The sequence below is a fragment of the Mesoplodon densirostris genome, chromosome 14, assembly GCF_025265405.1.
Source record: "Mesoplodon densirostris isolate mMesDen1 chromosome 14, mMesDen1 primary haplotype, whole genome shotgun sequence".
Lineage (NCBI taxonomy): Eukaryota > Metazoa > Chordata > Mammalia > Artiodactyla > Ziphiidae > Mesoplodon > Mesoplodon densirostris.
Window position 1 is genome coordinate 4,992,159 of NC_082674.1, and position 288,358 is coordinate 5,280,516.

General features: G+C 44.9%; 4 protein-coding genes and 1 non-coding gene across 13 annotated transcripts; 3 read left to right on the forward strand and 2 right to left on the reverse strand.

Moving 5' to 3' along the window:
* The first annotated feature begins 54,227 nt into the window (after positions 1 to 54,227).
* On the forward strand, positions 54,228 to 54,334 carry LOC132502228 (U6 spliceosomal RNA). The gene has a single exon (XR_009534424.1). It is a non-coding gene; the product is annotated as a U6 spliceosomal RNA (small nuclear RNA).
* A 3,392-nt stretch (positions 54,335 to 57,726) lies between these two features.
* Positions 57,727 to 72,974, reverse strand: CMPK2 (cytidine/uridine monophosphate kinase 2). The gene is made up of 5 exons (XM_060117296.1): positions 72,300 to 72,974; positions 70,821 to 70,935; positions 69,686 to 69,887; positions 62,985 to 63,218; positions 57,727 to 59,141 (listed from the first exon to the last, which is right to left on the reverse strand). Exons 1-5 carry the CDS (start codon positions 72,972 to 72,974, stop codon positions 59,024 to 59,026), a joined length of 1,344 nt encoding a protein of 447 aa, XP_059973279.1. The 3' UTR covers positions 57,727 to 59,023.
* Positions 72,975 to 81,826: 8,852 nt separating this feature from the next.
* On the forward strand, positions 81,827 to 95,283 carry RSAD2 (radical S-adenosyl methionine domain containing 2). The gene is made up of 6 exons (XM_060117633.1): positions 81,827 to 82,175; positions 86,238 to 86,399; positions 87,888 to 88,117; positions 90,170 to 90,319; positions 93,294 to 93,326; positions 95,075 to 95,283. Exons 1-6 carry the CDS (start codon positions 81,827 to 81,829, stop codon positions 95,237 to 95,239), a joined length of 1,089 nt encoding a protein of 362 aa, XP_059973616.1. The 3' UTR covers positions 95,240 to 95,283.
* An 11,777-nt stretch (positions 95,284 to 107,060) lies between these two features.
* Positions 107,061 to 223,627, forward strand: RNF144A (ring finger protein 144A). 9 transcript variants are annotated; one of them, XM_060116716.1, is made up of 9 exons: positions 107,061 to 107,138; positions 132,094 to 132,238; positions 185,519 to 185,664; positions 196,115 to 196,219; positions 196,357 to 196,417; positions 202,158 to 202,365; positions 206,850 to 207,000; positions 211,521 to 211,610; positions 219,251 to 223,627. In XM_060116716.1, exons 3-9 carry the CDS (start codon positions 185,530 to 185,532, stop codon positions 219,380 to 219,382), a joined length of 882 nt encoding a protein of 293 aa, XP_059972699.1. In that variant the 5' UTR covers positions 107,061 to 107,138; positions 132,094 to 132,238; positions 185,519 to 185,529; the 3' UTR covers positions 219,383 to 223,627. The 9 variants fall into 9 exon arrangements, with proteins under 9 accessions (XP_059972699.1, XP_059972698.1, XP_059972696.1 ...); XM_060116715.1 differs by having other exon boundaries at positions 107,066 to 107,138; positions 132,053 to 132,238; XM_060116713.1 differs by lacking the exon at positions 107,061 to 107,138 and adding an exon at positions 107,582 to 107,835 and having other exon boundaries at positions 132,053 to 132,238.
* On the reverse strand, positions 107,504 to 108,477 carry LOC132502122 (proline-rich protein 2-like). The gene is made up of 2 exons (XM_060117925.1): positions 108,352 to 108,477; positions 107,504 to 108,160 (listed from the first exon to the last, which is right to left on the reverse strand). The coding sequence occupies exons 1-2, from the start codon at positions 108,475 to 108,477 to the stop codon at positions 107,504 to 107,506; spliced, it is 783 nt and encodes a 260-aa protein (XP_059973908.1).
* Positions 223,628 to 288,358: the final 64,731 nt, after the last annotated feature.

Genomic DNA, 288,358 nt, shown 5'->3' on the forward strand with positions numbered 1-288,358 from the left:
GACAAAGTTGCGAAGCCTATTTTCATCAGAGCTGGTTTTCAAACATCTGTTAAAACTGAGTAGGCTGAGAAAGAACCCAGCCCCATGAAATCATTTTTTAAAACTTTAAGATCGATATGTCCTAATGAGGGAAGTATACAAATGTATTAGTTGCAGAAAATGGTCAGGTCTCTCTAAGGTGAAGTAAAGCAAATGCTGATCTTCAATGTCTATGAAATTTCTTTGGAAATATTTTATGATGCTATTCCTCATATCTAATTCCCACTATTTCGATAATTTTAAACATTGCCGTAGGATGAAGGGCAACATGCTGTGATGGGAAAACAGCTCTGGAAGGGGAATCACAGACCTGGGTGCTTATCTGCTTGGCTTTCCTTGGGGATCCCAGGAGAACCCCCAGGACCTCTCTTGGCCTCAATTTATATTTATTTATTTGTAAATATTTATATTTATATCTTATATCTGTAAGATTAGAGGATTTTAAATATTTGTTAAATGTTCATATCTTGTATAATGCTAATTAATTATCACTTTCATTTAGGGAAACCCAGAATGGCACTTATGTACTGACAGTGATGGATGCAAAGTTGTAGAGTCTTAAGTCCTCTGACATAGAATTAGAGTTCCTGCTTTTCTCTTTGTATCTCATTGAACTTCTGACTGTATTCTTGTAAAAAATAAAGTAAAGCAAAACCAAACAAACAAAAAAAAACTAGGTGTGCTAGAGGTTGAAATTGTGGGAGACGTTGTAATATTTAAAAGTAGGTCTGGGGCTTCCCTGGTGGTGCAGTGGTTGAGCGTCTGCCTGCCGATGCAGGGGACACGGGTTCGTGCCCCGGTCCGGGAAGATCCCACATGACACGGAATGGCTGGGCCCGTGAGCCGTGGCCGCTGAGCCTGCACGTCTGGAGCCTGTGCTCTGCAACGGGAGAGGCCACAGCAGTGAGAGGCCGCATACCGCAAATAATAATAATAATAATAATAATAATAATAATAATAATAATAATAATAATAATAATAAAGTAGGTCTGAACGTGACCAAGAATCTTCACTTCTGACAAGTTCCAGGTGGTGTTGCTGGTCCAGGGCCTACACTTTGAGAATCACTAGTGTTGTGTGTCTATCTAATTCCAACATTAACTTGACATCATTAGGAATCACTTTAGGGGTTTTCTGATTTTTTCCCTTTTTGAAGAGAGTTCTCTAAAGCCTAAGTAAGGTCCTAAGGTTAGGAACGTATTTTTACTTATCAGAAGCATCTTCTACCATGAACAGATATTGTTTTTAGGAATACCGTGGCAGGCAGGTAGGCAGGCAGGCAGCATGTGCAGTCCTGATAGTATCGCCTTATACCCCAAATCACATGCAGGCAGAGAGAGGCTGCAGCTCTGGGAACATTTTCTTAGTCCTCCTTCCATAGTGTAGCTTCTGGGAGCAACCGTGAGACTAGGGGGTTTTCCAAAGACCACCTACCACGTGACAAAAATGTGCAGGGATGTCTCCCTCTCCATCCTTAGAAACCAAGGGAAGCACACGAGGTCCCTCGAAAGCCCAGCACGTTTTCCACTTTCAGCTGGAATCACATGTGATGCTCCCAGCGACCCTGTGTGCGCAGTTCTCCTCGGCCGGAACAGGAGGCTGCTTCTCACACCCAGGTGAGGCTCAGTTCCCTGTCCAGGAAGAAGGTCACTCTCCTGATAGCTGCACTATATGTTGTTGCAGGATCAGAACTAAGTAGGTAGCACACTAACAGTTAAGTGTTTTAGCTTACACATTTAGAAACATGCTTTGAGATGTCATTCTCAGGTTCTTTCCTTCTTTCCTGCAAGTTAAGTGTTAAAGTTCAGAGGATGATAGGAAGCTGCAAAGCAGGGCGGGGTGCAGGAGAGGGGTCTGGGCTTTGACGACCATCCAGTCCCCATGAAACATCTCATCTAACCATTGGTGCTGTCGGCCTCCCACCTTCCCCGCTAGTGAGAAGGGGGCTCTCAGCCCTGGGATCTGATTCAGAGACTCAGAGAGAAGGGGGCTGACTGGCCTGTCTCCTTAGGGGAGGGCTTGACAACTGAACCGCAGAGGCCCACCTCCCTCGGGATCCCCCCACACAGAGGCTTTCCCAGAACATCACTTCCTCCCCTCTTCTCCCCTTTTTATGGGCTGGCAGAGAGCATCTCTGCCCCTTGATACCGACACATCTACAGGGTCCAAATATTTATTTTACAGACAAGGAAACTGAGGCCAAATAAGTTAGAGCGTTTTCCAAATGGCAGGAAAGAAAATCAGCTCGAGGACCAGACTGAATTCTGTGTCACCACACTCCAGGCTGATGTCCTGGGAAGGAAGATACATAGATATATGGTTTTGCTCTATTTCATCTGAGTTACTAGGTACTATGTTCCTTTTTTCTCCTTACTATGAAACTATATAAGGGTTTCTGAAACTGGGCACTGTGGATCTTTGGGACAACAAGGTCTTTGGTTGGGGAAGGGGCATTATGCACTGTAGGATGTCTAGAGCATCTTGGCATCTTCCTACCAGATGCCAGTAGCACCAACCCTGACAGCTGTGATAACCAAAAATGTCGCCCGACTTTTCCAAACACGCTCTAAGGGCCAAGACCTCCCAGGATGAGACCCATTTAAATTATCCTGTGGCAACTAATAAGCTGCTAATATATGTCAAGTATTTTACATATGAAAAATAACTATTTTTAAAAATAAATTTATTTATTTATTTATGGCTGCATTGGGTCTTCGTTGCTGCACACAGGCTTTCTCTAGCTGCAGCGAGCGGGGGCTGCTCTTCGTTTTGGTGCAGGGGTTTCTCATTGTGGTGGCTTCTCTTGTTGCGGAGCACGGGCTCTAGGCGCGCAGCCTTCAGTAGTTGTGGCTCTCAGGCTCTAGGCACGCAAGCTCAGCATCTGTGGCACACGGGCCTACCTAGCCGCTCCGCGGCATGTGGGATCTTCCTGGACCAGGGCTCGATCCCATGTCCCCTGCATTGGCAGGTGGATTCTTAACCACTGCACCACCACGGAAGTCCCAGGAACTATTTTTAAAAGGGTATGTGTGGGAAGTATATTTGGGTGTGTGTCTGGATGTATCGTTCCATGTGTGTGTGTGTGTAAATGATAAAGAGTTCCACTAGATTCTCTTTGGTTAAATCAAAATGCGTTGAGACTTCTGTTTCTGGCCGAGATGGAGTCAGAGTGACTGGATTTACCTTTCCGCCTGAAACCATCAAAACTCCAGGCAAGTTGTCAGCAACAGCAATTTCCGATGCTGGTCCTCGGGCAGGGCGTGCAGGGCTCTGGAGAGAGGATAATGGGGGGGCTGCAATCCCCTCCACAGCTGCCCCAAGTATGTCTAGGAAGGCACCTCCCCAAGTTAGGAGGCAGGACGCAGCACATCTTGTGTCATCGTGGTGGACCCAGCATCTCCACATCCTGCACAGCCCAGTTCATGCACGCGTGATGCTCCGCCCTCAACCTGAGAGATGCTGTCCTGGGGAGAGGAGGCACGAGCCCTGGCCCCTCGCCTCCAAGTGGGGTGGACACGTTTGAAATCTGCTTACAGTGCATTGAAGATACAATGATTTCCTGTTTCAGAGAAAATATCTCCTTTCTAGAAAGGCTATTCTCTTGGCGTACAATTTCCCCATGTAATTTTGGGGAAAAGTACTTGCAATCTTGTTAATACACAGACTTTTTCTTACTGACTGAAATTAGTGGTAATTTCAATCTGGCTGTGATCACTGGTATTTATCTATTTTCTGATGTGTAAATCAGCAGCCTTAGCATTGGACAACCAGACCCTCACCCCACCCCACCCCAGGGAAAGGAAGAGTTTCCCAGCCAAACAGAAACAGAGGGAGTGGATCGCGCTACCTACTTGCCAAACCTCAATTTCCCTTTCTTTTAAAAAGAGATAATATGGTAATAATAATACTAACATGATCATGATGAGATCTTTCTCCCAAGTTTCAGGGAGTGATAAATGCGTTCTTACATATGTGATGCTGAGCAGAGCCTGCTTGCCGTAAATACTGAGACTTTGGCTACTCCAGTATCACCATTATTACTATTACTACTTTTACTCTTGTTATTAGAAGAAAGAGATTATACAGAGAAGGGTGGAAAACTGGGTTAGAATCCCAACTATGAGACCTACTTAGCCATTTAATCATAGAAAGTCAATGATCACCTCCTGCTCTATTTCCCTGTAAGCAAATGGCGATACTGATGAAATCTTTCTCTAAGCACAGGGGAGCCAAGATCCAAACCCAAGGCTGTTTGACTCCAAAACCCTTCCTGCTTCATATCCCATCAAAGCCAATTATTGGTGAATCTAATCTTAAAAAGCCACGTCGTCCTTTAGAAGGCACCCCGATGACAAAGCCACCCTGCAACATCTCTGAGTCCTGGAGTCCTAGATTTCACATATGAAACAACTCAGGATAAATGTGGATTTGTATCTGTTCTTATCTCCTTCCCCAGAGTTGCTACCACTCCCAGAAAATTCCTTCTGAGCACTGCCTGGCCCACCATCTGCGATATGCCATTTACCTAGACAAACCTTCCTGCAGCAGGAAATGCAGGGCCGGGCAGACATGACTCAGAGCTCCAATTAAAAAAGGAAATTTGCATTAGGAGCTCTAACTGCCTGTTTCAATTGAGAACAGCAGCTTTCTCCTCCTTCCTTCCTAAGGAGAGAGGAACCTCAGGGATGTGGGTTTGGATTTCTGCGAGGGGGATGGGGTGTGATTGTCCGGGTTCGAACTGCTTACTGTGGCGGAGGATCGGAAACCTGGAAACACGCAAAGGTTTGGGAGGCGCCCACGTGGAGAAGATCAGCTCCCTTCCCTCCAGGCCCTGTCTCTTTAACTCCTCTCCATCCGTTCTCTGTGAGATACTGGCAGCCCCTCGCAGCCGTGACCTCTCTAAACTGTCAGCCTCAGATTAACTGATACTTCATCAATTTCGCCTGAACTACATTTGCAACCCACTCTCAGGAGGACGGCCAAGTTCATCAAATGCCAGGCATTAGCCTCCCAGAGCCAGATTTCCTTCAGAACGGTGGGGCATTTTCCAATATTCTTGCAGGGGCCTGGGCAACACGCCGAGGGGGACTTTGCCCGGAGGGGAAAAGCAGGAGCCTCTGATTATTCCTTGTAAATTTTTCATGAGGACATCTGCCCACCCTCGCTCCTCTGGAACTGCCCTCATCTCAGCCCCCCTCTGCATTCAGGCCTCCTGACAAGGCATGAAAAACGAGAATGACTGGGCTCGGCCCCCATTAGCCAGGAAGTGGCTGCTAGGAGCCTGGGATTTCAGTCTCTGGAGGGGCCAGGCTGCTGGAGAGGGGTCTTCGAAACAAAAGACCAGCGGGAGATGGATGAGTCTTAGGTGAGTCTACAGAGCAAGGCCACTCCTCCGGTAGGTGGCCTGGACACACAGATGGTCCTGGATGATAAAGCCGGCCTGGCCCAGAGAAAGCTGTTAGTCCTGCAGCCTGCGGACCCCACCAATCTTGGCCTGGGAAACTAGGGTCCTTGGTCCTACCTTCCTTGCACTTCTTGGGGGGGCCTCCAGCATGGGGTGGAGAGGCAGGCTCCCCGTGCTCCCATATTCATATCCCCCAAGTCAAAGCCAGGGAGGATTAAAGTATAGAGATGGGGGAGGGAGGTGCTTCCTTAGTTAAGTAATAAAATACATCTAACCATTCCTTTGGAAATACCAGCAACTCACAAGCTTCAAAATCCTCTCTCTCTCCATACAGTTCAAATCAAGAGCCAGCACCTCTTTCTCATTAATGCATCGAATCATGCCGATGTCCTTTTTGCGCTCCCTTTGAAGTGGCATGTGCTTCAATTTATTTTTAATCTTCTAAGTGATGTCGTAAGGGCTGCCACCCAGGTGACATATGAAGTCGGTTCTTCCAGGCGGAAGAGCTGCAAAGGCCGGTTGGACCCACACTGGCCCCATGTGCTGAAAAGCGTCCAGGGTCAGAGATTGACCTCCAACGCGGGGAGATGCCTGGAAAGGAGGATTCCACGAAAGAGGGAAATTTATGAAGACACTCACCGCGCACACCTTGGAAAGGACACCTTTTGTGCTGAGCTTGGCCGATCCTCGGGGAGCCGGGGGCGGCCCTCCGTGGAACAACGGTGCCCCCAAGCGGTCGCCCGTCGCCGCTCCCTCCCTTCCTCCCCGTCGCCGCCAACGGGGAGATGACAGAGAGAAAATTAGTTGCTATGAACTGTTGGCCTGAACATCACATCTTTAAATAGTTATCCACATGAAAGAAGGCCTGGGACTGATTCAAAGCCACCTTGATGGGAAAATCTGAGAATGCCCATAAAAAGCAGCGCACAGAACTGAGGAATGTTTCTTTTCTTTGCTGTTGCTTTGTTTTGCGCTTTCCTCCCCCACCCCCTCCCCAAACAGCTATACTGGCGATTACATATTCCACAAGAAAATAAAATTAAATACATTTACTTAGTTGCTTAATTAATTTGTGGATATCTACCACGATCCAATTCAAAGATCTGAACAACAGAAACGTAGCTGGGAGGGGTGCGGGGAGGACCTCCTTCACCCTAAAGCAGGAAAAGAGATCTGAGAACCGGGAGTCAGGCAGACGTAGATAAAACTCCTGCCCTGATGTGGACGGTACATGGCTGATGACTTTAGATCAGTCGCTTTGCTGTTGGTGTTTTGGTTTTCTCGTCTGTGAAATGGATCATCTGTGAAATGATATTATTCAAGACAGTGATTCTGAATGATGCAGTCAATACGAATGGGGGTTAAGCTTCCTTTCAAATCCCTGCCCATATTCCTGATGTCCTTCCTCCTGCTCTGCCTCTCCTTCGACCTCCTGCTTTCTCCTCTTCACCTGAAAGTCTCACCTCCATCCTGCCCTCCTCCCGGGAAGCCTCTTCCCAGCATGTCCACGAGTGTCCACGACTCAGTTCCTTTCTGATCATCCATGTCCTCAGATGTTCTCGTTTTCTATCCCTCGGTTCCACAGCCACACAGTGGATGCTTAAAAATCCTTATTGGTGAATAGGTTGGTTCTCAAATTAGAAATGCCTGAATTTCGAGGCAGAAAGCACCATGACAAAATCTTTGGATGCAGAATCTAACTCCAACACTGGATTTATCTCTCTGTGTCACTGAGCAGTCACAACTTCTGAGAAGGCTTTTTCCATCTATAAAGCAAAAGGTTGTGTTGGAAAAAATAATAGTAATATTTTTTTGGAAGTTTTCAACTCATTACTTACTGAAGCCTTTAATAATTTCCCATGGTGAGTTGTTTCAGAAAAGGTTATTTAGTGAGTGCTGGAAATTACTAGATTAAATCATGCAAAGTTGCTATTTGTATGGGCTAAAATCATCAAATATGAGAAATTTTATAAGATATAACTAAAATGTCTTTTCCTGGAGAATTGGATCATACTAAGTGAGCTTCTTCTCTCTGTCAGGCATTTTAGTACCAAGGTGATCGAGGAAACAGCCATGCCATAGTCTTTACTTTCTTGGATTATCAGGGTCTATTAGGATTGAACAACATTGTCTTAGTATTTGCCAGGCACATGTGAAATCTTTTCAACTTTAAAATGTATTAAGAATAAAAAGGTAAAAGTGTGAAGGAAAGTTTTAACAAATGCTGGAGGTTAGAATGTGAGGCAGTGTAAATATCATCTCTAAACACATACTGAGATGGTTTCTAGAAAGCACATATGCAGACAGCTAACACTTCATAGTCGTTTCATAGGAGTTTGTATATTGACAAAATCGGGTTCGTTAGTGGTAAGAATGTCTGACGGCCTTCAGTGTTCTTCCCTCTATACTGGCTCTTTTTCCTCCCAATCCTCTTCTGTTATGGTTCAGGTATATTATGATAGCTCTCATTTCTTATCTAGAATAGCATTGTCCAATTTTGTTTCCTCTGACCATGTGTATATTTAGAAAACCAATCTGAGAAACTAAAAAGCATCTGTGCTTATTTATGTACTTATTAATTACATACACATACTTCTGAAGAAGATGTGTACAGTACAGGTGAGATAAGAGAAAACAAATAATGTTTTGGATGAATTTTAAATTTTCATTGAAAAATAAACAAAAACTTTTGTACCATCAAGAAGAAATATTTATTAATAATAAGATTATATTTTAGTGAAAGAAATATGATTAAATATGATTTGCTATTTTTTTATGTTGGTTTGACACATTGTGATACAATAAAGCTCTAAGTTCAGTTTATTTTTTATATTAAATTATTGTCATAGTTGAAAAGTATATTTCATGGAAGTACATAAATCCAGATAGAAATGAATCATGAGCCGTGCTTTCTAAATTTGGGTGCCACGTTTCAATCCCATTCAACAATTACATGGAGACTTGTGGGGGGGAAGGTGGTTGTTAGAATCCAGGTACTAAATTTCCTTTCTCCTGAATTGTTCTTTCAAGCTTACATTTTGTCATTTTTATAATTTCATCCAAGTGGTTCAAAGCTCTATACCTCATTTTAGAAAAAAAATTTTTAATATATATTTTTCTTGTTTTACAATGCACAGATTTAAGAGTTTTGTTGTCATTGTTGACGTATAATATTTTGATAATAAAAATCACATCACAGTAGCATCACTTCCAGATATCTAATTCCAAGTTGCACATTCTCTGTAGTATAAATTTCCCTCAAAAAGGAGTTACCTTCTCATTCATTGTTTACAAAACACCTATGGGTTGCCGTATACACTTAAGATTACTCATTTAGTTATTCATTTTCAATTTCTTCATTAAAAAATACCTGGTTGGGCTTCCCTGGTGGCGCAGTGGTTGAGAGTCCGCCTGCCGATGCAGGGGACACGGGTTTGTGCCCTGGTCTGGGAAGATATCATGTGCCGCGGAGCGGCTGGGCCCGTGAGCCATGGCCACTGAGCCTGCGCGTCCGGAGCCTGTGCTCTGCAATGGGAGAGGCCACAACACTGAGAGGTCCGCGTACCACAAAAAAAAAAAAAGAAAAAAAACCTGGTTGGCAGCATTGGATGACAGCTAATTTTTACCACTACTCCTCCAAAGCATAACTTGAACAAATAATTTTTATAACTCCATTTCACATTTGAAAACTCTTAAGAACTTTGCAATATAATAAACAGTAAACGTGTGTACTAAAGATTTTTGTATTTATTTCCCATGTTTTTAAAAAGTGTTGCAACATTTTAAAGGATCCCTTACTAGGAATAACGTGGTGAGTGAATGGCTTGTGCCAGCATACTTTGTCATTGGCAGTTAGGCAGAGCAACCCTGGTTACCTTTACATCAGTTTTTTTCCGTGAACTATCCTTTTGTTAACGGAATTGTGTGCTGTTCAGATCACAAAGAAGTTTTTCATAGTGTATTTCATTATTGAAACTGAATTTAGGAAGTACCAGAAGGTTGGATATATTATAAACATCTGTATTTTACCCAATTGTAGAGCACACTTCCCAGACTAATTTACTCACAAATTGGTTTCTTCCAGCCTTTCATAATATTTTTATGCATCTTCCAAAAGCACTTGAAGACAAGGGTACAGGGACTTCCCTAGTGGTGCAGTGGTTAAGAATCCACCTGCCAATGCAGGGGACACGGGTTCGATCCCTGCTCCGGGAAGATCCCATGTGCCACGGAGCAACTAAGCCCGTGCATCGCAACTACTGAGCCTGCACTCTAGAGCCCGCGAGCCACAACTACTGAGCCCATTCGCCACAACTACTGAAGCCCACGTGCCTAGAACCCGTGCATCACAACAAGAGAAGCCACCGCAATGAGAAGCCCACGCACCGCAACAAAGAGTAGCCCCCGCTCGCCGCAACTAGAGAAAGCCCGCGATCAGCAACAAAGACCAACGCAGCCAAAAATAAATAAATAAAAAAGACAAGGGTACAGTTTCGTATATGACATATTGTTTTGACTGCTGTTCCAGCCTTTTCCACGAAAGGAGGAGAAGTGCTATCTTCTTAATGGATACGGCTTTTCATCTTTTCCCACTAAGGAAAAAACATTCAGAAGAGACTTCTAAAGAATTATCATTGAGTTTATGGAATTTTACAAAGTACAGGACTAAATAATGTAAAACTTGTAGCACTGGCAAAAGAGTTATATATATTCTTGTCTTCATATTTGAATTCTTAGAGTACAATGTCTTCCTAATTCTGATGGAACTGCACTTTTGTGAGTTAATACGCCAAGGCACCAGCTCTCTGCCCACCAAAAGTGAGGATCGTGGTTATCACGGTGGACTTAAACCTACATTTCAAACCATTTTTATAGTGTTGAAACTTGTGTTTGCTAGTTTCAGATTTTATTACCTTATCGCCCTTTTAATCTGGTTATGACAGAGGAAGCTCTTGAATCATGAATGGGACATATAGCAGCTCTGTTATTTCCTTTTTGTTCATCTGTACTTGCAATATTAGTATTTTCAATCCGTGGTTTTGTAGGAATACTTCTAATGTATTTATTCACTTTGAAGGGCTAGCAAAGTTAACACTAGACAAAATAATCTGTAATAAGTGCACTTGACCAGAGATAAGTAAATTACAGTTGCGCAAAACCCTAAAATGTGGGAGTGCATGTGGTGCCGCCATAGACCCTCTGCCCTGGAGACCGTCCACTTCTCCTGCACGACTGTCCATTGCCCAACAGAGAGAGAGCCCCAGGGTCTCCCACACCCCGACAGAAGTGGATGCAGGCACAGTCGGCTCCACTCTAATGCTTTTTCTGACATGCACGCTTGTTTCAACAAAGTTATATATTAAGGAACGATTTGAGAATGATGCAGATGTTGTGTCTGCAGATGCATGATTTCTCCTGCAAGAAACACTAGGTGAGTGCAATAAACTGCACCCGGCCGATCCAAGCCTAGGAACATGCACACGTGTGCACACACATGCACACACTCACACAGCCCTTCATCACCTCCCAGGTCCCACCCATCACCAGATGTCTCTCAAACCACACCCACCGTTCCATTAGAACTGGGGCCCTTCCACATCTCCATCCTTCCTCCAAGCCACCACAGCTCACAAGAGGATCCCCCAGCACCCACGTCCTCAAGCAAACCTCTGGCCTTTCTCAAGTTTAAGTGCCATGTTTACTGCAGTACTGATGCCAGTCCTCATCATTTAACAAAGTGTAAAACTGCATGACTCTTTTTATTAGGTTCTTATCCTTTCTTTATGTCACTGACAAAGATTTCGTTCAAGCATTGTGCCCCTAGATCCATTTTCCCCATAATTGACTAATTGATTACCCAATTTGGCATAGTTTCGTGACTTTTAGGGAGATATGCATCCTGTTGTAACAGAACTGATTGTGTAACTTAACTTCTTTCTTTCTTGTCTCTTCCATCAATTTGTAGCCAAAAACATCCCTAACATATTCAGGCATCTAAATGGGATGAAAGGAGCTAGAAGAGCTTATCAGAGAAAGTGGCACCCAAGTGAAAAGCAGAAGGCTGGGTAGGAAGAGGGTACCAGACCAAGGAAACAGAAACTCTATTGATGTTCTCTGGGGCACTTTATGTGCATAATTTCAATTAATCCTTACAACAGTCCTATGAGCCAGACATTCGAATCCCTATTTTAGACACAGGGAAAGGAGCCCTGAGTTATCAAAGATTGACTGAAGGTCATGCACCTTTGGCAGCTGTCAGACACCAATGCCCTCTATCTTTCCATCGTGCTTGGCTGGCACAGTTCCCCTTGGAGTGTCCCATCCTAATTCTGATCCACCAGATGTCCTAATAGGAATCTGGGGCCCTGGCTCCTCAGCGAAAATTATATTGAAGGACAAGTGAGCTGTCACCTCTTCCAGGGAGAGAAAGACCCACCAGCAAAGTTGAACAAGGTGAGAAGATAAAGATGTTTGAGCCATCTGGTCTACCCACCCTGACCTCCTCCCTACTGTGACCAGTGGTGGCTCTGAGGAGCACATTTCCCGCAAAGTTCACAAAAGGGGCAGGTCCTGGTGGAGGTACTTAGAGTTTCACAGACAACAGCTCCTGGTACAAGCTCTTCCCGCTGCCGCTGCCTAGTGGCTACTATCGGGGGTGGCCTCCACCAGAAGCAGCTCCCAGAGAATGCTCCAAGAGAGGCAACAACACCTGGAACCAGCTGCTTCCAAGACTTGGCCCTGACAAGGACTCTCACCCCACCCAGCACTTCCCTCCGCTGAAGCAGATGTCTGTCTTTGGCTGCTGCCCAGTTTGGCATCATCTTCCCACGTTGTGGCAGGCACTGGCTGTGTGCATTTGAGGAAGTCACTTTGACTTAGTTTCGGTTCCTCTTACAGAAAATAGAATCAATGTCTATCAACATCGTTCTGAGGATTAATTGAGATAAGATATGAAAAGAGTGTGGCCATAAAGACACTTAATCTATATCAGCCCTTTCTCCTTTCTTGTTTGTCTGTTCATGGAGTGTGTGTGTGTATGGTGTGTGGTTTGTGGGTATGAGTGTGTGTGTGTGTATGCTATGTATGGTGTGTGTATGTGTATGGTGTGTGTGTACAGTGTGTGTAGTGTGTATGTGTATGGTGTGTGTATGTGGTATGTGTGTGGTGTATGTGCAAGCATGTGTGCCTGTGCTTTCTCCCCTCTATAACACAGACATAAGAAGACTCCAGCTGAATTACTCTGCTATGATGCAGCTCACACAGGAAAAGTCCCTTTTTGGAACTGAGAATCATAGGCTATTAGAGAAGGGATATTAGAAAAAAGAAAACAGAGACCCAGAGAAGTTAAGTCACTTGCCCAAACCAACCCATTATTTTAGGCAACGGAGTGTGATGAAATGGATTCTCGCTCCATTATCTCCCAGCCAGGTGACATCAGGAGAGAGCCTATGGAAGCTTTGGTGTCCTTAAAGCCCACAGAGGGACTGGCCTGACCAGGTGTATTGGTGGAAGCCGCTGCCCTGAGATCAGTGTCCCACAGGATGGGGGTGGGGAAGGAAGGGTGACAGGTTGTGGAACAGCCCAAGCCCCATCTCACCAAAGTTCCAATTGTCCCAGATCCTAATCTCGTGAGATACCATCACATTCCACCATGACCACTGGACAAACCATGTGCGGTGAAGGCCATTCCATGGGGAAAGAGCCCAAGGCTGGTCAGCTTTGCTTCTTCCTTTTTCCTGCCTCTTGCACAATTGTTGCAGGCACCAGACTCTTAACTTTCCATATGCTTTCTTCTCTCTGCTTGTTCCTTGGGGGATAGCACATGTGGATGCACTGATCTGATGGCAAGTGTGTGCTGGTGCATCCTGGAGCATCTACACCCCTGGGCACACATCCCACCAGCCAATGGGCACTTGTACACCCTGCTCAGAAACCACCTGAAATTGGTCTCCTTGGCCAATGGCTCAGCCTGGTCTTCCCCAGCCCCTCTCCAGGAAACTGGGCAGACAGGATCAGTAACCTCATTAGTCCAATGCTTTCTTTAGTTAAAATTTTTAATAAAAATGCAGCTTCCTGTGCATGTAATTTGGCACACCTCATGAGGACATAATTCATGTCTTTGCATTTGAAAAATAAGGCAAAATGATTTATGGTACTTTTTCCTGCGTATCTGAAGGAACCCCCATAGGGTTAAGTACTTCACAAATATCATTCAGGAGCTGGCAGCTCTTTAGAATGAAAATCACATTGTAAATCATCCTAATGAGAAGAACCCTCCTTAGGAGGCACCAGGCTTTTTATAGCGCACTCAGCTTCCCCTCATTTCCTGACCAAGGCATCTCTGTCACTAACCAGCTTCATTCAGTGTGCTGGGCACCAAGAAGCACTGGACAGAGAACCAGAGACCCCGGCTGTGACCTTGAGTAAAATCCTGGGTCCCAGCATCCACCCCTGTGAAGGAAAAGTCCTCATGTTGACACTTTAGAAGATATTGCTGGATAAAATCAGAACGGGAGATACAGTCATGAAATATCTGTTGAATGAATGATGAAGTAATGATAACCAACAAGAAGGTCATTTCCAAATTGTAGGTTGTTTAACAAAAAGAAGAAATCAGTATATATGCTGTTAAAAGTGATTTTCTGTCTTTATATTTGGATGAAACGGTAGACCACGCTATCATTGGTTCTCAGGTATGCAGAAACAAACAAAGACAAGCTGCAGAGAGAAGAGAGGGTGAGAAAGTGAGTGCTGCTGAGCTCAAGTGAAAAGACAGAAGAGCAGGAAGGCGCACTGACGTGGTGATGCCTGAATGTGCCGGACGTGCCTTCAGCTCTTGGCTTGGGGTTTGATTTAACAGCATCTCTTTCTATCCTGGTTACTGCTCAGGGCAGTAGGATTGTCTATTTTAATTTTACACAGGAAGAAGGTGAAATCAACTCATGCATGGAAGTCGCACAGGCAGAGAAGCAAACAGAGCCCCCATCACAAGGCTCTTCCCACCACTTCACAAAGTACCCCCACGCTGGGCTCTCCTCCACTCGCCATCCTCTGCCCAGGGAGACTCCTGACACACTGAAAAATGCAGAGGGCCATAGGAAGAGGGTCTTTCCTCCCAGGCTGCGGCACAATAGGCCCAGGGGGAGCTCAACAAAGGGGACAGGAATCTCCTCCCCACAACAGCTCACAGAAGGAACTCTAAAATGTCAGCAGGGACCCGCTGAAATGGTGGCCTAAACCTCAGAAGGACAGTACACCTTTTGAGAAGAAAATTAAGCCAATGAGGTTAAGAATGTTTCCTCTGAAGAAACCTCCTTTAACAGAAAAGCTTGGGAAGCCACACTTTGAGGCATCGAGGAAAAAATGATGAAGGCAATTAGAAGACTTGAACCATAATCCTTGAACTTGACAAATGCAGACAGTTCAAGCTGGCTGAGCCCTGAGCATCAAGAAGTGTAATCCGGGGGAGGTGGGGGGAACACAGTGAAGATGAAAAGGGTGGCTGGGTCTGGCCAGGGAGGCCCAAGGCTTGGGGTGCAGAGAGAGGGTGTCTGCTCTTCCTTGGGCTCTGCACGGGGGCCCTCCGCCAGCTCAGCCTGGACAGTCCCACACCAGAGGGATCTTTCTTCCACAGTGGGACCAGCCCTGGGAACACAAGGGGCCACACACGGAGGGGTCCTGTCGCCGGGATGTCCCCTCACTTCCTTGGGCCCCACCCCACACACACCCCTCACCTCCTTCACAACCAAAAGCCTGAAGACCTAATAGGAAGAGCTGTGCTTTCAGGAGATGCTGAGGGTGAAGCAAAGCAGAAAACAGAAGGGAAAGAGAGGGGCAGACCCGCCCACTGCCACCTCTCTGTGCCCCGATCCCATGAAATGACCCCTGGGTCTCTGCAGTCTCCCCTCCTCCCTCTGGGCTCTTCCGTGACCGCCCCCAGCAGCACCTCCACCGCGTTGCCCTGACCCTCTCTCCACTCTACCTCCCTACTCGCCCAAATCCTAAGGAAGCTGCGAGGCCCCATTCAAACATTGCCAGGCCTCGAAGTTACAGCCTTTCCCGTGAGAACCGGAGGATGTGGGCTTTGATTCCAACACGGCCTGGGCGCTCTCGTCTGCTCCCTGAGCTCCGTGAAGCCAGCTCTTCCTCCGTAAGACGAGGGGACGGATGGAACATGCCCCTCGGGTGCTGAGGAGTGAATAGGACCCGTGCCTGGCATGCGGCAAGCCCTCAGAGGTGCTGGTCCCTGCTCTTCCCTGTGAGAAAGCCCAGCGGCCCCTCTTCCCATCTCCTGGTACAGACTGCCTGCAGCCCTCTCTCCCCATCCTGCCTCCACTGCGCTGCAACCCCTGTGTCTCCTGCTACCTTCTGGGGTGAGGGCAGCTTAGCTAATCATGTGTCAGTCTCTTCCTCCAGATCAAGTATCATTTGGGGCTTTTTTTGGGGGGACAGGCATTTATACTACTTCAAGAATCTGACCACCCTCACCTTTGGCCTTGAACCACTCTCCCTTGACTTGCCAGTTAAGAAATCACAGCTCATCCTGCTTCCAGCCCTCTCCTCCCCCATCCTTGCTCCGTGTTCTTTCAGCTCCACTCCAGACTCCCCACCAGACTCCACGCTAGTACCTTGGGTCCTCCTGACAATGATTTTGGTCCTGTTATCCAGCAACACTGACCCTGCCACCTCCGATCAAGAAAACTCTCAGATCTACCAGCACTCAGAGTGAGCTCCTTTGAGGAATCCTTAGCCTGCGGGGACACGAAGATGTCCACTGCAGCTGAGCGTGCAGTCTTGCAGTCATTTAGTATTTGTAGAGTACAATTGTGGCAGAAAGAGAGGGCTCTGAATAGTTAGATAGGGATGTTCTGCTGAGGTGTGATGCATAGCCCATGGTTTATCACTAATAAAAATCTTGGCAAATGACCCATATTGAAAATAACACCATGTTATGATGATTGGAGAATGTCTATCTCCATTGAACACACTTTAGCCCAGAAAGGACTCTGGAGTGTTATTCTTCACAGGCAGGATGGGAGTCCAGCAGGAGACACGGCAAAATGTCAGGAGCGGAGTGTTCTAATGTCTTGCGAGGAGCCAGTAGAACCCACCATCGCCTCTCTTTCTCCACTCGTTTTGTTCTTTAGAGGGACCCCACTGAAAGCAGCATCCTGAAGGGAAGTCAGCTCACATCGCCTCAGAGACAAACCCATCAAACCATCACGCCTGTTAACTGGAGCCTGGAATTCCGTGTTGAATTTCTCATGACATTAGCAAAGCACTCAGGCATCTCTCCATGGAATTACAACCCTATTATGTACAATTGAGTATACATTACTCCAATTTTCATGTCATTAGCTCAGATAAAGCTATTTCTAAAGCACTGAAGTATGTAAAAGTTACTTAGGGGCAGAAAAAGCTGAACCAGGGAAGCAAGATGCAAAACACAAGGTGGTAGAAGCTATATTTTTAGCTACACATTCGCACGTGGACTGGGGCATTTAAGCAAACGTAAAGTGAGACAAATTATTTTATTTATTTCCATTTTAATTATTGTCTAGTCAATTCTGGATCTGAATTTACCTGTACAAGTTGTGCATTACGATGGCCCCATCACAGAGAAATGCTGTTAATGTGACTCTGCCTCCTCTGATGCATGTCTATGTAGATTTCCTTACAAGAAAGATACAAGCCTTGGGGCCAGATTGAGAAAAAAGTGGTGTTTTTCCCAATACCCATAACAAATTTTTACAAAAAGACAACAGCTGCCAGTTACTGAAATATTTTAGTATACAGTCTAGGAAAATAGACTATGGAGCTAGGTGAGCAGCTGGACTATCATCATGAATGTTTAAATCCTGGCTCCACCACAGGGTCATCTGGTCTTCTCTCTTTTTTATTTTTTATTTTATTTTATTTTTTATTTTTTGCTTTATAACAAATTTAATCAGTTATACATATACATATGTTCCCATATTCCCTCCCTTTTGTGTCTCCATCCCACCCTCCCTATCCCACCCCTCCAGGCAGTCACAAAGCACTGAGCTGATCTCCCTGTGCTCTGCGGCTGCTTCCCACTAGCTATCTACCTTACATTTGGTAGTGTATATATGTCCATGCCACTCTTTCACTTTGTCACAGCTTACCCTTCCCCCTCCCCATATCCTCAAGTCCATTCTCTAGTAGGTCTCTGTCTGTATTCCTGTCTTACCCTTATGTTCTTCATGACATTTTTTTTCTTAAATTCCATATATATGTGTCAGCATACAGTATTTGTCTTTCTCTTTCTGACTTACTTCACTCTGTATGACAGACTCTAGGTCCATCCACCTCATTACAAATAGCTCAATTTCGTTTCCTTTTATGGCTGAGTAATATTCCATTGTATATATGTGCCACATCTTCTTTACCCATTCATCCGATGATGGACACTTAGGTTGTTTCCATCTCCGGGCTATTGTAAATAGGGCTGCGATGAACATTTTGGAACATGTCTCTTTTTGAATTATGGCTTTCTCAGAGTATATGCCCAGTAGTGGGATTGCTGGGTCATATGGTAGTTCTATTTGTAGCTTTTTAAGGAACCTCCATACCGTTCTCCATAGTGGCTGTACCAATTCACATTCCCACCAGCAGTGCAAGAGTGTTGCCTTTTTTCCACACCCTCTCCAGCATTTATTGTTTCTAGATTTTTTGATGATGGCCATTCTGACTGGTGTGAGATGATATCTCATTGTAGTTTTGATTTGCATTTCTCTAATGAGTAAAGATGTTGAGCATCCTTTCATGTGTTTGTTGGCAGTCTGTATATCTTCTGTGGAGAAATGTCTATTTAGGTCTTCTGCCCATTTTTGGATTGGGTTGTTTGTTTTTTTGGTATTGAGCTGCATGAGCTGCTTATAAATTTTGGAGATTAATCATTTGTCAGTTACTTCATTTGCAAATATTTTCTCCCATTCTGAGGGTTGTCTTTTGGTCTTGTTGATGGTTTCCTTTGCTGTGCAAAAGCTTTGAAGTTTCATTAGGTCCCATGTGTTTATCTTTGTTTTTATTTCCATTTCTCTAGGAGGTGGGTCCAAAAGGATCTTGCTGTGATTTATGTCATAGAGTGTTCTGCCTATGTTTTCCTCTAAGAGTTTGATAGTGTCTGGCCTTACATTTAGGTCTTTAATCCATTTTGAGCTTATTTTTGTGTATGGTGTTAGGGAGTGATCTTATCTCATACTTTTACATGTCCCTATCCAGTTTTCCCAGCACCACTTATTGAAGAGACCGTCCTTTATCCACTGTACATTCCTGCCTCCTTTATCAAAGATAAGGTGACTATATGTCCGTGGGTTTATCTCTGGGCTTTCTATCCTGTTCCATTGATCTATCTTTCTGTTTTTGTGCCAGTACCATACTGTCTTGATTACTGTAGCTTTGTAGTATAGTCTGAAGTCAGGGAGCCTGATTCCTCCAGCTCCATTTTTCGTTCTCAAGATTGCTTTGGCTATTCGGGGTCTTTTGTGTTTCCATACAAATTGTGAAATTTTTTTTTCTAGTTCTATGAAAAATGCCAGTGGTAGTTTGATAGGGATTGCATTGAATCTGTAGATTGCTTTGGGTAGTAGAGTCATTTTCACAATGTTGATTCTTCCAATCCAAGAACATGGTACATCTCTCCATCTATTTGTATCATCTTTAATTTCTTTCATCAGTGTCTTAAAATTCTCTGCATACAGGTCTTTTGTCTCCTTAGGTAGGCTTATTCCTAGATATTTTATTCTTTTTGTTGCAATGGTAAATGGGAGTGTTTCCTTGATTTCACTTTCAGATTTTTCATCATTAGTATATAGGAATGCCAGAGATTTCTGTGCATTAATTTTGTATCCTGCAACTTTACCAAATTCATTGATTAGCTCTAGTAGTTTTCTGGTAGCATCTTTAGGATTCTCTATGTATAGTATCATGTCATCTGCAAACAGTGACAGCTTTACTTCTTCTTTTCCCATTTGGATTCCTTTTATTTCCTTTTCTTCTCTGATTGCTGTGGCTAAAACTTCCAAAACTATGTTGAATAAGAGTGGTGAGAGTGGGCAACCTTGTCTTGTTCCTGATCTTAGTGGAAATGGTTTCAGTTTTTCACCATTGAGGACGATGCTGGCTGTGGGTTTGTCATATATGGCCTTTATTATGTTGAGGAAAGTTCCCTCTATGCCTACTTTCTGCAGGGTTTTTATCATAAATGGGTGTTGAATTTTGTCAAAAGCTTTCTCTGCATCTATTGCGATGATCATATGGTTTTTCTCCTTCAATTTGTTAATATGGTGTATCACGTTGATTGATTTGCGTATATTGAAGAATCCTTGCATTCCTGGAATAAACCCCACTTGATCATGGTGTATGATCCTTTTAATGTGCTGTTGGATTCTGTTTGCTAGTATTTTGTTGAGGATTTTTGCATCTATGTTCATCAGTGATATTGGCCTGTAGTTTTCTTTCTTTGTGACATCCTTGTCTGGTTTTGGTATCAAGGTGATGGTGGCCTCGTAGAATGAGTTTGGGAGCATTCCTCCCTCTGATATATTTTGGAAGAGTTTGAGAAGGATAGGTGTTAGCTCTTCTCTAAATGCTTCATAGAATTCGCCTGTGAAGCCATCTGGTCCTGGGCTTTTGTTTGTTGGAAGATTTTTTATCACAGTTTCAATTTCAGTGCTTGTGATTGGTCCGTTCATATTTTCTATTTCTTCCTGATTCAGTCTTGGCAGGTTGTGCATTTCTAAAAATTTGTCCATTTCTTCCAGGTTGTCCATTTTATTGGCATAGAGTTGCTTATAGTAATCTCTCATGATCTTTTGTATTTCTGCAGTGTCAGTTGTTACTTCTACTTTTTCATTTCCAATTCTATTGATTTGAGTCTTCTCCCTTTTTTTCTTGATGATTCTGGCTAATGGTTTATCAATTTTGTTTATCTTCTCAAAGAACCAGCTTTTAGTTTTATTGATCTTTGCTATCGTTTCCTTCATTTCTTTTTCATTTATTTCTGATCTGATTTTTATGATGTCTTTCCTTCTGCTAACTTTGGGATGTTTTTATTTTTCTTTCTCTAATTGCCTTAGTTGCAAGGTTAGGTGGTTTATTCAGGATGTTTCCTGTTTCTTAACGTGGGATTGTATTGCTGTAAACTTCCCTCTTAGAACTGCTTTTGCTGCATCCCATAGGTTTTGGGTCGTAATGTCTCCATTGTCATTTGTTTCTAGGTATTTTTTAACTTCCTCTTTGATTTCTTCAGTGATCACTTCGTTATTAAGTAGTGTATTGTTTAGCCTCCATGTGTTTGTATTTTTTACAGCTCTTTTCCTGTAATTGATATCTAGTCTCATAGCATTGTGGTCAGAAAAGATACTTGATACAATTTCAATTTTCTTAAATTTACCAAGGCTTGATTTGTGACCCAAGATATGATCTATCCTGGAGAATGTTCCATGAGCACTTGAGAAAAATGTGTATTCTGTTGTTTTTGGATGGAATGTCCTATAAATATCAATTAAGTCCATCTTGTTTAATGTATCATTTAAAGCTTGTGTTTCCTTATTTATTTTCATTTTGGATGATCTGTCCATTGGTGAAAGTGGGGTGTTAAAGTCCCCTACTATGATTGTGTTACTGTCGATTTCTCCTTTTATGGCTGTTAGTATTTGCCTTATGTATTGAGGTGCTCCAATGTTTGGTGCATAGATATTTATAATTGTTATATCTTCTTCTTGGATCGATCCCTTGATCATTATGCAGTGTCCTTCTTTGTCTCTTCTAGTAGTCTTTATTTTAAAGTCTATTTTGTCTGATATGAGAATTGCTACTCCAGCTTTCTTTTGGTTTCCATTTGCATGGAATATCTTTTTCCATCCCCTTACTTTCAGTCTGTATGTGTCTCTAGGTCTGAAGTGGGTCTCTTGTAGACAGCATATATATGGGTCTTGTTTTTGTATCCATTCAGCCAAACTGTGTCTTTTGGTGGGAGCATTTAGTCCATTTACATTTAAGGTAATTATCGATATGTATGTTCCTATTCCCATTTTCTTAATTGTTTTGGGTTCGTTATTGTAGGTCTTTTCCTTCTGTTGTGTTTCTTGCCTAGAGAAGTTCCTTTAGCATTTGTTGTAAAGCTGGTTTGGTGGTGCTGAACTCTCTCAGCTTTTGCTTGTCTGTAAACGTTTTAATTTCTCCATCAAATCTGAATGAGATCCTTTCTGGGTAGAGTAATCTTGGTTGCAGGTTTTTCTCCTTCATCACTTTAATTATGTCCTGCCACTCCCTTCTGGCTTGTAGAGTTTCTGCTGAGAGATCAGCTGTTACCCTGATGGGGATTCCCTTGTTTGTTATTTGTTGTTTTTGCCTTGCTGCTTTTAATATGATTTCTTTGTGTTTAATTTTTGACAGTTTGATTAATATGTGTCTTGTCGTATTTCTCCTTGGATTTATTCTGTATGGGACTCTCTGTGCCTCCTGGACTTGATTAACTATTTCCTTTCCCATATTAGGGAAGTTTTCAACTCTAATCTCTTCAAATATTTTCTCAGTCTCTTTCTTTTTCTCTTCTTCTTCTGGAACCCCTATAATTTGAATGTTGGTGCGTTTAATGTTGTCCCAGAGGTCTCTGAGACTGTCCTCTGTTCTTTTCATTCTTTTTTCTTTATTTTGCTCTGCAGCAGTTAGTTCCACTATTTTATCTTCCACCTCACTTATCCGTTCTTCTGCCTCAGTTATTCTGCTATTGATCCCATCTAGAGTATTTTTTATTTCATTTATTGTGTTTTTAATTGATGCTTGATTCATCTTTAGTTTTTCTAGGTCCTTCTTAACTATTTCTTGCATTTTGTCTATTCTATTTCCAAGATTTTGCATCTTGGAAATAGAATCTTGGATCATCTTTACCATCATTATTCTGAATTCTTTTTCAGGTAGACTGCCTATTACCTCTTCATTTGTTAGGTCTGGTGGGTTTTTATCTTGCTCCATCTCCTGCTGTGTGTTTTTCTGTCTTCTCATTTTGCTTATGTTACTGTGTTTGGGGTCTCCTTTTTGCAGGCTGCAGGTTCGTAGTTCCCGTTGTTTTTGGTGTCTGTCCCCAGTGGCTAAGGTTGGTTTAGTGGGTTGTGTAGGCTTCCTGGTGGAGGGGACTAGTGCCTGTGTTCTGGTGGATGAGGTTGGATCTTGTCTTTCTGGTGGGCAGGTCCACGTCTGGTGGTGTGTTTTGGGGTTTCTGCGGACTTTTTATGATTTTAGGACACCTCTCTGCTAATGGGTGGCATTGTGTTCCTGTCTTGCTAGTTGTTTGCATAGGGTGTCCAGCACTGTAGCTTGCTGGTCGTTGAGTGAAGCTGGGTGCTGGTGTTGAGATGGAGATCTCTGGAAGATTTTCGCCGTTTGATATTATGTGGAGCTGGGAGGTCTCTTGTGGACCAGTGTCCTGAAGTTGGCTCTCCCACCTCAGAGGCACAGCACTGACTCCTGGCTCCTCAATTTGGGATGATTTGTTGTCTATTCATGTATTCCACAGATGCAGGGTACATCAAGTTGATTGTGGAGCTTTAATCCGCTGCTTCTGAGGCTGCTGGGAGAGGTTTCCCTTTCTCTTCTTTGTTCTCACAGCTCCTGGGTCTCAGCTTTGGATTTGGCCCCGCCTCTGCATGTAGGTCACCGGAGGGCCTCTGTTCTTCGCTCAGATAGGACAGGGTTAAAGGAGCAGCCGCTTCGGGGACTCTGGCTCACTCAGGCTGGGCGGGAGGGAGGGGCACAGAGTGCGGGGTGAGCCTGCAGCGGCAGAGGTCGGCGTGACATTGCACCAGACCGAGGTGTGCCATGCGTTCTCCCAGGGAAGCCACCCCTGGATCCCGGGACTCCGGCAGTGGTGGGCTGCACAGGCTCCCAGAAAGGCAGTGTGGACAGTGACCTGCGCTCGCACACAGGCTTCTTGGCGGCGGCAGCAGCAGCCCCAGCATCCCACGCCCGTCACTGTGCTCCTCGCTTTCAGTCGCGACTCACGCCCATCTGTGGAGCCCCTTTAAGCAGCGGTCTTAATCCCCTCTCCTCGCGCACCAGGAAACCAAGAGGGAAGAAAATGTCTCTTGCCTCTTCGGCAGCTCCAGAGTTTTCCCGGACTCCCTCCCGGCTAGCTGTGGCACATTAGCCCCCTTCAGGCTGAGTTCTCGCCGCCAGCCCCAGTCCTCTCCCTGCGCTCTGACCGAAGCCCGAGCCTCAGCTTCCAGCGCCGCCCGCCCCGGCGGGCGAGCAGACAAGCCTCGCGGGCTGGTGAGTGCCGCTCGGCACCGATCCTCTGTGCGGGAATCTCTCCGCTTTGCCCTACCCAGGTATGTGGGGAGTTTCTTGCCTTTTGGGAGGTCTGGGTTCTTCTGCCAGCGTTCAGTAGGTGTTCTGTAGGAGTTGTTCCATGTGTAGCTGTATTTCTGGTGTATCCGTGGGGAGGAAGGTGATCTCCACGTCTTACTCTTCCGCCATCTTACCAAGTTCTGGTCTTCTCTCTTGACCTCACTTTCTCATCTGTAACATGGGGCTAAAGCAGTGCCTATTGCATGGTTTTTCTCAAGACTTAAATGAGATAAAATGCACAGGAATTAGGTTAGTGTAGAGTGCATAGTAGACACTTGATGAATGCTTGTTATTTTTATTATTACTGAGTTAAAATGTAGGCAACTCATAACCATTTTGAGTCTCAATCATCTTATCCACAAAGTAGGAATAATAATAATACCTAGATCACAGCATTACTCTGAGGACAGAAAATGGTAATGTTGGCCACTGCTGTTGATAGCACTGTGGGTTGAGAGGTCAAGGCGAGCTTCTGGAAGATGGAAGATTCCAACCTCATCTTGAAGAATGAGAAAGGTAATGGGGTTCATCCTCCAGGAGAGCAAACCGTCATGAAGGATGCTTGGATGCATCTGCTGTGATGCCATCGCCTGAGGGCAGAAGGGAGTGTAGGGCCCAGGTGGTCAGTGGGGTGAGATGACCAGTGATTTCATCAGAGCAGCTTGACAGGAGCAACAAGATTACAGAGGACTTGACTCCACTGACCCGGGGGAGGCAGCCTCGGTGGACCCGTGTGTGGGAGGAGAGGAGAAGGGCTATGTGCTCAGGTTTAAGCTGATCAGAAGGAAGGCAGCTGAAGGAAGCAAAGGGAATCAGTCAGCTGTACTTGAGGTTCTGTAAAGAAAATGCACAAGGAGATGAGGACAGCTATCCCAATGACTGTCACAGCTCCTCTTCTGCTGTCACTCCAGTGCTTCTCCTCTGGTGACCTGAGTGACACTTTCATCAATGACTACCCTTGCCCATGAAGCCATTGACCAATGGGTTATCCATAGACCTGTGTCCTCCTGGCTAGATCAAAAGCTCCAGCTGAAGAACTAAGTCACATAGCTGCTGAGGGAACCCTCCAACCAAGGTCAAGAGCAAGCCCAGTGTGGTGGGGAGGGACTGGCCGGCAGCCCCTGGTGGGGCCAGAATGTGTGGTCCAGGTGTGCTGCGTGAGGTCAGGGGAGCTGGGAGATGTGTGCATGGGAGGAGGGTTTGCTATGGGGTGGAATGAAGCCTTGTGCTTTTGGTTTTCAATGATCTGAAAGGCCAAAATAAAAGGCAGAGAATACAGTTACCATAGGTTTCCAACATGAATTAGATCTTCTGGATGACCAGCCACCAAACTAAAAACACGACTGGTGACATCTCTGCAAGCCCGGGACACGTTTCCCTTTCTGGCTTGACAATCGCTCCCCACACAGGACAAGTCTTCAGGTTTGAGGGGCGTGCACTCATCACCACCCTGCTCAGAATGCTTCGGGCTATAAATGAGAAACTGCATCCTCAAAAAATACCTGATCAAAGAGAACTCATCTCTTCCTCTCACTGTCCTACTGGCAGACAGACAACTTTGAAAGGATAGAAGGGGAAAAATGAAGGAAAGAAAGACAGGAAGAGAGATCATGTTAATATTGACAAAAGATTCCACCAAAATTACCTGGTAATTTACCCTGGCAGTTAAAGAAGAGTGTCTGTTTACGATTGTCCTATCAGAATCCCCCCCTGAGGTTTGTCAGCATGATTTCAGGGGACGAAAACACAGATATCCATTCGAGGTTTCCATCAGCTGTCAGTCGTGTGCCGCACATCACCCACTTTACACGGTGTAATTAAATCAGCAAGCCCTTCAGACTGTCTCTGTTTCTAAATTACATGAAATGAGAATCTTTCCAATTGTTGCTGTCACTGTCTGCCTTGAGGAACGGTGAAGAGAAAGAAGTCAAGTCCATCTGGGAATTGCATTCAACCAGGGATCCCACAGGTGTGAGCGGTACACAGCTATGAGCAAAGTTTATAAACAGGGTCCCCTCTGGTGTCAAGTCCTGCAGAGATTTCTGGGGATTGGCTCTCAGGAGCTCATATTTTTAGTGAATGGACTCCTACTTCACTTTCAGCATGGCAAATGTGTTATCCTCCGTAACAGACTGAGGTTGTCCATGAATTATTAAGCATGCAGGCAGGTCAGAAACTCTGGGTAATTGCTTCAGTTTTTCAATAGAGATGCAACTTGTGAACAGACCAAGAAGATTTGAGACAAAGATCAAAGAAAAATGGGAGATTACATACCTTCGTAGTTAAAAAGATGGCCCCATCCCTTAGTTCAAATGCTAACTCCATCACTGATGAGCTGTCTTCTTAAGCAAGTTACTTAACTCAGCTACAGGGCACCATTCCATTATCTGTAAAACAGACATCACATTAGGGGTTTATAAATCTTCCCTTGTGAGATTATTGAAGGACTACAGCATACATAATGAGTGTACAGGGTGAACACTCAATAAACATTATCTATTATTAAAACTCAATTGCTTGTGAGCCAAGCAGGAGAGTTTCATAGATGGTGAAAGGGCTTTGATTTGCGAAGAATAAAGCACAGCATTTAAATGTTGTCTCTCCTGCCTCCTGATCTGTGGCTCTGGACAAATCAAGGTGCCCAAGTCTTAGTTTTCTCATTGCTAAAGTGCTGAGAATGACACCAGCCTCGAAGGAGCAGTTGTGGCAGTTAGACAGACCAGTCAGAGTTTCCATGAGCACCCAATACTAGTGCCACTCAGCCCCAAGAGCCCTACCATGAGACTCTCATGAGATCACACAGGAGGTACACACCACTTTGTTCATGTTCTCCTTTGGCTGATCTCCTGAGTATTTCTGATGCTACAAAGTATGAGGTAGTAGACCAACCATGCTCACTGGATACCATGAAACTTCACAGTGGAGAAGGAACATCTCTGTATTCTGTGTCTGATGAAAAGAGAACACATGACTCAACCTGAAAGGCCCTTCTACCAGTCATATGCATCTTGGGTGTATTTCTTTCTTTTTAATCGGAGTAGAGTTGATTTTATCATAGGATTTCACATATATGTGGAATCTAAAAAAAAATAGTACAAATGAACTTATTTACAAAACAGAAATAGAGTTACAGATGTAGAAAACCAACTTATGGTGATGGGGGGGTTGGGGAGGGGAGGTGGATACATTGGAAGACTGAGATTGATATATGCACACTACTGTGTATAAAGTAGAAAACTAATAAGGACCTACTGTGTAGCACAGAGAACTCTACTCAATACTCTGTAATGACCTATGTGGGAAAATAATCTAAAAAGAGTGGATATATGTCTATGTGTAACCGGGTGTATTTCTGTCGGGCATAAACAGAAAGCTGTCCTTGAGCCATTGCAGGCAATCACCACCCATGTCTGGTTCATGTCTCTGTGCCCCGGAAGGAGCCTGGGCCTGGTCCACCACAGGTTCAAGATGGCTGTATGTCTGGTGCTCGTTCTCCCTCTGCCTCTTTGGTTCTACGTATATTTTGGTTGATTTAGTAAGTGCACTGGGAAGGCTCTAGGGACACAGGCAGTAGAGAAGTCAGCTCCCGTTTTTTTGGTGCTTTTCTGGTCCTGGAATCATGATCCTATACCAGGTCACGTGACTAAACTGGTCCCTGTCTCTCAGCAAGTCTAATAGCAGCTGCTTATTAAGAGCTTCCTCTGCCTAATGCACTTTACATGAGTTATTCTGTTTAATCATCACCACCTTGGGAGACAAGGGGGAATAAAATCATCCCCATTTTACAGATGAGCAAACTCTGGTTTGGAATGATGTGTTTGCCCAAACTCTCACCATAAGGAAGTTCCTGAGGCATTTGAACAAGAAAACTACTTCACTTCCACTTTAGTACGCAGATCACAGCATCTCATACAATCCTCAGGATGGCCTCATGAAGCAGTGAGTATTATCCCTGTGCAAAGACGGGGAGAAGGCACTGAGATACCCCCTTGTAAGATGGTAGAGCTGGAACTGACACCCAGGTCTTTTCACTTCAAAACCCAGAATTGTGCCACAGTGGTGAGCTCCCCGCTGGGTTCCATGTGCTCCTTAAATGGGGTTTTGTGGACAGGAAATGCCCTTTTAAAGGCACTAGGCACCAAGAAAAAAGAGCCACAAACACCCTACCTAGGATAAGGCCTTTTTGAACTGTCAGCACCACCAAGAAGAGTGGGGAACTTGGGGACGTGAGCTCTGACATGTGGTCAACACTCCAGGAAGTGCTTTACCTGTGATCTCCCTTAATTCTTCTATTAGGTTTTTAGATTTTAATTTCTCTCCTATGAATTTTGTTTATACCTATGAAATCAATTCAGCAAACTTTTTACACAGGAATATGTGTCAGGCAAATTGCTGCTGTCCTGGTAAACCCAAAGTTGAAACACAGCCATTGCATTCTCCCGATCTTTCTCTGATTTTTCATCCCCTTCCACACAACTCTACCACCAGTGTGCACAAGTGCACACGCATGCACACACACACACACATGCTCATTCATCACAGTGCCCTTGTTTTATATGTAGGTTCATCTTGCAAACTTGACCTCATCTGTCTCTCTAAAGCTGTACTTTGCACACCAGCCATCTGCAAGCCCAGTTCCCCACTGTCAAACTTATTTTTTCTTTTCCAAAAATCCAATCCCCAGAGAATACTTGTCAAGTCCAGATCAAGAGTACATGCATAATATGTATAAAATAGATAACTAATAAGAACCTGCTGCATAAAAATAAATTAAATTAAATTTAAAAAAAAAAGAAAAAGAAGAGTACATGCAGAAGACGTGTCAACTGTTTCTGCCAGATTAAGAAACAGGGATGTCCTGTGGATGCCAGATCAAAACACCACAGTCCCCAAACAAACGGATTCCATCAAGATGGGTGTCATCGTGCGATGGTTAAGTAATATCTTATTCTCAAGAGGCATGACGATGAGCTCTGAATCCTACTAATCAATAGAATATATGTGAACAAATGATAAATAGAAAGCAGATTGAGGGTGTACAAAATCATGGAAAATAGCACACATCAACTTGTTAAATGATTGATCAAAGCATCTTCATGAAACTTCGAAATAGAAAACAGAGAGATTGGGAGATAGAATGTCGATTAGACCTGGGGTCCCTGACCCCCAGGCCGCGGACAGGTGGTGGTCCACATCCTGTTAGGAACCAGGTCTCACAACAGGAGGCGAGCGGCGGGTGGGCAGGCGGAGCTTCATCTGCCTCTCCCATCGCTCCCCATCGCTTGCATTACTGCCTGAGCCGTCACCCCGACACCCGGCCGTGGAAACACTGTCTTCCACAAAACCAGTCCCTGGGGCCAAAAAGGTTGGGGATTGCTGGTTTAGACTCACAGAAGGGAGAAGGCTTTCCTCTTGGCCTCCCTCACTCTCCAAAAATACAGGTCAGTCTTACTTATGTAGTTTAGTAATAGGCAAGGTAAAGAGATACATATTTCAATATGAGCACTTAGAGGATGGCGGCTGTGACTGCATCCATGGCTCCCTCTCTCTCTTCCACAGTGTTGATTATGCAGCTGGAGCCCATAATGCACCATGATAGATAAGGGGGTGGTCCTGTGGTAGATCAGAGTCCAACCAAGCATCACAGATAGGTCCTCTAAGAGGCACTGGGGCAGATACACCCTCTGCCTAAGGATGCTGAAAAGGCATCTCAGCAGAGGAAGTATTTGTCCAAGGCAAAGGCAGCAGCTTTTTCGAGGGCATAAAGCATACCTTCTGTAAAAATATTAACCTTTCAGGGGAACAGAGAAGTTTGACAAGGCTGTAGACCAAGGTGCCAGAGGAGGGGAGGGAAGATGAGGAATGCAAAGCGGATGAGAGGAAGGGTCTCAGCGTGTGGAGTGCTTGGGGGTGTGTCCTTCCTAAAAGGAATGCAAAGCGGATGAGAGGAAGGGTCTCAGTGTGTGGAGTGCTTGGGGGTGTGTCCTTCCTAAAAGGCACTAAGAAGTCTGGACTTCATTCTGGATGCAGTGGTGCTTAAGGGGCCACACACACCTTGGGAAAACTGAGGAAAACATGCCGAACTCTCCTCCAGGGGAAAAAAAATAGCATACAGACACTCTTGCCAAATCTTATATATAACTTCAAGGGGTTTGCAGTCCCTCTGAAGCCCAGCCAGGGACCCCTAGTCTATAAAAATATGCTGTAGATAACAGAAGACCGAAAACAATTGCTAGCAGGAAATAGACATACCTAAAGAGGAATATGATTTATTCATAACTGTGTACACAATTCCATTATTGATATACATTTATTAATAAATATTATGATTTGTAATATTATTCGTTCCCACATAAAATGAGACTAAGGAATGATTCTATTCCTAATTATCTGAAGGGAAGCTCAAAAAACTTGATTTTTACCCAGTCTTCTTTGTGCCATGATTACAACTGCACAATAATCCCAAACCCTGAAAATTGTATGTTTTCTGTGAATACAAAGCAGTGAAAATAGTTGTTATGTGTGGATGGTGAGATTATGGGAGATGTTGAAATTTTTATTTATGGGGTGAATTATTAACTATATGCATTTCAACATTTTTGTTTTCTCCTTACTCTGAGTGGTTCTACTTTCCTTGATAAAAATTGTGGGAAACCAAAATGAAATATACCCCCTCACACCTTGCCTTTTGTCTTCTTCTCTTCTGTTGAATGTGTCTAGAAAACAATCACAGGATCTCAGAGTTCAAAGTGACATTTGAGGTCATCTAATCCAAACACAACAACCGACGATATACTTAGGACACGACAGTCCAGTGATGGTTAACTCATTTCAAAATAGAACTCTCCATCGTTGAATGAAGCTTATAGTGAGCTGATATTTTTACCCTCCACTGCCCAAAAATAAGGTTTAGTTCTTCCCTTTGGAGCCACAAAGAGCATGGGCATTCCCTGAATTTTTCTTAAAATAATAATCTATCAACTCTTTACAAATAGCTATCAAAATGCCTCCACCACACCATCTAAGAGCTCCCGATCCAGCATATGCCAGGTTTAATTCAAAGCACCAGCCACAATATTCCTCCCTCTTGTCAGGCTATCAGTTTCCACCATATTGATTTTATTATACTAATTATCAAAATGGGTGTATGGAGGCAGGTACTCCCCAGGCAAATATGCTTATCTTATTTACAGCTTGAAATTTCAAGAAGAGAACCTCCAAGCATATTTGACGAACAGCATTGTGTGTTGATATAAATTAAAAGGTCCAGTGGTTCTTTCAATCCATGAGCAATTTTATTGGCATATTCTGAAATAGCTGGTCTTCTCTGCTTCCATTAGGCAAATCACAAAAGCTGGAAGCATTTAAGAGGTCAGATATGACATGAGCCATTCATAACGTCACAGGCTATGCCAGGACAGTCAGCCCACGAGGGCCGGTCAAGATACCACAAGCCTCTGACTAGGACAGTGGGTGGCCATGTGGAACCGTGGGTCAAGCAGTCAATAAAGGCATATCTGCAGCCCAGATGTCTCAGGCTCTGTCCCAGTAAGGGTAGAGCTCCCCTTTGATGGCTGCCGGGGATGCACGGTGTGACAGACCTCCTCTCCTCTCACCCCCGTGGCCAAGCACATCACCTCGGGGTCTCTGAGCACAGCTCTAGCTGCTCTGTGCCCATTTTCTCCCTCTTCTAGGTGCCTCTTGGAGGAATCCTACCTCGCACTTGACTGACACCTGACATTGGAGGATGGCAGAGAATGCAGACGGGGCAGGGGGGGTCAAGATGTCCCATGACAGGTTAGGTCCCAGGACTGAGATGGGTCAGTCAGAGCCAGAGGCCTCCAGGGTGAGCTCAGACCTTCACTGAGGTGGATCAGGGAACATCGGATCAAAGAAAACAAATGTGTCCTCTTGTATAAGAGTAAGAGGGTTGAGGAAGAGGGTAAAGCACAAATCCAAAGTCAGGGAAATCTGGAAATGAAACTCAAGATGAGATCCCAAGTTAAAAAGGCAAGAGCAGGGCTTCCCTGGTGGCTCAGTGGTTGAGAATCCGCCTGCCAATGCAGGGGACACGGGTTTGTGCCCCGGTCCAGGAGAATCCCACATGCCGCGGAGCGGCTGGGCTCGTGAGCCATGGCCACTGAGCCTGCGCGTCCGGAGCCTGTGCTCCGCAATGGGAGAGGCCACAACAGTGAGAGGCCCGTGTACAGCAAAAAAAAAAAAAAAAGAAAAAGAAAAGAAAAAGGCAAGAGCATTCAGCAGTCTTGCTATGAAGAGGGCTGATATATCTGAATCTGATTCTTATGGGATACAGACCATGTGGTCTTTGGAAGGGATGACCTGGACAAGAAAAGGGATCGGGATGACTGGATGTGTCCCTGGCACATGGCAATGTGACAAGATCTGGCTTCATAACCTGTCTCAACTGGGTTAGAGCTATGTTGGCACCCTTTGCTGGCTGTGTGTGTTTGGGCAAGTCACCTCGGGGAGATGCAATGTTATCATCCCCACGTGAAGATGATCCTGCCTGTGTTGTGGTTTTATGAAGATCAGGTAACATACATGAGCCCCTCTTACAGCATCTGGCGCAAAGTGGGATGCTTGCATTTTGTCCATGTCATTGGCATAGTCTGAGGGCTCCCTGTGACCAAGCTTAGCCTGTTTTCCGAACGTACTTTAACCCATTTCCCTCCTGAGGGCAGAATTTTCAGCTGCATCAGCCCAGATTTCAGGATTTCTCTGGAGACTCCTAATTACAAATTGTCTGTCCCTTTGTCCCATCAGTAAACTTGTTTGCCCCGGTTTCCTGATTGTTCGTTCAGAAAACAACTTGTTCATATTCAAGGAGCCCAGAGGACTTTGTACAGAAGAGGCCTCCAGAGCCTCCAGGATGCTGCTAGTATAGACAGTGCAACACCACTGGGGACTGCTGGCAGGCACTGATGCCGAGGGGAGAATTTGTGTAGAAATGGGAAAGAGAGAGAGGAGTCTTGGTTGAACTGAGAGCTGGGAATGAAGGTGATGTAGCTGAGATATAGCAGAGCATATCTGATCCCCAGTGTGGTCAGAGGTAGAGCCAGGGAGACAGAGGTCTTTGCTAGAAACTTTGTGAGTCTAGACACAAGCAAAAACTAATTAGAATCCCAGTTAACCAGGATTGGTGCTGTGTTGGGACAGTGGTCATTCTTTTGCTTTGGGCCAGTTCCAGCACCTCCCTGGCACACCCTCCTTCTGATGGCTTGTGCACATCTGGTTACTGGCACATCTGCACAAACGCTGGACTTCTTTCCACGAGGACTTGATACTAAGACAGCAATAAGGCTCCTTCAGACAGCTCCATGGCAACAGGTATTGACAATGTGAGGTGAGCAGGTGAGAGAGAAACAGTTTTCTAGTAGCTGGAGTGGTTTGCTCAGCTGCTGGGGCCACTCCAGGGAGTCGTGACTGCAGTCACAGGCTGATGGAGCTGAAGATGCCAGGGACGAGAATGACACGGAGGAGGCAGAGGATTGGTGACGAAGAGCACAGGATGTCTCAGTGTCACAGAGGGAGGGTCCCTGTCCATCCAGCGGTCATGGGCTCTGGAAAATTTCAGGATTATTTGTTCTACACAGACTAAATTCGAGCCAGTAAGGAGGCTTAAGATGATCCAGTTAATGACATGCAAACAGCATTGTCCATTCAAGCCCACCCGGAACGTACATCTCTCCCTTGACAAAGGAGGGAAACTGAGGCACAACATATAGTGATGACATCGTCCAAAGTAAACCCCTGCTCTGCAGTTTCCAGAAGACCTCAGTGCCCTCCCTGCCCCTGCCGCCCGGGAGGGCTGGAGCATGTGCCCATTTAATCATTATCTTTCAGAAAGCTTAATAGATTTTCTTTCTCTGCTTTCAGAAGACATTATTTCTAGGCTGTGAAAAATCACAGGTAATTTGCATTTAAATATACAGTATTCTTTAGCAACAGCATCAAACAACCTGCTCATTCAGGCTAAGATGCCAATCAGTTTTCCCGTTTCCGAATCCACTGGGTCACGCAGCACCCACTGAAGATTTAGAGGGAAAATCCCCTCCCTCTCCAGCCCAGTGTAAAGCAGTGAGAAGGTGTCCTAGGGCAGGTCATGTGACCTGTTGTTGAGAGCCATTAACCCAAAGCAAGGAAATAATCAAAAATTTACATAACTTTAAGTGTTCAAAAGAGAGTGAGTGAGAAATTGATAAAATGATAAACTGGCCTGCATTTTAAAATAAGATAAAGAAACGTAAGCCCTGACACAAATTTTCTCCGAATAATGATTTTTTTTTGTCCCTTCTCTCCTGACACAACGGAACACAGTAGCTGTTTTCCTTGTCCAGCCGAGTCCCTCCCCCATTCACTATAACAATCCCACCCCGTCTCAACCACTTTCAGGACTCTGCTTCAGCCCTGCTCTTCCCTTACGCCTCCCATCTTGTTCCTTCCCTTGGTTCCTTTGCCCTGACCCTACGAACTTATTCAGATTTCTCCAATCCATGGGTTATTTTTTAAAAAACACAGGAGCTCATGGTGGGAATGTGAATTGGTACAGCCACTATGGATAACAGTACGGAGGTTCCTTAAAAAACTAAAAATAGAACTACCATATGACCCAGCAATCCCACTACTGGGCATATACCCTGAGAAAACCATAATTCAAAAAGAGACATGTACCAAAATGTTCATTGCAGCTCTATTCACAATAGCCCGGAGCTGGAAACAACCTAAGTGTCCATCATCGGATGAATGGATAAAGAAGATGTGGCACATATATACAATGGAATATTACTCAGCCATAAAAAGAAACGAAACTGAGCTATTTGTAATGAGATGGATAGACCTAGAGTCTGTCATACAGAGTGAAGTAAGTCAGAAAGAGAAAGACAAATACCGTATGCTAACACATATATATGGAATTTTAAAAAAATGTCATGAAGAACGTAGGGGTAAAACAGGAATAAAGACACAGACCTACTTGAGAATGGACTTGAGGATATGGGGAGGGGGAAGGGTAAGCTGTGACAAAGCGAAAGAGAGGCATGGACATATATACACTACCAAACGTAAGGTAGATAGATAGTGGGAAGCAGCCGCAGAGCACAGGGAGATCAGCTCGGTGCTTTGTGACCGCCTGGAGGGGTGGGATGGGGAGGGTGGGAGGGAGGGAGATGCATGAGGGAAGGGATGTGGGAACAGATGTATATGTATGACTGATTCACTTTGTTATAAAGCAGAAACTAATAATAATAATAAAAAAATACAGGAGCTCAGGGCTTCCCTGGTGGTGCAGTGGTTGAGAGTCCGCCTGCCGATGCAGGGACACGGGTTCATGCCCCGGTCCGGGACGATCCCACATGCCGCGGAGTGGATGAACCCGTGAGCCATGGCCGCTGAGCCTGCGCATCCGGAGCCTGTGCTCTGCAACGGGAGAGGCCACAGCAGTGAGAGGCCCGCGCAGCGCGATGAAGAGTGGCTCCCACTCGCCGCAACTGGAGGAAGCCCTCGTGCAGAAACAAAGACCCAACACAGCAAAAATAAATTAATTAATTAATAAACTCCTACCTCCAACGTCTAAAAAAAAAAAAGGAGCTCAACCACCTTCCATTCTCCCTCCTTCCTTCTCATTCTAGAAAGACAGTCACAGGAGGGAAGATCAGCGGCAGCCCAGGCAGCGAGGCCGGAGCCCAGAGAGCCGGCCGGGCCCGGAGGCCAGGCCCCGGGGGCAGCCGGGTCCCCAGAGCCAGCTTCACCTGCTCTGCGGAGAGCGTGTCCTGGTGACTGAGGCCCGGCTGCTCCTCTCAGGGCTTCGTCCACATTTGGAGAGACAGCCAGGTGTGGGGCACGTGGCCGGAAGAAACAGATGTGAAGAGAGGGGCAGACACAGTCAGGCCCCGTCAAGGAGAGAAGGGAGTCTGTGTCTACACGCCTCCTTGCTGAGATAGCACCATGCCCCTCCATACCCATCTGGTCACAGGTGGGATTCAGCAGGTGTTTTGTTTTGTTTTGTTTTGTTTTGTTTTGTTTTGCGGTACGCGGGCCTCTCACTGTCGTGGCCTCTCCCGTTGTGGAGCACAGGCTCCGGACGCACAGGCTCAGCGGCCATGGCTCACAGGCCCAGCGGCTCCGCGGCATGTGGGATCTTCCCAGACCGGGGCACGAACCCGGGTCCCCTGCATCAGCAGGCGGACTCTCAACCACTTTGCCACACCAGGGAAGCCCCTGGCAGGTGCTTTTCAAGCGCCTCGGCTCCACCAAGCCTGGAGCTGGGGCCAGGGGCTGTGGAACTGGGAAGCAGGGGTTCACGTGGGGAGACAGACAGATATCCGGCCGGTAAGCCAAGCCCCGTGCTGGGCGGAGCAGGGGGGCAGCCTGAGCCAGGCCTCAGCTCAGTCCCAGACCACGTGGAGGAGGGTGAGCAGGGAAGAGAGGAAGCTCCGACCAAGAGGGAGGGAGAGGACTTTACAGAAGTTGGGGGGAACACGCATCCGCTCACCCCAAGCATCCCCATCACACTCTACCCGTTCGCTCAGCCCCATTGCTCCATGCTCAGCCGGGCTACTCTTTCCTCCCTATTACGTGGAGTATTTCATTACAGCCTAATCTTCTCAAGGCCCTGGGTTAAGCCGACTCTAACACAAGGAGGAAAGGTTAATAAGCACAGACGTGAAAATTCCTCACAGACCTCACCACACACGCCGTGAGTCAGGAGACAGCAAGCAAAATGCACTGTGAGCCGCGCTGCTGAGGTGGCCAGAGCACAGCCAGAGGCAGCCCAGTGTCCAGGAACCTCGGAGCTGGAAATGGAGTGCAAAGCACAAGCGCCTCCAAACACAAGGTGAAGAAGCCAAGCTTCTCTCTGATGACCACGAGCCACGTTTGAAGAAAAAAGAAAGATCTTAAAGTGAAAAAATAGTATTGAATCTTTAGGAATCAATAAATTTAAAACAAAACATGGGAGGACTTCCCCAGTGGTCCACTGGGTAAGGCTCTGCACTCCCCAATGCAGGGGGTCCGGGTTCGATCCTTGGTTAGGGAACTAGACCCCATGTGCCGCAACTAAGACCTGGCACAGCCAAAATAAATAAATAAATAAATATTTTAAAAAATAAATAAAACAAAACATGGGATGTCTGGTTATCCATTAGATCACTCGGGATTCACATGGAAAGGGAAAAAAATATTAAAGAACAGAACTTGAGAGCTGTCAGGATACAACCTAAAATTATGACAATAAGCAAGAATCTGATAAATTTCATCCAGTTAGCTGAGAACCGAATAAGGTATTTCCCAAACCACCTGTCATTTGCCCCAAAATATAAGAAACATCATCCCCATTTATCATTTGACTTAACATTGCGTCGGGTAATATAATGAATGGGAATTTCTTAGCCAATAAAACGTCCTATATTTCTCAGCAATGCTTTCACAAACTGCAAACTAATTAATTCAAAATCTGTTTTGTCTGGTCCCTTGTGTTCTCAGTCAATGAGATTTCCTGCAGTCCATCCTGGTAACAGCTTCACGTCCCTTCTTCATTTCCTCCGATGCTTAGAGCCAAAGGGCTTCCAACTAAAAATAGAAAATATTCCTCAATTTTGATAAAATGCTGGATTTACATAATCAAATTTCATCAGAAAGATTCTGAGAAGAGGCCAACTACAAACCATTTCAATTTCAAATATTAAAATATTCAATATTTTAAAATTAAAATATTCTTTTAATTTCTCCATCATAAGTTGTGGAGTTATCAGACCAGGTCTCTGAATTTGAGTGTAGCAACCATGGTCTCAGGATGAAGAGGGAGAGAATCACAGAACTTAACCCGGGTTGAATGGACTTCAAAACCATGAAGTCCAATAGGCTGGATTTCCAGAACAGGAAAGTGGCCAGTCCAGACCGGAAGTGGTGCCCAAAACCAGTCAAGAGATGAATGATGGTTCTGGAGCTCACATTCTGGGGATGCCAGCGCACACTTCTGACTTCTGCTGGATTTGGAAATGTTTCCTGGAAAGGCTGGAATTTTGGTGGAAAAGGCAATGAGGAAAGATAAGAATTGGAAGGTAGACAACTGCTTTTTCAGACTGAACTAAATCTTTTAACTTTTTCTCCAAATTTGTGTTCTTTGCCCTTTTCACCAAGCCCAAGAAAGCGACATGCTGACACAATACCACATGTGCATGGTGGGTTCCGTCTGCCTAGAAGGAATAGAATACAATACAATCATGATCACAGGGCCACACAGGCAAAGACAGCCATCAGAGCTGGTGTTAACCTGTGTACAATTACAGCTGCCATCTACAGAGCTCAGTTTGGAAATATTAGACTACGCAAGCTCTTTCCTGATAATTCTCAAAATACATTTGGAAGGTAGATGTTACTATTAGCTTTAGCAATCTAAAATTAATCTAAATCCTCTTTTAACAGATGTGGAACATGACACTCAGACAGGTTAAGTCATTTGCTACCCCCACCAGCTCGAGAAAGACAGAAATGAGGTTCCTTGTGGATCTTCCTGAATTCATTTGTTTTCTCTCTCTCTCTCTCTCTCACTCTCTCTCTCTCTCTCCAATTCTGCTTCTCCTACAAAGTCCAGATCTTTCAAGCTTGTGGGTTTCAGCCTGGCCCCAAGGCAGTGAGAATTCACACTACCATCGAGACATCTTATGCAATTTTACTACAGTTGGTGTGGAAACTTTAAGATCTCTGGAGTACTGAAAATCACAGCTCAATAGAATATAGAGGAGAGACAGAGAGAAAGAGAGACAGAGACAGACAGAGACAGAGAAAGAAGAGGGGAGACTTAGATATGCAGAGAGATGAGTTCATTGATATTTTAACAAAAAGAAAGCTGAAGGTGCCTCTCCCTCTGAAAGTTTCATGTCACCTCAATTCCTGGATCTGTGTCGTATGCCTTCCCTTTGAGGCTCCTGGTCTGCCCTTCTAGGAATCAGATGTCCCCCTGGCCCAGGACAGCTGCCCCTGGCTGCAGTTGGCACTGTCTGAAGAGGGTCAGCTGGGCAGGTGGGTGGGCACTCCACATGTCTTCAGCCCCTGCCAGCCCTGGGAGCTCCTCATGGGTACACAGACGCCCTGGCCACCCTCTACTACATTAGTTCTTTTCACAGGGGACCGGATGACTCCTGGTGAATATTTGTCTACCTCCTCCCATGGGGGCCGAGACTAACCCAGGTTACTTCCACCGGCTTCTCTTTTTTGCCACCCTCCCTGCCTTCTGTTGTGCGCTGGCCGGTGGGAGTTCTTGGGAAGCCACACAGGCAGCGTCCTCTGTGCTCGTCATGCCAACCTTCATCAGAGCACATGCGCTGGGGGCTCTTGGAGATGGGAGAGAAGCGGTAAGCTCTCAGAATGTCCTCCCTGGAGCCATTCTGGGGCAGGCTCACTTACAGTGGTTTGCATGTTGTTCACCACAGAAACCGTAAGATGGGCAAAGCAGAGAGCTGTGGGGCTGAGTGGGAGCTGAGGACTCAGATCCCTCTGGCTCTTGTTCCTTACTTACGATGTCCCCAAGTAACCTCCACAGAGCACAGCTGGAAGTGGCAGATCTAACCGAGCTTCTCCATTTGACTGATGAGAAAATAAGCCTCTGAAGAAGGAAGACCAGCCCAGGAGACACAGTGACTTTGGCTCAGCCTTGCCTCTCCATTGGCCTCTTGAGTCCCAATTCCTGTTCTTCCAGCCATCCTCCCTCATCCAAAAGAGATTTTGTAGGAGGTGTCAGTCCACCAGGTCACCTACTGGCCACTCAGGCACATCCTTCTTCATCCCACTTGCCTCTCACCAAGCTGTTTCTAGTGGGTGTAAATGTGCATTTAGGTGGAGACCATGGTCCATTTGCTAAGGTACATTTAGGTAAGTGACAAATTCCAGAATGGCAGTGCATTAGTTACAACCAATTAGGAGAAAATTATCACTGCGAAGTGCTCATTTCCCCTGCACTGGGCCAGAAGCCAACATGTAGCATTTACTAAGTATTACCTCATTGGGCTCAGTGGATGGTAAAGAGGTTTAAATCCAATTCAATAAAATATTTGATGTTAAGACTGAATCTTTAGGACTATAAATTCCAGTTAGTGGACCAGAAAGAGGTTACTCTGTATTGCCATACATCACTCACCTCCTCTCTCCACTGTTCTCGACAGCAATAGGTGGTGGAAGATCTCGGTGTTTTGAAGATACATCAACTTGTGTTCAAGCCCCAGCTTTGCTACTTTTAAGATGTGTGATCTCAAGATCATCCGTTCTCTTATGTATAAAATAGAGACAATAATACATACTTTGCCAGGTTGTTGGATTTAAAATGGGTAAAGTTTATAGAATTTACCTAGCACATAACAACTGCTCGATAAATGGTAGCTATTACTACTATATTAGCAGCTTTTACATGTTAGTGGTACTCCTTAATATTTATTAAAGCAAATATGTATCATCACAGCTAATAAGTATTTAGTGCTATGTACATGCCAAGCGTTTTGGTACATCTTACGTAAATTTCAAAGAAGTGCAAAATGTAACTCTTGCTATCAAAATAACTCAAAAGACAGCTGAAGAGAAACATTAATATATATTCTAACACTAAAATAATTTCAAATGGATTATAAAATAGAAGCAAAGAGTAAAATCACAAGTTAGAAGAAAATTAGGATATTAATTTTTTTAAATTTTTCTCAGAAATGAGAAAAAGTTTCAAAGCAAAACAAGAAAGGCAGAAGCACACAGATGTTTATAGCAGCTTTACCCATAATTGCAAAAACTTGGAAGCAACCAAGATGTCCTGCAGTCAGTGAGTGGAGAAATAAACTGTGGTGCATTCACACAATGAAATATTCTTCAACACTAAAGAGATATAATCTATCAAGCCATGAAAATACATGAAGGAGACTTAAACGCATATTACCAAGTGAAAGAAGTCAATATGAAAAGACTACCTACTGTATGATTCCAACTATATGACATTCTAGAAAAGGCAAAACTGTAGAGACAGAAAAAAATATCAGGAGTTTTCGCGAGTCGGGATAGAGGCGGGTGGGGAGATGAAGAAGTAGAACACAGAGGATTTTTATGGCAGTGAAGCTTCCGATTGATACTGTGATGGTGTGTATGTGTCATCATACATTTGTCCAAAGCCAGGGAATGTATAACTCCAAGGACGGAGCCTGACGTAAACTGTGCACTTGATGTGATCATGATGGTCGACGGAGGCCCCTTGGTTGTCACCAATGGGCCATTCTGGTGGGGGATGCTGATGATGGCGGAGGCTGTGCCTGTGTGGAGGCAGGAGGATTATGTGAGCAGCCTCCGTGCCCACCTCTCAATATCGCTGTGAACCAAAAACTTCTTTGAAAATATAATGTCTTTAAGAAAAAAAACAAAGACAGAAGCTATTAAGGAACAGATTTCAATACACTAAAATTTTAACACATTTTCAGAAAAAAAATAGCATAAGGCAATACATATAACCGAGGACTAGCACCTAAATATATAAAGAAATCTTACAAATCAATATTCTAAAAAGACAAAGACCCAACAGAGTACTCAGCAGTGTATGCAAACAGACAGAAAAAGCAAGACAAAAGACTTAGAAATATAAATTGACCCTCAGACTCACTTATATTTAAAAAAGTACAAATTAAAACAATGTGATAAGCTTGTTTACCTATGCAACTTGAAAAACAAAATGAGGGAATATTAAACATTGTTGGGTGACTAAACTGATGCAACTTTTTTGGATGCCAAATGAATCGATGTTGAGCAAATTAAAAGTGGATTAAATGAATGTATTCTTTGACTCAGTGGTTACTTTGTTATGCATTTATTGCACAGATATACTCACAGAGTTGCACAAATATAGGTAGGTATACACATATATTCACACATACACATGCATACACACATATACACATATGCAAACACACACACACTCATGTTCATTTGCAGCATCAATTAATATAGCTAATGATTGGAAGCAATTGTCCATCAATCAAGAATCCATTAAATAAATTATGATTTATGTATACAATAAAACACTATACAGATATGAAAATGAACCATGTAGATATCTGTGTTCTCATGTGAAAAAATTACAAGATGTATTTTTCACCTTGTGAAAAACAAGGTGTAAAAAATATGCATCATAAGCTGCCATGTGTTTTAGCAAAACGAACATAAAACAGAATACATACCCCTGTGTAGCTATTTTATGCATGGAAAACGAAAAGGGCTTTGATGAGAGCTATTAACTAGTGAGGCTGTTTTCAGAGAGATTACTCCTGTAACTGGGAGGAAGCTACAGTGGAAAACACGGGAAAGAGGACAAGGGGACAGAGAGTGAGAGAGAAACACGGGGTCACTTCAGAGGAGGATCATGGTCAGGGACCATGATCACGGACATCCAGGACCGCAGGGGCAAAGCATCCCAGACTCCAAGGACGGAGGGGCCGTTGACCACATGGACCTGAGTCGACCTGACAGGAGGTGAGGTTGAGATTCAGCTGTGTCAGAGCTGTGGGTGAAAGAGGCCGGCAGCACAAAGGAAATTCAAATCTGCAGCTACAGTTCAGGAATAAGATGTAATTTTGTCTGTAAAAAGAAAAAAAGGAACCTTAGAGCCCCAAGAACTGTCTCCTCCAGAGGAGGGGTGGAGCTTCTCGTGGGCCCCTCGAGGGGTGAATTGAAGTAGGGGCTGGAAAGGAACTCCCGGCAGGTCCGGCCTCAGCGTGGGTTGCAGACTTACTTGCAGGGGGCTCTACTTCTTTGTGGGGTGCTGTGAGCATGTTCCAGCTTCCAGGGGAGGAGAGAGGGCCAGCGGGCAGCAGGAGAGGAGGTGTGCTTGTGGTTCCTCCTTAACCTAACATAACCTTGAGGGGAGTGAGCGCTAACGACACAGTTTGGGGTCATCCCAGCAGAGGTGAGTGAAACCAACAGGGGAGCAAGGGAGCTCATGAGAAAGGAGAGGGCGTCCCAGGGCCAGGCACCTCACCTACATCAGCACCTACAGTCTCCTAGTTTAAAAATAGAAATCACCGATGATACCAGTGTACACAGAGGCCCTGAGTTCTCACCTCTGCGTAAGTCAGCATCCCGGCCAACTCACACAGTGGACGTTTCCGACAGCAACACTGCCTCGAGGGAAGGCCGGCTGATCAGATCAGAGCGTGCAGTTTGATGGAATGGATTAGAGCAAGAGTTCCCCGTATGGGCTGAAATCTCAGCTCATAAAATTACCCTCGTCAGATGGGAGGGCTAGGAGGGAACGTACAGATCTTGCACTGGGAGGCGGCACAGTGAGAGCTTAAAGCCAGACGATGGAGCCAGCCTGCTCGGATTTGAATTCCGGCCCTACCAGGCACCAGCTTGCGGCCCTGAGCAAGCTGCTTCACCTTCCCGTGGCTTCCTTTCCCCATCAGTAAAATGCGGATAATAGTATGACCTACCTCAGGGGGCCACCTGCGGAATTAAACAAGTTAATGTCTGTAGAGTGCTTATAACCACAACCGGTCGGAAATAAGGGCTATAGAAACATTACTTAAATAAATGAAACGTTCACTCCCCCCTTTACAGAGGACAGAACGGCAGGCTGAAGTGGGAGCGTGATTTCCCCAAGTTTGTTCGGATGCTCAGTGTTCTCCGGGCCCAGGACCCTGGTCTCCAGATGCTCCGTCCACCACCCACGTGGCCAGGGAGCCGACAGGGCCGCACAGAGGGCCTGCAGATTCCGGAACGGCCCCCATTTTCCCACCCCACACACTGTCACAGCCTGACCTGGCACCGTGTCCCCTTCTGGAGGGGTCTGACCAGGCCACACAGAGGAAGCCACTGAGGTCTCTGGACTTCCAGCACTTCCCACCCTATCAAATACCATTTCACTTTCCATGTCCTCAAGGGAGGGAGAGAGGGAGGGAGGGAAAGAGAGAAAGACGATATCGCTCGTACTCCCCTGCTTCACAGTTTTGCTGTGACCATAAAAAGGGATAAGATATTTTACATGGTAAAGAGGGCTACATAAATGTCACACAGGGAAAAAATGGGACCCATAGTCCTGCCTTCCAGGGAGCACTTATGAATATTATTAATTAAAAAGACTCGCGTGACTTTGCCCCATTTGACTTCACTCTAGATAATTCATATATGCGAACCCAGAGAACCCGAGTTCTTCTGGGAAATAGGATAAAAACGCGTGGTCTCTGCCAGGAAGGTTTCAGTCTATGGAGAGAGATGGCCATTTCCTGCTGAGGGCTTTTCCTCTAATGCTCGTAACTGGTGCTCATCCAGTTGGGCTTCGCCATCCTCAGTGACTGCTAATCACGTTTACGATACAGAATTCACTCCTTTAAGGAGAGGCTGAACATAGTCTGTGCCTGAATCATTTTTGATTTCCCGCTACTTCAGGGTCCCTTCTCTACCTGCTGAGGGCGGTTCCCCCCATGTGCCTGTCCGTCAGCACCAAAGCCTCGGATTCGCTGAACTTACCGGTCCTTGCCCTCCACGGTGGAAGACACAATCCTCGGAGTTGTAGACTCATCTGCTGCCTGGTTGATGCAGCTCCCATGGCCTCCTTCCTATTCCTCATACACACCATTCCTCATCCCATCACCTCAGGGCCTTGGCACGTGCAGTCGCATCTGTCTGGAGCCACATCACTCCTGATAACCACACGGCTGGCCTTCTCACTTCTTCCAGGGATTCAAATATCTCTTTAGCGGAGCAATCTCCTCACACCACCCAAGTTAAAACGTCAACCCTCTCCCCAGCCTGGTTCTCCCTGTCTACTTCACATATTTTAACTTTGTCTGTGGCACGAACACCACCAGGGCACTAACATCGTATGTATTTATTTGTTTTTTTTACTTGTGTCTCTCCTCCAGAGAGGAGGGATAGTGTCTGTGTTTATCTAAGACCTGTGTGCTCACAACAGCTACCAGAGTAACTGACACTTAGAAGATACTCTGTCAATGGGTAACAAGTCTCTGACTATGGAAGAGGAGGTTTTCTCTTAGAAAGTCAAGGCGAGCCGGGTCCAGAACAAGAATCTACAGTCAGAAGGTGGAGTCCAGGCTCTACCCGTTATTACCTGGGGACATTCAGTGAAGTCGTATAACCTCTCCTCCTTCATCTATAAAGTGATATAAAGCCTCACCCAATCCTACATAGGATGGACTGAGATGACTTATTGGAAATTGTTTTTTTTTTTTAATTGGTCCTTCATCACAGTTTTGGGGGTTTTTTTGGGTGTAAATTTATTTTTTTATTTAGTTATTTTTGGCTGCATTGGGTCTTTGTTGCGCAGGGGCTTTCGCTAGTTAAGGCGAGCAGGGGCTACTCTTCACTGCAGTGCGTGGACTTCTTTTTGCAGTGGTTTCTCTTGTTGCAGAGCATGGGCTCTAGGCACGCAGGCTTCAGTAGTTGTGGCTCATGGGCTCTAGAGCGCAGGCTCAGTAGTTGTGGTGCATGGGCTTAGTTGCTCCGCAGCATGTGGGATCTTCCCAGATCAGGACTCAAACCCATGTCCCCTGCACTGGCAGGCGGATTCTTAACCACTGCGCCACCAGGGAAGTCCCTGAGATGACTTATAAAGGGACCATTTGTAACTAACAAAGAGCTATACAAATACGAAGCTATACAAATCTGGGTATATTTTTTTTTCAGTTTTCATCTTCGGTTTTGATTTAATTATATATTTAGAATGAACGGTCACTGGGACTGGCTTTGCTGTCACCTGAGGCCTTCAAGTACAGTGCTTAGGGGCCCTCGCTGGTTCCAGGGTCAGGCAAACATAGCATGATTCCTGGCTCCACCGTTAACTAGCCCTGTGACCTCGGGCTGGTTAAATCACTTCAAAATAGATATAAGATTATAACAGGATTATGATTCATAGATTTAATGTGAACAATATGTGCAATAATGCATGTGAGACTCTTAGCAGATGTTTAGGGTTAATATTTTTATTGACTAAAGTGGTTTCTCTTTCTAAGGGAGATAATTCTCTGTTGGAAACATTTGGTTTTTAAATACAAATGGAAAGAGGCCTTCTTGAAAGTTTTTCATTTTTCAAACATGATCTCTTGTGCTGGGTGATGGGGTAAATGCTTAAGCTCATGTCACCTAGATAGCAAAAGTATAGCTCTTAACTCTTAATTTTTGTCTATTAATAAAATTAAATAATAAGCTGCCATTGTTATTGACTTTATATATATATATATATATATATATATATATATATATATATATATATATATATATATATATATATTTACCAGTGCCATGCTTAAACTCGTGGGCAAATCAGCTCTGTGTTTTGGCAGTCTCTCCTGTGGAAAAGAGTGTTTATGTTTATAATCTTCCAGAGCTGGAAAGGCTCAGGTTGCCAGCTCTGGAAATGACTCAGCAGTGAATACTAATAGGTGTGTTTCCCTTTGAGCCCACAGATTTGTGGAAGTCAGAATGTGCTCAGCAAGACAGAAGGAGGAAGAAGGGAATTAACCTTAACTTGGTGCCTTTTCTGGGCCAGGACCAGCAGCTCCTCTTCCTTGTAGCATCTCATTTCATTCTCACATCAGATCTTTGAGGGAAATGATGACGTCCTTGATGGAGAAATGAGAAAATAAAGTCACACTGAACTTAAGTAACTTGTCCACAGAGCTAATAAAAGCCAAAACCCAAATCCTGACAAGCGGGAGATTTGTTCCTCGGTTTGACAAATACTTATTTTGCATCTATTATATATATGACAGGCACTGGGATTAAAGCAATAAGAAAAAGAAAGCCTCTGCCTTCATAGAGGGCATATTCTAGTGCAGAAGTACAGATAAACATGCACATACTATAGACAGAGATATAGCTGTAAGTGTGGATGTGGACATAGAGATATGGTTATGAGTACAGATATATAGTTATGGGTATGGATATAAGTGTGATAGGTGTAGACAAATACACAGGCACGGACATAGACATGGAGAGACACAGGTAGTCATGAGTTAGCGCTAAGCGGAAGAGGATGATGAAAGGTATTTCAGATCAAGTAATGTGGAAGGCCTTTTAGGAGAAATACCAAAAAGAGACTTAAAGGAAGATCCCTGAGTGTGATGAACAAGGTGACTTTTAAGGATCTCACTGGGTGCTGCACAAAGAGCAGGCTATAGGGGGCAGCAGAGTGTCAGCAGAAACACCAGGGTCGAGGTTACCGCCGCAGTTCCTAGGAGGAAAGCAGAGGTCCCACTGAGCGGGAGTGACAGCTACACCCTCGTTAGTCACACTGTAAGTCACACGAGACTCCCCTAAGGGATTTAAAGGTAATTTTTACAGAAGACTAATTTACCTAGACATTTGTGGGAGCCAACACCCAATGTAACACATTACATACCAACACCAGGCTTTCCCAAGTTATTAAAACAGTAACAAAATGGTATAAAAACAACAAACCCTGTGTTACAATCCTGTTAAAAATTATAAGGGATTTAGGGTCATAGATGAATTCCCTTCATTATGCAATTATGAGACTATGGCCAATGGAGGTGGAGGGCCCTTGGTCCTCTTCCAGCCTGATGGTTTTGCTTTGCAAACAGAGAGAGTAACTTATGGTCACAGATCCACCCAGTTGGGAATGACACCTACGTCCGCTTCAGGCAGAAGTGCTTTCACTCATTACTTCACTTATATTTATGCACATAAAAGTGGAAGATGATACATCTTTTCATTAAAAGAGTGGCCACCAACAGATTTGTGGTTACCAGAAGCAGAGGAGGGGGGAGGGGAGTAGGATAAAAGTGGTAAAAAGGTACAAACTCCCAGCTGTAAGATACGTAAGTACTAGGGATGTGACGTACAACACGATAAATATAATTAACACTTCTGTACATTATAAATGAAAGTTGTCCAGAGAGCAAATCCTAGGAGTTCTTAACACAAGGAAAAATTTTTTCTATTTATTTAATTTTATATCTATAAGAGATGATGGATGGGACTTCCTTGGTGGCGCAGTAGTTAAGAATCCACCTGCCAATGCACGGGTTCGAGCCCTGGTCGGGGAAGATCCCACATTCCGCGGAGCAACTAAGCCCGTGCGTCACAACTACTGAGCCTGCACTCTAGAGCCCGCGTGCCACAACTACTGAAGCCTGCGCACCTAGAGCCCATGCTCCACAACAAGAGTCCGTGCTCCGCAACAAGAGAAGTCACCACAATGAAAATCCCGCACACCACAAAGAAGAGTAGCCCCAGCTCGCCACAACTAGAGAAAAGCCCACGCACAGCAATGAAGACCCAACGCAGCCAAAACATAAATAATAAATAAATTAATTTTAAAAAGAGAGATATTGGATGTTCACTAAACTGCCTGTGATAATCATTTCATGATGTATTAAGTCAAATCATTATGCTGTATACTTTAAACATACACAGTGCTGTGTGTCAATTATACCTCAATAAAAATGGAAGGGAAAAAAAAGAATGACCACAGCTTTTATACATGCATCTCCACATTCCCCAACACTAAGCCCAACACTCACTTTTAATGAAGCTCTCCTCGGGTAGAAATAGACCAGAACTGCTAGTCAGACTATTCAGGGGTAAGGGGCAAACTCCTTATTGAAACTTCTGACTAGAGAAAGTGTTGAAAAATCTTTTATGGCTTCAAAAAGCACTCATTGGTTAATGGCCTCGCTTTGTTTTTTTTTAAACTTCAGAATAGAAAATTTGGGTGTGTGTGTATGGTTGTTTTTTCAGTTAAAACTCGGAAAATAATCTTTCCTACCTCAAAGATGAGCAAAAAATGCATTATGTTTGTAAGAGCTTACAGACCGGGTTCAGCCAGAAGTGAAATATGAGAACTCCCTCAAATGCCTTATTATTCTAGAGAAACGGGACACACCCTCAATTATGGCAAAATAAGTACAGCCACTAATGTCATGCATGTTAATAAAAATTTTGGAGACTTCACAGGAAAGTTTATAGTGTGTTTTTTAAACCATGGTATTTTGGTGATTGGTCAGTAATTACCAGCTCTTGGACCATGCTGAATCCATTAGCCATACCCTACATAAGCACTGCTTTTTGCATCTAGAGTAATACAAGGAGGGGATTGGGATGGGGAGGTTTTAAGAGCAAGAAAACAAGGACACATAAAAGCCCCAGAATATTTCTTAATGCCAGATCTCAAATCATAAACATCAGAGGGAGGAAAATGTATGCATACATAGACATGTACAAAAACATATATGTAGGTATGTGTCTATAATATTTATGGCATCAGATATGCTGACCAAATCTATTGCATTATAAAGAGCACTAGAAAAAGAACTGGGCAACATTTCTATTTTTGCATCTGCTACTAGCAAATTCTCCAACCCTGGGCAAGGCAGGTCTCTCTCTGGGCCTCATTTTCCAGAACTATTAAAGAAAGAGATGGAGTTCTCTGATCACTAAGGTCTTCTTTTGAAAATGTTTCTGACCCCAGGGCTGTGCTTAGAATTCTTGAAACAAGAAATTAGCCACTTTTCAATACTTGCTACTTTGACCTAGACATGTTCCACGGTTTGTCCTTTGTTCTCCCATTAGAGCAGACATTTAAATAAAAATGAAAGGAAAAAAAAAAAAAAAGATAGGAACCACCGTTGTTTTTCCAAGCACAGTGTGTGTGTAATGAGGGGAGTGATTATCTCGGCAGAAAGAACAGCTCCTCCCTCAATGTTTAAAATTAGCACTTCTCCTCCCTCTAGTGGAAATGCGATGTACTTACTCTAAACGAAATTGATTTGTTTTCATCAAACAAAACAGAGAAAAAGAGCTAGCATGACTGACTCCTAATATGGGATCAAACAAACACAATTTGCTACAGTGTTGTCCCACACAAATGTCTTAAATATTTTACTTGTTTCAGAAAATTCAGGATTAACAATGAAAGCCTACAAAGTAGATTTAGACCCACCCAGGGTCTGCAAATGAAATACATGGGTCCAAATTAGATATTTTGTATTTAATTTATGCCCCCAAGAATGTTAAAATCAGTCCACTTATGAAAATTACTGAGTCAAAGCAGTCACTGAATGGGACAAGTGAAGCAAACCCTAAGGCAGGAGAGCTAAAGACAGGGCTTTGGGGCAAGAAATGTCCATTTCAATCCAGTTTACCTGTAGGTACTTATTTTATGTATCTTCTGATTCCATCTCTCTGAAACCTTTCTTGACTCCCCAGGCAAAGTAAATTGTACCCTGACTTGTCCTAAACACCTCCTCCAGCCACAGAAAGTATGGCGACAATGGTGTGCATGCATGTCCACCACCCCATCTGGACAGTGAGCCCCTTACACTTCTCACCCTCCTTGTGTTTCTCTTCCAGTTGGAGAAGAATCGAATTGAGTGACACAGCTGGAGAGACTGTGACTTCAAAGGCACTCACATTCAATTGTCTCAAAATCACTTGCTGAAAAGTTATTTTTTCTTTAAGATAAAATCAAATAACACTGTGCTGGTTCCATTCAGCCTGCTAGCCAATCCAACCAGAGCCCTGGTTGGTCCTCCTTCCCAAGTAAGAGTTGTAATAAGATCTACACACCCTAAAGAGTGAACAAGGTAAAGGACAATCACTAAGGAGGTCAGCTGGATGTCCACAACAGTAATTCAGAAGATGAGAGCTTCACTCAGTGAGATCTAAATCTACGCACCAATCATGTGTAGCTAATCTTCCACACCGATCATGAGCCACTGCCAAGCATCACCGGAATCTGAGGGGAGCATCCTACCTGGAAGGTGCAAATAAAACAAACAAAGCAACCTAAATGTCCATCAACAGATGAATGGATAAAGAAGATGTGGTCTATATAGACAATGGAATATTACTCAGCCATAAGAAAGAATGAAATAGTGTCATTTGCAGCAACATGGATGCTCCTAGGGATGACCATTACTAAGGAAAGTAAGTCAGAGAAAGACGAATACCATATGATAGCACTTATATGTGGAATCTTTAAAAAATGATACAATGAACTTATTTACAAAACAGAAATAGACTCAAAGACACTGAAGACAAATTTATGGTTACTGAAGGGGAAGGGGGGAGGGATAAATCAGGAGTGTGGGATTAACAGATACTCACTACTATATATAAAGTAGATAACCAACAAGGACCTACTGTATAGCGCAGGGAACTATACTCAATATCTGTAATAACCTATAGTGGAAAAGAAACTGAAAAAAGAATATATATATATACACACACATATACATATATATGACTGAATCACTTTGTTGTACACCTGAAACATTGTAAATCAACTAAACTTTAATTTTAAAAATTCCAGAAAAACAAATAAATAAAAACTCACCTTAGAGGAAATGGAGATTTTGCATGAGGAACTTTAAACAAAGCCATCACTAAAGCCTCAGAATAGTTAGTAAAGACACTGCATCCAATAAAAAAGAAAAGATATTATTTTAAAAAGAATATTTAGGGCTTCCCTGGTGGCACAGTGGTTGAGAGTCCACCTGCTGATGCCGGGGACACGGGTTCGTGCCCCAGTCTGGGAAGATCCCATGTGCCGCGAAGCGGCTAGGCCTGTGAGCCATGGCCGTTGAGCCTGCACGTCTGGAGCCTGTGCTCCGCAGCGGGAGAGACCACAACAGTGAGAGGCCCGCATACTGAAAAAAAAAAAAAAAAAAGAATATTTAGATAAGAAGAGAAAGAAAGGAAGAAAGATAAAATGGGAGAGAGCGGAAGCTTTTAGAACTTAGAAACTTGAGAGCAGAAATGAATGTCTTCGTAAAAGAAAAACAAGTTGAAAACACAAAGTTGAAAAAATATTATAAAATGTAGTAAAGGTATAAAAAGGAAATATGTGAGAGAAAAGACAAGAAAATTGGAAAACCAGTCCAATATGTCCAACATCTGAATAGCAGACAATACAGAAAGAGAGAAAAGAAAAAAAATGAGGAGTGGAATTCATCAAAGAAACAAGCCAAGAAATTTTCCAAGAATTCAAGGACTTGAGTTACCAGACTGAAAGGACCCATCAAGGGTCCAGCAAAAATGGATGAAAACAGACCCACATCAAAGTACACTGTTGTGAAATTCAGAACCCAGTGGGCAGATGGAAGATTCCATTTGCTTTCTAAGGGGAAAAAAATGAAGTGTGAGATGGTGAGGTGTATGTCCCCCAGTTTCCTGTCTCCAGGCTTTAACACAGAGCCACAGCTCAGTGAGGGGGACATGGAGATCATCCATCTCCGTTTTGAGGTCCTCTGAACTAACCTGGAACAAGGTCAGGTTAAACCAGACTGGGCAGAATGATTAAGCAAAGGAGGTCTTAACATCTGTCTTGACTGTTCTCTGTTCCCGGACATTTGAATACGCCCTCAGAGTATGTGGCCCCTGGGGGCGGGAGGTGGAGTGGGTCCAGTGCCCATGAAACTAGAGTTGGAGGGGGACTGTGGGTAGGCCTGCATGGAAGGATGACACCCCAGAGATCCCAGCACCAAGGAGACCCAAGCCGAGGCCAAGTTAGACAGAAACAACCACAAGAAACAAATTTCAATTGCCTACGTGGGCGGGGCAATCCATGTCCAGTTAGAGAGAGGATAATGTGACCCTAGACCCAACCTCCCCTCAGCCCCAATGTTGCCTAAATGACACTTTTGGCCCCAGGCAGATGCCATTCTGGGGAGAGGCCAGCATGGCCTTTGAAGACTGAGAAATCTGAGATCCTGATCTTCTCTCTAAAAAAGAGCATGCATCACCTAAAGGGCCTGTTAAAGGATCAAATGATATTAAGGTTTAAACCTCATAGGACTAAATATTTTTGTGTCCACTGACCAGTTAGGCTGCTCATGAGAAAGACCAGATTATTTATAGGCAATATAAAGGGACAGTGTTTCTTCCTAGTTGTAGATTGCAGCTGTAGGCTGAATGAATTTCATGAAATTCCAATGCTTTTAAAGTGAGAGAAAAAATAAAACCTTCCTGGAGGAAGAAAAAAAAAGGCCAACATCGATTTCTCCTCTCCCTGTTCTTACTAAGAAAATAAGTATATGAACAAAGCTGCATTTACAGAAGCCTGAAGATTAAATGAGTCTGCTAGTGGATATATGTGCCCACGTGAGGCATAGTTTAGTGCCTGACCTCTGCGTTCAAAATTCAAAGGAAAAGAACAGCTTGAATGTGAAACAAACCAAAGACATAAAAGACCCTGTCTCTCAGCATACCTGAAGCCATACTTCTGCTCTACGTGGAGTTTCCATTCTGAATCAGCCAAACTTGTGTTGGTTAAAAGGGTTTTAGCTATATCCTCAGTTGTTGCTGAAATTTAAATCACTGGCTATGAGAGAAAAGTATTTTTGATAATTTACACCTTCTCAGGTGCATTCTGCTTAGCATTTCATTAAAAGGATTTACCCAAATGTATTTAATCAGTACATATTATACCTAAGCACACATTATGCATACATGCACACCTCGGAGATATTGCAGACTCAATAAAATGAGTATCACAATAAAGCCAGTCACATAAATTGTTCGGTTTCCCAGTACATATAAAAGTATGTTTACACTATACTGTAGTTTGTTAAGTGTGAAATAGAATTCTGTCTGGAAAAGCAGTATACAGACCTTAATTTTAAAGAGCTTTATTGCTAAAAATGCTAACCCTCATCTGATCCTTCAGTGAGTCTAATTTTTTGCTGGTGGAGGGTCCTACCTCCATGTTGGTCGTGCTGACTGATCAGGGTGGTGTTTGCTGAAGGCTGTGGTGGCTGCAGAAATTTCTTAAAATGAGACAAGAATGAAGTTTGTTGCATGGATTGACTCTTCCTTTCATGAACCATTTCTCTGTAGCAGGCAATTCTGTTCAATAGCATTATACCCACAATAGAACTTCTTTCAAGATTGGAGTCAATGCTCTCCAATGCTTCCACTGCTTTATCAGCTAAGCTCATGTAATATTCTAAATCCTTTGTTGTAGTTTCAACAGTCTTCACAGCATCTTCACCAGGAGTAGAGTCCATCTCAAAAAACCACTTTCTTTGCCCACCAATAGAAGTAGCTCTTCATCCATTCAAGTTTTACCATGAGACTGAAGCAATTCAGTCCCATCCTCAGGTCCCACTTCTAATTCTAGTTCTCTTGCTGTTTCCACCACATCCTAAGATGCTTCCTCCCCTGAAGTTCTAAACCCCTCAAAGACATCCATGCAGGTTGGAACCAACTTCTTCCAAACCCCTGTGAATGTGGGTGTTTTGGCCTCTTCCCGTTACTCATGAATGTTCTTAATGGCATTTAGAATGGTGAGTTCTTTCCAGAAGGTTTTCAGTTTACTTTGCCCAGATCCATCAGAGGAATCACTGTCTATGGCAGCTATAGCCTTATGAAATGTATTCCTTAAATAATAAGACTTGTGCTAGCTTTGGCAGCACATATACTAAAATTGGAACGATACAGAGAAGATTAGCATGGCTCCTGCACAAGGATGACATGAAAATTCGTGAAGCGTTCCACATTTTTGATGTGGCACATACATACAATGGAATATTACTCAGCCATAAAAAGAAACAAAATTGAGTTATTTGTAGTCAGGTCAATGGACCTAGAGTCTGTCATACAGAGTGAAGTAAGTCAGAAAGAGAAAAACAAATATGCTAACACATATATATGGAATCTAAAAAAAAAAATGGTCATGAAGAACCTAGGGGCAAGACGGGAATAAAGAGGCAGACCTACTAGAGAAGGGACTTGAGGATACGGGGAGGGGGAAGGGTAAGCTGGGACAAAGTGAGAGAGTGGCATGGACATATATACATTACCAAACGTAAAGTAGATAGCTAGTGGGAAGCAGCCGCATAGCACAGGGAGATCAGCTCAGTGCTTTGTGACCACCTAGACGGGTGGGATAGGGAGGGTGGGAGGGAGGGAAATGCAAGAGGGAAGAGATATGGGGACATATGTATATGTATAACCAATTCACTTTGTTATAAGGCAGAAACTAACATACCATTGTAAAGCAATTATACTCCAATAAAGATGTTAAAAATAAATAAATAATAAGACCTGAAAGTCTCCTTGATCCATGGGCTGCAGAATGGATGTTGTGTTAGCAGGCATGAGAACAACATTCATCTCATTGTACAGCTCCATCAGAGCTCTTTGGATAACCAGATTTACTGTCAATGAGCAGAAATTTTATTTTATTTTTTTGGCCAAACCATGTGGCTTATGGGATCGTAGTTCCCCGACCAGGGACTGAACCTGGGCCCACAGCAGTGAAAGCACTGAGTCTTAACCACTGGACTGCCAGGGAATTCCCAGCAGTAATATTTTGAAAGATTTTTTTTTTCCTGAGTAGTAGATCTCAACAGTAAGCTTAAAATATTCAGTAAACAGATGATCTGTTATCTAGGCTTTGTTGTTCCATTTACAGAGTACAGGCAGAGTAGATTTAGCATAATTCTTAAGGGCCCTGGGATGTTCAGAATGGTAAATAAATATTGGCTTCAACTTCAAGTCACCAACTGCATTAGCCCCTAAAAAGAGTCAGCCTGTCCTTTGGAGTTTTGAAGTCAGGCATTGACTTCTCCTCTCCAGCTATGAAAGTCCTAGATGACATCTTTTTCAACATAAGGCTGCTTCATCTACATTGAAGATCTGTTGTTTCATATAGCCACTGTCATTAATTATCTTAGTTAGATCTTCTGGATAACTTGCTGCAGCTTCTACATCAGCACTTGCTGCTTCACTTTGCACTTTGTTGTTATGGAGACATGGCTTCTTTCCTTAAACCTCATGAACCAACCTCTGCTAGCTTAGAAATGTTCTTCCGCAGCTTCCTCATCTCTCTCAGCCTTCATAGAATTGAAGAGCGTTAGGGCCTTGCTCTGGATTAGGCTTTGGTTCAAGGGAATGTTGTGGCTGGTTTGATCTTCCATCCAGACCACTCACACTGTCTCCCTATCAGCAAGACAGCTGTTTTGCTTTCTTCTCCTTCTTGTGTTCACTAGAGTAGCACTTTTAATTTCCTTCAAGAACTTTTCTTTTTTTGCATTCACAACTTGGCTCTTTGGTACAAGAGGCCTAGTTTCTGACCTATCTTGGCCTTTTGACATGGCTTCCTCACTAAGTTTAATCCTTTCTAAATTTTGATTTAAAGTGAGAGACATGCAACTCTTCCTTTCACTTGAACACTCAGAGGCCATTGCAAGGTTATTAATTGGCCTGATTTCAATAATTTTGTGTCTCAGGAAATAGGGAGGCCCAAGGAAAGGGAGAGAGATGAGGGAAAGGTAAGTGAGTGGAGTAATCACATCAGACACAACATTTACTGATTAAGTTCACTGTCTTATGTGGGTGTGGTTTGTGGCATCCCAAAACAATGACAATAATAACCTCAAAGATCACTGATTACAGATCACCAAAACAAATATAATAATAATGAAAAAGTATGAAGGACTGTGAGAATTACCAAAACGTGACACAGAGACACAAAGTGAGCAAATTCTGTTGGAAAAATGGTGCTGATGCATTTGCTCAACGCAGGGTTGTCTCCAACTTTCAATTTTTAAATAATTGTACTGTGAAGCTCAGTAAGGCAAAGGGCAACAAAACAAGGTGTATCTGTCTGCACATTATGAAGTACATTATGCAGATATGATAAAACATTTCTATGTGCATCACTGATCATTTCCTCGGTATATATTCCAAAAAGATACCAGGGTCAAAACATTTTTAAGATGCTTCACAACTGCTTCTAGAAAAGAGAGACCTTTCACAGAGAGAAGAGGCAGCCAAAATGGGGATTCTACTGTAGAAAATGGACAAACAAAATGAGCAAAAATCTCAGACACCTGCCACTGAAAGGGGAAGCAAATGGAGAAGGTGGATATTGAGCTTTGTGCACAGAAGCTGTGTCCCCAGGTAGACACGCCCTCTAGGATGGAACTCCAGACAGTTCCATACCGATTCCTTATTGACTTTTCCTAAGTGAAGGCTGTCCCCATTCTCCATCTGCATAGTGTCACCCTCATCACTCGGTCCCCAAATGCCTCACCACCATCGCTGAATACCAAGCAGGTTAAAAGGAGAGAGGGACACCCTCCCCCTGACATTCCTGATGTCCCTTCTGCTCACAGGAAGAAACTGTTAAGTGGTCACTTGGCCACTCCAGCTGTAAGGGAGCCTTGGAAATGTATTCATAATTCTTGGCAGCCACATGTCGGGCTCATAGTTCTATTGCTGTGGAAAAGATGAAGAATAAATATTCGGGACACTAAAGGTCTATTACAGGAACAGAAACAAACCTGGTAATGAAACGAAGCCAAGCAAATGATGCCTTGTCGTCGGTTTCTGGGTAGGAGGCACTGCCTGTCCTCATACTCAGTAATCTTATACCTATTACAGTGTGTAGAGAGCACAAGTGGATGAAGAATTATTTCTTATTGGATTAGGGAAGAAAATCCCTTTAATACCTGCAATGAGGAAGGAATTGCACTTTCTTGAAATGACGTTTAAAACAAAACAAAAATACCCTCCTCTTCCTCTGAAAGCACTTTGACCACAAATTCACACCTTTTCACTTCTTTAACCCCAAATCCCCTTGTGTACAAAAGCCTCATTGGGGGACCCCCTTCAGAAAAACCAACACACACAGTGACAACAGCATAGGTTAGAAAATCACAGCAAGTTTATTCATTGGCAAGAGACATAAAGAAAGCATTAAATGTTTGTGTTTCTAGGCTGCCAGCATAAACTTTTCAAAGTGTTTAACGTGAATAACACCAATAGCATAATTAGATATCACATCTTAAAGAACCCAAATGCAAGTTATCAGCTTTAAAAAATATTTTCAACTGAAATTACATCTTTACATAGGTACATATATTATGCATAAACTACCTATAGTTGTTTTGAAAAATAACATGATAGAGTTAATGTAAACTTTATTATAATTTGAGTCCATGTGATAAACCTGTTAATGCCATAAATTTAATTATTTGGGGGAAATGTCTTCTTTAGACATTCCCCTAAAATAATTCACAGATTCAATCTATCTTAGAACTGGAAGGAATTTTAAGTAATCACCTGGTTCAGTCAACTCCTTAAGACAAATGAAGAATCGCTATCACTTTTTAGATCCAATTACATGATGCTAAATGACTCATCCAAGCCCCCATAACTATTGTTTCCTCTTTTCTCAGCTCTTTTTTTTTCTAGCCAAACAGATCTCAACGCTGATTTCATGTGTAATCATAAGACATTCAAGTGCAAGATAATTCACTGAGAAATCCCATTCCAGGATCCACTGTGCTTACTCAGTAAGATAAAGTAAACCTGTCTGATGAAAATACACAAGCATTGCCTTCAGCTTCTTGGCTTCAATTCTGATTAGTAAAGCACAGCCCCTACACTGAGGACAAACAAGACGTAAACAGCAGTATAAGTACGTTGCTGGATTCGTTAAGTTTAATGCATCTACTTCAGTGCAAAACACTCATTCTATCCAAAGCCATGTTTTCAGAGGAAAGGAGAGGAAAGTAAATAAGCAGAATAGATTCCAAGGACTGTTGGTGTATTTGTATTCAGAGCATCTTGGGTTGGCCTCTCAGGGGCTGTTAGCCTCAGACACAAGTCAGATGCCTTCTTGGTCACTGTCCCCCACCCACAAGATGGGTCCGTGGGAGGGTCTTCCGACAGCCGGGTCACACAGACACGTTCTTCGGGAGTGGTTGGCTCTAAGAATCGGGGCTGAGCTCACAAAGATGGAGTGTGGCTGGACTGGGAGGAAACCAGCTCCGATCTCACCTGGGAGCCAGCAGTGCAGGCACAGGAGAGGCTGGAGGAGCTTCTGTTGATCTGGAAGTTCTTCTTGGTTGCTTCTGTCCACCTCATGCTTTCTAGGGGAGATAAACCTTGGAAGGATTTGGTAGGGGTGTAGGTGAAAATCTGTTCCAGGAAAACGTTTGTTACACTTGGCAGAAAGCAATCACCATCTCTCACTGGAATGTGCCCAGTCTCAGTCCCGATGGGTCCATTGGGCAGAAGTGAGAACAGTGGTTCAGGTACAATCGAAATGTCCCACCTTCTGCCACATGACAAGCTCATGCAACTGAAATCTGGGAAAACTGCATAACCAGTCGTGGGCTTAGATGTATCAAACAACATCAAATCTAGTCAAATGTGTCTCCTGGCCCAGAGGAACTACAATTAATTGCAATTATTTTGGATCTCGCTTAACACCATCTGGAGGACCCTTTCTCTTGAAGGGCTGGCATCAACCACGTGGCAGCCAGGGTTCTCCATCCGCTGGTAGGACACTTCTACCCTGGAGACAGGCAGAATGAAAAGAGTTGGCTATTTGTTAACACGGCTCTTTACACAAATGTTATTTTCCTACCAAAGTATAGACAGCTTGAAGCCAGGTCCCCATCTGGTTTATCGCACTTCCGCCCCGCAGGCAACTCGCTTTGCATACAGGAAACATTCAATACATTTAGTTTAATAAATGAGAAATTAATAATAATGTTTAATAGCTTGCATTTATTCAAAACCTTTTATCTGCCAAGCATTAGCATCCTGCATGGTCTTCTCATTTCATATTCAGAGTTACTTCAGGAAGAGAATCAATGTCATCCACCCCCATCTTGCAGAGAAAGGAGCAACGGCTCAAAGAGATTAACTAAATTGCCCAATGGCAAATTTCTCAAGAGTCTGCGCCCTGAAGGATTTCACACAAGCCAGAGGTCCTTGGCATATACATTGTTTTCACTTAGGAGTCTTCTACAGTCGCACTAGAATTTTACCTCTCCTTCCAGTGTTAGCTAGCCTTGGTGTGTACAGAATAGCTGGGGCTGATTTGAAACAGGAGGGAACTGGGCAGGGCACAGCCTTTGAAAGAATGACAGAGCCCGAGGACACGACATAAACTGATTAGAACCAAATGGGTCCAAGATGGCGGACAAGACAAGTCAACTTCCACTAGACCTCTGTATACCTCACTGTGACAAATCATCAGGCTAAATGACACACCCACAGGCCATATGACAGTTCCAAAGTCTACCATAAGGATCAAAAAGCGGGTGGTGGCCCAACTCCTGGAAATCCCTGCCCCCTCCTGAAATAGGTGCAATAATCCTCCCACTCAGCCTATGAAATTACCCACCCCTATAAAAACTGTCAACCCCATATCCTGGTGCCTTTCTCACCTTCTGAGATGGCCCACAGTTTGACTGTGGAGTGTGTTTCTCTCTAAAACAATCCACTTCTTACTTATCACTTTGTCTGTCACTGAATTCTTTCTGTGATGAGACATCAAGAACCTGAGCTTCATTAAGTCCTGAAACCAGGTGTGTGATCTCAGTTGGAGACTGTGGGTTTTGGCCAGGTTCGAGTCCCGGCCTCTTGGGTTCAAATCCCAATCTGAGGTGCACGGTTTCAGATTATATGACTAAAGCTTTAGAGCTTTGTGGTTAAAACAAGCACCCGGACTCAGCCATATAAAAGAATGAAATAATGCCACTTGTAGCGGCATGGATGGGCCTAGAGATTGTTACACTGAGGGAAGTAAGTCAGACAGAGAAAGACAAATACCATATGATATTGCTTCTATGTGGAATCTTAAAAAAAATGGTACAAATGAACCTATTTACAAAACAGAAATAGACTCACAGATGTAGAAAAGAAACTTATAGTTACCAGTGGGTAAGGGGTGGGAGGGATAAACTGGGAGATTGGGAGTGACATATACACACTACTACATATAAAACAGATAATTAATAAGAGCCTACTGTAGAGCACAGGGAACTCTACTCAATGCTTTGTAATGACCTATATGGGAACAGAATCTAAAAAAGAGTGGATATGACAGACTCTAGGTCTATCCACCTCATTACAAATAGCTCAGTTTAGTTTCTTTTTATGGCTGAGTAATATTCCATTGTATATATGTGCCACATCTTCTTTATCCATTCATCCAATGATGGACACTCCGGTTGTTTCCAGCTCCGGGCTATTGTGAATAGAGCTGCAATGAACATTTTGGTACATGTCTCTTTTTGAATTATGGTTTTCTCAGGGTATATGCCTAGTAGTAGGATTGCTGGGTCATATGGTAGTTCTATTTTTAGTTTTTTAAGGAACCTCCATACTGTTCTCCATAGTGGCTGTACCAATTCACATTCAGAGTGAAGTAAGTCAGAAAGAGAAAGACAAATACCGTATGCTAACACATATATATGGAATTAAAAAAAATGTCATGAAGAACCTAGGGGTAAAACGGGAATAAAGACACAGACCTACTTGAGAATGGACTTGAGGATATGGGGAGGGGGAAGGGTAAGCTGTGACAAAGCGAAAGAGAGGCATGGACATATATACACTACCAAACGTAAGGTAGATAGATAGTGGGAAGCAGCCGCAGAGCACAGGGAGATCAGCTCGGTGCTTTGTGACCGCCTGGAGGGGTGGGATGGGGAGGGTGGGAGGGAGGGAGATGCAAGAGGGAAGGGATGTGGGAACAGATGTATATGTATGACTGATTCACTTTGTTATAAAGCAGAAACTAATAAAAAAACAATAAAAAATAAAAAAATAAAAATAAAAAAGAGTGGATATATGTATATGTATAACTGATTCAGTTTGCTGTGCACCTGAAACTAACACAACATTGTAAATCAACTATACTCCAATAAAAATAATTTTTTAAAAAAGTGATCAGAGTAGATGGTGAGAAATGGAATATTTCCTGACATTATCAGTAAACAAAGGATGTCACAGTCATCAGAGATTGCAGCCACCACAGCTGGTGAGCTGGTGAGCCCTGAGGGAACTCGGGAAGGAAACGAAGAATACCTGCCATCTAGCAGCCCTCAGACTGCAGCCACTCCCTAAGGTGAGCCCTGAAGAAACTCAGGATGGGGAAGCACAGGATACTGGTCCCAGGTAGCTGAGGTGCAGATCGAAGGATTGATCTCAGCAAGCCCAGACTCTTGCATCTTCCCATAGACAGAAAAACGCTAAATTCCTTAACTTGACTTATCTGGTTTTCTTTAATTAACAATAATCTTCTGACGTTCCGACTACCTGGCCTTTGTTGCAAAACTCTTATGTGTCCTAGCTCTCCTGTCACCTCCTCGGAGCAGTTCTCTCAGGGTTACTTGAGATGCTGCCTCCTGGGCTTGAAGTCCTAAAAATTCCTGCCAAATAAAACATAACTCTCAACTTTTAGGCTGTGAATATTTTTTTAGTCGACAATAGCTCTGCCTCACCACCTACCAGCTAGGAGAACATGCCACATTTCTTTCCCAACTGTGCCTCAGTTTCCTCATCTGTGAAGCGAGGATGGAAATAATGCCTTCCCTGCAAGTTTGTCATGAAGTGTAACTGAATTAATACCAACCAGTCAATTCTTTGACATGGTTTCTCTGCACACAGTTAGGTGGTTAATTATTTACGTTATAACAGCATTAAGTTAGGATAACAGTGCTATCACTGTTTATTTATATAAACAATTCTGTTTTGGCTTTTCAAACCAGTCCTACAGAAGTGATTTAGTCAGCCGTGAAGCAGTAAGATGGTCTGGACACTCCTGCTATTGTGTTCATAGCTTTCTAATGAAAATGAAAGCACTGCCTTAAAATCAGAAAGGTCTAGAGTTTAATCCCAGTTCTACTACTCAGTCGATATGCAAGTTGTAGACAAATAACTTAATCCTTTGAGACTCAGTTTTATAAACTGTGAAGTACAGGTAACATTGTCCTTGCAAGGGTTACAGAGGATCAGAAGTAAAATGCCTGACACACAGTGAGCCCCTAACAGGTAAAAGTCACTGTGAGGCCGTCAGACAGTGCTTGTGACCATTCTGTTACGATGACCCAGAAAAGTGTACTGTCTCACTCAGGTCCACGCTGGTGCCGGCACAGCCAGGACTAGAAAGACTAGGAAGGAGATCTGATCCCCAGTCACATATCCTGTGGCTATAAAACCACCACGCAGTGGCCCCATGGAACAATCCCATTGAAAGGAGTGAATCTAACTTGGAGGACACTGCCTCTCAGGTTTGGAAAATGGGAACCGTGTCACGTCCTCCGCTTTACCAGAGTCAGTGCTGTTTCTGGATTGTCGCCCCAGCCAGGGACCCCTACCCCTCACATGGCATCGGGACACCTACTTTTGACGAAATATGCTGTTGGCCTCCAGTTCAGCCTCCTCCTTGGTCTTCTCCATGCCCCGGCCCTGGAGCCTCTGCATCCTCTCCTCGGGACTCACGGTGAGCAACAGGACCAGGTCGGGTTTGAGCAGGTCCCTGGGCCACTGGTATATAGGGTGATGGGCAGGGGGCAGGTGCTGGAGGCCCCCACTTACCTCAGTGGCTATGGCGTAGGTGGCCGTGCTGTGCCAGTACCTGAGAAGGAGAGGGGTAGTGAGCTCCCCGTCCACAGAGGAAGTCAAGGGAGCACCTGAAAACCGGCTGCTGAGGATGTTGAAACCAGGAATGGCTCTGCTGAACTTGTCCTAGTACTATACACATTAAAGAGGTAAAACTAAATCTTATTTTTTAAAGTATTTATAAAATGTAAAAATAAGTTAAAATCAACAACCACAATAAGAATCTACGGCACACCACCCAGAGCTCCATTTACTCAGTTAAAACTGCATGTATTGTGAGACTACTCTGTTGCCTTGGCCTTGCAGGATGCTTTCTTTTGTGATGGCAGGTTGGCATGGGATGGTAGATTTGTTCGGTAGTCCACTGGTATTTAATGTTGTATCTTGGCCAAACAAAAATCTGAAGGTCCATTCAGCTCCTACAATGTTTTAAAACTGAACTTGCTGACAAGACGTGGAGACAACCTAAATGTCCAACAACAGAGGAATGGATAAAGAAGATGTGGTACATATATACAATGGAATACTACTCAGCCATAAAAAGGAATGGAATAATGCCATTTGCAGCAACATGGATGCAACTAGAGATTATCATACTAAGTGAAGTAAGTCAGAAAGAGAAAGACAAATACCATACGATATCACTTACACGTGGAATCTAAAATATGACACAAATGAACCTGTCTATGAAACAGAAACAGACTCACAGACACAGAGAACTGACTAGTGGTTGCCAAGGGGGCAGAGTTGGGGTGGGATGGACTGGGAGTTTGGGATTAGCAGATGCAAACTAGTATATACAGGATGGACAGACAACAAGATCCTACTGTAGAGCACAGGGGACTATATTCAATATCCTGTGATAAACCATAATAGAAACAGAATGTATATACGTGTATAACTGAATCACTTTGCTGTACAGCAGAAATTAACACAACCTTGTAAATTGACTTCAATTTTAAAAATGAATAAATGAAAAATTAAAAAATTGGACTTGCTGATGAAATCTGCATCCTAGGAACCCTGGATAGGAGGCCTTTGTCTTTCCCAGCTCTCCAGTCATCCAATTGCAACTGTATGGATCAGAAAGAGAAATAAACCCAGATAAAACCTCTGAAACTCTGTGAATGTCCTCCCTGGGTGACTGCGGTCACTGTTGACCGGCTGATCTTAAAAAATGCTTTGAGGAGAGGAAAAGAAAATCACAACCATCAAAGAAAATCAAATCAGCCTGCTCTTTCAAAAAGCCAAATGGGGCTTCCCTGGTGGCGCAGTGGTTGAGAGTCCGCCTGCCGATGCAGGGGACACGGGTTCGTGCCCTGGTCCGGGAAGATCCCACATGCCACAGAGTGGCTGGGCCCGTGAGCCATGGCTGCTGAGCCTGCGCGTCCGGAGCCTGTGCTCCGCAACGGGAGAGGCCACAACAGTGAGAGGCCCGCGTACCGCAAAAAAAAAAAAAGCTCAATGGCTTTCTACCACCTGCCAGAAAACATTCAGCCTCCATCTAAGACACAAGCATCTTCCCAGCGTGGACCCAGGCATGCTCTTCCATGGGGGTCTGTCTTCACACTTTTCCTCCAGCTGCAGTGAGGGTCTCAGGCAGCGAAGTGCCTCCTCTTCCTTCGGCAGCACACACAGAGGGAGCCCCCAGCAGAATTCACTGTTTCCTCCTCTGGGCTCTCAGTGCCCTTCATGCTCAGCTCTCCTGAAGGACTTATTCTAAATTAGAGCCAGTTGTGTACAAGTTTCTCTCTTTCACCTCCTCCATTCGATAATTCAGTTTTTAGTCATCTCTGTATTCCAAAATCTGAAACCAGCATCTGGCACACAGTAGGTATGCAACTAATGATGTTTTTTGGATGTAGGAATAAATGAATTAGAATTATTTTATTGATTGGCATAGTTTATTATACTCTTGCCTTGTTCATGTCATATTCCAAGTTTAAGTGACGAAATGCAAAACTCCAAATCCAGCATCAAAGGACTATCACCTACAGAAACATTTATGAAACAATTATAAACATCCCAATGTCAAGAGGCACTCATGGCCCCATCCTTGTCTGTATTTTCCATTTACTGCCTGTACTGTTTTAAAATCCTAAATTCTTCATCACTTTAGATTCGAACTACTTTTCACAGTGAAAAGGACATACTGGTCCTTTATCTACAAAATAAATGCAGAGTGTTGTCCAAGCTGTGTACTGTTTTACTCTCTGCCACCCACTTGCTTTGTGTACATTTGTAAGTCTCAAATTCCTCTTCTGAAAATGAAGATCATGAAAGCTTTGTTTTCCTCCCATAGTTTTCACAAAAAGAGTCAAGTGCTTTTTAAAAAGGTATCACACTTGAATTGGGAGATTGGGATTGACATCTATACACTAATATGTATAAAATGGATAACTAATAAGAACCTGCTGTATAAAAAAATAAATAAAATAAAATTGAAAAAAGAAATGTATCACATTGTCATTATAAGGCAATATTTAATTCTTATTGGACACTAAAGCTGCATCACTTCAAATTATGATAATACAATACAGAGAATACTAAAAAGAACAAAGGTAAAAAATTAATTTGGGGGCTGATCAATTCTAATATCTTTCATTCTTCAAAGCCCTTTTCCACCTCCAAAAGCGTGGCCAGTGTAGCTGCTAGCGCCTTGAATTCTGCCTGGGGCCATTCCTATGTATCACTTACCAGACTTTTAATCACTTACAAACTTGTCCTTTCACCTTCTCCACCAGATACATCTTGTCTCCCAAGCTGAATAAACCCAAGCAGGTCCAGGTTTTCTTCTTCTTGGCAACAAAACTACAATTTGCACTGCATTTTGCACATGCTCCCTGTTCACTGAATTAAATACTTAGCTATGAATACAGAGGCTGGTATCATCTAAATGTAAAAAGCCTTCTTTATTGTAGAAAAACCATCAGCAAGAATAGATTTTTAAAGGTAATGAGGGTGATTAAGTTGCCAACCTTAACCACAGTCACCATCAAAAATTACTCCGTCTCCCTTCTTTTTTCAGCTAGATGATGGTGTTGTCTAAAATGGATTTCCTTAAAATCTTTAAACATGAACAAAACCCACCCAGACAACAAATAACTGCTCTTTTCTTCTCATCTGACAAGGTGATCTAGCATTATCTCTTTAAAGAAACAAAACTGCAGACAATTCACAGACATAAAGAAGAAAAATCGGGGAAGAATGGGAGCCCTGTTCTGCAAAGCCAGAGTTCTCTCACTGACAACACTGCTGCTCATTTTAAATAATCATACCCTCTGGCCATCAATTTCAGACTCATTATTTAGTATTCTCCATTCCTGCCATCAGGGAAACCACATTAGTTCAAATCACATGCAATTTGTTGACACATTATACATCACTTATATAATAATGCTTTATATTTTTATAGCAATTTGCTGTTTTCAAAGCATGTCCAGCTGCATCAACTCACTGGATATTCACCACAAGTCTTTTAATTTTTATTCTGTATTGGAGTATAGTTGATGAACAACGTTGTGTTAGTTTCAGGTGTACAGCATGGTGATTCAGTTATACATATACATGTATCTATTCTTTTTCAAATTCTGGTCAGCAGGAAAGGGATAAAGAATATCATCATTGAACAGACTGGGAAACAGGATGCAGAGAATAAGTGTCTACCTACATGCAGAAGCCAGTGCTGCTCCAGGATTTTTGGACATCTTAGGAAGTAATGTGCCTTAGAAGTCACACTTTATTAGGAAAAGCCTAGTCTATCTCCTTGAAATAAAGAGACACTAACAAAAATATATATATATATATATATCAATATGGTAAATCCAAGGACTTTAACAATAGGGTGGAAACATCCCACAGGTGAAGAAGTCCCACAAAGGAAAGCAATGTCTTACCCTTGTCTAGGATTCCTTGTAACTTGCCAACTTTGAAATCACTATCTTGCCATCCCCTAAGTTAAGAGCACCCACTGGCATTATAGCTTAGATGCCAGCAAAGGCCTTCTAACTAATTTTTACGGTTTTCATCTTCCCCACCACCCCTCACCACCACACACGTTTTCTTAGGTCCAGTCACCTTTCCCCAGGCTTCCCACGCCTCAGACCACTCTGCTTCTTCGTCCCATAAATATCAAGCCCCTTGCTTTGCGGAAGGCAGACCTGAGATGTGTTCTGCCATCTCCTTGCTTGGCGGCCTTATGAATGAACCCTTTCTCTGCTGCAAACAAGAGTCTCAGTGTTTGGCTTGGGGAACGTCGAACCTGGTTTGGTAACACACATGGGCACCAAAGTTGTGTAAAAGAACGGTCACGGGTTTCCCTGGTGGCACAGTGGTTGAGAATCTGCCTGCTAATGCAGGGGACATGGGTTCGAGCCCTGGTCTGGGAGGATCCCACATGCTGCGGAGCAACTAGGCCCGTGAGCCACAACTACTGAGCCTGCGCGTCTGAAGCCTGTGCTCTGCAACAAGGAGGCCGCGATAGTGAGAGGCCCGCGCACCGCGATGAAGAGTGGCCCCCGCTTGCCACAACTAGAGAAAGCCCTGGCACAGAAACGAAGACCCAACACAGCCGTAAATAAATAAATAAATAAATAAATAAACGAATGAATAAATAAATAAATAAAGCCAAGCATTTTGAAGCCCTTTAAAAAAAAAAAAAAGAATGGTCTCGGCAACAGGGACGATTCTCACGGGTGGCGTGAAGGAAGGCAGATGCAAATAGCGGTCAATGTCCATCTGCCTTTACAGACAGTTCAGGAACAAGCAGAACGAATCTACGGTGACGGAGTCAGGGTTGTGGTTCCCACTGGCGGAAGGATGGGTCGTGACTGGGAGGGAAGGAACTCACAGGGTGGAGTAAGGTTCTAAGTCACGATCTGGGTGCAGGTTGTGTTCACTTTTTAAAATTCCTTGAGATTTCCATTTATAATTAGTGCTCTTCCCTGAACACTTGTCAGACTTCAATGCAACTGCTCATCTTTCCAAAAATAAGTAAAATTGCAGCAAGAACAAGATGTACACTGGAGTAATGTTAAGGACAAATTCAGTTGCAACTGAAGCCCTTTAGTTAGTAGGTAGTTAGTAACTAGTTTAGTTTAGTTTTGTATTGTAACTTAGGCACATTGATGCATCCTACGACTGCATATGGCTGTTCGGTGCTCCATTTTATAAATATATGCCAGTATTAATTTATGCTTCTGCTGATGCCTTTGGTTTTTCAAGTTTTTCAATATTATGAACAAAGCTGAAACAAACTCTGTGAGTATTTCTTCAGGAAGTGGAAGCAATCTTCTCAAATTGCTCCCCAAGTCACCCTACAGGTGCCCACTCTCACTAGCACCATGTGAGTTTCTATCAATCCACATCATCTCCAACTCTGGGCTATCAGACTTTTCTAATGAGTTCTCACCAACCTGATGAGAGTAAAATGGGCTCTCATCGTCGTTTGAATTTCCATTCCTAGTAGGACTTGCCTGCCGTTCCCTTTGTCCATTTTTTGTAGCACTTTTAAGCTATTTCTTATATATGAAATTTCAAAATATAACTCAGCTTCTGTCACTCCATTATCGGAAACCTCCCAGAGGCCCCGCTCTGCACTCAGACTAAAAGCCACACTCTTTTATCACAGCCACAGACCCTGCTGACCTGTCTCTGCCTTCTTATCCATCCAGAAAGCAGCCCCTCGTCCACATGTTTTCCTCACGATGGCCTGTTTCTAGCCCTGGAATGTGTTCGCATCTTCCCGTCTCTACACTTTGCTTTTGCTGACCCCTCTCCCACAAAGCTTTTACTCCAGGATTTTCAGGTGTGCCTCTCTTTGGTCATTCAGAGCTCAGACCACTGGTACCCCCTCACGCAGGCCTTCCTAAGTCACATCTAGTGGGGGGTTGGCCATCCTCCACCACACGACCTTGATCTCTCCCCTTGATAGTATTTATCACTCTCTGATATTACCTTATGTATCTATATGCTTGATTATTACCTTCTCCTTCAACAGAATGTTTGCTCCATGAAAGCAGGGCACTGCCTAGCTCATTTGCCACCGAATCCTCTACATTGAGAACTGTCTTTGGCAAATGGTAGATGCCCAATATATGTTTGTTGAATAAGCCAATAAACAAATGAACCACTGAAAGCTTGATCTGTGAAGCAGAGACTTTTGTTAATATCCCCCATATGCTATTTCTAGCTCTGTCACTTTGGCAAGTTACCTAACTTTTCTAAGACCTGTGTTTCTCATCAGTAATTTTCGTAGCCATGTAGTAGTTGTTCCAGATGTTTGTATAGTATGTATAACGTCTTCAGCAAAATGCCAGCCAGTGGTGTAAGTGATTAATAAATCATAGACATTATTCCTGTTATTGTCATAATACACTTTGTCTTAAACACTATTGTGTACTTGCATGTATATGTACACACACACATACACACTACTCATATGTTAGGAAGAAAATGCCGAATTCAATGCATCTTTATACCCACCTGTCTACAATCACAGGCGATTTGGTAGATTCTTTAGCTATTTCAGAAGCCACAATATAATTGCCCAAAGAGTAAAAAGCTCTTCTAATGATAGTTGGTTCATCATCAAAGATTTTCCTCCACTGGCTGATGCAAGAGGGTGGTGACTTCAAGAGAACAGCCTTGAGTGAATCTGAAACTGACTGGGTCACAGTGGTTTTACCTGCAGGTCGGATACAAAATGCAGCACATCTTAACCACAGCCATGGCATCACTCCCAGAAGTTAACATTAATGTCAGAGCAAAGACATTCTTTCTACCTGTTACCAGAAGGAGTTGATTAAATAATACATTTCTTTACAAAAAGTGGCCAACCCTTGGGAATTCAGGATTCCTATTTGGTGTGAGAATGCTTGAAAGAAAAAAACAAATGGTCATCTCCTTTACAAACTAATGATAAGCTCTGCTATCAGCTTCCAGGAACTCACTCCTCCCATCACGCTCACCTGACACAGGAAGGAGACTCACAGGGAACCTCGTGACCCTGTGGTTCTCCCAGATCCACCCTGTCCTTGGGTAGTCCCTGTGGCCTTTGGAGCCACCCTTTTCCTGCTGACGTGTGTTGGACTAAGTGTGGGCACGTCCACTGTATTCTGACACCTATTTGGCAGCTCCAAAGGCTCTGCCCTCCACTCCCTCGTTCTTCCACACTTTGTTTGCACAGGGGCCTCTGAACTGCCTGCAGTTCCTGGACACACCAGGCCGGTTCGAGTCCCCAGCTTCACCCTGCTGTTTCTTCTGTCTGGAGGCTCTCTCCCGCCTTCCTCACCTGACCAACTCCTGTCCTACTGAAAGCCCAGTCCAGGATCCATCCTTCCAAGGTCTCCCGGACCATGACTGCCACTCATCTCCCACGTCGAGGCTGTACCCAGTGCCCTCCCATGTTCACCGGAGCACCTGAGGCTCCCCCCACCTTACGGGGATGGATAACAGAAGTTATCCATCTTTGTGTCCCAGGCCAGCCTTGCTCTATGCCTGGCACATGACAGAGGCTCACAGGAGGCTTATGAATTGAACCCTGTATAAAGTTTTGTGTGTCAAGAATTGTCTATTCCTACAACTCATTGCCTGTAACTAGCAGGTAATATTCTCTTACCTGTGGCATCCAGGCCTTCAATGACAATAACAGGGAACTTTCCCTTCTGGACCTGCTCTGGGCACTGGTCAACCAGGTCCAGCACAGCCCGGGCTTCAGGAATGAAGGATGTACACTGTAAAACAACGTCCGTGCGTCAGCAGCAAAGCAATGGGGCCTTGGCGGAAGCTCTATCTAATTGCTGTGAAGAAGACTGCACAATGCTAATGAGGCATAAAAATGTGAAGTATTTTGAACCTGAGCAAGGGCTGGATTGCTTTATTTTGTCCTGTGTAGCTGAGGCCCAAAAAGGCCGTAACTGTCGGGACCACCCAGCCTGCAACTCTCATTGACCCGCTTCCCCCAGAGGAGGAAGGACAGAAAGGATGTATAATTGAAAAGCAGTGTCACGTAGCGACAGTGGAACCATGGGCCCGGTGTGTCACAAATGTGGGAAATCAGCTGCACTGTAGGCTCCAAAGAAAGCAATCAGCATCCTGTCCTTTCCTAAGCTCCTGGGGGCTCAGAAGAGTGCCAAGCACTGCAGTCACCAAGCGGGTAGGGCAGGGTCTCCGGGGGATTCCAGGTTTTGACCTCATGTGTACTCACAGCACCTCTACACAGAGGTCCAGACATGTATTTTCTTCTCACGCGCTTACTCTGAGCAAGGCAATAGTCTAAGTGCTTTCACAGTATTAACTTGGACACTGTTGAAGATAACCCTGTGAGTGGGTTACTGTTATTCACCCCATCTACGGATCAGGGAAACCAAGGCAAAGAAGAATGTTTAATAAACTTACTGAAAGCAACACAGGTAATAAATGCCAGGGTTTGGATTCAAACCCAGGTCTTGCAATCTTAACCACTCGGAAATACTATCCCAAGGCTCATACAAGGTATCTAAGATCCGTAGTCCAGCCTAGGGACCTGCCCAGGCTGCGCTCAGGCAGAATCTTAGCTGTCCCGCACCGAGCACCTCTTGTGTGTCAGATGTTTCCCTGTCCTAACACTGCAAGGCAGGTATTTTACAGATGAAAAGGCACAAAGCAACACGGAGTAGCCGAGTGTCTGGGTGGCAGCCAGTAAGCAAGCAGGCACCGCTTAAACTAAGCTTCTTAAACCCCCAAGCTCATGCCCTTTCTCTACACCCCGACCTCCCAGAACAGGGTCATCACTTCCAAGATGGCATTGCTTTCCTCGTACCCAGCGGCACACCCCACCTCGGGCACCGCCAGCACGGAAGCCGTACTGCTCCTGTTGGGATGTCAGTTTCCCCCATGGGGTTGGGGGTCCCTGGAGAGCAAGAATCTGGAAAGAGCCACGGTGTCTAAACAGAGGCTGGCCCACCGGCGACCTTCACCACCAGATTTGCGCTCGGGAGTAAAGCAACTCCCTGGCAAAGGGAGGTCTGGACAGGCCAGCCGCGCGGAGAGCGCACGGTGTCTGCTTCCCTGGCCTGGGGAATCCACCCTGAGCGCTGGGAAGGGATCCAACTCTTACCGCCTCCAGAACGGCGCGGGCGGCCTCCCGGCGGGGGAAGACCCCAGAGCTAGGCAGTTCCGGCACCACCGGGTGCAGCGCGGGCTCCGGCACGGGCACGACGCGCTCGCGGCCCAGCTGCTGCCACCCCTGGCCGTCCCGCCGTTCCCACGGCAGCTGCCACAGCCGGCAGAGCGGATCGCCGGAGAACTCGGCCAGGCGCGGGCGCGGGGCCTCCGGGCAGGCGTCCAGCAGCGCCAGCAGCGCGCTCCGGGTGTCGGGGCTGTCGCGGGGGTCGCGGACAAGGAAGCCGTGCTGCAGGCCCCCCTCCCCGCCGCCCGGGCAGTAGCACAGCAGGCGGCGCAGCTGGCACCGCCGGAAGGGGCCGCGCCGCAGCTGGTGCAGCAAGCGCTGGTGCAGCCGGGCGGCGCGCACCTGGGCAGCGCAGCCCGCGCCCCCGGCCACCGGCACGCTCAGAGAGTAGCTGCGGCCCGGGGGGCCCAGGAGTGCGGCCACGTCGGGGTCGGGGCGCGCGCTTGGGGCCTCGTCGCCCACTGCGAAGTGAGCCAGGGTGCAGCCGGGCAGCTCCAGCGCGAAGCAGCGCGGCGGCGCCATGGCCCGACCGCAGGCCCCGCGCCGCAGCCCCGAGAGACGCGCGAGCAGCAGTGGAGCGCGCGGGCGGCGGCCGAAGACCATGGGCGCCTCCCGGTCCCGCCCCGCGCGTCTTAAACGAAACCCGGGACTCGGCGGGCGGCGCTGCGGGGAAAAACGAAAGCGAAGCGGGCGGGGCCCTGGATGGGGCGCCCTCCCCGGCCTCCGCTTCCGCCTCCGCCTCGCCGCGCGGTCGCACCGGGAGCAGGCAGCCGCCGATGGGCACCCGCGCTGCGATTGATGGGAAGCGGGCAGGGGGTGCCAGGCCCCGTTTGAATAATTTCTCGGAGTGTGTGTGTGTGTGTGTGTGTGTGTGTGTGTGTCTCCCCTGCGCCACCACGCTCACCGGCTCTTGCTCACTCTCGGGTACCGCCGACGCCTCACCTGGGCTCACCTTGCGGGCCTCGCAGACGCGGCCGCTTGCGACCCCAGCCCTGCGCCCCGAGCGCCCGCCCCGCCCGCGTCCGGACTCCAGGCCTGGAAGCCGCTGGGGCGTTTTCACCCCGCTTTGCACACGCTTTCCCCTCTTTTGGAATTAACCCCTCCTTTTGCTGACTCTCAAACTGAGAAGTGTCCCCAGAATGGCACCTCTAAGTTGCCTTACGCCAAATTAAAGTCGTGCACGCAGGTCCAATGAGACAGCAGCCTGATGGCCTGGAACCGCCTTATCAGCCCGCAGCCGGCGTCCGATGTATTGCTGCCTTTGTATAGTAAAGCAGCATTGACAAGATTATTTGGATGTTTTATTTGGTTTTCACTCATTGACTGATATCTTTGAAAATGATTGTCCAGCAGACCCAAAAGTTAGAATTGAAACAAAGATGGAAAACATTAGATGAACTGAAAGCATATAGGTATGATTTAATCAATTATTAATTATGTGTATTTCACGTGGGATTAAGTTTAATTCTGAAAGAAAAACCCTTTTTGATAGACATGAACTAGTACAGATATGTGGTTGAAGTATGGTTAATAGGCAAAAGGAATGATTCTGAGATGAAGATGTTTTTAGCCCTTTGAGAACAGAATCATTTTTAATCTCTATGAGCAATTTGACTTTGGGGCATTTAGGGGGCAGAGATGTTGTCACCTGTGTGGGACATAAGAAAACAGGAAAAGAGCAAAGTCCTTTTTGTTCCTTAGGACGGGATTGCATCCTCCTGTGAGCCTTTCTTGACCTTTTTTCCATGACCCCCCCCCCCCCGAATCATATCTGCTCTTAATTTAAGTTTTCCTCTCCGTTTTCACTCACCCTCCTCCCTACCAGGAGATTGTGAAATTAGTGACACTGCAGGATCTGGTCTCGCTCAGTGTTAACTGGGAGTCGAAGATTGAAGATACAATGTCTTCATTCATGAAGGGAAAAAAATCGCTGTCATATTTTTGAGCTCCAATTTCAAATTCCTAGGACAGAGAATCTGATGGACCCAGCTTGGGTGCAGGTTTAGGTTGAATAAACTTGCCTGTAGTAACCTATCCAGTGGGTGTGGAGGAAAGAAGCTGGGCCTGGAAAGACACTTGAAAGAGGTCCTTGAGTGAATGAAGAGCAGGACTTCACTCACTTAAAAAGCCGGAGTCTTCAACACCAACAACATCAACCAGGAAAACATTAAATATTCTAGTCATTCTGCTCCTAGGGAAAAAAAAAAAGCAGAAAGGGAGAATTAACTAATATAAATGTTGTAATTAATAAATAATAAAATGACAAAACATTAATTTTGAAAAAGAGATTGGTTTTTGAAAACGTACTTAAACAGATACGCTTCTAGGTAGACCATTCAAGTGGATAAAAAGAAAATGAGGTCAGCATAATAGTAATACAAAAGAGGAAAGAACCACAGGTTACAAAGGACACAAATAAAGGAACTTTTACATACAATTCTATATCAATAAGTCCAAACATCACAAAATAAATAATGAACTTGGAAAATAAGATTTATCAAAATAAATCCAGGAAAGAGTGATGATTCTGTAATCCAAATCCCAGGAAGGTAGTCGATGAAGGTTCTGAGAAGCACTGTACAAATTTTATAAGTAATTGCTTTATCAAGAAACAGGTAAACCCCCATTACATAAGCCATCAGTTTCTGGTTCATAAAAGTTCTTTTGGGCATGTTTGTGGGCTTCTGATTTTTTTTTTCCACTGAACTTTTTTGATACAGAAAAGTTATTTCTTGCATAAATATTATTAACCTGTAACAAGCTTATTATTATTTTTCAACAAATAAGTGCTTCTGCACTTAATTACTAACATAGGAAAAACTAATAGATAAAACAAAAGCTCTTTAGCATCACAAGACCGGTAAGTTTGGAAACTGCTGCTCTAGACCAGGGCCTGGCAAACTCCGGCCTGTGAGTCAGACCCCGCCACTGTCCACTGTCCTGTTTTGCACATCACTGTATTGGCACGTCTGCAGTCTGCTGCTTTCCCAACGCTCGGCAAAACAGGGGAGCTGCCAGGGACCTGGGCCCAGATCCCAAACTCTCACAGACCACAAAGTCTGCTGACTCAGGACCGCCCTGTCCCTCACCAAACGCAACAGAAAAGGACCCAACCTCACCAACTCTCTTTGCTGAGGATGACAGGCCATCGCTGGACCTTGCCACGTGTCGTTCCCCCCCCCCCCCCCCCGTGACCAGAGGGGTTGAGCCCCGTGACTCTCCTCCAGCCCGCCCCCAGGAGGCATCACCGTGAACAGTTTCAGTTCCACGCCACCCCGCATGCACACGTACTGCCTGACGGGGAACGCCCCGCCCCCCGGCGGTGGGCCCCACACCCCGCCCCTCTCACCGAGCCCGGGATCCTGTCAAAGCAGCACATCCAACCCCACTGAGTAGCCAAGGGGCTCCTGCCGGGAGTCTGGGGTCCAGGGAGGCCCCTCCACATCCCCTCTGGCGCCGCCTGCGGCCCAGGGTCTCTCCCCACTGGGGGGCCCGCCAGTCTGCCCTGAGTCCAACTGTCTCTGCCTGCCTGATTTAGCCCAGTGGGCTAAGGGATCCCTTCCATGGCCAGGCTCTGGCCTGCAGAGACCAGCTGGCACTGCATAAAACCGCTCTGGGGGCCAGACCCCTGGGTTGTGGGCTTCTGATTTGAAGGGTACACTGTCACATTGTGGAGTTGATTTTCTCACTAAGAAATATAGTTTATACAGCTCCCTGTGAGAAGAGACTTAACACAGCAGTGCAGATACTTACTCCCGGCATCTCTCCTGGGGAGCCTGGAACCACGATTCATCGTGGCCAAATCCTAGACACATGCCCTCAAAAGCTTCTTTATATCAGTCACTGATGGTTCTGTGTTTGCGCTGGGAACAATGGACACGCCTCAGCAACTTGTCAGGGTTGCTTCGCACAAACATCAAGATGGGTGATGGCACCTCATTCACAGATGGGGTCCTGAGATGAGGTGACCAAGACTGGTCACAGCAGGATGTGCCTGCGTGTCCAGCCCACCACGTAATGGCAGACCTGAGACCCAAGCAGGCTTCCCTGACCAGCTATCTCACTCCTGTACCCAGGGTGGGAGTGCCGCTAGAAAGAAAGCACATCTATCTATGCAACCTAGATGGCGAAGGACTCAGAAGCTGTGCCCGTCTCTCCAGACTCCTCTGATGTTCATCTTTTTCTTGTTATCCTTGCTCTGCATCTCTTCCCTGGAATAAAGCCCACCTGTGAGTGTGACCTGTTCCTGTCCCAGGAGTCCTTATAGCCGATTAGCAAATACGTGGGTGGTCTTAGGACTCCTAAAGCACAACCCAATACACACACACACACACACACACACACGGAAATTAAAAGTTCAAGGAACTCTTATTTTGAAGTGCTTTGATATTACATTGTATTTATTTAAATACACACACTCACACACATAATTACAACTCTGTAAATTAGTGAAATGGCACTCGTTGGATGAATTAAATTACAACCAGTAAATGGGTGAACAGGAAAGACAAAGAGTTAAAGAAGATATATGCAAAACATATAACTGAGAAAGTACATCTATACAATGAATTCTTACAAATCAATCATAAAAATGCAGAAAATCCAATACAAAAAGGGGCAAGGGATTTGAATAGGCACATCACAAACGAGAATATCCAAATAGCTAATAAATATATTAAAAAGACACTTAACATCATTAGTCATCAGGAAACTGGAAAGTAAAACCACAAGACACCACTCCACACCCACTGAGATGACTAAAATTAAACCAGACAAAACAAACATCTTACAGTGACAACACCAAGTGAGAAGATGTGGAGCAATACTTACATTATTCTGGTTGGAGTGTAAATCGGGCCAGCACACTGGAAAACTCTATGGAGTTATGTACTAAAGGGGAGTATATATGTGTGTATATATATATATATATATATATATATATATATATATATATATATATATATTTTTTTTTTTTTTTTTTTTTTTTTTTTGTGGTACGCGGGCCTTTCACCGCTGTGGCCTCTCCTGTTGCGGAGCACAGGCTCCGGACGTGCAGGCTCTGTGGCCATGGCTCTCAGGCCCAGCCGCTCCGCGGCATGTGGGATCTTCCTGGACCGGGGCACGAACCCGTGTCCCCTGCATGGGCAGGTGGACTCTCAACCACTGCGCCACCAGGGAAGCCCTATGTGTATATTTTTTAGGAACCAGTGATCCCGTTGCTGGGTGTATACCCAACACAGATGCATACTTATGTTGACCAAACGACATGTACAAGAAAATTCATAGCGTAATACCAAAACAGCCCAAATGCTCATTATAATTGAACGATTAAATGGATTGTGGTATATTCCAACAATAAAATCCTAGATGGCTATGAAAATGAACAAAGTACTGGTAGACACAACAAAATGGATAAATCTACAAATATAACATTGAGTGAAAGAAGCTATACAGAAAACAATACATAAGGTGTGATTATATCCACAGGAACTTCAAAAGCAGTCAAACCTAGAGGAGGGTTTTAGAAACATGGTTATCTTTGGGGCAGAGGTAGGGTTTAGGGCCTGGGGGAAGGTACTGGACACGGGAAGGTCTGAGCAAAGTTCTGTTTCTTGATCAAGATGGTTGTTACACATGTGTGCTTATTTGGTCCAAAATTTGTTCTGCTGTATGTGTATGAATTGTGCACTTTTCTTTATGCACAAGATGCTTCAGGAAAAGACTTACCAAAGTAATAATATGAAGATTGCAACTAACTGAATCGATTCTACAATCTGCTAATGTGTGGCAGCCGCTGTTTGATGTTACTGCAGGATGGTCCACATCAGGGAGCAGGGAGTACCCTGGGGATGTACAAGTCTTTAAAGAAAAAAGTCCCTGGCTAATGAAAAATGGTAGTGACATTTGGCTGTTACCTGGTTGCATTTAGATGTCTTTAGAGATGGCTGACTCCCGAGAGGTAGAGAGAAAGAAGGGGCTGCCTTGACCTCCCTCCAGCCCACACCCATCTTGAGCAGTTGGGAGAAGAAATCCCTCCCTGGCCTTTGTCAGCCATGACTTTGAATATGAAAGGCTACTTCTCTTGAGCCTTACTCTTGGATGCGTGGAGAAAGACAGGTTCTGAGTGAATAAGCATATGTTCAAAGGATATCAAAGTGACGTTGACTTTTGTGAGCTCTTTGCCAGAAGGGACTTGGACTTATGTATTTTATTCATATTTATTAACATTTTATCTGATACATAGGAGCTTCTCAATAAACCATTGTTGAGGAAAAGAAGAAAGTAAGGAAAGAAAGAAATCCCTGAATGAATGAGTGAATAAGTGAATGAATAAACAAATGAATGAATATAAAAGAAACTGGCCTGGATAGAACAGACTTAAGAAGTAATAATAAAATAATGTGATAGTAATTATCAATTATTGAGCAGTATTGCAAGTGTTTAAGTCCTGGTTCAAATTCTCACTCCCTGTGTGATGTAAGTTTCCCCAGCTGTAAAATAAGTTAGTGCTTGCAAAATATAGCCCAGTGCCTGGTACATAATGTTATATACATGCTAGATATTTCTAATCGATTATGTCGAACTCTACTTTCAGTGCTTAATAAACTTCATGTCATTTAATCCTTAAAATGCCCTGGGTGAAATAGACATTAATACCCATATTTCCCAGGTGTGTTAGCAAAATCAGGCAGGTAAAGAAAGTTACCCCGAATTAAACAATACTGGCTGAACTAAGATTCAAACCTTAAAATGTTTGGCTTCAAAAGTCTGTGTGGTTACCCTTTATGACATATTTGTCATAATCATATTTGATATTTGATTTGAAGTGGAAACTGATTTGGTTTTCATTTCTTCATACACACGTGATCTAGAAAAAAAAAAAGTATTTCTTAATTGAACCAGGCCATGGTAAGGTTTTAAAACCCTTTTGGCTAAGATTCCAGGAACTTGGATCACATTTCTCATTGCAGGCTTGGTAATCATTAATCATACACTGGCTATTGTGCTGAATTTGCTTTCAGTTTCCTTCTCAGTGAAATAAAAGTCATCTTTGCTTCTGTTCAAAACATAACACAAATAGAATAACAAAAGCTGACTCTAACTGAATGATTTTCCAGGAACTGTTTTAAGTAATTCACATAAATCAGCATTTTCACTCTTCACAAATATCCCTTGAGATACCTGGTCTTACAGATGGGAATTGAAGATCCAGAGAAATAAAGTGACTTAGTCACCTAGCTAGTAATTGACAAGCTAGGCTTCTGGTTTCATAAACTTAACCACTAGGACTATCCCAACTTCCTACAAGTCTCATGAAAACATAAAACCACACACTCAAGATCAAACCCAATTCCCATTAAAGAGGGCTAAAGGAAAGAAAATTTCAGTACAAAGCTCAACACTTTCTAGGAAAACTGTGAAAATAGATAATAAAAAACCACAGTAATTCTTGCCAACTAAGAAGAATCTTGGTTATTAGAGAAATGCAGGTCAAAACTACAGTGAGGAATCACCTCACACCAGTCAGAATGGCTGTCATCAAAAAGTCTACAAATAATAAATGCTGGAGAGGGTGTGGAGACAAGGGAAACCTCCTGCACTGTTGGTGGGAATGTAAATTGATACAGCCAGTATGGAGAACAGTATGGAGGTTCCTTAAAAAAACTAGAGTATAGAACGTGGATATTATATACTGAATGTTGTGTAAACTTTATATATATTCATACTTGTATTTGCATAAAGAAACATTGGATAGTGTAGCCACTATGGAAAACAGCATGGAGATTCCTCAAAAAACTAAAAATAGATATGATCTAGGATATGACCATATGATCTAGCAATTCCACTCCTGGGCATATATCTGGAGAAAACCCCAATTCAAAAAGACACAGGCACCCCAATGTTCATAGCAGCACTATTTACAAGAGCCAAGACATGGAAGCAACCTACAGATGAATGGAAAATGGAGGTGGGTGGGATGAAGTGGGAGATTGGGACTGACATATATACACTACTGATACTATGTATAAAATAGATAACTAATGAGAACCTACTGTATAGCACAGGGAACTCTACTCAGTGCTCTGTGATGACCTAAGTGGGAAGGAAATCCAAAAAAGAGGGGATATATGTATACATATAGCTGATTCACCTGGCTGTACAGTAGAAACTAACACAACATTGTAAAGCAACTATACTCCAATAAAAATTTTTAAAAATAAATAAAAAATAAAATAAATAAATGAATGTCTAAGACACACATAAAAAAGATGTGGTATATACATACAATGGAATACCACTCAACCATAAAAAAGAATGAAATAATGCCATTTGCAGCAACATGGATGGACCTATATATTATCATACTAAGTGAAATAAGTCAGACAGAGAAAGATAAATATCATATGACATCACTTATATGTATAATCTAAAATATGATACAAATGAACTTATTTACAAAACAGAAATAGACTCACAGACATAGAAGAAAAAACTTATGGTTTTAAAAAGGGGAAAGGCAGGGAGGGATAAATTGGAGTTTGGGATTAACAAATACACACTACTATATATAAAATAGACAATCAACAAGGATCTACTGTATAGCACAGGGAACTATATTCAATATCTTGTAATAGCCTATAATGGAAAAGAATCTGAAAAAGAGCAGATAGATATGTATAAGTGAATCACTTTGCGGACACCTAAAACTAACACAACGTTGTAAATCAACTAGACTTCAATTTTTTAAAAAAGGAAGCATCTTAGAAAAGCATCTGATTTTCCTATTGTCTATTAAAAATGGTACAGAAATGCATAGACATGCAGGGAAATACAATGTCTAAATGTGAACATGTAAAAATGCATACATTAAGATAAATTACTAAAGAAAGATTCGGGCATCACTGTCATAATGTGCCTATGCGTTTTGACTGTGATCTGAAAGGGGATGCTGAGGCTCATGGAGTAGGGTCTCATCCTCCAAGGGTCATTCATTCTTTTCACTATTTGGCTCTCCTAACAAACTCTTGCTGAGTGCCCCCAGGTGAAGGGTGCTGGAGTAGACGCTTCTACATGTTATGTCATGCACAAGCAATACAACAGCTACAGACGTGGCTACGTCTCTGTCTAGTTCTGCTGCTATCTGCTAGGTCGAGAGAGACATTAGATATCAATACCTTCTCCATCTGTATCCAGTTGGGAGGCTGTTATTTATACCCCTATTATTTACAGACAGAGGGAAGCAGCAGGGCAGGGGAAAGCAGATGTCAGTCTTAGTCTGAGCCTTCAGTCTTGGCCCTGTTCCAACTTTCATTTTCATGAAGAGAGAAATCGAAACTTGTGCTCAGCTGAGAGTTAGTCAAGGGAGGTGTGTCCCTCCTCCCCATGTGACAGGTGGCCAGGCGCCTATAAAGTGAGCCTGCAGCTGCAGGGCAGCCTCAGGGCACCTGGTCACCATGTGGATGCTGGTACCCGTGTCATTCACTCTCAGGCTGCTGAGCGCCTTCGTGCAGCACCTGGGCTCCCTGTGGAGCAGCCTGGGGACCCTGTTCCCCCGGCTCAGGGCAGCATTCTGGCTGGCGGGGGGCAAGAAGAGCCAGCAGCAGCGGGGCAGGAGAAAACCAAGGAAGCCCAGCAGGGAAGACAAAGAGGACCGCGATCTGCCCATCACCCCCACCAGCGTTAATTATCACTTCACCCGCCAGTGCAATTACAAGTGTGGCTTCTGCTTCCACACGGCCAAAACGTCCTTCGTGCTGCCGCTGGCGGAGGCCAAGAGAGGCTTGCTGCTGCTGAAGGAAGCGGGTGAGTCCGGACCCAGAACGAGACCAGGGGCTCAGCTGGTCCGTGGCCGGCTGACAGGAGGGGGCTGGGAGCGCGCATGGGCTGGACGGTTCCCCCGGAACCCTAGCGGTTCCCACAGCACAGGGAGGATGCCCACCTGCCAGAGGATGCGGAGGTGAAGTTGGGGATGGGTGTCTAGGCCTTCCCAACCCGCAGAGTCGGCTGGCCTGGGGGTAACTGGAGCAAACCCATCCTCCTGACGCTTCTAAGTGAGCCGCGCCTGCACCTGCTGGGTCCCGGTCCGCCCAGCCCGCGGAACCAGGCAGGTCGGGAAGGTGGTGCTGAGCTCTGAGTCGGCCCGTAGCACTTGGGGTTTCCCAGAAACAGTTAAAGAGGAAGGTTGCAAACAAATACAAACACTTTGACTTAAGAAACGCAATAGTTGAATCTTTTATTTTGGATTATTTACGTGTTCTTACTATGAAACTTTAGGGAAACGATTTGCAACTCAAATAAGGCAATGACTTTGCTCTGGAGACTTTCTCACTCAGTGTCACCACGTCAGTAGCTCGAAGGCGTCTCAGAGAGACCCCAGCCTGTCCAGTTCTACGGTGACGTCTTCCGCTCCAGATCGGTCCTCCTTCTCTTCTTGTCCTCCTGTCTTCCCTAGAGCAACTTCGGCCACATCGCCAACTTTTTTCTCAACTTGCTTGCCTTGTTTACTGACACGTAACATGCCTTTGCACAGAGCTGCACACACCCAGGTAAACGGCACACAAATCTAGACAGAAAGCAGCAGGGCACCCAAAGCGCGTGCTCCCTTCCTGCCCGGGATAACTACTAGCTCTTCTAACACACACACTAGTTTTGCCGGATTTTGTGCTTGATACGGTGAGATCGTAGGCTTGCACTTTACTGGATCTGACTTATTTTGCTTTCCATACGCCTGCCCAGTTATCCACAGCTCATCCAATGCCTGACCCACCTTGCCGTTCCCATTGGGGTCTGGTTCAGGGTCTCATTATTTCTCACCAGGACTGTTGCAATTCATCTCATTGTCTCTGGGTCCCCTCTGAAAGCAACTTATCTTACTAAAATATAAATTGTGATGGCTAGCTCCCCCACTTAGCTCTCTTGCATGGCTTCCAAGCCTAAACTTGTCAGCACAGGCTTCAAGCTCAGTGTTGCCATTCTTCACCCCAATTCCTGAAGGGCCCCAAGCTGTGGACACATCACGTGACACAGTTCTCCCCCAACTGCTGCATCATGGAGCCTGTGATTGCACTGTTCTCTCTTCCTGGAATGCCTGTCACCTCAGTCTCTGTTGGTGAACTTTCAAAGCTCCTTAGAATTATTTCTGTTCCTCGTCATGCAGAATGAATGCCCTCTCGCTTTCCTCTGTGATCCCATGGCATTTGTTACAAATGCATGTATTATAGCATGTTTTATTTATTTCATTTTTTTAATTGAATGAAAGATTCTTTAAATCCTATAATGCTTTACAGTTTTCAAAAGTTTCACACACATGATTTCATATAATCCTAATTATAACCCTTTTTCTCCCTAGCCCTATCTTGCCCCTCCCCCCTTCCCTCTTCCCACTGGTAACCACTAGTTTGTTCTCTATATCTGTGAGTTTGATTCTTTTTTGTTTTATTCACTAGTTTGTTGTATTATTTTAGATTCCACACATAAATGATATTATACAATATTTGTCTGACTTATTTCACTTAGCCTAATGCCCTCCAAGTCCATCCACGTTGCTGCAAATGGCAAAATTTCATTATTTTTTATGGCTGAGTAGTATTCCTTTGTGTATATATACCACATCTTCTTTATCCCTTCGTCTGTTGATGGACACTTTTAAAAAAAATGTAAAAGCTTTTGCACAGCAAAGGAAACCATTGACAAAATGAAAAGACAGCCTATTGAGTGGGAGAAGATATTTGCAAATATGACCGATAGAGGGTTAATAGCCAATATACATAAACAGCTGAGACAACTGAACATCAAAAAACAAACAACCCAGTTAAAAAATGGGCAGAACTGAATAGAAATTTTCCAAACAGGAAATGCAGATGGCCAACAGGCACTTGAAAAGATGCTCAACACCACTAATCATCCGGGAAATGCAAATCAAAACCACAATGAGGTATCACCTCACACCAGTCAGAATGGCCATCATCAAAAAGTCCACAAATAACAAATGCTGGAGAAGGTGTGGAGACAAGGGAAACCTCGTACACTGTTGGTGGGAATGTAAATTGGTGCAGACACTGTGGAGAACAGTATGGAGGTTCCTTAAAAAACTAAAAATAGAATTACCATATGACCCAACAATTCCAGTTCTGGATATATATCAGAAAGAAGTAAAAACACTAATTTGAAGAGATACATGCACCCCAATGTTCATAGCAGCATTATTTACATTGCCAAGGTATGGAAACAACCTAAGTGTCTACTGCAGCATATTTAACATTGTGCTCTTGTGTTTTGTTTTTAATATCTGGGTCCCCAAAGAGTTTGAGTTCCAAGATTGAAACCTAGCATTCTGCTTATCCTTCTGCCTAGCAAAATATCTAGAAGGTAATAGGAGTCTAATGAATGTTTTTGAATGGATGAATTAGTGCATGAATGAACAAACGAAGAGAGGTCTGGGGTTATGGAATGAACTTAGCGTCTTGATTCACAGAGCCAGGGTTTGAGTTCCTGCTCCATCACTTAAACAATGTGTCAAGACATTTAACTTTCTACATATCAGTTTAATATTCTTTAAAATAGAGACAATAGTGATAACTCATATATCAACCTTAAAAAGTTGTTACAAGGCACAAATAAATAAATGCTCATATGTTTTTTAATAGAGTATAAACTATTACAGTTATAATTAATACTTTTATATCATGACCTCTCAATTTTAAGTAAATAAAACCAAAGTTAGTTAAAATGGCTAAGGTATAGTATGCATGATGTGTCCTGTAAGTAAGATTTCTGGCAAATAGAGGAAAATCTATTTTGGTGACTATTGAAATTTTAAATTTATTGTTAAATTTAAACAATAAATGTACATTACATTTAAAATTAAAATTACTGCTCTGGCTGAAGATGCTTCTACAATATATTATTTACTTCTTTGGCTTTTTTTTTTTTTTTTTTTTTTTTGGCTTAGTTGGGTCTTTGTTGCTGCGCGCGGGCTTTCTCTAGTTGCAGCAAGGGGGGGCTACTCTTCGTTGCAGTGCTCGGCCTTCTCATTGCAGTGGCTTCTCTTGTTGTGGAGCACAGGCTCTAGGTGTGTGGGCTCAGTAGCTGTGGTGCACGGGCTCAGTTGCTCCACGGCATCTGGGATCTTCCCACACCAGGGCTCGAACCCATGTCCCCTGAACTGGCAGGTAGATTCTTAACTGCTGCATCACCAGGGAAGCCCACTTCTTTGGCTTTTAAACAGAGCAGACTGAATAGAACTCAACCATCATGAGCATCAGCTATTGATCTGTGCTGTGACAGGATGGCTTGTATGTTGGCACCACTGTGAATCAATTGTTCCTCATCTGAGCTCTTAGTAACATCTCTGCATCCTGTTCCTTCAGTTTTCTCGTTCTTTCATCCCCTCTAACCTAATCCCCAGACTCATCACGGGCTACACCACTGGCCAATACACTGTTTCACTTTCTCTAGTTATCTGCCCCTATTTAACCACACTTTTGGGGAATCGTATTTTTATTGGATAATAATGTTCATCATACAAGCCACCTCCTAGCATGTTAGCTTATAAATAGTGAGACGCTATCATTTACCACTGCCCCATTGTAGAAACGTCTAAGAGTAAAAGAGGGTGCTAGAAAAAACCAACTGATGAGATTTGGTCCTCCATAAATCGGGACTGTGCTGGGAAAGCTAGGATGGAGGGCGACCCTGCACACTTAGAAAGGTCAAAGGCTTTGGAGCTTGGGCGGACGTCCTAGCTCCATTTTTCTCTCATCTCATTCTATTACATTGAGAAAATACTACTTTTGCCATTAAAATAATAATGGATGTTGGTGAAGTGGAAAAATAGAAGGAAAAGCCATGCTCTGTCTGTCCCAGGTATGGAAAAGATCAACTTCTCCGGCGGAGAGCCATTCCTCCACGACCGGGGCAGATACCTTGGCCAGCTGGTGAAGTTCTGCAAACAGGAGCTGCAACTGCCCAGCGTGAGCGTAGTGAGCAACGGGAGCCTGATCCAGGAGAGGTGGTTCCAGAACTACGGTGAGAGCCTCGCGTGGCACGTGACTGCCGCCTCTGTCACTGTTGCTCTATTTCCCTCCATCCCGGGCTTTAGGCCAGGCCTCTGGGGATCCAAAGGGAGGAAGAAACAAGTGGGCTTACTCTAATCTCTTTTCAAGCTGGTAGGGCTCTAAGTAAACAAGTATGGCAAGGCAGATAACAGAACAGACTAGCCCCAGAACTCTTACATACATTATCAGTGTAGCTAGTTTTAGCTGAGCCGCTAGTGGGGAGAATTAACGCAGTGTACAGTTTTGCAAGCCCTGACCTTATCGTTTGCTATTCTTGTTTAATTTTTAAAGTATTTTCGGAAATAACTCTATTTTAGTAGTCTCGTGTACAAATTAAGTGATTAGACTAAAACAGTCGTTCTCACCTTTGGCTGCATATTTGGCTACTGAGGAACTTTATAAATATCTGTACTGGGACTGGACTGCAGACTAATTATATCAGAGCCTCGTGGTATGTGGACAGGCCAACTTGGGATGCTCCAAGGGATTCCACTCTACGACCCAGGGTTACAAACCCCTGGTCCTAAGACTGGGAAGCTAAGTTTTACATAGATGTTAATATTCAGAGAGCAGTACCTGGAATTTAGGAGGCACCTGAAAAATGTTAGCTATTATTACTACTATCATTTGGGGAAACAGTTCTAACTGAACTCTTAGGGTGTGCTTTGCTTTGTGTAAGTTGTTTGAGCCTTGAAATCATCCAAAGGATAGTTGCATTTGCGATCTGTTGAGGACATGAACAGGAGATCTCTGATAAAATCCTCCTTCCAAGATGATGAAGAAGTGGATGTGGATCCGCAGGGTGTGGATGTGGGTAGAACAGCCCACCTGAGGAAGGTTAACAGGAAGACCACAGGGCAATGGGTCAACATCAAAATGACTGTGAAGGGAGTCACTCAGTGAAAGAGGGGGTCAGAAGTTCAAAAGTAAGCTTTGGGAACCAGATTCAGAGAGATAAGACAAGGTTAGGGCAGGATGGGCTCCACATGCTGTCAATATGGTATAAAGAGTAGGGACCAGGAGGGTTGCTGCACCTTTGGGTCAAAAGCTCAAATGTTGTACGGGACAGGTGGTGCAAGTTAGTGAATTTGGAAGTGCATAAAAAAAAGGATCATTAGTGGTAGGGGGACAAAAAGGAAGTATAAGGACTATTAATAGTGGACACGTGGACAGCCACTTATGAACTTCCGTTGATCTTTGTCCTATTTGGGAGTTCAAGGTTAGTGTCGCCATATGCTCAAATTTTTAAAGATACATCATAAATCTACATTCTATGTTAAATCTACCCCCCAAAAAATAGTTGCAAACAGTTTGGAATAGTTTTAGATGTCTGGAGGAACAAACAAAATGTTTATGTCTACCTATGTGGTCCATAAGGCTCCAATTCTCCACCTCTGGCTTAAAGGCCTGTGTCTGCATCCTTGGATGGAAAAGCCTAATGGTGATGGTTTTCCCTCAGGGGAATATTTGGACATTCTCGCCATCTCCTGTGACAGCTTTGATGAGCAGGTCAATGTCCTTATTGGCCGTGGTCAAGGAAACAAGAACCACGTGGAAAATCTCCAAAAACTGAGGACGTGGTGCAAAGATTACAGAGTGGCCTTCAAGATAAATTCTGTCATCAATCGATTCAATGTGGATGAGGACATGAAGGAACAGATTAAAGCCCTGAACCCCATCCGCTGGAAGGTACATACCGTGTTGCTTTTGCTGGTTGTAATTAAGAGAACGGTCAGGAGAGACTTGCTTCGGCAAAACCAGAAATGATAAGGATACAGAGAACTATGGACTCAGAGAGCCAGCTGGGAAAGCAGGCCCTTGGTCCTTCTTTCAGCTCTGCTAAACGTTAACGACTTACATTCTCTTTGCCTCAATTTCCCCCTTATAACTGATTTCCTTCTGGGAAATTGTGAAAGTAAATATAAAAGAATATGAAAAGTGCTTGGAGATATTCTGAAGAATATGTTCATAGGAAGTCTAACTCGTATGTGTTTATTAAAATAATAAGACTGATTTGTCTTAAAAACTCTTGGCTTATTTATAAATGGGTATGTGGTCTTCATAAATTATTTTAGTTCATTTTTCATAGAATTATTAGAAGCTATTGGGAGAAAGGCCATCCCCAAGTGGTAGTGAAATTCATTCCCAAGATTCATTCACCCAGATGTGTGCTTTAAGACTTAGCCCCACTATCAGCTACTAAAAAGTCTAAGGTTCAAATATGCATAAGCCAATTCAAAGTGACTTACAGCACCCACCATGCACAGATGCTTACAAAGAATTATAAACTGAAGGTTTCTGCCCCTGGCTGTTCTTCAGAATGAACTCAGGGAACTGTTTCAAATCAGCTTCTTGGGCCTCATCCTATACCCACTATCCTGAAACAGATTAGCAGGAGGGTTTGTGTGAATATGTATTCTTAACAAGCTGCCCTGATGATTGCTATGCAGGTATCCAAAGTCTGTGCCTGACCCCAGACTAATGCAACTAAAGATAAGATGTAGAATTCAATTCTAGCAAGTAAAAGAGTTAAAGAAAACTCTTGTAATATAAAGCTATGTGTGCTGGGATAATGTGGCAGGGTGAAACAGGCAAGGTTTATTTCTGCCAAAGAGCCAGGAAGACTTCCTGTAGGAGGAGGTATTTGACTCCTGCTCGGACAGACGGACAGAATTTCCACAAGTAGGGAAGGAATTCCTGTCTAGACACCAAGAAAACCTTTCCTATTAAAGCTGCCTGGGACGTGCTGTTAATCCCACGTTAGCATTCAGAGAAGGGTTGTGGAGATGGGAAAGGGATTAATGTGTGTTATTTTCCTGAGGTTATCCTGTAATATGTGGAAGTGGATTATGGGAAACAAGAAATGTTTCTTACTTTAAAAGTTTTAATTTGTATGTTGAACTTGAGGTTTGGTTATATATGTAAGCAAGTTGGAATATCAGCCACTCTCCCAGGTCCAGGAGGAACTGAAAACAGCTACAGAAACAGGGGTGATGGGAGGACCCCAGGCTATGACCCACTGTGTGGAGGCGTCGGAGGAGAGCCAGAGGGCTAAGCTCCAAGCTCTTAGATTTCCCTTCTAGAGCCCCCTGCCAGTCAGCACTCATGTGCTATACTTATACATTATAAATACATATTATATATATTTTTTCTCATAGCTTTGGTTTGCTCATGGCTCCTTGTCACTTCTTCTCTATCTCTTTTCTCCAATCTTTCGACTCCTACTCTGGCTTCCACTTGCCTGATTCACTCCAGAATTGCCTTTTCAAAATTCTGACTTTTTTTGGAGGGAGAGGATTAGCTGCTGTCCGTTTAGAAAACAGTTTTTGCATCAGATCACTGAGGTCTGCAGGATGCACATTGATGTAAACCTGGATCAGGTGTCAACTGTTATGCAATTGCTCATGTGGTTCAGAACCTGGTCCCCCAGGCAGTCCTCCTCTGGAGGCCCTGGGCTTGCAGGCAACCATTATTTTGTAGTCTGAAAATATTAGGTTATAAGACTAGATCAAATGTAATCTAGACCAGTTTTTAAAAATTTATACTTTGGGAATGTTTGGGTTTCTAGTACCATATCCCTAAATTTCAGGGCATGTTCTCATTTCTCCAGAGCAGTGTCTTTCTAGAATGTTCCCTAGTTGGAGGAGTCTTCTTTGCTCAGGAGAGGTTCAGGGAGAAATGAGATTTGGGGCAAAGAGATGGAAAGCTCTTCCCAAAGCCAACACCACACTTGTGTTTCAGGTCTTCCAATGCCTCATAATTGAAGGTGAGAATTCTGGAGAAGATGCTCTGAGAGAAGCAGAACCATTCGTGATAAGTGATGAAGAGTTTGAAGCGTTCTTGGACCGCCACAAAGACGTGCCCTGCCTGGTGCCCGAGTCTAACCAGAAGGTTGTATGAAGCAAACGTTGTTTTGTTCCCCATCACACATTTAGCTCCAAAGAGGAAAGTGTCTCCACCAAGGGCTGCACACACTGTGGCTTTGGAGGGTTTGTGTGGAGAGATGGGAGTAGTCTCAGGGCTGAGGTGGAAGTTTCACTAGATCTTTAGGTTTCCAGTGTGAAAAATTGGATCCACCCTGTTAGTCCAAATGTACATTTCATGTAGGTTAAACAGTGTCAGCCAAAGCACATCTACAGTTTGCAGCTTCCAGATGTTATCAGAGACAGAGTAAATAATCACTGTGTTCTCAGAAGCTAAAGAAAAAAAGAACTCATTCAAAGCTACATTACTGCAGTTTTAGGGACAGGAGTAAAAAATTGAAGGTAGCCTGATATTCAACATACAGAGAACAGGTAAGCTCATGTTCCCTGTATGGAATGTTATACTGACTATATAACCTATTTCAAGGAATATTAGGGAACAAAGATAAATTTGCAGGATATAATATTAGGTACAAATGAAGAACTATAGGCAAAATCCATTTGACCTTTAATCCTAATGTGCAAAAAAGTGTGTATGTACACATCCCATGGTCATCATGGGATAATGGGATTATCAGTCATTTTTGTTTACCTTGATAACTGTTTGGACTTTAAATTTTTCTAAAATAGGTAGTTTTATTATTTTTAAAGTATTTAAAAATCAAAAGCTTTCCCCCATCTTCCACCAAAGAATATACATGCAGCAAAATCTCTCCCTCATATGCTTACATCGTATTAGAAATTTGAGAACAAGGATTCATTCCTTATACTTCAGACTTCTGAGTAATGTTGACCAGAGTACGAATAAGAAAATTCCTGAATGGGGTCAGAGCAGCTTTTGAAAAGAAGACAGAGAACAGAGGAGGATACTCATATCTATACACTATTTTATTTGACTTTTTAAAATTTGTCTTAATTACATAGGTAATGTGAGATCAAAGAAAATATGTCACAAATTACTGCTTTTTGAGCACTTCACAGAGGCTTCCTTCATGAGCCAGAAATATTACCCCCCATTTTAGAAACTCTGAGGCTGAGTCATAGGGTTAACTGACCTCACCTACATGACAGAAAGGGTTAGCTGACCTCACTCAAGTCAGAGGTAAAGTGAGCTGATCTCACCTACATGAGAGGCGTGGTTAGCTGACCTCATCTGTGTCAAAGGTACAGTTAACTGACCTCATCTATGTCAGAGGTATATTAACTGACATCATCTGTGTCAGAGGTGAAGTTAGCTGACCTTACCTGTGACAGAGGTAGAGTTAGCTGACCTAACCCATGTCAGAGGCAGGGTTAACTCACCTCCCTTAGAGCCCAGCAAGGGACAAACTGGGGTTTGGATAACTCCAAAGCCTGAGAAGCTTACTAGTCAGTTCATTTCAAACTTCATTGTACAGACAACCCTCCAGGCAGGGTCTTGGTAAAATGCAGATTTAGAGTTAACAGGGTTGGGGAAGTTATTGAGAGGAGGTGACCACTATTTGACCCAGAGCTGGACTGGGGCAACTGGAGGCTCCTAACCCCTCCTCTGTCTTCAGGATGTACACTCCCACGGTGAGACCATCTGGATGGTACATGTAACTGAGCCCAGCTCAGGCTTCTCTATAAACTTTTAAGACTAGCAGAGGGTACTAAGGTCTTCTCTTCTTGCAGGTCACCCAAGACAAGCTTTGTATGTCGGTTCCCTTGCACTGGTGAGGTCAGCTCACTTTACCTCTGACATAGGTGAAGTCAGCGAACCCTGCCTCTCATGTAAGTGAGGTCAGCTGACTATACCTGATGGAGGTGAGGTCAGTTAACTATATCTCTGACATAGGTGAGCTCAGCTAACTTTATCTCCAATGTAGGTGAGGTCAGCTAACCATGCCTCTAATGTAGATGAGGTCGGTGAACTCTGCCTCTGACATAGGTGGGGTCAGCTCACTTTACCTCTGACGTGGGTAAGGTTTCACCCAGGGAACTCCCAAGTTTGCAAACCAGCAAGCAGGTCTGAGGTGGACCCATGATTCAGCACTTTAACCAGCTCCCAGGTGATGCTGATGCCTGGCCCACCTCCAGACATTCAGGAACAAGGTCCCGGACTGGCCATGCACAGGAGTTGGCAAACTACAGCCCGTGGGACAAACCCAGAATGCAAGCCAAGAATGGTTGGAAAAAAAATCAAAACAAGAATGACATCTGTGACTCATGAAAAGTATATGAAATGCAATTTCAAGGTCGATAAGGAAGGTTTCAGTGGAACACAGCCACGCTTGCTCTCTAAGCATTGTCCACGTGGCTTTTAGTTGCCACAGAGACCACATGGTCTATGAGGCTGAAAATATTTACTCTCTGTCCCTTTACAGAAAAATGTTTGCAGACTCCTACCTATATTGGGTGTGTATAGAGTGTATACCTTCCTATGAGAGTGTAGGCACACTCTTTATATACCTATAGAAGGCATAACTAGTTACAAGTAATGTAAGTAATGCTAAAATCCTCAGATAAGCTCCCAGCTAATAGCATTAAAGGGATTCTGCTTTATTCACTGAAAAGGGGGTCCATCAGAGGCATGGCAGACACAGGGAATATTGAACAATGAAGGACAGGGTTCCCCAGAGCCAGAGGAAATGGAGAAGTTAGCCTGGGGGTTTCACTGTCAGCGGAGCTTTCAGAGTGGCATGTGACCCTTCCAGCATGGGGCAGAAACCAGCCAGCTAGAATCTGCTGGAATCTGAATGGACACAAACAGATGGCTCGGAGATGAGTGTTAGGTGGGTATGGGGCACTGGCAGATGGCTCACCTTGTAAGGGACGCATCTAAAGACACTCAAGAGATTTAAGAAATGTGGCCTCCAGAAATAATAAAGCACAAACAAACAAACGCGGTAAGACAGACAGTTGAGCATACATACTGAAAAATATGCTTGAAACTAAATTGGTGTGTAATTTCTGCTTTTCAGATGAGAGATTCCTACCTTATTCTGGATGAATATGTGAGTATGTCTAATGCATTATAAAATGACCCCTTAAAAATTCATTCAGCAGCAAGATCAGGGTTGAGTTATAATCAGCATAACCATTTAGTCCATATTCATTCTATTTGGCCAGCATTTCATATTTTTATTGTCACTGACTAACATTAATATTATAGAGCTCTTACTTCGCTGTGTCCATCTCTGAGCTAAGGGGCTGGGCAGGCATTGGCTTGAATCTGATCCCAGTGTTTGCACACACTCACACTCGATGGTCTTTTCCCTATGGCTATGGATCCATGGATGTCCCATGGAGCTGACATCACACAAAGCAGAGTCCTTTGTTATGCCATCTTCGGCTGGGTTCTCTGGTCAAGGGGCACCCAGGGATCTTTGCAGGAAGGACATGTCACACTTGACGTTATTGCCTTTAATACCTCAGATGCTGCCAGCTTGTCCTCTGACTGATAGCTCTTGGCTTTGGAGAGAAGAGGTTACAGTTCCTCTCCAAAAGCCACTGGTACCTTCCTACCCCACTGCCTTCCAAAGGCAGAGATACACCAACATTCTCCAAACTGAAAAACAAATCACTTCTCCCTTTCCTTGTCTCTTTTTCTTTTCTTTTTCTGTCCCAGTTCATAAACTTTTGCCAATATTTCTAGCACTGGACAAATAATTCCATTCAAAGATCTGTTTTTAAGAAATGAGCTCCAACAAGAACCATGGCTTTTCCATATTTAAACTGAATTTGGTGTTTCGAGAAATGCTTACTGTGACTTTTGATATTTTATTATTTTCAAGTTAATCATTGATGATTCACAGTCATTCATTTGTTGTCAATATGTACTTTCTTTAAGGAGAAGAGGGGAAAGGGTGGTAACACAAATGTTCAGTTCATGGGTTCAAGGTAGAGAGGAAAAGTCAAACGGAATTTATGTTTGGAATACCATGACTGGCTGGGGATTTTTTTTTTTTTTTTTTTTTTTTTTTGCTGGGGATTTTGACCAATGTTCCTCCACAAACTCTCTGGTTTCTGTATAGCTGGAATAAATAGAGTGGGAACAAAATTTACTTTTGGCAATCTAAGAACATTTTGATTCAACAAGTGTTACTACAAAATTCTGTATGCCATCGTAGGTCATAGAGGTGTGAAGATCTGGTTCCTCTCTGTAAGATGCTTAATTTAGGATAAAAACCAAGACCCTTAGCAGGGCATGTGCTACTCTTCTTGATGTGGGACCTGCCCGCCTCTGTAGCACCTTTCTTACCATGCTATCTCCCTTTCTTAAAAGAAGCGTTTACACTTTTTTATTTAATTTACACTTTTTTTCTTTTTTTTTCCTGCACACACAGTTTTCACTCCAGCAATATCATCTACCTGAAATTTCCCAAACTCACCGTACTGTTTCACATTTCTGGGCTTTTACAATATTGTTCTCTCTAGCTTCCAATTTCAAAACATAATCTAGATGGCAACATTTTTTGGAAACCTTTCCTGATTACCCCGCCCCCCAATGGAGGGACAGGCACGTGTATATAATTCTGTTTATCATGCCCTTACCTGGTCTCAGGTGTTCACGTGGGTGATGGGAGCTGGGTTTGAGTACAGAGATGGTGTCCCCAGAGTTCAACGTCCCCAGTGAAGCATCTGGTTCACAGCTCTCCACAAACATCTGTTGAAATGATCAGAACATCAAAAGTCATTTTGAGTTGATCCCCCGAATTGGGTTTTACAGGAAATATCCCAATTTCTGTCATGAATTTCCTAGATGCGCTTCGTGAACTGCAGAAACGGGCGGAAGGATCCTTCCACGTCCATCCTGGATGTTGGCGTAGAAGAAGCTATAAAATTCAGCGGCTTTGATGAAAAGATGTTTCTCAAGCGAGGAGGGAAATATGTATGGAGCAAGGCGGACCTGAAGCTGGACTGGTAAAGCTGAAGGCTGAACAACCTTCAGCCCATCTGTGGGGACCGCCCTGGCACTCAGCGCGTGGCTGCCTTGCTTCCCATAGGCACTGCCAGCGGCCCCAATTTCAATTTTCAGTCGCACGTGGAATCTGATTGCCTGTGGTAACTGAACAGATAAATAACTGGGAAATAACTGGGAAAACTGAAATCCTTAGAACATGCAAGACCATTAACTTTAGTTAAGTAGCTTATTATGGATTTAATTTTTGAGTAGTGTTTACTGTGACTCCTATATTTCCATTTTGAAGTCATTTTTTTAGTCCTTTCATTTGATAGTTATTTTCGCATCTGGAAAAATTACAAATTATCTCCCCCGATTATTTCTGCTTGCGGTGAGGCTCTTTCTTTTTCGGCCTTTATATCACTGCAATCTTGGACTTTTTACCCAGAAGTTTAGAAATAGTCCATACATGTTTCAAAGAATAAGAAATGATCATCTTACCAGGCTTTGATAAGTACCTAGAAGGAGATAACTCATCTCCCCGGGGCTCTGCATGGCCCTGACCCATGCTGACTATTCCAGGAATGTGAGTGATCTCTGCTGCTCCCCTTTCTCTTCCAAGATTCTTAACAAAACCAAGGTGTGCTTTAAATTTAGTGATGAAGTTGACATGGGGTCAGGGCTTGGGTTGCTGTGTGAATCTGCTGAGTCTGTCAAGCAACAGCATATGAGTTTATTTTCTTGGTTGTCCCCGTGTCCCTGAAAAGTGACACATTCCTGGACTGGCATGAACTCATCTGCAAAAGCAGCAGGAAAAGGTGGAGCAAAGGGTGTGGCCAAGAGTGTAGGATGAACCAGAATTTTCTATAAATGAAGCTGTGGCACAATATAGTATTTCCCATTTAACTCTGAATCACTTGAAATAAGAATGTAATCTTGAATCACTTGAAATAAGAATGTAATCTAGGTCAATATAAGATCCAGAGCCTTCCTTTGCTAGGCTAAGAAAGAGCTTGAGGGAAAATGTCACTTGAATTGGGTCAAGGAACAAAATCTTCTCCTCTTGGAAATACCACATGCAGTTTGGTCATGAAACCTAGACAGTATCCCATTTCCTGGGAAATAATTTCCTATCATTGTTTTACAAAAGCAAAATCATGGACAATTTTTTGATCAAAGAACTCTTGTAATCCAGCTGCCGTTCCAGCGTTGGCCACTAGGTGGCATTTAAATGTTGCCTGATTCCGTTACGCAGCCATGCAGAAATTCCGCTTCAGAATCTTTTTTCAAGACTTGGTGATTTTGAAAGTTTGGTTTATGTGATTATTTTTCTCAGAAAAGATATTCCTACTTCAAATTTTAAATCACTGTAATTCAACTGAAATACGTTTGTGTGTCTTCTGCGATAGAATGGTTGTCATGTATTTTCCCTTTTATTTTCTGTTTTTAAGAAAAAAAACAAAAGAATTAGAAAGTATTTTTCCTCTATGGGTCTTGATAGTATCTAAGCCATGACGACCTTAATATAATCAGATAACCATAAAACAGGTTTTTTGTTTTTTAATTAACATGAGTTTACTTTGCTGACCATTACATTATTCCACAGAGAAAGGGCACGTATGTGAAAGCACAGAAGACATTGTGTGGTGTCCAGTAGATGCTCAACCATTATAATCTGAAACAAAATCTGAATCTGAAGCCCAAATCCTCTGAGTTGAAGTGAATTTCTCTCGAATTGAGGGAAACTACATTTCTCTTTCCCCAAAGGGAAGTATAAAACAAAACAGTGCACTTGAGGAAAAAAAAATATATGTATATATATAAAGAGAAAAAAACAAAATAAAAATAAAAAAATGAACAAAAATCAGAAAAAGAGAAAAACAAATAAGCTATTTTAAATGCACTTTCCAGCTGTTTTTATGCCACAACCCCCTTTCTTATGCACTGAGAGAATTTTCAAAGCCTTCATATTTAAAATATTCAAATGCTCATTTTTCTTAAGTGGGAGAAGTCAGGACTTTTATCATTAGAGTAAAATTCAAGTTTGGATTATACAACATTTTGCTTTATAGTTTCAGTTTTTAAATATGTGTATCAGTTTTGTGAGACATATTCTTTTTTACTAGGAAAATAAAAGGCAATTTAAGTGAGGTATCTCAATTTAAGTGTTAAAGGCAAGTATTTTGTGGTGCTTTCAATTACTGCTTAGTTTAGCTTGCAATACTATGAATAGAATTTTGTCTTCAGAAACCTAGAAAGATCAGACATTAGTAACAGCGTACTGGTTTAGAAAGGATGAGCCATCACTGTTATTTAGTGATAAATGCTATGAAAGTTGCCTATTTTAAGTTTGAAGATGAATGAGATCATTTGGCTGAATCATCTGAAATGTCAGCTCCTATTCTATGACAAACTGGAGTTTGGAGTCTAGTTGTTGGATCAATAGTGAGACTCATGATACTAAAACAGGCGGACAAATTCTCAATGAGGCTCCATCAGGCAATAATTCGTCCCGTAGGCCGCTCTTCTGTTGAAAGGACTGTTTCATTCACTGTGATTAGTTGAAGACTAATCATGCAATAAGATTTTAAGGTTTTTCTTGAGTATATTTAGGACATTCTTAATTTTAGGGAAATTATGTAAATATGTATATTTTTTTCTCCATATATGATGCTCTTGACTACTGGTCTGTTGTACTGTAAGATGTTATAATACATTAAAGTATTTTTTGTACACTACCTTCACTCTCAGTGGGTCAATGTAATGAAGTCTCTCCTTGGTGTGTGTTTTAAAGTAATTACATGCTTTTACAAAACACCCTCGCTAAAGGCAAGTACACTTTAAGAATCAAGAAGGTTATCAATAATTAATAAGCACATTTCAACCATCCCACTGGGCAACAAGATAGAGCAGAGGTGAGCCCCTGGGGAAAAAGCTCCTTGTGTTCTAAAATGAAAGCCAGCCTCTTGGGGGCCCAGTGTCCAAAACTTGATCCCTTCTGAAGGAATGAATTCCTCCAGACAGGCAGCAAGAATAGCACCAGCCCAGGGTACGAGTGGTTGTAGAACCACCATTCTGAGTGTGAACTGGTCAGCAGTCCAAAGGGCAGGCGTCTGGCACCCCGGAGTCCAAGGATGTGCAGAGCTCCCCCTGAGCATCCAGTTCTGAGTGGTCCACTCAGTCCCCTCAGATGCATCAGGCCGGCCCTGCCACTGCTTCCCCTGTCAGCCTGTTTCTCCCTCCCGCCTGCTTCCTGGCTCTGGGAGCTAAGAGTTCCACATCCCTGGCTCCAATGCCCACCTCACATCCTCCAGATGCAGACTGGTCCTCCTCGGACATGTGGTATTTCTCAGACATGTCCTTGCACTTGATCTCCGGGTACAAGTACTCACTTCTTCAGGAAGGATATGTTCTCACTACCTTTTCCCATCCTGGATACATGCCAACCCTGGGCTCCAGCCCCCAGGACAGAGGTCAAATCCAGGGGCTTGAAGACAGTGAAAGAGACTCAAGGGGCAGCCAAGGTCCTCTGTCATCGTGGCTGGGACACGGACAGCCACATGTGGGGTACATAAACCAGTGTCAAGCCACTGCTGGCACATGTCGTACCAGTCAGGGGAAAAGGATGGGAAATTACGCAGAAAACCCACATAGCAATTTCAACTCAGATGCCATTGAGCTGGGTTTGAAAGACCAGAAAGACTTTAACCACGTTTTTCCCCCATGATTCTAAAAAGAATATGCATTTGGAGAATATTTGAAAAACAGAGTAAAGCAAAATGAAGAAAATAAAAAGTACCCGTAATTGTATCACCCAGAGGTAACTGCTAATTAATTTCATGCATATGTCCAGTAATGCATAGTTTTAATAGAATTGAGCTCTTACTCAATTTTATTTCCCACTAATATCTTATGAAGGGTTTTAAAGCCAATTAGCATTCTGACACTTTAATGAGAACAACCAGTTCTTAACAATTCACACAAAAAGATGAGAAGAGATTCAATGATATTCTAAAAACCACAGTTAATTTGAAAAAAAAGTCACAGGATTTCATTTTTGAGTTGTTTATGTATTTGATTATGAATGTGAGTGCAACCTGTGCTCTGGGAATTCATTTTATCTAGAAAATATACATATAATAATGAAAAGAAAGCTTCTCTGCACAAGCTCATTCCTGGAGAATCTGGGGGACTGCCCAAAAGTGATTTATGTTTTCACTTGGGGCCATCTCGGCTTGTCCTTTCCTGATTCCTTTTTTTTTTTTTTTTTTTTTAGGCTGCACTGGGTCTTAGCTGTGGCACTCCAGGATCTTCCTTGCGGCATGTGGGATCTTTCAGTTGCGGCATGCAGACTTCTTAGTTGTGGCATGAGGATTCTTAGGTGAGGCATGCATGCAAAATCTAGTTCTCTGACCAGGGATCAAACCCGGGCCCCCTGCATTGGGAGCATGGCGTCTTACCCACTGGGCCACCAGGGAGGTCCCATCCTTGTCTGATTCTGCTCCTAATTCCCATGTGTGAGTTTTTCCACACCACCAAGCAATGCTCCCACACCAGCTGGATGTCCTACAATTCAGCTCAAGTCTGACACTCTCTACCTGGTGGTAGCATCAGATTCTACAGGTTAAGGGCTCTGTCCTACAAGACTGTCCCTCACCACCCCTCCCCACAATGCAGACACCAATCACAACTGCAGGTTGTCACCTGTGCTTCTGACTGACCAGCTATATTGAAGGTTCCAAGGGCCCCCTCCTAGGATTGGACTAATTTGCTAGACCAGCTCACAGAACTCAGAGAAACATTTTACTTATTAGATTACCAGTTTACTGTGAAGGGATATAGCTTAGGAACAGCCAATGGAAGAGGTGCAGAGGGCCAGGTATGGGGAAAGGGCCCAGAGCTTCCATGCCCTCTCCAGGGGCACCAGTCTCTCCCAGTCTCCACATGTTCACCAAACTGGAGGCTCTCTGAACTCCATCCCTTTGGGTTTTTATGGGGGATTCATTACGTAGCATGACTGGTTAAATCATTAGCCACTGGTGATTGAACTCCCCCTCTGGAGGTCTGGGGATGGGACTGAAAGTTGTAACCCCCTAATCACATGGTTGGTGCCCTGGCAATCACCCCCCATCAGAGATGGCCTAGGGGCTTTCCCAAAGTCCCCTCAATAGCGTAGCAAAAAACATCCGTATTGATGTCATTGAGATAGGCTGGGACCTGGGACCTGGGACCCCCTTACCTAAATGCTTTCACCTGGACAAATGTCTCCTACAGCAGTGGAATAAAAAGAAACTATAGGGACTAAAAGTAACTGCACACTTGCACAGTTGGGGCAAATTATGAACAAGATACAAAAAGGCTAAAACCCAACTGCCACTTCTGAGGTGCTGGGAGCAAAAGCAGGGGACCGCACGTGTCCCCTGCACACAGTACCACCAAAGGGGTGGACACACCATCCAAGCCGCCCCTCCTGCTGACCCATCTATGCCCCCCACCCCATTTAAGGGACCAGCTCACCCTCTCTGGGGAGTAAACAAGGAAACCTGTTACTTTTTTTCATTCCCTCCTGCTGCAATATTGAGTCCCAATAAAGCCTTGCCTCAATTCCTCATCTGACCTCTAATCAATTTCTAGTGATTAAAGTGATCCAAGAACCTAGTAACATCATCACTTAGGAAAGTCCAAGGGTTTTAGGAGCTCTGCACCAGGAATGAGGATGAAGACCAAATATGTATTTCTTATTATAAATCATGATCTGTCACCCTGAGCCCCCTTAGCTCCATGTCTGAATAGACTGACTTCTATCAGTTCTCTCTTGGAGTTTGGGCTGTAATATGTTTCCAAGAATTCCTCCCCATAAGCTGTTACTGAGGAGTCACAAGACGGTTGTGTGTGTGTGTGTGTGTGTGTGTGTGTGTGTGTGAAGCAGGAGCTGTGCATTTTCTCAAGGGATACCTCATCACTCCTTCCACCATAACACAGATGTCACTTTATTCAAGTGTTGTTTGCACTGAACTGACCTGTTGCAGTCAGCTCAGGTGGCCATAATAATACACCTTAAACAACAGACATTTATTTCTCACAGTTCCAGAGGCTGGAAGTCCGAGACCAAGGTGCTGGCTGATTGCGTGCCAGGTAAGCAATTCCTGCTGCCCCCGTGTGGCAGAGACCACTGGTCGGTAACACTGGGGAGGACACGCCCAGGCTCCAGGCTCTGGGAGGGGGGTATTCCCTCTGCCTCCCCACCTCCCGGGACACCCAGACTCAGCAACTCCAGGTATTGCTTGGTTGTTATTTGTTTGTTTGCTTGAGTCTGTGGAACCTTCTCTTGAGGATTAGATGTTCTGAATGTGCATCTTCTTTCAGGAAAATGAGATGTGGCCTTACCCTGAGATCCTGTGATAAGAAAAAAGTTCTCAGAAATACAGCCTGGTATCCAGCATTCATACACAGATACGAGATAGGACAGGAAGGAAAGAGGAGGACAGAGAGTTGACCCAGACCTTCATACACATGCAGGGCGGGGATGGAGGAAGAGGAGGCTGCATTCTTTCACCCGAACCTGGAACCGTGGTGCCAGAGCCATGGACACCACGAGAGTGAGGAACGTATGAGAGCTCGGGTCAGGCACAAGGGCCGGTGACCGAACGGCACCAAAGGCAACAGCAGTGAACTGAGGTCTGAACTATTAGGAGAGGTTTGCCGGCTTGTCCGGGGCTAGGGAACTTAAAGAGACTGAATCATCTCCTTAAAATAAAGTATCTTTAAAATCATAGCAGGATAAAAGTTAAATACAAAGAAATCAAATGGTTCTTAGAAACAAACAGAAACAAGAATCTCCAAAGGGGTCTCCAGACCTGTTTAGGTCCAGAAAGGGTCTTTGCAGCCCCAGTTCTATTCTTACTCCCGTGGTCCCCCGGAACTGGCCATCCACAGGTGGTACACAAGGCCCCGTGGATCCTGGCCGCCCAGGACCCACCCTCCACCCTCATTTCTGGTAGACAAACCCACTGCCTCGCCCAACCAGATGACCCCGCCTGATGTGTCCTGGTTCTCCCCTCTGTGGCTGTGCTGGGACTCTTCTCACTGTTCACTGCGTCCGGGTCAGCTCTCTGGGAGGCAGGCTCTGACATGGATGTTTTCTGGCAGGGGATGCTCTCCGAATGGCTCTCATAGGGAGTGGGGAAAAGAGGGCCTGGGAGGGGGTTGTGATAGAGCTTCAGCGGATGGGACTTGGCTGGGACCCTTCAGGACTGTTCCAAATTAATGCAGCTGAGCAGGCCTTTAACTCCCAATGGACCAATGATTGGAAGCATTGCCTCCAGACATTTGGGTGAGGCAGCTTCCTCTGGCAGAGAATTCCCAGGAAGTGAGCTGTCAACACCCCCTCACTCCAGGCAGCTTGGGGAGTGAGCGCTGCCTGGAACCATGGTTCCACTGTAGGATGGGAGAACGCAGGTTCTATAGGCAGGTCTGTGCAAAGGCAATGCAGCATCGACCTGTCAGATTTCACCCAAAGCCTGTCCACTGGATGGAGCTTCATGTCCTGTTCCCCTGTCAGCCTTTATTGTAAACCTTTAAGACATTATACCACATGGTCACACGCATGAGGAATGAGCTCCGGGCACCACAACCTCTGTTCTGATTCTCGCCTGATTTCCTCACGGTGTTGCCTTTCTGCCTCTCTGATACCTCCATTCCTTCCAGGTTCCCATATTCTCCGGCTCCTGGCCGCCTGCCTCAAACGTGCTCTCACGTCTAAGACTTGATGACTCATTCTACTTACCTGGGACCGCACATTGACTCTCCTTAAGACCCACAGTGAATTACTGTGACTTGACAGCAAGTCTAGAACGAAGGCATTAGTAAGTGTGGACTAGGTTTCCATAGCTTAACACATGCAAGTGTACATTCTTCTGGGAATTATCAGAAGAATTACCTAACAGGAGGTCACCCAGGGACCCAGACTGATTTCACTGTAGGGTCCAACCGTCTCACTAGGTGGCTGTGTGCTCACTGTGATGGAGACAGGCCAGGCCAGTTAGAGGTCTTGAAGTTCTTCTCTCTGCCTCAGCTCAGAAGTGACAGTTCTGTGCACAGTCTGGTGAACAAAATGAGTCACATGCTCCCTCCTACCTGCAAGGGGCTGGGAGATGTGGGGAAGCACGTAGATATTTAGTGAGCATCAAATGTCTGCCCACAATTAAGTCCACCTAATGTTGAATATAACTTAGTCATTCCTTCAGAACTAGAAAAGCCTTTTAAAATTCTGTCAAGCCACAAGGATAAGATCCTATTGATTGTTCTAGAAAAACAATATAATAAAACGTGAAAATAACTGAATCAGCCAAGAACCTTGAGTAATAGTACCGTGGGTGTCACTAACTGGCAGTGATCTTGGGACCTTCAAGGGCCACTTTAAACCTCAGTGTTTCTATGTGTGAAATGAAAAGATGAGATTAAACTTTCTCTCTGGTCTAAATGTCGGTGTAGAACCTATGGCCTTTGCATCTGAGCCATATAGAAGTACAAGGTAGCAGAGAGTCCTGGAAGACAAGATTCATCTGTTTCTTTCGACAAATATTTATTAAGTGCCCAGAACTTGTGCTTACTGTGCTGGGGTTAGTGGTGACCAAGACAGAAAATGATTTTACTTTCTGAGAACGTGCCAGAAAAATATCTTTACTTTTTTATTAACATGGTAACCTTCTTGCTTATCAGCATGTACTTTATCACCTTGGTATGACATTTTTATTTTTGTTATGAAATTATTCTCTAAATCGTAGTCACACATGGGCACTTTCTAGCTACTTGTATTAGTGTGCTAGGGCTGCTGAAACAAAATACTATGGGCTGAGTGGCTTAAGCAAGAGAAATTTATTTTTTCACAATTTTGGAGGCTAGAAGTCTGAGATTAAGGGACCGGCCAGGTAGCTTCTTCCTGAAGGCTGAGAGGGAGAACCTGTTCCAGGCCTTCTCCTAGCTTCTGGGTCATAGCGGGAATCTTTGGGGATGCTTAGCTGGTGGACGTATCACCTCATCTCTGCCTTCATGTTCCCATGGCATCCTCCCTGTGTGCCTGTCTGTCTCGAGATTTACCCTTTGTATGAGGACACCAGCTGTATTGGATTAGGGCCCACTCTTTTCCAGTACGACTTCATCAGCAACAACCCTATTTCCATATAAGGTCATATCAGGAGGTGGTGGAGGTTAGAACTTCAACCTATGAATCTGGGGGACACAATTCAGCCCTAGAAGTGCTGTTGTTAAGTGATCACAAGGATGAATTTCCCCTTCACTTGTACTTTCTTTCCTGAAGTTCTGTTTTTCTTCCTTAAGCTATCATGCTTTGTTTTTTTGACCACACATTTTATTGTGATGGTAAGGCAGTTTTGCTTTTTTGTATTTTCTTTCCACGTGTTCTGGGAAAATACCTGGAGCCTTGCATTTTTTTCTAGCTCCAGGGGTCTTTGTACAGCAGAAGGCAGAGCTGCCTGAAGACAGCCTCTCTGGGTTCCTTATGCGGATGCTCCACTTGCGGAAGAGGTTATTTGGGACATCTAGGCTGGGAAGGAAAGAGAGGAGGTCTTTGTGGGAAGGGAGGCAGGGGTTGGACAAGGAAAGCTTTCCCAAGAAGCCCTGAGAGCGGCAGAGACTTGGCATCACCCTGCGAGGTGGGGAACCTCTCAGCTTCCTGTGTACCTGGAAGAGAAGCTGAGCACAGCCTGCTTGCAAGGGACTGCAGGGCTTGGAGAAGGGAATGCTGGATGGACAGGGTGATGGGCTGAAGATGACAGGTTACATCCCATATCTCAGCATTGTAAAATCCCCCAGATTCCTATGTGCCTCTAGGGAGAGAGAAATAGAACAACAACTGACATTCTGACTGCTTGCTACTCTAGAAATAAGGAATTGAATTTAAGTTAATTTTAAAAATTAAAGAAATGTGAATTTTCTATACTTTCAGAATGTGTGATTATGAATTCATACAAACTCCATTGTCTAAAAATGTTCTGTTTTAAGCCACCAGTGTGAATCTTGAGCGCTCAATTTTCTATGTAAAGGAGGAACTTCATAACGGACTTCCATTTCTCCAGCCTCTGGACCATTTATTTACTGTGGCACTGATTCCCTGGCCTGTAACCACCTAGCACAGAATCTTGCCCTTAGTAGGTAATCAAAAAGGGACTTGTTCAGAGAGTGAATGATGAGTCACATTGCCCACAGGCACAAATGCTTAGCAACAAAGTGTATTTTTTAAAGTGATCTTGACCTGACAAACCGCTGGGTGAGATGGCTGAGAGCCGTGACCTGTGCAGAGGGTCAGTCGGACAGAAAACCAACCAGTGATGGGTGGACGTGACCTTGAGAGACATTGGAGAGAACCAGGAAGGTTGCTCAGCAGCACAGCTCAGAGCAGATGACTTTGGTCTTTATTTATTGAGCACTTACTATGTTCAAGGCCCTCTGGGAAATTCCATACAAAATTACTTCACTGCTGTTGTACAGAATCTCACAACCTAATAGAATCAGGCAGTAAATATCCAAAACATGAAGTCTAAGAGATGCCATGATCAGCATGGGGACAAACTATTGTACAACTTCAGACTCCTGGAGATGGGGAAAGCAGTGATGGATTGGGAAGACTTCACAGAGAAAAACGACATTTGAGATGCAGTGTATGGCCTGCTGCAAACTGTATTGTCAATGACGGCGTCCTCTTTCCCCATCTCCCCAGCAAAAATGATGTTAACAAAGACAAACAAACATGGGAATGAAGTAACACACACACACACACACACACACACACACACACACACACGGCACTGCTTAAGGCCTCAATGACTCAGTTGGGTAAGAAGTTGGCTTTGCACCTCAGCCCTCTTCCTGCCAGCCCTCCCCGCATCCCCATTCCCATGCCCCTGCTAACCATATGAACATCTGCATCTCAGTATGGGCCCAGTCGTCCTCCTCCCTGCTCTTTGCTGCCATCCTTTCATTCATTTAATCATTCATTCATAAGCAGTATCACACCAGTACATTCCTGGTACCACAACCAGTGTATAGAAGGGGTGAATATATTTTCTGTGAAGCTTAGGATTTTATGCAGAATCATTTTCATCTTCTGGTGAGAGGCTGGAGTAACCAAGTGTTGTTAGAATTCTTCCCATTGTGCCTTTTCCTTGAAAGATGACATTTGTACAAAGAATTAGACAAAGACATCAGAAGTGCTCATTCATATGTGGGGAGGAAAAGTATTTACCGGAATAATTTCTCAATGTAGATGAGAAGATTTATTATGATTATGATTTTTAAAAAGATGGTTATGTAGTAGAGGAAGACAAATGATGCAGTGTCAAAATACTTAACAATCTTGTAATTTGGGGGAAAATGAGACAAATAACAGCTAAGGACTATGGAATCCTTACAATTTTCCAGTTATGTTGAGATTGCTCTATGCATATTTGCCTTATTTAACCCCTGCCAAGATCTCAATGACCATCTGTATTTTTCAGATAAGAAAATCAAAGCACAGAGAAGTTAAGTAACTTGCTTAAGGTCACTGGGCCCGTAGGTGATGGCATTAGAATTTGTGCTGAAGAAAGCTATGGTGGTGGGTATTCCCATACTTCTGGAGAAAAGAGTCTGTCTATTGAAGGAGGCATTCTTTCATACGCACCAATAGGTTTTGTTCAGATACGCATGCCTGAGACATATAATTTAGCACTGGTGCAACTTCCAGCTACTAGAGGGAGTGGCAAAGAGAAATCTTGCAGGAAAATTCTACCCTCAAAGACCTTTGGCTCTAACAAGCTAGAAACCCTAAGCATAGGAAGTAAACTGCTGTGCCTGGATCTCGGGAATCCCCAGAAGGAAGGACCAGACAAGTTGCCTCCAGTTCTCCGTCCGTCCAAGCAATCAGGTAGTGGGATGCAAAGACATTTCACGTGACGCTGGCGTGGAAAGGCCCTCAGCCTTCATCTCAATGTCCCCACACGCCGGGGCATCGAGCCCAGGTTCTGGGAGCTCCGATCTGCTCTGAGGCAGTGCTCTTTGTATCACCCGGGCTAAGAGTGTTTTGGGGTCACCCATTTCTCTCCTGTCTTGCTGATCGTTTCTCCCCGGCGCATCAGCATCTGGGGCAGTCTTCTGGCTGCCGCCGGACGACGCGCCCTGTGCGCCTCTTGGCGGCGTGAGGTCCGGGTGGCCCCCTTACCGTCCTGGACACCCAGCTCTGGGCGCTCCTGCGAGCCTGGAGGTCCGGGTGCGCCTCTTGGCGGCGTGAGGTCAGGGTGTCCCCGCGGGCCTGCGCGGCCGAGGGCGGGGCGCGGCGGGCGGGCGGGCGGGCGGCAGGGGGCGCTGCGCGCCGGGCGGGGGCGCGCGGGCCGACACTGTGCTCCCCGCGTCTTTGTGCCACTCGGCGCCGCCGCCCACTCTCCCCCCGCGGGCCGTGCGCCCCGGCTGGAGGGCGGACGGGAATAAAGGGCGACTCCGGGCGGGGCGGCGGACGCGCAGCGCGGACACCCGGCCCCGGACCGCGGACCGAGGCGCGGCGCGCGGAGCCCCGCCCGTGGCCGAGCAGGAGCGGCGGCCCTGGGGCCCCTGCCACGCGGGACCAGGTGGGTGACGCGCGTCCCCTTTGTGTCGGCCTCGCGGGAGCCGGGCGCGGCTGAGGGGCCCGAGAGAGGTGGCCGTGCCGAGCCGGCCTCGGGCGCCGGGATCGGGCAGGGGCGAGGGCCGGTCCGCGCCCAGGGCGCCACCCTGGCCCTGCACCTCGGTGGCTCCAGTGCCGCGGCCCCTTCGGGACCCCGCCCGCCTCCCCGGTCCGCCGGGTCTGCAGCGCCGCGTCCCCGCGCTCCGGCCGGTCCCGCGGACGAGGTGGCGGCCCTGCATTGGGGGCCGCGGGACGGACGACCACGGTGGACGGGGTCTGGCGAGGGCGAGCTGCCGGGGCGCGGGGCGTGGGGGTTCAGCCCGCGGGGCGGGAAGGTTCAGCCCGGCCAGAGTGGGCCGGCGCCGCGTCCTCCGCGGGGCACATCCCGGCGCCCGATGCCCGCGGCCGCCCGCCTCGCTCCTCCAAGTCGTCCCCACCCCAGGGGCGCGCGGAAAGTTCCCTGCGGGTCTCCCCGCCCCACCCTCCGACGGTGGCTCCCCAGCTTCCCCGTACCGTCCTGGGCACCCAGCTCTGGGCGCTCCTGCGAGCCTGGAGGCTCAGGGTCGCGGGGAGGAAGGGGTGCCTCGTGCACCGTAAGGATCTCCATAGGCAGACCTCTGGATGGGCACTCCAGAAGTTCTCTCTGCCTGCCTTTTCCCAGTGAACAATTATAATAATAATAAAAATCTCGCTCAACAAGTATCCCATGCTGGCCTTGTGCCAGGCCTAAGGCAGGCGGGGTGAGGGAGCCCCAGGGGAGTATCCCCAGCGTGTCCTGCTGCCCTGCGGGGGGAGGGAGCTCTGGTCCCTGAACTAAAAGCGGACCTCACATCTTGCTTTGAACTGTTGTGGGAGGAAAGCCTTTTCCTAGGAGCGGGCCTGGGGATCTGATACGGACACATTCCAGTGAATCTGGCCGGGGGCGGCTGGCAGATAAGCTGTGCGGATAGTAAAGTGTGAGACAGAAAGTGCGCTGTGCGGACACCTGCCTGAAGAGCTGTGCGCTCTGTGAGTGTCCAGGAGGTAGAGGCAGGGGGCGGAGGGTCCCAGCTGCTGGGGAGCCTGGTACTGGGTCAGAGCTTGAAGGAGGGGCAGGTTCTAGGTGACAGGAAGGGCCCCAGGCCAGAAGGAACTGCCCAGCAGAGGAAGGGGGAAGGAACACAAAGTGTGACCCTCGAACATTCCCACAGGCCTGCAGCCCAAGTGTTCCCTTTCCTGGTACTGAGACTCGGGACCTGGTCTTTTGCAGTCTTCCAAAACCTTTTTAGTTTTTGCTTTTATTATTTTTTAGAGAGTGCAAAGGAATTGTGCCTAGAGTGGCCAGATGAGGGTAGATCGTGAATTCTGAATTCCAGGCCTCCTTTGGCCTTGATCCTGTGGCAGTGGGAGCTGTTGATGCTTTTGGAGAGTGAGCTGGGCCCGGATTTAGAGTGGTGGAGGCAGGGTTGAAGGATGCAGACCGCACCTTACTGTCCCGTGTGGGGTGTGTCGCCTTTAGTCCCCAGCGTGGGCTCCCACCTGTGTGCATTATCAAAGGTCAGGCATGGATTCAGAACCTCAGGAGAAAACAAGGTGCAAATGACCTAATTTTAATGGGAGGGGCCTTTTCCAGATCCAGCACCACTGGGGTTTGGGAGTTTGTTTAAAGAAGCTCTGATTCAAGTGTCAGGACGCTTGGAAGAGGAGCTGATGAAGGGAGAACTCAAGTGCGGGAGGGCAGAGCTGCAGCCGGCAGATGATGGTATGGGCACCCACGGGCCGTGAAGATGGGGGTACGGAAACCTGCAGGGGCACTTACCAATCACTGTGTTTTAGAAGCGTGTTCCAGTGCCGTTACTTTGATCGAGTGTCATCCCTGCATCCAGGTCTTCACCTGAGTTCAGGGCTTGGCTTGTGGACTCGATGTGGTTTGGGACTTGGAAGGGACTGCCCACACTTCAGTTGAAGCTGCTGGCATTTAGCGGGTGAACGTGCCGCTAGGCCAGACGGCGGCAGGGCCAGACGCCGGGAGCCACGTTGCCTGTTTTTTCCACTGTGGTTCATAATTTGTCCCCACTGCCTTCTTTTGTGCACATTTCTCCTCCTTCTTGAGAGCCTTTCTCTCTGGTGTAGAGACAGGGGAAGTCTGTCCCCGCAGACTGAGCATCACAGAGCTCGCTGGTCAGCACAGATCACCAGGCCAGCCGGCCCACTGTGACAGAGGACATTATGGACTGGAGTGGGGAGGTCAGGGGCCCCAGCGACACAGAGCGCCACGGCTGGCCTGGGCCTGGCATCAGCCCTCCCGACGGTCTGCTGTTCTTTCTCCTGTTCCACCCTAGAACTGGGAGGATGAAGACGTGTCAGCTGCCCTGGGGTCTGGTGGTCTGGAGCCCCTCAGACTCTTCCAGGGCATCTGGCCAATAAGGACCTCCCCTGGATCCCTGGGGTGGGGAAGATCAGAGGCAGCCACGAGGCTGTGAGTAGAAGGGAATGCTTCTACGGAAGATGGACCCTCCCCGTGTTCCCTTGGGTAGTTTCCTACCTTGGAGACCCGAGAACTAAGTTGAAGGTTCTTTCCTTTAAGACTGGAAAAGTCACGTGAGGCGATCATTTCTGGAACCAGCCTCCTCTCTCCTTTGTTTCTGCATTACTGACACACATGAATACCTTTTCTTAATTAGATGAAGAAATTAAATGGAAGCAACTGTTCACCTACCTGCTGGGGATTCGGGCTGAAAGGCAGAGCTTGTACAACTTTCTGACCCAGCTCTGCGACCTTGAGCAAGTGTCTTAACCTCCCTGTGTGGCCCCAGTTCCTTCAACTGTGAAACTAAGGTGTTGGTCTAAATGATTTCCAAGATCCAGATATAAAAATGTGCTGCTTTAAAGGTCTTTTCCAGGAGCATCAATATTGCCAATGCAACCATTTTTAAAGAATTTTGCAAGAAAAAACATTATATGTATTTTTGCTTTCAGAACAATGGCTTTTCTCAAAGATGATAAGTTGAGAGATGGGCTTTGAAGAGGGTGGCTCCTTGGTGGTGAGAGTCTGCATCTCCCTTCTTTCCTGGAATCTAAAGCCTGAATCGGATTGTGTTTCCTGAATGGCCTATAGATAGACGCAGAGTAGGGCTTTCACCGAGAAACAGTTGGACAAGCTGGATGCAGTATTACAGAGAAAAAATAAGTTCCTGGATAGCATGAAGAAGCATGTCAACCAACATATTCTAGTCTCCTGGAGTTTGGCTCCCTGGAGAGCCAGGGAACAGTAGGTGCTCATTTAGCATTTTCCATCACCAGGTGCTGATAGGAAGTGATCTGTGTGCTTGGACCCAGTTCTCACTTGGCCCGTAGGACAGGCATCTCTACTGTCCCCAACCTACCAAGGTGAGAGGGACAAGGAGAAGTTGTGGTGTCCAAGGCCAGGTATGTGGTACATGTTGAAGATGGCATGGAACTCAGAGTCCTGTGGAAAAGGATATCCCCCTTGACCTTGAGGAGGCTATGGTCTGGGGGGCGGAAGGTAGCCAGTCACAGATTGTTCTAGCGCTAGGGCCGGTGTGCACCATGCAGTAGGGCGTGGTGAGCAGCCTGCCCGCTGGAGCCATTGATGCTGGCTAGGACCTGAAGGATGAGTCCCGGTTAACCAGGCGAATGAGACGATCAGGGTCAAATTCTGGGGCTGGGAACAGCAAGAAACTGCCTGGGGTGGGAATGGAACTTTGGGCCGGCACAGTGGGGCTGAGCCCCTGTCCTGTTGGAGGGTAGCCCGGCTATCTCTGAACCCTGTTCAAACCAAGCTCCTGGGTGCAATGCCGCTGCTTTCACTTCTGGAATCTTCTGGACCATCCCAGCAGTGTGGGGGACTTCCATTCTTTGGTTTTGGAGCCTGTCCTAGAAGTCTTCCCTCCTTTTCCCTTCCCGCCCCCAGTTTCCTTGGTAGAGGAGAGAGGCTTCAGGGAAGATGAGAGGAAGCCCAGCAGCAGCCATGGTTTTTACAACCCAGCGTCGCCACACTCTGTCTGCGGGGTCACCTGAGCAAGGCTGCTGTGATTCCCCAGGTGATGGCAGCCAGGCCTGTAGTGGGGAAGCTCCGAGCTGGAAGTGAGCCCCAGCGAAGGATGGCAGTGAGACTGGGGTCACCCCTGCGCCTGCCGGCTCCACCCTGCAGGCAAGAACCCGGGCAGAGCTGGTGGGGCAGGGAGTTCCAGACCCAGCAGATGGAACCTATGATATGGTTGACGTGGGACATGTTTTGGCCTCCAAAGGGTCAGTTTTCAAACAGTCCTTTGAAACAGAGCATGTTTGATGTTTAGGTAGCAGCATTTAAAGGTGGTTTGGAGGGTAGTGGGCTGTGCAGGCTGCATCAAAGGAGAACAGAATGCCTTTCGGACTTCCCCTGACCCGCTAGCCACGCAGGTAGCCAGGGAGCCGTTCCTTGACGGTCTGTCTCTGCATCTGGGACGTGGTACCTGGCCAGGGGCAGGTGGTGTGTGCATCCCCTCCCTGCTTGTCCTCTGTAGCTGGCAGGTCTGCAGGCGCTCCCACGTTCCAGAACAGCCCCGCTGGCCACCCCTTGCTGCCCAATCCGCGGGAAGGCTTGCCCACACACCCTACAGGAAGAGCAGCCTCCCGGGCAGAGAGGCTGCTTTCCCCTGCCCCGCTCATGGGTGGACAGTGCGCAGACCTCTGCATTAGGGGCCTCTTTGACCTCAAGGTAGAACAGTCTCTTCAGTAGGTGTTCTGAGGCCAGAGTCATGCAGATATTGTTTCACTTTCCCGGGACGACTTTTGTGGTTCCCAGTGGTGTCCGCCTCCAGGCTCACCACTGACCTCTTGTCACTTTCCTGCTGAGACAGCGTTGCATGTTAAGTCACGCATGTGCCCCTGGATCGAGCTTCTGAGATTCTTCCCCACTTGGTTGCAGCCCGTCTTTCCAGGCTGATCTGTCCGCAGCTTCCACACGTAGGCCCTGGAACATTCTCCCACCACCTCCACGTGCCAAATGCCTAATGATCCTTCCGGGCTTCGCACACATGTTGCCTTTTTCTTAAAGCTGTGGGGTCATCACCGTGGGAGCCGTGGAGGCGGACTCCTCCAGAACTGGCGTCTTGCAGATGAGAAAATGCAGGCGCGGAGCAGAGAGGACGGAGTGGCAGCCCTGGGGCTCCAGCCAGGCCCCTTTCCCTCCAGGCCCCAGCCTCTTCTTTCTCCCGTCAGCTGGGAGCCTCTTCTCTACCAGGTGTTTCCACAGCAACATTTTTTCAGAACCTGTAATTGCACTTAAACCTCTCCAATCTAATTTTTCTGTAACTTTATCATTTCTTTTACTAAATTATAAGCTCTGCAAGGGTAAGAACTTCTTCATGTTTGCATTCCCTCAGTGCCTATCGTGCTCTCTCTAAATGAATTTTTGCTCTGTGATTGAATCCAAGATAGAGAAACCTGGTTCAAAAGGGAACCTGAGGCAGGTTATCAACAAGGAGATGGGATCAAGGTTCACATTCTGTTCTCCAGCAATATCTGAGCAAATTGAGAGATGCTTTCTCTTTGGGGAGGTCAGGCCACAGAGCAGGGCACTGGAGGATGTGTTCATGAGGATGTCGGGGACCCGTGGCTGAGGGTGAGGCTCCATCAGCCTCATGAGTCTGGATCTTTCTAATGGGAGACAGAGGTGCTCTAGGTAAAGAGGTGAACAGGGTTCCTGGAGTGTTTGCCAGGTGAACGTCGTGGGGACTCTCAAGTCACATGGAAGAATGGAGCTGTTAGAGGTTCTGTACCTACAGGGCATGTAAGATAATCCATAGTGGTGAGTGTCTTCTCTGTCCCCGAGGAGTCTGTTTTTCAAGTGCCTTCCCCTCTGCTTTGGTGCATGGGGCCAGTTTGCATTCAAGAGCATCTTGTAGGCTGTGTGTTCCCAGAGCAGCTTTGCTCTGGGAAGTGGGAAGGCTTGCAGACACCCTGGGGGGCTGGCTGTTGGTTATGCCATTAAGAACATAAAGAAACAAACAGTCCCATAAGTTGATTTTTCCTGACACCCTGATTGCCACACGGTACTTCTTGGTACCACATGCATGGCTCATAACAGTCCTAGGACAATGGAATACAAAGAGCTTCCCGAAGGCTTTCAGAGCTGGCGCCTCGGGAGCCGCATTTGTTGGTGGAAACTGTGTATTTCTTCCTAATCGCTTGTCAGGGCTGAGGCAGTGCCAGAGCTGGTGTGGACCAGACAGAGCTGGCTGTCCCTGCTGGGGTCGCAGCTGCTGCTTCTTCTTTCTTCTTTACGTCCTGCTGAAGTGTTAGCCTGAGATAGTGGGAGGTAGAGCGGCGGCTGGGCTCGATGTATGACAAAGAAGAAAAACGGGATCTTTAGTCCTTCAGCTCGTGGGACCCTAAGGAGTTGCGTCTGTTTCCATGTTTATTCTCCCTGATGCTCCCAATCTTGCTCACTGAGACCTTCCTGACTTCCCTCTTGTCCTCAGGCAGACGTGTGATGCTATAGACCCAGGGTTTGTGTGACCTCCAAGTTCGTATGTTGAAACCTGACCCCCAGTGGGATGTTGCTAGGAGGTGGGGACTTTGGAAGGTGATAGGTTTAGATGAGGTCGTGAGGGTGGGACCCTCATGAATGGGATTAGTGCCCTTGTATTGATAAAGTAGACCCCAGAGAGCTCCCTCGCCCTTTCTCTGTGGGAGGACATGGTGAAGACTGCTGTCTGTGAACCAGAAGTGGGTCTCACCAGACACCAGATCTGATGGCACCTTGTCCTTGGACTCCCAGCCTCCAGAACCATGAGGAATAGATGTTTGTTGTTTAGAAGCCACATAGTCTGTGGAATTTTTGTTAGGGAAGTCTGGATGGACTCAGACAGGCAAAATGGCTCATCACCAGTCATACTGGGGGTGAACCCACTCTGCTGATCATCTTCAGAGACCCTTATAAGGTCATGTTCCCAGACGCTGGGACCTAGGAGTTCAGCCTATCTGGGACACAGTTCAGCCGTAACACACATCTCCCAGTGCCATGCAGGACATGTGCGTATGTCCTTGTATGTTACTGTATGTCTGGCCAGCAACACAACACTCCCTGTGTCCTCGGTGACAAGCCATGGAAGGGGCTGGCGGCTGGCCTTGGTTCAGCTGCTCTGACAACCCTGTGTCTGCACTGTGTTGCCCTGGGCCCCGGGGTCAGATGGCTCTCCAGGCTGCGCTCACACCCGTGTTTAGGTAGCTGGTGTCAGATCCATTTGTCTTTCTTTATCATGGAAACAACCACCCTTTCCCAAAGCACCACGGCTGCCGCTGTTTCTGTCTCATTTCACTGGGCTGGACGGCACCTCCGGGGAGTAAGAGAAGCTGAGAACGTGAGAGACCATGGGAGCAGGGAGAGCGTCGCCGAGTGGATGGGACAGGACAGAGCTTCTGGTGTGGTGTGTGGCTAGACTGTGATTTAATACCATGTCTTTGCTGCTCTCACTTGCTCTTCTCTGAAAGGCAAGAATCCATATGGGATGAGATCCAGACCCCTGTGCACGTGGCTTAAATGTTCTTGGTGTCTCGCCAGTGTAGTGCAAGCACACCTGAACCTCCTGTGGATATTTGTGGTTGGGGTGCAATGAGGGCCGGGAAATCAGTCCAGTCTTGTTCATTTCTGTATCCCTCTAACACCTGGCACACGGTGCCTGGGACACGGTAGGTGCCCAATAAATATTTGTTGAACTCAGTAGGCATCTTTTTCCTTCAAAGACAGTCGAGTCCAGAAACAATCTCGTCATTCATTCACTTGGCAAAATGGTTTTGGTCCTGGAGGTTGAAAGGCAGATTAAGGAATAGACGGTGAGGGTGAGCCATGGGGGGTGGGGTGGGGGGGACTGGTGAGGCGTTTCTAGAACAAGATAGGGTGTGCTGTTCAGTCATCAACAGGACGGACAGGTATCAATCTCGTAAACTTTTGTAATTTTATAAATTGCAGTTTCACTAAAAACAACCACTTGGGACACATAGGAATTTCCATATAGCAACACTACTCACTCTCCATTTCTCCTATTTGTGAAATAGCTCCAACTTAAGGTGCCTGCTTTTTAATCTGCTCAATAAATATTTATTGAGCCCTCACCCTAAGCCAGGTCCTGGGCTGTGGAATGTGCAAACGTGATAAGTCTCTGACGGAAATGTTTTCAGTTTGTCGTTCAATGAATGTACCCTTCCTATAGCAGAGTGGCCGGGAACAGTTCTTATCTGTTAATACTTTAATCACTCCTAGGATTCTTTTCCTTTGGCTTGAAGCCATGCTTCCTTGATAGTGACCTTGTTTTCTCCCTCTCCCCAGCCACATGCAGCTGGTCCAGCCTTTGTCCAGGAGGACCAGCTCGACTGCCCACGGGGGCCGCTGGTTGGAGGCCTTGGGTTGTGTTCTGGGGCCTGACAGATAAGGCCTCTCTTTGGGGAACTCTTCCTGGTACAGCAGGAGCAAACCAAAGGAGGGCAGGCAGAGGGGAGTGCGGGTGGAGGTCCGGGCTGTCCAGGCAGCAGCCACTGGCCCTGTGGGGCTGCTGAGCCCTTGAACTGTGGCCAGTCCCACGTGAACTGTGCCCTGAGTGTAGATAGAAAGCATCTGGCTTCCAAGATCTAGTGTGAAAAACAGATTGCAAGATATCTCATTAATAACGTTGAAGTTGATTACATGTTGAAATGATTTTAGTTTGGCTGTACTGAGTTAAATATATTACTAAAATGAATTTCCTTTGCTTATTTTTACATTTTTTTTAAATGTGGGTACCAGAACGTTTAAAATGACCGATGCAGCTCTCCTGATATTTCCTTGGACTGATGGTCCAAAGGGACTTGGAGGGGTGAGTTTCTTTTTCAGCTGACAGACCTTGTGACCAGCCCAGCCCTGCCCCCTTCTAGAACCTGGCCACCCGGGGACTCGGCACCGGTGGGGCCGTCCAGGAGCGGGTCTGGGCCTGACTTGTGTCTGATTTACTGTCACTGGATGGCTCTCTTGAGTTTAGTCCTGGATGCTTGAGATTCCTTCCCAGCTCCGCCCATCCTCTTCTCTGTAGCCTTCTCTACTCAGATTCAAGCATTCCACTGGGTCCATTCAGTACCAATTCAGATGCAAGTCCGTGGACTTTTATGTTTAATGTGTAAAAGGAGGGGCTCGCCTTAGAGGAACATTTTTCTTTACAAAGCTCCTTGATCATTGAAATCTGCCTCCACTGTCAACTTCCGGCCTCGGGTTAATAGCCACAAGCCCTCCTGGTTTTCTCTCCCAAGTCCCCCGTGGCTCACAGTGTCCACCTGCCTTGCCCTGGGACATTGGCTTCTGGGCCCCCGCTGTCGAGAGGATCAGGTCAAGTGCATCCACCAGTCCTCCACCACTAGATGCCCAGTGGAGACTGGTTGAGAGAATCCTCTCCCACACATGTCCCCTCTTGGTGAATCTTGCCACCTGTGCCTGGCCTGAGTCCACACATCTCGCCTAAGATGTTCTAGAGTGTTTTCTCCAGCTGGTCAGCCACTCACCCAGGCACCCTTCTCTAGCCGACCTCCGGAAAGCTGTTGTCCTCATTCCCGGCAACGGTGCCTGCCTTGTTTGCATCCCCGCTTTCAGATCTGCCAGCCTTTTTTCCCCTGCATCTTTGAGATGTGTTTCTTTCGCCTGCCCTTTCCATTCTCTGGCCTGCTGTCCTTGGCTGGCTGTATTCCCTGCAGTCACTGGACACACTGCCATGGCCCAGGGCGACCCAGGATACCTCTGTCTCCACATCACCTGCTTTTCCCTGCATCCCAGGCTCACCTCCGTTTTCCTGACTCGGCACCCTGCCTTCTCCAGTGGTCATCCTGGCTCACCAGCTGCTTCTCCTCCTGCCGGTTCCCGGGAGCTCTGCGTGGCCCCTTTGGACCTTATCCTGGCCCTGAACTGCCCTGGCATTTTGTGGATGACACGGAGTTGAGTCAGCATCCTTTTACTCCCGATCACAGCAGGCACAGTGCCTGGGGCCTGCGAGCTTTGCAAAATTGAGTATTTTAAAACCCTGGAAACAAGTATTAGCTCCAAAGTATTAAAAACAAAACAAAACAAGAAACAAAAAGAAGCCCAAAACCTGAAAAGCCAAAATTGATGGTAACACCCGTGTCGTGTTATGTCAACAAAATATAACTGTCATTTAGTCAGCTGAGAGTTAAGACACAGTTATATAGAAAATCATATTTAACCAGAAATGAGGGTACTTTTTAGTGTTTGACATGATTCATGGTGGGGCCTCTGGGAGTAAAACATCCCTGAGGTAAGCACTGCTCTCCATGCTTTTGCCTTCTGAGATTCAGACTTCCCCATTTATTTGTCACACTCTCCTCGCTAAATGGCAGGCCAGGCCTATCACTCATTTTTGAATTCCCAGCACAGGGTCTTTTACACCCAGCTTCAGTGTGCTAAACTTTTATCGCAATTCAGTACGTCAAAAACATAAATAAATAAGGGACATTAAGATACTGCCTGAAGGTTTAAAAGTTTTCTCTTTTTTCTGAAACACTACCATATGGTAGTTTTTAAAACCACTGACATTTATAAACTGACCCCACTTGACAAAAACCCTTAGATGAACGGCTATTAAAAATAATCATCTAGAAGCTGCAAATGTAGTTTGTATCATTTTAGCTTAGATTGTGTGTGGATCTTTCCTTCCATGGACCCTATGTACTTTATACCACACTGCTTATCTAGAAATCAGTCTAGTTACAGTGTAACTACCATTATGTGATAATAAATACCTTGGGTAGTGAGATACAAAATTTCTGGGTTAAAATTTTTTTTAATTGAAAAGCAATCCTAAGATAAGTTAGCTACAGGGAACATTTGCTAATATGATGAAGTGAGCCCTGCTGCAGAGCAGGGAGCGTTTAAATATAAATCATGTTGCCTCAGCAGGAAGAATGAATTTCTAGGTCTAATCTGGGGGAAGGGATGACTGAAGGATAAATGCATGATTTTTATTTGTAACCGCACGATTACTTCAGACAGTTGCACTTTGGAGAATTTTGCTCAAGGAAATGATACTAAATCTGGAGAAAAAGAAGTGCTTTAGGCCCAAATGCTCTTCATTTGTTTCTTTGTGTGTTTTTAATAATAGCCCCAAATGGCAAACATCTAAATATGGATAAGCAAATATCCCGCTCTTATTTGGTAAGATTTTTAGAGATTATGGTCATGGGAAAATGTTTAAAATATATCATTAACTGAAAACAATTATGAGACTGAATTGTATGCATGATATGTGTACAAAGATGGAAAATATACTACAGAAAGGAAATCCTAACTCACACGGATTGGGACATTTTTTTCTATTTTTGATTTTTAAATTGTGGTTCTGTTTAATTTTATAGTGGAATTATTTCAGTTTAAAAATGTTTAATTATAAATTCTGCACTCCCCCCCCCAATTTTATTATTTCATGTAAAACAAATATATTTCAGCAAAATAACCCTTTGTCTCAAGTGGACGTTCTGCTGCCAGGGCTTGAAGAGAAATGAATGTAAACTAGTAGACACCCCTCCTGTTAAACAAGATAAAGCAATACAAACACTGACATTTTTCCCAAAAGGGGGCTCTTTCAGGCTTGCTTGTAGCTAATGCCCCTGCATCCCAGCAGTGACAGTTCATGTCAGAACCATGACTCGCCCTGTGAAGTCCGGGCACCTCCTAGCCCTCTGGTTATGGTCACTGCCTGAGCCGAACGCAGCAGGACCACAGGCCCGGTGGCTCAGAATACTGCCCCAGACTTCACATCTCATCGGTCACTTCCGCAAAGACCTTTAACCTCTCTGTAAACGGTCCCATTTTATTCACCTAAAAAGTGAGCCTAGTACTAGGGCTACTTCTTTTTCAGGGCTCCTCTGAGGATTTCATAAATCGCCAATAAGAAAACCTGAAGAAAAGCCTTTAAGCTCTATCCAAAAGGCAGAGTCACGAATAAGTCTGCAGAATTCCACAGGGACGGGGGCAGCCAGGTATGAGATGTGAGGAAGTGTGGTGAGGGGTCTGGGAACTCGGACAAATACTGCCTCTAAATGCACTCAGATTCCATCTGGGAAGCACGTTGGATACAATACTGCCCTTCTGGTCCACAAAAATGGAAAGTATTAGACCCATCAAGGCTGTTATTTTCTCTAGCTTTTCAGCTGTTTCTGTTGAGAACAGTCTAAATGAAATAATGCCACATTTCTTCCTTTCCTTATTTTTCCCTTTTGATTGTTGTTTTGCTTTAAATTTTCAGTGAAAATGTCCTAAACCACTGCATTGCTGGTAGACACGACAAATACAGGCTATGGGCTGAGGTTAGTCCTACGTGCATTTCTTATTGAAAGCTCACACTCCTTATGTTTTATGTACCATCTTAACCATCACAATTTTAGCCTAGCTAGATGTTTATCAATTTTATTGATCTTTCAAAGAATCAGCTCTTGGTTTTGTTGCTTTTCTCTGTTTTGTTCTGTTTATGATTTCATTGATTTTTGCTCCAGTTTTTATAATGTCTTTTCTTCTGCTTGTTTTAGGCCTAAGGTGCTCTCTTTACTCTAGTTTTCTAAAGAGGAAGCTCTGATTATTGGTTTTAGATCTTTCTTCTTCTGGCATGTAGGCATTTAATGCTATAAATTTCCCTGTAAGCACTGTGTTTGCTACATTCTGCTCATCTTGATAAGTTATATTTTAATTTTCATTCAGTTCAAAATATTGTTAGTTTCTCTTGAGACTTCTTCTTTGGTCCATGTGTTATTTAGAAGTGTGCTGTTTAATCTCCAGATAGTTGGGGATTTTCTAGCTATCTTTCTGTTATTGACTCCCAATTTAATTCCATTGTGATGTGAAAGCATAATTGGTATGATTTTTGTTGTTTTTGTTAATTTGTTAAAATGTGTTTTATGGCCTAGAGTGCTCCATATGAACTAGAAGAATGTGTATTCTGCTGTTGTTGGATGGAATATTCTTTGTGTCAAATAAATCAAGTTGATTGTTTAGTGCTGTTCAGGTCAGCTGTGTACTAACTGCATTTCTTCTTGCTGAATCTGTCCGTTGCTGAAAGGAGTGGGGAAGCCTGTAACCATAATAGTGGGTTTGTGCATTTCTCCTTGCAGGTCTGTCAGTTTTTGTGTCTGTATGTTGCCACTATGTTGTTAGGTGCATACACGTTTAGTATTTTTATGTCTTCTTGGAGAATTGACTCCTTTATTGTTATGTAGTGTCCTTCTTTATCCCTGATGATTTTCCTTGGTCTGAAGTCTGCTTTGTTTGAAATTAACATAGCTACTCCAGCTTTCTTTTCTTTATCATTAACATGTTATGTCTTTCTCCATTCCTTTATTTTTAACCGGAGTCTTTTTATTTAAAGTAGGTTTCTTTAGACAACATATAGTTAAGTCTTGCTATTTTATCCACTCTGAAAATCTCTGACTTTTAACTGGTACAGTTAGACTGTTCACACTTAAAGTGATTGTTGATATAGTTGGATTAATACCTACCATAGTTGAAACTGTTTTCTATTCATGACATCTGTTCTTTGTTTTTTTCGCCCCCTTTTTCTGACTTCTCTGGTTTTGAGTATTTTATATCATTCTATTTTATCTCCTCTATTGACATATCAGTTATACTTATTTTTAACCTTTGTCAGTGGTTGTCCTAGAGTTTGCTATCTATCTATCTTTATATATATATATATATATATATATATATATGTATGTATGTATTCAATATGCATATTTTACTAAACTAAGTCCACTTTCAGATAACACTATACCACTTGCTATGTAGGAAAGGTGCCTATAGCAAGTATTCCTGATTCTTCTCTCCCTGCCCTTATGACTTCACTGTCATTCTTTTCCCTTATCCATATTCTGTAGTCACCCAATGTACTATTGCTATTCCTGCTTTAAATAATTTTCTTTTAGATCAATTAAGAAAATTAAAAAATGAAACATTATATTTTACCTTCATTTATTTTCTCTCTCTTTCCCTGTGTTTATGTTGATCTGTGTTTCTGACTTATTTTCTTTCTCTCTGAAGAACTTTACATTTTTTGGGTAGATTCCCTCAATTTTTGCTTGTCTGAAGAAGTATTTATTTTTCCTTCATTTTTGAGGGATAGTTTTCCTGGAAATACAATTTTAGTTTGGTAGTGGCTTTCTTTCAACATTTTAAATAGTTCACTCCACTTTCTTGCTTGTATGGTTTCTGTAGAGAAGTCAGATCTACTTTCTTATTACTGCTCCTCTATAGGTACAGTGTTTTTCTCCTTCATTTCTGGTTTCTTTCAAGATTTTCAATTGGTATTTGATTTGTGCAACTGAGTATGGTATGCCTAGGAGTACATATTTTGGTATTTCTCCTATTTAATGTTCTCTGAGCTTCCTGAATCTGTGGTTTGGTGTCTGTAATTGATTTTGGAAAATTCTCAGCCATGCTTGCTTCAAATATTTTCCTCTTTTTTTCTTTTTCTGGTGTTCTAATTATGTATATGTCATATCTGACATATGCATATGTCAGTATGTATATTGGAAATTTCCTACAGTTCTTGAATGTTCTTTTATTTATTTATTTATCTATTTATTTATTTATTTCTGTTTGCATTTCAGTTTGGGAACTTCCCTACTGTTGAAATTTGAAATTTTCCTACAGTTCTTGGATGTTCTCTTCCTTCCTTCCTTCCTTCTTCCTTCCTCCCTCCCTCCCTCTCTTTCTTTCTTTCTTTCTTTCTCTCTCTCTTTCTTTCATTCTTTCTTTCTTTCTTTTTGGTTTGTATTTTACTTTGGGAACTTTCTTTTACCTATCTTCAAGCTCACTGACTTTTCTCTTCACTGTGCTTACTCTGTTGATGAACCTGACTAAGGCATTCTTCATTCTTTACAATGTTTTGTTTTCTAGCATTTCCTTTGATTCTTTAAAAAAAATTCCATCTTTATGTTTACATAACTGTGGATGAAAAATGTCACCTGCCACATCAGTAAACAAAGCATGTTGTGGACATCAAGCCATCAGCCACTGCAGCCACCACCAACTGTGTACCCTGAGGGGATTTAGGGTGGAGAAAAGTAGGACACTGGCCCAGATAGCTGAGGTGCACATCAAAGGAATGGTTTTAATGAGTCCAGACTCTTACATCTTCCCATACATAGAAAAGCACTAAATTCATTAACTTGAGATGTCTGTTTTTTCTTTAATTAACTGTAATCTTTTAATGTAATGAAGACCCGGTTTTTGTTGCAAAACTCCTATGAATCCTGGTTCCTCCCTTACCTCTTCAGAGCAGTCCCTCAGAGCGATTTGAGAGGCTGTCTCCCAGGCTTAAGTCCTCAGAAAATCCTCCAAATAAAACATAGTTCTCAACTTTTAGGTTGTGCATTTTTTTCCAGTCCACATAACCCATTGGCTTTGTGTTTTGTCTACGCTGCCCAAAAGAACCCTTATTGTATTAACCATAGCTATTTTAATCCCCTGTGTGATAATTCCAGTATCTGTGTCATGTCTGGGTCTGGGCTTGATGTTTACTTTGTCTCTTCAGATTGCAATTTCTCTTGCATATGGTATGGTTTGTGGGGTTTTTGTTGATAGCTGAGCATGATGTATTTGTTAGTAGGAACTAAGGTAGAAAGCCTTTAGGGTGAGGTTTTATGTTAATGTTGGTAGGAGCTGAGCTGTGTTTAATGTGTGCTGTAGCTGTAGGTGCCAGAGGCTTCAAATTCCTCTTGTGAACTTTTTTGTCTTCCCTGACGTCTTTGCGGTTTCCTAAGAACTTTCCTAGGAACTCATCATTAGAGAGTATTTGTTTCCTGCAGCCCTCTCACCTGTAATTCACTGTTACCATACTGGTGCCCAGTTAATGGGGCTGTAAGTTGAGAGGCAGGGGAGCATTCTATACTCTCAACATTAAGCCTCAGTCTTTCAGCAGGACAGTGTACCTGGGCTGTGTTCTTCACAAGAGTTTCTTAGCTCTTTTGCTCCTCCTTGGGTGAGACAGGACTGGAGTGGAGTGATTGCTGTTCTTCAGGTTAGGTGAGGGCTTCAGAATGGGCCTGTGTTATGTAGACTGTCTGGGCATATTTCAATTGGTTACTCTTCCCGTCTCTCCAAGCTAGAACCAGGAGTGAATGTTCTTGGTTCTTCACTGTGAGAACCTGGTGGGATTCCTAGAGGTCAAACTCACCAAAGCATGGGGGCCTCCTCAAGACTGTGGCCCCTAGTAGTTTCTTTCTCACTCAGTCTAGTTCATACTCAACCTCTAGCAATTCATGAAAATTACCATGTAGGTGATCCTATCTGTTATGGCCGAGAGGATTCTCCTTCTGGTGAACAGATCTTGGCTGTGACCTTGTGACCTCTCCAGATTTCAGGGGATTGGTTTGCCCTGTGCCCTCAGTTTTCTGATGGGTCCAAGAAGTTTCTGATTGTGGGTTTGTACAGCCCTTTCATGTGAGAATGAGAGTGACAGCTCTTTATGTGTCAGAGCTGAAACCTCAGGTCTCCACCCTCACAGTTTTCTGCCCACATGTGCTATTCTGCCTTACTCTCCTTTGTTCAATAACAAACCTTGTGAAGGCGTTGGCTGTGAGACTGGAGAGTATATCAGTGGAAACCAGGGCACTCAGAACTGCGGTGTGACGCTGGGAAACTTTGTGGGTCTGGGCCTTGACTTTTTAACCTATAAGTGAATGAAACCTCTGTTCCCTTCCAGCTTTGAATCTAAACCTTCTCTGTCTTCTAAATTACTCATGATACTTTGCAGGATATTCTGGATAGGGTAGGTGTTCAAACTTTTCTTCAGTAGGCTGATAACCTTTTGCCCTTTGAAGTGGAACATAATTAGCTGAATAATCTTTTCATGGCTAATTTCATTGTTCTGTCATTTATGGGACATGATATAATGAATTTACATATATTAGGCATTTAAATATTTTTGAAAAACGTAATGAATGACTTGAATGGAATTTTTCCAGGAAATATTGTATTTAAATTTTAGTTTTTAAAAATGAAATGCAAAAAAGAACCCAGACACAGTGTTACATATTGTATTATTCCTTTTGTATGAAGTTCCCAGAATAGGTAAAACCATGGAGACAGAAAGCCAATTTCTGGTTGCCAGGGACCGGTTGGAGTGAGAGTGGAGATTAACTGCTTAGTGGGTAATGGGTTCTATTTTGGGGTGATGGGACTATCTTGGCACTTGATTGAGGTTCTGCTTGTACAACATTGTGAGTGCACTGAATGCACTGAACTGTTAACTTTAAAATGGTTAATTCTATGTTATGTGAATTTGACCTCAATAAAAATTATATATAGCACATTAAAAATTCAAAAATCTGACAGTATAAAAACTTTTACAGTACAAAGCAATTCTTCTTTCTGCCGCAGGCTTTTAATCTTCTGAACCAGATGCACCTACTATCAGTTTCTTATATACTTCCACACCAGTCCCCCTCACCTCCCTTTTTAAGTGGGAAATGCTGCATATTGCTTTTGTTCTACTTATTTTGGATTTTTCTTTATCAGCACATAAAGATCTACCTTTCTCCTTTTCAGAGCTACATAGTCAAAGGAGTTATTTTCTAAGTTCTTAAAGTTGGTGTGTGTTTTATCTCACCCTTCTAAATAAAGCATTCTTTCCTGTGGTAATGCCTCTACTATAACAAGCTGCTTAATCTATGCCTAATTCAGTATCCAGTTGGGTAGATCAATCTGCTCTTTGTGAGCAGGTTTAAACCTAAGAATTAGCTTCGTTTTTATGAGTCATTTCTTAGAATCAGGAAGGATGATCGTATTAGCCAAATGCCTTTTATAACAACAAGAGAATTGGAAATCATTTAATTAATTGATAGTTAAGGAGCCAATGAATCTGTTCCATAGCTATAATTTGACAAATATCTCCATTGCTGAAGACCATGTTTTATTTTCCCCCAGAGAAGACAAATGTGAAATAACTAACTGCAGGACGACTCCAAAGGGATGGCTGTGGGGCCGTCTGTCCTCCAGTGTGTGATGGTATTAGTATACAATGGCCGTAGACAGAGATGGCTTTATACACGCCGGACAAGACCTCTATTCATCTCAGAGTCAAACAAATTGCACATACGAAAACCTCCACTTGCTGTGGCCACAGAAGCTGAGCCGAGTAGAACTACACGGATTTTTGAATTAGGAACTTTCAAGCCCAGCAGCATCTAAAAGACAGTTCTTGATTTGGAAATTGAAAGATTGGGGACAGGTAGAGGGACTGCCTTTGGATCTCTTTTGAGGACTTGTGTGTATGGAATTGTAGGTAAGTGGGAGGATATCACTCTGTGGGCTGGAGTCTGTGCTGATAACCAGTTGAGTCTCAATGTCCATTCAGTGTAGAGACAGACAGGAAGAAGGAAGAGCCTCCACTAACTCTAATCCCTGTGCCCATGGCAGAGCCGGTCCCGCTGTAAGGATTTGCTTCAGGGAGCCTGGAATGCAAAGCAATGGGGCTTTTTGTGGGATTTTAATTCAGTTTGCAGTGTGAGATCCTGTGTGAAGCCATAGAAAAATAACTACTTTTTCTCAATGTGTAGCATCTCACGGGTAATAGACTACATCAAAAATCTTTAGTTCTAAAAACTTAGAGTTATAAATGTAGAAAGTTAAAAAAAAAGTTTAATTAGGAATAAAATGAAGAGTAAAATTCTCTTTAGTATAAAGTGATTACTAACTGTTTTTTTCTACATTCTTCTAGAAAAATTTTGTGTGTGTGAGTGTATAACTAAAACTTATGTTTGTGAATGGGATTATTATACACATTGTTATGTATTATGCCTTTGTATTTGCTGTTATGTCTTAGACATCTCTTCATACTAGTGCCTGCAGGTCCAGCTCCTTCTTCACTTACATGACAGACACCATCTTATTTATTCAGCTTGTCCCTTTTGATGGACATTTAAGTCACTTTCCAGTTTTTATCTTGCAAAGAGTGCTGTGACACATTCTGTCATCTGCCCGTTCCCAAAGTGATACCTGGTTATTCTGACACCTGACATCCAGCACCCACTCTGATCACTGTCGTTCCTCATTGCAGCTAATCCTTTTGCTCCTGGTCTTCAGAAATACCTCATCCCCACAGGATCGTCAGCCCTACATTCTTTTCAGTGTTCACTGCCACCCTTCTGTCTTCAATCCTCTTCTTTCTGAAATGTGGCCCTTTTCCCCACTTTCGTAATCACCTGGCAAAACCCATTTTTGGCTAAGTCCATTTTCCTGCTACTGTGTGCCTGCAACTGAGCTGCTGTGCAGAGGTGAGGGAGTGCTCCGCCTGGCCCCCTGCCACCCTAGATCTGACCACAGTGCTCCCTCAGCAGGGCCAAGCAATCCTTCAGTATGTGTGTGTGTGTGTGTATATATATATATATATATATATATATATATATATGTGGGTGTGTGTATATGTATTATGAAATTCTGAAGGTTTTGAGTGGTTATCCCTAACCCCAGTTTTTTCTTTTGTTTTTGTTTTTTTTGGCCGTGCCATGAGGCACAGCATGCAGGATCTTTGTTCCCCAAATAGGGATCGAACCTGTGTCCCCTGCAGTGGAAGCTCAGAGTCTTAATCACTGGACCGCCAGGGAATTCCCCCAGTTTTTTTCTTATAAGCCTGATTATTTTAGTGATTCCAGCTGTCCTTTGTTTGGTGAATTAATTTAACAAGGAATAATCTTATATATAACTCACTAATAGGACCCATTTTTATATTGATGTACATACAATCGGTGAAATAATTTCTTTAATGCGTATTTCTGTACCAGGTTGGCTTTCTCAGGTTATCCCAAACAGTTGAGACCTTTGTTATTTGTTGTAGCATCCCTGCTCCTATAAAAGGGTGAATTTAGGGCCTCCCTGGTGGCGCAGTGGTTAAGAGTCCGCCTGCCGATGCAGGGGATACGGGTTCGTGCCCCGGTCTGGGAGGATCCCATATGCCGCGGAGCGGCTGGGCCCGTGAGCCATGGCCGCTGGGCCTGCGCATCCGGAGCCTGTGCTCCGCAACGGGAGAAGCCACAACAGTGAGAGGCCCGCATACCGCAAAAAGGAAAAAAAAAAAAAAAAAGGGTGAATTTATTAAATTTATATTGGAATGAAATTGAGATTCCAGAGGAGCACAGACTTAGGAAACAAGAAGCCTGGTCCTAGGCTGTGGTGTGTCATATTTGCTTCCAATGACAAAAAGTAATGTTTTTTTTTATGTTTAATCAGCCAGGAGAGTAATGCATGGGCATAAAAGTTCCCATCAAGTCTGATCTCCTTGAAAGCAGCATCATGCCAGATCCATTTTTGTATCATTCCTACCCAGCATCTCAGCAGATGCTAGGAGTGCAAAAAAAGGTTAATGATGGATAAATGTTTACTATTGGTGTTTCTGCTAAAACCCAGTACATATATTCCCTGTTCTCCGCAGCACCAGCACGAAACATAGCAGGGCTTGTGGGGACCTAGGATGGGGACTGACCGATCACAATCTGTGCAGCTTTGTAAGCAGAGCTCTGTGAAGGGCAATGTTTCATACCTGGAGGATCGAGCCAAGGCTGGAGGTGGCCACCACTTCCACGAAACATGTGATTGAAGAACCACCGTGGGAAACGCTGCAGCACTTTCATACTTTAACCCCTGCCTGTTTGTGGAGCCCAGGCAATGCCAGCGTAAGGCAGCCCCGAGACTGGGGCTCTGGAAGGTGGGCAGGGGTTTTCCGACCTGCTGGCAGCCTGAAAACCCACAGGCTCACAGCGCAGCCTCCGGGCAGAGAGCTCTGCGTGCAGCCTCTTTTCATGAACCTTTTTCGAATGCAGCTAAAAGTCTTCTGTTGCCACTGCACCAGGTCACCGAGAGCTTTTCTTTCTTGCTGAAGATTATAGTTCTATTTACTGGCTCTTCGTACCTGGGAAACATGGCAGAAACCTGTAGTAAAGCAGACTTTTGTATTATCTTTTGTTTGAAGGGTTCTTATTGATTGCCAAGCACAGGCAGGGAAAAGATGTGCAAAACACAGGGTCATATTTTCTGAAGTTGGTACCTTGATGCTTCAGGGCAGAGGAGGAGCTTCCTGCAGGTGGACAGGGTTGCTCTGTGCAGGGACCAGGTGACAGGCGGGGATAGCTCAGAGCTTTCAGCCTCCACATGGAAGGCTGTAGACTTTGGGAGCTGGTCAGGAGTATTGCAGGAAAACTCACTTGCTCAGGTCACACGTGGGCAAAACTTGACATTTTAGTAAAAGCGCAGGGAGGAAGGACTAGCTCCAGAGGAGATGTGAGTTTGTCCATTGGGATGTATCTCACGTCTACTCAGATGGAAACATCTGCTGCTCTCGGATGCCCTACTTTGAAGTGAATAGAAAGACAGAATTGATTTTGTTCTTTGCTTCCTGACCATAGACGCCTAAAAATAAGCCAAGTTCAGATGCTGGTGTTGCATTTCTGATGAGCAGATGCTGTACTTGAGGAGAGAGAAACTTGGGAAATTCTGGAGTTATTATGCCTTTACATTTTTTCTGTTGATATATTTCTTTTCTTTTTTTTTTTTTTTTTTTGCGATACGCGGGCCTCTCACTGCTGTGGCCCCTCCCGTTGCGGAGCGCAGGCTCCGGATGCACAGGCTCAGCGGCCATGGCTCACGGGCCCAGCCGCTCCGCGGCATGTGGGATCTTCCCAGACCGGAGCACGAACCCGTGTCCCCTGCATCGGCAGGCGGACTCTCAACCACTGCGCCACCAGGGAAGCCCGATATATTTCTTTTTTAATAATAGTTTCATTGAGATGTAATTCATATAGTATAAAATTCATCATTTTGAAGTATAAAATTCAGGGGTTTTCAGGATATTCACAGAGTTGTACAAGCATCACCATCATCTAATTCCAGAACATTTTCAGTTCCCTCCTAAATCCCTGATCCAATAGCTGTGTCTCCTTACTCTGCCTTGACTCAAAGCCCTGGAAACCATGAATCTACTTTCTGTCCCTCTGGATTTACCTGTTCTGGATATTCCATATACATGTTTTCTTACAGTTTGTAGCCTTTTTGGTCTGACTTTTTTTTTTTTTTTTTTTTACTTAGCATGATATATTCATAGTTCATCCTTATTGTAGCATTTCAAATCCGTTCTGTGGACATACCACACCTTGTTTTCACATTCACCAGTTGATGGACATTGGAGTTGTTTCCACTTTTTGGCTATTTTGAATACTGCTGCTATGAACATCCATGTACAGGTTGTTTGTGGACATTTGTTTTCCATCCTCTCGGGTGCATACCTAGATGTGGAATTGCTGGGCCATATGTGACTTTGTGTTTAACCCTATGAGGAGCTGCCAAACTATTTCCCAAAGCAGCTGCACCACTTTAGTTTCCAGTAGCAATGTGTAAGTGTTCAGAATTCTCCACACCCACACCCATGCTTGTTATCTTCTGTCTTTGATGCTAGTCATCCTAGTGGGTGTGACATGGTATCTCATTATGGCTTTGATTTGTATTTCCATAATTGAATAATCATGTTGAACATTTTCAAATGTGCTTATTGGACATTTGGATATCTTTTTTGGAGAAATGTCTATTCCGATCTTTTGCCCATTTTTTATTTGGGTTATTTGTCTTTTTATTGTTGATTTGAATGTGTTCTTTATATAATCTGGATACAAAGTTCTTATCAGATACGTGGTTTGTATATGGTTTCTCCCTTTCTGTGGGTTGATTTAACTTTATTGATGGTGCTCTATAACACACAAAACTTTAAACTTTTGATGGAGTCTCAGTTTACCTAACTTTTCTTTTGTTGTTTGTGCTTTTGGTGACATATCTAAGAAACTAGTACATAATCTAAGGTCACAAGGATTTACTCCTATGCTTTCTTCTAAGAGTTGTATAATTTTTGCTCTTACATTTAGGTGTACAATCCATTTTGAGTTAATTTTTGTGAAAGGTGTAAGGTCTGTGTAGAGATTCATTTTCTGAATGTCAGTATCATTTGTTGAAAAGCCTATCATCATTTACCCTCTGGATGGTCATAGCACTCTTGGCGAACATCAGTTAACCATAAATGTATGGGTTTATTTCTGGATCGTCAGTTCTAAGCCATTGATCTCTATGTCTTTCCTTATGCCAGTATCATACTCTCTTGATTACAATAGCGGTTTTCTTTTGGACATCCAAAACTGTGAATTCTCCAATTTTGCTTTTCTTTTTCAAGGTTCTTTTGGCTATGTGAGATGTCTTGGATTTCTGTATGAATTTTAAGAACTGCTTGTCAATTTCTGCAAAAAAGAAAGCTTAGAATTTAATGGAGATTGCATTGAATCTGAAGACCAATTTGGGAAGTATTGCTGCCTTAACGATATTGTCTTCCAACCCATGAGCACAGAATGTCTTTTCTGTTACTTAGTTTTTAATTTCTTGTAATGATATATTGGTAGTTTTCAACGTACAAATCTTGTATATCTTGTTAAATTTATTCATAAGTATTTTATTCTTTTTGATTCTGTTTTGGTGCTCTTCTAACAGCATATGTTATTTATCCATTGTACCAATTTCTGCCTTTTGATTGGAGCATTTAGACCATTTAGTGTAACTACTGATAAGACAGAATTTATGTCTGCCATTTTGCTTTTTTTCCTTATAGATCTTATGTCTTTTGTGTTCCTTTATTCCTCCATTTTGCCTTTTGTGTTAGTTTCTAGCATACCATTTTAATTCTGTTGTTCATATTTTATACATTTTTCAGTTGTTTTGTTAGTGGTTGCCCTGGGGATTACAGTTAACATAATCTTGCCTTATGTTGAAACTTTTCTATGGCCCTAAACCTCTGCCTGTAGGAGTCCCATTGGGGCAAACCTGAATAGCTGTGATTGGAAAAGGAGGGGACAGAAATGGAGACCCAGGGACACATTGTTATCTGAGAATTGTCTGTGTTGGTAGATTTATCTGTTAACTTCTTTGTGGAATTTGATTACCTATACCATAAACCTTAGTTTCTTCTCCGGTGATACCTTCCAAATGTTGATCAGATTAGATTTCTAGTAGTTCTATCAATAGCTTTCCCTCTTGGGTTGGGGATTTGAAAGGCTGATGCTGGGTTCTAAATCAGCACAATGACCTTTACTGCCCCCTGCCACCCCCCAACCTGCTCTCTAAGCTCCTGTGCCCTTCTCCTGCTCCCCAGGTGTTCACTCTGCTGAGTCTGATACACTCCCCATCCCCCAGGTCTGCATGGACCCCAGTGCCAGAGATCTTCCCCCACTACTCCAGATGGGCAGCCTGCCATGAGAGGAAGGGCCAGCTGAGTACATCAGGACACCAGGATTTGGCCAGAAGACCGTTCCTCTCCTCCCATCAGGACTTTTCAAAGGTAATTTTGAAATTGGAAAATGAAAGCTTGGAAACCTTCATTTATGTCTTCTTGGTGGGCTCTTAGGCCATTGTTGGGAAAGACCCCAACCTGGATGGGTTTTTCTGTACCTCTTAAACCACACCAAATAAGCAATTGCCTAGTTTGCTTCCCCTGAATGAATTTTGAGGATGGTCTTCAACATATTATGTTAAGCGGTTATAGTAATTAATATTTTACAAAGATTACCACACGGGTCCTCATTTTCTGCTTTTAACAAGCTCATGAGGCTGTTATTGCTAGTCTGGTTTTGTAGACCAGGAAACAGGTTTAGAAGATCAAAGTGATGTCCTTAGGGTCTCAGTGATTCATTAAGTTGTCCAGAACATATGGATTGAGCAACCGTATTGTGCCAGATGCTGTTCTAACCCAGGACCCACAGTGAGCACAACGGACGCAAACTTCTCTCATGGAGATTCCAGGTTCTGGGGGGCGTGTGAGTGGAGGGTGGGGACAGGCACCAAGAGACTGAGCACCATGTGAAGAAGTAAACTTCATGTCTCATTCCCAGGCATAAGTGTTGTGGAGAAAATAAAAAGCTATCAAGTTTAGAGGGGTGGAGTTTTAAATGGAGTGCTCCGGGAGGTCTCATTAAAAAATCGACATTTGAAAGTGGATTTAAGGAACTGTGGGAATTAGCCATTTAACCAACTGGGACAAGAGACTTGGAGCTAGAAGAAAAAGTGGGTATGAAGGCCCAGAGTCCAGTCTGTGCATCGCAGCACATTGGGGGAACACCGAGAGGCAGGGGAGCCAGCAGAAGCAGTGAGTCGGGCGTTGGGGGGCAGAGAGTGGTCAGGAGGTAACAGAAACCTGACCATCTTTAGCATCGCGGGCTATTGGGGAATTCTAGGCTTTACGATGGGAAATCAGTGCCGTGTTTTAGGCAGAGGAGGGACGTGATCCATTTTGATAGGCTCATTCTGGTATCAGTGTTGAAGGATGGGGGGTAGACCAGGAGAACACTTAGAGGTCATTAGAGAAATCCATTGTAGTAATTCAGACAAGAGATAATTCAGTGGCCTGCTCTACTGGTAGCCGTGGACGTAGGGAAACGTGGTCACATTCTAGATATATTTTGAAGAAAGAGCCTTTAAGATGTCCTGGCAGAATGGGTGTGGGACTTGAGAAGAAGGGAAAGTCCATCATGATGGTAGAGATTTTAGGTTGTGCAACTAGAGGGAGTTGTCGCCACCTGAGATGGGGAAGTCTGCAGGGTGGGGAAGGTTTGGTGCCAAAAGAGGTTAGAAGTTCAGTTTTGAACAGGTTGAGTTTGAGATTATAAGACCACCCCCCCCAAATGGAGATGCTGAGTGGACAGGTATATCCAGATCTGATACTTGAAGATGGTGATCTGAGCTGGAGGTACAACGGGGGTCTTTGGCCTGCAGTTGGGATTTAAAGGAATAAGGGCAGTGAGATCCTAATGAGAGAGGAGTTCTCAGTATTGGGCCCTGGAACATTCCAGCTTTAGGAGGAGCAAAGGAAGAGGGACACCAAGAGGGAGCCCCCAGAGAGGGAGGGGAAATCCAAGGGTGAGGCATCTCAGAAGCCACATGAAATCACTTCAGAAGGAGGGCATGATGAGCTGTGCCCAGTGTGTGTGGATGGGCCAGATGAGGTGGAGACTGGAATTGACTCTTGGATCAGTGCCACGCAGGTCATTTGTGCCTTCGATAAAAACAGCAAAATGTCATGTGGGTCTGGTGACTATGGCAACCGAGGGAAAGATGGAGGGAGAACTCTGAGACCGAGATTGTTGACGGCAGTTTGGAGAAGGTTTGCTGCAAAGGGGAGCCGAAAAATGGGGTGGTACCTGGTGGGGTGAGTCAGGTCAAGATAACTTGGTTTGAGTTGGAAGCATTAACATTATTTATACTTCGATGGGAATGATTCAGTAGAGAGTAAAAAGGTGATAATATAGGACAGAGGGTTTCTGGAAGCGTGTCTTGAGTGCGTGAGGGAGGTGTGTTCATGTACAGGTGGAGTTGTTTGCTTCAGGGAGAACACAGATAGTTACTGGTGGGGAACGGACTAAATGATAGATACATGGGTGCTGAGGTAGTGCTCAGAAGAGGAGTTTTCTTCTGATCGCTTCTATTTTCTTTGTGAAGTAGGAAGTCAAGTCACCAGCTGAGAGTGCCATGGTGCAGGAGGGCTTGTAAGTTTGGGGAAAAAGGGAAGGAGGTGCGGAGTGATCACCTGTTAGTCCTAAGAGTCCACCTGGAGCTCTTGGCCACAAATTGAAAGACCCCATCAGTGAGATTGTGTGTTTTTCTAGAGAGTTCAGCTGGGGAGTTGAGGGCACACACACAATAGCTCAAGAATTGAATTATGGAGATCTGTGAGTCTGTTTCTGTTTTGTAAAAAAGTTCATTTGTATCCATTTTTAATTATATTTCACATATACATGATATCATATGATATTTGTCTTTCTCTGTCTGACTCACTTCACTTAGTATGATAATGTCTAGGTCCATACACACTACTGTGTATAAAATAGATAACTAACAAGGACCTACTGTATAGTACAGGGAACTCCACTCAGTATTCTGTAATAACCTCTATGGGGAAAGAACCTGAAAAAGAAAGATGGATACATATATAAGTATAACTGATTCATTTTGCTGTCCACCTGAAACTAACACAAACTTGTAAATCAACTGTACTCCGATAAAATTTAAAAAAAGAAAAGAATTGAATTGTCATTTGGCTGAGCAGAGAGGGACAGATTGAAAGGGGTGGCCCCAGCAATAGCATCTGCAGGAGAGAGATGGCCCAGGTCACCTGGAGATTACCACGGTGACTTGAGGACAGTGGACATCGGTCGTGAGGAGGAGGTTGGGCTGGGCGATAGGGGGATTGGAGGTTCAGGAGAAGGGCCAGAGCTGTCTGGCCGGGGACACTGGAGGGAATGACTGGGGAGACTAGAGGAGGTGGGCTGACCGTGTGCCTGAACCTGGGGATTTGGGTGCTTTCGGGAACCTAAATTCCAGCGTTCCTTCTCCCGAGACTCAGGTTATCACCCCGCTTTGCCTTTTCACTGCCTGCCCTTTATTTTTTAAATTTTTGGGGCCACACCTCTGGGCTTGTGGGATGTTAGTTCTTAGACCAGGGATTGAACTCATAGTGAGAGTGCGGAGTCCTAGCCACTAGGCCACCAGGGAACTCCCTCCCTCACTGCCTGCACTGTAAAAAGGCCTGTGTGAGAACTCATGTTGAATCCCGAACCAGATACCAATATTATCAATGTTCCTCTGTAATACTGGGACTATAGTGCTAATTTCTTACCAACACATTTCTTTGCTGAGGCAGAGGGAGGCCTGCCGCCGGCTCGTCAGTGCAGTAAAGACACAGGAAATGTGACAGCTGACATTTGAAGCTGCGCTTCCCCTGCTTCTTAGGCCTTGGACATTAAGAGGATTTTTCTTTTGCTTTTTTGTTTTTTTAACCTCGACTTTAACGTTTTAGGGTGACCGCATCCCTCTCTGCAGTACATTTGCTGGTCCAGAGACAGAGTTCCCTCAGGTATGAGGAAAACAGGAAAGCACCCTGGAAAAGATGCGCTGCAAGGCCAAGTGGAATTGTGCATTCTTTCCTGAATCTGCCCACCTCCCACCTCCCAGGACATTCTGCTTGGGAATCTGTCTCCAGCAAATTCCAAGAGCTGAAATGGCTTCATAGTTACAAAAGATTCATGTTGAAGAAGCCAAAATACCAGAAAATGGCATTCCAGCACAAGCAAAGATATTTTTAAATGGTTAGGATTTAGAAAGAGGAACGGCCTCTGTAGGATATAAACCACCCCCAATTCACACTTCTGTCATTGATGTAGCTATATCTAAAAGATAGTTTTCTGTTTTCTTTTTCTTTCCTCCCCCAGTGGAGAATGTCATTGGTAAGAAAATAAATCTTCTGTTAAGAAACTTTAACTGAGCCTTGGCCTTGACTCAGCCTTGGGAATGGCCGGCGTTTGGAGAGCTGCAGCTGGGACAGCTGGGCTCAACCCTGCTCTTGGCTGGTGAAGCTTTAAGGCAAAGGTCGTTTAAAACTCTAACTAGAATCGAAAATATCAATACCCTGCTTAACTTCTCATGGTTTTGGAGTGGCTGAGGTAGTTACACGAGCAATATTTTTAGAAATAGAAACACTTAGAGATGCTGTTCTGAGATGCTATGTTGGAAGGCCCTGTTAAAATAAATCTGAATGACCACATTTTCCACATTTGTCTCAATTGCAGTTTCTTTGTGTTTTAATTAAAACAATTTGTTTTGTTGTTTTGTTTTGTTTTGTTTTGTTTGGAGAGCTATATATGCTATCCTCTAAGCCATGCTGCCAAGTCAGTATTTCCTGGCTAAGTCTCCGTCAGCATTCTCGGTGTTTCCACATCCCAAAGTGCAGAGGCACCGAGAACTACTGGTCAAGGAGAAGCAAGTGCCTATGCCCTAGGACAGCGTGGATTTCTCTAGACAGCCAAGCAGCAGACACTTAATGAGCATCTATTATGTGCAAGGTCATGTGCTTGGGCCAAGAGGGATGGAAGAGTAGACACGGGGCGGGTTTCTGCTGGTATGTTTTCCTTTGACTAATGTTAACAAGCAGATGTGGAATGCCAATTCCCAAAACTTGAGCTCAGGACAGAGCAGAAGTGAGGCTGTGAGAAGTGGGTGCTGAGTACTAGATCCCTTCACGGCTGAGACATGTCTGAGCGGAGAGGAGAAAGGGACAGAGATGAGAAGGCAGTACGGAAGGCCACTCAGGCTGGACCCTGAAGGTTTGGAGTTAGACTCTTTCCTGTGGCTGGTCGGGGACCATTATGATTTGCTAAGGGTCGTGATAGGATTTTTTTAAAAAGTGATTTGGACAGATTCATTGGGCACTCTTGTGCTCCTAATACAAAGAAAAGATGGAAAGCAGGGAAAACAGTCAAAAGGAAAAGTTTGATCATGTGGCTTAACAAAATTAATGGAATATTTTCCCCCCGATTTAAAAAATACAGTACTTTTTTGATTATTCCCCAAAGCCTAAGAACAGAGCTTCACAAACACATGCAAGCACTTTTACCAGAGAAATATCATCCTTTTATCATACTTATGATGTTAGCTACATTTAGCATTGCTTCATTAATATCAATGAGGAAACCTTTAGTATCTAGTCATTATCATGTATTGAAAACTGCATAGCATAATTGAATTATCTCAATCTCATTTTAATCCTGAATTTACTTATTTTAATGGCTGACTTTATGAGTGTATTCCATAATTTATCTATTATGTATATATAAATACACTTATTTGAATTTAAAAACAAGGTAAAATCTTTCTGATAGAAAGGAATTCTCATTGGCTCATTGATTTGACAGTGAAAACTGTCTTCATCTCTTAAGTTATTGGAAGGAGCTAAATATGCAAATAATATGGACGAACATATAGTTGAAACATGGTTATAATAAAATCATGCATTAAGGTATTTTCTATGGAGAGGTGCACTGAAATGAATGTATTTTTTTCTGAGTGTATTTGTTTAAACAAGGGGCCTCTATAGTCAGCATGTTGTACATTAGATCCTCAGATCTTATTCAACTTATAACTGAAAGTTTACACTTGTGTACCAACCTCTGCCTATTTCCCACACCCTCCTGCACCTGGCAACCACCTTTCTACTTTTTGCTGTTTCTCTAAGTTTTACTTTCTTTCCTTTTTTTTTAGATTCCACATGTAAGTGATATTGTGTGGTCTTTTTCCCTGTCTGGCTTATTTCCAGGCAGAGAAATAGCCTCCAGCTTCATCCATATTGTTGCAAATGGCAGGGTTTCCTCTTTCCTTGAGGTCTAATAATAATAATAATAATAATAATTATATATATATATATATATATATATATATATATATACACACACACACATACACACATATCACGTTTTCTTTATCCATTCATCTGCCAACAGACCCTTAGGTTTTTCCATACCTTGGCTGCCGTGAATAGAGCTGCAGTGCACATGGGGGTGCAGATATCTCTTTGAGTTCATGATTTTGTTTTCTTCAACATATACCCAGTAGTGGGATTGCTAGATCACATGGCAGTTATATTTATAATAATTTAAGGAACTTCCATACTGTTTTCCATAGTGGCTGTACCAGTTTACATCTCCATCATGTGTCCAAGGGTACCCTCTTCTCCACATCCTTGTCAGCATTTGTTAACTCTTGTCTTTTTGATAATAGACATCCTAACAGGTGTAAGGTGACATCTCCTTGTGGTTTAATTTGTGTTTCCCTGATGAATGGTGATGTTGAGCCTCTTTTCATGTACCTGTTGGCCATTTGTACATCTCCTTTGGAGAAATATCTATTTAAGTTCCTTGACCATTTTAAAATTAGATTATTTATGCTTTTACTATTTAAAAAAAAATAAATTTATTTATTTATTTTTGGCTGTGTTGGGTCTTCATTGCTGTGTGTGGGCTTTCTCTAGTTGCAGTGAGTGGAGGCTACTCTTCATTGCGGTGCGTGGGCTTCTCATTGAGGTGGCTTCTGTTGTTGCAGAGCACGGGCTCTAGACACACAGGCTTCAGTAGTTGTGGTGCGTGGGCTCAGTAGTTGTGGCTCGCAGGCTCTAGAGCACAGACTCAGTAGTTGTGGTGCATGGGCTTAGTTGCTCCATGGCATGTGGGATCTTCCTGGACCAGGGCTCGAACCCGTGTCCCCTGGATTAGCAGGTGGATTTTTAACCACTGTGCCACCAGGGAAGCCCTGTACTTTTAGTATTGAGTTGTATGTGTTCTTTCTATATTTTGGATATTAACCCCTTATCAAACATAGGATTTACAAATATTTTTTTCCCATTCTGTAGGTTGCCTTTTCATTTTGTTGATGGTTTCCTTTGCTGTGCAGAAGCTTTTTTGTTTGATGTTTGCTTTTTTTTGTTTACATTACTTTTGTTGCCTTGGCTTTTGGTGTCAAATAAAAAAAAATCATTGTCAAGGCTGGTGTTAAGGAGATTACTGCCTAGGTTTTCTCCTAGATTTATGGTGTAAGATAGGGGTCCAGTTTCAGTCTTTTGCACGTGACTATCCAGTTTTTCCAACACCATTTATTGAAGAGATTATTTTTTCCCCATTGTATATTCTTGGTGCCTTTGTTGAAAATTAATTGATCCTATGCATATGGGTTTATTCCTGGGATTTTCATTATGTTTTGTTGATCTATGTGTCTGTTTTACCCAATACCATACTGTTTTGATTACCGTAGCTGCATCATATAGTTTGAAATTGAGAAATGTTCAGCTTTGTTCTTCTTTCTCAGGATTGCTTCAGCTATTCATGCATATTAAAAAAAAGATATACTAGAAATTACATTTTTTCAACTGTTGCTACTTTATTTTAAAAAGGCAATATTTCCAATATGCCAGAAGTTACATATTCTGCAACTATTTAAAATTCTTCTATAATTTTTAATGGCGAGTGAGGAATGTGCTAAAGGCCTATGTACTTGTAAAAGGTTATTTTGGGCTATAGCTTAGCCCCTCTCCAACAAAACCAGAAAATCTCTGCTTTGGGCCACACAGAGCAAATTCAAGGCTTTGTGGTATGGTAGGAAGTGATGGACACAGGGGGTCAGAAGACAGGTCTAGGCCCAGCTTCGCCACTAACTGCCCATTGAAGCTTGGGAAAGTCACTGACGTCTCAGAGCCTGGAGTTTTTCATAGCAAAATGGGAATGACAGCAATGCTTCCCTACCTACCCGGAAGTTCCGTGTGAGGATCAGATGTGTGTGAAGGATGGGGACATTTCTCATGATGTAAACAACTTTCAGCTATTATTTACTGGTTAGGAACCAAATGCAAATGAAATGACCATCTGCAGCCTCCTCTGGGACCTGAGGGAAGGGGCAGTGAAGGTGGTGTGCATGCAGGTGGGGTCGGACCTTGGAACAACAGAAGATGCAAACAAGATGATAGGAAGCACATTGCTCACAGCTGTGAGGAGGGCTAGGTGTTCCCACAGTCATGCACGTTTTGTTCTCTGAGGAGGGGTATTCTGATTCCTAGGGAGGGTGCAGGAATTTGGAGGATCTGGCTAAGGGATGTCTTCCAGCAAAACAGGGAGAAGCCACAACCCTAGAGAGTTTGATTTACTCTCTGGCTTCTGAAGCCACTGTCCAAATGTCTAGGGAGAGATGAGGTAACTAGTGATGGCTGCTAATAGCTGTCGTTGGTATATCGCTTTGGAGTTCATACATGAACCTCCATGTGCACTGTGTACAGTTATTAGCTTACACAGCTCTCCTGTGATTATAGCTATTGTTCTTCCTACTGTCCACTTGAGAAAACTAAGACTGAAAGCGACTTGTTCAAGATGATGCAACTGGAAATTGGTGGTGGAGCCCAACAAAGCCAGGACACCCAACTTCCAGATCTCACGTGACCTTTCTGCCTCATAAAGAAGGTTTTGTGTGGACTCTCAGCACCAGGAAAGCAGGGAGGATTAGGAAGTCCTGGAGAACATCTTGGTTCAGAAAGTTCAGAAAGGAAGTTATTTAAGGTTTTTTTTTTTTTGCTGGATATGGTTAACTTTACAAGAAACTTCCAAACTGTTTTCTACATTGGCTGTAACATTTGGCAGTCCCATGAGAAATGTATTAGAATGTCAGTTCCTCTGCATCCATGCCAACAGGAAGTTATTTAGGTTTGCAAGACATCTTGAGTGCCAGTAGTAACTACCCAGCTATGGGAGGGGCCATATATATTGAAATGTGATGAATTATTTGAGAGTTTTGGAACATCACTGGGAAGTCCGTTAGTGGGCGGGGTTGGTGTGGTGAGGGAAGTGGCCAGTTGGGCTCTGGGGCATCCATCCCTAGAAGTGTTAGGAAGTGTAGGCTGTATAAGATGACCACAAGGTACTTTGTAATATTGTTCTGGATTCTCTCTGCTCAGTTCAAGTTCAACACTGTGGTGCAAGCTGAAGTGAACACCAGAGAGTGTAATCTTATCACTAATATCCCCCAGAAAGAAAATCAAATGAACTATGGGGTTTTGAAACATCAGAATGAAGAGCATATTGTGATTTCTCCACTGTGTGAGTGAGTGAACTGAATGTGAGCATTAACAAGAAGCAGGATGTTTTGTGTATAAATTGCTCCAAGATGGGGAAAAATCATATTTCATAATCTTTGAAGAGGGCGCTAGCCAGGGGAAAACATTTCATAGTCCTTTTCCCCCCGTTTTTAGGGAATCAAAAAGCTTCCAATAGAATAGAGAAGAAATTACAAGTACATAATCTGAGGAAGGTTCTTATTCTTTGATAGGACAGGACCCAAAGGATGTCCTCTTTATTGAAAGGATCATGAAATCTGTAGACCTTAAGAGCTGGTATTGGAGTTGAATCTGGACTTCTTGCGCCAAAAGCTGCCTCCCTGGCCAGGGAGATGGAGTCGTGAGATTGGGAGGCGGTGTGGGCATGGTCCAGGACATCTGTTCAGAGAGCTGGCCACCAGCTCAGCCCGGACATCCTTGTTTTCTTTAATTTCATTGATGATGAATCAACAATGAACTTTCTGAATCCAATGAGCTATTGTTGCTCATAACCACCAAATTCCAGTTCCTAAAGCTTACTAATTAAGCTGGTTACTTAATTTTTTAAAATACGTATATGCATGTGTAAAATTATTAAAATATAGACAGGTTATTAAATACAAATGTAAATGCTTCATCTCTTTGTCCTCCCCAGAGAAAACCACTATTGATTTTTAATTTTTTTTTTAATTTCCCCATCTAGAAAATTTAGTACCCATGGAAAGATACCCATTTTAAATCTGAACCAGATTAGACAACACCATTCTAAGCAGATCTTTTAAAGAAATGTGTTAAGTTGGATCTGGTACTTACAACACTTTATGTATGTGAGTTATGAAGCATAATTAATGAATATCCATGAACCTGTCTCTTAAACAAAAACATCATTAACACTGTGACATTGATGTGGACATTTTCCTCTATCTGACTGCTTTTCCCCCACACTATCATTTAATCTTCCCTTGCTATTTTTGGTAGTCTGTATTCCTAAAAGTATATATAATGTTACTCATTAAAAATTGTGTCATGCTGTTGTTCAGTGTTTTGTTTCTAAGATTTAACCACCTTGTTCCATGTAGCTATATTTATTCATCTCACTTACATAATATCTGATAAGGTTAACATCCATGCTTCCTCCTGTCAGTGGGTGTTTGAGTTATTTTCAGTCTTTTACTGTCACAAAATACTCTGCTATTTATATTCTTGCACATATATCTCTGCTATACGTACACCATTTTTTTTTTCCTTGGTTATATACCTAGGAGGAGAGTTTGGGCCTGAAGAAAGGCTAATTCATGACCAACTTTACAAGAAAATGTCCTGGCGAATTCCATAGTGATTATACCACCAGTGCACATTGCCATCAGCAGTGAATAAAAGTGTCCTTTAAGATTCATGCCTGCCTTATCCCAACACTTGGTGTTATTGGACTTCTTAGTTTTTGACAAATTAATAGTAAAGTGAACTTAATGTACCAATAATATTGAGCTTCTTTTCACATATTTAATTATCATCTGTTTCATCTATTGTAAAAGGACTGTTCATCTCCTTGGTCTAGTTTCCCAATGGGTTGTATTTTTTTTTCATTGATTTGAAAGCATTCTTTATATATTCTGAAGATTCATACTGTTAAAAATATTACCTTCTAGTTTGTGCCATATATTTTCACAAGGTGCTTTTTGATGAACAGAAGTTCTTGATTTTAATGTATTTAATGTATACAACCTTGGCCATTTATAGTTAGAGGCTTTCATTTAAGATATTCTTCTGTATCCCAAGGTTATAAGTTACTCCCTTATTTTCTTTGATCAGTTTTACAATTATTTGGAATTAATTTTTGTGTGTGATAGAGGAATCCAGGATTATTTTTATCCATAAAGAATAATAATACACCTAGTACCACTTATTGGTACTAGGTATATACAGTCTGTAATATATTGAGTTTCCCTAAGTGCGTGGGTTTGTTTTTCTGTGTTGTCTCTATTTGTATGTTGGTTAATTTGCCCACCTCTGTATCAGTTCTGCCTGCTCTTAATTACTGTAGTTCTCTACGAAGTCTTGATATTTGGTCCTTTCATCTTTTCCCTCCTATTGGGTGATGTTTGGCTGTACATGGACTTTTGCTCTTCTATAGAGATTTTAGAGTTAGTTTATGAAATAGCAATAGCAACAATAAAAACAACAACAAAACCTGTGGGGAATTTGCTTTGATTGCATTCAATCTATAGATCAATTGAGAAAAAATTGACTTTTTTTGATATTGAGTTCTCCTATCCATGAACATTGTGTCACTATCCATATATTTGTCTTCACAAATGTTTTTTGGGAAAGCTTTATACTTTTCTGTAGATAGGTCTTACTCGATTGCTGTATGCTCCTAGGTACATGTGACATGTTTGTTTCCAGCCACCTCAGTTTTGGGGTGCCCTCAGAGATGGCGTCTTTACTGGAGGATAAAAGTGTAATTGATATCTATACATTGATCTTGCATCCAGCCTCTTAACTCAACCTTTAGTATTTCTAATATTTTGTCTATGGATCCTCCTATATGTAAAAAGCCATTTGTGAATAATTAAAGTATGGTTTATTCCTTTCAATTCTCACATTTTCTTTTTCCTGTTTTCCTTGTTTGAGTTAGGACCTCCAGTACAATAATGAATTGGAGCAATAGAAGATAGCCCTTTATTGTTCCTAATCTTAAGGAGTGTTCTAATTTGGTTAAAAATGTTGTTTGCTATCACTTTTTTTCCCAAATACCCTTTATTAGGTTAAGGAAGTTCCCTTATGTTTCTGTTTTACAGAGTTTTGTTTTCTGCTTTTATTCGTAAGTGTATCCTGAGTTTTATCAAAGGCTGCTCTGCATCTATTAGGATGACCGTATGATTTTCACTGTTTTCCTGTTACTATGTTATCTTACACGTATGGCTCATTCCAATGGTAAACTCTCTTCTATGCCTAGGATAAATCTAGCTTGTTTGACTTTATTATTTTCCCCCTAAATACATGCCTGATGCACATCTGGATTCTATTTGCTGTTATTTTGTTTTAAATTTTTTTATCTTTACTCATGAGTAGTTTGGCCTCTACTTTTCCTTTCTTTAACTGCTTTTTGTCTGATTTAGAGAGAGGATTTTTTTTTCTATTTTTCTATTTCTTGCAAGATTTTCTGTATGATTTGAATTATCTGCTCTTGAAATTTTGGTAGTACTCAGCTAAAAACAAGACCTCGTGCTCTCCTTGTTGCAAGATTTTTTTTAAAATAAATTTATTTATTTATTTTTGGCTGTGTTGGGTCTTCATTGCTGTGTGCGGGCTTTATCTAGTTGAAATGAGCAGGGGCTACTCTTTGTTGTGGTGCGTGGGCTTCTCATTGTCATGGCTTCTCTTGTTGCGGAGCATGGGCTCTAGGCATGCAGGCTTCAGTAGTTGTGGCACATGGGGTCAGTAGTTGTGGCTTGTGGGCTCTAGAGCTCAGGCTCAGTAGTTGTGGTGCACGGACTTAGTTGCTCCACGGCATGTGGGATCTTCCTGGGCCAGGGCTTGAACCCATGTCCCTTGCATTGGCAGGCAGATTCTTAACCACTGCGCCACCAGGGAAGCCCAAGATTCTTATCTATTTAATTTTTTGAGGCTTTTAAAATGATCTGAATCCTTATTTCTTTTTAAACTGAAGTTCTTTCAGTTTTCTTAAATTATATTTTTCTAGGAGTATATTCCTAGTTACCTGTTTTTCAAATTAAAACTGGCGTAAAATTATTTATTTAGTTTAAAATCCCTGCTATCCATTTTTTTCATTACAAATATGTTAATAGGGCTATATCTTTTTTTTCTTCTTTGACCAATCTGCCAGACAGTGTATGTTTTATTATTATTTTCAAAGAAAAATACTTTTGACTCTGTTGACTCTATTTTAACTTCGTGTTTTATTTATTTTTGTTTACCTGTTAATAGGTCTTTTCTTCTACTTGCTTTGTGTTTATTCTGCAGTTGCTTTTCTAACTTCTTAAGCCAGGGACAGCTCAATAACTTTTAGACTTCTCTTTAAATATAAGCATTTAAGATTATAAATTTCTTAGTACTGCTTTAATGGCATCTCATAGGTTTTGTTAAACAATATTCTCATTATGTTTAGTTCTACATGTTTTTAAAGTTCAATATTTTCTTCTAAACCCATGAGTTTATTGAGGAGTCTTCTGTGATTTTCAAGCATGGAGAATCTTTTCATTATTGATGTCTATCTTAATTGCACTGATGTCAAAATACATGATCCATATGATACCAGTTACTAGAAATTTTCTGGTCATTCTATATGTCCCTGTGTAAGGTCAGTTTTTGTAAATGTTCTGTGTATTTTTGAGAAGATTGTGGATTCTCAGTTTGTTGATTATGGGAGTTCCTATGTCTATTAAATTTAGATTGTTAATAGTGCTTCTCATATCACCTCTATTTTTCCTAATTTTCTATATTTGCTATATTAAACACTGTATTGTGATTTCCCCACTGTGGTGGTATATTTGTCATATTTTTCAGAAACTATTTTATTTTTGCTTTTTATATTTTGAAGCTATTTGATATATACAAACTTAGAATTACTATAGCTATGTAATGAACTGGGTATTTTATTGTTACATAATTGCCTTCTTTTACTCTAGCTATGTTTTTTGCTTTAAATCTTCTTTTGTCTGATAGCTTTCTTTGGGTTTCATTTTTCTGGACCACCTCTCTCCATCCTTTGGCTTCCAATCTTTCCAGTTTCCTATGGTTTTATGTGTATCTCTGATTTTAAATTTCAATTTTATCATTTATTCCTTTTGGCTATTGAGTTTAATCAGTTTATTTCTTACATGATTTAATAGGGTTGGTTATTTTCCTACTAAATTATTTTTATACTATTTTCTTTGTTGCTTTTTTTTAAAGTGCATGTTTGTCTCTTTGTATTCTTTTTCCACTTCCTCCTTTTGCATTGGGCAGTTATATATTCAATTTCTCTTCTCTTAGTGGAAACTGCTGAAAATTTACCATAAATACATCTAAGGTCTTAAATAAATATTTTAACTCCTTAATTCTCAAAATACACAAAAGCCTCAGAACACTGCAATTAACTTGGAAGCATATAAGCTAGGGGTACTTATTTATTTATTTTTTTTGTTCAGTATTTTAACTGGACTTTAGTTATCTTCCAGTGTGAGAGACCTTTGCAGAATCTAATATTGAGAGAAGTGGATGTCTCCCATTTTTTTATTTTAAAGTAATTGCATCTTTGTTGCTACTTAAGATATGGATGGTTTCCAAGCCCATTTCAGTATTGGGAGCATCACTGTGGGTGATAACCTCTTACTGCAAGGAAGGTTTTCATGACACTTATGTAGATGGTCAGTGAAATGGGTGCAGCAAGTGTTAGTGTAAAGAAATATATGTTGGTCAGTTTGGACCAGATGACTGATCCAGATGTAACCTATATGTAAACAGAGGGCTTCCTTCATACATCATACAAACATACAGAAAGGACACAACAGCATTAACATTGCATCTTATCAACATGGTATTCTAGATTTTTTAATTCTATAATTTCATTTTACCCTTATTTTCTATAGTATATCAACATTTATAAAGAAACTTACACCCTCTTCCCTCAAAAAAAAAAAAAAGTCCAAGTGTGCATTTCTTTAAAAGGAACCTCTTTGTCCCATGTTTTTCTCAGTGACTTGAAGTTCTGGGACATACCAGGGTTTTATTATCCAAAGTCTGGCACTATGCCAGACCCTATGGGGCAAGCTCGCACTCTCTCTTCTCCTGCACGCTTCCCTGCCAGGCAGTGCCGACGTGTCTGGATATAGAATTGTGGAGTGTTCTGCTTAAAGGAAGTCGTGCTTCTCATGCAGCACGTGGTTTCCACAATTATTTCGGGGAGGTGGTTCAGTGATCCTTTCTTCAAATAAGTCTTCGGGAAGCCTGATGTCTCAAAAATAAACAGGCTCAGATTGGAACAAACTTGGGGCAACTGTAGCCCGTGCCAGTGAAGGCCTCCCCGCCCTGGCCCTCAGGGAGAGCCGGGGAAGTGCAGACCCTACACAAGGCCTTTCCTTCTAGCTCCTAGCTCAGCAGAGGAGAAGCTGGAGACCTCAAAGGGTCCCCAGGTTGGTTGGGAGCTGGAGCAGAGATCGGGTCTTTGCATCCTTTTCTAGGCCTTCCTGCAGCTAATAGTTCCTTTCCACAACCAGGACAGCTGCTCGTTCGTGCAAAGCCAATTAGGAAGCAATTTCCACGTTTCCACTTTCATTATTTTCTTTATATTCAGAACCACGTCTAGACGTTTTGCTTGGGTGACCCCAGTTCACCAGCTAGACTTGCTGCGTCCTGTGTCTTCTGAAACCCCAGCCCTGGGTCGGTTGCCGGCTCTCTTAGGGGTCTCCCAGACTGGGGAAAAGGTGGCTGGTAACAGGGAGATGGTGACACAAAGCCTCATTTTATTCTCTGTCTTGGGTTTGCTTCAGGCCCTTTGCTGGTCTTCTCCCTGCTGGTCACAGAGGGACCCATTCCTTCAAGCAGACAGACCACATGCTATTTCTGTTCGGTAAATTTCCAAGGCTTCTCCCCTGGCCACTCTCCAAGCACACGCAGGAGCAAGAAGTGTATTTGCAGCTATAATCAGCACGCTTAAATGCTAGCTAAATTCAGAGTAAGGACAAAATCTGCACGGCTCTTGACTCCAAAAGAAGCTATAAAAATATCACATGGCCTTGAGCCCTCCGAGACCTTTGACAACGAGGTGGTCCCTCTGAATCTTTTCAAGGCTTATGGCTGTTCCAGAGTATCCCAGATGACATGGTAAGGGGGGCGTGATCCACAGAGAATTGAGTCATGGCTGCTGACGGGCAAATTCCTCTCTTGTTTCTATTTTTCTGGGACAAGATGCACAGTAATCGTCATTTATTTTCTCGTAAACTCTTTGAGGGCGGCAGCTTCCTTAATTGTATCGGTAGCCTCAGTGTCTGGCACACGTAGGGACCTGAAATAGTTGTGAAGTGGCTGGACTAGAGAGTCAGGGGGAGGAGAGCAGAAAGGGCCGCCAGCTCCCTGCCTTGATGCTCCCACGCGAACGCCCCTGACGCTTTCCCGTTTCGTTTATGCAGTCTCCCCGTGACCGCCCCATGAGACGTGGGGTGGTCGCTATTAATCCCAAATTACAGATGAGGGCGCCGAGGCTTCCAGGGGGTGTGGAACCATCCAAGAGCTTGTGAAGTTAATGTGCAATCGGCTCTTGAGTCTAGGTCTCTTGAATCTTAGGGGTTCTTTTCGTCTCACTACCGGTATATCCTCAAAGATACTCTGTTTTAATCCACTGGCCCCTGGGGGCACTGGGCTGCCTCAGCATCACGCTCTGGAAGGCTTGCTGCTTTAGATCCCACGCCCTCACACGTTCTCTGGTAGCCTTTGACTATGTACATACACTACTGAAAACAGAGAGGCCACTTCCAAATTGTTACTGATCTTCAGCAAAGTTCTAACTGGTTTCTCTGCCCTGGTAATCTAACTGGATTAATGCCATGGAGTAATCATCCTAAAATGATAAACATACCCTCTGTTCAAAACTCCATCACTGGCTCCCAGAGCTTCAAGGACCAAGATAAGAGTCTTTATCTGAACCCAATAGGCAGCTCCAGCCTACCTGCAGCCTTGTCTGCTCTGAGGCCCCCGGCACGCACCTGGCTGGAGTCCAAGGAGTGATTTCTCAGTTGTTACTCCCTTCCCTCAGTCCAGTGTCTGCAGGAAGCTGGTCCTGAGAGCCAGTCCGGCGGAGAAGCCCCTCTCCTGTCCCCTGCATCTGCTTCTGTTGGAGCCCGTGTCCCTCCTCCCTGTCATCAGGATTTAACCAGCTCAGAGTGGACTGTGACCTTGGTGGGGAAGACCGTGCATCTCCTTGGGCTTTGACAGCGCCTGGGAGGCCATGCACTTAGTCAGTGAGTAAACGAACTGCGTTTACAGTTCAAAAATTCCCTCTTGAATCCCCTTACACGTGTGTGCGCGGTATGGGTATTTGGAAGGATGTGATGGAGAGGAGGGGGCTTGCCATGGGGTCACTCACAGGCAACCTGCTCTACCTGGCGTTCACCTTGGCGCTGGTCCTGGGCTCCAAGGCCCTGATATATGGACGGCGCTGTGGCCTCTGCCAGGGAGGCTGCCCCATGGGGTTCGTCTCTGTTCTCCCAAGCAGCTCTGCACAGCGCTCTGGTGCGGCTCTGGCTCTCAGTGATGTTTATGGGGTTGTATAACACTGTAATTTCTCTCAACGCTTAGACTTTTCTTTTCTTTTTTTTTTTTTTTTTGCGGTACACGGGCCTCTCACGTTGTGGCCTCTCCCGTTGCGGAGCACAGGCTCCGGACGCGCAGGCTCAGCGGCCATGGCTCACGGCCCAGCCACTCCGCGGCATGTGGGATCTTCCCGGACCGGGGCACGAACCCGTGTGCCCTGCATCGGCAGGCGGACTCTCAACCACTGTGCCACCAGGGGAGCCCAGCACTTAGACTTTTTGAGCCTTTTCAGTTCTGGTCCTCTCACAGATCCCAGAGAACACTTAGAGGGTTGCTCTGAGAGCTAATTCTACAAATGCTTTCGTTGTAATAAAAGCAGTGTCCTTTGCTCCACCCTTTCCAGTCTTTGAGCTGTGTCACCCTGTGTGTCACCCTGTGTGTCACCCTGTAGGCCCCGTGGGGACCTCACACTCCCTGCTTTCCCAGCACCCTGTCCTGACTGGTCAGCAGCCCGATACAGGTTCTCAGCTTTTCTCCTGGACCGAGGCCACCTAATCTTGGATGTGTCCCATTAGTCACCGACAGACTGGGGTGGGAGCGGCAGGGGACGTTCCGGGAAGCACGTGGATCCCTGGAGGGCTTCTGCCCTGTGCGTGCAGCTGATAGAGGGACACTGGCAGTGTGTGGAGTGGCTGTCGTGCGGCTACCTCAGGGGGCAGGCCCGCTTGTTCTCAGGATGCTGGGCCCCGTCCCATCGGCCCTGCCCCTGCAGCCCCTCCGTAGGGCCCCTGCTCTGGACCGCTGCTCCTGTAGAAGCTGGAAAAGGTCCAGAAAGTAAACAGGAAGGATGGAAAGACAAAGCCCGGCTCACTCGCTGATTCTGTGACAGAGCCGGTGTACACGGACAGACGGACAAAAAACAGACAAGTTCCCCTTGCTCTCCTTCCATCACCCAGTGAGGGAGAAAAAAAGCCCTACTGCAGGTAGAGCAGTTTCTAAGAAGAAAGGTCCTTAGCTCCCCTCAGGCCTCTCGGCACAGACCTGGAGAAAGTGGCCACGGGGCCCGTCTGCGGTTCCGGGGGAGCTCTGGCCCCTTTTGGGCATCACACAGTCAGGCTGGGACTCACACCTTTAGCTGATGACATGGCAGCCTCTCTCCTGAATCATAGTGGCAAGTTCCTGGGCCTTTGATGTGGCTTTTTGGGCCAGGCCAGAGCCTCAGCGTCCACTGTTCTGGGAACATCCGTGTGACCACAGTTGACTTCCCTGAGGGTCCCAGGCTGGCCTTCCCTCCCAATCAGTCCGGTGTTCCCGTGAATCTCGGTAGGAGGTGGGAGGGGTTTGGCCCGCACGTTGCACAGATGTCGCTGACCCCGGGAGGGTGCGAGTGCCTGAAAACACGGGATTTAGAGGAATACGGGGGCCTTTCGGTCCTTGGTTTTGTTGTCAGGGCAGGTGGTGTTGCCAGAGCTAGAGCCTGTCCACAGCTGCAGGGTTCAGTCAGAGGGTCTCAGACCCACAGGGGCCTTAGCAACGAATATAGGCCACATGTTACAAACTGCTTTTGTTTTGGCAGTGGAACTTTTTCCCTCCAAATCAGCTATCACGTGTGATCTGAGCTGGGGTGGGGGACGCAGAACCCCCTTCCCCTCTACCCCAAATCATTGTGCAAACCCTGGGGCCCCTTCCTGGTCCTAAGCCAGCCCGCCTGCCTTCACAGGTGCACAGCACACAGATGCACAGATGCACAGACGCACAGATGCACAGACACACAGACACACACAGATGCACAGATACACAGATGCACAGACACACAGATGCACAGACACAGACACACAGATGCACAGATACACAGATGCACAGACACACAGATCCACAGACACAGACACACAGATGCACAGACACACAGATACACAGACACACAGATGCACAGACACACAGACACACAGACGCACAGACACACAGATGCACAGACATACACATGCACAGACACACAGATGCATAGACACACAGATGCACAGACACAGATGCACAGATGCACAGACACACAGATGCACAGATACACAGATGCACAGACGCATAGACACAGACACACAGATGCACAGACACACAGATGCACAGACACACAGATGCACAGACACATAGACACAGACACACAGATGCACAGACACATAGACGCACAGACACGCAGACTGAGGGTCAGAGGCTTGAGGGGCCCGGCGGGTTGTCCAGACACAGGCGGGCCGTCCAGCAGCGTGAAGTGGGAGGGCCAGAGTGCTGTCTCCCCCCACCTCGTCCACATGCCCGGCTTCACCATGAACATTCACCAGCCTGATGCCGTCTTCTCGGACCTTGGCTCAGGTGTCGGGGGCCTGGTGGCCTCAGGCTGTCGAGGAATTGAGGCTTCACCTCTGTCCTCCTGGGCTACCGCCATCGTGTGCTGGAAGGGCCAGCTTTGCCAGCGCCTGTGACAGTGAAGTGTGACCAGCCCCACTGACCACTTCGTAAAAACCCTTGCAGTTAGGATGTGGTGTGTTTATGTTCAATATTAGGGAGCTTAGAGTTGTGTTTTTTCTTTAAGAATCATTTAAAAGCCCTTTCCCTTCAGTTCAGTGCTGACTCTGTCATGAAGCACCGGATTCAGGCGGCTGTCACTGGCGGGTCTCCTCTGTCCCGGCCCTGAGTGGCTTTGTGCACAGAGAGGCTGGTTCATCCCTCGCGGGAACCTCACGGGACAGGCCTTGTGCCCCTGTTTTTCCCATGACGAAACAGAGGCGCAGAGAGGTCAGGCTTGCGCCACAGGGCTGGCCAGTGCTGATCCCCCTTTTAATGGCCGTGTTTACCTGACTCCACATCTGCCCCCTGCGTCGCCCTCTGCCCTCCACTCATCCAGCGGTCAGGGAACACTGTCTTTTAGTTTTGTACATTTTTATACACCTGTGCCTGTTCTCCCGAGGCCAGATCAACTCAGCACACGTGTCTTAAGCTTCTGTTTTGCAGAAGGCAAACATTAGAAGACCTAAAGGATGAAAACGTGGAGAAACTGCCACTTTTCTCTCAAAACCCTGGAGGAGAGGGTCGGGGTCATGATCCGGGTTGAGTGTACGGGGTGCAGAGTAGCACTGCGGTGGGCTGTGCAGAGATCAAGGTCTAGAGCAGGGGGGCCATCTGAGAGGACTTTGGGTACTGAATTAAGAGTTATATTTTCCCCATCAGTCAGCCCCCCTAAATCCTACTTCAGATGAGCCAGCGTGTGGCTCGGTCACTGTCGAGCAGGGCTGGCTTCTCCTCTGATCATCCTCTCCTCCCCTTAGAGCAGGGATGTGTGATGCTCCCGTCAAGTTGCCCCAGTGACTAATCTGGAATACACACCTCCCCCTCCCCCATCCCTACCCTGCGAGGACAGGAGACTCCGGATCCCTGTAAAATGTGCTGTTACAGCCCAGTCACAGCCCCGGGCCAGGTCGGCGAGATCTTATACGGCACAAGCATCCCAGACCTGAACCCGGGGATCTCTCAGTTCCACATCCCTGGACTCTTAGGATGCCTTGAAATGTTCACAGCCCCTCTCCTAATAAGAGGTCTGGGGTTCCCAGGAATAGGAAAAGGTGGACAGGAAGAGGAGGAATTGAGACCTGGGATGGAGCAGTGGGAGAGAAACTCAGAACCTCTGCAGAATTTGATGGTTAGTTAAGAGCATGGAGGCCTTGGGTCCGTTTGCGCACTCACGTCTGGGCAGGAGAATTGTAGCTGGAACAGCCGGTGGAGCCCCCAAGTCCCATGGGTCCCCCAAGACTTGTCTGGCATCAAATAGGGCTTTGATCTCACCTTCCTGCAGGTACAGAGATCACACGTTTCTCCTCTAAGCCACTTCTTCTCTGTGACCCTTTGCTTCCTACGATCTCCCCAGCCCTCACGTTCTGTGATTCTAAGAATTAGTTCTTCTTTGGAAATGTGCAGATTGCCTCTCATACTTGAGAGGATGCTTTATGACAGTGGAGTTCTTTGGAAAACTACACAGACACACGAGAAGAGGAAAAGTCAACTGTGCCTTGTTTTGGTTTCTTGCTTATTGAAACCCTTTAATTTTATTTTATTTTTTCTGTTTCTCCCCTGAGGTGGGCTGTGGAAGATGTACAGTGTAGATGGAGCCGTTGGTGCCTTTGGAAGAGAGTCTTTATAGCAGAGCCAAGCCCTTTGAGGTTTCCAGATAAACGCTGGCCTGTGTTCTTATTTTTTGAAACTTAGCCTCGCAAGAGTCTGCTCTGATGCTTGGAAGGCTCACCCAGAAGGGAGCCTTTGCTTCTGTTTTGTTAGCAGTTGGGTGGAGGCAAGTCCACGAGGATCCCTACACGCTGCCCTTTCATCTTGGCAATGAGAGTGGCCAGGCACGTGTTATGGAAAGTGGTGACCAAAACCTGTCATTGAAGAAATGTAACCCGATCTTGAACGTGAAGAGAAAGCAGTCATGACTCAGACGTGCTGCAGTTCAGGGAAAGAATTACTGAAGTCAGAGGAGCCATGGGCTTGCTTTCTGCCTGGCATTTATTTCATCTCACTGGCCCTCAATTTCCTCACCTATAAAAGGAAGAGGTGCTGGCAGTCCTGTCTTTGCAAATCGCCCTGCATGTGGCTGTGTGTGTACTTACTCCCCTTGCCCTGGACGGGCGAGGTGTTGCAGGCAGGGTGTCGGGAGCTCTGCCGTGTTCACATTCACAAGTGGTTTGTTGGCTACCTTCGGTATGAAAGGAAGAACAGAAGAAAGTACTGTCTGCCTTTTATTTTGAACTTGGCAGTGAAGGGATTGTGTGAAGCCATTGCTCAGTGTAATACCAGTTTAGGGTGTGTGTGTGTGTGTGTGTGTGTGTGTGTGTGTGTGTGTGGTATTGAAGAAACCTTTAAACCAGCCTGCTTAGGTGTCTGAAATAAACCTGGCCTCCTTCATGTCTTTCTTGGTTTGTGAGTTTATCATTTGACACTTTATGACTTTTCTTGTATTTTCTCTTTAAAACATCAAGCCATACTTTTGCAGTTGGAAAAGAAATAATAAATGCTTTTCTCTTTTTTAAGTCCGATGTTAAATCAGTCTGTGGGTTTCTCACTGCCTCTTGCTGCATCACAGAGAGGTTGGTTGCTTCATAGGTATTTGATATATATTTAGATTACATTTTATTTCTTTCGTTGTACTCAGATGTTAAAATGATAACATGCAGCAAGATCAGACCAGGAAAAAAACAAATGATTTTCTAAGGGGTGGAGGTATTTTATTTTTGCCATTGAATTCCTGTAAAAGTACACTGTGCGTCTCAGGATGCTATCGGTGCATTTAAGATTTGCGTTAAGTGACGACTACACTCAGGAAGTGGACCTTTTGGGGATTTGAAGATATTTGGCATAGATCCATCCTTCACAGAGACGTTTATGTATTTGGAGAGATGAGACATGCATGCTAATGACATCATTAATACTTTATTTCAAGAGACACATGTCACTAAGAAATGGGAATTCCGATGCGGGTGGCTCCAGCAAGGTCGTGCTTTCATCTCCGGCATGTGGTTTTTGACTTCCCATCACTCCCTGGTCCTTCTGGCTGGCATCTCTTTCCTCTCGCACAGAAGCATCCTACTCGTCCCTCAAAGCCCCACACAAATAGCTCCTCTTCCGTGAAGCATTACCAATGAGTTCATCTGGAAATGCTGTGTCTCTTCTGGGAACTCCTAGAGTGTTTGGCGTTAGCTCTGGTGTCTGGTTGGCATTTGGAAATCTCCCATTGTTGACTAAATACATGTAAGATTTTGTGAGAAGTCCTTAACCTTCTGACAATAGGTTTCCTCATCTGTAAAGTTAAGGTAACAAATATCCCATTGGACTGAGGTCAAGGCTAAATTCATGTAAATAGGTAAAGCTCCTAACACTTACTGGGCAACCAGTAAAACATCACTGCTTTTCCCTTCTATGTTGTGTAGTTATTTGTGCACGTGTCTTATTCTATCACCTGCATTGGAAACCTCCTGAGGCTGGATGCTGTCCTACCCAGGGCCCAGCGCAGACCCTCACACACAGACTGGATGGCGCTTTGCCCTCTCCATGGTTTGTGCCATCGTGAGGTCAATGCTGAACCTTTGGAGTCTTTGGTTGGTCTTGGTCTAGGGAGACCGCATGATCATAATGTTGATCTTGAAAGACGGAAGAATAAGGGGGCCGTCCTCGGCGCAGAGAAGCAGAGGACGGGGAAAGTTGCGCGTGGCCTGGAATCAGGCAGCAAGTCTGAGAGCAGCGGATTGATTGTTGAGACCCAGCTTTCTGTGTTTGAGGCACGTGAGGACACTTCTGTCCCTTCCACATAGAGGCACTGGGCCTTGAGAGGAGGTATCGAGGTGGCATCATGAGTTCTCTAATGACACAGATTTTAAATGCCTAATGATGCAAGCCCAACTCTTGCACCAGTGTATTTTCACCCTCACTGGCCAAGCAAGGAGTCTTTGGGTTGAAGTATGTCTGTGCATTTTAGAGAGAAAAGAATTTCCACTCATTCTGTTAGGGCACCAAGTGACCATGCAGCCGATTCTGATCAGATAGATGCCCCCCGTGTTGGCTTCTTCCTGTTCTTGAAGGTGTTGATCGAGCCGAGCGCCCTCCACGTGCACCCACCTTCTCCTCACATGTCACGCTGCTCCTTGGCACCTGGCTCTCCTAAGTTAAACCCTTTGTCTGGCTTCCTCCCCCTTCTCAGAACACATGTGTGTAGTCAACTGTGTGATGTCCGCTTAGATGTCCTCTGCCTGAGCCCCACATCTGGAAAGAAAATGACGGAACGAAAAACATTACAAGAGAAGAAAACCAAATAAACCACATGGTTTAACTAACTCCCTCTCCTTCCTCTTCTCTCTTTATCTTTCTTCCACTTTTCTTGCTTTTTCCTCACGCTTCCTCCCTCCCTTTCTTCCTCCCTCCTATTGATGAATAAAAGTCTTCCAGCTGGTTCATGACCTGTCCAGGGGTAAAACTCAGGGTTTCTGGCTCATTTGTCCTTTATGTGCCAGTCATTGGATGAGGAACTGGGGTCACTGAGATGCATTTAATCTAGTCCCTGGTCCCGAGCATCCTCACTTGGGGAAGGCGTCGGGCACACAGGCTATCCAGAGTGAAGTGGTTTTGCACTGGAGAAGGGTCCCTCTGGGAGCTGTCCCTCTGGGAGTCTAGTGTTTTCCTTGCTCACCGACCAGCCCACCTTACTGGTTTGAGGCAGAGCTGTAGAAGAATTAATGAAGTGGCCCTGAAAAGAGGAGTAGGGTTAAAGGAAAACCATTGCAAGAGTAGCGGAGATGGAAAGGGAAAACAAAAAAGCAGGGGCAAAGGAACAGACTGGTTCCAGTGTGAATTCTCCTTATTTGGATCAGGGCTTATGGTTTGAGATCAAGGAGACAGTAAGGAGGTGAGATACAAAAGCAGGGTTTTCTGCATAAAAAGGGGTCCCGAGTGCGTGTTTATGCAGGGCCCTCGTTTGGAATTGCGTGTAGCCACGTGTACTCAGGTGGGAACTGTTTCCTTCGCCTTGGCTGGCGAGGCTGTTTTGAGCATATTACAGAAGCATAAACGCTCTGCAGACGACTGGGCAGTGATCGGGCTGGTGAAGAAATGAGGACGTGTCCTTTGCTGTTGAAGGAGGGTTGTCTGAGGCGGTGACACAAGACAGGTTTTCTGACCCTGCTGGGGAGACTGAGGTGTCTGTGCAGGGCTCCCCGCCGGCCCTCCCTGCTACCCACCACACCTGCCAAGGCCGATGGGAGCCTTGGGGTGCGCGGGCTGGCAGCACCCGGCCCCCTTCCCTGGGGAGGCTAGATTTCTCTCAGTTACAGAAAGGTCTGTACAGTTAGGGCCTTGATAAAGTTTGGGGGACCAGTTTCTTATAAAGGCAGAACCTCCCAAAATCTTGGACAAGGTTGTAGAACGTGAGTGCCGGTAGCTGATCCATGTGCAGGTGACTTCCCCAGACGTCAGGGCTGATAGGCCAGTGGCACCAGCTGTTGGAAAATATTATAGGATTCTATCTTCAGGGTTTCCTAGATGAAGCCATCTGTCTATCCTTTCCAGGTGAACAGTGAAATAAGCACAACATTTTTCTTTTTCTGCAAATAACTTTGTAATAGTAGAAGGAAATCTTTGTTTTAACTACCAGGTATATGTTTCTTGGGGTTTTCATTTATAACGTTTCCAGTTTTTAAACAGGATTTGCATTTTAGTTTTGAGAGAGTTAAAAGGTTAGTGTTATTTTAAAAAGGAAAAAAGAAGAAAGAGGAAAAGGGAAGAAAAAAGAAGACTCTCCCCAAACTAAAATCCCACGTTCAGTATTAGGAAAGTCCCCACTCAGCAAGCACTTGCTGTGCCCTCGTGAGGCCCTGAGTTTGCCTCGTTTTTTTTAACTCCTATATAGTAAGAAAAGAGGAGGTTTAATTGACCGTATGAGTCTTAATTGTCACAAATTGGCCAGAAGGGCTCTAGAATATTTTAAGATTGGGGGTATCTTCTCAATCTTGGGTATTTTCTTCACCTCAGGCTAGGCTGCAGGACCCAGACCACAAGCACAGCGGGCAGACTGCACGGTATCCAGTTGCCATGGCCCAGCCCTGGGCTTCCCAGAGCCGGGAAAGGCTGTGCTTTGAGGGTTGTTTTGGGAGAAGGGTAAATTGCTCCTGGAGAAATCCCCAATCACCAAAATATCCAAAACAATCTATTATAAAAATAACATTTTAGGGTAGAGGCTAATAGTAGCTAAATTAACAACCTCCTCCCTTGCATTTATGAAGTCCAGTCAATATTGGTCTGAGAGGGTGAGTGATTGGAGGCTATTTTGGGGTGGTCTGAAGAACCTCAAGTTTGTCTAGTAGAATAATAACTGAGGAGGGTGTTCAGTGAACAGGCCATCTAGGAGGTTAGTGGTTAGGGCCACTGGGCAGGTTTCAGCATGCCAGGTAGTCCCTTGGGCTGTGGGTACACAGATGGGTGTATGAACTACCCGATTCCCTGTTGGCAGGTCTGGGATACAGAGACTGGGTGTGTGTGTCCACTGGAAGCCCTTCTGTCTTGGGAACATCCATGTTTCTGCCCGGCACAGACTCCTGTTCTCAAATCAACCCTGCTTTCTTGATTTCTGTTACTGTGTCAAGAGCGTCTCCAGAACCTGCGAGGGGCATTCGAGGGATACTTCTCTGCCTCCTCCTCCCCGGCCCCCCATCCTTCCCCGCATCCCTCTGGCATCTTCCCTCACTGACTGTCCCATCCATCCTCTGCTGCTTCATCTTCCCATAGCCACCCCCCTGAATGCAGGTTCTCATCAATTCAGACACGTATTCTAATAAATTCTAACCCATCTCTGTGCATTTAGGTTGTTCTGTCTCCAATTAGAGACTAATTTATCTGACAAATTACCCCAAATCAAGCTTGGAAGATGTTCTGTGAAACATCTAATTCCTCATGTACAGAAAGACACAGCCCGTTTGTCACCTGCCCCAGGATATCTTCCCGAAGCTCAGAGCTGAGCACTCCCATGGGCAGGGGGATGGAGACCCCCGGTCTGCAGTGACTCCTGTGGTCTGTACGCCACCCCGCCCCGCCCCCTGCAGCACCCAGCTGTGGGGAGGAAGCCCCCATTACCCACCGGGGGGTGCTGTTCCTGATGAATCCTGCTCCGGCTGCCTCACTCTGCACGTCTACAGCTGGGTCTCTGGGATCACTTCCCAAATAAACTGCTTCTGCTTCTGGGGGAGGCCAAGCTGAGATGCCTCCGTAGGCTCTGTTTCTCTATGTGCGAAACGAGGGAAAAGCCAAGAGCTTGCTGGGAGAATCAGATGAATTAAAGGGCATGGATGTACTTTTAAACTCAAAGCGCTAACCTATTTGAATTTGGAATCCGTGTGTTGGTGGACCTCCTATGAGCATTTCAAGGAACGCTGATGCTTTTCAGAAACGGGTCGCTGCTTGCAATGATGAGTCGCTGACATCTCTGGGGCCCGAGAAATGGTTCCCTCTTGAAAGGATTCTTAGTTCTGTGGGAATCGTTGTTAGTTGCTTTTAAATTGTGTCCCTCTCCTGCACTGCACTACTATTCCCCCTGCATTGCGACTATGACACGGAGTGAAAGGAACTTTTCTGTGAAGACAGGATATTATGGCCTGGGACAGTCTGATGCAAAGACAGCACGGTAGGGGCAGACGTACGGGACTTATGGTCCGCAGACAGCCCATCCCTGCCAACCCCGAGTGCGTCCCTTTGTCAAGTCCCTTCCGCTCTCTGGGCCACTGTCTGGAGGGCTGGCAGAGAGACATTCCAGGGCCCTCCGGCTTTCCTTATTTGCATTAGAAAATACAGAGTCACAATATCCCCCAAGATGACTCTCAAGTTGAAATATGTTGGCAAAAACACTTTCATTTTATTTTGGTTGAAGGAGGAGTGTGGTGAACATTTAGGGCACAGAAGGAAGCCAGGTGGAAATTAGGGCCACAGCTCCCTGTTGGCTGGCAGGCCCTGCTGAGCCAACTGCTGTTCACCTCCGCAGCCGGGCAAACCCTTGACTGATTCTGGGAAAACACGAGCCTGTCCAGTAATTTTAGTGTGTCCTGTGGCCGCGGCAGGGATGAGGGGCTTCTGACCCAGCCTGCTCTTGTCACAGAAACAAACATGCTTGACACAAAGGTCATTCTCTCCAACCATACAAAATAGCACCCGGAATTCCTTGTAAATTTGTTCTTCACAAGTCAGTTGAGCCACCATGTCTAGAAAAACTAATTCACTCTTCTTCAGGACAAAGGAGGCACTTAGAACTTAGGGGGCAGTGGGCAATGGCTCTGCAAATCCTCCTCCTCCAGCATCAGAAAGGGTGATGGTGGCCACGCTGTGTCCCCGAGTGGTGCCCTTCCAGGCCATCCCGTCCCCTGCAGAGAAAGCATGAGGCTGGCAGAGTGTGACTCGTCCTGTTGGACAGATGGGGTCCTGTGCCTTGGGCTGTGCCTCCTGCCTCTGGTCCAGGGCTTGGACACGGCCTTGGTGACAGCCTGTCACCAGGGATGGAGCTCTGGGAGTGATGACAATGACGGTTAGTCCGTGAAGGGCACTGGCTGAGTTTAGGGCCCTCAGCGGAGTCACTTGGGGTCTTCACAGGTGGAATTAAGTTGAAATGAGGTTATGAGGTCAGACTCTAACCCAATATCATGAGTGTCCTCATCAAATGGGGAAATTTGGAGACAGAGACACCTCAAAAGGGAGGACGATGTGAAGAGACACGGGCAGACAATGGCCGTCTACAAGCCAAGGAGAGGGGCTGTGGAGGAACCAACCCTGCCCCCAGCCTGCCCTGGGACTTGCAGCCTCCATAGCTGTGCGACAATAGATGACTGTTGTTTCAGCTGCCCATCGGTGGTGGTGTGTTAAGGCAGCCTTAACTAACTACTGCACGTCTCCTTATCCTCATTCTATAGATGGGAAAACTGAGGCTGGGTTGCTTGAGTAACTTGCCCAAGGTCTGCAGAGAGCATGGGCCACAGGTGAGTGTGACCTAGGTCATCTGGTTCCAGCCACGTGCTCTCGGCCCACAGGCCCGGGGGGTGGGGATGTGGGCCTTCTTCCCGCACAGCCTCAGGGGCTGAGTTTCCTCACCCTGCAGAGACTTCTCAAGAGACCCAGGGCTCCCTGCCTTTCTCCCAAGACCTTGTCCCTGTTCAAAGTGTTTTTTAATTAATTAATTAATTAAATTTTGGCTGCGTTGGGTCTTTGTTTCTGCGTGCGGGCTTTCTCTAGTTGCGGCAAGCGGGGGCTACTCTTCGTTGCAGTGCACGGGCTTCTCGTTGCGGTGGCTTCTCTTGTTGCGGAGCACGGGCTCTAGGCGCACGGGCTTCAGTAGTTGTGGAGCACGGGCTCAGTAGTTGTGGCGCACGGGCTTCGTTGCTCTGTGGCATGTGGGATCTTCCCAGACCAGGGCTCGAACCTGTGTCCCCTGCATTGGCAGGCAGATTCTTAACCACTGTGCCACCAGGGAAGTCCCTGTTTGAAGTTTTGAGCTAAATTTATTGCCCCTGAAGCATGGCCTGCACACAATTTATTGCAGAAAAAATCATTTGGGGCTTCCCTGGTGGCGCAGTGGTTGAGAGTCCGCCTGCCGATTCAGGGGACACGGGTTCGTGCCCCGGTCTGGGAAGATCCCATGTACCGTGGAGCAGCTGGGCCCGTGAGCCATGGCCGCTGAGCCTGCGCGTCCGGGGCCTGTGCTCCACAATGGGAGAGGCCGCAGCGGTGAGAGGCCCGCGTACTACAAAAAACCCAAAAAACCAAAAAAAAAAACAACAAAAAAACACGTTTGTTAAAAAAAATGGCAAACAAACAAAAACCTTGAGGACATGAACTTTGTGTGCTAAAATCACTCAGCTCTACCTTACTTTCCTAAACTTTTTCTTCTTTGCCACATTTTTCTTACTTGTTTTTCTTCTTACAAAGTATAACATACACTTTGTGAAATATCTGGCAAATCTAGAGAAACAGGAATACTGATTAGCACCTTGTTTGACTTTATTGCTGGTGCCACTGGTCGCCCACTGTCCTCTTCTGTCCTGGCTGCAGAAGCTCCAGCTGGTTTGAGGTTCACCGTAGCCCGGAAGTTATGCGGGGGCCTCTGGGGAGGGCTGTGCAGTGTTCTCTTAATTCTCCAATTTCCAAGAGTCTGTGAACCATTGTGAACCCATCTGAATACTCCTCCAGCTGTCTGGTTTTTCCAGTCGGCCTGATTGCTTTGGCGCTGTGAACCCAGGACGGGGCTGTGATGCGGATGGCTGGGGGGCGGTCCAGCCGATTGGCATCCGGTACGTGTGGTAGTTCCGATCTTGCTCCACATAAATGCCAGGAAGATGATGAATGCTGCAAAATTAAAATACGGAGCTACGTCTGAGATGTGATGGTTAAGGCTGAAAAACAGATTGAGTTCTTGGGTGGGTCTGGATAAAAACAAGATACAGTGTCGGGGTTGCTGAGCGTTTTCCTTGACGCTTCTCTGTAGACCTCGTGCCTCGTGCCCCTCATTTCAGCTGCATGAACAGCTTATTCTAAACGCAGACAGCCCTCCAATCTCACTGTGCTGGTACGGCCCCTCCACGGACCTGGGGATTAGGGGCCTGTCTTCTGATTAGATTCCGCCACTCTGCTGTGTGGCCATGGAGGTCTCTCGTCTCTGAGTGATGTGTATGGAAGAGGGCTTGGACAGTGTGATTCCCAAAGCTGTCCCTGCTCTTTTACTGTGTAAGCAATGTGGAGTAAACTCGGCTTAACTGCAACTGTACCTTTGAATGAGGCCTTGTGTGTTTCTCTGCTGTAGGTTAAGTACAGCATGTATATTTCTAGATTCCTTGTTGGCTTCTTTTGAACTTAATGCCGTTTTCTTTCTGATCTTTTCTTACCGGCTTGCACACAGGGGAGACCACAGCCTGGCTCCCGAGTGGTGGGCCATGGGGGAGGAGCCTCATTTCTTTGTTCTCAGGCTCCTGGGGAGGAATAGCTCCCACCCCCAGGCTCACAATCTTATGCAATAACCGCAAATCAGGCTGATACCACAGAACCCCTCTGCTATCCTGGAAGCACCGGCGCAGCACACAGCTGAGAAGATGCTAATTTTACATGGTCTCCCTCCCCCTCCCCACCTCCTCCTCTTCTTCATCACGAGCCAGGGTTTGGGATGGGCTCACTCGTGGGCACATCAGTTCCACAGAAAGATTGGATGGTAGTCTGAAATGCTGCCACATTTCTTTGTTCATTTGTCAAACTTCAGGAGACAGCTTTCCCCCAGCCTACAGAAGGGATGTTATGTAACTTCTGGCATTCACCGCACCCCTCACCTTCTTAAACTGCAAGTCTTCATGTGTTTGTAACTGATTTTTCCCTTTTAGAAGAATTTTTGAGTGGGTCACGCTGAGCAGAAACAGCCCCAGGTGGTTTCTTCTGTGGGCTGATTGCTCTTTCTTGGGATGGGAGCGTAGGATCAGATTCCTTGGCAACCCTTTCCCTTTCTAGGTCTTCCCCACCCACTTCCTGGCCTCTCTAGCTGATGCACCATCTTACCATTGGCTGTAGGTGTTGCTGTGATCTCGGTTGACAAGGCAACCGGCAGTGTTTCAGGGTGTGTCTGTCCTTCCGTGAGGGCACTGTCCACACCTACCAAGGCCGAGATCAGGAGAACCATCCCTGGGCTGTGTCCAGGCCCAGACTCCCAGAGGAAGACCTTCTGTAGATGCTTGTGGCTGGCGGAGCAGTTGATGAGGCAGGAAAGGGTTGATGAGGTCAGTTCTCCAGCCCACCTTAGTTAAGAGGTGTACATCCTCTACCAATGAGGGAGAATAATCCTAATAACAGCATGTGTTGAATGATCCATAACAACAGACACCATTGCCAGTGATGCCCAAGGGGCTCTAGAGTTTATGGTTGGAAGAGTGGGATTCTGGAGCCAGAACACCTCGGTTTGGAACTAGGCTCTGACACTTCATGTTGGACAAGTTGCAGAACTTTAGTGCCTCAGTTTTCTTATCTATAAAATGGGGATAAGACTGCATACGTCACAGTTGGTGGAAGTGTTAAATGAAGCAGTATGCAATTTATACACCCTAAGATAGTGCCGTGGTAACTGTAAGCTGATGTTAAGTTTAAGTGATTTGCCACCATCCTGTGGCCGTGCTGGGATTCAAACGCAGTGTCTCTGGTCCTGGAGATTGTCCACTTTCAGCAAAGGCCACTGTCTGTCATACTAGGCTCCTGTGGTGTCTTAGGCTCCTGGGATAAGAAGATTTAGGATCTTCTCTCAGGATTGCCACTAACTCTTTAACCACAGCCTGGCTGGGTTATTGTACTGCACCTTCTCAGCTCCTCGCGTGTGTATTGGGATGGTGAAGCCATCCTATTGCCATTGACCCACAGAGTAAATGCTTACATAAGAGCCAGGAGCGCAAGGCAAGATGGCGTAGCTTTGTCCGGAGGGTCTTAGATACGGAGCATGGAGGTAAGACGTTGTGTCTGAATCTAAGTTGTGGTCAGGGTACCTCGGACCTGGGGCCGGTGAGATTCATGGGAGGGTCATAATGCCTCGCGCTGCAGTGGTCTTGGCAGATGCCATTAAGCTGGATGGTGAGGGGGGCCTGGATTCACTAGGTGGAGGAGAGGCGTGGATGTCTACACCCTTGTAACAGAGCAAGCAAAGGCCCAGGACTTCTGCAAGAAGTAAACACTAGAGCACGTGGCCCGAATGGAAGGATCTTTCTTGACCTTGACTGGGTCCCCGTCCTGCGTGAAGCCAGGTGGGCTGTTCGGTGCACAGTTTCTTCGGGCTATAGTTGGCTAAGCATCAGGTTATGAAGTGTCTTCACTGCAGGCTCAGGCATTCAGAATAGAAATGATTTCAAAGAAAAAAAAAGGCAAACTTCGTTACAGTATTTAACCATGTTAGAGCAGGGGGGGGCGGTCAGAAAGATGGGCAGGATTCCCCCACAAGCATCTACACCAGGGTCAGGATATGGTCCCTGGTTTCACTGGCGTACAGCCCTGCCCATGGTTCGGAGCTTGCCTCTGGCTGCTTTGGGGCTACAACTGCCGAGTGAAGCCGTTGCTGCAGAGCCTCTCTATGACCCACAAAGCCTACGGTAGGAACTGTCTGACCCTTATGGGGAACATTTGCCAGCCTCTGGTCTACACCTTTACTGGGCTTTCATAGCACTTTATTCACTAGTGAAAGGAAAGATGTAGAAATTAAGATTGGGTAAGAATTCTAGACTCCACAGCTCCCAGGCCACGCTTAGTGCTCGTCTACTGATGGTAGCTTGGACGCCACTCACTCACCCGCTCCATCCCATTCATACTCTGTAAACTGGGATGGCGAAGCACACTTATCCCTGTTCCCCAGGAACGTTGTCACTGAACACATAGGATTCTCAAAAAGCAACAGCGGCGACTGGAGCGTGGTCCTGTGTGTCGCTGAGGTTATAGCTGCCCCGTGACAACCAGTGCTACGTGTGGTCTCATTGCATTCAGAAAATAAAGACGTACAGCCTTGTGGTTAGAGAACAGGCCTGGGTCCTGCCTGCCAAGAGATGCAGCCCACCTCCACCACTCAGCCTCCCTGTACCCCGGCCCTCCTGCAAAGGAGGGGTGATGTTTCTCACAGCTGTCGTATGATTAAGTGGCTCATGAATTTGTTTACCTAGCAAGTTCTCAGTCAATGTTAGCTGTTATTATTATTTCTTAATCTTTCTTTCCTTGTGGGAAATATAAAACCCTCCCCCAAAGGCTGACACTGTGAAAGTCTTATTACCCCGTGAGCTGACAGGCCCTTGTCTGAAACCTTAGCACTGACAGGCAGCTGATCAAAGGACGTTGAACCTTTCGACAATAAAATAAATGCCAGATTTTAAATTTGGAAGAGACATGGAGGAGAGCAGATATACGTTGACAGTTTTGGAACTCTGACCTAGCTCAGAGAGAAAAACACTATTAAAGTATCATTTGGAACTTTTCTCTTATACAATTTTGAAATGCATCCCCTGACTTTAAGTAGGCAAGTCTATGTGCAGAATGAATAGGCATTATCCCTTGATTGAATTAAGACCAGGCAGGAGACCCTCTGTTTATTCTAAATTATGGTTATTAAAATATTTGTTTATTTCATTAAAATCTTCGTAATCTCTAAACAGGAGTATCCATATAGTTCACAATCAATTTATTTAAAGGTAATATTTGAAGAGTCCTTTTGCCTCTGTGCCCAGTCAGTCCCTCCACCCTCTAGCCCAGCCCACTCTGCTAGGTAACTGCTTTAATTATGGCTTGGGTATTCATCCAGTATTCCTTTTTTTTTCATTTTCATTTTCTTTTTTTTTGTTGTTGAAGTATGGTTGATTTACAATGTTGTGTTAGTTTCAAGTGCACAACAAAGCGATTCAGTTATATTACATATTTTTTTCAGATTCTTTCCCCTTATAGGTTATTACAGATATTGAGTATAGTTCACTGTGCTATACAGTTGTTCTTTTATGGTTATCTATTTTATATATAGTAGTGTGTATGTGTTAATCCCAAACTCCTAATTTATCCCCTTTCCCCTTTGATAACCATAAGTTTGTTTTCTATGTCTGTGAGTCTATTTCTGTTTTGTAAATAAGATCACTTGTATCATTTTTTTAGATTTCACATATAAACGATATCCTATGAGATCTTTCTCTGTCTGGCTTAACTTCACTTAGTATGATAATCTGTTTTTCCATCCATGTTGCTACAAATGGCATTATTTGTAAATAAGTTCATTTGTATCTTTTTTAGATTCCACATATAAATATCATATGATATTTGTCTTTGACTTACTTCACTTAGTATGATAATCTCCAGGTCCATCCACGTTGCTGCAAATGGCATTATTTCATTCTTTTTTATGGCTGAGTAATATTTTATTGTATATATATACCACATCTTCTTTATGCATTCATCTGTTGATGGACATTTAGGTTGCTTCCATGTCTTGGCTATTGTAAATAGTGCTGCAGTGAACACTGGGCGCATGTATCTTTTTGAATTATGGTTTTCTCCAGCTATATGCCCAGGAGTGGGATTGCAGGATCATATGGTAGCTCTATTTTTATTTTTTTAAGAAACCTCCATACTATTCTCCATAGTGGCTGCAGCATCCAGTGTTTCTTTATGCAAATACAAATAAGTACGAATATATATATATATGAAGTTTACACAACATTCAGTATGCAATATACATGTTCTACACTTTGCCTTTTAAATTTACTACATTGTGCAAATCTTCCCATTTTAATGCGTGGAATGTCTCTCCTCTTTCTACAGTAGCCTAGTAATACATTGCAGGGTTGATTTCCTCAGTTTATTTAACCTGTCACCTATTTGGATTGTTTTTAATCTTTTGATATTTCAGACAAGACCACAATGACAAACTTGGTCACATGACCACAATGACAAACTTGCTCACATATACACTGGTCACATGCCCGAGAAGTGGGATTTCTGGATCATAGGATAAATGTAGGTAAAGTGTCGGTAGATTCTGACAACAAAACCCTTTTGATGTGTTGTATCATCTCGGACTCCAACCAGTCGGGCAGGAGAGCAATTATTGACCGACAGCCTCGTGGACGAGTGTTTTGTCAAACGTTTGAATGTTTGCCGGTTGGAGAGTGGAGAAGTGGCATCTTATGCAATGAATTTGCATCTCTCTTCTTAGGAATGTGTCCATCTGGGGACACTTGTCTTTCTTTCCCTGTGAACTACTTCTTGTTCTTTGATCATTTTCTATTACTGTTGCTCTTTTATCTCTCAATTTCTAAAACTGTACAAAGAAGGTTAACTGGGATAAGTTTTGCAACTGTTTTTTAAAATAATTTTGTTATTTATTTTGACTTACCTAGGCTTTGCAGAATTTTTTGAAATTGTATATATAAAGGAATATTGCCAGGAAGAAACATAATGTCTCCTCATTCTAATGAAGCAATGATTTTACTTGTGTGAGTGTGTATCCTTTCTTTGTCTGTGGTGGCTAACATAGCATATGATTTCTATGCTCCTTTTCCACTCACCAAAATTATATTGTAAAGCCATTGGTTAAGACTGTAAAATATCATTCTGTGGCTCGTACTTTTCCATTCTTCTGTTTCTACTGGTTTGATATTTCTTTTTAAAAAGTATATTCATGCTCTGAAAACTTTTTTTAACATTACGGGAAATGCTATAATGAACATTTAACGCCCTTGATTTTTTTATTCTTTTTTTAAAAATAGATTTATTTATTTATTTTTGGCTGCACTGGGTCTTCGTTGCTATGTGTGGGCTTTCTCTAGTTGTGGTGAGCGGGGGCTACTCTTCATTGTGGTGTGCGGGCGGTGACTTCTCTTGTTGTGGAGCACGGGCTCTGGGCACACAGGCTTCAGTAGTTGTGGCACGTGGGCTCAGTAGTTTGCCTCGCGGGTTCTAGAGTGCAGGCTCAGTAGCTGTGGCGCACGGGCTTAGTTGCTCCATGGTACGTGGGATCTTCCTGGACCAGGGATCGAACCCGTGTCCCCTGCATTGGCAGGCGGATTCCTAACCACTGCACCACCAGGGAAGTCCTGATTTTTTTATTCTTATGGATGAATTCCCAGAAACGGTGTTACTTGATCAGAGGAGTTGAACATTTTTAAGGTCCTTGAAACATATTGCCTGTTGCCTCTCAGTAGTGGTCTATCATTATGTATTACCATTACCCATGTGTGTTTACTAGTGGCTCCATGACTATAACCAGATGATTATAATTCAAAAAAAGTGCAGTTGATTTTATAGGTGGAGAATCAGCCCTGTCATCTTCCAGTAAATCAGGGTGCAGAGTGCACAGGAGGTGGGTCATGGTCACAGAGCTGGCTACAGCCAGTGTCCTGGCTCCCAGGAAGAGAGAGCTGGCACCTTTCCACATGAATTCACACCAAAGCACAGGTGACTGGACATGGTTCTTTAGACAACTTTCACATAAATTTAACTGGGCCAAAATGAGCAATTTTATCTCACTGCAGAGAAAAGTCACACCAAATTGCTAATTTAGTAGTTATTGAGACATCCACTCAGTAAATATTTACTTTCCACATGTAGCCCATAACACCAGTAGTGGATATGACGTGGACATAAAATCCTCCCTGTTCCAGAAAAGCTTCTAGTAGAGCAGAGATCCCTCTCACCCAGTCACCCTGGCTTTCTCCCAGGCATGAGTTTGGAGCATCAGGTAGATTGTGCTGACCTATTTTTATGGGACATGTCCTCTGTGCTGGGGCCTTTGGATGAAAGTGTGAGCAAAGCCAATGAAAATCAGCCTCCTCGAGGAAAGGGCGGCAGAGGATAAATGAGATAAGTAAGGTAAGCCGCAGACAGTGATGGGCTCTGAGGAGGAGGAAGGTGGGTGCAGGCGGGGCTTGAGGGCTTTGCATTTCACCTGCACCACTGGGGAGTGGTCGGAAGCTTTCAAGCAGGGGAGACCTGATGAAATACTGTCCTGCAGACACGTGAGGCTGCTGCAGAGCCCGGAGAAACAGCCCCTCAGCCCCCATCCCTCATCGTCTCTGTGCAGGTGTGAGCAGACTTGGAGACGAGATTTGGGTGCCCGTGAGCGAGGCTGTGTGTGGTCTTCCACGGCCCTGGAGCACCTGAGCCTGCTCCTTTCTGGAATGTCAGGAAGCTTGCAGATGGCCCTTGGTGCATCAGAGGCCTGTAATAACCTGTGAAAGAGGAAAACATTGGCTGGACATAGCGGGTCCTATTATTTTGGGTGCTGTAATTCTACACTGATGATTCTCAAGTGACCAAAGAGTTGTATGTCTTTGAGAGAACGTTGTCCCTTTAGACCCATTATCATGTCAACAACGTGGTCCTTCCCCGAAACAGACTTCTCCACGTCTGTTCTCCGTGAAGGAAGGCTCCACGCAAAGGAACACCATGTGCCGGTCTGAGGAGTACAACCCAGGTTTCAACACTGGGCTGGAAATAAATGCGCTTTCTAGACTCGCTTTCTTATGGGTATTCCCAGCAGGAATGCTGCCCACCTTGGAAGCTGGTGTTTTCTTGGGGGTTATCTGAAGTTGGCATCTCTGTTTCCCTGCAGGAAAGGTTGTGTCAGTTTATTTGATTACATCCAGTTCCCTCATGGGTGGGCTTCGAACAAAGCTGCATGTTCAGGAGACGGTGAAGTAGGTCTGCAGGCAGAGTGCCAACCCTGTTCGTCTGGGGCCTTCCTTCTGTCTTTGTGACTCTTCTCTAAATTAAAGCTCTGTGTCTACACCTGTAGGGCATCATCGCCACCATGTCAGAACTAATTTTGAGTAAGTTTTGTGGTTTTGATATTTAATAGAGTCCCCAGTGTTGTCTAGCTAAAGGCTGGAGAGTGGGGTTAGGCGGGGTGTTGGAACAGGAGAGGGACGAGAAGGGGTTCGTGGCATCTCCATGATCCCATCTCTCTGTCATGACTTGGGTATCTCTCTCTCCATCCAGTAAGCTCATCTGCACTTGGGGTCTCCTTAGCCAGGGGCAGAAAAGAGAGATCGGAGCAGCCGTAGTGTTCTCTGAGTCCCTACTGGAATATGAGTTCTAGAATCGTGGGCGAGGGTTGAGCCTGGGGCTTGGGCACGTGGGTCTCAGGACTGGGTGGGACGGACCTGCAGTCATGGACCCTTCCTGACCTCCTAATCTTGGCCACACCTCTGGACCCCTGGTCTTCAGTCCTGTCCAAGGACATACTGATGACCCAGCCTTCCTCACAGAGAGGTTAGGAAAGCCAGTAGGGTGATAGATTGTTTCTCCTGATGATTAGAAAGTACAGACTCTGGCATTGGGCCTGGGGAAGACAGAGGAGCTTTTTGTGAGATTATGATTCATCATTTCATCAAGGAAGTTGAGCGCTGGATGGATTTCGGTATCTTAGCCAACTAAATGGACTATCCTTAACCATCATGGGGCGAAATGCCTCATTTCATAACTGGAGGACTCTCGGTGACGGAAAAGATATTTTTATGTGCCCAACATGACACTGTAACACTCTTAGGTTAAAACAGCAGTGGCGTTTTTTCTCAGAGGGTGGCCTCTTGTCGTCTAAAGGTGGAACTGCCAGGTTAGCAGTTGGCTTTTGTGTGCAGTGGACGAGAGTAGAGGGGCCGTGAGTGGAGTTCTTGCGAGTGAAGGGGCCTCTCCAAGCTCCAGGGGACACTCTGCCACCCCGTCAGCAATCTGAGCAGTGGGTGCTTTTTTTTTTTTTGCGGTACGCGGGCCTCTCACTGCTGTGGCCTCTCCCTCTGTGGAGCACAGGCTCTGGACGCGCAGGCTCGGCGGCCATGGCTCACGGGCCCAGCCGCTCCGCGCCACGTGGGATCCTCCCGGACTGGGGCAGGAACCCGCGTCCCCTGCATCGGCAGGCGGACTCTCAACCACTGCGCCACCAGGGAAGCCCTGAGCAGTGGGTGCTTTGAGAGCGTTCGGTGGACCCGAGAATAGTGGAAATGGTGGTGCGGGAAGAGAACGTGGCTTGGAAATTCAGGAGACGGGGTGAGAATTCTGGATTTGCCATTTGTTACCCTGAGACTTTGGCAAATGTTTTACTCTTCTTCAGCCTCTGTTGTTGTCTGTTAACTGAAGACAACTGAGCTGATTTCCTTCTTTGAAGGAAGGATTATCAACTATACAATAGAAAGTATTTTTGAATAGAAGTTCAGAAACGTTGCAGGCAATCACAAGGGCACTCTGAGATGCTATTCAGCATTGTTTGGTCAGAAAATAGGTATATCCTCTTCACCCCAATGAAATAAGTAATGCCCACTGAGGCTAGTATTTTTGTTTCCACCTAGTTAACTAGGCAGTAAAGGAAAGAACTAAATACAGCCATACTTTTCTTTGAGTAGGTTTTTTAAACTGTCGGACGGTAATACTGACTCCTCTCATGGAACTTACTTTCAAGGGGGAAGAAGATAATACATCAATAAAGAAGTGCATGTAGACAATGCCTGGGGTAACATAAAGAGGGGCAGGGGACCGGAGGTGATGGGATGCAGGGGGTTTTATGTAGGTGATCAGATGATTGAAAGAAGGTGAAAGACGTGATAGTCTGTAGGTCATGGGCTTTGGAAAACAAAGATTTGTGATATTATTATTATTATTTTTTTTTTTTTACAAAAACGGGTTAGGGTTAGAGTACGTGTTAGGGTACGGGTTAGTGTTAGTGTACGGGTTAGGGTAAGGTTTAGGCTTAGGGTTATGGTTAGGGTTAGGGGACGAGTATGGTTAGGGTACAGGTTAGTGTACGAAAACGGGTTAGGGTTAGGGTTAGGGTAGGTGTTAGGGTACCCGTTAGGGTTAGTGTATGGGCTAGGGTTAACAAATGGGTATGGTTTAGGGTACAGGTTAGTGTACGAAAACGGGTAAGGGTTAGGGTATGTGTTAGGGTACCAGTTAGTGTTAGTGTACGGGTTAGGTTTAGGGTACGGATTAGGGTAAGGGTTAGGGTAGATTCGTGGTATTATTGTCATAATCATCATACTGATGAAGTGACATGGGATTCTTTAGGCCTGTTCCAAGCTCTCGTTTTCTAAATACAGGGGTCCTTTAATAGTTATCAGGCCATTATTACAATGAGAAAATAGCTGAGCCCCCAAGGAATAGAATGATGTGGATTCTGCCCAACTTGGGGCACAACGGGTTATAATTTATTGGTGATTAAAAATGAACTCTGAGTATACCCAAAGGTATAAATGAGAGTTTGGAGACAGCGTAGGGAAGATGCTTGTCATAGAAGTGTTACAGGGTCCAAGGCAGGGGACACCACTCCTGCTCTGCACATGGGATTTGCATGTCTCTCCCACGCCTGCACTGGCAGGTGTCAGAGGTTACTGCTTCCAGATCTAAAGACATGGGGACTGAGTGTGGCTCACACCATGAGGTGATTGCACTTTTATGTGTCTGGTCCCTGTGTGAGCAATCACCTCATGGTCTGCTCCAAATAGGAGAAGCGGAACGTAAAGCTTCCTGTTTGCTTTCCCACAAGAAGTCTCCTGGATGCTGAGGGTGTGCGCTGGACCTTCTGACTTGCGCCTGCTGTGGTCTTCCTAGGACAAATCCTTAGGAGCCCTTGGGTCTCAAGGAACAAGAGCACAAAGGATGGGGCACTCAAAACTGTCTTGTCCAGGCAGTGTCCAGTCTTTGGCTGTCATACATGTGGAAGCAGAGAAAGGGCCCAAACCTCTAGTTCTTTCACTTCCTTTCTTCGAACCTCAGGCTTTAGAGAGTTGCTCACGGTTATGTGTGTTTAAAGTGACATTTCCAGGATGCTATTGTTAGGCCCTGGCCTTGGTCCTGACCTTGGGCCTGCTCTCCTGGAGGACTTCTTGTAGGAATTTCCTGTTTCTGAGCCTCATCCAGGAGTCCTAGCTGGCTCCATGCACGGAATCGAGGATGCCGACCTGTAAATCAGGGGCTCCAGACTTTTCTGTGCAGGGCCCGATAGTGAGCGCTTTAGGCTTTGCTGGCCCACATTTCTTTGCTTGTGTTTTCCTTTGTCTTATAATCTCTCAGAATGCAAAAAGACATTCTTAGCTTGAAGGCTGTACAAAGAAAAGGCCTGGCCCTTGTTCGCAGACTCTGCTCTTCACTTGGAGGGCTTCCGCCCCGTGCAGAGCCTGCCTTGCCTGCTGGTAACGTGTACCTACCGTGTCTGCTTCCTGGGAAAGCGGTTGAGCTGGGCTCAGAGGGGCTCGTTGAGATCCTGCAGCCAGCGGTAAATGATGGAGAAGCCCTGGCACCTTCCTGCCACGCCCAGCAGACTTGAGCAAGGGCAGCTGTGTCCTTCAGTCCTTCCACTTGCGAGGTCAAAGGCCTTGGGGCTGGCCTGGACCCTGTCTCTCTCATAGCCATACCTGGGCTGTCAGCTCGTCCTAGCGGCTTTTCTTTCCAAGCAGGTCGGTCTAGAGTATGACCACTTGTCCTTGGCCTGTTTCTCACGGCATCACCCGGACACACCCCGTCTCTCACCTGGACAGTTGCCGTTGTCTCCCAGCGGTCGCTTGGCCTCTGCCTTTGCCCCGCTGGTCTGTCGGGGACCCTGGACACCATTTCAGCACATCTCCCCCGCCCTGCTTGTTTTGCCCACTGCACATGCATTACTGGCTGACACACTGTCTGTTTTACCGATTTACCTTATTTATTTCCTGTCTCCCCAGTGGAGTGTTAGCTCCCAGAGGGCATGGATCCTTGTAGAGTCTGTGCACTGTTAATGTTTCCAGTGACCAGAGCAGTGCCTGGAGCAAAGTGCTCCGAGATACCTGTTTAATGAATGATCCAAGGAAGACTGTCTTCTGTTGTCCCAGGTGTGCATTCCCCTAGGGACACTTTTCAGTTCATCCCAGTGATATCGTGTACGTTTGAAAACTAAGGGGTATGTGTGTATGTACGTTTCTCGGGCATGCAGACCCTGAACGACCCCAGACCTCTGGCATGTGCCGTGGCCTGGCCTACAGGGGCACCACCAGAACCTCAGGCTGGGCCATGTGTGCCTCTTGGTTATTTCAGGCCCCTCATTGAGTCCTGCACGTCGTCCTGCCAGCTCTGTCTTCAGAGGATCTGGCGGATACCTGGCCTCCTCACTGAAAGCGTGGATCAGCTCTAACTACGCGAGTGGAGTTTATTGTAACCACTTACTCTGTTTTTAGCAATTCCCCTGCCTCTCATCTGTTCTTAAGAAGCAAAGACAAAATCCAAATAAACCTGATAGAAGAAGTGTATGTATCGGTACAATAAGAAATCTGCTGCAGGTATTTGGAAGCTCCAAATTTTACCTGATTTTCTGGCTAAAGTACATCAAGGAAGCCGAAACCATCTACAGCTCAATATTGATAAAAGGGTGATTCTGCTTGACTCCCCCAAGGTTTCTTTGAACAGATTCCCTGTCATTGTATACCTTTTATTTGATCCCTTTTCCCTCATGATGAGATCTTCACAAGCAGGTGCTTCAACCGGAGAAAAGGCTTTGGTTGTTGCCCGACGTGCTGTGTGGGTGAGACCTCTGGCCCTTGTCATCCCGTGTCTAGAAAAGTGTTTGGATCATTACAGAAACCTAACGCCGGCTGGCTAACTACCGATCATGCGTAGGTGGAAGGGTTGGGGTGTGTAACCATAGGCCTTGGGATGGGAGGGGCTTGAGGTGGAATTGCCGTGAGCTCTTAGGAAGGGCGGGCGGGAGTGTTGAGATGATTTCGTGGACAGACAGGGCTCACAGCCGCAGGAGTACCTGAGCTCCGAGACGGGCCTGTGGTGGCAGGATAGATCCTTTGAGAGAATGTTTTACCCTGTAGCTCTCCCTCTCTCTGAGATGCATCGCCCTTTGCTGCTGCAGTCACAGCAGCAGTCGCTCTTGCTGAGAGCTGGGTGACCGCTTCCCAGGTGGGTGGAAGGAGGGAGGGGTCAGGGCCTGGAGGAATCCTGCGAGCCAGGCCCGAGCCAGTGCTCAGATGAGGCTGCTGCTCCAGGAGGGTCCAGGACAGGTCCCGGGGGTCGTGTGGTCGGTGGGCAACAATGCTGACATGAGAACCCCGGCTTCTGGAATCTTCACAGAGGCCCGTGTCCATCCCACTGCGTGCTCCCTACCCCATCACGTCTTGTTCTGTTAACCCAAGGGATTGACAAGCTCCACACCGAGGAATTTCCCAGGCTCCTTGTCTTAGAAGCAAGACCTCTGTTTGGTGCCTGGAAGGACACAGCCACGTACCTGTCCTACCCCAATCTGAGCTGGCCAGAGCGTGCTCCCAAAGCACCCGCCATCAACCAGGACTGACTTAAAGGGGCCAGAGGACTCAGAGGACACCTGTGCCCCACTGAGGGCCCTTTCTTTGGCAGAGCGTGATTAGGAATGTTTAGAGCAGGGAATGGGCATGGCCCGTGCTGTCCGTCCTCTATCCTACATGTGTGGACATGTTCTGTTGCTCTTTTCTCTGTGTCCTTATCTGAAAAATAAAAAGTGGAGATAATGATTCACTGTGTCACTGGCAAGGTTTAGCAATAGTACCATCAGGGTGGTTCATGCCAGGTAGAAGGCGGTGGGATGGCGTGAGGTGGCCGTGCGACCTCTTAGCAAATCCCTAAACAGCTGGGAGTAAGGAAATCATCTCTAAAAGGACACACAATCCGATGATATCCCCATCGGCCTTAAAACACAACGCCTTTATGTCTGACTTTTAAAGTTGTGGCTCGCTGGTAGCCAAAGTGTGACGTTTGCGGTGGGAATAATAGTCCCTTTGTGTCTCCCTCTGCGTTTCATTCCTGGACCGAGGTCAGAGAGCCAGGCTGGGCGGGGCCGTCTGCGGGAAGCCGTCTGTGATGAGGAAGATACTGGGCGTTGTGAGTGAGTGCTGTGCCGTGAATGTCGCTTGTTTCCTAAGCCAGGCCTCCCACAGAGGGGCAGCTTCCAGAAGCAAGTGCACACGTCTGCCCAGGCAGGGGAGGAAGCGTCTCAAGGCCGGAGCCCCGGCTGGTGCTGGAAATGTCTGTAAGGGCTTTTTCAGCCGGCTTTCTGTCGTGTCTGTGTGGGCCTCCCTCTTTTGCACCCCAGGCAGCCGCAGGAGCTCCGGGCCTTGCTGCAGGAAGACTCACTGTGTTGGCCTCGCCCCAGCCCTGACGTTTTTCTGGCAAGAGAAGCGCAGACTCAGAGCACCAGGGTAGGATGGAGGGAGGAGATGGGCCTGCTCTGTGGAAGGAAGCGGCTCGTTTAAGTCAACCTTCCCGTCAACCCCAGTGTGTACCTCAGTGCCCAGGAGTAGATGCGGCATCACAGTCAGGATGTGCCAGGTGAAGGAACTCCTCTCCACTCTCACCTGTGCAGGTGCATTTGAAAGGTGCAGAGCTCCCATTCGTGGATGGTTTGTTAAACCCACTTTTAGTACATTTCAAGATTTTGAATATGACAAATTTATCAAGCCATGAATCTGTAGGCAAGGCAGTCAGAGCCCCAGAGCCCAGGGGCGATGGGAAGCAGATCTCCTTCGCCCTCCAAGCGACATCTAGAAGGGGGTTAAGTTGAAATATGTTGAACTTGAGATAACTACAAGCAGAGAAGCTCCCAGGCTCGACAGAGGAGGGTCTGCTCCCGGGGCAGATCCCACAGCATTAAAGGAATAGAGCATCGGGCCAGACCTCTGCCTTCCCTGCCCTGCTTGAATGCAAGTATTTCCCAGCATTTAAAAAAATTTAAAAAAAGACAAAACTAAAAACCCCATTTTACGGAAAAGGTGACCGAGGGACACCAGTGTCAGGTAACCGACTGAAGACCTCAAGGGGAAACAGGCTTACTTTCCTCAGACGCGGGGCCCGGCTGGGACACGGGCTTGTGGGACAGCCTGGCAAGGGGGTTGCCTTACTGGATGGGGCCTCAGGGACGGGGGGTGGGGCAGCCGAATGCAACGGGACCTGTTTGCCCGGGAATGGCTGCCTGGCTTAGACATCCATGCTTTTAGCACAGAGGCTTCTGGGCCATGGTTAACAGAGGTGAGTTTATATGCTTATAAAATGGTCCGAATCTTTGGGAGGCAGGAGGGAAGTAAATAGAAGGTCCCAGGTTAAGTGAAGGCAAGTTTCCTCATCCTGTCTATGGTAAGGGACCCTCGGGTTTCTACGACGTGCGGAGTGGAAGCCCTTACCTGCGCCTGACAGGTCTCTGGCTGTTTCTCCTGTGCAGAGTGCAGCTCAGACAGGCTGGAGTTCTCTGTGGTCCCTGGGCCCCTCATTGATTGTCTCCTCTTTGCTCTTTTCCCTGCAAAGTCTAAATGTTGGGGAACCTGTGACAGCAAAATGATGGAAAAGTAGCTTTTTCTTCCCTTTTTAACCTTGATGGTGTGTGGTCGTGCTTGAGAGCGTGTTTTGTGCTTCGTCCAGTGGAGCCATACTGTGCGCCCTTCTTGGAGTAACAACGTGTCCATTAACACCTGAAGACCCGCGCGGGGTTTGATGGTTAAAAATAAGCACACGAATCTGCCCAATTATATTGAATCCCATATTCCTCTGATTTTTAGTATCACACTTAATAGTACCATTTGGGGTCAAATCTAAAAAGAATGATACAAATGAACATTTTTACAAAACAGAAATAGGCTCACAGACATAGAAAGCAAATTTATGGTTACCAAAGGGGAAAGGGAGTGGGGAGAGAAAAATTAGGAGGTTGGAATTAACAGACACACACTACTATATATAAAATAGATGATCAACAAGGACCTACTGTGTAGCACAGTTTACTATACTCAATATCTTGTAATAACTTATAATGGAAAAGAATCTGAGAAAGAATATATATATACATATATATATAATTTAACTGAATCACTGTGCTGTACATCTGAAACTAACACAACATTGTAAATCAACTATACTTCAATAGAAAAAAAATAAGTTAAAAAATAAAAATGATACTGCTTGGGGAAAACATGGTCTTAAAACAGATTAAAATCTTAGACTCTTAAAAGATTCCAGTTGACTCGGCATGTTAATAGGCTTATTTGGGTTTAAATGAAAACAACAAATTTTTTAAAATAAACTTTTTATTTTAGGGCAGTTTAGATGAACAGATTTGGTTTTAAATTTAGCTTTAGGTTAACAGATTTGGACTTATATTTAGAAAGCTGATGCAGATTGTATAGGGAGGTACCATATAGAAGAGTTTGAGGTCTCCACCACTGCTGACATCCCATCCCCACCAGAGGCGCGGGTGTTACAGCGATGAACCTACACTAAGACATCCCTCCCACCCAGAGTCCATAGTTTGCTGTATTAGCCCAGGCTGCCATAACAAAACGCCGTAGACTGGGTGACTTAAAACACAGAAATGTATTTTCTCACAGTTCTAGAGGCTACAAGTCCGAGATCGGGAGGCCAGCAGGGTTGGGTTTTCCTCAGGTACTGGTGAAAGCCCTCTTTGTGGCTTGCAGGTGGCTTCCTTCTCCCTGAGTCCTCACCTGTAGGAGAAAGAGAGGGGGATGCTGAGATCTTCCTCTCTCATAAGGCCACAGCCTTACTGGATTAGAACCCCACCCTTACGACCCCACTGAACCTTCATTGCCTCGAAAGGACATACAGTCATCACATTGAGGGTTCGGGCTTCAACGTAGGAACTTTGCGGGGGACATGACTTTGCGCACACCATTGACTTTGGGGCTCGCAGTTGATGTGGATTTTGGCAGATGTATAACGACATGTATCCACCATTACAAATCATACTGATGAGTTTCACTGTCCTAAAATATCCTCTGTGCTCGGCCTGTTTATCCTTTTCTCCCTGACAGGCAATCTCAGATCTTTCTACAGTCTCCATAATTTTACCTTTTCCAGAGTGTCATATAGTTTTAATCAGACAGTCTGTGGCCTTTCAGAGAGATTGGCTTCTTTCACTTAATAAAATACATTGAAGGTTCCTCCATGTTTCTCCATGGCTCAATAGCTCATTTCCCTTTAGCCCTGAAAAAATGTTCCATTGTCTGGATGTCACACAGGTCATTTATCCGTTCACCTCCTGAAGGACATCTTCGTTGAGGCCACTTTCTGGCAATCATGCATAAAGCTGCTGTAAATATCCACGCACAGGTGTTCGTGTGAATATAAGTTTTCACGTTAGTTGGGTGAATACCTGGGAGCAGCATCGTCTCCTCCAGAGGAGATGACATTCAGACACCTTCCTGAAGGTTCATGGAACCACATACGCTTGGATAAGTCAACCTCCCTGCAGTCAATTTTCTACCCAGCAACCGTTCTCATGTTTCTGCTGTGACTGGCAGCTCCAAACTGTGAAGCTGTAGCCTTCCACCCCGCCGCCAACATGGAAGCACTCGGGTTAGGCCCAGGAAGCTCCATGGCAGAACTGGAATTAGTTTGTCTATAGACCCAGAAGGCTCCGTTCTCATGCAATCCATAGGATATACAAAGGAGGTCTCACAGGCTGGCTATGGGCCTTCTCTGTGTCTTGCTTTCCTCATTGTTGAAATTGGAATAATAACAACTATTAAAGCCTCAAAGTCACTGTGCAGATACATGAAATAATGTATAAAATTGGTTCACATAATGCCTCATGCACATATATGTGTGTGTCATGGGCTGTCTGCCTGTGACAAGCACTGTCCAGCAGGATAGAAAACACTGCTTATCAATTTGGGGGACAAACTAACACATGTGGCAGATGTGGAAAGGCCACACTTCCCCGGAGGGAGTCATGGCAAAGAATAAAGTAGGCTAATATGCAGAGTCTAACCCCGTGCCTGGCACACACAGGCTGCACAGTGTAGCATTTTTGAGAGGTGATCATGTGTTGGGCTTAAGCCCCTATGGGCTTCAGGGTGGGAGGGTCCTAGGGGGAGATGCTCTCCTGTGGAATCATGTAGCCCAATGGTTCTTCGACTTCACTGCAGATGGGAATTCCCTGAAAGGCTGGTGAAAACTCAGATGGCTGTGACTCTCCCCGCCCCCTCAGCTGGGGAAGAGCCACCAACATGCCTCCGCCGGCTTTAGGGCAGTCCTGAGAGTAAAAGTTGGGTAGTGATTGGCTGACACCGATTTGATTTTCCCTTCCCCTACTTTGCCTTGAAGGGGTGACAGTGGGTGAATAGGGACCTGCAGAATCCACAGCCCCACAGCCCAGGTGCGATGGTCCTGGCCAAATAACCACATCGTACTTTTAAGACTATCTCCCTCAATGGGTTCTTTTCCCTTCTAGCTCTTTCTCATCCTTGTATACCTCTCATCACAATGCACCCTCTGCATAACCCAGTCGTGCTTAATAAGTAACTTGCCTTATAAACATTTTGAGTTGCTTAGATTGAATAATGCTTAAAATTGACCAGATGTTCTTAAAATAGTTTGTTGTTTCATTCTACTTGACATTCACGTTAGGAAAACAAAGACTTTTTTTCTCTTATTGTGCATTGTGATTTTGTTTGCAAATTCCTATTTCAAGTTTGCAGCTGTTCAATGTTTGCAAAATCATATTCAGCCCATCCTGTGTGTCAGGAAGGTTGTGATGGGCTTAGACAATGTATCTTTTTTTTTTTGGTAAAATATGTCCAATTGTTGTTCCCATTGAAACATGATTGTGAGCTCACCTTAGAGAGTGTCTACTCTGTAGGAAAGAATACTGACAAGATGTCAGGAGACCGAGTCTGACCTGCTTCAAGGCTGAATCATAGGGCTGGGAGGTGAGAGGCTATGTCTAACCTGTGCCCAGGGCAGTGGAGGCCACATTGCCTCAGGTCAAGTGGAAATCATGGTCCAGGAAGAAAGGAATTGAGAGGTCAAGCCTTGCAAGTTGAACTGAGGGTCATTATAAACAGGAAAGGAGCCAAGCTCAGAAGTTGGGGGAGAGAGAATTGCCTGGGGAGGAACCAGCTAGGATGGGACCAGTGGTCCACGGTGAAAGGCAGTGAGTGGGGTCAGGGCCGTGGGCTTCAAGGACTATGTCAAAGGGTTAAGACCCTGATTTCTGCCATTTGGGGTGATGTCCAGCCTTGGAGCACCCTGCACAGCAGATGATAAAGCAGGAGGCTTCTGAGGTTTTGGTGTTTGCTTCTTCCAAAGATGATGGCCATCAGCCTGAACTTCCTAAGACTAAGTCCATCTTAACGTCTCTCAGTTTTTCTCCTCTCCTTGGTTCGTATGGGTTAATGTCCAAGCTCTTGAACCCGACATAGCCTAATGACCTTTACTTACCAGGAATTTTAAACATATTCTTTCTCACTCACTCTTCACAAGTGTACATGGGAGGTGATGGTGTGTAAGTTTTACAGAGAGAAAAAAAACTAAAGTTCCTCGAGGTTGAGTAATTTCTCCAAAATCACATGACCAAGTGGCAGAACAGGAATTTGGACCCAGGTCTGCTGGGTGACATGTCATCTGCTGCTCAGTGCCCTACAGAATCTGGACCCCAGACCTTTTGGACAGTGTCCACTGCTGCCTTTCCCCAGCTCTCCAGGACAGAAAAGCCAATTAAGGAACCTCTGTCCCCTTGGGGACATTTCCAGTCTTAAGCGATTTCTCAATACTTCCAGTAAAGGTTTGTGATCCCTGTTAGGGCTTAACTAACATTCTTAATCAAAACACAGTTGACACTCTGTACTGTGAGATTTAAGAGATATTAAGGATTAAAACAGAAAAAGGTGCCGAGAAACATACAGAAAAAAGTCTTGGCACCTGAGCCCAGGATCCAGGCAACACTGGACATTTAAAATACTCATAATAAGCATAAATTCAAGATGCAGGGAGATGTTCCAAATGAAAATGAGCTCAGGGACATGAGGAGTCTTATTCTAGTACGCTCTGCACCCCCAGATTGCTGAGTGACCCTCAAATTACCTAAGTGTTCTGGTGCCCTTGGATTAAGGTCCAATGATCATGTTTGTTTAAATTAGCCGGAAGGCTCCAGCCCACCCCACAATCACTTGAATTTGTGTCAGAGTTCTTCTCTAACAGTGGGAAGTGCACTTACTTTAGACTAAGTCGCCCCCAGATGTTAACTGTCCGGGGAGGAGGCTGCTGTCCCTGCCCTGCCCCGACCTCGGATTTCCCGCCCTCGCTCCCAATGCCGGTTCCCGCCGGAAGTCAGGAACTCCCCTCACTTGCTTGAGCTCTTATAGGTCAGGGTCTCCTCCGCTGCTCTGCCACCCTGACATCACTCATGCGCCTGGGTCGCGTGTCACTGTGTCTTATCTCCTCTGCGCGTTCCCAAGACCATCGCAGAGTCTCTTCCCCAACTCACACGTGCCGTCCCCGCCCCCAGCGCCCTGCGTAGAACTCACAGTGGTTCGTCCTAAGTAAATATTTGCTTAGTGATACCCGGTGAACTGTGACTGTCAAAACACGAGAAATGTATATAATTTTTTTCTAAAAAAAAGTATCATGACAGCTCCCTGACCCTAGAAATAACTTGCACACCCAGCCCCTGGTTGGTATCATCCGAGGCCTTCTCACAGGTGGATAAACTATGGCCAAATGAGGCATCCCAGGGGAAGGGGAGAGGGTTTACTGAGCATTGCCACGCATGTCAGATCCTTCATGTGATCTCTGCTGATCCTGCACCAGCCCTGGGAGATGGAGGTTGTGGCCCCAGCACACACATGAGCCGACTGAGGCTGACAGTGGTCAAGCAGTCCAGCACCCTACTAGATAGGGGTGTTCTGTTTGCCCGGTGGGAGCAGAGTTCCTTCTGCTCCTACGGTGTTGCCTCCACACCCTGTTGCCTGGTGAAAGATGCTGGGATACTTCTCTGTCTTATTTTGATATCCACCCCCTTTCCACCTGTATGAAATGTAACCTCCCCTTAAAACTCAAGCCTCATCTCCCCTGCAAAGTTCTGTTCGGAAGATTCTAGCCCAGGCTGATTTCCAGTTTTCCCGAATGCCTCGAGCACCGATTTCACACATAATCCTACACTCTGCCTTGTGTGATCAATGAGCTTTTTATTGGGCAAAGGATGTTCCTGAGTTGAATCCTAAGACCCTAAGATGGGGAACTCTGTCTCATACATCTTTGAGACTTTCCAAGATCCAAGAGCCGTTTTGTGTATGTTCTGGTCGTTGGTTGGTGTTGTTTTGTCTTGTTTTCTTTCCCTTCACGTGTGTACCTTTGTCGTTATGCGTATTGTCTTCTGCTGTACGTGTGGAGTTGAACAAGACAAACCCTCTTTTCATGGCCTCACACACTCGGGGGGAATGTAGGTGTGTCTTGCTATCCCACTCTTTTCATGCCTCAGTTCAGAGAGTGAGGTTAGGGGTTCAGTAGGGAAGGATACCAAATTCTCTAAATCAATTTAGGTCCTGAGATTTGGATAGCAGATAGTGAGAGTTTGGATGGCCGTGGACTTTATCTGAAATTTTAACTGAATCTTTCTCAGTTCTGAGTTTGGGGGGCAAGGGGGTGCTGGTAGAATAAAGCACATACTTCCCACCACAGGTACAAAGTAAGTGTTGTAGGCTTAAATCAAGTTGCAGGGGGTAAGCTAGGAGCAAGGAGCCATTTCCCTGGATGCAAGAATTCAGTCAATCAACAGGAAATTATTGAGGCCACCGTGGGTCAGAGCCGAGCTAAGAGCTGGACACTCACACCTTCTCTGTTTCCCCCGAGCAGTAAACAGTGGAAATCAGTGTGTAACATAGCAATAGGAAGATGCCTGTTATCAGGGGAACACAGAACAGGGGTGGATGTGCCCAGAGAATGTTGAGGAGGGTGGGGAAGTGACGATTGTTCCATGGATGATTGTGAAGTGTCAGTCACACACCGGGCACTGTTGGATACACTTGACCCATATAAATGAACAAATCTGCCAAAGGGCCTTGCCGCCCAGAAACTTACATTTTATGTTTTTATAAATTTATTTAATTTTAATTTTTACTTTTGACTGCGTTGGGTCTTCACTGCAGTGTGCAAGCTTCTCCTTGAGGTGGCTTCTCTTGTTGCAGAGCACAGGCTCTAGGCACGCAGGCTTCAGTAGCTGTGGCTCACGGGCTCTAGAGCGCAGGCTTTGTAGTTGTGGCTTGCGGGCTCTAGAGCGCAGGCTCAGTAGCTGTGGCTCGCGGGCTCTAGAGCGCAGGCTTTGTAGTTGTGGCTTGCGGGCTCTAGAGCGCAGGGTCAGTCGTTGTGGCTCGCGGGCTCTAGAGCGCAGGCTCAGTAGTTGTGGCACACGGGCTTAGTTGCTCCACGGCATGTGGGATCTTCCCGGACCAGAGCTCAAACCCGTGTCCCCTGCATTTGCAGGCGGATTCTTAACCACTGCGCCACCAGGGAAGCCCTGAAACTTACATTTTAGACAGTCTTCCAGGACTTAGGAGGCAGCGGTGCTTGTGCTGGTTCTGGAAGGTCAGGTGACACCTGGGCGGTGAGGACAGAAACCAGTGTGGAAGGACCAATCTACTGGGAGGGCACAGAGAGGCCAGAACTTCACCAACTGGTTTCCCTGGGATATCCCTACAGCAGAGACTGGAGAACAGTTTGATCTGACCAATAACTATTTCAGCAAAAGCTTCCTTCGCCGGGTTGCTAAGGTTCTGCCCTCCTGAGCTGGGTGCTTCGTTAGTGGACGGTGCCTTCCTCAGTGCCCATCGGAGGGGTGGAGGGAAGGATGCCGACGGGTAGACCACTCGCCGTTTTGAATATTACCGTCCACACGGGAAAGGAATCACCCACAGACTGAGATCGGGGACCTCTGGCTAAAACTTCTCAGAGGACCCAGACGAGGACTGTCAAACCCCGGGCCCCTCAGTGTTCACTTGGCCACCCCCAGAGCCCCTTCAGCCAGGAGTGACCCCTGCCTCGGTTCTGGTGGAGGCCACAAGGTTCTGATGGCTTGTGCTTCTCTCGTTTCAGACTGCTCTGCCATGACCACAGCGCGGTGCCGGCCCACCTGGGACCTGGCCCTGGACCCACTGGTGTCCTGCAAGCTGTGTCTCGGGGAGTACCCAGTGGAGAAGATGACGACCATCGCCCAGTGCCAATGCATCTTCTGTACCCTGGTGGGTCTTGCAGAAAACGCCAGTTTAAAAGAATTTCAGGAGGAGCCTTTTTCACTTTTGTTTTTGGAGATACCATGCAGCCCTTTGCCCTCACTTTTACCCAGTTATTGGAGGCGTTCTCCTCCAAATCAGTCAGGCTCCCCAAGCAGGTTCGACTGCAGGCGCCCGTGGTGCAAAGGTAATCAGTTAAACAGAATCTTAGGAGCTGGGAACGCAGTTGAGAAACCCTGATCATGGCGTGTGCGCTCCTTTCTGAAAAGGAAAAGCTTCACCACAGCTCCCTTTAGATTTAATTGAACAATGACATGCCTGAGATTGCAGGGGTGCTGGCCTGGTGAGTGCGTACGGCGGAATAGTCAGCTCTCCGTGTCAGCTGTCACTGCTTTAGCACGAAGCTGGAGAGGCTGCATCTTGAAATCGCATTTGAATTTCCTGAAGATGCAGCCAGCGTCATCCTGGGCCAAATGGCCTGCTCTTAACGCCTGTAGGGGCTTCTGTTTCCCTCAGGCCTCACTCAGACCCAGCATTTTACCTATCAGAAGAGAAAAATGATTGTGTAGTGTTTGTTTTCATTTTGTCTCGTTTAATTTTGCTTGGTTTTTCTTCCCATTCAAGGAATACAAAAAAAAAAAAAAAAGAAAAAAGAAAAGTCTGGAAAAACAATATTCCTTTAAATTGTGAAAAACTAAAAAAAGTTTCTGAATTAGACTACTGTTATAAATGGACTATAGAAATGGCCTTCCCGTGTATTGTTCAGATGTCTGGATTGGGTTCTGTCCCTGACAGCCTCCTCCTGATTTTCAGTGACTTCTTTCTTCCTGCCCCTATTTTACAGACCTTATTCTGTTTCTCTGTTTTACAGACCTTGTCTGTTTGGGACCTATGTGCATTCAATAGCATCATCTGCATTTTACGGATGAGATGGAGCTTTCAATCGTTTAAGTCTGGGTATCTGACTTCCCTTTATGTTAGACACTGGCTTCCTGAGGCCACATTTCTGTCCCCAAATGCCTGGTCTGCAGCGGGGCCCGTGACAGATAATCAGCAGAGGCAGCAGGGTTGAACCGCACAGTCAGCCTCAGCCGTGTGCTTAGCAGCCGAGAAATGTGCCTCCGTAAAGCCCCAGGAAAGTAACTTCAACCTGGAGCACTGGAAGCTGCTTTGGGCTTTTTCTGAGCTGGGGAAGGATGGGAGGGAGAGAGCCCTGGGGGGAGGTGGGTGGAAAGACAGATGTGCAGCCAATGAACACAGAGAATTGGACTCGTTTTCATTTCTGGAGGATGAGATGGTCCAGCGTCGGGATGGATTAGAGTTCTCTTTATGCAAAAAGTGCCTCCCTCTTGCCTGAAGGGAAGTTTTCCGCAATCTCAACCAATTGGCTTGATTCCCGTCTGCAGATGTGCCTGTAGGCGAGCTTGCTGCCACTCGCCGTCCCCTGCCTGCGTCGTGTGGGGAGGGCCTCATGGGACCACGGCTTCTTTTCTTCCACTGTGAGGTCGCCCATTCACCCTGGCATGGTTTTACCCAGCCTTTCATTTGTTGTCATTGTTGTTACAGTTTTCTATTTCTAGAGCATAGTAGTGAAAATAAATAAGCAAGTCTAATTCAGATCAAACACTTAATTTAAGTCAGGGACTGTGAATAGAGGAAAATAACATTGTTTTCTCAAAGAGGGGTTTGCTGGGAGCACTGAGAAACAGGTGACAGCTGTGATTGTTTTCTCACAGCCATTTATTAAAAATTAAGATGTTGAGGCAGGCTTACTTGTGTCCGCAGCTCCCTGCAACATGAAGCACAGGAAACACCTGCGTGTCGCAGACTGGGGGAAGGCGCCCGTGTCCCCGAGGGCTTCCGTCACCTGCCATCCCCTCTGTGTAGGCCTCAGGGTCCCCCAGCCAGCAGAACTGCCACTGTCTTTTTCCTGGGGACAGACCTGGGAAGGTAGGAAAGAGTGAAGAGAGAAAATTGTGCAAAGCTGAAAGGGGGCACTCTTCAAATAAAAACTACTAGAGAATTATGGGCTTTAGGTCTGAGGTAGATTGACCTCAAGGAGGAAGGGGCTCGAGAGCAAAGCCCGGTGTTTGGGGTCAGGCATCAGGGCACTGAAACGCAAGCTATTTCTGACCTCAGCCTCCCTCGTGTGCCTCATCTGTATAATGGAGCTGAACGGAGTTTACCCTGAGGTTCAGGAAGCACACGTGTGAAGCAGTTGCCACGTGGAGGCTCAGATCCTCTCCATCTCGCTTCTGAGCTGGGACTTAGAACCGCAGGGATCTGAAGGAGCTCTGGGCAGCTTTCCCCAAGTGTGTGTCCTGAGGAACGCTTGTCCTCAAAGATGCACTCAGACGATCTGTGTGGTTCAGTGGATTTACTGCACACAGCATGCCGTGTCCCTCTCTGTACCCTTGCCCCTGGGACACTCTGGGTGCCCAAGGGCACAAAGCAAGCCCCGAGGAATCCACACAAGGGACAACTGTTGATTTAACTTGCGTCTCCCCAAATTACTCGAGTACCAGAAATATGTGCCTACCAGGTACTAACGTGGCATGACCATGACACATGTTTGTGTCCATGACACTGCACGGACATTGTCCCTTGCCAGTCCCACTGGCACTGCCTTTGTGTAGGCATTAAGCGCTTCAGGTGGCATGAGGGTCCCGCCCGTGACCCAGGAAGCCTGCAGAGCTGGGGCTCCCAGTGATGGTAACAAAATGGTAGCAGCTGCAGACGGCACGTCCTCACCCCGCGCTGTCCACAGGTAGAGCGAGGGTATCTCTCTCGGTAACTTGTGGGTGAAGAAGACACGTGTGTTCCCAGGAAACCCTCTGGCCTCCTTGGCTGTGTGACCGTCATTGATCCTGCTCTTGGGGCCGGCGAGTTGGGGCACTGCTCACAGGCTCCACAGGCGTGGTTTTCATTTTTACGTCTGGATTTAGGGTCCCCTTAAAACTTCACCTTGTGGATGAAAAAACAGCTTCTCTGATTGCTGGTGGTTTACCCCGTGCCTTGCAACATGGCCAAGCTTCCCATAAGACCCTGCAAAGTGGGCAGGATTCTCCATCTCCTCAAAGAGACACTGCAGCTCAGAAAGATGGGACGAGCTGCTCTAGAACGTTCACTGGGTGTGCCTTGACTCCGGTGCATTTGCTTTTTGCATTAAAACCTGATGCGTGTGCATAAACCATGCAGAAGAAAGTGCTGACTCCTGGTATCAGCTTTGCTGACAAACGTGACAAAGAACTGAAGGGCTGCTGGGAGGCACCTGCAGGCCATGTCCTGGCTCACGGGCACTGGGCTTCCTTCTCACGCCCCCCAGATCTCAGTACCTTCCTACCCAGGAAGGACACTTGGGTCCCTCTCTCTCTCTCTCCCCGTTTTGTGCACTTGATTCTGAATCTCAAAGCCGACCTCCCTGTTCTCTTGCAGGAGGCCCATCCGCATCCTGCTGCAGTCAGGGTCCTGGAACCCTGCCCCATTGATGGCAAGGCACCCAAATGGGCATTCTCGGTCTCCCCAGCCCCTTCGTATTCATGAGATAAAAGACAAACAAAAGTCTTGGTTTCTCCATTCGATGGAATAATCTTCAGTCGTTTGGAAAATCTAGACAGCTGAACCTAACGAGGCTGGGTGAACAGAGTGCCCCTCTGTTAGAATTAGCCCTCAGGTGCCACCGATTCTGAGCCGTTGCCCATGTACTGCCATTGTCACACCCTCAGACCCTCAAACTCGTCCTATCCTTGCATCCCCTTCTCTCACGTGCCTTCTTAAATTCACATGCACACAACACACAGATCCCACACAACTGTACATGAAACACACTCATTCTACTTTCAGGAAGAGTTCAGCCCAAGGTTTATCTGTTGCTTCTGCATTTCCAGCCTCTTGGACTTTTGGTGCAGAGTAAATGAATATTTGTTGAGTGGATGAAAGGGAGGACCCTTTTGTGTCCCTGACTCTGATTTCCATACGTTAGCCCTGCCCACCACAGCCAGCTCTGTCTGGCCTTCCCTGGGAGGTCTTGGTGATGAAGGTGATATGGTTTGGTGAAATGCTCACACTTGCTTCTCCGCGGCTTAGGAAAAGGGTGACCTTGTCTTACACACACGGCGTCTCCTGCAGCTCGTTTAGAAGCCCAAGGGTGAGGAGAGCACCCTCCCTGCGGAGGAGAGAATGGTGTCTTCTCCCCAGAAAGGCCCAAGGACAGCCGGGGACCAGAGCAGTGAGGTTACCTGGAGCAGGGCTGACCGTGGGGCTGCACCTGGCCTTCAGCAAAGCCGAGGGGTCGGAGCTCAGGGGAGCTTAGTCCAGGAGACAGCAGATCCTCTGGTTTGTCAAGAGCAGAGGACGAAGAGGACACATAGATGAGAGCTGGGTTTTGTTTTCTGGGGGGTTTCTTTGGGTAGAAAGTAAGTCTGAATTTTGTTTTCCTCTAAAAATTTTACAAAAGCAACCTTCATACTCTGGACTCCCCTGCTTTGGGTAAAGTCACATTCCTGCAGCCCGGAGCAGCGTCGCTGCCAGAACATTCACCACGGGGCCGGCTGGGTGGCCTGCTCAGGTTTCCAGCTCCTGGTGGCATGGCCAGGGGGCGGGGGGGGATGCATAAAGCATCCTTGTCATGCCTGCTGTGCCAGGCGGTGGCTCCCGCCTCCCTGAGGACAGCTCTGTGAGGAAGGGCTTGCCCTCCCCGCCTGCAGAGACGCCTGGGATGCCACGCCGTCCAGCTGCTCTTTGGCAGTGACCTGAGGTCCACGCCGCCACGGGTCTCCCCTCCTCTGCACGGCTGCCGAGTGTCCGTGTCCATGTGGGTGTCGGCTTGTCGTGTGTGTGAGCGCTCAGCTCCCCAGATGTTGGCATCTGCCTTTCCCTGCGGCGTCGTTAATCTCTTGCTTTCTACCAGCACTCACAGGCACAGGGACTGGAGAGAGAAACCGTTCTTGCTTCCGAAGCGCCTGCCTTCTAATGGGGGAGGAAGGTAGGCAGACCCTCGGCGATGGAGGCTGAGGGGGTGCCGAGCAGAACACGTGGTGCGTGTGCGGGCGCCGTGCCGGAGCACTGGGGGCCCTGGGGCGCCGACTGTAGAGGCACCCTTTTCTGTCCGCCAGGCTTGTCTCATCCCACACCGTGGAGGACGGGGGCTCAGAGAGGCACAGCTCTGGCTCCAGTCACACATCTGGCAAGCGGGTTCGCTGGCATCCCAACCCAGGGCGGGGATTCCAGGGTCCTTGCTGTTTGAACACGTAAACAGTGGATCTTAGTGAGCAGAAGCTACTCAGGCACCTCTGAGCACAGTTTCTGGAGGTTTCTTTCGGCTGTTAGCATCATCGGTAGCCAGCAGGCCTCCAAGGGAGAAAACAGATGAATTTCAGGCCTGCTGCAGACTTTACAGCAGGCAGAGGTGTCCCTGTGGCCCCCTTCTCCTTGGCAGAAAAGTTCTGGCACAGCGGAGGTACCTTAGCAGATCAGCAGTGCGGCCTCTGCCTTTGGACTGGGTTTCAAAGAGTTGGATGACAGAGTGGAAAACGAAAGGCCTGGAACATTCTGCGGCTCTCTACAGCCCCCCTCCCTCCTCCTGCCCTTTGTGTGGTAGACGCTCCTTTGCTGGGACGTCTTGTCCCTCTGGCCAGCTTTCCACCTCTGAGATGCCTTCCTGACCACCCGCGCCCCTGAGGTGGGACCCCACTGGAGCCCCAGCACAGTGCGTCTTAAGGATCTGCACACGCATCTTTTCCCACAGGGGCCTTGGGGTCTTGATGTCGTGGAATGTCCTGGCATCCAAGCATCAGGGACACATAAAGACACAGTCTAGTTTGACTCAGTCTTTGCCACAATGCTTTGTACTGAAAGAAAAAAAAAACCTCATGAGGTAACAGAAAATAAGTAATAAATGATTGCTTATGAAAGAGCTCTTGATTGGGGAGGAAGAAGGCACAGTTTAAAAAAACAAAACCCTCACCTCTTTGGAGTCAGGCACACGTGGGTTTGAGCTCGAGCTCCTACACTTACAGACTCCACCTCTGGGCCCGTTTTTTTTTTTTTTTTTTAGTTTCTGCTTTATAACAAAGTGAATCAGTCATACATATACATCTGTTCCCATATCCCTTCCCTCTTGCGTCTCCCTCCCTCCCACCCTCCCTATCCCTGCTCTCTAGGTGGTCACAAAGCACCGAGCTGATCTCCCTGTGCTATGCGGCTGCTTCCCACTAGCCATCTATTTTAAATTTGGTAGTGTATATATATCCATGCCACTCTCTCACTTCGTCCCAGCTTACCCTTCCCCCTCCCCATATCCTCAAGTCCATTCTCAAGTAGGTCTGTGCCTTTATTCCTGTTTTACCCCTAGGTTCTTCATGACATTTTTTTTCTTAAATTCCATATATATGTGTTAGCATACGGTATTTGTCTTTCTCTTTCTGACTTACTTCACTCTGTAGGACAGACTCTAGGTCCACCCACCTCATTACAAATAACTCTGGGCCCGTTTCTAACCTCCCTGAGCTTTGCTCTCACCTCCATAAAATGGGAGTGATTATCGCCTCCCAAGAGCCTCCTGTTTGTTTAGTTGGCTAATACAGGTAGTGATTAACACAGGGTCCTGAGGCATTTGGTTACAGAGAGCTATAATTAATATGATAGGAGGAAATATCAATACATCAGTGTCTGCCTTTGTCCTGTATATCTTGACTGAGGTTTCTCTGGCATTATTTTGTGCTCATTTCAAGACATCTTTTTGCTATTAGATTGAAAAACATAGCTTGTGAGTCATGGCCTGCTTTATATCTGGAGGAAGCCCGGGCTTGTTTTCGATGGATGCTTGGTCAGACACTTGGATCCTCATCTCTTTTTATATAGTAAACAAATGGATGCTTCCAGAGCACAGTCATTTTGCAAATTGCATAGCGTCCTGCTAATGGCATAGGACATACGCTCCTGGGTAGTCCTCCGCAGCCGTGACACACTGCTCGTTGATACGTGCGGTCTCTTCAACAGCGTCGTTTAGACTCGGAGATGCCCCCGGGTATGTACGTCACACCAGCTTTCATTGCTGCATTTTGTAAATCTCTCATCATGTACTTCTCTGCACAGTATTGTGAGAGTTTTCAGCATTTTATCATTTTACGGCATTCCAGTGTCCTCCAGAGACTCAATTTAGACAAACTTAATTGTAGAAAGTAAAATAGTGATCTTGTTGCTAAGGTTTTGATTTTTTTTTTCACCTGTAAGACATCTGTCACCCAGATAGACACACCGCAGGTAACAGCGGTCCCTCTTACTTAGCTGGTCCGTGTGTTGGGAACTGTGCCAGGTGCTTTTACCTAGTTTCTTTCTTACGGTTGCAAAAGCCCAGCAAGATGGGCATCTGTATTCTGTAGTCAAGGGGGCTGTGGCCCAAACTCATCACATCACCGGTCCGCGGCTCTGCCTGGAAGGGCGGGGATTCCAGGTGTCTCTGTAGCTCTGAAGCCTGCAGTGTTTCTCTTCCTCAGCCTCTGCCCCCAGCCCCACACAGGACACTGGCTTTCCAGTCACCTCCCACTGTGAACAGACCTTGCTGTAGGCGTTCAGCGCACCACCAAACCACGGTGCCATCTTCCCAGAGAGGTGCAGGCCTGATGGAGGCTCGGCGTGACCCCCTCCCTCCTCCCCTGCCCCTCCCTCGTTCTGGGAAGCTCCTGTGTTGGCTTTGATGAGTTTACCTCTGAAACCTCTGCCATCTGAGGCCTCAGAGGGAGTGCCAGGACTAGGCTCATCCTCACTCGGTTCTCTGGAGTTCTCTTCATCATCACTGCATTGGGGAGACCTAGACGATCTGGGAAAAACCCAAGTTCAGGGCCCGCGTGGTCACAGGGAGCTTGGACAGGACAGAGGGATATGGGGCCCTTGGGTCGTAGGCACCGAGGCTGCAACTGACACGCGGAGTCTTAGCGTTGTGTTCAGTGCTCTTGAGAGAGGCTGTAGGAGATGGGTCTTTTCGAGGATTACCTTGGTTTCTGTTTTTTAAAGAAATTGCCATCTTTAGAGTCTTTAGTGAATGAAATATTCTGGTTTGCTAAAATGGTGAGAATTACCCATTTAGATCAATTGTCATTTATATATTGAGCATACACGCTTTTCCATGTAGTCTTCTAGACTCTTTCTCTTTTTGTTTTTTAATATAAATTTATTTATTTATTTATTTATTTATTTAGACTGTGTTGGGTCTTCGTTGCTCTGTGCGGGCTTTCTCTAGTTGCGGCGAGCGGGGCTTACTCTTCATTGCGTTGCGCGGGTTTCTCCTTGCAGTGACTTCTCTTTGTTGCAGAGCACGGGCTCTAGGCGCATGGGCTCAGTAATTGTGGCACGTGGGCTCAGTAGTTGTGGCTTGTGGGCTCTAGAGCACAGGCTCAGTAGTTGTGGTGCTCGGGCTTAGTTGCTCCGTGGCATGCGGGGTCTTCCCGGACCAGGGCTCGAACCCGTGTCCCCTGCATTGACAGGCGGACTCCTAACCAATGAGCCATCAGGGAGGTCCTTGACCTCTTTCTCTTGCACAATATTCTTTCGACTCCACCATGAGGTAGGCTGAACCACCCTAAAATGCAGGTCCAGAAAATGAGGCTGGTAGAGAGGCAGACTTGTTCAAAGCACAGAACCAGTGGAAACTGCAGCTGGATCTGATTTTAGGCCCATCCGTTCCTAGTAACCATGCATTCTTATAATGAAATGGATTAGACATTTTGAGGGGAGGAAGAGGCTTAGGAAACAGCTTATGTGCTTTTCTTTTTTTTTTTTTTTTTGAATTTTTGAATTTTATTTTATTTATTTTTTATTCAGCAGGTTCTTATTAGTCATCAATTTTATACACATCAGTGTGTACATGTCAATCCCAATCGCCCAATTCATCCCATCACCACACCCCCTGCCGCTTCTCCACATTGGTGTCCATACATTTGTCCTCTACATCTGTGTCTCGATTTCTGCCCTGCAAACCGGTTCATCTGTACCTTTTTTCTAGGTTCCACATATATGCGTTAATATACAATATTTGTTTTTCTCTTTCTGACTTACTTCACTCTGTATGACAGTCTCTAGATCCATCCACGTCTCTACAAATGCCCCAATTTCATTCCTTTTTATGGCTGAGTAACATTCCATTGTATATATGTACCACATCTTCTTTATCCATTCGTCTGTCGATGGGCATTTAGGTTGTTTCCATGTCCTGGCTATTGTAAATAGTGCTGCAATGAACATTGGGGTGCATGTGTCTTTTTGAATTATGGTTTTCTCTGGGTATATGCCCAGGAGTGGGATTGCTGGATCATATGGTAACTCCATTTTTAGTTTTTTAAGGAACCTCCATACTGTTCTCCATAGTGGCCGTATCAATTTACATTCCCACCAACAGTTTTTGTGCTTTTCTTGATGAATCACTATGACACGTAATAGTGTTATTATAATAGTGTAGTGGTGGTGGAGTTATGAGCCCCAGTATTACACTGGGCTGTGACTGAAAGGAGGTTTGGAGATGCTGGTGAGATATTGTGCTTTGCTGTCCTTTCACTGCAAGGTCTGGTTTCCCATGCTCTTTGAGTTCTGACGTAAGCGCTTCAGTGTTTGTCTCAGTCACATTTGGTAGTGAGCTTGCAACTAAGGAAGGTCATGACCTTCCTTCTACTTGTTGTTTACAAAGTGCTTTTTAAGGGAGTATTGGATTTCTACAACTAGCAGACAGTGAAGCAAGAGTAAACCGGCGTTGGGAAAGGCCTCCTCACTTTGGTATGAACTTTGCTTTGTGTCCCTCACTGATTTTTCTGACTTACTTCAGATGTCCAGCCAGACTGCCAAGTAGGGGAAGGTGGTAGCAAGTAATTGCCCAGTAAGTAAGGGGTCACTGAAGGAGGATGGGCAGCCATACCTGGGTTCTCAGTGGGGGGTGCAGGGGCGATTTAGAGGCAGGTGAGGCTGGGTTGGAATCTGGGCTCTGCCCTTGCTGTCTGGGTAAGCTGGCAGTTCCTTCTTTGGTGACTCAGTGTTCACACCTGAGTGATGACATGGTCACACCTTTCCTGCGAGAATGTTCTAAGGAGCACGTGAAACAATGGAATATAGGGGACTGAGCATGGCGCCTGACGTCTGATGTGTGTCTGAGGGACGCGGCTTCCCCGATTCCCTCGATGCCTCTGCTCCTGCCCTGGGCGCACTGGCATGGTGTTTGCCGAGGTCGGGCCCAGGGGTCCAGCCCGCCTCCCTAGTCCCGGTGCAGAAGAGGTACCCCGCAAATATTTGTTGAGTGAATACAGCCCCTAATTTGGTCGTTGCTATGGCTACATGGCAAATATACAAAAAAACGTATTGGAACAATGTTCTTGATTTGTTCTTCTTTTTTTTTTTTAATGCCTCACTGCTCCTTCAGCCTTAAGGAAGTAAAGATGTTTACAGATATTTCTCTGTTTTTTTCTCTTTTTTTCAGTGCCTGAAACAGTATGTGGAACTCTTGATCAAAGAAGGATTGGAAACTGCCATTAGCTGCCCTGATGCTGCCTGCCCCAAACAGGGCCACCTACAGGAGAACGAGGCACGTTCAGCTGGGGAAACTGGGGTGCACGCGCATGGGCTCCTCAGCGGATCGGGGGTTATGGGTTCTGTCTAGGCTGACCTGGTATTGTAGTCTAGCCCTCAGATTGCTATACTCCTTTTTCTTTTTTCCCTTAGATTGAGTGTATGGTTGCAGCTGAAATCATGCAAAGATACAAAAAGCTACAATTTGAAAGAGGTAGGTGCCCCAGTGTCTTAGCCAGTTATGATTCCTGTGACAGAATCCGGGTAACCTGGGGGAGTGCTTTTGGCGACTGTGATTATATATCATTTGACTACAGCAGAAGTGAAAACATTGATGTAAATTAGACTTCTAAAGTTCAGCTGTCATTTGAATTCTCTGCAGAGCTCATAGTTGGAAGGCCTCTGCTGGAGTTCTAGTTAGGAACAGGAAAGATTCATGAAACACAGCTTGCTTCTAGGGGCTTGGGATTTTGGGGGTAGTTTAAAGAGACCGTCGTGGGGCATTATTCTCCAGTCAGGTTAAGGCCTAACAGTCTGAGAACTAATTCTTAGACCTCCGGAGAATTTAAAAGATACAAAGGCCTGGAAGCAAGCCCCGAGCTCAGGCAGGGTGGAATCGTGGCGCTCACCATCCTGACCGCACGCATGTCCATCGCCTTCACAGGCTGCCTCATGAACGCTGGGACCAGTGGGTGCTGAGTCCTTAGTTCACCAAGTCTCCCAACAGCCCGACAAGGTTGTCTGTTAACCTGACACCCACAGAGGCTAACAGACGCGCCCTGGTTTCCATCTCTGGTGGGTAGTGGGGTGGGATGTGGACCAGGTCCCCCGCAGTGCCCTGCCCAGCCCTGCTGGCTGAAGCCGGGCTGCTCCAGAGTTCAGACATGCGGACCGTCCGGGATGGGTCTTTCTCTTTGCTGTCTGAAATACTTCAGGATCATAACATGGTATTTTAAAGTGTCTGTGGATTCTGTTTGGCCTCGTTTTCATATATATTCTGGACCTTGGGCTCATCTGAAAAGGAGCAGAATAAGACATGGGTAGAAGATGCTCTGTATGTAAAACTTTATTGTGAAGATGCTGCATCCGGATTGTAAAATTTTCAGCTCAGTTTGTGAGCACTGAAGTTTGCTCCTCACTCTTCCTGGACTGGTTCTCAGTCCTTGCCTGGATCAGGCATTTATGAGAGATGCAGCCCTGGGTGGCGTGTTTACAGGAAAACACCATCAGGATAGGAATGGAATGCGGAATAGACTAGAGGAAAGTGTCCAGAGACTCTTAGTTTAGCTGAATGTGGAAAGTTTTCTTTTTTTTTTTTTTTTTTAAGAAATGCTAAAGATAGCTGCATTTCCTCTTGAGGCTCACTTCTCAAGGAAAAAAATAAAAGGTAATGTGTGGCCAACCTAAAAAAAATCAAACAGGATTTTTGATGGCATTGAAATTTGTTTTCAAGAGTTTATTTATTTAAATGCCATATATTGTTTGGTTTGGGGCAGTTTATAGCTTAAATATAATGCCATGTGATACAAAAGTCAGTATGTGGAGCAATAAAATTAATTTGGATTTCTGAGACTTTGAGCGTCTTCTGAAAACATTTTCCAGTGGGAATCTTGAGAGAAACTGGCAGTTATTTGGGTTACAAGAAAATGAACTTTCTATGACATTGAATTTAAAAACGCAGCTGGGTAAATATTCCTACATAATAATTTTAACTGTGTTATTTCTTCCGAACTTTAGCTTAGTCAAAGATTTTTTTTTTTCCTTTGCATAATAATGAACCCAACTCGACTTAGGCTAAAAAAGTATCTCAAACCCATCACTTTAAAACATTTTTCTAGCATTACATTCAAAGCAGCAAAAAACACAAAAAGAACTCGGACTTAATAGGACCAGAGACCGGTCTGAATGAAATGTTAAAATGTTAGGGCTAATAAAATACAGCTATTGATTATAGCTGGTCACTGAGCAAATTCTGAGACAGGATCAGTGAGTAACTTTCAATGTACTCTCTCCCTTTGAAATTCATTTTCAAATGAGGATGGTGACTGGACTAAAACTGACAGTTGCCATGATTTTCTGACAACCTTTAGTTACTAAAAAGTCCTATGGTTAAAGTTTCAAACACTGTCTTCCTGTGAACTTTGTATGTCTCATCTTATATCAGAGGCTTGATTTCAATCTGAGTTTCCCCACTCCTCCAGCCAGGTCCTTGGGAAGCAGGAAGCCAGGAGGGAGGCTGTGAGGTGCTTTCTGAGCACCTACTCTCCCAACTGGAAGACCCCCAAGGCTGGGAACAAACAAGCTTCCAGGGAAGGTCCATCGCCCTTGCCTGCATGCCCCACTGGGCTACACACGAGCTCCTATTTGAGCACCGACCACACCACGCTGCAGGCGTTTGTTTATATATCCAGGGCAGTGAGAATGGACCAGTATAAGCGGGGATGCTGGGCCCTCCACAGTGTGCTTCTCAAAGGACAGTTGTGTTTAAGACAGAAAAACATCTTTATGTGGCACATACATACAATGGAATATTACTCAGCCATAAAAAGAAACAAAATTGAGTTATTTGTAATGAGGTGCATGGACCTAGAATCTGTCATACAGAGTGAAGTAAGTCAGAAAGAGAAAAACAAATATGGTATGCTAACACATATGTATGGAATCTAAAAAAAAATGATTCTGAAGAACTTAGGGGCAGGACAGGAATAAAGACGCAGACGTAGAGAATGGACTTGAGGACATGGGGAGGGGGAAGGGTAAGCTGGGATGAAGTGAGAGAGTGGCATGGACATATATACACTACCAAATGTAAAACAGATAGCTAGTGGGAAGCAGCCGCAGAGCACAGGGAGATCAGCTCGGTGCTTTGTGACCACCTAGAGGGGTGGGATGGGGGGGTGGGAGGGAGATGCAGGAGGGAGGAGATATGGGGATATATGTATGCATATGGCTGATTCACTTTGTTGTACAGCAGAAACTAACACAGTATTGTGAAGCAATTATACTCCAATAAAGATGTTAAAAAAAAAAGGAAAGAAAAACATCTTTTAAAAGAGTCTTGGGCTTTTTGATAAGTAGAGCTATTAGGGAACTGCTTCATTAATCTATTATGAATATACCTTTGGGAGATGGGAGTGAAGATGAGTTTCTTCTAGTGTGCCAGAAAATACACTGCTTGCCTTGTGTGAAAATATATACAAATATGTGTATATATAAATATTAGATACAGTATTTATAATAGTTATAATATATCATATGATATAATGTATCTAATGTATAGTATAAGATATATATGTAATATATAGACAGATAGACAGACATAGATATGTATGTACAAACACATCCTGGAAAGAAAACCTCTGCTGTTGCCTGGTGTGGATTTTCCTGTTGATTGCATCCCATCTTGTACATCCAGCTGGCAGACTCCAGCAGCGGGGTGATGATGTAGAATTCTAATAGACGTCTGAGAGAGGAGCCCAGGCTGTGCCCATAGGGGCATGTGTGCCGGCAGCACGACGGAAGGGTGTTCTGAGCTCGCAGATCCGTGGGGCAGAGTGTTTGCCCTCTACGTCTCCCACAGGGAGTCTCTCCCATAGGGATGGGCGGTGCCATAAGGACACAGGTCGCACAGTTGAAGTCGTTACCATGGAAACCCTAACTAGGTCTCCTCTGCTGTGCGCTGCATGATATAATTGGGCCTTTCATGAAAAGGCCCCCCCTCCCCCCCGCCGGCAGCCACGCGTGCCATCTAAGAGGAGTGGACGGAAGATGGCGCTCTGCCGTGAGACGCAGGCAGAGATTCTGCTGGTCCCCTCCTGACGTCACAGCCTCCTCAGAGCAGAAGCGGGGAGTGGTGGGAACCGGAAGGGTCTAAACTGGATAGTGTTGTCCCTTTAGGGGCAACAGCACTAAACACCTTGTCAAGTTGGCAGGGAAACAGACCCCGCTAAGGACATACCTGCTTGTGTTCTGCTGTTGGCAGGCCGAGCGCGCACATCCCGCAGCACCGCCCTCGGGGGCCGGGCACATAGGGGCCCCGTGATGTAGGTGCGGCAAACCCTGGCTCACCCAGCAGCACACCAGCACTGGAGGCAGAGCTCTTAGAGAAATTCCAGATGGTGGAGGGGGAGGGCCGCCTGCTAAAAGGCACAGGACCCTGGGGCAGCGGCCGTTGGTGGCTCCCCTGGTGCCCCAGGCCGCCTCTGCATCTCTTCCTCTGCCTTCCTCCTGCCTCCTCAGCCCAGGGGCCTGCAGGCCACTGCCCCACACACGTGCGTTTTCCCAGAAAACCACCACCTCGGATTGGACAGCCAGAGACAGTCTTAGAAAAGCCAGCACTCTCAGCTCATCGTGACAAGAGCGAATTTTACTCCTTCACACACTATTAGGGGCATCAGGAAGATTTTACCTTATTATAAAGAAAAACAATTAAAAAGTATCACATTTTCCTGAATGCAGGTGTTCCTTTGTATTAGTAAGTCTTCTAAAGCTTCTGCCAGGCCTACCAATTTGATACTTTTGTGCTGTTGATTAAGTCACCTTTTAAAAAAAGTTAGATTAGATTAGGAGTTGGCCAGCCATGGCCAGTGGGTCAAATTAGTACGGCCCCTGGCTTGGGGTTATAAATCAAGTTTTATTGGGACACTCATTTACGGATCGACACAGATGCCTTTGTGCTACCACAGCAGAGCTGAGGAGTTGGATGGAGACCTCATGGCCCTCAAAGACTGAAATACCTACTGTTAGCCCCCGGATTGGATGGTGAGATGGGTTTTAGTCCAGTTGTACCTGACAGGAGCTCATTCATGGCAGGCTGAATCCACATTTGATTGGGGAGCATGGCAAACACACGGGTGGCCTGTTGAGGTGAGGCCCGGGTGCCTGCAGCTCATGACAGCCCCAGCCTGTTGGAGGTCCCAGTGCCTACAAATCCTGTCTCTGATGTGGGTGAACCCACCCACCCTGGCCCTCGCTGGTCATGTGGCCGAGAAGCCTGCAAGGGCCTTTCACTGCTTCCAAGTTCCCAGCACAATGCAGTCCATTCCTTCTCAAGAGCGGCCCTCAGTGGCTGACTTGGAGGCCTTTGAACACACCCTGGAATCCTTTGGCCTCCCTCGCGGCGTTTTGGCCTTGCATCAGCATCCGTGTGGGTTCCTGCCCAGCTCTCCCTCCCGCTGGCCTGCATTGAGAGTCCAGTCACACTGGACAAAGGGTCCAAGGAACCAGTAACCAGGCTCACATGAAGGACAGCTCGGGACCGTTATTTAAAGAAATGCGAGATATGAAAGCAGATGTGAAGGAATGGGAGGGTTGTGGTGTTGTTTTTCAAAATCCACTTCCTGACTGATTTCATCAAATCAGGCTTCTTAGTGACATGGGCTCCACTTCAGAGGGAAAGCCAGCTGTTGAAGAGTGAATTTCATACAGGCCTTAGCTCAGGGCTTAGATTTGAACTTGGGAGGGAGACAGTCGTAAGTCAGAGGTCTGACCTTTGGTGAGAAGAAGAATCAGCCATCTCCCTTCCCTCTTTTCCTTCCATCCTTAACCAATATTTTGGGATGCCCGATGCACGCCCCACACTGGGCTAGGTTGTGAGGCTACGAGCCTGGAGGACGGGCCTGACTGCACGAAGCTATGTCCCAGGGCAGGTGGGCAGAGAGCAGGAGTGGTCCCTGGACCACGAGGCTTCCAGGGTGTAGGGGCTCCTGAGCCACGAGGACTCTGGGGATAGTTGGGGATCTGCTGTCCCCCACGTGAGTGGAGTGGGAAGTGGGGAGTGGCTGGGGGGGGGGAGGTAGAGCCAGATGGGTCCCGGATCGTGAAGGGGATGTTATATCTGACCTTGATTTCCTTTTCTCCCTTAAATACGTGAAGTCCGTGTCCATCAGTCCGAAGCCCCGCCAGATCCTTGGTCCTGCGGAGTTTGACTTGCCCGTTTTTATTCCCTGTGCCAGAGGTGCTCCTGGACCCCTGTCGGACTTGGTGCCCGGCGTCCACCTGCCAGGCTGTGTGCCAGCTCCAGGAGATGGGGCTGCAGACCCCGCAGCTGGTACAGTGCAAAGCCTGCGACACGGAATTCTGCTCCGCCTGCAAAGCCAGCTGGCACCCTGGCCAGGGCTGCCCAGAGACCATGCCCATCACCTTCCTTCCCGGGGAGACCAGGTATGCTCGGGGCACAGACTGCAGGCCGGGAGAAGGAATCAGGCTTCTCCCTCAATGTGCCTCTGGGGAGGACAGGGCTGCACCCCGGTCAGTCTCCACGTATGCTCTTCTCTTGGGTCTCATTCAGACCTGGATTTGTTTATTATTAATTTTTGAGAACTGATTATGTGCCTGGCACTGTGCCAGCCTCTGGAAATATAAAGTTGCATAAGAAACAGCATACACTCTGCCCATCCAGGAAGGCAAACGTATGAACAGTCAGTTACTATGCAGGGTCTTAAGTCCTGTGATACCTGAAGTTTTGCCAAGACGCCACTGTGCTGCAGATGATCCTAAATGGGGGTGCAGGAGCAGAAAAGAGGGGGGCAGTGGTTAGAAACACCAGAAGGATCGCCAAATACAGGCTCCTGGTACTTGAGGCCAAGGGGGCCACATGTGCCTGAAATGGGGGCCTTGGCAGGAAGGATGCGGTAAACCACTATAGCGGTTTTGCCCTCCCGTCCCCCGCCAGACCCTCAGCTGGGACGGCCAGGTGGACACCACAGCATCACTCTGTGTACCTTGAAATTTAGTAGCCTGAAGCATAGAAACTGATAGTATTCAGCTGTTTTGTCCTCCAGTATCTTCAGTGGCATCTGGTTCAATCAGGTAGAGATGGCCCAGCGCCGGTTGAGGCCACTTCCTGGTGGACTAAATCTCTCACCATCCACCCGAAGGTGTCACCAGCCTGTCTTCCTCTGTCCCCATCTGCCGCCCCCGCCCCTCTCCCCACAGCTCGACCTGCCCAGGGACCCTCGTGGCGACGCCGGACACACCCCTGTCCCCTGCCGCCTGCACCTCTGCGCTGTGCCTGGAATGTCCCTTCTCTGCCCTCCTGCTCTCCCTGGGGACTCCTTGCCACCCTCGAGGACATGGCCTCTTTTGTCAAGCTTCCCAGTTCCCAGGGCAGGGTTGGAGACCCACCCTCTGTGTCCCCCTTGGAGATGTCTGCATTGATGAGAACACCAGCCCTGTTGGCTGTTAGTTCATCTGTTGATGTGACCAGTCCCTCCAGTAGGCTGAGCTCTTGTGTGTGTTTGGGCGTTGTCACCCCAAATCTCGGCATACAGCAGGCGCCGAAACACTAGAACGATCACTTAACTTATACTTAGGGTCTTGATCCTTCATAATTTTGCGAGAAGAGCCACACTGCGAGTGTGACAGATTACACATAACCGGGAAAGCTGGATTTCCGGGCTGGGGAAGAGGCAGGTAGAGGGCAGGCGGGGCTGTGCCCTCGTGAAGCAGTCGGGTGACTGTTTAAGAGAAGGCCCTGCTTAGTGAGTGAGGGGCTCCTCCCTTCCAAGGACCAGCAAAACCCGGAGTCAGGAAGAGCCGGTGTCCTGCTCTTGGGAGGGATGGAGAAGGGATCCATAAAACCTTCTTAAGGTGGAGGGTGGTGGGTGTTGAGTGCCTGACGACTTAGTATTTCTTCATCTGTGGTGTTCTGGTCTCATGGAGGTTATTGCCCAAAGACCGCAATCATGTCACGATGGCACGACGTACGTGTATATTAAATCATCCGTGATATACCTTAGAAAGAACGAGAACAAACAAAATGAAAAAAAAATCAGGTTGTGCAACCTAAGAAACTGACACAAGGGCAATTTGAATAAGAACTCACAAATCTCATTTTGTGAAAATATATAAAACAAAGATTTTACCCAAAAAAATCTGACTTTCTGGCTTATCCAGCCACGTGGAACTACATCCCCACCAGGAGACAGGTGTCTGGAGCTGGACAGCAACCCCTTTTTATCTGGGGTTTCTGGCATCTTTACTTTGCCACAGTCCTCACCACTCCCTCTTGTCTCCCTGGTCCCTGGGCGGACTTCAACTACCATTTATAATTGAGGACACACTCGGTTATTTTCATATAACAGACTTTTTTTCCTTTAAGTTAAATCTTCCTTTAACCCCCATTCCCACCCACCACCTGACGAGCCCCACTCATTTATGTTGTGTGTTTGCCCCTTAAAGACATTAGACCACGTAAATTGTGATGAAACTGTCAAAAGACTCCTACCTGCCTTCACAAGTTTGAGTGTATAGTAGTAGTTGTTACTAATAATCATTTTAAATATAATTCAGGTACCAGAAAATGTTTGAAAACTTTTGTCCATACCATATAATTTCCATGCCGCAATGCACCAGAACTTACATATTTTAACTGTTTCCGCTTGAAAAGTCTCCCTGAGAGGTGCTCTCCACGAACGTGGCCTCTGTTCATGGCATTTCCTTCAAAATTAGTTTATGAGTCACATGAGAAAATTGGTTTCATTATTTTAAGGTCACACCTGGCTTTCAAACCAAAACAATGTTTTCTAACCTGATAGTCAACCTTAATCATGGGACTTGGTACCTCCTGACTTTTGGCCTTTGTTAGAAATCAAGCTCATTCCAGAAGGAGGCAGCTAGCATCTGTGCATGGCTGGTCCCTGCCCGTCCCCATGGAGGCACCTGCACATGTTATGACAGCCCTGCTTCATTGTAAATCACATGCTGTGCGGCCAGGCTGGTCTGCAGTTTGCTGTTAAATTAGAGATGAATTTGAGCTACAGTTGTATTATCTTTCAGTAATAGTATTACTAACAACTAGCATTTATTGAGTGATTACTATACACGTGCTGGGTTCTATGTGCTCAGCACAGAGAAACTCTTTACATCTTCATCACCCACTCTGAGACGGATGCAGTTTGCCTCATGTCTGCAGGCGTGCAGACTGATAGTATGTACACAGCCCAGCCAGGGCTTGCATGTCTGTCTCCAGACCCCCTGACTACGAGGACATACTGCTTCCTTCCAGGTCGTCTTACCTGGTCACCTTGTACTAGTGAATGAAACAAGAACCTATTAAGGTGGAACACGGGCCCCACGGTGTAGGAGCCTCGAGCTTAGGAAAACCCTGAGACTGCAATTGTTTGGAAGCTCACTTAACCTCAGACAACCGTGTAAAGTGATGACATAATTAAGGCTGGAATTCACTATGATGCTTGTGGAAGATCCTTCAGCCAGAATTTACTCAGGATTGGGCTTCCCTGGTGGCGCAGTGGTTGAGAGTCCACCTGCCGATGCAGGGGACGCGGATTCGTGCCCCGGTCCGGGAAGATCCCACATGCCGCGGAGCAGCTGGGCCCGTGAGCCATGGCCGCTGAGCCTGCGCGTCCGGAGCCTGTGCTCCGCAACGGGAGAGGCCACAACAGTGAGAGGCCCGCGTACCACAAAAAAAAAAAAAAAAAAAAAAAGAACTTACTCGGGATGCCAGAATTTGCTCTCTTGTAGTGAATTTATACTCATGAATGCTTTAGGCTCTGAAAAGGCTGCTCATCCCAATGGGAAATCATTTTTCTCCTGGTGACGTTGAGTAGCTGCAGTGAGTTCAAACAGTACGTGCCCCATAATCAGTGGTAACTGCCCTTGACAGCTTCTTTTTCCAGATGATTCCACATTTTTAGCTGTCTTTTAAGATGAATAACATGGGATGGACATCGTTCTACAGTCAACCTAAAAAGATACCTAGGCTGTCTTTTTATGAGCAGCATAGAATCATTGATGCCGTTTACTGGGCACGTCACACAGGCCTGCACTGCCCTGTGCCCTTCACACTTGCGTAACCCCATCTGTCACACTCACACTGACCAGAAGGCTGGGCCTCAGAGAGGTTGCCACCCAGCCTGTGTGCAGAAGAGCTGCACTTGACCCCAGGCTTAAATGCCACCATGCTCACCCCTGCGGGCCTGCTCAGACCTCTCAGGCAGACAGTTTTGTACAGACACGCCAAGTAGATCTTAATAAGCGATTAGTGTGTGTGTGTGTGTTTAATGTGTTTTTTTTCTGATAATGGCAAAGAGCATACCATGTGTTATCAACCCTTAGGAAAGCATACAATTATATGAATAAGGACATAAAATTTGACCGTAATCCCATTATTCAGAGACCTCCATTGTAAGCCTTTTGCCCTATTTTCTTTGCTTTGTCTGTGCACATCTAAATTCAGACATGTGCTGATCTTGCTCTTTCTTTTCCCTAAGTCAAGCTGGCTGCTTCACAGTTGGTTTTTTTGTGTGTGTGTGTGTGGTACGCGGGCCTCTCACTGCCCTGGCCTCTCCCTCTGTGGAGCACAGGCTCCGGACACGCAGGCTCAGCGGCCATGGCTCACGGGCCCAGCCGCTCCGCGGCATGTGGGATCTTCCCGGACCGGGACACGAACCCGTGTCCCCTGCATCGGCAGGCAGACTCTCAACCACTGCGCCACCAGGGAAGCCCTGCTTCACAGTTTTTTGGTGATTGTTTTCCAGAGCTCGAGTCTCTTTGGTTTCAACATATTTCACGGGTGACCTCAGTGCCTCTAGGTGAGCTAGTGCTTCCAGGGTTAACCTGTGCTGGCAGGTGTCTCCCGGCCCTCTGGCCCTCTGAGCACAGCCCTGATGCAGCTTCTCCCTCAGCAGCTCCACTTTCCAACTGGAGGAGGACGACGCGCCCATCAAACGCTGCCCCAAGTGCAAGGTGTACATCGAGCGGGATGAGGGGTGCGCACAGATGATGTGTAAGAACTGCAAGCACGCCTTCTGCTGGTACTGCCTTGAGTCCCTGGATGTGAGTACGCGGCGGGGCTTTGTGGGTCAGGCTGAAGCCGCAGGCGTGCGCCAGCTGCTTCACTGAACTTACACTGTCAGGCGTTTTCTCTGTGCGTATTTATGGTAGTATCAGCTCCCTGGATGCAGTGGTATCAAAAGATGGGAGTTTGTGCAGGAGCTCTGGGAGCGAAGGGTCAGCCCAGGCTGGGGTTCAGCCTGGGGGTTAAAGGGGTGGGTAGGATCTCAGCGTCTCCCTACATAGGGGAGCTGAAACCACAGACGTTGGTCTCTCCGTGCTGGATGCTGGACATCTGAGATCAGCGCCGGTGTCATCAGGTTCTGGACCCTCTTTCTGGTGTACAGACGGCCGCCTTCGCTGTGGCCTCACCTGGCAGAGAGAGGGAGCTCTGGACTCTCTTCCTCTTCCTATAAGGACATGAATCCCGTCACAGGGCTGCAGCCTCATGACCTCGTCTGAACCTAAACACCTCCCAGCAGCCCCACCTCCAAACACCATCCCACTGCAGGTCAGGGCTTCAACGCAGGAATTTTGGGGAAAGCAAACAGTCCATAGCAGGGGCCATTCCCGGAATAGCAAGGATGATGGAGGCAGGGGACCGCGGACGCTGGGCGCGGGGCAGTTACTTCAGTGATGCTCGTGTCACCTGCAGGGCAGAAGAACATACAGACCCTCTGCCGTCTGGCAGAATGGAAGTTTCTGGCCTCCTACGGCCACCATCTCCCCAGTGTACCCTGCGCTGTCTCTGCTGTTCAGAATGATGTCTGAAGCATTATAAAGTCTTTAGGGCCTTCAGAGGCTTTATGTGTATAGTTTCTTTATATATCATATATATAATTATATATATAGTCTAAATATATGGTCTCTATATATCATATATAGGCTATATATAGTCTCCCTGTATTATACATAATATATATATGTAATTTGCATTTTACTGTATTTCTTTTTTTTTTTGCAAACTGATTATTAAATTATGTTATATTATCTAAAGTCTGGCCTGCAATTTGCAATTCCTTATCAACTTTTCCTAAAGGGGAAAGGAAATGAAATGCCAGTTTTAACCTCATGTTATCAAATCTCCTGGTAGACTTTTTGGGGGAAGTATTAGAAATGGACAGACACAGATTTCCAGAGGGAGCATTGCTTCTGCTGTGACCTCCCCTGCTACCTGGACCTCCCCGAGGTCTGTCCCCTTTGAGCCCAAGGCTGTTCTCTCTGTGCTCTGGTCTCTGGAGAGACACCCTCTCTTTCTGTCTGTGTGTCCATCTGACTCGGCTCTAAAGCACAGTCCCCGCCGGCCAGCGGCCCCGTTGTGTCCTGGCTCTGCACGGACCAGGGACAGAGGGGCAATTTCCTGCTTGAAAGTCAGGGTCCTCGGGGCCAAGGTTGGCCTGTTTTCCTCTGTAGATGATGAGCTGCTGAAAAGTGACCCTGTGACCACAGAAAACAGACCCTGAGGACAGGGGGTCGACTCTGCAGCGGTCAATCAAGGACAGTAGCCGTGATTTAGGGCAAGTGTGTGAACGTGTGTCTGGAAGCAGCAGAGCTTCTGAGACGGAGGAGGGGCTTACACGTCCCCATTCCCTCCTCTCGGGAATTTTCCTCTCTGAGCACCGGCTCCTGGGCACGTACCCCTCCCGGAGTTATCGGTCATCTTAGGGTGATTCCTTCCATCCTCGTCCTCTCCCCTGCCCCCGCCAGGCCCCGCCCTCACCCTTGAGGCCCAGGACCGCACTGCTTCTCTGCTGCCCCTGCAGGCCCAACATTCACCGCTTACAGACAGAAGGGACCCGCTCGCCTTCTATCGTTTTTGGAGGTGGTGGTAAATGGTCCCTGTTTATGAAGTGATGCTTATGTGGGCTGAAGGTGAACCTATCTGTGACTTGGGCTACACAGCTCTGTTGTTTCCTACGGGCACTCATTCTGTGAGAGGTGGAATGATTATTTCCTGACTTTAAGAAGCAGTCCAGGAAGGTTAACCATCTTTCCCCAAAGCACCGAAGGAATGAGGAATGGATTCGGCATCCATTCTCTGATCTTTCAGACCCTAAGACCCAACAGCTTGGGTACGACCAGTCCCTGTCAGCCAGAGTAGGACAGGGAGTCTCAAACCTTCCGTGGTGGAGCCGCTCTGAGGAATTCATTGTTATCTGCGGGCATCTGGTCCACCGTGCTCTCCTTCGCCAGCACCATTGTTTCTGCTTCCACCCAGAAGCTTGATGAGGCTCCTCTGAACAATGTAAGGGAAACGTTCACTCTCACCACGCACCTAGGTTCCTGGCAGGCCCTGTGGTGGGTATACCCAAGGGCTTAATCCAAGAACTTAAAGTCACAATGAAATCACTTTTATATTGTAAAAGCATCTCGGAGTGCTTTTGTTAAGGAGAAGGCTTTTGTTTTGCTCAGGAAGCATGCCCTGAGTGTTGGCAACTCAACTCCGCGTGGAGGCCTGGGCTGCCAGGACGTCGCTGGCAAAATCCGTGACCTTGAGGGGCTGCTGACCTCCCGACTGAGAAGCCCCTAGTAGCACCAGGTCCTCGTGAGCAGTGCTACAAGACGGCTGGTGTGGAGTCCCCAGCAGCCCCTCCGGGGCAGGTCACTGGGCCTGGGGTGGGAGTGGGGTGTGGGCACAGCTATGGAGAGTTAGCTGACCAGGCAGAGGGCAGAATGTGGGAGACGGGTCACCTCCAGAGGACAGGACGTGGTCAGGAAGGATGTGGGCTGTACGTGGTCTGTGTCAGGCCGAGGCGGGGAATGTGACCAGGTCTCCGTGCTGAGCTAGAGCTGGACCTCTGGCACGGGGGCTAGAGCCCCCCAAGCACTGGTCCAACAGCAGCTTGATGAGGGCCACGTGGGGCATCTGTGACCTGGGTACCCCCCCACCCCCACCCCCGACCCGGAGTCAGGATCCGCGTTTCCCCAGGTGGCCCCGGGGACTGTAACGTGCAGCAGGGTTTGTCCAGCTTTGCCAGGCGAGAGCCCTGAAGACTTTTCAACTGGGTCACGCAGAGCAGCTCAGCTTGCGTTTCAGAAAACAAATCCAAAGGCTGTTAGGCGTCTACAGAGCAAGGCTGTGAGAGGCAGCCTGGGAAAATGAGGCTTAAAGTGGGAGGTTAATCTCCGTGGTGTGTGGGTGAAAGAACACAGAATTAGGAGTTCGAGGAACAGAGGGTCTCCGTGGACAGAAGTCATCAGAAATGGCCCCAGAGAGGACAAGCTCCAGCCAGAAGAGGCGTGTGTTCATCCACGCCTGTGCTTCCTTGGACAGATGAGGGTTTAGGACAGGGGGTGAGTCGGGGGGTGGCAGTCTGGGCCCTCGCTACAACCCCCCAAAAGCCAGGATTTCCTGATGCTCCAGCCTGTGTTCCGGCTCCACAAGGCCGACCTATAAAATCACCAGACTGGAGGCCGGCGGCTCTCAGGGTGAGAGGGGGGCTCCCTGGGAGGACCACCCAGAGGGGCCGCTAAGGGCCAAAGGACACCGCCGCCACCGGCTCTGCCCGGCCCTCGCAGGACTGACTTCCCGTCTCAGACACGCTGGGCCTTGTGCTTATTTCCCCTTTTCTCAAAAAGAGGCTCTGTTTACAGCCTCCGTTAAGTGAACAAACAGCATCAGCCTCTCTTTTGTGCTGTTTACTGAGCTGGTCCTTTTTATGGACAATAGGAGAGAAAATGGCACCTCCTGTACATGGAGAAGCAGAGGGTTTTGTCCAAGAAAACGCACTCCTGTACCTCGGTCACTGCTTGCTGAGGTTTGGGGGTCGTGCACCGAGCCGGGGATGTGGTGACGGAGGCTGACATCAGCTCAGGGTCCTGGCTCCAAGAACCTGACGGTCTGGTGAAGATTGTCTCAGGGGAAGGTGATTGGAGCTGGAGGTGGGGTGTGAGGATGTCTGGAGGTGGTGGGGTGGGCAGGACGTTCCCTCGAGCTCTCTCTCACTTCTAGACAGTCTGAGGAACTGTTAGGTGGAGGGTGGGTCTCCTCCTGAGTACTGAGAACATTTTCTTGGTCTGAGCTGAGAGGAAGCACTTTCAGGGCGAGGAGGATGGACCAGACGTAAAGGAAGTCATTGCATCCCAGGATAATCCTGCCAGGGTGGCGGGAAGATGCACAGGCAGAGACTCGTGGGGCGTAAAGCACAGCCAGGGCTGGGGGCAGCTCGTGGGGCAGCAGGGGGCTCTGACCTACTTGTTCAGAAGTCCTGCATCAGCAGAGTCCCTGAGCCCGAGGGGTGGGGGCCAGGCTGCGGCAGAGACCGAAGCTGGAGCAGGGCTCCCTCTAGTGGCCCGTGAGCAGTCTGTCGGGGACGCTCCACGGAGGACGGAGGGCCTGGGGACTCACAGGGACCTGGGGTGGCAGCAGCCCCCTCTGGGTGTACGTTCTTCCTCTGCTGTCATCCTCGTTCTCTCACATCCCCAACTAGAGCTTAAAAAAAAGAAACTGGGACCAGGCAAGACTCATTCACTGAACAGAGAGGACTGTCCCACCCACCCCTGTTCTTTCCCTTCCTTCTCAGGATGACTTCCTTCTGATCCATTATGATAAAGGGCCCTGCAGGAACAAGCTGGGTCATTCCAGGGCATCTGTCATCTGGCATCGGACACAGGTAGGAGGCCGCTCACCTCGAACTCTGACCTCTGGGGGGAGAGGGGGAGAGAGAGTGTGTGTGTACACGTGTGTGGGGTTTCCAGGAGACTTGCCAGTTGGTCAGAGGTCTGTTATATAGAAAAACAACTAGTAAATGGGGTTTCTGCCTGCATTTTTCCTGGACTAAGATTATGCTTTCAGTAGGCCTGGAATAAATATACACCACACTTTGCCCATGATGATTCTTCAACCTCAGGCTTTCGATTGCTTGCACCTACTCTTGACCTTGGTAATGACCCACTGTGCTTAGTCAATCCTTGCATGGCCTTTAATGGAAGAGCTTTCCATAGAGGCTCCCAGGTGAGCAAATTAGTCACAGAGAAGGGTAAGAGGGAAAGAATGGAAAGGTCCCTGGGTGGTGAGGTCTGTGCAGCTGGTGCGATTATTCATACTTTCAACACATATTTATTTCCTGTTGTGTGCCTGGCAGTATTCTAGGAGCTGGGAATACTCCAGTGAATAAGATAGATGCATCCTTCTCTGATGGAACCCACATTCCATGTAGGGACAGATAATGTGTATATATATGATGTGAATTCAGCTACAGGGGAGGTGTGATTGGGGAGGGGTCTTTGAGATGGTGTGGCTGGGAAGGCTTGTTGGAGGCGTTGCTTATGACTGAGCACTGAGTTTTGGGGAGCTGACCATGGGAGTAGGTGGGACAAGGCAGAGGGGACAGTGCAGGCAGGGGGGACGGAGATGGGCTGATGGGTGGAACTATGGCATAAAGGTCCATGGGGACAGCAGTGGTCAGAGATGATCAGAGTTGACCCCATGGGCTTTGCAGGCTGAGGTGCGAACTTCGGGGTGCGCTCTGGGCGCGGGGGGAGCCCACCGAGGGGAGCTGCAGGCAGGACTCAGGTGTGCGCCAGCTCCTGGGTGCGGGGAAGAGCCTTGATGGGCTCCGACCATTACCACATTGTCGGCATTTCTCAGCACAGCCTTGAAGCAGGCGGTCTGGGAGATGCAGGAACCGAGACTCAGGCAGTTTTGTGGGAATAGAAAGAGACCCCCTGCAAGTGTGCTTCTTCAGTGATCCTCACTGCAGACCACGTGGCAGGGCTGATGAGCCCACAGGCGGCCGGACAGTAGACGGTCCTGGCTTTGCAGGCCATAAGGTCTCTGTTGCAACTATCAGCTCTGCCTGGTAGGGAAGCAGCTGCCGCAGACAGTATGTCAACAAAGGCCCGTGGCTGCATTCCAGGAAAACGCTTTAAACAATCAGGTGATAGCATTGACTGCGGCGAAGGTTGCACAATTCTGAGTGCACTAAAAACCATCAAACTGTGCATTACATAGGTGAGTCGCGAGGTATGTGAGTTATAGCTCCATAAAGTTGTAAGAACCAAACTAAACAAAACGGACTGTGGACCAGATCTGGCCCGAGGGCCAGTCTGCCGACCTCGGCGTGGAGAGTGGATTTTCGCTGCGTTTTATTTCGTCCTCCTGGACAGTACGGCCAGCTCCTGTGCTCGCCCCTCCACCTCTGCTGTGTAAAAAAAGCACCCCAAACAACAGAAATAGACTCCCTCACGGTTCTAGAGCCCAGGAGTCTGGAGTCGAGGTGTGGGCAGGGCTCCCTCGGAAACCTGTAGGAGGGCCCCGCCTGCCTCTTCCGGCCCCTGGTGGTTCCCTGCAGGCCTAGCTCCCAGGTGCGCCTCTCCAGTACTTCATCTTTCTCTGTGCTCATCGGTCTCTGTGTCCAAACTTCCCTTTGGATGAAGACAGCAGTCGTAATGGATCAGGGCCCATCCTGGTAATGACATTTTAACTTGATTCCCTCTGTAAAGGCCCTCTTTCTGCATAAGGAGCTGTCTCTCCACGTGGCCTGAGCTCCCTAAGCACATGGCAAGCTTCCCAGGAGAGCGTGAGAGATGTGGAGACCGTGTCAGCCTGTCCAACAACAAGGCTGGACTGGGCGCTCACACCTCAGCCTTCGTGCCTGCTTATGCTCAGGAGTGTCTTGTGTTCCTGGGGTCCTGGAACAGTTGCAGTTCCTGGTAACGGTCATTTAGAGAACGGGCCCTTGAGAAATGCAGAAGCCTGGACGGGGGTCCATAGCCTCCCCTGTTGTTGAGGAAGGAGCCTGGGGGCACCTCCCACCAGCCTCTCTCAGCGTCGTCAGTCGGCACCTGCCAGGGTCACCTGCTGAGTGCCAGCTCTGAGTCACCCCTGGAACCACATGGACAAAGGAAGCCCCCCCCCGATCTCAGGCCCCTCTCAGTGCTGGTGGAATTGAACAAGGGCACTCGGGGTGCAGGGGTCGCTTCCTTGGGGTCTGAGGAACCCTGGAGACACGCAGGGCTGTAGACAGATGTCCACACGTTAGTGTTGGATTCGGAGTAAACAATAAAATATGAGTGAGCAGTGTCAAAAGGAAAGTAAGGGAGCCACGAAAACTAGCAAAGTGTGTGACATATAAACCAGGAAAAAAGGCCAGAGGCTTGGGAATTAGCGAGGGACATGGTGTGCAGTGGAAGAGCCCCACCCAGAGCAGACATTCGTGTACAATCCTAAGACCAATTCACTCATAAGCCTTCAGTTTTCGTAGTTAGAACCACCTCCCAGCACGAGATACAGCATGTCCATTACTGAAAGGAACTTTCACTCTCGTAATTTGCTTTTAGAGGTAAAGCATCCACGTGGAAGCTGAGAAAGTCCTCATTTCCCCTGTGAGTCTCCTGGTTTTCCATCCGACTGGTGGCCTCCATTCCCTTACCCCTCAAACGGGCTTCTGGCTCAGGGCATGTCCATCATCTGCTTTGTCAATTATCCGCGAGTGGCGTTTCACTTTGCATTGCTCACCAAGTCTCTTAAGCAGAAATGCAGGCTTGATTATCTTCCATCAATTTACTCCAGAAAGTTGTATTCAGTGTCTCCCTAGCGCCCGGAAGTCGTAGTAGGCGCTGATGTCCAGGTGCTCTGGGACGGCGGGCAGGCCCCCATTCCATAGCCCCACTCTGGGTCTCTCTCTGCAGCCCCTCCCCTCTTTCTCCTCATCACTCACTGGCCTTCGGGACGGAAGCCCCCCAGCGGCGCTGTGTCCCTCTCCCTGGCCCTGCTGTGGCCCCGCTGTCGTCCTGGTCCTCCTCACCCTCCCCTCTCTCTCCCTGTCTTGTCCATGCCCAGCTCTGCACGTCCTAATGCTGCCCCCTTCCCTGACCACACTGAGGGGTCACAGCCCAGGCCTTCCACCTGCCCTCGCGAACATCTCTGGAAACACGCTTGTTGTGAGGCGCCCCTTGCCTTGCCCAGTGCTGTTCCAGCAATCAGCCATCATGCGTAAGAGACAAGGGCGGCGTTTCTTTCTCAGCCAAGTAAATCTTCTTCCTTAGGAGGCCAGCACCTGACAAGGGGGAGTCTCACCCACACTGGCTCTTCCTTTTCTTCTGAGCAGGAGACCCATCTCGCGGTAAAGAGAGAGCTCACTTTTAGCCCGAGGGTGGCATTTCACACGCGGCTGATTGCTGATGTCTGTGGTCACACATAGTGGAGGTGTCCTCACTCAGACCCTGAGGCCGGGCTGCAGGGCAGGGGCCTCACACAGTGACCTGTTCTGAGGGTATTTTTCACTATGCTCAGGAAAATCTTGTACTTGAACTAGACGCCCAGTCCTCTCTGTCTTAAGTACTGGGGCCTTTGGAATCACTCTTTGGCCATAGATTTTGCATTGGTGAAATGAGAAAATTGGACTGGATTATTATCCCGAGTCAACTGTGGTTTCATTATTCTACGTTTATAGGGAGGTGGGACCAGTGCTTGTGACCACGGCAGGGAGGGGACGTCGTGTCAGCCTCTGTGTGCATTCCTAGAGCCCACGCCCCCCCGGGGCTGCAAGGCTATATCTGCCTCACTTCAGTTTCCGTCCTGGCGGCCCCATCGAACTCCCAGCTTCGTGCCTACCTGGCTGCCAGCCGTCTCCACTTGGACGTCTAACGGTACATTTCAGCTAGAACAGGCGTGAACAGAAGTTTAGATTTTCCCTCAAGATCGCCTCCTTCTCCAGGTCTCCCTCATTGCGGGAAGTGCACCCCCAGCTTCCGTATCTTCTGAACAAAAGACCTGGGCCGCCCCCAGGGATCCCACTCCCCCCAGCACCCCTCCACTCCGGCCACATCACCTCCTTCCTGCTCCCCGAACGCTACTCCCAGGCTCACTGCACGGGGAACCGTCCTCACGTTCCCTGCTGGGGTCCTTCTCCTGCAGACAGCAGCTTGGCGGTCCCATCCTCAGAGACGGCTTCCCGTCTCTCCCTTATCAGGTCCCCATCTCCACCTGCCTGACCCCTGCGGGACCTGCCGCCTCTCCTGGGGCTGTTTTCAGTGTCCTGACTCTGTTTTGGGGCAGAAGTTTTTCATTATTTGTGTCCACCTCCTCCTCCCAACAGGAGAACCCATTCTCTCAGAGGACAAAAGCAGACCCTATAACCCTCTAGCGCTCTATCCAATCCAGAACGGCAAATATTCATGAAGCAGAGAAAAGAGGGGCTCTGTGGTGGGGCGAGAGGACTGCGGTGGGAGCAGTCGGTAAACGTTCCATGTAAACGACGCAGCTGCCACCGGCCCCCTTAGCTCGGCCGTCCCCCACCTCAAAACACACACAGGGCCAGCGCAGTGAGAATATTCAACAACTGGCCATGGGGCGGCCAGGGGCAGGCCGACTTTGTAGGGTTGGTCGCTTTCTGTGGCGTCAGCACCCCCAGGATGGCTGTTTCCAGTTGCCAAGGTGATGCCATTGGATGGAGAACTGGAAGGAGACATGGGAGCAGCCCCCACAGACCCCCGCGCAGCCCTCGGCCAGTGGCCCAGCCTCTGGGCATTCAGGCCTGGGCGCGGCAGACACCCGGGCTATGTCCAATGCCAAGTTTCAGTGAATTAAATGTGTCCCGTTCATCTCACCATCTCTTTGACTTGGGTTAGTGCTCCCAAGCCCTGGAGTGGTTTTGTCACAGAACTCTGTGGGGAGAGGATTCAGAAGCTACTAAGATTCCATTGAACTGGTTCATCCTGTAAACACATATTGGACGTTTGTTAAGGCAGTGCCACCAGGCTGTGCACAGGGGCTTATGATGGTCGCACAAACTGTGTTCTGTTCTGAATGAGTGTACCTCTGGAGAAGCTGTCTGACTGGTTAGCCACTCCTTTAAATCAGGGTTTGCCGTATGAATGATCCTCGTTTCACCGTGATTCCTTCTTCATCCTGTCTTCCTACAGTATATCGTTTCTGCCTGACACGTACTTGTAAGATGCTCATGAAGTGATTATTTTTGTTGTGAGGTATTTGCTTCCTGTCTCATTCTTTATTGTTGGCCGACTTCCCTCTGACAATATCTATATCCTCTCATCACCAGCTGGGACCCACTGGGTAACATCGCTTGTTCAGTGGCATGCAAAGAAAGAGACAAGATAGCCTGAGTGAAAATGAAGATGGTGTCTTATTGACCAAGAATGTCAGCATTTGGTGAAGGACTTTGGTGTGTTATTGGTGCAAGAGTCCCTGGCTCCCTAGAGACTGAGAAAGTGTCCCAGGTGGTTGAGGTTATTCAAGGTGCCCTGCAGATCAGTGACGCCTTCCTGGGGGGGTTTATGTATTCTGAAATATCTGTGTGTGTGATTCTAACAGAGCATGATCTGAATCCACACCGCGTAATTCCACCGTTGACATTATGTTCAGACAAATGGACTCAGCCAGTCGGCAGAAAACACAGATTCTTAGCATAAGCACAATCTCATTTAGAAACAACATGGTGTGTGTGTGTGTGTGTGTGTGTGTGCGCGTGTGTGAGATGATTTTCCAGCAAAATCTAAGAGTGTACTTTCATTCACACTGCTGTGATGCTGCAGCGTAGCATCATACTTCAGAGCTGATACTAGCTCTTGGAGATCTTTTACTTCATCTGCTTATTTTATAATTGAGAAAACTGAAGCCCAGAGAGGTGAACACACCGAGTCAGGATTAGAACCGTGAGCCCAAGGGGTTCATGTATTTATCGCTCTGAACACTAGGTGGCGGACGAACTCCACCTTCGGATTCCGATTCTGGGCTCTAGCAGCTGGTGGAGGGGACCAGTTAAAGAACAACCCCCCTTGCTTCTTTGTCCAGCCTCACTGCCTGATTTGAATGACAGTATGTCTACATTTGACGTTTATTTCCTTCGGCATTTACTCATACCTAGGGGTAAACATATGTTTTTTTAAAAAAATCAAAATTCGTAGCAGTAAATGTTGGGCTTTAAACACCAGGAATAACACAGGTCTGGTCACCCCCTAATGCACCATGCCTGTGCCTTTCTGTTCTCCCACCTGGAATGCCTTATCCCACTCATTTTTGTTTACCACCCACATCCTCATAATGCTTATAATCTCAACCATTTCCCATTGCATGCAAAGTCTGCTGCCCCTGGCTAATGTAGGGGTCTGGCTCCTGGGCTCCCTTTACACCCTGGAACCCAATGGCAGTTTTTGTAAAATGTATTATTATCAGTTGTAGTCATGGTCTCTTTCCACCAGACTGGGTGGTCCTTGAGAGCCAATATCTAATGTGCCTCTGTGTTTGCCACACCTAATACAGCGTTTGACACAGAGGAAGCTTGTTGGTTAACTGGATGTATAATTGGATGGATGTTTGGATATTTAGATGGAAGGAGGGAAGGGAAGAGAAGGGAAAGGAAGAAAAAAAGGGAAAAAGGGAAGGTGGAGTGAAAGGAAGGAAGTGAAGGGAAGGAAATATGGATAGATGGATGGATGGATAGGTGAGTGGATGCTGGATAGATGGATGCTGGATGGATGATGAGTGGATGAATAAATGGATTGATGGATGAATGGATGGATGATAAAGGTGGTAGATGAGGGAAGCATGCATGAATGGATGGACGAGTAGATGGAGAGATGAAAGATGTATGGAAAGATGGGTGGATGTTGTGTGTATAATAGATGGATGGATTGCTGGATAGGTGGATGGATATACGTGGGTGGATGATGGATGCGTGGATGAATGGATGGATGGATAGATGGGTGGATAGAGGTGGGTGGATGGATGGGTGGACAGATGGATGGATGGATGGATACAGATGGATGGATGGATGGATAGGTGGGTGGATATAGGTGGGTAGATGCTGGATGCGTGGATGAATGGATGGATGGATAGATGGGTGGATAGAGGTGGGTGGATGGATGTGTGGATGAATGGATGGATGGGTGGATACAGATGGATGGATGGATGGATAGGTGGGTGGATATAGGTGGGTAGATGATGGATGCGTGGATGAATGGATGGATGGATGGATGGGTGGATAGAGGTGAGTGGATGGATGGATGGATAGGTGGGTGGATACAGATGGATGGATGGATGGGTAGATGGGTGGATAGAGGTGGGTGGATGGATGTGTGGATGAATGGATGGATGGGTGGATACAGACGGATGGATGGATGGATAGATGGGTGGATAGAGGTGGGTGGATGGATGGATGGGTAGATGGATGGATGGGTGGATAGAGGTGGGTGGATGATGGATGCGTGGACAGCTGTGTGGTCTACACTTGAGCTCTCGAACCTACAGATCAGCCGACTTACCCTCTGCTCCTCTGTTTCCTTCCTGCAGGTTGTGGGCATTTTTGCTGGATTTGGGCTTCTGCTCTTGGTGGCCTCGCCTTTCCTGCTCCTGGCCACTCCGTTTGTACTTTGCTGCAAGTGCAAGTGCAGTAAAGGCGACGACGACCCCCTACCCACCTAGAGGAAGGCGTGATGCTGGAACAAGACCCCACCTCCGGAAAGCGTGGTTCTCTCCCATCCCCACCCCGCCATCCCCCTCTCACTAAACATGTTTCTTGCCTTATGTGCCCCATTGAGCTTCACAGTGTCACGCCGGGTGCCGTGATTTCAGGGACTCATATCAGATCGTTGGCGGAGGCCCTAGGTGCAGTCACCCCGGCGTGGGGGAGGCAAGGCTGGCATGGGTGGGACACATCCCACAGAGGCTGTCTCTGCAGACTTGACGAGGGAGCTGCTGTATGGACCACCAGGTGGTGGTAGACTAGGAACGTCTGGTGTTGCTTAGGAGACCTTCTCTCGCAGAAATGTTGTCCGTCTCCTCCTTGGCTTCAAGCTGGCGCCACGTTGCTGAGAGAAGAAGTCTTTTAAGGATCGCATCTCACTTCAGACAGAATCCAAGTGTTCTGATTGAGAAAAGCACTCTGTTTATGACAACTCTTTTTATTACTAATGGCATTTAGTAAAATCCTTTATAGAAGGTGTTTTTTTTTTTTTTTCCAAATGAGTAGTGAAAAATCAACAAGGTGCATTGAAACCATCCTATGCCTTTTCTTGAAATGTGCATTTTAAGAAGTTATGGTTAAATGACCTTTCTGGCTCGGCCACTTTTCAGGAGATTTAGAAAGCCTTATGCGCTCTTTGTGTTTTTCTTGAAACTTGTGGAGACTTTTTGGATGCTGTAAGCTGTGTACTGTTATCAACATGTTTCCTGTATCATTGCATTTCTTTGAAAACACTGATGCATTTGAAAGGACATGTTCATCCTTAGGTTTGCCTTTTGTTTTTCTCTCTCTAGTGATTCAGCTCAGCTCACAGGGCTCCTCTCTTTTCACCCAAGTATCGGTAAATTTTTTTTCATGTCTTCAGAAACCAAATGTTTTACTTGGAAATAGTTCTGCTGCGAATCCCTGTGGTTTGGCCGTAGCCTTAGTCTCCTCAAGCAGACGAAACCAAGCAAATAGTGACATCGATGCCTAGAAGGGGGCCCTCCTATCAGGGCTGGGGGACTCCCAGGGGCTGGGGGAGAAGCTTCCGGATGTTCACAGTTTTTGCAATGACTAAGTTAATTTGGAGAAATCATCTTAGTTCCAATTCCTGTTGCTTACCCTGCTGAAAAAAATCTTCCATTTCACTTAGTCATTTTGATTGGTCTTTTACAGGCTGTGTGTGTTGATTATCATGGCAGCAGGATGCCCGGATCAGTAAGACACACGGAACTCCATCAATTGCCTTTGGACAGTGTGTTCTTTACAGAAAGTTGACTTTAATAATGGCTTTTAAAGAGCAAACTGATTGCATCCAACTTGGGACTTCTAGACATAGTAGAAAGGCAAATGTTGTAAATTCATCATGGTGGAACTTTTTTAAAACTTACTAAGCATTCCACAAAGGAGTAAAATGAAAACGAAACCTGACTTTTATCTCAGATGTTTGCTTGTGGCAAGCACATTTGTAAAGTGTGGTGGTGTTTTATATCCTTGACTTCTGCATTTGTGTACCTGTCTCAGGTCCTGCTTTACCTTCCCATAGAGAAATGTCTTTACTTCTTAACGTTTCATCAGTTCGGAGAAACAGGCTCACCTCACTCTTCCTCTCTAGTATTGATTTTCTTTTTGAAACCGAAGCCATTTAGGAACCCAGTCTGTGTCAAAATTACATGCAAAAAATCCTCCTTATAATTGCAATTTGAAAACTCAGTAACATTAAGAACATGCCTGGGACCATCTTTTTGGATGAAGCCTGGGCACCAGGTCTCTGTAGCTTGAGATGTTTTGATTGGCCCTGGAGGCAGAATGGCTTTTCTGGAGAGAGTGACAACTCCAGGAGGCCTGAAGATGAGGTTAGTGGCCCAGGCGTGAGACGGCATCATGATTTGTGAGTGCGCTTTAAAATCCGTATGGAATACAGCAGGCTCGTGGCCCATGTCCAGTGGTCCACGGAGCAGGCCTTCATCATCCCAGGTCATCCTGCCTGTGCTCGCTACTGCCCATTGCATACAGAGGTCCATACAGTAGTACCCCCTCCTTTGGGGTGGGAACCAGAGGCTTTGGAAAGGTTGCATTCCCTGGGTCAGCGCTCAGGTCCCTTTATTCCTAGCGAGTCGGGCTGTCTTGTCTCTCCTAGAAGAGTCCGTGGGCAAATCATGCACATCCAGAGCATCAACCATCCCTGTGCCTTTACCTCTGCTCATAGCACATGGTTTGACCCAGGTAGGGAACACCGGAGATTCTGGGGCAGGCCGGGGCCAAAGTAGCACCTACTTACTCCGAGTTTTTGCGTCAAGCATGCCTCAGAGTGCTCAGTCTGATTCAGTAAAAACAAAACTAAAACTGGGGCTTCCCTGGTGGCGCAGTGGTTGAGAGTCCACCTGCTGATTCAGGGGACACGGGTTCGTGCCCCGGTCCAGGAGGGTGCCACATGCCGCGGAGTGGCTGGGCCCGTGAGCCATGGCCGCTGAGCCTGCGCGTCCGGAGCCTGTGCTCCGCAACGGGAGAGACCACAACTGAGAGGCCCGCGTACCGCAAAAAAAAAGAAAAAAAAAAAAAAAAAACCTAAAACTGTCTATTCCCTAGAAAGATACCAGCGGGATCGCACTGAGATCCTTACACAGACTTGCGTCGCCCCCATCTGACTCCTTTTCTTTCAGGGAGGAACGCCATCCCATAGTTTGTGGGGATGCAGTATGAACCAGGCTTGATGTCAGATGTAAACAGGATGTGGGAAGGTGGCCCGCGGTTTGGGTTTTGACCTTTCCATCCCCTCCCAGTAAAACCTGGGGATTCGATGCTTAGGAGGTGGTCTTAATTAAAAATGACACTTTTACAGGTGGTTTTCCTGCTGACTCTCTGGAAGCACACGTCTGTTTATTCATTTAGAGGCCTTTAAATCTGGGGAGGAGGGGTGGAAGGGCACGGAGACAGCCCACGGCTGAGCCTGCCCCTGTCTGGGTGGGGTTACCTGAGTCCCTTTGGTAACTGACAATGCTGTGAGGTTTCCCCGGCCATGCCTGGTCTCTGAGCCTGACCCTGCCCTGCATCCTTCAGCCTGGCCGGCCGAGCTCGCCATCGTTACAGGGGACCAGCGCCTTCAGAGGCGTCTCTGTAGATGTTCACGGGGCAGAGACCGACCTAGGACCTGAGCATGCGCAGAGCCTTTGACTGCACGCATGGCTGTCCAGACCAGTGTCTGCTCCACCTCCAGGGGACTGAGGGACCAATATCTGCCACCTCTGGCATCTTTTTAAAGGGGAACAAATTCTCTTTACAGCATATTATTGCACACAACCGGTTTAGCAACCAGGCCAGTTCCCGGGGTGGGGAAAGGGAGTATCAGATATGCAAAAATTACTCCAAGATGATTTTATCTTTCCTATGTTACAAATGTTAAAGGTCATTTCGCAAATTAGAAGAGAGCATTTTCCCTTGGTTGTCTTTAAAAATGAGAGGATTGGAAAGAACCAGGGTGGGTTTTTTGTATATTTCTCAGATTCTCGTTGATTAATAAATACCCCGGTATGTGTATATAAATCACAGTAAAATCATCAAGGGAAAAGAAAACATTTTGCATGTATAAAGCTTCCTGAAGGTCTCTTTAAAAAATACCAAAGCTTGTTTATTCCTTATCATTAACCCAAGCCCTTATGAAAGTAAACACAATAAAGAGTTATGACTTGTATTGTCAAAAATGCCTGCTGGAAAGAAGTGGCTGCATTAAAGCAGAATGACGGATGCATCCTAACCAGGAGAGGCTGCCGTTTGGGTGTGTAAAGCCCGTGGTCTCCCCGTCCTTGGTTTGCACAATCCTGTCTTCCGAGATTCCAGCAGCCTTCAGGGAGGGGTAGGTACCCGACCTTTCCTTCATTCCATGCTCACTTTACCATGGGTGTATTTTAATCTTGTATAAAAATATGCATGAGTGAGTCATGCACATGTATACATTATGTATTTGACAAGTGGTGGTAAAAACAAAAAAAAAAACAAGTTTGGTTTGTGTTTTTGAAATGTCAGTACGTTTTGTGCCACTAACACTGTGATGTATAAAAGAGCTGTTTGAATGCCTTTTAATGTTGTGTTTTGTACTTTGGAATCATATGGAAAAGTTTGATTTGTAATTTCAATACATATTTTAAGTGTATTGTGTCTTATGTAGTTTGTCCCCCCTCCCCCGCCTTTAGAAGGGATTTCTTTTTAAAGATATTTTGGCTGGAATACAGGTTACTTTTGTAAATCCTGTCTGGCTCCATCTTTTTTATACTCTTAGTTGACTGCTGTCTTGAAGATTGAAAATAATATGAGGATTGGAGGTGTACAGGAAGGGGAACTTCTACCACCGGGAAAACAGGTGTCTTTTTTTGTTTTGTTTTTTAAAGAGTAATAATTAACATGCACTCGGATATTGTTTTGGGTGTACAGCATAGTGATTCAATATTTTTATACATTATGAAATGATTACCACAGTAAGACCAGCTACCATTCGTCATCATATAAAGTTTTTACAGTCTTTTTTTTTAAATTGGAGTGTAATTGCTTTACAATGTTGTGTTAGTTTCTGCTGCATGGCGAAGTGAATGAGCCATACGAACACACACATCCCCTCCCTCTTAGACCCCCCTCCCATCCCATCCCCCATCCCACCCATCTAGGTCATCCCAGAGCACCGAGCTGAGCTCCCTGTGCTCTACAGCGGATTCCCACTAGCTACCTATTTTACACACTGTAGTGTATGTATGTCAATGCTAATCTCCCAGTTCATCCCACCCTCCTCTTCCCCGCCGTGTCCACCCTTCCGTTCTCTACGTCTGCATCACTATTCCTGCCCTGCAAATAGGGGCAGGAATCTGTACCATTTTTCTAGATTCCACATACATGCATTAATATGCGATATTTGTTTTTCTGTTTCTGACTTACTTCACTCTGTATGACAGACTCTAGGTCCATCCACATCTCTACAAATGACCCAATTTTGTTCCTTTTTATGGCTGAGTAATCTTATTGACTATTTTCCCTATATTACATTGCATCCCTGGGATCTTACAGCTGGAAGTGTGTACCTCTTAATCTCCTGCACATTATCTTTTCCATCCTCCAGCCCCCTTCCTTCTGGCAACCACCAGTTTCTTCTCTGTAGCTATGAGCCTGTATCTGTTTTGTTCCGTTTGCTTATTGGTTTTGTCTTGTAGATTGCACATATAAGAGAAATCATAGATTCTTTGTGTTTCACTGTCTGACTCATTTCATTTAGCATGATACCCTCCAGGTCCATCCACATACACTGAGGTTTTCTCTCTTGGGAATGTTCTCAACTCTGTTTTGCAGCCAAAATGATCTGGGATGCTGGGAAGGTGAGCCCACTCATCCTCCCGTGTCTCCTCATGGTGCCAGCCCAGGAAGGCGGCATCAGAAAGCATCCCAGCCTGGCTCCTCTGCCTACATCCACAGAGACAAGCACTTGCAAATCTACCAAAGTTTACAAGAGCATCATCAAAATCAGTGATCAACCTTTCACTACTGGGAAAAAAAGAATAAATATGGATTCTGTGTGTTTAGCAGGGGAAAAGAATAGTAACTCTGAGTATTCCACTTTGATTTTCCTTTGCTTCATCTAAACCTCATGGAAGAATGTATGTATCTCACTCGTTAACTTGAAATGAAAGGCTAGAAATAGTTAATTACCTGTTCTGTGGCTACGTTTTAAAAACCACCCTTAGAATCTGGAGATGCAGATGGAGCAAGGAGTGTTGTGTGAACTGGGGACTCATTGCTAGCATTGAAGACACAGAGTCCCTGCTCACAGGGACTCCTAGTCTGGAGTGAGGCAGGTCTGTCCATTAGAGATGATGATTAGTGATCTGGTGGGCCACCTGCAGCCCTTCAGCCAGAGAAGGAGGATGAGCTATGTGAACTGGGTCTTGGAGATGAGTAAGGGTCAGCCAAGCAAAAACGAGGGCTGGAGTGTTCAAGGGAATGGCCCAGTCCAGAAAGTGCAAGGGCTTTGGTCAGACCAGCACACTGGGGCTGGATTGTCACTCAAGTGTCCACCTGCGGTGGGCACAGCGTGAAAAGCTCTGGGACTCGACCTTCATTCTAAAGCTATGGGGAGTGTGTCGGTTTTCTAGGGCTGCCATAACAAAGGTCCACAAACTGGGGGGCTGAAACAACAAAAATTTCCTCTCCCACAGTTCTGGAGGCCAGACGCCCACGATCAACGGGTAACAGGTTTGGTCCCTTCTGAGAACCCTGAGCGAAGAGGATCTGTTCCAGCCTCTCTCCCGGCTTCTAGGGGTTCGCTGGCATCTCAGGTGTTCCTTGGCTTGTTCATGCCTCAAACCAATCTCTGTCTTCATCTTCACATGGTCTTTCCCCTGTGTGCCTGACTGTCTCTGTGTCCACATCTCTTCTTTTTATAAAGACACCAGTCACTGGATTAGTCCCACCAGGGACTCATCGTCCAGGATGACCTCATCTTCACTTGACCGTTTTCAAAGACCCTATTTCCAAATTAGCTCACATTCACAGGTGCTGGGGGTGAGGATTCCAACATGTTTTGGGGGATACAGCTCAGCCCGAAGAGGGAGCATGGCCCATGGGTGGACAGCCCTGCCTGAGTGAGACTGATCACAGACAGCAGAGGAAGCCCAAAGGTGGGAGGTTGCCAAGCCTCCCCCACCCTGAAGCAACCCCTCCCCATTCTGGTTGGACCTCAGTTCTTCAAGCTGACCTGGAACGTGGGAATCACCCCAGGGGACACTCTGCTGAGAAGGAAACTGCTTTTAAGCAAAATAAATCTGCGTGCGTGTGTGTGTGTGTGAGTGTGTGTGTGTACACATGGGCGCATGGATTCGTCCTCCCCACAAAAACTACTTCTCTCTGTACCAGCCCTCACCAACATCAGCCTCTTAGGGGACCCAAATTGCAGGGCGCGGGAGGGTGTCGGTACTGACCACGGCTTGTGCGCGTAGGAGGGCTGCTGCGAAGGGCGACCTCACCGTGTGCCGTTCCTAGGGGAGAACGTAGCTGCTGATGTGGCCACATCCGGGGACAGTGTCAAGTGCTCCTGTCCCCTGGGCTCTGTCTCAGCCCGTGGGTGATTCAGGCGTTTAAAAATAGCCATTCCTGCTCATTACTGGTTTTATTTTTACAATTCTTCCCTTTCTAGCATCTCTCAGGGTGTGTGTTTTAGGAATGGGGCCGACACGGAACGGGAGGCAGAGCATCATGGTCAGGAGTGTTGCCACTGTGCTCAGGGCACCCTGGGATCACGTCCCAGGTGGGTGACTTCCTAGGCATGTGACTTACCCAGGGGGTCCCTTTCTTCGTTTGAAAATGAGGGTTAAAATACTTCACGGGATTTTTTTTTCTACTTGCTTTTTTCAATATTTATTTAAATTTTTAAAAAATTTTATACAATTTTTAAAGGTTACTTTGCATTGACAGTTATCACAAAATACTGGCTCTATTCCCCGAGCTGTGCAATACGTCCCTGAGCCTGTCTTACACCCAATAGCTTGTGCGTCACACTCCCTCTCCCCTGCCCCCGTGTTGCCCCTCCTCCACTGGTAACCACTAGTTTGTTCTCTGTATCCTTCCCTGGACCTTTCCAAGGATACATGAGAAAATGTAAAAGTCAATCGTAGAGTGTTGGGCAACATGTCAAGTCATTGATGAACTCCGGTGCTGATGTGGGTGACAGCCCCACCAAGAATAGTCACTCACATCCTCCAACTACAAAACACCGAGGGCCCCTCCCCCTCTTCTCATTCTAAGACCCGTGAACATGCCAGATCCAACCACGTTTCCCTCTGATGTCACAGCCCATGCTGCCAGGGATGCTGGTGATGGCTGTGTTGGACTCCTTAACACAAAGAAACATTGAGTAGAATTCTCCATATGGGAAAACCGAAAGTCATTCACTTGTTCCCCTAGGTAGTTATTTGGGTCTTTTTGAATACATATCTTAACTCATTCTATATATAGTTTTTATCGACTTAGAAAATCCACTCAGAATGTCCATATATTTAATGCAGTTTTCATCACACTGGAAAGCTCCAGGAGAGCATAGTCTGTTCTCATTCCTCAGATTCTCTCTGTTTATCACAGCTTTTATGAAAGGCCCAAAATGTAAAAAGAATAAATTTTGAAAGCTTCAGAAAAGTGAACTCGATTGTTAGTTTTATCCAGGAGTTTAGGAAATTAACATTATAAATATGGGTTTTTACTGTTTGCATCACTAACTCCTACTACTGTCTGACACATAGTAGAGACATAGTAGATGCTTGTCAAATGAAGGAATCAATTGCTCTGTGTGTGTGTGTGTGTGTGTGTGTGTGCGTGTGTGTGTGTTTACAGGAGGAAGGTCAATTGCTTGGGTCATTCGGTTAAAAAAAAATCAACCATTAAATTTGAACTGGCAGACCCAGCAAACCCACTACTGGGCATATACCCAAGAGAAAACCATAATTCAAAAAGACCCGTGCACCCCAATGTTCATTGCAGCACTATTTACAATAGCCAAATGGATAGAGAAGATGTGGCACATTTATACAATGGGATATTCCTCAGCCATAAAAAGGAACGAAATTGGGTCATTTGTAGAGACATGGATGGCCATAGAGACTGTCATACAGAGTGAAGTAGATTAGAAAGAGAAAAAAGAGAAAAAAATATCATATATTAACCCATATATATGGAATCTAGAAAAATGCTCTAGATGATCTTATTTGCAAAGCAGAAATAGATACACAGATGTAGAGAAAAAACATATGGACACCAAGGGGGAAAGGGGTGTGTGTGTGGGATGAATTGGGAGATTGGGATTGACATATATACACTATAGATACTATATAGAAAATAGATAACTAATGAGAACCTACTCTATAACACAGGGAACTCTACTCAGTACTCTGTGGTGACCTGAATGGGAAGGAAATCCGAAAAAGAGGGGATATATGTGTACGTATAACTGAGTCACTTTGCTGTACAGCAGAAACTAACACAGCATTGTAAAGCAGCTATACTCTAATAATAATTGATAAAAAAATTGAACTGGAAGTATACAGACAGTCTAGAAGCAAAAGTGTCACTATTATGTTGTATTATGAATTGGGACCCTATCATAAGCTGGGCAGTTTGCTCACTCCCTTACACGGGTTGATTTGAGTGCTCACAGGTCTGCAAGGACTGTCATCTCCACAACACAGGAATGAAAGGGGCTCTGGGAGGCGTGGCCACAAGGACCCCTGTAGGAAGTGGCAGCTGGTGGGGGATGCAGGTCGGCCCTGCTGGACACCAGTGCTGCCCACCGCACTCTTCTCCTGCCTTTTCTTTCTTGATCCACTCTTACCAAATTATTATATATATAATATATATTATATATTGTAAATACATTACAATAAACCGCTCTGCATGGTTTATTGTAATATACGCTGTAGAAGTTTTGCAAACAGAAACAGTGCACAACAGATCGAGGAAGGCAGTCACTTTCTAGAAAACTGGGGGGTGGCAGGGTGAGGGAAGAAAGGGGACACCCATCAGAGACTTCTCAGCCTCCCCTGTGATGTTTATTTCACACACCAGACATATAACTAACTGAGCTCTATGGGATTCAGGTTTTAATTTTTTTAAATTTAGCTGAAAAGTGCATGGGTGTTTGTTACACTATACTTTTTAGTTTTTTTTTGATTTTTAATTTCTTAAGAATCAGATTTTGACCCCCAGCCTCCCATACTGCTCCTTATTTATGCTTAAAATTCTAAGACAATAATATATCCCAGGAGTGTGAATTCTCTGGAGAGCTTCAGGGAGATGCAGAAGAATTCTCCCTTGAAGGACTGATTCTTGGCTCTCTCCTCCGACCTCATGGGGGAGACCCCGAATACCAGCATTTCAGTGAAGCATTGACCCCTAATGAAGCTCTCCAGGGAAGAATCGCCAGAATCCCACGGCTGGAAAAACCCCTCAGAGATCACCTGTTCTTATAAACGAGGAGCCTGGCGCCCAGCGGGGAGACTTCCTCGCCCACAGCCCGCAGCTCCTTCTCGGCAGATCTTCTCCCTCCATCCTCAGCACCTTAATTCCGCACACAGACCAAAGCACGTGCAGCGAGATTCTGCTCTCAGGCATCAAGGCCACTGGGGTGCGGAGATGAGAAGGTTACACTTGCCCTGAAGCACAGTGAGGGGCAGAGAGGAGCAGCATCCCTCAGGGGAAGTCAGAGCAACTCCTGGGGGAGAAGGGATTGCAGGGCTTGGGGCTGGGCAGAGAGAACAGGGCTTCCCTGAGCACAGACAGGAAGGAGGGGTGCCTCTTCACACCCCCTGTGTGAGCAGAGTCACAGAAGCAGGCCTCCTGGGGTGGGGCTGGGGACAGACAGGTGGTGAAGGGGCTGGACCAGCAGGAAGAAGACCACTAGGCTTGGCCAGCCTGGGAGATGCGGGGTGAAGGCTGGTGGTGGCAGGAGAAGCATGGCTACCGGCTGGGAGCCTGAGGTGGAAGGGAGTGGAGGCCTGGAGGTGACTGGGAGGCTGTTAAAATGGGTGGGCGTCTGTACCAGACTGTGGAGTGGAAGCAGAAAGGATAGAACATCAGTGAAAAGACTTAAGATCAACAGAGGTGAAATTGCAGAGTCGGCTCTGTTGGCAGCCGAGTTCTGGGTGTACGGTTTGCTGGACATGCTGCAGTGACCTGGACTCGGGGACTCTGTGTTCCTGGGCCGTGTTGTGGCACTTTGTCCACAGGGTTCAGGATGACCAAGGGAAGAATGACTACTCTGGCTGTTCCCGTCCTCTGCTTTCAACACCGCTGGATCATCCTGTGCTAAGTGCCCTCCTCCAGGAGAATCATGAAAATGCCCCGTGTTAGGAGACACGCAGAGCAATGCTCGCCTGGGTGTGCCCAGTTCCTACTCATATCCCCCCTCCTTCAATCCTTCTTAATTATGATGCTTAATTAAACATCCCACAAATGCCGCCAAAATGCCCCATTGCCTCAGCAGCTAGAGCCTGGAGGAAGTAGATGCATAGGGACAGTCCGTGCTCACCCTCAAAACTCAGGAGATGCTATCTCAGAGTCACCTTTTCTTGATGCTGAAAGAGGAAAAAGAGATTGATGATCTTGGCCAAAGAAACCATGGGGAAATGGTCAGGGTGATGACTAATTTTTTTTTTTCTTCTGTGATGCTTCACTCAACAAAGAAGCTTACTGCCTAGCATTGAGCATGAGAAACTTTAACCCTTAACATTTTCTAATCCTTACAAAAATTCTAGAAGTCTGTATTATTTTGCACCCATTTTGTAAATGAGAAACCATAAGTTCACCTGCCCACTGTCAAAGTCAGTATTCCATGGAGCCAGGATCTGAGCAGGTGTCCTTAGGATTGCCAAGATGGATCTCTCCACTGAATTGTTTCATTTTCCCAATGCCTCTTGTAGAGTGGGTACTGTGGAGGCAGGACGGCTCATTATTTTGAGAGAGAAACTCATTATGGCTCAGAGAGGATGTATCGTAAGTGATGTAACTGGTAGCAGAAAAGCCAACTTATCCCATGCTGCCCAGCGACTGTGCACTTGTGTCTTTGGTCCAGTGTTTTAGAAGGAGAAGCTCTTTGGCTTGTGGTCCCCATGCTGAGAGCATGTTTCAGGCTTCTTTTGTGACATGGTGGGGGCCACTAGTTTACCAAAGACCCTCCTGTTCCCCATATTTCTCGGTTTGTGTATGAAACAGGGTAAGTCGTGCACAGGGACCCACACACACCATTACACATGTAATATTTAGTTAGAGCTAGCACTTTGCTGTAATTTCTCTTTCCAACATTTATTTCATCATTAGTCTTTTCATTTCTCCTGCAGAGCCTTGAGTATTTCTTGAAAATGACTTCAATGAAATACTTCCATATGCATTTAAACTTGTTCAACATACTTTTTCAGTTTTTAGTGAACTTGCAAAAGTCAGTTTTAGATATTTGCAAACGGCAATAACTTCTCTTCTTTGATCCTCAAGTGATTTTCTTCTCCAGCTGGTATATTCCTAGAGTTGGAAGGAATCTCGGTAGGCGTCTTATCTCCTTTTTACTGAAAATGTGGTTTTAGACCTGAAGCATTACAGTGCTTGGAAACTACTTAGAAACGCAGAAACTAAGCCCCACCTCAGATCTTCTGAGTTAGAATCCAGATTTTAGGACGATCCCTAGGTGACTGGTGAGTACATTATATTAACTTTTCATGGCTGTGTAACAAATTAGCAAAAACTTAGTGTCTTAAAGCATACTGATTATCTCACAGTTTTTATGGGTATGTAGTCTGGGAAACTTAACTGGGTTCACTGCTCAGAGTATCACCAGGCCAGAAAGGTGTCAGCTGGACTGTGTTCTCATCTGAAGTCTCTACTGGGGAAAAGCCCACTTCTGTTCTCATTTACAATGTTAGCAGAATTCATTTTCTTCCATGTGCCTGTTGTTGTCTGCAGGGGGCCCCTCATATCCTAGAGGCTGCCTGCATTTCCTCACCACGTGGTTTTCCTCAACATGGTGGCTTACATCATCAAATCAGCTAAGAAAGTCTCTTTCTAGTTTGTGCTAGCAAGATGAACATATATGCTTATGTATATATGCACTTGTATGTATAATTATATGTATATATACATGTGTACGTGTGTGTGTGTGTGTGTAGATTAATCATGGGAGTGACGTCTTTGCCTTGGTTAGAAGCAAGTTACAGGACTGCCCCACTTGAGGCAAGGGAACTATACAGGGTGTGAGCATGGACGCTACCCTAGGGTCTTTCTTTTGTGTAAATAGAAATTTGAGAAGCAGTGATCAGATCTCATCCATTACCACATTCTCACAGATGCAAGGACCTAAGGCTTTGTGTATGAACCACTTTTCCTAAGTGACACAGCTGGATTTCCAATCCTCTCGTTTGCTTTTACACCACACTCACCAGCTTCTACACCCACTGCCCCCTCCAAGCATCTCTTGCTAAAGTCACCAATGTCCTCTCAATCCACATAGGCTCCAGTTGCATTATGCTGGCATTCTGCTTTCCCAGAGAGGGTCACAGCTGAAAGGGCTCGACAAAGAAAGAGTGGCGGTGTCCTCAGTGCATGAGGGGGTCTGTAAGACCCTCAGCCATTCTCAAAGCACGTGGTAATTGGCGGTTCTGGATATTTCTTTTGTTCCTCACAAATTCCAAAGGATTCAGCCAGACAAATACTCCAAGACCCTCTGAAGTGTTTCCCTTGTGCACAAACTTCAGCCAGAATAAATCAACAGTGAAATGGAGGGAAAGGTCACAGTGTTTTTCTGGGACTCCAAGTGGCTGCCTCAGATTTAGCTCTGATTTTTCCAGCTCACCATCCTTAACCACCATCCCACCATCCTTCACTGTTTCCCAGACCACATCAGAGATTCCTGGGATCTCCTGCCTTCTCTTCTCACTTGGAAGAACTCTTGACCTCCTCCAATAGACCCTACTCAGATGTCCCATGCTCTACAAAGCCTTTCCTGTCAATCCAGCTACTGGTCCACCCCACCTCCCTGACCAGCTCCTGCAGTCCCGCTTTCCTCCTATGCTCCCCTTGCATTTGGTCAAGTTGCCATGCTGGCACTTAAGATGAGTTGTAATGACCTATTTATGTGCCTGTATTCCTTGGGAGAACTTGGGCCTGGAGTCTACACTTTGTTTTTACTAGTGTCTGGTAGATGGGCACCAAATGTTTTCTAAAAGCGTAGATGGAAACTATAGAACTCAAAGACAAATAAAAATGGTTTGATGACCTGGGTTCTACTAAGATAGTGGCCTGAGTAGACCTGTTCTGTTCACCCCTGACATTCATGTGAGCTGGTCACAGAAATAAAGAGGCTGCCAGCATTTCAGACCTGAGTTTCGTTATCAGGTCCAAATTAATTCCCAGTGTCCAGGCAAAAGCAGAATGTGGCACTCTGACAACTCATTCCAAGCTCATTTATGTAAATATTTTTCTGCACAGTTTTATGCCTCTGAGTTGAGGTCTGACTTCCAATGTCAGCACAGAGCCCTGACGGGAGTATAACATTCCCACCAGGCTTCAGTTGAATATGTATGAATATTCTGTAGTAGCTGCCTTCTATTGTTCTTGGAAGACTTTTATTATTTAGAGAGTAATTAATCATATTCTGAGGGAAAATGCAGGGGCCAAGTTCCATGGTGAGGTTTATGACAGCTTTTTCTTCCCAGATGAACAAAATAATAACCTCAGCCAAGGCTTTCCCCCCAGATTGCTTATCTCCTGCATCAATCTGCACACATTCCCACAGGCCAAGGTGGAATTCCATTACCACGCAGCCGGCTGAAGAACAGAGTTCAGGTGTAAGTATCCTGCTGTGGATTTTGTTGGTTGGTTAGCACACCTAGTCTTTGGAATTCATGATTTAGGCCAAATGCTGAGGCCTAGAATTACATCTCATACTTACTTCTGTAAGGCTATCATAGCTCTTCATAAATTACCCAACATAAGAATGAGAACTATTTCTAGAATCTCAGAGGTTGATATGGAAGAGTCCCCACTCTGTGCATTAGACCTAGTATTTGACAGATGTTACCTATCAAATACATATTATATGATAGGAATTTTCCCCATTTTACTCTGTAACAGATAAAAAAGATAAGTGATGGTAGATCAGTTTGCTATTGATAATCATTCCCAAATTCAGTGGTTTAAAATAATGAGTATTTCTCATTGCCGGTCAGCCTATTGGTCATGGAGGCCATTCTTCCTGTGTCTCCAGAGCTAATTCAAGCACCTGTGATTAGCTCGGGTCAGTGGGGTTCGTGGTTCTGCTGATCCAGAACTGATTTGGCCTTGCTTTATGTGGCCTCCCGTTTCTAGCAGGTTTGGCAAGTGTCGTCCTCAGGCTGACCCGGGAAGGGGTTGAACAAAGAGTAGAAACACGCCGGGTCCCTGGAGGTCTAGGCTTGAAACTGTTTCATTTTAATTCTGCTGAGTTTTTTTTTTTTTTTTTTTTTTTGTATTGCTGTTTCCTTTTTGTTTTTTTGCCAAAGCAAATCTCAAGAAGGTTCCAGAGTTAAGAAATAGGGAAATGGTGTACATTCTGCCTCTTGATGTAAGTGGCTGTAAAATCACATTGCAAAGGGGGTGGATGGGGGGCCATCCATGTAATCAGTCACAGATGTGTTCTTTGTAATGATGTGGGGAATTCGACGAAAAGAAGATTAAATAGGGGGCCTTCAATCTCAACCAAGAAAGGCCACAGAAGACATTGCATCCTTGGTATAAAGGACATTATGGTCCCAAGTTAAAACAAGTTGATTACAGACAACTCAGGTGGAGACTCAGATAAACAAAGAATGATAAAGGTTTGTTCACCACTGATACCAGCGTGCCCGGTGTTGAGTGAGATGGACCAGAGGAGGGAGGAGAGATGTACATCCAGTTTCTTTCTCTGAATCTCTGCTGACTTTGAGGGGAATTCTCTCCTCTGCTCAGAGGACGGATTGTGGTGAAGTTCAATCAGCAGCTTCATTAATCCTTAAGCAGCTCAAATGGGGAACTTCTGAACCCACCACGTATCAGGGTGGTCATGTTAGGGATGACAGAGTTTCTGGTAGGCTCCTGTCTATGTATGGATCATCTCCTTTCTCTAGAAATTCTTCTTTTGGGGGGGACAGAAATATAATCATACTAATAATATAAAAACAAAACAATGACAAAAATTCAGTTGGAATTTTTTGTGGTCCAAGTACTGAACAGAGGTGGAAAAACGAAAATGTTTGACATTTATCCTATGGGTAAGGTGTAAGCAAGCAAGAGGCATGATCATCTTTGCAATTTAGAAAGGGCACATCTATATGGAGTGAATGCTCACACTAGATTTGAGAACACAAAACTGAGTTTGACAGTAATCTAGGGAAGAGATGCTAAAGGTGCTGATGGAGGCATTGGTCATTGGGTTGGAGAAACGATGATGAATTTAATAATGTTCATAGGATAGAACGCGGCACTTACTCAGCTGTAGCAGTGTGGCGGTGACAGGGAGAAAGCAGCAGCTATTGTTCTGGGTTCAAGGCCTTGGATGAATGTGCATATGCCCTGGGGTGGTGAATATAGGAGGAGGAGCAGGATGGGGTTGGGAGGGCGATTGTGGGTTTGGTTATGGACAGGTTAAGCTTGACGTGCCCATGTGGTACCCAGTGGAAGTGTCCAAAGGGCAGGTAGATATAAAAGAACAAAGCTTAGGAAAATAATCAGGGCAGGGGATTAACTTTGGAACCATTGTTACATAGATGGACAGTAAGGATATGGGAGCCAAAGAGGTGTTAGAGAGAGTTATCAAAGGAGAAAAAGCCCAAGGCAGCAGACCAATATTAAAGCTTCATCAGAGGAAACAGCCCACAGAAGGGAGACTCAGAAGAAGTGGCCTGAAAGGTAAAGGGAGAAAATAGGAGTGGAGAATAAAAGATTTCAAAAATGAAGAAATGGTCTAATGTCTACTGCTGCAAACAATTCAGGTTAGATTTTTTTTCAAAACCATTAGTTTTTCCCTAAGGAGAGCATTGGTAATCTTGAAGAATAGATTGGGAGCCAGAACAAATTCAAGGCTACGGTTTGCAGCAACTATAAGCTGCTATTGCGTTTAAAGTGCTTTTTAGTTGTTGGAACTTTTTCTTGGCTGTAACAATAATAATGGTAAAAGCTAACATTTCCTGAATGTTCAACATGCTCCCAGCATGGTACTTAGTGCTTTAGGAGACACATTTTTAAATTTAATCCCCTGAACAACTCTATGAGTTTGATACTCTCATTTTTACTTTAAAACTGAGCACATGAGACTTCGAAATGTGAAGGAATTGGCCTGAGGTCATGCAGCTAATAGTGATGGAACAGAACTGGTTTCCAGGTGCTCCAACCCCAGAGGCAGAACCTCTTACCCAGGTAACAATGACCCTTGTTCATGGTGTTCAGACTCTTTGGGCTGCAAGTACCCCATTCAGTTCTGTTAAGCCCACAAGAAAAAAAGAAGATGAATTCATGACAATGAAACAGGCAGGTGTGCAAATGGGTCTTTTATTGGGATAGAGAAAGGTGGTGGCCTTTCTAGCGACCCAGAATGTTCTCTTCTTCTCTCTTGCATGGACCTGTTTCTCCCTGAAGCCTGACTTTTTCAGTATCCCACACATCAGTGTCCTAACGACAACTGTCTTTAAGTTGATATTCCCTCTGTTCAAAGAAGATTTAGGTTGATGTTCGAATCCCTTAGTTCCAAATCAAAATTCCTGGAGAAGAACTCTGATTGGAACAAACTGATAAAGTGTCTTCCTGTGGCCCCATCAACTGAAGTCAGGAGGCCTGGACCAAATGTAAAAATGGCTACTCTCATCTTGACCTTGTAGAATTGGGAGAGCTGGAAGGGTAGGTTCCTGAGAAGTGGGATGAGGTGGGGGGAATCTTAGGGACAAAACAGTAGGTGTACATTTTCCATGATGTCTAATTCCTCTGGCATCCCAGAGAAGTGGGTAGTTTATCCCATGTTTAAAAAATGAGCACCGACAAGTATATATGAAAAAATGTTCAATGTCACTCATCATGGGGGAAATGCAAATCAAAGCCACAATGAGATGTCACCTCACACATTTCAGAAAGGCGATTATCAAAAAACAAAAAACAAATTTTAGTGAAGATGCAGAGAAATTAAAATACTTGTACACTGTTGGTATGAAAAATGGTGCAACCACTATGGAAAACAGTATAGAGGTTCCTCGAACAATTAAAAATGGAATTACTGTAAGATCCAACAATCTACCTCTGGATATTTATCCAAAGGAATTGAAATCAAGATCTTGACAAGATATTAGAATTCTGATGTTCACAGAAGCACTATTCACAATAGCCAAGGTATGGGAACAAGTATCCATCCACAGATGAATATATAAGGAAAATGTGGTGTATCCCTACACTGGAATACTGTTCAGCCACACATGAAACAACACTGACAGACCTCGAGGACAATTATGCTAAGTGACATAAGTCAGTCACGGAAAGATAAATACCGCATGATTCCACTTACAGGAGGTGTCTATTCGTCCAATTCATAGCATCAAAAAGTGGAATAGTGGTTCTCAGGGGCTGAGAGGAAAGAGAAATGAGGAGTTAACTAATTGTCGGGCATAAAGTTTCAGTCAAGCAAGATTGGAGATGTACAATGAGATGAATGTTCTTTTCGTGCCTGGTAACACAACACCCATTCTGCAGCTCATGGATCAAGGAGTGATTCTGACTTTCAAGTCTTGGTAAAAAGTATATTTTGTAAGGCTATAGCTGCCACAGTGATTTCTCTGATGGATCTGGGCAAATTAAACTGAAAACCTTCTGGAAAGGACCATTTTAGATGCCATTAAGGACATTCATGAGTAATGGGAAGAGAACAAAATATCCACATTAAAGAAGTTTGGGAGAAGTTGATTCCAACCCTCATGGATGACTTTGAGGGGTTCAAGACTTCAGTGGAAGAAGTAACTACAGATGTGGTGAAAATAGCAAAAGAAGTAGAATTTGAAGTGGAGCCTGAAGACGTGGCTGAATTGCTGCTATCGCGTGATAAAACTTGAAAGGATGAGGAGTTGCTTCTCATGGATGAGCAAGGAAACTGTTTGTTTATTTTTTAGATGGAATGTACTCCTGGTGAAGTGAAGATTATTGAAATGACAACAAAGGATTCAGAATATTACACAGCTTTCAGTGGCAGGGTTTGAGAAGATTGACTTCAGTTTTAAAAGAAGTTCTACTGTGAGTGAAATGCTACCACACAGCATTACATGCTACAGAGAAATCTCTCATGATAGAAAAAGTTAATCAATGTGACAAACTTCATTGTTGTCTTGTTTTAAGAAATTGGTGGGACTTCCCTAGTGGTCCAGTGGTTAAGACTGTGCTTCCAGTGCAGCGGGCGCAGGTTCTCTCCCTGGTCAGGGCACTAAGATCCCAATGCCGCCCATCCAAAAAAAAAAAAAAAAACAAAAAAAACAAAAAACCAAACCACAATTGCTGCAGCCACCCCAGCCTTCAGCAGCCACAGCCCTGATCAGTCAGCAGCCATCCACATCGAGGCAAGACCCTCCATCAGCAAAAAGTTATGACTCTCTGAAAGCTCAGATGATAGCATTTTTTAGCAATAAAGTCTTTTTAAATGAAGTTCTGTACATTGTTTTTTCTTAGACATAATGCAATTGCACACCTAATAGACTACAGTATAGTGTAAAGATAAGTTTTACATGCACTGGGAAATGAAAGAATTTGTGTGATTTTCTTTATTGTGCTACTGGCTTTATTGCCATGGTCTGGAACTGAACCTGAGGTATCTCCAAGGTCTGGGAGCATTTCAACCAGGTGATGAGGATGAAACTAAACTCCTTGAAGCCCCATTAGCTTGGGTGTATTCAGTCCTCCTAAATATAATAACTAGAGAAGATTCAAAGTAGTCCAACCTAAGCAGTCATCAGTAGAATCATTCCTTGTTAGCTGTAGCCCAGCTTCTAAACACACGTGCACTGGAGGTGGGGGGCACATAACTTAAGAGCAGCTGGTCCCCAGGTGTCTGTGGCACCGCCCATCCTGCAGGGAGTTACTGCAAATTAACCATGGTCCCTTGGCCATTGGTGTCCTGTCCTTCTTGTGAGCAAGAAGGTTGAGGTGTTTTATCAAGAACTTGTTCTCATCACTATCAAAGCCACCCATAACTGAGCATCTCTCTGGAACGATAGCCTTTTGGTTTATTAGTAGTAAGACAGTATTTTAGAGTAATTTTAGGTACATAGCAAAACTGAGCTGGGGGTAGAGAGATCTGCCCATGCCCACACACATGCCTGCCTCCACCAATCTCAACAGCCCCCTCCAGAGGGCACATTGCTGGAATCTATGAACCTACACTGAGACATCATCACCCAAAGTCCATAGCTTACATTAGGGGTCATTCTTGGTGTTGTACATTCTGTGGTCGGACAAATGTATAATGACATATATCCACCATTATTGCATAATACACAGTATTTTCACAACTGTAAAAATCCTCTGTGTTCCACCTATTCATCTCTCCCCAGTCCCCCAATCCCTGACAACCACTGATTTTTTTTTTTACTCTCTCCATAGTTTTGCCTTTATCAGAAGGTTATCTAGTTGTATTCATGCAGTATGTAGTATTTCATATTATCTTCTTTCATTTAATAATGTGCATTTAAGGTTCTTCCATGTCTTTTCATGGCTTGATAGCTCATTTCTTTTTAGCACTGAAAAATATTGCATTGGATGTATCACAGTTCATTTATTCATTCACCTACCGAAGGACATCTTGATTGCTTCTAAGTTTTGGCAATTATGAATAAAACTGATATAAACATCTGCGTGCAACTGTTTGTATGGACATAAGTTTGCAACTCCTTTGTGTAAGTTCTAAGGAATGCAATTGCTGGACTTATGGAAAAAATACGTTTTTCTGGTAAGAAACCACCAAACTGTCTTGCAAAATGTCTGTACCATTTTGCATTCCCACCAGCAGTGAATGAGAGTTCCTGTTGCTTCACAAACTCATCAGTGTTTGCTGTTGTCAGTGTCCCAGATTTTAGCTGTTACAATAGACGTGTAGTGGTACCTCACTGTTGTTTTAATTTTCATTTTCCTGATGATGTACAATGTGGAGCATCTTTTCACTACTATATTTTTTAGCATTGTGTTTACCCTGGAAAGGCTCTTAAAATTTGTCTCTAAAGATAGGGCAATATGAACTATTAAGATTATCCTCACACAAATGTTACCTTTCTCCTCCCTCCCTCCCTTCCTTCCTTCCTTCCTTCCTTCCTTCCTCCTTCCCTCCCTTTCTTTTTTTATGATTAAGGCTTTATAGACATGCTAGGCTATGAAAATATAGTTAGTAAAGAATTTATGGTTTAATGTGGAAGCAACATGTGACCTATACTACTATTACTACTACTATGACATAAGAACTATAATAATTCTTAGAAGTCAAAGACAGAATTACTGTCCCTCCCTGAACAGGTGTGGCTCAAGGAAGAGATTTAAGGAGGTACCAAGTGATGTGCACACACTACAGGTGAGCCAAAACCTCTAGTCCCATTCCACTTTAACCCTACAAAGTGGAATGATCTTTTCAGATTTGAAATGCTAAAGTGATGTGACTTTACCAGTATCAGGAATTGAAGAAACTATTGGGTTGGCCATAAAGTTCATTCCAGTTTTTCTGTAAGACGTTGTGGAAAAACCCAATCAAACTTTTTGGCTAACCCCAACATATCACAGCAAAAATCATAGACACTAAGAAGAAGGCAAGATTATGAACACATTCATGCCACTGCATTTGACAACTGAGATGAAATAGAGAAGTCTTTGAAAAAAACACAACTAACCACAAGCGACAAAGAACAAATAGAAAATCCACACATCTCTACATCTACTAAAGAAACCGAATTTATAAGCAAAGACCTTCCCAAAACAAACAAAACAAAAACCTCCAGGCTGAGAGGGTTTGACTGGTAAACTTTATCAAATATTTAAAGAAGAAATTTTTAAAAATCTTACATATAAACTCATTCAGAAACTAGATGAAGAGTGAATACTACCCAACTTATTTATAACCCTGATACCAAAGCCTGACAAAGATTAGAATGTAAGGAAACTGCAGAAACACAGATGCGAAAATTCTCATTAAATTTAGTAACTGAAAACCAAAAATATACCAAAAGTATAATTCACCATAATAACAGAATAAAAATAAAAATCATACTATCATCTCAGTGAATATTGCAAAAGCATTTGACAAAAGTCAGCTTCCATTTGTGTGAGAGCTCTCAGCAAACTAGGAATAGGCAGGAGCTACTGTGGTCTGTTGAGGGGCTTCTATAAAATACCTACAACTTACAGTGAAATAGTGAATGCTTTTTCCATAACATTGGGAACAAGGCAAGGCTAACTACTCCTTCCATTTCTATTCCACATTGTACTAGAGTTCCTCGTTCATGCAATAGGCAGGAAAGAGAACTAGAAGGCATAAAGATTTGGATAAGAAGTAGAACTGTCTTAGTCTGTAGCTGATATGATTACTTACATAGAAAACCCTAAGGAATCTACACAAAACTACTAGAAGCATCAAATAAATTTAGTTATGTTGCAGGATACAAGGTCAATATATAAAATTTATTGTATTTCACTAGGTTAGCAGCAAACATTTGAAAAATTAATTTAAAAATCCATTTTTAACAGCAGCAAAAATACAAAATGCTTAGAAATATATTTAACAAAATACGTATAAGATGTTTACTCTTAAAATCTCAGCCCATTGGTAAGAGAACTTGAAGAAGACTTGAATGAAAGGGAGATACGTGATGTGATGTTCACGAGTTGGAGGACTCAGTAGTGTCATGATGTCAATTCTCCCCAAATTGTTCTGTAGATTCAACGTACTCTCAAGGTCTTATCAGATGTTTCATATAGGAATTGAAAGTTGGTTCTAAAATTTATACGGGAATGCAGAGAACCTAGAATAGCCAAAACAATCTTGAAAAAAAACCAAACTTGGACGACTCACATCACGATTTTAAAATTTCTTATAAAACTACAGTAATCAAGACCCTGTGGTTTGGGGATAAGGATAGACAAAAATGCGTTGACAAACCACAGCTGTGGGCCAAAAACAGCCTGCTGTTTGCTGTTGTACAGTTGTAAGAATGACTTTTACATTTTTAAAAGTTTTACAAAATCAGAAGAAGAATATTTTGTGACACGATGTGAAATTTGCCTTTAAGTATTACAGAAGTTCCCCTGGAAGACAGCCACATCGCACACTCTGACTATTTCACACCACAAGCGGAGAGGTGAGTCTTTTCAACAGAGACCACATGGCCTGCAAAACCTAAAATACTCCCTGGCTTGCTCTTTACAGAATAGGCTTATTCATCTTTGGACAAATAGATCAAAAGAGTAGAACAGAGAGCCTCCAAATAGATACACGTAAATGTGGTACATTGACTTTTAACAAGAGGCAATTTGATCGTGAGTTTTCCTAACAACTCCACATGGAAGACCTGAGCCTCAGTACCTACCCCACAACCTACTCAAAAATGACTTGAGGTTGATCATAGATTTAGCATAAAAGCTACAGAAAGAAAACAGAGGAGTATATCTTTGTGGCCTTGGGGTAAGCAAATATTTTTTGAGAGGATACAAAAATTTTAACCGTGGGAGAACAAGATTGAAAGAATGGTTTTATCACAACTAAAGCTCTAAAGGGGAGGCTATGAAGAAAATGAAGAGACAAGCTGGTGAGAAAATATTTACAATATAGTATCTGACACATAACTTATACCCAAAATCTATAAAAAACTTCAAATCAATAATGAAAGGGAACCAACCCGATTTTAAAAGATGGACACAAGACTTCTATAGCCATGTCACAATATAAAATACATGATTAGTTAATAAACACATGAAAAGGTGTTCAGTGTCACTAGTTACCAGGAAATTGCAAACCAAACCTGCAATGGAATAAGATTACACACCCACCAGAATGGTTAAAATTAAACCACTGACAACATCTCTCTCCTAACAGAAAGACTTTCCCTTCATAATTAAAGTTGGCTTAGGCAAAGATGCAATCGTTTTGAAGAAATGACAAGTATATGAATGAATATTGCAAAGATTTTTGCTCCCGCACAGCTTTTGAAAGATTCAGAAACAGCCATGAGTGGGGATTTTTCAAAAGAAAGTTTTATGTCTCTAGTTCCCAAATGTATTCTCAAATCATAGCCCCAGCCCCGGGGACGGACATGCCATTTGTTTACGTGCCCTATGCCTTATAATGATTTTATTTTATTCTGGTTTACAGATTTTTGAAAGAGAGAGTAGCACCAGCTGAGCTTGAAGGCGTGTGGTACGTGTACTCAGACCCTGCGATCCTGAACTGGACGCCACATAGTGTGAGGATCTGGGGGAGTAACAGGTGCTGTGCTCTACCTGTTCGTTCACTTACTCCCTGGCTCTGAGCACAGCGGAGGATGGAAGGGAGGCAGCGGGACGGACCACAGGCATCCTGGTCACGACACAGAACAGCGGACTTTCCGAGCATCTACTCGAGGCCAAGGGCTGCTGGCGGGGGGGTGGGGGGGTGGGGGTGCTTCCTATGGCTGCACAGCGTGGCCAACGTCTTGTAAAACGATCCACACACCTCTCATCCACCTAAAGAACGCGGGCAATGGGCAGGAACCCATGGCGGGCCATTCGGAGTCCTTCTCAAGGAAGTCCGAAGTCATATTAATGCTCACGAGGCCAGATAAACTTAGTGGCGTCTAGTTCTAGGGAGCTGCCCTGCACTTGGGCAGTGAGGCCCTTTCGGGCTTCAAGGTGTGATAAGATGGAGCAAATGCTTTCAGGAGAATCCTTCTCTGTGGAGCATTGTTACATTTTTCAGGAAGGTTTTCTTTCATGAACATATTTAAGGTAGAAGCTGAGATCAGCCCTGGAGAGGAGTTGCTGGTTCTTGTCAGACACATGGAAGCAGGAAGACGGGCGAGAGAACCCGGAGGTGGTGGAGGGTGAATTCATTGGTATGATCATTTCTGGGCCGTTAAGGAACCTCACAGTGTTTGCGGTGGGTGAAATACGTACATGTGTGTGCACACTCGCGGAAATAACCTGGCGCAGGGTCCGGACTGGCATGGAGGGAAACCCAAGGTTCATCTGAAGAGGAGGGCCCACGGAGGCCGAAAGAAGTTTGCAAGAGGAAGAAGTGGGCGAGAACTTGGAGCTCACCATCTCTGGAATTGGGGTTTGAGTCAAGCATCACTGCATTTCTGAGAAGCCGGCCAGCATGCAGTGCCTACAGACAGCCAGCAGGTGGCACTGCAGCACTTCGTGTTTCCAGGTTCTGGCGGGGCCTGTGCTTTGACGTCTTTTGTTATTTTTTTATTCTGTCGTTTTTGTTTGCCATGTTAGTGGCGAATTCTGTGTCCGCCTCCTGCCCTTCCACCCTGTACGCACCTAGCTTCCTTTCAACTCCTTTCAGAATACTTTTTTTTTCTTTCCCCCTTAAATTAACCAAAACAAGAAGGACGGCAAAGAAAGAAAAAGCAAGTGCTGAGGATCAGAAAGGACCCTGTGATGTTTGTTTGTTTGTTTGTTTTTGCGGTACGCGGGCCTCTCACTGTTGTGGCCTCTCCCGTTGCGGAGCACAGGCTCCGGACGCGCAGGCTCAGCGGCCAGGGCTCACTGGTCTAGCCGCTCCGCGGCATGTGGGATCTTCCCGGACCGGGGCACGAACCCGTGTCCCCTGCATCGGCAGGCGGACTCCCAACCACTGCGCCACCAGGGAAGGGAAGCCCGACCGTGTGATATCTGGGGCAGCTGAGCAGACCCTGCCGTGCACGTCTCTGACTGAGACCAGGCCTCTGCAGCCATCGCCTCACCCCGGTCCCCGGCGGTCACACTGCCAGTAGGTGGAATCCCATCCTGGGGTCCAGAGACAGGTGATGGACAGGTACCTCTTCCCCATGCACCTGGTCCACATCCCAGATGGACACACCTGTTTGAAGAGGTCCCCTTTCAAGATAATCTAAAAATCAACCTTCACCTTAGAAGTCCTACAGTAACTTCTTTTTGTTCTTCAGGCCAGGAGATTTGTTCTTGCCCAGACAATGGTTTCTCTCCATAGGCTCCTTCCTCCTTAACAGAATGAGAGGGAACCCCAAAGGCACAGCCGCTCAGGGGGGCTCTGGTCCCTGCTCTGCCAGTCACCTCAGGCACGTCACTCAACCCCACTCATCCTCGGTGGCCTCACCTGGGAAAGGTTTTACTACTGTGCCCTCTAGACCCCCAGGAAGCGAGAATAAGAGAAAAATATAACGGGTTTTGCCTTCTCCCTTCGAAAGTGTTTTCAGCCACTTTTAATCCTTTGAAGGGCTTTGAGGTAGGCATTGCCCTCCCATCTTCTCTGCCCCTTAATGCCTGTGGGACCTTGGGCCCACTCTACCCAGTCTCTGAACTGCAGGGTCCACATCTGCTCTTCATCTGTAAAATATGGACAAGAGTACAAATCCACTAAGGGTTCCATTCATTGAAATAAACATGTATAAAGTTAACTGGGCTTAGTCATTGCAGTGGTTAGTATTGTATCTTAGGGTCTAGGCTGATTACAAATCCATGCATGGATGCAAAGGAGATCTATTTAAAACTTTAATGAAGGGACCTAATATTTTTCCTTCTACTGCCAGATTCTACTCAGAATATGGGATCAGAAACATTTGCTCACCAGTCTTAAGGGTGAGATGTTTGGGCTGCAAAGCAAACTCTTTGTTTCATAAGTAAAAAGCCTTCTTTTCATAGTGAGCAGAGTGATTCCAGATCTTTCTCATTCACTCTGAGCAGCTCCGTCTAGCCTCTGGGTTGCGTGCAACGTGTTGCCTTATTGCCAGCTGGGAATTAGACGGAGAAAGTCGGAAGACCCCAGGTTCTGCTTCTGCTTCTAAGCCATTGACCAGCTGTATGGTCTTGGTCCTCACTTCACGCCTTTGGCCACCATTTCTTCCCTTGGAAGCAAGGCTACCCCTTCCTAAAACAGCTCATAAGGCTGTTGTGAAGATCAAATAGAGATGGGGGTGTGAGAATACTTCTAGAACCACAGAGAGCTTTGTAGACATAGCTGTTACTAGCAGGTCATTTAATTCTCAACTTATTGAGAACCTTTGTATGCTGGCCCTAGGCATGTGGCAGGAAGGCATCTGGCAGGAAGCAGAGTGAGAGAGAGCCCTAGAAATAAACAAAGCATATTTTCCTCCCTCAAGTCATTTGTATGGAGCCCCCTGGACTTGATAAAATTGAAGACCATTTACTTATTTTTAAAAAATGACCAGAAAGGGATTAATGTTCTGTTTCCCAGAGGTAATTCCACCAAAAAGGAGTGTGATTTCATTTTAAAGCTTTAAAAAAAAGTGTATTGATGAATCTCCCTGGGATTCATTTCTCTAAATAATAAGTTTCATATACCTTGAAAATCTCAACAAGTATTGTGGACTTATTTCTAGCTGACAAAGTGGGCATTTTCCCTACTTTATATCTCAATGTTGTACTGCTTTGAAAGAGTACTGATCCCATGAAATCATTTGTGGTTTTTAAACCCTGGAAACATTGTTAGCTTTTTTCCGAAACGCAGCAGGCTAGAACATATACAACATCGGTGCTATTAACGTTTTCCTGGTTATTGTCCACTGAATAGGCATCTTTAACATATGCATTATTCATTCTTTGTCTTTAAGAATCATTCCCAGTTTACAGTTTTATCCTATCTGCATGCAAAATTTTGCCAATTTTCTCACAATTTCATTTTAAGTTACCTTTTCTTTCCTTCCCATCATAATTATAACTATTTTTGTGTCACTACTTTGGAAACTTCCGCTACTCTTGCATTTGTGAGACACAGTGAGGTTTAGTATATATTTGTAAAACGCTTCAAATCTGAGCCCCATGCCACACCAACACCTGCATCACCCAGTAGAGCAGGTGGGATTTTGTCCTGGAAGATAACTTTCATCTAGTCCAAGAAAAGTTTTAAAAAGTTTGTAAGTAGAAAAAGCTCCACACTCTTGCCCAGTCCTATTTCATTAAGAGTTATAAATCAAGAATGGAATTTTAATTTTATCAAAGAGCTCTTCCAAACTTATAGAAAAGATGATATATGGTCTTTTTCCCTTTGGTCCATTCAAATGGAGAATTGTGTGGTAAGTTCTCTAATGTTGAATCACCTTCGCATTCTAGGATGAACTATAGCTCTTCATGGTGCTAGACTTTGAATAGGCCTCTGGATTATGTTTGCTAATATATATTAAGAAATTGAATGTAATTATTATTATTTTATTATTATTATTATTTTTTTTTTCGGTACGCAGGCCTCTCACTGTTGTGGCCTCTCCCGTTGCAGAGCACAGACTCCGGACCCACAGGCTCAGCGGCCATGGCTCATGGGTGCAGCTGCTCCGCGGCCTGTGGGGTCTTCCCGGACCGGGGCACGAACCCGTGTCCCCTGCATCGGCAGGCCGACTCTCAACCACTGCGCCACCAGGGAAGCCCTGAATGTAATTACTTTTAAGTAGGGTTGGCCCACAGTTTTCCTTTCTCATCTTGGCTGGGTTTGTTTTCATGTTTTGCTGCTTTACAAAATGGTTTGGGAAGTTTTCTTCCCCGTCTCCCTCTTTCATCCTCCTCTTCCTCCTGATCAGAAACAATGTCATTCTAGTACCTCTTCCTCAAAGATTTGTTAGAAATCTTCTGTGAGAATGAGCGAGCCTGGTGCTCTTTTATAGGAAGGCAGTTAATTCTCTAGGACTTCGTTTGTTCTCTATTAACTGGACTATTTAGAATGTTTTCTTTCTTTTGGAGTCAGTTGGGTCATGTATATTCTATCTCAGTTCTTTACATTGATTTGTGTAAAGTCTTGCAAACTGTGCTTTATCTTTTTTCACTTTCCCCTTATGTCTATAATTCTTATTATTAATGGTCCATCATTTTATTGTTATCGTTGCTCTTTAAACCAGGAGTTGGTTTTTAAACATTATTTAATGTTTTTCTTCATTTTATTTATTAATGCTACTACATTTTTTCTTAAGTAAATAACTTCTGTTTTTTTTTTTTTTTTTTGCGGTACGCGGGCCTCTCACTGTTGTGGCCTCTCCCGTTGCGGAGCACAGGCTCTGGATGCGCAGGCTCAGCGGCCATGGCTCACGGGCCCAGCCGCTCCACGGCATGTGGGATCTTCCCGGACCGGGGCACGAACCCGCGTCCCCTGCATCAGCAGGCGGACTCTCAATCACTGCACCACCAGGGAAGCCCAACTTCTGCTTTTATCTTTATTAATTCTTTTGCTCTGCTTCCCTTAATTTTATCTTTCTTATGTTTTTCTAATTTCTTGCAGTAAATAATTAAATAACACATTTCCATTTTTACTTTCTGATTAACATGCGTGATAATGGCAGAGAAATCCCCTCTGAGAACCTTACAGTCGTGTTCTGTGATTCTGGCATTTCACGTTCTCACTGTCCTTATGTCCAGAAACTTCACACTTTCAGTTTTGAGGTTTTGATTTACTCTTTGACCAAAGTATTGTTAAATGGAATTTCTTAAAGTTCCTCATGAAAGGCTTCTATGATTAGTTTTATTTTCTAACTTTGTTTTTTAATTTCTGTTTTTTTCTTTCCATCGTTGTATATAGCATTTCTAATCTTTGGGGATTTAATGAGTTATTTCTTGTGACCTCATAAAAGGTCCATTGTTTAAAATTGAAGTATAGTCAACGTTCAATATTGTGTAAGTTTCAGGTATACAGTAAAGTGAGTCTGTTATACATATATATATGTACATATCTATATTCTGTTTTCAATTCATTTTAAAGGGTTGTTACATGGACACTTGAAACTGTTTACCTATCTTCTGTTCCCATGGCATATGTTAGACATGAATTGATTCTCTTCACCTTATTAACATTTTATTTAAGACTCCTCTTTGGGATGTGTTTTGTCTACTTTTATATTTTCCGTCATGATACAAGTGACTTAAAATTCTGCCATTAGTGTATTTCTATTGGTCCATGTCCTATCTTCAGTTCTTGATTTATAAACGTGGATTCCATGGTATTTGGAGCATAAGCCTTAGGTTTGTTCTGACTTGAATTCAAATCCTGACTCTATTACCTATTAAAAGTTTGGCCTTGGTTGAGTTACTTTATGGAGCTGAGCTGTCTTTGTCTGGAAAGCGGGATAATGATTCATACACTGTAGAGTCATGACAGAGTTTAGGGATTATGCCTGTGGAGAGCCAGACCCTCAGCAGATGCCAATAAACTGTGTAGTTTTCACTATTGCTGCCATTATTCTTATAATTACACTCTGTGAGCAAGTATAACGGGTAGTTTTAGTAATGAAGGTGCGATGGGTAACACACTTTTCTAATGGTTTCTCTACTTCTATGGAAGTTGTTTATGTAAATACTTCCGTACAAATACTACCGTTAATGTGACTCATACTATGTTCATTACTGTGGCCCTCATACTGTTGCTGGTTCTTAAGCTCCTGTCACTACTGTTAACACCTTGGCTGCTGTTATTTCTAATACTTCAATAATTCTACCTTTGCTGCTGCTTCTGCTATTAATATGTCTTCCAATACAACTGCTTCTCCCGGCGTTATTACTCTATTGTTACTACCACTGTGACTGCTGTTCATGAATTACAATGATTTCTGAGCGTTTTAGTATAAAAGAATGTGGGATCGGAAGCCAGAGGTCAAGGCATGATTCTAGTTTTGCCACAAATCCAGAGCAACTCATTCACCCTCTGAGCAGATTTCTCTACCTGACAAATGTGGTTTCACTGCTTCCCTAGCCCCCTCACTGAGTCACCATGAGATTCAAATGAGATCATATTTACGAAAGTTCTGCAAAGACGCTGAGGCCCTAGAGGTTACCTCGGAGGTTATGATATCCTGGCTTCTTTGTTTGTTTGTTCCAGAAAGGCTTGGCCTTGTGTGTGTGTGTGTGTGTGTGTGTGTGTGTGTGTGTGTGTGTGTGTGTGTGAAGGAGCATAGGACCCAGTGTCTGTTTCCACACCTAGTCCCAAATCAATTCTGGAACCACATCGATTCTATGCTGTTCCTGGAGTGAAAGAAGATGCTCTGAGGCCAAAATGTATCACTTTGCCCTTTAGATGTTGAATGTCAAATTTCTAGTATTCCTTCCAAGCTAAATATATGTGCCCATCGATACAATAATCTAGTTAAGTCTCAAGATTTATTATGTCACAAGTGAGGCCAAGAAGATGGCTTCTTCCGAGGTTGCCAGGAGAGCAGGGCCACGAGCCAGAATGAGGCTTCTCTGGAAGAAGGAATCACGTGCGGTTTTCATCAGGGCTGGGAGTTCTGAGGTCACTGACAAGCCTGTTGTTTCCCAGAGAAAGACGCATTTAAAAAGTCTCCTGGGCCTTCTAAATTGCAGGACAGAAGTGGTCTCACGTCTGTGCTCTTCTGTAGCTGGAAGTGAAGTCACAGACAAGTTAGGGGCCTCCAGGCCTGGTTGACACCCTGCTACCTGGGCCACTTCGGCCCCATCAGACCCTCTCTGAACACCATCCCTAGTGTTTGTTCAATGAGGTCAGGCAGGCAGGCAAAGATGTGTGAAACAGTGAATGCACATACTAAACCTCAACAAATGTGATGATTAAAATGAAGATCATAATCTCTACCCTGCAGAGTCCATGGCTGTAAAAGGGAGTGACCACGTAACTGCATTTTGGGTGTTTTGGAAATGTTCCCATTTCCCCTTAGGTGTTCCATCAGGAGAGACAAGGATTGAGCATGAGAAGATGATGCACACGGTGCTGATGAGAACCAACCAGAACATTAGAATTTTGTAGGGGTAACTGTGAGAGAGAGAGTTGGGCAGGTTTCATTTTGTGCAGACACTGACATGTGTGTACAGGCATGATCTCTCTCACACACACACACACAATGCAATGGCTATCATACTGAAGATGACAGACAAGCAGTTTGTGTACCAGGAGTTGGCTCGGATGAGAAGCCCGCCAGCTGCTGGACAGGGCTTGTTCACTCACAGACTGCTGGCTGGGGCAGGGGTGCCTCGTTTGGATTGGGAGTCCACTGAGGTGAGGCTTGGTCACTTACTACGATGACCTAGTGGAGGGAAGTGGGCTAAGGCAGCATAGCTCAGAGAAGTCAGATTGGATGGACAGGAGGAGTGTCCTAGGCTGTCTGGGGTTGGGAGGATTAGGGTCCACTGGGGTGGGAGGCAAGGTGAGCTAAAGAGAGTTAAAAGCATATGGGGTAGGTGAGAGAAGCCACCTGGGGAAACGGCTGAGCTCCGGTGTGTGTTGCTAAACCAGGCTTTTACCCAGAGCCCCGATATTGTGCAGGGTTCGGGGGGACACTACTTCATGGCCAGTCTGGATAGAGGCTAGGAGGCCACACAGACTGATGAGAGGAAGAAAACAAGACTGGCTGCAGAAGGTGCCTTCCCTCTGTGCATCTAGGGAGCAGCGGGCTACCCACTAGCCCTGCACACTCGGAGCACAGGTCAGCAGGGCCCTGCCCCACTCAGGGGCACCCCGGATCCAGGAGCGTGACTGGAAAACTGATCAAGGAGCTCGGAGCTGACGCATGAGGGCTCCACTGTGAAAGGAGAAAACATGCAACAGGATGGATGAGGGGAGACTTTATCTTGACTTACAGGCTCCTTGGTCATTTAAAAAACTTTCCTAGGGCTCACCTGCATTCTACAATAGTATTTCACAACTCAGCAATCCACAAATTGAATTTTTTAGGTCTTGTAATATTTGGTCATCTAATTCCACAGATGAGGAAATAGAGCCTCAAGATAAATGATTTGTCCCCGTCTCTGCAGCTCATGAGAGGGGGAGCCCGGGTGTGACTGGCTGCAGAGTTAGCTCTTTTCCTCTCTAACCCTTGGCCTGAGTGCACTCAACGTATCCAGGATTCAGATGTCAGCAGTGGGCTGGTTCCTTTTTGAAGGCCATTTGTGGCCGTGAGTTTATTTAACTGTTGCCTGCAGGCAGCCTGGGCACTGGGTGGGTGTGCATGCACACACACAAGACAGGTGTGTATTTGTGAGCGTGTGATGTTTAGCTGAGCTTGCACTGGATTCAACTCAAGCCGACCAGGGGCCATTCCCACCGAGCTTATCCAAACACCCAGCGAGGACGTTTGCCCACTTTATAATGCATGTGACTGGGTTCTGCTCTACGATGGTGCATGACTCCCTTTCATTAAATCCTGGAAACGTCTGTTTCTTTTCAGCCTGTTTAAAGGTCTCACTTTATTAGATATTGGGTAATGATCACCAAGTCACTTGCTGTTAAAAACAGGTGTCCTCGTGCTTAAAGCTGGTGTCTGGGGCTGATGGGAGGACAACTGAGCCTGTACACAAAGGGTGAAGTGTGGGTGTCCCCGAGAGAAGCCCCAAACCACTGAGGCAACAGAATGGTCCACTGAAAGCCCCTGGACTTTGACTATCTTAATCCTAGCCCTGTGGACTCAAGATCATGATTGTTATTTCCTTGGATGGGGGTTGGTTCTGGCCTTGTGGAATATCCTGTCTAGACACATAAAAGCACATGCACATGGGAGTCTATCTGTGGCACCTGCACCGTCGCTCTGATCTCCTTTATACCAATGCAGTTGACTGCCTGCCCTTGGATGCTGAGAAAATAGTGAACTTTGACAGCTGCATGCTTGATTCTCCAGGAGCCCTAAACCCTGACTTTGCTGGAGCCAGACATTGGGAGGAGCCTCGTAGCTAAACTGCAGCCACCAAGCTCTCGGGCCCTACAATGTGAATTAAAAAAAATTTTTTTAATTGAAGTATAGTTGATTTACAGTGTTTCAGTTTCAGGTGTACAGCAAAGTGATTCAGATGTATGTATTCATTTTCAGATTCTTTCCCCTTATAGGTTATTACAAAATACTGAGTATAGTTCCCTGTGCTATTCAGTAGGTCCTTGTTGTTTATCTATTTTATATATAATAGTGTGTATCTGTTAATCCCATACTCCTAATAATTTATCCTTCCCTCACCCTTCCGCTTTGGTAACCATAAGTTTGTTTTCTATGTCTGTGGGTCTGTGTCTGTTTTGTAAATAAGTTCATTTGTATCTTATTTTTTAGATTCCACATACAAGGGATATCATATGGTATTTGTCTTTCTCTGTCTGGTTTATTTCACTTAGTATGATAATCTCTAGGTTCATTGATGTTGCTGCGAATGGCATTATTTCATTCTTTTTTATGGCCGAGTAATGTTCCATTACATATACATATATACCACATATTCTTTACAATGTGATTTTTTTTAATGGAGCTGTGCAGTGCCTGGACTGTTGTCCTAGCAATGCTACAGCTGTTGGCTGTCATAGCCACTCATGACTTCTTCCCATTGATGTTAATGTCAGAGATTTTAGAGGAAGTCTGCGACAGCAGTATAAGGAGTCATGATTCTTATTTTATTTAAATTCTATAAGTGTTTAATGAGTGCCTACTATGTGTAGAGTGTCCCAAGAAATGCAATGGTAGTTGGAGTGTAATCCCTCCTTTTGACAACTTTAAAATATATTTTTAAATCAAAATCAAAAATTCAGTTCATATCTGTATGACTTTAATGGCTGAGTTCTTTCTACCCAGTACCTACATAAGCAGAAAGTTTGATTTCTTAGTGGGTCCAGAGGCAAATGGGTGGAATACGGTGGCCTGTTACTCAAACAAGGACTGTGCAGCCCTGTCCTTCAGTGGTTCTCAATCTTGATTGACCATTAGAATCCAGGGAGCATTTGAGCTTATCAACATCAGGGCCATGTCTCAGAGAATCAAGTCAGAATCTCTGGGGCTGAGATGTAGGTACAGTATTTTCTTTTCAGCCCCTGATGAAACAAAGGTGCACCACAGTTGAGAACCAGAGCTCCAGGGCTTAGAGAAAACAACAAGTGTGCCATATTAGAGAAACCAATTTTACTCCATTCTGAAACAGCCAAGTTATTTATTTTTCGATAGCTTGGTTTGGCTACAGAGTGTTATTTTTGGATCTTTAACCTTCAACAGTAAAAATATATATATATTATTATCCCTCAAGTTTGAGGGATAAGAGCCCTCAACAATGCTGCATTTCAAATAGCCATTCAATTACCATCTGTTTACTAACTACTGGTGAGAGCTTACTTAATGCTGGACATAAGGATGATACAGCTGACCTCTGCAAAACGAAGTCATAATCTGGGAACTGAGAGAAACTAGTAACCCACTAACTCCATCCAATTCAGTGTAAATGAAAGGAAACACATTTTAAAACAATAGCCCAAGTAAAAGTCATGTGCATCACAAATCTATCAGACACACAGAGAACCCCAGCCTCTGATGACAGTATCTGATTGAGGCAATGACGCCAACCACTCCTCTGACGGCTCTGATCTTTCCACCTGAGTGTTAGGTAGCTGCTTCTGTACCTGGGCTTTGAGACATGTTTCAGGCCCCTTCTGTTTGAAAATCCATTCACCTGGCCCAATGCTGGGCTCTTTTGCACTCGAGGATTCACAGCTCTGTGATAAGAAAATGTCAGTTTATTAGTCATTTTTCTTTCCTGGCTATCAGCCTTGTTCATGGTCCTGCTTTGGGTGAAGAGACCTCCTCTCCATGCCAACACTGTGGCACTCCAGCAACTACACTCCACTGCAGCCTCCTTCTTGTGTGAAGAGGGATGGGTTTGTGCAGGGCATGAACTCAAGTTCAGGTCCCTCGTGGAACATTAGCAGAATGAGGCAGACAAGGAGAACTGGGGTGCAGAAGAACTACCTAGAGGCTCCCCCCGATGTGTGCGCAGTAGGGCATTTCCCACATCTGGTTAGACTCCAGCTCTGGGTAACTGACATGTGGGCAACCCCCAAGTATCTTCTCCCACAGAAATGTAACAATAATCCTAACACTCCCTAAAAATCCAGATAGTTATGCAGGAATTTCCAAGGTTCTGCAAAACTCCTTTGAACTTAAAAAATTAAAATCTGTTCATTTATCCCAGTCAATTCATCTCTATCCCTTTAACATTCCATGCAATGAATAGCTCACCTAGGTAGGTCTTTAAATCATGACTTCTGGCCCATGGGTCCATATCAGGGAATCTGGGCACTTATTTTTTGGGGGTAGTTAACTTCAAAAAAAATTACATAAAGAGTAATGGTATTTATTGGGAGATTGAGTTCTACTCTCTGCTCTCTCTTGGAGTTACTGGGTGAGGTTGGGCCAGCTGTTTGGAATCTTAAGGCCTTGATTTTCTCATCTGTGAAATAAGAGGGTGGAGTTCCCCCCCAGACTTAATTTGAGTTTTTGAGCTCTTTACCAGGTATGACGTGAAACTGCAAAAAGAAAAAAATCCATCTAAGTCTCAGTTAATGATGATTGAAACACCAATTCAATGGCTTATTCCAAAGTCTTGTAGAGAAGTTCTAGAGTTCTAGAAAGTTCTAGAGCTTTCTTTCAACAACAAACTTGTGGGACTTCCCTGGTGGTGCAGTGGTTAAGAATCCACTTGCCAATGCAGGGGACACAGATTCGAGCCCTGATCTGGGAAGATCCCACATGCCGCGGAGCAACTAAACCCGTGCGCCACAACTACTGAAGCCCGTGTGCCTAGAGCCTGTGCACCATGAGAGAAGCCACGACAATGAGAAGCCTGCGCACTGCAACGAAGAGTAGCTCCCGCTCACCGCAACTAGAGAAAACGTGCGCGCGGCAATGAAGACCCAACACAGCCAAAAATAAATAAATAAATAAATTTATAAACTAGCAAACAAACAAACTTGTCGTTACCAAAGGGTGAAGGTGGGGGGAGGGAGTTTGGGATTAACATACACATACTACTATGTATTAAATAGGTAACCAACAAGGACCTACTGTATAGCCCATGGAACTATACTCAATATCTTGTAATAATCTATAAGGGAAAAGAAGCTAAAAGAGAATATATATAACTGAATCACTTTGCTGTGAAACTAACCTGAAACTAATACAACATTGTAAATCAACTATACTTCAATAAAAATAAAATAAAATAAGTGGCGTAAAGCCCAGCCCTGAGCCCCCAGTGGGAAGCAACTCTTGACTATGTCAATCTGGGCATGATATTCAGCTCACCTTAACCTTTCCTCTCCCAAGTATCACTTGGTGATTCAGTGTAAAAGTCTGTCACAAGTCCAGCTCAGAGTGGCCGTGAGGTAAATGTGACTACTGTCCCTCAACCTTTCCTGGACCCCGATGATGGGAAACTCCGAGGACTTGGAACTTCCTAACAGCATCTGCACACGTTGCTCTCTTCTGGGTCCAAGGTGTTGGCTTCCTGACACCTGCAGGTGGCAGACTCTTGCAGTAGTTAGTGGCTAAGGAATGATGTTAGGTGTGTTGGCTTTAAGGAAAAAGAAAAAGAAAAAGAGGAGCAGTTGGGCTTTTTGTCTTTAGCTCTTTTGGCTGGCTGCTTCCTGCTTCATAAATCTGGGGAGTGAGGCGAGGGAGCCTGGGAGGGGGGTGAGCTCAGCACCTCTCTGGCCAGCTGCTGAGTCCATCTGCAGCTGGGGCTGGCGCCATGATCTATGGCCAGAGTGCTGCACCAGGGGGCCTTTACTGCTGCTTCATGGCAGCTGGTGTGAATGGCAGTGGAAAAACAAACCCTTCTTTTCCCCAACATCAGGAAAAATGCTCCCAAAGACAAACATTCACGCACACACACACACACACACACACACCCCTTAGCTACTCCATTCTGGTTGCAGTTTTCAGGCCTGCAGTACCAGCCCCAAGGGCTGGTGTTTTTACTTTTGAAGATCTGTCTTTTCACTTGGGAGCCAATGAACCCCCAATAATATATCAAAGTTGTTTGGTATTCAAGTTTCCAGCTTCCAAGGGAATTAGGAGTCCCAGGGGAAACGGTCAGTCATGAATTAAGAAGGAAAACACCTTCATTTCCACTTACATTGCTTTTTTCCCATTCTTTTTTAAAAAATTTTATTTTGTATTGGAGTATATTTGATTATCAATGTTGTGTTAGTTTCAGGTGTACAGCAAAGAGATTTGGTTATACATATACATGTATTTATTCTTTTTCAAGTTTTTTCCCATTTAGGTTATTACAGAATATTGAGCAGAGTTCCCTGTGCTATACAGTCTTTGTTGGTTATCTATTTTAAATATAGCAGTGTGTATATATTTCAAAAACATTCCTTGAAATGACAGATTGAAAACAGTACTTGTCAGCCATTGGAAACTCCGTGTTCTCCTGGACCAATCTGGTAACTAGCGAGACTGAAAAAGGACCATGGCACTTCATCTCAGCCCGTGTCCTCAAGCCCAGCATTCAGCAGGGCCCCCCTGAATCATGTTGAAATGCACTTTATTAAAATAGGCTCTATCTCTCTGAAATTCCAGTGCCTCATTTAAACAGCCAGGGATTCTGATAGGAACTGAGTTGATAGGCCAGAACAGGCATGCATTTTTTTCTTTCATTTGGCAAGTATTTTTAATAGATGCTAATAAATGCCAAGCAACCTTTAGTCTTTGGTTAAGATGATTCCCAAGCCCTGAGGTACTCAGAGCCCAACAGTGCCATGGGTGTTAGGACACATGTCTGCAGAGGGCACTTCAGGTTCAGAGGAAGAAGCTGTCAGGCCTGCCTTGGGGACGAGTGTCAGGACAGGACTGAGGCATTTCACACTGGGAATCCAGGGGCATGATTGAAATTGTCTGTTCATTGGAGCTCAGATTAAATGCTACTATCGCCATGAAGCCTTTTCTGATGTTTCAGCCAAAAGTGATTTATCCTTCCTCTAAGCTCCACAATTTTAGATTCTAAAATGTGTTTTTACTAGTTCTCAATGGATATCTAGTTTCTGCCCGTGGACGTCTTGAGGGCAAGGATGGGGTGTGGCACATCTTGTACTCTTACTTCGTTTACTCAGCAGGTCAGAGAAGAGCACATGTGTCTTCTTTGCCTGAATAAACAACCAGGCAGGAATCAGCCTCACTCAAGGTCATGCTAAGGTCTGGGTGCCTTTGGCCTTTATTCAGTCTCAGGGCCTGGCCAGCCCAGGACCCATCTGGACAGATGGAAGGTGGAGGCTGAGTCCACTGCCTGCAAAGCATCTTTGGGAATGCTGGCCATCCTGATGAAGTTAATATTTGCAGATGTCCTTTATCCCTGTGTTGTGAAGCAGGGAAGGTGAGAGCTGATGGGAAGAGAATGAGCTTATAGAAGTCAAGAGAATAAGGTTTCACCTCGCTACATGGAGTCCAAATTGAAGAGACCTGGATTGATAGGATACAATACATTGTATTAGGAGGTCATGATTCATGGGCTTCCTTATTCTACCACCTTGGATATATGACCTCATTTCTCTAAGCTTTGGTTTCTTCATCTTTAATTGGCATTTGCTAACTATATTTTGTTAGTGTGGAGAGGAATTAACAGAACATATGTATGTGTGTGTGTATATATATATATATATATATATATATATATATATATAAATATAAATATATATATATATACCTAACACAGTTACTGTCATGTAGAAACTGGATTAGTACTCTATTTGTAGAGAGAAAGCCCATGAATTTCTTCCTTTTTTTTTCTTAAATTCATAGTAAAAAGTGTGCCTGGCTTACAAAAGTCAGAGTAATAAAAGCTTAGGAAAAACTGTAGCCTGGGTCCTGGTCCAGAGTCATCTACTTCAAACTCTTCTAGTTATATTTTCTGGTTTAAAACTTCAGATTTTGAAATAATATATATTTATTCTATTTTTTAAAAGTGTAAAACCTTCTTATTGATCTCAGTCATGGACAATGAGGTTTTAGGTGTTATATTCTATGTCCACCACATATATCTTTGATAAAAAATATTTTTTCTATTAACCTATCAATAATTCTTTTTGAAAAAGAGGTTTAGCATCCCATCCAGTATCATCCAATGCATAGTAAATATATGGACTCCATTGTTGTTGAGACATCCTTGTGAGAACTTGCATCCTCCTGCTCTAACATGGACGGTTCTCTGTTAAATCTGTGGTCCAGTGGTCATCTCGGAACTTGCCTTCACCAATTTTCTCGGGACTCATTTTTGTTACACCTAATTTCGCTTACCTTCCTTCTAGACTTCATGATTTCCTCTTTTTCTGGAGTTTACATCTTCATTTGAGTATATCCTCCAGGATCTTCCCAAGAAAATGTACAGAAGAGGTTCATCTAGTGAGGTACTGCATGCCAAAATATAATTATTTGCAACTAATATTTTATTTTGGTTGGATATAGAATTCCAGATCAGAAATTATTTTAATCTCAGAATGTTAAGTTCTGTGGATATTGCTGCATTGGATTGTAGTAATTATTATTATAATTCCTATCTGAGTCCTGTTCCTTTGAAGATATTTTTTTCTTCTCTCAGAAAGCTTTTAAGCTCTTATCTTTAAGCTTGGCATTCTGAAATGCCAAATTTTGCTACGGTGCTTTTTGCTATATATATATATATATATATATATCCATTTATTGAGTAGGTCACTTTATTAGTTTCCTGTGACTGCAGCAGTTACCACTAATTGGGTGGCTTAAAAAAAGAAATTTATTCTCTCAAGCTCTGGTGGCCAATGGTCTGAAATCAGTGTCACTGAGCTGAAACCAAGGTGCTGACAAGGTTCCATCCTGGCCTCTCCCAGCTTCTGGTGGCTGCCACCATTCCTTGGCTTGTCATTGTATCACTCCGGTTTTTGCCTCTGTGGTCAAAGTACCTTCTCTTCTGTATGGGTCAAATCTCCTACTGCTTTCCTCTTATGAATGCACAAGTGATTGCATTTAGGGCCCACCTGGATAATCCAGGATAATCTCCTCAACTCAAGGTCCTTAACTCAATCACATTTTCAAATACTTGAAATAAAAACCCAACATACAACATTATAGGTTCCAGGTGTTAGGACATAGATATTGTTTGGGGGCATGGGCAGCTATAATCCATCCCACCACAGTCACTCAATAAGAACTGAAGTCCTTTGGTTCTGAGACATTTTCTTTTATTATTTCTTTAATAATTCTTCCCTTCTATTTACTCTGTGCTTTCTGTAACTCCTGCTATTAAGATATTTGATTTCTCAGACAAATCCTCTTAATTTCTTACCTTCTCCTATTTCCCATGTCCCATAATTTTTGTTACATTTTTCTGGGAGATTTTCTCAAATTTAACTTCCAACCTTTTTATTGTGTTTTTAACTTTGTGGATTATAGTTTTAATCTCTAAGAGCTCTGTTCTCTGATTATTCATGTTTAACAGCATTCTGTTCTTGTTTCATTGAAATAATATCTTATCTCTTTGAGAATATATCTTAAAGTTTCCCTCTACAATGAAGAAACTTTAAAAATATATTTAATTAATATTCTTCTCCTTGTTATTAAGTTTTGATTTGTCTTCCTGCACACCAAGTGTCTAGTGTTTCTTGGTTTTCTGCTTAGATTTAAGAGTCAAGTACTAAACAGCCATCTGAAATTCTGAGTGTATGGCTTAGTAATTGGCAAGCTTCACTTGGAGTAATTGGTGTTTGTATGGATATGACTGTGTCCTTGGACCTGTTTTTATTTTTTCCACAGGCACATCCATTCTCAAGAGATTGGTTCTCCCATCTCTTCCTGTGGTGTTTTGTGAGCCAAGGAAAGAAAGATCTTGGGAGGACCTCCTCTTCATTATGCTGATGTCATTCTTTCCTTCTGTCTATAGCCTCATACTTTACTTTTTCCCTCTTTACTCCCACCTGGATGGAAGAGTGTAGATGCCTTAGTGCTCAGGGTGGAGTGGATGTGGGGGCTAGCTCTCTGTATGGGTATCAAATCAGTTCTGTTTTCAGCCTCTATTCTTACTCCTGTTTCTTGAAGTAAATGGAATTTCTGAGATTTTCTGTGGTCTATATCCTTAACAAACCACTGACTTGAATACAGTGATTGTTAAGCATTTTGTCTGGATAAACAACAGACACTGAGCATGTGCAATGTGCCCAGTTACCATGCTGGGCACTGTCTGGGAAGTGGGAATGGTTTGAGATAGAAGGAACAATTAGGGAATTATTAAAAATTGAGTTGAAAAGCATTGGGCAGACTAATCAGAAAAGTCCCTGTGTGCTGTACCTTGAGGATTGAATTCATCTTGTGGCCAATGAGGCACCCATGACAGGTTTGAAACAGAGACGTACGATGTCCAGCAGAAAGTCCCAAGAGGGCATATTCACCCTCACATTTTTCTCTCTCTTCTTTTATTCTCATTGCTTTTTCTCTTTGCATCCTTTTTCTTCTCTCACAATTATTCTAATAAACACTTTCATTTATAAATGTCCCCAGTGGATTTTCTTTCTTTGAGTTTGTAGTATTTTATCATCAAGTAATCCTTTAACTTAGCTACACTTGGCTTACGCCATTTCTTTCTTTCCTTTTTTTTTTTAGTAACAAGCACAAACAGTTTGATTTGTTCAAAGCAGATTTTTTTATTATTAAAATGAACAGTTCACACCAATCAAAAGAAGTCAGTGCTTAGAATAGCTGAAAATGGATAGACATGGAGCTTTGGAACATATTTTGATAACTGAACAGGAGGACAGCTTCAAGATTTGTGACTAAAGGTTGTCCAAGTTTCCCATATTTTAAAGATTTGCAGGCAAGCTCAAAACCTGTTTAAAATAAGGAACTCCTGTCTCAAATGCCGATCACACTTGTCCTATGTATAGATCATGCTTATTTTATAAATGTCATCCAAGGGAAGGTCAGAGCTGCCCACCTGGTCCTTATCTTTACCAGCTGTGAAAGAGAAAGTTGTGAAAAGAGAGCTTCCAAAAAATCACATCTCTGGCCATGTATGAAAAAAAAAGGGAAAAAGAAATCCAACGTAATGAATACCTATTATGTGCAGGGCTCTGTGCCGGGCACTTTGACCTGCACTCACCTTCCTTCATGCAATAATGATGAGAGGCAGATGGTTTTATTACCACCTTCAAATAGCAAAACCAAGGCTCAGAAGTGGATGGGTCCAGACCACCAAGGTGGAAGCGGGGAGTGCAAAGTCTGTACCCAGGACAGTCTTGGGTCCCACAGCTGCATTTTCAGGTTCCAAGAGAGTTGAGGATAAATCATATGGTTTCTTTTCATCATACACCGCCAACAGAAAGAGCTCCAAAATGCAACTATCTTCGTTGGGAAAGCAGGTCTCTGCGTGCTTCCTTGTCAGCAGTGACAGTCTGTCTTCCCCTGCGTGGTGCAGAGGGTCAATTTAAATCCTCCAAAGTGCCAAGAGCCCCATCTGCTCCTCCATCTGAAATGGGAATATTTTGCTCTTTTTTTTTTTTTTTTTTTAAGTCTTGATTTGGTCTTTCAGTGTTTGTGTTGCAGCCTTCAGCCCTGATGCCAGTAATGAGGAAAATGTATTAAGTGATAAGGGGGAAATCAGTGAAATGAACATGAACAAGACAGGAAAATGGGAAATGAGAAACTGAATTCGTGCTGTAATATCCAGCCCAGGTATGATGAGGAATGAAAGCACATTCCTGAGAGATTCCAACAGAGCTGACGAAGCCCCCCACGTCTGGAGTCGAGGGTTCAAGACAGCCCCGGAAGACATGGCAGAAACACCTTGAAGAGCCTCCCTGAAGATGCAGCCTGTTCTAGGGTCCAGCTGCTGTGTATTAGGAATGCTTATATTTTACGTATGCTCGCCTGAGAAGGGAGTGTTGTGGCAACCACAGTATTATTGGTTTCACATCCATGTGCAAAGCTGCAAGTCTCCATTATAAGAGTGTGAGGACAGGGGCTTCCCTGGTGGTGCAGTGGTTGAGACTCTGCCTGCTAATGCAGGGGACACGGGTTCGAGCTCTGGTCTGGGAGGATCCCACATGCGGCGGAGCAACTAGGCCCATGAGCCACAACTACTGAGCCTGCGCGTCTGGAGCCTGTGCTCCTCAACAAGAGAGGCTGTGACAGTGAGAGGCCCACGCACCGCGATGAAGAGTGGCCCCCGCTTGCCGCAACTAGAGAAAGTCCTCGTGCAGAAACAAAGACCCAACACAGCAAAAATAAATAAATTAATTAATAAACTCCTACCCCCAACATCTTCTTAAAAAAAAAAAAAAGAAGAAGAGTGTGAGGACAATGTTTCAGGGAATCATAGAATTACAGAGCTTGAGGCTACCGTGGAGGGTGTGGGGTTTGGGGGTGATGAATAAGCACGGGGCCAGGAATCACAGGGATGGGGGTTTACAACCATCCCGGTAGGGTTGCTGGTCAACCTCCAAAATCTCCCTGAACCTGTTTTTTCAGCCAGCAAATGGACCTAGGGATGGCACCACAGAGATGTAAAAAGCAAATGCAATGGTCATGTTTGACATGCTATGCTAAGTAACAAGGTATTATTAATGATCCCCTAATCTGATCTCTCATTTTATAGTTGGGCAAAGGGAAGACTAAGGAAGTGAAATTATTTCCAGTTTTACTTAAAAGCAGGAATTATTTAGTCTTTTGCATTGATTAAAACTTTCTCAGATGAGCTGTCCCCCTTGATTCTCATAATGACCAGGAGCACTTCCGCAGGCTGGGTCATCCTCACCCACAGATGGGGATGCTCACGTAGTGATCTGCAGCTTGTAGTTCTCGCAGGAATGTGGCCATTGTCCATGGACCATGGCTTCCACGGGGCTGGACAGAAGATCCAGGCAGCTTACCCTGTGCTTGGCAAACTGCCACATGAGGGTCTTTGGGCTGCCAAGGAGATTTTTCAAGGCTGCTCTGGGTGAAAAAGTAGACTCCACCTTTTCCAATTTTAAAGCTAGTCTTCTCTGCTGATGGTTTGATATATGCAAAGAGGGTTAAACAGATTTCTCTGACACTTTGAAAACTCTTGAATTATGCTCTGATTCCCTGATTTGATACGTGGAGAACTATGACTAAGAGAGGGGAAGACACCTGCCGCAGGACACCCAGCTCACTTATCCTTGACAGCCTGCTTCTGCTAATTCGTAGACCAGCACTCCCACCACGAAACAAACTCTCTGATTCAGGTATTAGTGACATTCATTTGATGGATTTCCTATGGGTGTCAAACTATCCATGTAGGTGAGAAGATAGTTTTGGAACCCCAAAATAATCATTTTGAAAGTATTTACATGACTACCTGAGAGCAGGTCATTTAAAAATGTGTCTACTTAAAAAAATATATATAAGGTAGGAATTTGATATGTCATCGACACTTCAAGGCCTGCCTTAATTAAAAGTTAAGGCAAATTAAAATCAGCAATAATAGAATTATTCCCTAAGATTACAGGTAAGTGTGAAATGGGCATTGATCATAAATGTTTCCTGTTATAATTTCTAGGGTTTTAAAGAAATCTGGGTACTGTGTCTTTGAACATGAGGACCGTGTAAACTTGATGAGCTGGCAACAGCAAACACTTATTTTCCCAGTGCAGGGAAAACAGAAGAAAGAGGACATTTCTCACCATGCCCTATGCTGAGGAGGGTGGCAGGTGGACCTTGGGTGCTTCTTTGTTTGGGGAAAGTCCATCAGCAGAAACCAGTTCCTTGGTGGATCAGGGTCTGCTCTGAGGATGCTGGGCTTGGCCTTCTAGGAGAGAAGGAGAGCATTCTCTGCCCCCAAGGAGGTGTACCCGATCCCTCTAACCACTCAGAATTCCTGGGATCAAGAGCCAGCTCTTATTCAGCCTTTCCTGGCCAGGTGGCTTTGTGCCAGGCTGGTGGAGTCTTTGATCTCTTTGTTTTTCAACACAGAAAACTTTTCTTTCCCCTTTGTTTTTCTCTTCTGGTCCCTGGCCTCTTGTTTGATGTTGCTTGTTCAATGCAGCAGTACTGATTCCTGCAAAATGAGCCCACTTATCCTTCCAGATGTTGGAGATCTGAAAGCCATCTTCGCCCCACAGAGACTCCTCTGGCAGAAATCACCAACTTTGTCCTCAACAACAGGTGTCACTGTTGCAGCAAAAATCCTGCCAGGGCCAGGTCAGCCCAAAGACATTTATACCCAAGGGAGAAAAGGCCCTACAGGAGACGCAAACTTGGCAAAAGGAACTCTGAAATGAATGTGAAACCTCATAAAGGCTGTAAATCATCTGCAAGTCATGAAAGGCTGAGCGCCCATCCTTTTGGAAGCGAGACAGTGGGACTGGGCCAGATCGGCAACCACTGACGATCTCACAAAAATGCAGAGCTGGCACATCCTGGAGGCCAGTGCTCCTTCCTGGCCCAGCAGGGATGGAGAGGAGCAGGGACAGACCCCTCGTCTCCTGGACCACAGTCCGGGGGGAGTCTTCCGTGCTGGGCCTGGTGCTCATGTCCCCAGTCTCTCGGTGACGACCTCAGCGAGAAGCCGTGCGCTGGAACCCACGCAATTCACTGGGTTTGCCCAGGGACACCCAGAGAGAAGCGAAGCTGTGCAAGACCCACTCTTGTCTCGCAGCTCAGGCTGGTAGAGACAGAACAATGCACTTATTTACAAAACAGAAACAGACTCACAGACATAGGAAGCAGACTTCTGGTTATCAAAGGGGAAAGGGTGGCGAGGGATAAATTAGGAGTTTGGGATTAACAGACACACACTATTATATATAAAATAGATAATCAGCAAGGACCTACGACATAGCACAGGGAACTATATTCAATATCTTGTAATAACCTATAAGGGAAAAGAATCTGAAAAGGAATATATATATAAAACCACGGCACTTTGTGGAACACCCGAAACTAACACCGTGGTGAATCCGCTCTACTTCAAGACCAGCACAGCACGCCACCATCGTCCAGACTTCTCCCGGGTCTCTGTACCCAGAAACACAGGGCTTTCCAGTGAATCATGCAGACGTCCTTTTAGGCTGGGGGATTCCATGTGACTGTCCAAGACCACTCACTCGCAGGGGTGCTAATGGTTACAAGACTCAAAACTCTTTACTCTCAAGTAGGCTTTGTTTTTTGCAGACCTGGTTGTTCATTTAAAATCGAAACATCCTGAAATGTTAATAAGAAGTCAGAATTTACCTACCTTTAGGCATACACGAAAACTGCCCATTTCAGTAGACAGGACTTTGGAAGGCTGACAAGCAGCTTAGTATGCCACCATTGGATTTAAGTACAGCGTACACCCATAAATAGAGGAAATACAAGAAAGGAAGAAACATTGGGAGAGAAGGAGCCTGGGAACATGTGCTCAGAGAGCTGGATCCATCATATTCCCAAACAGGACCTGTGTCCCGGGAAGCCAGTGCTGGGCAGGGGGCAGGCTGGGATCACAACTGCTATTTAGTGAGTGGTCCATTCATAACGCACAAGTCACGCTTCCTAAGGATGCACCCCTCCCCCAACATCTGCACCAGTAATGACACAAGGATCGTTTCTAGTTTTGCTTCAGGGAGGAAAAGAAATGAGAGCATCTGTCAACTCAAAAGTATTAGGTGCTGAGGATGCCCAGGAGGGAACAGATAAAATTGTCCTCAGAGATGGAGGCAACACTGTGTGAATAACTCAGATTCCACTCACAGACTGGCTTGTTTTTTTGTTTTTAAGCACATCCAATATATTTTTTTTTTCATTTTGAAAATTGTCTTTAGATTCTGCTTTTAAAAACGAATCCATTGCCATCAGTGCTGTTTACGCTGTAATTTAAGTCACCCTTGTCACTTCCCACCCATCTTCTCTCTAGTGGGTTCTTCTACCTCCATGATCCTCAGTACCAAGTTACACCATCATTTCTGTTTCTCTCTCTTTTTAAAAATAAACTTCATATTTTAGAGCAGTTCGTTTTATAGAAAATTGGGTGGACAGTAGAGGGATTTCCTATAGTCCCCTCTTTCCTCTGTCACAGTTTCCCTTATTATTAGCATCTTTCATTAGTGTGGTACTTTTGTTACAATTGAACCAATATGGCAACAATGTGAACAAAGGCCAGAGTTTACGCTGGAGTTCTCTCTTTGTGTGGGGCATTCTCCTAGGGGTTTTGACAACTGCATAACGGTACGTGTCTCCCAGCACAGTAGCGCACAGAATAATTTCCCTGCCCTTAAAATTCTATGTGCCCTGCCTATTCATCCCTCCCGGGAGACTAGGTTTCTGTACTTGATCGGTAACTAGCTAACTATGTAGCCATAATTAGGCATCTGATCCTTCCAAGCCTCAACTTCCAAATAGATGAAATAGGATTTATAATACTATCTACTTTATGGGGTGTTTGTGAAGATTAAGAGAGAAAATGAATATAAAAGTACCACGCAGAAATCCTTACACAGAAAATGTTTAATTAGTAATAGATAAAGTGGGTTAATACATGGCTCTCCTTCCACAAGCACAGAGCTTTGTGGCTAGGAGGCTTCGGTGGTGATAAGGGTGTTTTACCTCAATGCTGCGAGCACTGGTAAGGGCTGTCTGAGGGCTGCTTTGTGCAGGATCCTGAAGCCGGTCCCACTTAAGCAGGACAGAGTGCTGACCTTTATCATCACAGACAGTCAGGGGCGTAGGAAGGAGAAGTTGTGTCACATGGCTGCATATTTGCCGTTCCAGGTCCTTCGCAATCGCATCTCAGACAAGCCCAAGTCGGTCAGGGAGCCCTCCTCCTGGGCAGTGCAGCTCATCTGGTGGCAATTAGGTCCAGCCCTGTCTTCCAGGCTGTGCTGAGGCCATTTCCCTTTAAAGGACGCTGCTCCTACGGCTGATGCAATACAACGTTAACCACCTAGACTTTAAGTAGAGGGAGACCTCTTCAAGAAGGGGGTGTCAGTGGTAAACCTTATACCCATTAGCTCGGCCTTTGGTTGGCATCAGGGATTTCATTCCTTAGCTCCAGAGCAGAATTCCTCATCTCTTCTCCCAAGATAGAGTAAGACACTGAATTTTGCTACGTGTTTGTCAGAAAGATGCAACAGCACTGTGGTTGGACAGAATCCCTATGGAGACCCTGTGCTGCCCTGGAGGGGACACCGTGTGGGCCCTAGTGTCCTCCTACACTGCCCACATGGCAGGCCCATGGGTGGACGCAGACCAGTGCACAAGCAGCCCTACTTTAAAGGAGACGTCACAGGTGAGAGGCGTGGCAAACAGGACAGGAAGAGCTGGAGGTGACCCTGTGCATTTGGGGGGCAGCGGTCACTCTGAATGCGTCCTGGTCTTCTCTCCTTCTCCCCTCTGCTGTCCCCTTCCCCAGAAGTCAGGTTAGAGAGGAAGGGTCGGTGTCACCGTATGGATGGGGGTCCCTCAGCTCTCTTCTATTTCAGACAAGTCATGGTCTCACTGGCCTGCCCGATGGTTTGGTTGGAGCGGCTACGAGGTTGGACTTGCTCTGGAGACGTGTGCCAGGACTAGGCGAAATGTCCGCGGATGTGACAGTGTGGAGACCGCCCGAGCTCACCACCCACGGGGAATCTCGGCACGGACCCCATAGTCCCTCCTCCAGGCTGCACTGCCCTGGGGTCTGCTTACTCAGCGGTTTGCCTTCCCTGCTCTTCAGAACTTGGAAGAAGTGTTCCAGATGCAATTTCTAGCAAGTCAAACACCTATTTCTAACAATACCGAGGACTTCTTCAACTCAAAATTTCTGAAAATGGCAAGAGAATTAGTTGAGAAGGGGCTGACCCACACTGTGGAATGAGGAAAAACAGCACATTTTATTTTTATTTATTTTTTTAAATTGAATTTTAGTTGATTTACAATGTTGTGTTAGTTTCTGTTGTATAACAAAGCAATTTAGTTATACATACATATATATTCTTTTTCATTATGGCTTATTACAGGATATTGAATATAGTTCCCTGTGCTATACAGTAGGACCTTGTTGTTTATCTATTTTATATATAGTAGTTTGTATCTGCTAATCCCAAACTCCTAATTTATACCTCCCCCACCCCCTTTCCCCTTTGGTAACCATAAGTTTGTTTTCTATGTCTGTGAGTCTGCTTCTGTTTCGTAGGTAAGTTCATTTGTGTCATATATTAGATTCCACATATAAGTGATACGATATGGTATTTGTCTTTCTCTTTCTGACTTACTTCACTTAGTATGATAATCTCTAAGTCCATCCCTGTTGCTGCAAATGGCATTATTTCATTCTTTTTTATGGCTGAGTAGTATTCCATTGGATAGATGGACCACATTTTCTTTATCCATTCATCTGTTGATGGACATTTAGGTTGCTTCCATGCGTTGGCTATTGTAAATGTAAACAGCACATTTTATTAATCCTTTTCAGGTACAAATTCAAGTACAATCTATACAGTGTTTCTAACATTAATTTCTTCAGTTAAGTATGACTAAGATAAGCATCTCTGTAAGGGTCTTTTCTAGATTTATCTTAACTTCTTAGCCAAACTTTGCAGGTCAGCTTCCATAGGTGCCATGCTTTCTGATTCAATGCCAATATGTGCTAGAATGGAACTTCTTTCTATTACATTCTTTTAAGAATTTTCAGAAAGTCCTTGATTTCTAATTTTAGGTCCTAAAATATAATCATAAATAGTTAATTCCTATCACTGCCTTGCTATAAAGCCTTCCTTCCCTCCCTCTCCTTTGCCTACCTCAGCTCATGACTTGATGGAGTGGGGTGGTGGCAGGATGGGGTGAGAACTTCTTCTTCTATTTGGGTGCCCCTAGCTGGCTTTGTGTCTCTGTGTCACTCACCAGTAGCCCCTACCTGTCCTGTTACAAACCTCTGTGTTTCCTATATTGTAAATACTGGAAGAGTTCTGTAAAGTCTGTGGGGTTTGGCTTGTGTACGTGTTAATGTTTGAAGAATAAGTTCGATTCTGAAATGATAGGGAGCCATGTGCTTCATCTTTGGACATTAACCATCTTCCTTGGTGAAAGAGGCTCAGGGCTTCAGTACATAACCAGCCCATGTCTGTTGATACATAACCCAGGAGCCAGCTGACTGGCAGTGTCATCTACCCCTGGATGGAGCACACCTTTACCTCACTCCAAGTCCTGCATCACCTGGTCTCATCACCCATCCAGGTGCTGATCTTTGAGAGGCTGAAGCTGGAGTCACGGATGCTCACCTTAGCTGCGAGACTCACTGACAGTGGTTTGTTTTGCCCATAGGCTGCTGAAGCCTCCACGGGTCTTCCCAGTCACCCCTAGGGCAGATAACCTTGTAAGAAGGGCAACCTGTCCAGGAGAAGCTCTTCATCTGGTCAAAGGGAGGGGAAATGTCTCTCCAGTTCCACCACTTTGTCTTCTGGAAAATGAGTAAATATTATCAAAGCCACCAACCATATATTTTGAGTAGATAATCACTAACAGAAAATAAAAACAGACAATTATTCCAAATAAAAGGACCACTACAGAGCTGCTGGCTGCAAGCTTTGCCTTGCCTATGCCCTGTTCAGTATGGAGAAACTTAGGTGCCAGGAAACCTGGATATCTTTTCTTTTTTTCTTTTTAAAATTTTATTTATTTCAGATTCTTTTCCCTTATAGGTTATTACATAATATTGAGCATAGTTCCCTGTGCTATACAATAGGTCCTTGTTGGCTACCTATTTTATACATAGTAGTGTGTATATGTTAATCTCAGTCTCCTAATTTATCCCTCACCTCACCCCCCCCTTTGCCCTTTGGTAACCATAAGTTTGTTTTCTGTGTCTGTGAGTCTCTTTCTGTTTTGGAAATAAGTTCATTTGTGTCTTTTTTTTTTCTTTTAGAGTCCATATATAAGTGATATCATAAGATATTTGTCTTTGTCTGGCATACTTCACTTAGTATGATAATCTCTAGGTCCATCCACGTTGCTGCAAATGGTGTTATGCCATTCTTTTTTTATGGCTGAGTAATATTCTACTGTATATATGTGCCACATCTTCTTTATCCATTCATCTGTCGATGGACATTTAGGTTGCTTCCATGTCTTAGCTATTGTAAGTAGTGCTGCAGTGAACACTGGGGTGCATGTATCTCTTTGAATTATAGTTTTCTCTGAACCTAGGTACCTTTTCCTAGGAATTGTATGAGGCAGGGGTTCTGGGACACAGTCTGTTCCTTTGGCTCTGCTGTTCTCTTCTTCTGATCAGAGTGGTAGCCAGGAAACTCACAGTTCTCAAGCTATATTCTTCGGCTTTTCTTTTTGAAGTAGATGCTGGGCATTCAGAAGAGAATGAGGCAGAAAATGGAGAGAAACTTGGAAAGAAAACATTTAAAGAAATAGTATGAAAAAAAGTCTAGCATAAAGTCCAAATGGCCTAAAGTCTTGTGCTGGATTTTTTATGTATGCTGAATATAGCTTGAAAGGAAGAGGCTGAATTAAGACAAAAATGAGCTACTGAGACTGACAGTGATAAAATAGAATAAAAATACACAGCATTGAAGAGGGTGAAGGGGTATGGCATACTCGCACACAGATTGTGTGAAAATAATTTGTTGTAACCTCTTTACAGACTGCATTGAAAGCTTTAAAAATGTTTGTTACTTTGACCTGCTTCTAGGGATTTATATTAAGAAAATTATTAGTCAAGTGCCAAAATATATATACACAAAGATGTTCATCAAAGTGTTTTTTAAAATAAAAACAACAACAAAAATGAATCAACTGTGATCTTATTTAAGGCTGTGTAGCAAATAATAGTATTGCATCCATTTGGTAGAATGGCAAAGCCACTGAAATCATAATGAACATTATATATACATTGTAATAAACACATAATGAGCATGATAATGAAACTGTTACTACCAAAACCTGATAATACATTACAGATAGCATATACAGTGTGATTTCATTGTGTAATATAAACATGTATATTATAAATCTATAGGAAGCAAAAATGACAAGCTCCAAAAATGTTACAGAGGGCTTAAAAAAGGTATCTCCCCCCTACAATTGGGTTAACATAAGTCAAATCAAGTTGATATTAATCTCCCTTAGTTCTGAAGAGATTACACATGATTTTTTTCTTTCTTTTCCTTTTTTTCTTCTCTGTATTTTCTATTTTTCCAAATAAGCATGCATTATTTGTATACTCAAAATAATAAATAAAATGTCAATCTGAATTTAAACATCCTTTCCTTAAAGGAAGAAATCAACAGTTATTTGACCTTTGTTTTAAAAGTGATTTCTTTATAAATTTAAGGTTTTTCAGTTTAGGACACTTTGAGTCTTTCTCCCAGTTCCTTTAAAGCTACAGTTTGGAAATGCCAGCTGCCATCTGTTCAAGTATTGACCTCGATCATCAGGGAATTGAAATTGTGCTTAGAAAAGAAAGACAGAGGAGAATCCTGAGACTTCAACTACAGTCGAACACAAAGCAGATTGCTCTTCCTGAGAGAAAATTCAGGGAGCTTGAGTTGTCTGTTAGTTCCTGTTGCCCTCCAGTTTGATTTTACTTTGTAGCTCTTTCCACAAAGATGTAGTTGATAGTATAGGTAGGGTGCACGTTCATTGATCTTCAACTATATTCTCTTGCTGTTAAGAAAACTGTTCCGTCTCTATGAAGAAACATGTGAAGATACAGTTTCTGTTTTTTGGAATCTGATACAATATATTTCATAGCTGGTTCATCCCTGAGTATAAACTAATCAAAATGAACGCTGGTTGTTTTAAAAACAAAGGTACTTGGGACCATATTTGCATGCTGGAAGAATATCGGGGCGTTCAGGTGTATTCACATAACTTCCAATTAAACCATTCAGTTTGGAAGAGTATTTTTTCCTTTGTTGCAGCAGGAAGATCTACAGTAGTGCAGGTCACCTGCTAAGGCAAGCCTTCACTTGGAATTTTTATTGATTTCTACTCGTCTTTCGAGTGGAACTTCTTTAGCTTGCTGCTGGTGGTTAGGTCCAGTTAAGAGCATCTTTGGATTCTGACAGAAGAGCATTCGAACCTCCTTGCATCGCTCATCAACTACAGGTCCCTGGGCAAATTATTCCAACTTTTTTTTTTTTTTTTTTTTTTTTTTTTTTTTTTTTTTGCGATACACGGGCCTCTCACTATTGTGGCCTCTCCCGTTGTGGAGCACAGGCTCCAGATGTGCAGGCTCAGCGGCCATGGCTCACGGGCCTAGCCGCTCCACGGCATGTGAGATCTTCCCGGACCAGGGCACAAACCCGTGTCCCCTGCATCGGCAGGCGGACTCTCAACCACTGCGCCACCAGGGAAGCCCCTATTCCAACTTTTGAGACTTAGTTTCCTAAGCCACAAAATGGGGGTAATGTTATTTACCTTGCCCAATCGTAATGTAATTGAGATCATATAAGTCATCAAGATGTCTGCGTGGCCAGCAAAAACATATCTCATCAATAGTAGTTGTTCTTGCAAATATCATTAATAAAACAAAATAAAGTTGGTTTCCAGATAAAAACCTGCTTCACATGAAGGCAGTTTTTGAATATAAAATCATCTAAAAAACAAGCTAATTTTGTAGCCAGTGCAAATATTAATTATCAGTCTAGTGAGAAGCAGGTCACAATGCTGAATGTCAATGTGATAAAATGTTTCCCAGTTACAAGACAGTAGCACCTTGCTAATTTGTCATTAAGGGGCCCCTGGAGCTGAGAGAGATGACAAAAATCTGTGTGAAGAAGAAATTCTCACTGATTAAATCAAGCTTCTGCAGTTGTGAAAAAAGTGTTACTTTTGTTAGCTCTGCTTTAGAGTTTTAATGATATCCATATAATTGACAGGGTCTCCTACAGTTGAAAATTTACCACTTCAAATTTGGCAAAATTTTTCAACTAAATGACAAAATCTTCTCATTGTGGATGGGAGACTAGAGACTTGGCTAAAGAAATTTAAATTTTTTTCTGAATTTTAGTTCAACTACCTAGATATTTTGCAACTGGCTCTGTCTTCAAAATCAACCCATTATATTTGCATTATCATCAGGAAAATGTCAAGACTATTTAGTATTTCCATACGAATATGGGAAAGTTTAACAGAATAAACCTAGTGAGAAGTAGGGATTATGTGTTGAAAAAGCCAATGTTTTTGAATTCAAATACATCTGTATTGGATTTCTAGTTTCAGACTGAGTATATGACCTTGGGCCGTATAGGTAAAATGGGGACTGTTTTTCCTGCCTGACAGGGTCGATAGAGACAAAGTATGTGATGAGCTTGAATATAGCAGGCACACACAGTACGCTGTAATGGCAGCTTCTCGTATCATATACATTATTTGTTAATTAAATATCATTGGAAGGAAAAAAATGCTCAGTTACCGACTCTAATTTCAATTCCAACATTTTCACCTATAACAAATATTTTGAAAGAATTAGAGATCAAATGTTTCCTCTAAGGACCTGCTAAAGACACAGAGGTAATCATTTTTAAAATGGTGATTGAGTGAGAATCCAGTTCACCAGTGATTTGTGCAGTAGCCCTTCCATGTGGCCTGGTGTGCAAGTCTCATCAGAAATGTTCCCTCCCCCAGCAGAGTTTTTTTTTTTTTTTTAACATTTTTATTGGACTATAATTGCTTTACAATGGTGTGTTAATTTCTGCTTTATAACAAAGTTAATCAGCTATACATATACATATATCCCCATATCTCCTCCTTCTTGTGTCTCCCTCCCACGCTCCCTATCCCACCCCTCTAGGTGGTCACAAAGCACTGAACTGATCTCCCTGTGCTATGCGACTGCTTCCCACTAGCTATCTATTTTACATTTGGTAGTGTATATATGTCCATGCCACTCTCTCACTTTGTCCCAGCTTACCCTTCCCCCTCCAGAGTTTTTGAATTGAAGTTTCTTCAGTGTCTGGCCACTCCATGGATACATAGCAATCCAGAATGAATATCCTGCAGGGCTGCCCAGGATCTCAGACGTTCGCTTCTGTCTTAACAGGGAATTTGGTTCCTAAAAACAAAGCCCACACTTTAGGTAGGATATTGGCCTGGCCAGTGGAGGCAATGCCATTGAATCAGCCTGATCTGAGGTGCTGGGATCTGGGATCTGTCTCAGTTCTACCTGCAGTGTGCTGTGGACCCTGAGCAATATGTGCAACCTCTCTGATGCATTTCCTCACCTGCAGTCCTGTTTGAGGTCCCCACCCTGTTCCCCGACCCTAAAGTTTAGGACCCTGCATCTGCCCAAGTCTAGGGTTTCATCAGAAAGTCACCTGTTCTATAAAGAAATAACTAGTTATAGCCACTACTGTACAAAAGCTTTTAGTGATTAGGAACAAGCACATTCTAACTGGGCTCATTTACATGCTATAGGAGTTTCTACTGGGAGAATGAAACCCAGCTGAGAGTTTTCCCATAGTGGGATAGTCTTGTGCTATATACATTTACAAATAATTTACATTTCTCCCATTTTTAGCAAATATTAAAATTCCTTAGCTGAGATACTTATGTTTCCTAACATTATTTCATATTATTTTGCCATATTTATATTAAGAATCTCCATTTATCTTCCAAAGGTTAATGCATAATTGTATGTGGTACTTAATATGTCTTTACCTATAAACTTGTAGCTATAGGGATCCACTGCTCTTTTTCATGAAAAAAGCTTCTTTTTAGCAATCAACCTCTTAGTTCTACTGCAATTGTATTTATAACCCTAAGGTATAAAACATATAATAATGTCCAACACTTTTATAGTGCCCATTTTATGTCTGGCCTCACCCTAAGGTATTCAACTCATTTAATCCTCATGAAAAATCGATAAGCTTGGGAAGGTAGTATTATTACCTCCATTTTATAGATGGAAAAACAGAGGCACTGAGAGAGAACTATCTTGTCCACGGTCACAAAACTTGTCAGTGGTGGAAGCTTCAATTTAACCCAAGCAGGGTGAGTCTAGTAGGTATAGAACCCCTGCAATGCATGGCTTTTCACAAAAAATGGAGCTCATTTGGTTAAAACACAGAGGCTTGGGAGCCAAGAGCCCCCAGTGCTTCATCTTCACTTCTTCCCCTGGGTCAGCCCTAACAGTGGTTCTCAGTGTTAGCCCTCAGACCTCTCCTTTGCCACACTACTCTCGGGTGTTCTCTCCAGTCTCATTGCTTTAAATAGCTTCTATACTCCCAATGTATGTCTGACCCCTCCCCTGAACTCCAGCCTTCTACAACCACCTACTTGACATCTCTTGTCGGATATTTCATTGGATTGTCACTCAACATATCCCAGACCAAACTCCTAATTCCTCTATCCCTGCACACACACAGGACTCCGTCCCCATCTCAGTATATGACAATCCATCCTTACAGTCACCCAGTCCAAGCACCGGGAAGTCTGTCACCTTGGACTTATTTTCTCACAGTTCATGGGGAAAATCCTACTGGAGCCAACTTCAAAATAAATCCAGAATCTGAAGGCCTCACCATTTCCTTTTCCATTCCCTGATCCATCATCTCTCCAATGGATTATGACGACTTCTCTAAACTGGTCCAAGCTTCTCCACTTGCCTCTGTAACATGGGCTATTCTTGACATAGGGACGAGGGTGATTTCTTTACGTGGAAATTCCATCATCTCAGTTTCTTGCTCACAACCTGATGGCCCCCATCTGCCCCTAAATAAAAGTTACACGTCCTCCCTGACCTGACTTTCTGCTGTTCCGCTGGCCACCTCTTGCACACCTGTCCATCCACATCACTGGCGTCCTCCCTATTCCTTGGACATGCTGAGCAGGTGTCCACTCCAGGGACTCTTCCTGTGGTTTTTCTTTTGGATACTCTGCCATCAGATAGCCTCATGGCTTCTTTCCTTCTGTCCCTCAGATCTTTGCCAAAATACCACTGTATTACAGAGACCCATTCTTGGGTACTTGAAAAAGAGCTACCCCCTCCCACCTCTCCTGGAAATTTCTCTGATCTCACCTTGCTTTATTGTTCTTCATAACATTTAACACCATCTAACATGCCCCATGGTTTTGATCATTACTTCTACGGCCTCCCACTCCAACCCCTACCAGAATGCTATCTCACGTGGATAGGGATTTTATTTTTATTGTTGGTGCAGAATCGATAGGGAGCATAGTAGTCAGGTAATACATATCTGTAGAATACAATAATGAGTGACTTTCCTAGAAATGTCCAGGTTTCATGGAGCACAACCACCTGGGCTCAGCATCAGGGATGCAAACACAGTGGTGGTCTGAGCTGAGGTGTAAGGGAAGGAATCTGAGACCAGGTCAGACCTGGCTGCTGAGATGACTTGAAACCCTGAGAGCCAGAGTCTAATCCTGTCCCAATTTGGTAAGGAGGGTTAGTGGTACAGCAAACTTTTGCTTAATCCATGCCAATGTCAGCATCCAGGGCAACCTACTCTGAAAGGTGGGATGCAGGAGGTGACATGTGCAGTGAAGGTCTCAAAAAGTTCAGTCTATTTGTAGCAGAAGGAAGTGTGAGACCGGGGTCTAGAAGGTGACAAGAGCTGGATGAGGAGTCAGGACTGAGCATCAAGGCAGGAATACCAGCAAGGCAGCAGGGATGGTGAGAGTCCCAGCACTGTTGGGGCCACATGAAAAGTGTGGGAAATGATGGGAAAGGACAAACAGGACTCTATCTATATGGACTAGACTCTGGGTCTGGCAAACACTTCTACCAAATGCAGACTTCTGCACTCCTAAGAGCCGGGCCCTATAGCTTCTCCTCTATGGGTCTGGGATTCTGCAGGTGCTGAAAGGCAGCACCTGTAGCTACAGGAGCCAGGGAAGGCAAGGCTGACACCTATCGCTACAGCCTAACAGATTATCTTTCCGGAGGTTTCTCCAGCTTATGTTTATGATATTTACCTTCTGTTCTTTTTGGGTTGTTTGTTTGTTTAAAGGAAAATTAAATAACCTCACACATCATCATGACATTTGAAAATAACATGAATCTGAGAATGTTTGCCTCATTATCTCCTTGTAAAAACAAACACCGCTGTCTCCTGCCCACCTCTCTCAGGCGGGCCTGCTGTCAGAATTCTCCTGTTAGAGCAACCTTCCCACTGCGTACACATCATTCTTTTTCATAAGCAAATTTTTTTTCATAAAACTCAGTGGCTTCTGTAGCCCTTCTCCTCCAAGAAGACTTCTTTGTGAATTTCCGATAACATTCACTCTCCCCTACGACCAGCCGGCAGCTCTGTTTATTGAAAATGTGAAATATTGTTCCTTCCTTGTGTTGCCCCAAATCACTCCATGTTTATGCCTCTGGCCCAGATTTCTACTCTGAGCCCAGACCAACAGCTTCGTTGACATCGACACTTGGAAATCTCAAAAGAAAATGTCTCAAACTTCAATATTGAACATTTATCTCTTCAATCCTGGTGTATTTCAGTGCATGACACCGATATCCATCCTGGGATATCTCATGCGGGTTAGCAACTGTTTCACCTTGAAAACTGCATAAAAGCCAAGTATGGCTTTATTCCCATTTAACATATGCAAGCACATGGCATAGACTCAACCTGACAAGATCAATAACAGAACACAAAATACCATATTAACCTATGCCTGGGATAAGGATGGCGGAAGACCCCTCCCCTCTGCTGGGACACCTTCCTTCCTTGTACATGTCAAATACTTGCCTAGTCCAGCTACTGGAGAGATTTGTTTCCAGCAGCACAATGAACCATGTTCCCTGAATGACCTTCTTGATGAAAACAATCAAAATGCCATCACTTTACAATTTTTAGAGATATTTTTCTAAAATATATAGAAGTCATCTTTTTAATTCTATCAATAATCCCTTAAGAAATTCTTTCTGAACTTCTCAGAGGCCAAATATAGTGTGAAAGATGAAGGTCAAAGGAGTGAGCAGATCAGTACAATAAACTGTCACCAGATGCCATTTGCCAATGGGGCAATTAGAAGATTCAATATTCAAGGCTGCATTGAGCACAAGGCCACACAAAGCCAAAGCCCCATGCATGTTGGGAGGGCCAGTAGATCTGCCCAACAAACCTGTGACTTCTAGTAGCTTCACCTTTAGCTTAAGAGTAAACTAGAATAAACTCACTGCCCAGTTCCTTACTTGGAAAATTATATATTGTTCTTGGTTGAAGGTCAAAGAAATCTTCCCTGAGAATCAAAACCACAAGCTGAAGCTCACATAGGTTTAGAGATCTAATTCGCCCACTTGTGTAGGGTGAACCACGTGGAACCAGGATTGAGAGTCTCCAGGCACCAGGTAAGAGCAAATACAATTACTTTCTGAAGGAACTTCCTTTGTTGGAAATGTAGATACTCCCGACCCATCCCAGATCCACTCAGTTAAAATCTGTAAACACATGCACATGTTGAAATCCCATAGATAAAATTCCAATAAATGAAAATGCACAGTAAGTCATAAAACACAAGGGATCCAGGCACCATGAACAGGAATAAGAAACAAGAATCACACCACATAGACCTTGGATATTGACATAATCAGACACTGGATGTCTTCTAACATTGCTTCTGAGCATTTATGGCCCACCTAGTGATATTTTGATTTATTAAAATAAAATTCTAACTTGGTAAGTCTAAGAGCTGGTCCTGATATTGTGCATTTCTAATAAACCCCCAAGGTTTGCCATTACTTCTGATCTGTGGACCACACATTAAGTAGTAAAGTTTTGATTTGATGTTTAATACATTGTATCTGTTTTCTATTGTTGCTATAAAAAATTACCACAATTTAGGATTTTGAAAAAACGTGTGTTTATTATCTAGTTCTGGGGGTTGGCTCAGCTGAGTTCTCTGCTCCAGGTTTCAGGAATCCAAAATTTAGGCGTTGTTGGCATAGTCTTATGAGAAGGCTTTTGGGAGAATCCACTTCCAAGCTCATCAGGGCTGTTGGCAGAATCTGGGTTTTTGCAGTTGTAAGCCTAAGGTCCATTTCCTTCCTGACTGTTGTCTGGGGGCCACCATTAACTTTGAGGCCTCTTTTTGGTCATTTTACAGGAGCACCTACATCTCAGATCCAGCAAAGTTATACTGAGTCCTTTTCACCCTGGGGACCTTTCTGCTCTCCCCTCCGCTATATTTTTTTTCTTACAGGAGGAAGTTCTCCCCTTTTCAGGCTGCCTGTGATTAGAAAGGATCAGCCTAGATAATCGAGGCTAATCATCCTCCTTAAAGCCTGTAAACTCAGTTACATCTGCAAAGTCACTGTTGCCTTTTAAAGTGATATATTTGTAAATTCCAGGGATAAGGCATGCACATCTTTGGAGGGGGGGCTTTCTCTACATTATGTGTATTAAGATATTAGGAAAGCTTAATAACATCTTCAAAAACAGGAGAGTGAAAAATAATAAATAAGGTTAATTAGAGAACTAAATAAAATAATTAAAAATTAAAATACTATGACAATTAAGGTAATCTACTGGAGAGAGTAAATGGAAGGTTGGGCAGCTGTAGAATCATGAAATCACATGGAATATGGTCAAGGGGGATAAATGGATGTCATATAGTAACAGGGAAGTTGAAACACATGCAGGGGAGATCAAAGTTAACTTGCATCAAACTGGAGTTTCTGAAGGAGATAACAGAGAGAATGAGAGAAGCATTAACATTAAAGGATATAATAACTTAAAATTTTCCAGAATTGTAGAAAGAAATCAATCCTTAGATGCAAAAATCCCAATAAATCCCAAGCAGGATAAGTAAAAAGAAATCCTTACACAGACTCACCACAGTGAAACTGGAAAAAAACAAAAACGAAGATAGAAACAGAAAGAAAAGATTACATTTACAAATATGACAGCTTGATGGATGTCTGATTTCTCAAAAGCCACAATGGAAGTTGAAAGATAATAAGATTTTCAATACACTAAGAGGAAATAAATGACCAGGCAAAATTATATATATGTATGAATTATAATTATTATGTAATTATATGTATTATATAATGATTATATATATATATATTATATACATTATGAAATATGTTTAAAAATGAGGACAAAATAAGTATTTCCTATTAATAGAAACTCAATTTTCCTCCAGCCAATATTAGAGAAATTTCTAAAGGATGTATTTTGGGCAGAAGGAAAATTATCATGCATGGAAGTTCTGAGAATCATGAAGTATTGAGCAAAGAGAGTAATAAATATGCAAAAGAATCTAAACAATCATCAATTTTATCCTACAGTAAAAATGAAGTCTGTGATGTAAAAGAAACAAGAAAAAACTAAAATCAGTGAGAACTTAGAAGTTCAGAAGACAGGCAGTAGAAAATAAATATTTTAAGATCTCTGTATTGTTCATGGGGAAGGTAATGTTATTTTAGGTACAAAGTATGTGTGTTCAATTGTCTCATGTAACCACTAAGAGGATAATAGAGTGCATAACTTCTAAACTAAAGGAGGAGAAAAACAACAAAAAGTACATAACCAATCAAAAGTAGGGTGAAGTGAATCAATATGAAACACAAAATCAAGTGGTAGAAATAAGTACAAACATATATGTGTATGTATATATACATGTAATAATATAATTGAAAATAAACTAAAGTATCCAATTAAAGATAAAGATTACCAGACTTGTTTAAAATTGTTTCTATGTATAGACCTATGTGCTATTTATAGGAAACATATATGAAACAAAACAGTACAAAAAGGCTTAAAGTAAAGGCAAATCCTAACCCAAAGAAAGCTATGATGGCTACACTAATGTCAGACACATTAGTCTTTAAGGCAGAAAGGAATACCTGAGAAAGAGATGTAACCTCTTGAAAACTACCATGAAACATACAATTATAAAATATGTAAAAATAAAAATATAAATACTCTGAAATGTATATGGAATAGTAAATGGCAAAAATTAAAAAAGCCAGAACATTGAAGAGCAGCAGGGCAATGCTAGGGTAGGGGGCTGAGGGGTGACTTTGTTTGAGACATTGAGACTTCTCATGTTACAGTCATTAGGAGGGCAGGAGAGTGGGGCATGGCTTCAATGACAGACCAATTAACCAATGAGCAGAACAGAGATCCCATAATCACCACTTGATAATAGAACCTTGATTTATGACAGCACTGGTGTTGCAAATCCATAGGAAAAGGAGGGCATAACTCTACATCTCTAAAGGAAAATATGGGACAACATCTTTATCATATTAAGGTACAACTTTTAACAAGATGTAAAAAGTGAAAAACAAAAGAACTGCAAAAATCAAATTCCTTTAAAATTAAGAATCTCTCTTCTACTAAATAAACCTCAAGGAAAAAGATTATGAATGCTGCACACTGGAAGATGTTTTTTCAAGCATGTAATTGAAATGGGATCAATATGCAGAATATATAAATAATTGATACATATCCATAAGAAAAACACAAACAACCTCATAAAAAAGAGACAAAATGTAAAGAGACACTCACAGAAAAAGAAATTCAAATGGCCGATAACATGAGAAAAGTCCTCAATTTCATTAATCAGGGAAATGGACATTAAATACATGCCACTGTATTTGTAAGATTGGCAACAATTTTAAAGACTGCCAAAATCAAGTGTTGACAAAGATGTGGACTAACTGTAATTCCTTGTATACTGCCAGTAATACTCTAAATTGGTAAAAACATTTTGGGAAATAATGAACATTATCTACTATAGTCAAAGATGAAATTAACCTATATATATATAGGTTATAATATAAAATCCAGTAAGAAACAATAAATATTGGCACATATATTGAAAATGCATACATAAAATTTGAAGCTGAGAGGTACTAATATGATTTGTATGGGAATATCACAGAGCTAGGTAATTATTGACCCTCAAACACTTCCAGTCAAATTTGACGAGAAGTTGTTTGATTTTGAAAAATAAGATGATTATTTTAACCAAACAGTAAACTCAAAAAAGACCCTGTAATTCTTCTAAATAATCAAAATTATATTATGGATATTATAGGTTAAAGGATTGCTATCACCCACACATGTTAATACAAATGCACTGGATTATCATAATAGTTTATGAAACAACCTATGACCATTATGGATTTGGAAGACTCTTTGGCTAGGACATTCATAAGGCTTAAATCCCCATTTTGAGTGTGATTCTGGAGAAGAAATGAGCATCTGAATGGAATCCTTTGGCTTTTGTAACACAACCTGATCTAATTTCCTTTCAATTACTCTGCCCACTCTCTCTGTTTCTGTTGTAGGTTCATCATCTTTAATTGAGACACTAACTTATGCAGTTGCTCAGGACTCAACCCCAAACCCTCTCCTCTTCCCAGTCTAACTTTTCCTCAGGCACTTTCATCCGTATCTCTGCCTTTATTACCACAGTCATAGACAATGTCTAATTATATGTTTGCCCAGATTTCTGTTCCGAGCATCAGTTCTGTATACCCAAGTGACAGCTTGATATCTCCATCTGGTGTTTCAAAGGCAGCTCAAGGTCAACATTTTAAAATTTAATCCCATGATGTATTTGCTTCAAACCATGTCAGCTGCTCCACAGAAAGGCACTGGTACCTACTGTCTTATGAAAGCCAGAATCCCCTGCATCACAAGGCAAATCCAGCTTGTGGCCTGTTTCATGTAGTTCATGAGCTAAGGATGAGCCAAACATTTAAAAAATGGTTGCTAAAAAGCAAGAAGCAGAATAAAATAAACCAAGAAGACAATATGCAACAGAGTCCACTTGTGGTGTGGCTTTCAAAGCCTAAAATGTAAAAATGTTTAGGGACTCCAGATTTAGACTTACATTTGACACTTTGCTGTTTGTGCATGTGTCATATCCAATCCAACACAAAATTTTATCAATTTGCTATATGAATATTCCAAGGATCTTTTCAGTTCTGTTTATCACCACTGCACCACTACAGGTGGGAATCTGATGGTCTCTTGTCTCAAGTATCACAGTAGGCTCCTAATTATGGTTTGTTTCCCTGAATCCATTCTGAGAGAGAGGAACTTTGTCCTATGCCTGATGAAAATTATTCAATGGCTTTGCCCTTGTCCTCAAATAAAGACCAAACTCTTATTGTGGTTTACAAGACACACTGAGGTCACTGTCATTTTCCACGCTCCAGCCACACTGGCCTTACTTCAGTTACCAAAACATGCTCTTCTTCTTCCTGCCACTGGACCTTTGCACACATGCTCTTCCTGTGTCTGGAACAGCCTTCACTCCTCCCCCCCTTCTCCCGTGAAATGCCACTGTTCCTTCAAATCTCACTTCTGTTCAACAGTCTGTATCTATCCTCTCTGATCAGGCTAATTTTTATTATATTCTCTTTTGTAGCACTTATAATAGATGTAGCTATATATTTGTCTGATTCGTGGTTTAATTATTTTTGTTTTTATTTAAAATTTACATACAATAAAGTTCACTCTTTGGTGCACAGTTCTATGAGTTTTGACAAATGCAGAGAACTATGTAACCACCAGTGCAGTAAAGTCACAGAAGGTTTCCATCTCCCTAAATGAACACCTTTATGCTGTCCCACCTACCCCACACTTCAGCCCCAGAAACCACGGACCTGTTCTCTGACCCTATAGTTTTGCATTTTCCAGAATGTCATATAAATGGAATTATACACTCTATAGCATTTTGAGTCTGGCTTCTCTCTCTTAGCATAATGCATTTGGAATTTATCCTTATCATTGAATGTATCAGTAATTTGTTAATTTTTATTGCTGAGTAGTATTGATGTACCATATTTTATTTATCCATTCACTGTTAAAGGTCGTTTGGTTATTTCCATTTTTGGTGATTTATAATAGAGTTTCTATAAACTTTGTCATATAGATTCTTGTGTGAACTCAATTTTTCATTTCTTTTGAGTAAATGCCTATGAGTGGGATTGGTTGGTTGTAGAGTGTGTGTTTAAATTTATAAGAAACTGATGAACTGTTTTCCAAATTTTTTTCTATTGTGCCTTCTTCCATTAATGCATGAGAGTTCTTGTCACCAAGACTTAATATTGTCAATTCTTATTATTAATTTTTCACCCATTCTAATAATATACAGTGGTATCTCTTGGTGATTTTAATATGCATTTTTCTAATGCTGAATGATGTTGAACATTTTTTCATGTACTTATTTGCCTTCCACATATTTTCTTTGGTAAACTGTCTGTGAAAATATTTTGCCCATTATTTACATTGGCATGTTTGCTTTTTAATTGTTGAGTTTTCTAAGTTCTTTATATATTGTGGGAAACGTCCTTTGTCAGATATGCAGATATTTTCTCCCAATCTATAGCTTGTCGATATTCTTTCAGCAACCTATTTTGAAGAGCAGAAGTTTTAAATTTAAAGTCCAACTTAACATTTTTTTCTTTCACAGATCATGCTTAGCTAAGAAAGATGCCTGAACCAAGGTCATAAAGGCTTTTCTCTGATGTTTTCTTCTGAGAGTTTTATAATTGTATATTTTACATTTAGAGCTGAGATATTCTGAGTTAATTTTTAGTTAAGGTATAGGTTGAAATTTGTTTTTTGCTTTTTGTTTTTATTTGTCTGTTTTTCATTTGGAAGTCCCATTGGTCCAGTACCATTTCTTGAAAAGGCAATTCATTGTTCATGTAACTATCTTTTCACATTATATAGCAATCTGTTCTGTCACATTGGCTTATACCAATACCACATTGTTTTTTTAAAGGTATCTTTGATGAATTTATTTTTTAATTTAATTTATTTTTATTGAATTATAGTTGATTGGTTTTTATTGAAGTATAATGTTATATGGTTTCTGGTGTACAGCATAGTGACTCAGTATTTTTATAGATTATACACCATTAAACGTTATTATGAGATAATGCCTATAATTCCCTGTGCTATATAATATATCCTTGTGATTTACCTATTTTATACATAGTAGTTGTATCTCCTAATCCCATACCCCTATCCTGCCCCTCCCCACCTTTTTCTCTCCACTGATAACCACTAGTTTGTTTTCTGTATCTGTGAGTCTGTTTCTGTTTTGCTATATACTTTTTTTGTACTATGTTTTAGATTCCACATATAAGTGATATCATACAGTATTTGTCTGTCTATCTGACTTATTTCACTAAGCATAATATTCTCTAGGTCCATCCACATTGCTGCTAATGGCACAGTTCCATTCTCTTTTATGTCTGAGTAATATTCCATCATATATGTCTTCTTTATTCATTTGTCTGTTGATGGACATTTGGATTGCTTCCATATCTTGGCTATTGTAAATAGTGTTGCTAGGAACATTGGGTGCACGTATTTTTTTGAATTTGTATTTTCATTTTTTTCTGGATATACCTATACCCAGGAGTGGAATTGCTGGATCATATGGTAATTCTATTTTTAGTTTTTTGGGGAACTCCCATACTGTTCTCCATAGTGGCTGCACGGATTTACATTCTCACCAAGAGTGTACAAGGCTTCCATTTCCTCCACATCCTCGCCAACGTTTGATATTTGTAGACTTTTTGATGATAGCTGTTCTAACAAGTATGAGATGATATCTCATCGTTGTTTAGATTTGTATTTCCCTAATAATTTACAATGTGAGCATCTTTTCATGTGCGTATTAGTCATCTGTATGTCTTCTTTGGAAAAATGTTTATTCAGGTCTTCTGCCCATTTTTTGATTGGGTTTTTTGTTTTTCAGTATTGAGTTGTATGAGATATTTATTTATTTTTGATATTAACCCCTTGTCAGTCATAACATTTGCAAATATTTTCTCCCATTCCGTAGGTTGTCTTTTCTTTTGTCAATGGATTCTTTTGCTGTGAAAAATCTTTTAAGTTTAACTGTTTATTTTTGCTTTTATTTATTTGCCTTAGGGGACAGAGCCAAGAAATTATTGAAATAATTGGGGCAGTATTTCTTCCCCTGTTTTTTGGAAGAGATTATATAGAATTGGTAGCATTTCTTTCCTAAATGTTTGGTAGAACTCTAGTGAAACCATCTGAGCCTGCAGTTTTCTTTGTTGGAAGGTTTTTAACTACAGTTCAGTTTATTTATTTGGTGTAGGAAGAATCATACTACCTATTTGTTCAGTGAGGTTTGATAATTTGTGACTTACAAAGAATCATTTCATTTCATCTATGTTGTTGAACTGGAGACCATAGAATTGCTCATAGAATTTCGTTATTATTCTTTTAAAGTTGTAAGGGTCTTTAGTCATATTCCCTCTTTAATTCTTGAATTAGGCAGTTTGCATCTTTTCTTTTTTTTGTAGGCAGTTTGGGTAGCACTTTATGAATTTTATTGAGCTTTACAAAGAATGAGCTTTTGATTTTATTGATTTTTTCCTCTACTGTTTTTGCGGTCAATGACTGCTGCATAGTTCCACAATTTGGTTCACCCTTGTGAAGACAAAGGAGGGGAAAAAAATCTATGAAAGTCACTCTGGCTATAAGTTGTTACTCAGCTTTAATTCAATTCCCAATTCATCTGATATTGCTTACTTTTCAGAGGTCTCAACTAGCTTTTTGTTGTGTTCTGTCCAGTTTCAGCTAGAACCAGTGGGAGAGATAGGCTGTAGTCAGCGTGTGGTCCCTCTAGGCCACAGTGTAAATCTGCATGTTGCCTTGTTGCTGTCTATGTCTCTTTCATCTATGCTGTGGGTTCATTGAAGCAGAAAGCTTGCATTTTTCCTTATTAGCCCATCCTCTGGCTTTAGCAAAGCACCTGGTACATCAATATATAGTATTATAGGTTGTTAAATCCCTCTTTTTCAATATATATTTAATGTAGTAATCCTAGTTTCCCATAAAACTATTACTACATTGATTTTAAACCTTATAAGATGGAACCTTAGAATCAAGGATGTCTTAGTTTTCTCTTACTCCATAACAAATTATTACCAACATACATATTATCTCTAGTTTGTGACCAGTTTCTGTGGGTCAGGAGTCCAGGCATGGCTTAGCAGTCTTCTGCTCAGTATCTCACCAGGCTGTGACTGAGGTGTCAGCTGAGCTGTGTTCTGACCCAGAGGATCATTAGGGAAGAATCCATTTCTATGCTCATTCACGTTGTTGGCAGGGTTTATTTCCTTGTGGTTGTAGGACTGAGGCCCTCAACTTCTCACAGGCTGCCCTTAAGTCTTGGACCACTGTGGTTTTCTGACACTTGTCCCTCTCCATGGGCACTTCACTACATGGCTGTTTGTTTCTTCAAAGCCACCAGGAAAATCTCTCTCTAGTCTGCTAAGTTATAATCTTATATAAAGTAATGTAGTCATGGAGTGATAGCCTTCACCTTTGTCAGGTAATATAACCTAATCAATAGAGTTACATCCTTTGCCATATTCTGTTAGAAGCAGGTCACAGAACATGTTCACATTCAAGGAAAGGATAGTCATCACATTAGGCATCACCTCAGGGGGTATGTATCACAGAAGAGGTATAATATTTATTCATTTCATGTGAGTATTTAGAAAGCACTACTAAAGTGGACTTGGATCAAGAATGGGAGTGAGAATGTCTCCCATTTCACTTGCTGTCTTGTTTC

What these genes read in the sequence shown, in the direction of transcription:
- LOC132502122 (XM_060117925.1), bottom strand. Translation starts at nt 108,477, where the DNA reads ATGGAGATCCTTACGGTGCACGAGGCACCCCTTCCTCCCCGCGACCCT. An exon ending in TGGGGAGCCACCGTCGGAGG is followed by an intron (nt 108,161 to 108,351) that starts GTGGGGCGGGGA and finishes GCGCCCCGGCAG; the next exon opens with CTCGCCCTCGCCAGACCCCG.
- RSAD2 (XM_060117633.1), top strand. Translation starts at nt 81,827, where the DNA reads ATGTGGATGCTGGTACCCGTGTCATTCACTCTCAGGCTGCTGAGCGCC. An exon ending in GCTGCTGCTGAAGGAAGCGG is followed by an intron (nt 82,176 to 86,237) that starts GTGAGTCCGGAC and finishes TGTCTGTCCCAG; the next exon opens with GTATGGAAAAGATCAACTTC. An exon ending in TGCCCGAGTCTAACCAGAAG is followed by an intron (nt 90,320 to 93,293) that starts GTTGTATGAAGC and finishes TCTGCTTTTCAG; the next exon opens with ATGAGAGATTCCTACCTTAT.
- CMPK2 (XM_060117296.1), bottom strand. Translation starts at nt 72,974, where the DNA reads ATGGTCTTCGGCCGCCGCCCGCGCGCTCCACTGCTGCTCGCGCGTCTC. An exon ending in CCCGCGCCGTTCTGGAGGCG is followed by an intron (nt 70,936 to 72,299) that starts GTAAGAGTTGGA and finishes GTTGTTTTACAG; the next exon opens with TGTACATCCTTCATTCCTGA. An exon ending in AACAGCATATTTCGTCAAAA is followed by an intron (nt 59,142 to 62,984) that starts GTAGGTGTCCCG and finishes GCCTGTCTCCAG; the next exon opens with GGTAGAAGTGTCCTACCAGC.
- RNF144A (XM_060116716.1), top strand. Translation starts at nt 185,530, where the DNA reads ATGACCACAGCGCGGTGCCGGCCCACCTGGGACCTGGCCCTGGACCCA. An exon ending in GCCACCTACAGGAGAACGAG is followed by an intron (nt 196,220 to 196,356) that starts GCACGTTCAGCT and finishes TTTTTCCCTTAG; the next exon opens with ATTGAGTGTATGGTTGCAGC. An exon ending in TTCCTTCCCGGGGAGACCAG is followed by an intron (nt 202,366 to 206,849) that starts GTATGCTCGGGG and finishes CTTCTCCCTCAG; the next exon opens with CAGCTCCACTTTCCAACTGG.